Genomic DNA, 206,106 nt, shown 5'->3' on the forward strand with positions numbered 1-206,106 from the left:
ATGTGACTTTCACATTTCTGGCATTGCTTGAGCTTGTTTGTAGAAGCTTTCAGCTCTGGATATTTAGGTCACGTAGTCATAGCAACCTGGGGAGCCCAGGCCTACTAAACCAGGTTACTAAAAAAGAACAGATGTTAGAAACCCTTTCTAACCTTCAAGAAAATCGTGATTGTGAAAAAAAACGAGCTACAAAAATATTCGCTTATCTGAGTTTTCACTGACAAAGTAATATTCCCTTCACCAATGACCCTGCATTTCTCACATTTTTGTTTTGTTTTGTCAGAGTTCCAGAGTTTGCAGTTTTAATTTATTTGCGTTTGGGTTTGCAGTAGACAACAGTCAATCACTATTGTCAGTTCTCCACCAGTACTCTGTACGTGACAGCCTGCAGCTTATTACCTTCTGAATCAGAGATAAAGTGAAAAACACAAATGCAAAGAAAACTGACATAAACATGGAAAACACAGGAAAAAAAGCAGAGCAGATAGTTCAGTGCTTCAAACAGAAAAAGCAGATTAACATTTGAAGTGTGATCCCTCATCGTGGTCCTGAGCTTTTAACTTGCTCAAAGTCTTCTTTTCCAAGCAAAGTCTTTTCTAGGAATAAAGAGGTCAATTCAGCACCAAAATGAGTAACCACTAAATCCCTCCCCCTCCATCCATCCCCCTTCCAGACACAGATACACATACAGTGCATAATTACTATACATATCTGATTGGCTGCAAGGTCAGTTGCTTTAAAAATGTTGGTCCCTCCTTTATCTCCAACAAGCTTCCACTGTGTGTGTGCCGTATTACGCTTAGTCTAGGCTTGCTCCCTCTGACTGCACCATTCTATCCGGCTCCCCTCAGCATTCTTCTCATCTCTTGACCTTCGCCCCTTACGATGCCCAGAGTTCCCTCAGAGAAGCAACTGAAGCTCAGCTTGTTCAGAACTGATACAAAGCTCCTACTGTCCATATTTGTCTGAGATACTCCAGCCACTGACTGTCACATCCGTTTTCAGAGTTTCCAAAAGGGGAGACGAGACTGCGAGGTTTATTTCAGTAACAACACCGAAGAGGTCTGCTCCATACCTGGGACACAGGCTCACAACCAACAGGTATTTTTAAACTGACAACAAACTCTCTAGATTTTAAATATTCCTCCTTAATGAAAATGTGCAAGAACGTCCTTTTCTAAGTGTATTTGAACAATATTATCTACCAATGCAATTCGTACTCCTGTAAAGAGTGGATTTGTAGACAATCTAACCTTATCAAATCAGTACAGAGGACTTACTCTTAAAAATAATCTGAAAAATACAACGTTAATTAAGAAGTCACGTATGTTTCCTAACTTAATTAATTTTAATAATTTTTTGTTTTGTTAATTTTCTTCTTTCATTCTCAATGTGGCTGACTCTACCTTGTGTACAGTGACGTGTAAACCAAAGAACAGCCACCTTGGTGAGAGGCCAACAAGCTTCTGATGCCCACATTATCATACTGTACATTGGCAATAGTCATTACCCTTAGTAAAAGAGAAGGGAGAGGGTGCAGAAACGCTGGGAGGAACCGGAATGAAAATGCTAACCAGTTTTCGTCTTTGTCACTTTCATCTCATGGACACACTGCAGCTGCAGATGTCCCTTGGGCTAGTTACAGTTTAATTCTCAGGATATTTTGAATATACACAAATACGATTTGTAGGAAGATAGAGTTGACTGGAGCTTAGTGTTTTAAGATTTGGCTTAATGCTCAGTGTTATATTTGATCTATTATTTAGTAAATAGTGGACAGTTGGTTAGTTTAAATGCCCTGTAGATGTACTTTAGACTTCATTGTAAGCAGTTCAGTGGTTCATGCATTTTTGTCATTTAATTGAAAAGCACTATGCCAGAATCAAGACCTAGCATTATTAAAGGAACTCTCATACCACTGGGCTGTATTCATATATGAATATTTAGGAGAAGGTGATTGCTGTAAATCCTACAAGCTTCTTTTAAAAGATCTCAATACCACTAATCATTTTTAGAAACATATTCAGTTTCCTTAAGCCTTCTTTGCTAACTCATTCCACAAGTCTATTAGTCTTTTGAAGTATGAAAAAAAGTTTACGCTTTCTGCTCTTAAGTTTCACATGTTTTAATTCAGTGCTTTGAGTATAGGAGTTGGGACATCATGTTGCAGCTGTACTGGATATTGATGAGGCAACTTTTGGAATACTGTGTTCAATTCTGGTCCCCCGGCTGTATGAAAGATGTTGTTAAACTTGAAAGAGTACAGTAAAGATTTACAAACATGTTGCTGGGATTGGATGGTTTGAATTATGGGGAGAGGCTGAATAGGCTGGAGCTTTTCTCTCTGGAGTGTCAGAGGCTGACGGGTGACCTTGTAGAGGTTTATAAAATCGTGAGGGGCATGGATAGGGTGAATAGCCAAGCTCTTTTTCTGAAGCTAGGGGAGACTAGAAGGCATAGGTTTAAGGTGAGAAGGGAAAGATTTAAAAGGGTGTTGAGGGGCAACTGTTTTCCTACAGAGGGTGTTTCATGTATGGAACAAACTGTCAGAGGAAGTAGTGGAGTGGGTGCAATTATAACATATAGAAGGGATCTGGATAGGTACCTGAAATAGGAAGGGTTTAGAGGCATATGGGCCAAACGCTGCCAAATGGGACTAGATCAGTTTAGGGTACCTGGTCCAGTGAAGACAAGTTGGACCGATGAAGGGTCTAGGCCCGAAACGTCAGCTTTTGTGCTCCTGAGATGCTGCTTGGCCTGCTGTGTTCATCCAGCCTCACATTTTATTATCTTGGAATTCTCCAGCATCTGCAGTTCCCATTATCTCTTGGACCGATGGGTCTGCTTCGTGTTGTACATCGCCATGACTCTATAACTTTTCAGTATTTCTGATCTTGAAAGTTTCAATTTGCATTCTTAACATCTTCACTACCTTATAACTTAAAAATTTTTCATGTGGATTCATTTCCTTTGCTCATCTCTGCACCCTTTAAGTAAACAATATCCTTCCTATTATAAAATTCCCAGAATTACTTACAATACTGAAGGTATGTTAGTTATCAAGAGATTTTCCGATTACAGTTGAAACATTTTGCACACCGCATGAAATTAGTCCATTGCATTATCATTTAAATTAGTTTCCAGACAAGGGTCAAAGTGATTTGATTTGAGTTATGAGAATTCCGTGGGACTGTCAGGATCTTGAAACTCTAACTTTAGAAGTGCTGATTCTCTAAATAGTTTAGAAAAGGTGTTAGGCAAGTGCTTGGGGATGAGGAACTTTCAGAGCTTTGGACAAAATGCAAGGCACTGGGGGACCAAGAACAACTGCTTTTTAAAAGGGACAATATGGATACAAAAAGTAGAAATAGCTCCTTCTGTGCAGTACGTTTCAATGGTTCCATTAAATCTTTCTTTGTGAAGCTGCGAACAGGTCATGATGTAAGAAAACCCTGTTGAATAGACTATGCTATTGATATCGCAAACAGAGTTCTCATGTCTCTCTACGGTATGGGAGAAAACTGAGACTGAAGATGTGCCTGGATCACTCTTCTCTGAGGCTTGCGTTCCAAGCATCGCTGGTGGCAGCCTTTGAACAGGACAGCCACCCACTTCCTCATAGCTCTGCTGTTGCCTGTAGAAAACTAATTATGGTTTAAGAAGTACAGTTAGCTCCTAAGTACTTGCATTTCCCCCGCCTCATGCTTTTATCTAATGCACTGTTTAAAGTAAACAGGTCTGTGTTAAACAATCTAAGTTAAAAAAAGGTGTGGGAAAAGATTTTCCACATTCACTGACCTGTTACCTCAAGAAATGATGCAGGGAAGCAACATATGAATGTACTTGCAAAACATAAGTTATTTTAATAATTTAAATTCTTGGCAATGTCCTATTCAATATTTATTTCTCAACCAAAGTCACAAAAATGTATTACCAATGATTCTTACATTGCTGCACAAAATTCACTGCTGCAGAAAAATGACCACAAAGAGCCCCCAACGACTTGACGTTGTGAAGTCTCTTTCCAGTCATTGTTAAGGAGTGCTCATTATGCCACGTAGAGGGGCAGTTGTCCACAACTGAAGGGTCCCATACTGCCTCTGTTCTAAATGCATCAATACACTGAGTTGCTAAATTACATTTATATTTTGAATGCTACAGTTGGACTTAATGACAACAAAAAGGTCTGCAGAGATGTTATCAAATTGCTGATTATGGAATCTTTGTTGCTCTAAATTGGTTGCCATGTTCCTTACATTGCAACAGTGATCACATTTCAAAAGCACTTAATAATCTGTAAAACTGCTTTGGGACACCCTGGGGTTCTGAAAGGTGCTCTGAAAATCTTTTCTTTAAAATCCCATGTGCACGTCTCCCTATTGTTGAATGCAACATTTTTTTTAATGAATGTATATTTTTGATATATAGCTCTATAACATTTTAACTGGAATCTTGTACTGATTCCTGCCCATTACTATCACAGCTTGTGACAGCACTGGCTTTCTGGGTGGCTTCTTTTGTATATTTAAGTCAGGGCTTGTTGGTACTGTGTGGAGAGAAAACTCAGTGGGAACCTGCCCTCCTGGGATCAGAACTGAGTTTATAGGCCTGTATAATTTGACCTTTATATCCCAAAGGTCTTCAGCTAGTTTATGAGGGTTGCCATGTCATTACTAGTCTGCAATGTCCATTTGTAGTCTCGGTAATTAATTCTGAGAATGTGGATAGTAGTTAAACAATATGACTGAGAGCTTACATTTTCTTCCCCTGCAAGGAAGCTTAAACAGACAGAAAGCTTCCCTACACAGTGACTGTCCATCTCGTGGACTGTCAGACACATGCATCACAGCTTTCAGTGTTTTTACAGATCCCTTATTCATCTATGGTGACTAAACATCTGGCTTTGTAGTGGACACTCGGGTTTTGTTGTGGACCGCCTAGTTTTGTAGTCGTCAGTCTGGTTTTGTAGCAGACAGTCCAGTTTTGGAGTGTACAGTCCAGTTTTGGAGTGGACAGTCCATTTATAATGGACCATCTGGTTTTGTAGTGGACAGTTCAGTTTAGTAGCAGACAGTCTGGTTTTGTAAGGGACCATCCAGTTTTCAGCTGCTCTGGTCATTATCTGGAACCAGAAGGTTTCACAACTACTATTTTGACGCTTAGTCCTCTCAGTAAAGCAATGGCTGTGCTTTATGCTCGATGCCGTCCCTGTCTACAGCAGCTTCGATGCAACTTGGAAGCAAGAGTAAGGTTTTTATAACAGATTTTTGGACTACTTTTACAACCTCCTTCCCACCTCCCTAATGACTATCCAATGGAAAAGAGTCTCCGAATAGGATACTGCCACCACGTACATGTCATCATCAGTGACACATGTCACCATGGTGGCCCCCATGCCCATTGCGCATTGCACTAAGTAGCATCCCTGGCTCTGAGCCAGAAGTTCCAGGGTCAAGTCCCAGTCAGGCCTTGGTGGTCATCGAAGAAACATTTGTGACATGACCCAACTGCTTGATTATCAACCTGCAACCACTTCCAATATGTTTACGGCAAATGGCAAAAGTATCCAGGTCAGCCAGAACCATGCAGTGGCGGCAGCGCAGCAGACTCCCATGTGAAAAGACATCACCACAGCCTCTTGCCATGGTTTCCAATGCAAACATTTAGTGGGATTACAGAGTGTGAGAGATAACTGCTTCCCTGCCCAACCTGTGTTCTGAATTAGATGTGGGCCACTTATCCAGTTGCTGCTCAGATTTTGATGAAGTGAACAACAGAAAGAGTTTGTAACAACAGACAGTGATCTGGTTTTGCACTTCTGTAACTCTGCTGCAAACCAGGTGAGGCAATGTTGAGAGTTTTTGAATGTTGCTCAAGCTGTGTGGGATAAATTACACTTGATTACAGTTTGTGGTCAGTATTTTGCTTGTCCATTGCCTTTAAGAACTGTGGGGTTTGTGTGTGTATGTTATTTCATAGGCTGAGGCAGAGATTGAAGTTGGATCAATTTACAGTCAGTCACTTTGAAAAGTGTATAAATTGTGAGGGGAGGTATTCCCATTTGGGTCAACCTGACCTCAATGTTGTGTAAACGACGAGTTCTCAGAATTCCCACATTCAGAGCAAAATTTTAGCTTTATTTATACTTTAAAATGCAGCAGCTGTCAATTTAACTTTGTGTCACTGATGGCACCAAACTTCACTGCAGCATAACTTCAACTCAAAAACATTCAATCCAACGGCTATTCCAAAAATCAGGAGCCTGGAATTGGAATGAACTCATCACTTTACTGACATAGGAACAGTGTGCAACCTTCCCGGTGAGAAACTGCTTTGTTAAAGCCACAATACTCAATCTCCACCTAACCATTCTGGAGTTGTCAACTCTGGCAGGAGTCATTCCTGGAGGTTTGATCATATGATATCCTAATCCAAATATGGACCATTTGATCACAGATGGTTTGATAATGTGATGTCTGCAAATTTTACTGCATTTACCTTACACTTCTATTTGGTTATCTTTCTGACATTTTGGGCTAACAACATCCTGGAGGTTACCACTGACCAGACACTTAACTAAACATTTAAATACTGTGGTTGCAAGAACAGATCAAACACTGGGAATTTGCTGGTGAGTATCTCACCCCCTGACTCCTCAATGTGAGTCCATCGTCTATAAGACAGGACTTTGGTGGAATATCCTGTATCAGCGTGAATGGGTGTAGCTCCAACAACACAAGACACCATCCAGGTCATAACAGCCATTTGATCATTCTATCCAGCACGTTAAATATTCATTTCTATCAACACACAGTGGCAGCAGGGTGTACCATCTACAAGGTGCATAGCAGCAAATCACCAAACTCCGACAGCAGCTTTCAAACCCTTGACTTTTAGTATCTAGAAGGACAAGGGTAGCATTTTACCACCTGCAAGTTCCCCTCCACATCACACATCATCCTGGAAATATATTAGTCATCCTTCATTGATGCTGGGTCAAAATCCTGGAATTCCCTTCCTAACAGTACTGGACTGCAAGATGCAAGAAGGCTGCTCGACATCACCTTCTCAATTCTCACTTATGGAAGGATAACAAATTCTAACCCAAGCAGTTACAGTCTCTCAGAAAGAATAACAATAACTGTTTTGGATCAATAACTATTTATAGTGAATAATCCCACAATAGCCCTCAATACAAACACCTTTCTCCCCTCTTCCCGTTTGGTTCTTCCAGCTCTGTCCTTTGTTCTCCACACTCCATCACCAGGAGAAACATGCTTTTTCTATTCACCCACAATATGGACCCAGGTTTTGCTCAGCCCTTTACTGGCTGCTGCCCAGGTACCCCATGCAGCTAGTGTTCCCAACTCTGCTGGAAATTATGCCTGCCCAGCACTCCATTCACCTGTCTCTCCCTTCCCCTTGTCTATTACCACTCTCTGCAGTAATGAGGAGAGAGTGATGGAGGCCATAGCCTGAGGCTTCACTGTAGTGACTCTTGGAGACGGAGAGAGGGGGAGAAGAAGCTGCTAGTCCTGTGAGAAATGTAAAGGACAAAGTTCTCCCAAGCCAAAGGTTTTCATAACTGAAGACTACCAACCCATCCAGGAAGGTTGGCAACATTAATTCACGCGCATTGTGTAGAATTCACAGGAAGCAAAACTCATTATTGTGGAGTTTCAGTGAATTATCCTAAATATGTTGCATGTAATTCTTACATGGATAGAGTCCATGACACCAGTGCACAGAAGTATATCGGTGCTATTACCTGTGAGAAAATGTTTGTAGAAATTGCCAGCAGTAATGTTGAAAGCTTTCCTTAATTTGTGGGATGCTGAAACTCTTTCTTCACTCTGTTCCCCTCACAGTCTAATTTTACTGCCAATTTGTAGAGCTCTGACAGCCAGAAAACAGACGACATCCCTCAACCATGTCCAGCATTCATATTTACCCCAAGCGCGAGAAATACAGAGGTAAGCAATCATCAGGGGGCCCATAATATGTTTCTAAACAAAATAAGATCTGAGAATGGGACTAGACTAATTCATGGTCTAGGTTAATGATTAATGCACAAAATATGTTGTGGGACAGGATTTAAATCCCATTCAAATCCCTGTAAATTCAAACCACTGGTGGGAGGTAAATTATTGGGTTTCTTATTGTGTTCTCTATCTCTAGTGACACCAGAGTAACTAATGAAATGTAATCTGAGCAGGGCCAAGGAAGCATGAATAATCATGCATCAGGTTCCCACACACACTTCCAAAAAGAAAATTTAGAGAGCAGTTATCCCAAATTATCATTGTAAACATCTCTGAGCACTAGATAAAGAAGTTATGAATAATCTGAGACCTGGATCAGTCAAGATCACAGACCACAAGCATTTTGTGTTATTTATGTGAGCAGAACTATGAAGAAGGTTGTGAGACATGTTCTATGCTGGAATAAGTCACTTGGTATGACAAATGTATATAAACCTAGGGAGTCCTGAGAGTCAACCACATGAAATGAAGCTGAGGGCAAGTTGAAAGAACATCATCTCATTTTCCACCTGGAGACCTTGTAGCCTTCAAAGTCAAATTTAATAATTTTAGGGCCTGAACACCTTCATCCATGTCCTTTACCCACACCCCAGGTCCTGTCTTCACATGGACTGCTTTCAGCAGAGCCAATCCATTTTCACCCATTAATGGTCGCTATTATCATCTTTTCTTTCTCCTTGCCTTACCATTATCCATCTCTTTGTCTGTCTATCTGTCTTTCTCATCCTGTGGGCTCTGTCTCCACCTATCACGTACTCCCTATCCTTGTCTTCAGCATATGTACCATCTTTTATTCGCTACCGTCAGTTCCGAAGAAAGGCCCTGAAACATTAACTCTGCTTTCCCTCCATACATGCTAGATTGATACCTGAAATGATTGGGTTGTCTTCTGAGGAAACGTTGGACAAATTGGATTTGTTGGCACTGGCGTTTATAAGAGTGAGGTATGCCTTGATTGAGGTGCATAACATCTTGAATGGTCTTGACAAGGTACATTTGGAAAAGATGTTTTGTTTTCTCAGTCAGCACGGAACTCAGGGCACTGCTTTAAAATTAGAACATAAGAAATAGGAGGAGTTTTAGGCCATTCGGCTCCTTAAGTCTGTCCCAACATTCAATATGTTGGCTGATCTGCCCCTGGCCTCAATTCTTTTTTTCTGCCAACTCTTCATAGCCCTCAACTCCTTGATATTTTAAAGTTGTTCTCCCCCCTCTTTAAGTATTTTAAGTGTTCTAGCCTCCACATCTCTCTGGGTGAGAGAATTTCAGACACTCACTACATTCTTAGAGAAGAAATTCTTTGTAACTCAGTTTTAAATGAATGCTTCCTCATTTCTGGAACTGCATCCCCTAATTCAAGATCTCCCCACTGGTGGAACCGTTCTCAAACATCAATCCATTTAATTCCCCTCAGAGTCTCTACTTTTCATTAGAATCGCCCCTCATTCATCTAAACGCTAATTAATAAAAGCATAACCTGTTGTGATGTTGTTAATAGGTCAGTCCCTTCATCCCAGGAATCATTCTTGTGAATCTCTTTCAAACTGCCCTCTTGTGGCAGGGTATTCTTTCGTAAATACAGGGACCAAATTGTACACATTTCTCCAGGTGCAGCCTGACTGATTACCTATGCAGTTGTAACAAAAGCTACCTACTTTTAAACTTTAACTTTGTCACAATAAAAGCCAAAATTACTTGCTGCACCTGTATGCCAACTTTGCATTTCATACACAGCAATAACCAAAACAATCTGCACTGTTCTTCTATGCAGTCTCTCACCATTTAAATAATAGTCTGCCATTTCATTCAGCCTGCTAAAGTGCATGACCTAAATTGCCTAAATTAAACCTCATCTGCTAAATTTTGCCCACTCATTTAAACCTACCCTTATCCCCTTGTAGATTCCTTACATCCTCGTCACAATATTCTCTCCCACCTGTATCTATAATTTCTGCAAATTTGATACATTACACTCTGCCCCTCTTTCAAGTTAGTAATATAGATTGTAGATAATTGAGGCCCTAGAACTGATCCTTGTGGTATTCTGTTAGTAACCAACCTAAAAATAATCATTCTCAACTTTCTATCTCCTGTATGTTGACCAAACCTGATACATTACCACCAATACTATAAGCTCTTAATTGTTCAATTACATTTTATAGAGCATCTTAGCACTTTCTGGAAATTCAAATACACTATATTTACCAGATCCATTTTATCAATTCTGCTTGCTATATCCTCAAACCACTCCAGCAAATTTATCAAACAATGATTTCTCTTTCACAACATCATGATGACTCTGTTTGATTACATTAAGCTTTTCTAATTATCCTGCTATTTCTTCCTCAATAACGGAGTCCAGCATTTTACCAATGACAGACATTAGGCTAACTGACCTATAATTTCCTGCTTCCTGTCTTCTTCCCCTTTTGAACAGGGGTGCCACATTAGTCATTTTCAAACTGCTGGGACCCTCCCAGAATCCAATGAGTTGTGGAATATTTCAGCCAATGCATGTGCCATCTCAACAGCCACTTCCTTTAAAACCCTTGGATGTAAGCCATCAGGTCCTGATGACTTGTCTGCCTTTAGTCACATTAGTTTGTCAAATAGTTTGTCCCTTGTGACAGAGATCTATTACAAGATCTATCTTCTGGCAAAACATTAAGGTAGACAAGTCCCTGGGCCAAACAGATTCTTATCCCAGGATACTGTGAGGGCGAGGGAGGAAGTAGCTGGGGCCTTAACAGACATCTTAGCATTCTCTTTAGCTTCAGGTGAGGTTGCAGAGGACTAGAGAATGCTCAATGTTGTTTAAGTAGTGAAACAGAGATAATCCAGGTAATTACAGGTCAGTAAGCCTGATGTTAATGGTAGGGAAACTGTTGGAGAAGAGAGTGAGAAACAGGATTTATTCACATTTGGAAGCACGTGGATTTGTTGGTGACAGGCAGCATGGGTTTGTTCGAGAGAGGTCGTGTCTCACTAACTTGATTGAGTTTTTTGAGGAGCTGACAAGAATGATTGATGAGGAAAGGGCTGTGGATGTTGTCTATGTGGAGTTTAGCAAGGCATTTGAAAAGGTACATCATGGAAGGCTGGTACAAAAAATAGAATCTCATAGGATCTGGGGTGAGTTGGCCACACGATACAAAACTGATTTGGTCATAGAAGACAGAGAGTGTGGTACATGAGTGCTTTTTGAAATGGAGATCAGTAATTAGTGGATTCTGCAGGGATCAGTGCTAGGACTTTTGTTATTTGTAATACATAATAAATGATCTGGAGGAAAATGTAGGTGGTCTGATTAGTATGTTTGCAGATTACACCAAAATTGGTAGAGTTGCAGATAATGAAGAAGATTATCAAAGGATACAGCAGGATACAGATAGATTGTAGATTTGAGCAGAGAAATGGCCGGTGGAGTTTAAAGTGGAGAAATGTGAGGTGATGCATTTAGGAAGATCACATTCAGCTGCAAATTATACAACAAATGGTGGAACCCTTAGAAACATTGACATACAGAGGGATCTGGGTGCGCAATCTACAGATCCCTGAATGTGCCAATATACGTGGATAAGGTAGTCAAGAAAGCATACAGCACACTTGCCTTCATCGGTCGGGGCACTAATATGAAAGTTGGCAAGTTATGTTACAGCATATAAAACTTCTGTTAGGCCATATTTGGAACATTGCATGTAGTTCTGGTTTCCACACTACCAGAAGGAAGTGGAAGCTTTGGTGAGGATGCAGAAAAGGCTTACTGGTATGATGCCTGGTCTGGAGGGTTTTAGTTACAAGAAGAGGTTGGATAAGCTTAAAATTATGAGAGGCATAAACAGGGCAGATAGTCAGAGGCATTTTCCCAGAGTGGGTAGGTCAACTACAAGAGGTCACAGGTTCATGGTGGGGGTGGGAGGGTGGTAGTTTAGGTGACAAGTGCAGGAAAACTTTTCATACAGAAGCTGGTGGGTGCCTGGAATGCACTGCCAGTGCAGCTGGTGGGTGCCTGGAAGCAGGCATGTTAGCAATGTTTAAGGCATATCTTGAATGTGAGGTGAACAGAGGAATAGGTACCAAGCATGGGCAATGAGTGGCAGGTCGAAATAAGGATTAGAATCAACACAGGACAAAGGGCCTGTTCCTATGCTGTATTGTATTGTATTATTATTGTATTATATACTCATTAGTATTTTTGTTTTCTGATGTTTTTGGGATGTTTGTAGTGTCCTCTATGATGATGGTCTATGCAAACTACTTACTTAAATGGTCTGCCATTTCCATGCTCCCCTTATTAATTCCTAAGGGTCTATTACTTACTACAGCATTTTTTTTACATAGTCCCAAAAAAGCTCAATCTTTGTTTTTATATTTCTTGCCAATTTACTTTCACAATCAATATTTGCCTCTTTATTAGATTTTTAGCCATCTGCTGCTGGTTGTTAAAAATCTTCCAATCCTCTGGCCTACTACAAGTTTTTTTGCCATTTTTATACCTTAGGTTTCGATTGAATATTCTCAACACTGCCTTTGTTAATTTTAAGCAGTTCAACCTTAAAAATAGTCAACCTTTTTGACTGGAATAAATTTTTGTTGTGTGTTATAAAGTATCCACTTAAACGTCTACCACTGCACTAACCTTCTCCTCAGACTATTTACCCAGGCTGCTTAAGACAACAACTTCTTCATACTTATGTAATTGCCGTTATTTGAGTTGAGGACTTGGTTTGAGACCTGACTTGGTTTCCCTGAAACTGAATTTTACCATGTTGTAATTGCCAACCTTGGTGGATCCTGAACTTCAAGGTTTCTTATTAATCCTACTTCATTACATATGATTAGATCTAAAATAGACTATTCCTGGTTAGGTTCTGCTATGTATCTATGTTAACCTCGCCCAGCTGCTTTGTCCAGTCAAAATGCAGATTAAATTTACCCTGGCAATTGTGATTGCCCTTCTTACCCACCTCCATTATTTCCCAATTTATACTTTGTTCTATGGTGAGGCAATTCTTTGGGGCTTATAGACAACTCTCATCCATGACCTCTTTACCTCGGTTTTCCTTAATTTCACCCAAACGCTATCATTGCAGTAAATGAGTTACTACCCACACTGTTGTCAGCTATGGCTTATTTGGTAGCACACTTCAGTCATCTGAAATTACAAGTCCTGCTACATCACTACTCACCATCACAATGATAACTTCCTTTATTAACAAAGCTAACCAGGCTCCTTTTCCCTTTTGCCTATTTCTCCAGAATGTTGAGTACACTTGGATATGGACTCACAAGCCTTATTCACCCTGCAACCACATTGTCGTAATAACTATTAAGTTATTAATTAAATAATTACTAGTACTATCAACTCATCTATCTTGTTTCAAATGCTGAGTTCATTCAGAAAAAAGAGCCTGAAGGCTTAACTTTATATCATCATTACTTACATTAGTTCTAATTTCTGTGGCACTCTTCTGCACATATTTTCTGACCCTTCCTGTCACAGTTTCATTATCAGTCACCTTTTTGTTACACTGAATCTCTGCTTTTGTGGTGAGGGGAGGAGGAGTCAGACACAGTATTCCAAATCTGATCATTAATCAGTGGATGGGGAGATAGCCTGGGTTCAGGAGAGCAAAAGAGAAAGAACATGAAGTAGAAAAAGCATCCCAAAGCCAAGCAGCCAAAAGCAGCAAGCTGGCTTCAGGGCAACAAACAATAGACAGTGCTAGAAATACTCAGTAGGCCAGTCAGCATCCATGCAGCGAATTTACCTTTCAGATCAATGATAGGACCAGAAGACATAGGAGAGAAGTAGGTTATTCAAGTCTGTTCTACTGTTCAATAAGATCATAGCTGATTGGATAAATCTCAACTCCACTTTCATGCCTTTTCCCCATAATCCTTGATTCCCTTACTGACTAAAGATCCATCTCAGTCTTAAATATACTCACTGACCCAGTCTGTACAGCTCTCTGTGGGACGAGTTCCACAGAAGATAAACCTCCATCAAGACTGGGGAAACATCATTTTAACAAGACAAACTGGACACAGGGGAGAAAGAAAGGCCTTTGGTCAGGCGGAGGGTAGTCGAAGCTAAACGACAAAAGAAAAGTGCAATACCGCAGATGCTGGAAATCTGAAATAAAAACAGAAAGTGCAGGAAAAACTCAACAGATCTGTGGAGAGAAAACAGAGTTAATGTTTCAAGTCCGATATAACACCTTTTCAGAGCTCCCTAAGAGTTCTGTTTGCTTTCTGTTTAAATAACCAAAAGTTTTGTGGTACTGGGTAAAGTGAAGAAACGGAGGATGTTTCCAGAAGAGGTGGTTGGATACCAACTGTCCAAATGCAGAGTAAGTGAATAAAGCATGAAGTGAGAAAAAAACAAGCTGGTGTATAAATAAAATGAAATGGAAGGAGTTTGAGGTTATAAAAACTATTGAACGCAAGTATTTTTCTTCTGTTTAAGGTTGCCAAACCCAGGATCTTTCCCTTCTCCAAAAATGTCAGGAACCAGAAAGAAAAAGAATCAGTAAATTATATTGCTTACATTTTCTCTCAAGTGAGAGAAAACAGCAGGGAGAACAAGCAGAATTAAAATGAAAGCAATGTAATTAATATTCACTTTAAAAGATGTTGTTTTTAAGATTTATTTACGATGTTTGAAAGCTTTATTACTGAAATTACTTAGTGATGCTAATTTTAGTGTTGCAGTGTCTAGATGGTACACAAGCAGATTCAGCTGACTCATGGAAACAAAATGCCGATGCTGTAAATCAGGAACAAAAACAAAGTTGATGGAAAAGCTCAGCAGGTCTGGCAGCATCTGTGAAGGTAAAAACAGAGTTAATGTTTCGGATCCGATGACCTATTCTGAGGAAGGGTCACCGAATCTGAAACGTTAACTCTGTTTTTCCCTTCACAGATGCTGCCAGACCTGCTGAGCTTTTCCATCAACTTTGTTTTTGTAACTCAGGGAAACAGGAGGTTTCCTGGATGTAGTACTGTTCAAAGATTGAAAACAGAGGAACTCATTTTCCAGTGTGATACCCTGTGTCCTTTGTACACCGTGTGGAAAGAATCTTTGCAGTAAATGAGTTGCTACCCTCACCTGTTGTCAGCTATGGCTTATTTGGTAGCACACTTAAGCCATCATCAGAAAGTACAACTCCTGCTCCAGCAATATAAGTATAACTGTAGCTATCAAGTCTGACATTTCAGTGCAGTACTAATGAGTGTTGCATGGTCATGGTTGCTACCTTTCATATGAGATGTTAAATCAAAGACTTTGATGTAAAGGATCTCATGGCACTATTTGGTAGAAGACTAGGGTAGCTATTTTTGATGTCTGAGCACTATTTATCCCTCAAACATCACAAAAACAGATGAACTAATCATTGTTGTTTGCAGAATAAATTGTTACTGCGTACAAATAGAATTTTGTATTCCCTGCATTTCAACAGTTCGACAAAAAAGCGCCCGGAAAGTACTCTGGGACAGTTTGAGGTTGTAAAAGATGCTATATAAAGTTAAGTCTGACTTTCTGGCAGACTGTTCATTTCTGCTTGTTTACTTAACGGGGCTTAACAGAGTTCAGCTCTGGTAGTGACAGACTGGAGTTCATCAGGCCTTCAGCAAGCACAGAGGCAACCCATAAAGCACACGAATGACAATGTCTTGTGAGCATGTCATTGGCCAGGGAGTAGTAAAGAAGATTCAATACAATGCACGTAACCTGAATAAAGAAGGGTTTTTTTTCCACATGGGATACACGCTCGTTACCCTGCAACAAAATAAGATTGAAGAACAGGGCGGGGGTTGAGAGTGAAAGATTTTCACTGAGTGGGGAGACCACTGGTATTTATTGGGCAGGCTAATTTACTTAAGATATGAAGTTATAACTCAGGCATGTTGATTGAGTGTGATGCAAAAATGTGATAGATTAAAGGGAACAGGGCAAACTCTTTCAGCCTGTGAAGATTTTGCTACATACTAGCACCCCACCCTGCTCTGATCCTTCCCTTTTCTGAAGCAAAGAGTAAAGGAACATTAATTTCTGTGACATTTCGTAACATTTTCAGCACGTTACCACGAATGAATACTATTTAGAAAGCAGCAGCTGTCATCTTGAAGACAAATGTGGCTAATTTGCAAAGGCAGATTTCAGTAATAGCAAATAACTGGATAAATTGGTTTGGTGTGTGGGATGTTTAAGTATAGGCAGATGGGTGTTTCAGCTTAACGCCTCATCCCAAAGTCAATACCTCCAGCAACGCTGCAGTCCGACAGTGCTATCCTAAATTATGTTCTCAAGTCTGTGGTGGGTGTTTGAATTCACTGTGTTCAGAGATGCAAGTGTTAAAAGTGGAGCTGTGGTGAAGTTTTTGGTTTTTGTTTTGGTTCAGTGCTTGGCCTGCAATGAGTTAGCTGATCCTAGTTGAGGTCATCTTACAGAATTGGGTCTGCAGTTACTTTGTTTTGAATGGGTCTATATTTGCCTTTATTGCACCAGGTCAAAGGAGTAAAATTGGCTGGCATTCCTTGCTTCCCTGGCGTGCTTCACAGAATCGCAAAGTAACACAGCACAGCAAGAGGCCATACGGCCTCCAGTGCATTTTCTAGCTCTTTGGGTAAAGCTTTCCAAACAATTTTGACTCCCTTGCCTTTTCCTGATTACTTTGTAAATTTTGAAGAGAATTCGACCAGAACGTGTAGGGCTTCAGGGGAAAAAACAGAGTGATGTGGGGTGAATTGCTCCTCAGAGGGCTTAAATTGACATTACAGGCCCAGTGGCCATCTCCTGTGCTGTGCCCATTCTGTGATTCTATGAGTTCACTTTTTAATATTAATATTAAATTTGCTGACATCACCCTTTCAGGCCGCATGTTCTAAGTCACAACAGCACCCTCATGAGAAAAGGTATTTCCTCATGTTGCTTTGGGTGCTTTTACATTCAATCTTTGTCCTTTGGTTACTGACCCCCATCTGCCACTGGAAGCTGTTTCACTTTATTTACTCAGATGTGCACGTGTTTTTGATTAATTCCAGCTACAGGGCTCCAGCCTTTGTCATGCTTGTGCAGTGTTGTAATGGTATTCTGAAACTTTTTAAAGGGGTCTCGTCATCTGTTCACAAATAGCAGTCCATGAGATATCATCGCTGTTTAAAAGGGAAGAATGAAAGGGTCCCATCCTCATGGGATGGCATTTATATGCACAACTTAATGTGGTACTGAGCCAAACAGTCCAGGAAGGTCATGGGTTCAGTTCCAGTTAGTAATGCCTTAATCAGTCTCAGCTTTGAAGACACTAATTGAAAACAGCGAGGCATGGCAGGGTAGGTGGGGTGGAAATTAGCCATGGTTCCAAACTCTTAATTATTATCCTGTGTAATCCTGAGAGAAAGTGCATGTGTTTGGGGTCAAAGCAGAAATAGTGATGCAGTATGTAGTCAAATTTCTCATGGACATTCACTACCGAGGAAAATACTATGAATGTGATTGTGGAGTCACACCTCAACCTTCAGAGGAGAGTAAAACAATCACTTTCTCTCAATTTCTCGATGTTTCCAAAAATTGTGGATATTTTGCAATCTGTTTATCCAATGCTTGATATGTAGCCTCATATATTTGAGAAAGACTGACGTGGAGATTGTGCAAGTTTACAGCCAGGGAGGGGAGTAAGGCTAGATAGAATAATTACATATTCTCTGAAGCCTGAGTGAAGGAAGAATTCCAGAATCAGTACTGTGTATAGATGTTTAACTCAACAAGGACTACTGTTGTCAAAAGTAATTTGCATTTATATAAAATATTTTCATTTAATTTGCACCTTCTGTGACCTCAGGATGTCCTAACGAACTCAACAGCCAACAAAGTAAAAAACAAGTTCTTGTGTGGCGCAATTTCTAATGTAATGTTGTAAGCACCCGTGGTATTGTAAAATGTCAAAAGGCATTTTGTAGCATTAACACTCAAACACATTTAGACACTTAACTTTGGGATGTCAACTATGATCAAATCTACAGGTATTCCTACAAGTTTCATCACATGACTGGCCTCCATGCTTCAGCCATGAGTTAGCCAACACATCCTTCTTTGTGATGCATTGTCTCCATATACGAATCAGAGAGCGAAAGGACTTACTGACCAATTGGTTCCTGCTTTTTTCTCCCCATTTTCAATATCCTTCTAATTGGTAAAGAGAAATGTTTCAAAGAAGGTTGTTAAACAATCTTCTTTTAAATATCCAAGATAACAAAGTGTGGAGCTGGATGAACAGTCAGACCAAGCAGCATCTTAGGAGCACAAAAGCTGGTGTTTCGGGCCTAGACCCTTCATCAGAAATAGGAGATGGGGAGCGGATTCTGAAATAAATAGGGAGAGAGGGGGAGGCGGACCGAAGATGGATAGAGGAGAAGATAAGTGGAGAGGAGAGTATAGGTGGAGAGGTAGGGAGGGGATAGGTCAGTCTGGGGAGGACAGACAGGTCAAGGGGGCGGGATGAGGTTAGTGGGTAGGAAATGGAGGTGTAACTTGAGGTGGGAGGAGGGGATAGGTGAGAGGAAGAGCAGGTTAGGGAGCCGGGGACGAGCTGGTCTGGTTTTGGGATGCAGTGGGGAGGAAGGGAGATTTTGAAGCTGGTGAAATCCACATTGAAACCATTGGGCTGCAGGGTTCCAAGCGGAATATGAGTTGCTGTTCCTGCAACCTACGGGTGGCATCATTATGACGCTGCAGGAGGCCCACGATGGACCTGTCATCTAAGGAATGGGAGGGGGAGTTAGAATGGTTCGCGGCTGGGAGGTGCAGTTGTTTATTGAGAACCGAGCGTAGGTGTTCTGCAAAGTGGTCCCCTAGCCTCCGTTTGGTTTCCCCAATGTAGAGGTAGCTACACGGGTACAGCAGATGCAGTATATCCCCTTGATTTTTCTCCAGGGTTTCCTGCAATATCCTGGAGATTGATCTCCGATTCCTAGAAACCTCTGGATGGTCCTGGAGGATTGAGCCAAACAAATAAATATAAGGAGATGTGGCCAAAAACTATGTCAAAGAGATAGGAAAGAGAAGGAAGAGATAGAGTGAGAGAATTCCAGAACTTGGGGCTTAGGCTTTTAACGGTACAGCTGTCAATGGTAGAATGCTAACAAAGTTCTTTGAAGTTCATCTGAACAGGAGCTTTTGTTGAGCAATATAAGGGATAGAAATGCAATCAATATCTGAAAAGGAAGCAATTGCAATTATGCAAAGCCTCTTCCTGCTTCATTTCAACATTTCGAGTAGTCAAAGACCTTTAGAACATAGGCTGTGGTGTGGCACTATTTCCCCGAACTTACAGAATCTGTGAAGAGGCTGAATCCGTCAAAGAGACAGTTGTTTAAGAAATTAGAAAACTGTTTTATGCCTGTATAATTTGTGGTGTTGTGTGACTTCTGAGTGTGACTTCTGATCCTGAATAACTGAAGCATTGCTCCCCTACTTTAATATTAAATGAACAATAATGTTTTGTTAGCTTTCCTAATTACTTGCTGTACCTGCATACTAGCCTTTTGATAGTCATGCTGTAGGACACCCAGGTCCCTGTGCAACTCAAGAGCTCTGCAATCTCTTACCATTAAGATATTATGCTTCATTTTATGCTCCTGCCAAAATGGACAAATTCATATTTTCCACATTATGTTTGTCTTTCCACATCTTTGCCCACCTGCTTAACTAATCTATATCCTTCTGTAGTTTCCTTGTGTCAGCTTCGCAACGTGTTTTCCTACCTATCATTGTATCATCTGTAAATTTAACAACCATATCATTGGGAGCTTCATTCACATATTTATTGTAAAGAATTGAGGCCCCAATGTTATTTGCTTTGGCAAACAACTTGTTATGTCTTACCAAACAGAAAATTGCCCATTTATGCCTATGCTGTTTCCTGCTAACTAGTCAATCTCCTGTCCTTGATAATATACTACCCCAAAAGTGTAAGCTTTTATTTTCCACAATGACATTTGGTGTGGCACCTTATCAAATGCTTTTTTGAAAATCTAAGTGTAGTACACCCACAGTTCTCTTCTATCCTTAGTACTTAGAGAACATCAAAGAATAAGTTAAGACCATAAGACATAGGAGTGGAAGTCATTCCATTCGGCCCATCAAGTCCACTCCGCCATTTAAATCATGGCTGATGGGCATTTCAACTCCACTTCCCTGCACTCTCCCCATAGCCCTTGATTCCTTGTGAGATTAGGAATTTGTTGATCTCTGCCTTGAAGGCATCTAACGACCCGGCCTCCACTGCACTCCGTGGCAATGAATTCCACAAGCCCACCACTCTCTGGCTGAAGAAATGTCTCCTCATTTCCGTTTTAAATTTACCCCCTCTAATTCTAAGGCTGTGCCCACGGGTCCTAGTCTCCCTGCCTAACCGAAACAACTTCCCAGCTTCCACCCTTTCTAAGCCATACATTATCTTGTAAGTTTCTATTAGATCTCCCTTCAACCTTCTAAACTCTAATGAATACAATCCCAGGATCCTTAGCCGTTCATCATACGTTAAACCTACCATTCCAGGGATCATCCGTGTGAATCTCTACTGGACACACTCCAGGGCGAGTATATCCTTCCTGAGGTGTGGGGCCCAAAATTGGACACAGTATTCTAAACGGGGCCTAACTAGACCTTTATAGAGTCTGAGAAGCACATCACTGCTTTTATATTCTAACCCTCTTGAGATAAACGACAACATTACATTTGCTTTATTAACCACAGACTCTATCTACAAGTTAACTTTTAGAGAATCCTGGACCAACACTCCCAGATCCCTTTGTACTTCTGATTTGCGAATTTTCTCACCGTTTAGAAAATAGTCCATGCCTGTATTCTTTTTTCCAAAGTGCAAATCCTCGCATTTGCTCACATTGAATTTCATCAGCCATTTCCTGGACCACTCTCCTAAACTGTCTAAATCTTTCTGCAGCTTCCCCACCTCCTCAGTACTACCTGCCTGTCCACCTATCTTGGTATCATCGGCAAACTTTGCCAGAATGCCCCCGGTCCCTTCAACCAGATCATTAATATATAAGGTGAACAGCTGCGGCCCCAACACTGAACCCTGTGGGACACCACTCGTCACCGGTTGCCATTCTGAAAAAGAGCCTTTTATCCCAACTCTCTGCCTTCTGTCAGACAGCCAATCCTCAATCCAAGCCAGTAGCTTACCTCAAAAACCATGGGCCCTCACCTTGCTCAGCCTCCCGTGAGGCACCTTATCAAAGGCCTTTTGGAAGTCTAGATAGATAACATCTACTGGGTTTCCTTGGTCTAACATACTTGATTAAACATACTTTCCTTTCACAAAACTGTGTTTCGTGGAGGTGGCATAGTGACTCAGTGGTTAGCATTGTTGCCTCACAGCATCAGGAACCCAGGTTCAATTCCACTCTGAGGTGACTGTGTGAAGTTTGCACATTCCTCTCGTGTTTGTGGGGATGTCCTTGCAGAGATGTGCAGTTTAGATGGATTGACCATGCTAACTTGCCCATAGTGTCTACAGATGTGCTGGCTAGGTAGATTAGCCATGGGAAATGCAGGGTTACAGGGATAGTTTAATGGTGTGCATCTGTGTGGGATGTTCTTTGAAGGGTCAGTGTGGACTTGATGAGCCAAATAGCCTGCTACCATACTGTAGAGTTTTTATGTTGACTTCATCTGAATACCTTGAATTCATTGAATTTTCCTGTTATCAAGTCATTAGCTTCTAACATTTTCCCTGTGACAGATGTTAAACTAACTGGCCTAAACCTCCTTTTATCTGTCTCCTTTTTTTTGAATAAAGGAGTTACATTAGCTATTTTCCAGTCTAATGGAAAATGACCCTAGTGAATTTTGAAAAAGGAATAAAAGCAATGCATCAACTGTTCCACAGCTAGTTCTTTTAAGACCCAAGGATGGAAACCATCAGGACCCATGGACTTATTGCCCTGCAGTTCCAACAATTTGTTAAATACTATTTCTTTGGTGATAGTAAGTTTCTGGAAGTCATCTCTCCCTTCCAATTCCTAATTGATTGCTATTTCTGTGATGTTACTTGCATCCTCTTTAGCCAAGACTAACCAAAAATACTCATTCAATTCATTTTCAATCTTCTCATTTTCCTTTTTTAATTACCAGACTGATTTTCTACTATACCAACACTTATTTTGCTAAAAGTTTCTTTTTTAAATAGCTGTAGTAACTCTTACTATCTGTCTTTATGTTTTAACTAGCCTTCTCTTGTACTCTAATGTTTTATTACTTATTAATCTTTTAGTCATTGTTTACTTTCTTTTATACTTTATTGAATCTTCTGATCTGACAGCCATCTTTGCACAATTATATACTTACTCTTGAAGCTTAATATTATCTTTAACCCTTTAGTTAGCCATTGATGGAGGGAGTGTTCTCCCTTGAAATGTTCCTTTCCCTTTGAATTGTATTAATTCTGTGCATTCTGAAACGTCTCCTTAAATGTCTGTCACAATATCTGTAGTCACCTATTTGTTAACCAAAATTGCCAGATATGCTTTCTCAAGCTCTGCTTTCATGCCTTCACAATTGTCCTTGTTTAAGTACAAACAGTCTTCTCTCCTTCAAGCTATATGTAAAATTCAATCATATAATGATCACTGCTACTTAGGGTACCTTTCATTAGAAGGTGATTAAGAAGGTCTTGTCAGTTAATGCCAGGTCTAGTAAGGTCTGCTCCCTGGTTTGTCCAGAAGATGTTCTAACAAATTATTCCAAAACCTTTTGTGAATTCCTCAGCTAGGTTTCTTTTGCCAATCTGATATCTCCTGTCTATACGCAGATTAAAATCCCCCCATAATAATCGCAGTATCCTCTGAAAAGATCCCATTATTTCTCTCTAATATCCTTCCCTGCAATGTGATATTGACATAAATGGCAAATTTTAAGGACTGGGTCTTCATAGATGATTGTTAACAACTTGACACCACTATCTGATTATGTCATTAGCTTCTCATGATGGCACCCAACAAAAAATTAACCAGAATAATTTAAAGGAGCTCATATAATATCATCAGTGAGTTGCTGAGAGATTTAAGAATGACAATCCTGTCTGCTCAAAAGCAAATAGACAGTCAATCCTGTATATATCTGATCATGAAGCCCAGAAATGGACAAGTTCCTTCGTTTTTAATCTAATCTGTATAATGCCAAATGGTCAAATCTCTTCATGCTGACTCCCAAGGATAAATGTTCCAGAATGAATGCAAAACTCTAGCGCCCAAACCAAACTATCATTCAAGTACTGACCTACAAATGTGAAGGATGCTTCACAGGGAATTTTATTGTCACTGCATGGTTAATGAACCACATGCCAGATCTCACCATAAACAGCAAAGAATCTAATCATATTTGTATAATTTGCTTAATTTTAATCAGGCTGAACTAATGATAATAATGTGTCATAGAAGTTGGAAAAAATGGGACCTCATAAACTCTGGTTAGCAAATTCCTGGTCTCCACATCAGCCCTGACATTACTCAATGTGTGGTTATGGAATAGCATTGTTATAGTGAGGCTGGGATGGGAATGGTTTCCGGAAGTGTAAATTTCTGTTAAAACTTTTGCAACTAATTGCAGTACTGAGGTCTGCAGGACTTTTTACAAATATCTGACTATCTCTGAAGAATATCAACAATTCTTTGAAAGCTGTGTTTTTTTTAAATTAGTAATTTAGATTTTGCTTTTCACCCATGCCAAACCCCATTCTCTTTACCCCATGTTGCAGGTCATTTCTACTCAATTGTTGGGACCCTAACTGAACTCCTTGAAGTCATTAACTGGGATAGAATGGGGATTTGCAGTTCAGTGCTAACAGTAGGGAAAAAAGTAGTACTTTTCAAGAATGCTTTAATCAGAAACATTCCCAAGAGCTGCAGTTTTCTGAAGGGGCAACAGCATGGATCAGATACTTTACTCAACCTCTCAAGCCTTGAGATGTTGCAGTGTGACATGATTAACAAACATGCTTGTTGCACCAGTCAGTTACAGTGATATTTCTTTCATAGAGATGACTTGTGTGCAGGTACCAGCGTTCATGTTGCTAATGCTCCAGGTTGCCCTGGAGTTTCTTGGAAATAAAGATTAACCTCAAGGATGATGCTAGAAGCATCTCAGAAGATAAACCAAAAGCATTTTTAAGGTCATTTTAACACTTTTTTATTAATATTAATTAATTTAAGTTGTTATTTTAAAAAAATTAGAGGTGGAAAACAGAAGTTTGACTGAATCAGAGAATAAGAACAGGAAGCCATTCGACTCTCTGAACCTGTGCCAGCTCTTTCAAAGGCCAATCTGGTTAGTCCCTTACCCACTTTTTCCTCTATAACTTTGCAATTTGGAATTCCAAATTGTACTCACACGTTACGTTAAAATGATCTTCCATTATGTTGCCTCAATCACCTTAAAGTTGTGTTCTCTAGTTACTGACCCTTCAGCTATTGGAAACAGTTCTCTTTATTTACTCTACTTAATCCCTTTGTGAATCTTCAAATATTACTACCAAATTTCCTCTTACCCTTCTCTCCTCTAAGGTGAACTACCCTAGCTTGTCCAGTCTAACCATGCAATTATATTCTTTCATAAGCAGAAACATTCTAAGTTAAATTTCTCCAAGATCTTCAGATTCTTCCTAAAATATGGTGCCCAGAGTTGAATGCAGTAGTCCTGCTGGAGTTGAGCTGATGCTTTATGTGGGATTGGCTTTTGTACTCCACATATCTATAAAGATTGGGGGTCATATTTATTTTAGGAGAAACTGCTTTATTATGATGCTCCCTGCAAGGGGAGCTGGAGCAATGTGGGTGCAGAGATGGGGGTGATGGTTATGGATGGATAATGAAGATACTATTCAGAACCCGCTTCTTGGAATGACTGAAATTCTCCCCTGTGGACACACAGAGATGGCCAAAACACAGCCAGTGTAAAGGAGTGGCCTATCCTGGCTGCAGAATGGGCTGGGCGGAGAGGACAGTACTCCATTAACATTAAACCAGTGTGACCCTACCTCTCCCCTAACCCATGTGATTATCCCCAGTCCTGACAATGAAGGATGACATTTAAAAGCTCTGAGAGGGTACCTACATCTCTCTCCCTAGCTCTTTCTCAATCTAATGTGTGTTAACAGGCTGTCACCCTCTCAGTCCTGGACAGAGGCTTCCTGTTAGCCCTGCCATGCCCACCTACAATCCTTAAATGGATGTAAAGCTCATTGTGTGATTATTATTTGACCATTCCTTTTGAAATCCTGTCAGGGAACATCCTAATAATAAAATCGTTTTGAAAGGGAATGTTCATTTTCCATTTGGTGTGGGAATAAGACAACACACCATGAAGATGATTGAGCCAGGTTGCCACTAGTTGGAGAGTTGGGTATGGGAGACTACATGATAAGACACCTTGCAATGAGTTCAGAGTTAACAACGTCATGTCTGTCATTTTGAAAAAAAATGAATCCACAGAATATAGGAGCAGAAGTAGACCATTCAGCCCATTGAGTCTAATTCACCATTTAATGAAATCATGGTTCATCTGATAATCCTCCCCTTAACCCTGATTCTCTTACTGATTAAAAATCTGTCTCTCTCAGCCTTGAATATCCTTAATGACCCAGGCTCAATAGCCCAATGTCGTAAAGAATTCCATAGATTCACTTCTTCCGAGAGAAGTCAGATATTTTTCCAATCACCTCACCTAAAGCGAGTGTTTGTATGTTTTTCTACCTCCTTTTCTCAGGTATCAACTAACATCAAAATAAGCTGGTCATTATCACATTGCTTACACCGTAGCTTGCGGCATTGCTGCAGTGATTACAGTTTAAGCTAAGCTGAAAAGTGCTTCAGGTTACACTGAGGTTACAAGGGTGCTATGTGAATGCATGTTGCTTTTTTTGTCACTTATCACAACCATCATTGTGGTATCTGAATGATGCCCTGGATTAAATCAGCAAGGAAGCTTTGCATTTATCTTCGGTGGATTTTCAGGAAGTGCAGCAATGTGCACCCAAGGTCAATATTAGGCTTGTTTGGGCGCTGTCAGAGCTAGTCAAGCAGAGAAGTTCTCTCTGCAGCCTTACCCAAATTGGACAGAAACAAGAATTTTATGTTTTGCAGATGAGACAGAATATGAGCTCAGTGTTCGGCTGAGGCAAATTCACAGATCAAGTTGCCCTTGGCCAACTTAAGTTGGCATTCCAATGGAAGGAACAATCTTGTTGCCAAATTGGCACAGAAAAGCCATGAGTGACGAATTAAATAGGGCGTACTCGCCTGAGAAATAATGATGAGGTAGAGCAGATTTGTTTTTAATTTTGTGACAAATCTACACTTTCCTTGATTTAAAATCAACACATCCTCTCATTCTTGTGTATCAACAATATCCTAAATGTAATAGACCAATCTCCCTAATAAAATCATTAGTGTTTTAAAGCATCTATTTTTATGATATTGTGAAAAGTAAAAAGTGGAAGATACCTTCCCTCCATGTTTACAATATAATTAGTGTATAATTCACGGAGAACAAAATCCTGTCAATCTGCAACATTGCTAACACGTGGCCATTAAGCATGTAACATATTTACTGCCATGTTTACAATTTTGATAACACACAGCAACCAGAGCAAATTCTTCCCCCGAGAAGGTTTGATGCTGGCACAGACATCAGAAACATAGTATGTTATTCTTTACCACAGCAAGCTCAAAAATGAATAAAGCACAAGTTACAATCTCCAATGGGTTAAGGGGAAACTCCTCAGAGAAATGAAATGAATACAGATGTCTTGGCTAACTGTCAGAGAGAAACCATTAACTGCCTTACTGCATTTTACAAGTGAAGGAAAACAGAAGATAGAATCAGATCGTAACAGATGAAACCGAGAGATCAGAAAAGAGTCAGTAAACATGACATTTAAGATACTCCTAGATGCAGAAAGTGACCTTGTCAGTTGAGAAGGCAGCCCAGGCATTTGACAGTTCTCAGGAAGTGACAATGCAATGATTCTATCCAAGAGGCAGAAAGAGAGCTGCCACTGCTGCAATGGAGATTTTGTAAAAGTATGGAGGTTTCGGGCTGACACAGAAAAGTGTTTTTTTCTCTTTCATAACAGTGCATCTGCCATCCTTCACTGCCTTTCCAAAAGAGAGGAAATCTCCAACAACAGAAGCCACCATGAGTTTGAAAAAACTAAGTAAGTGTCAACGGTTGATTTCATTATGAACTGAAAGAAGAAAATTTATTTCGTGTAGACAGATGTCTTGAGCTTGCCTCAATATATTGAACTGTCAGATGATTTAAAGGGAAAGTTTCTAAGTGGGAAATGTGAATACAGACTGTGACCTTTGCTATTTCTCTTAGTCTTCAAAATGTTTTTGAAACTTTGAGACCCATCTTATATTGTGAGAATGATATGCCTGTGTCCTACTGTAGTGTGTTAGTGGTGTATGCATGTGTGTTAAAAGAGAGTAGTGTTTGTGTGTGTACGAGAGACAGAGGTAAAGAGTAGCGCATACATGTATGAGAGAGGGAGTGGGATAAGCATCAGTGTGTATGCTTGAGAGTACAGGGTAATGTGTCTGTAAAAGCAGTGTGTGTTAAAGCAATGTGTGTAGAGTGGTGTGTGTGTGTGTGTGTGTGTGTGTGTGTGTGTGTGTGTGTGTGTGTGTGTAAGAATGGTTTATTTTGTGTGCGTAAGATAGACATTCATGTACTGGAGTCATGTGTGTGTGCACTAGAATGACGTTGGCACGTATGAGTGACACATACACTAGGAGTAGCATCTGCATGTGCACTTGTGTGGTGAGTGCACATGAGGGAAGAGTGATGTGTGTGTGCATTAAAGTGGTGAGTATGAGAGAGGCATGTGTGCATATACACGCGAATGGTGCATGCGCATGATAGTGATGTGTGTGTTTGCGCATGAGACTGATACATGCACGTGAGCGAGTAGTGGATATGCCTGCATTAGTGTGTGAGAGACAGCTGTGTGTGTGCTGGCAAAGGAGTGGTAAATGCACTTAAGAGAGACTGGTGTCTGAGAGTAAATGTACGTGAGAGATGTACATATGACAATAGTATGTATGTGTATGTAACAGTGGTGTGTCTAGACTATTGTGCAAGTTTATATGTAGGAGTTGTGTAATTGTGAGAATAGTGTGTGTGTAAAAGTGGTATGTGTGCAAGAGTGGAGTGTGCGTGTGCTGGATTTCTGAACGTGATAAGTGTGAGCGTGTGTGTGGACATCTGAGAATGATGCGTGTGATGTGATTGTGAGAGTGGTGTGTATATGTAACAGAATAGTGTGTAGGAGAATTGTGCATGTGTATGTAATGTGAAAGTGGTGTGTGTGCAAATGGTGAGAGTGGTATGTGCATAGATATGAGAGTAGTGTCTGTGAAGACTGTGTGCATGTGTGAATGCGGTGAGTGATATAAACAGGGTGAAGTGGTGTTTGTACATGTATGTATTAGAGTTATGACTGTGGGTGAAATGTTTGTGTAAATGTGTTGTGCATATGGGTGAGTGTGTAAAAACTGTGGGTGGAGGGATAGCGGAATTCTTGTGTTGATGGTAGAAGTTGTGAAATTTGGGTGTTGGTGTGTTAAATGAGGCAACATTATTTTAGGAATGAGATAACGGAAACTGCAGATGCTGGAGAATCCAAGATAACAAAGTGTGAAGCTGGATGAACACAGCAGGCCAAGCAGCATCTCAGGAGCACAAAAGCTGGCGTTTCGGGCCTAGACCCTTCATCAGAGAGGGGGATGGGGAGAGGGTTCTGGAATAAATAGGGAGAGAGGGGGAGGTGGACCGAAGACAGAGAGAAAAGATAGGTGGAGAGGAGAGTATAGGTGGGGAGGTAGGGAGGGTATATGTCAGTCCAGGGAAGACGGACAGGTCAAGGAGGTGGGATGAGGTTAGTAGGTAGGAAATGGAGGTGCAGCTTGGGGTGGGAGGAAGGGATGGGTGAGAGGAAGAACAGCCTGTCTCTGCCTCCCTAACCTGTTCTTCCTCTCACCCATCCCTTCCTCCCACCTCAAGCCGCACCTCCATTTCCTACCTACTAACCTCATCCCACCACCTTGACCTGTCCGTCTTCCCTGGACTGACCTATCCCCTCCCTACCTCCCCACCTACACTCTCCTCTCCACGTATCTTCTTTTCTCTCCATCTTCAGTCCGCACCCCCCTCTCTCCCTATTTATTCCAGAACCCTCACCCCATCCCCCTCTCTGATGAAGGGTCTAGGCCCGAAACGTCAGCTTTTGTGCTCCTGAGATGCTGCTTGGCCTGCTGTGTTCATCCAGCTTCACAGTTTATTATCTATTATTTTAGGAACGGCCTTTTTTTAATCTGCTATTTGAAAAACACTATGACATCACTGGACTATTTGGCAACACACCTCCGACAGAGGAAACTCAGTCCCACCCCCTCAGTTTTGTTATTGTCAGACTCATCAGTTTGAATATAATGAGGGAACAAAGCAGAACTCGCTAAAGTTAACTTTAAAATGGAGTACTTTTTCACAGATTAAATGATAATTGAAAACTTTTGTGCTGTACAACCTTGTTTATAGTTCCTGGTAGAGGACACAGCTCAAATTCTTACTGATGCTCCTGCCACAAGCCAATATAAAACGGGAGGATAGAGGGATTGAAATCCCATTTTTAAACACATGGGTAGTCGACTGAGGCTATTTCTGAATATTTTCTTGTAAATGCCTGGCAGCAGTTTATCAATCTGCCTTTATCACCAGGGAATGTTGGAAAGCATGGAGAGAAATATAATGACATTGAAAATGAGAGAATAATTTGTCTCCATTTATAGTAGTGAAATTTTTAACAAGAATTAACCACTTCCTCTTCATTCTTGCTGGTCTTACATTCTCGACAAAAATCCCAACTATACTTCAGTGAATAAGGTTCCACAAACAAGAATTAAACGTGGTGCTTAGTTTTTCTTTCATTTAAGGATCTTGCTGGGATTCTCAGTAGCAGAAAGTAGGTCAAAATAATAATGACAACTTACATTCATGAGTTACCTTCAATGTAGCAAAATGTGACCATAGATCTTGATTGAGAGGCAGGCACCTATTTGATAAAGTACTTGCTGATTTTGTTAGGACAAAGAAAATTGAGTGGTGATTTTTGGAGATGTTTAAAATGGTAAAGCCATGGACTAGAGATACAAACAAACCATTTCTAATGGCGAGGCATCTAGGATGAGGGGACATAGATTTGAGATTAAATGACAGAGATTGAGGGATGAGAGTGGGAGTAAACTGTTCACACAATAACGTCTAGAGTTTAGTGAGTGAAGCAGAAATCATGACAACATTAAAGAATAGGAATTGTGGGAAGGTGAGTCAAATGAAAAGGGAATAAAAGAACTTGGCAACAATATGAACATGTAAAATTATGATTGCTTCTAACGTAGAAGGCAAATCCTAACATGAATTGTTAGGATGAATGGCCTGCTTCTGTCCTGTAATTTCAATGTAATTCAATATCACATTAACCTTCAGGGATCTATCCATTCAGTCAATAGTTAAATCTCTAATCAGGTGCAATAGCTGGGATCTAGAGTATCCCATGCAAAAACATATCTAGAGGCAAATTTTAACCTGCTAAATTCTGTAGACAGGCAATATGTTAACAAGAGGCATGAGTTAAAAGCCTAATTCTTGCAGCATAAGGTGAGTTCCCAGTTCATTTCACCACCCACCTCCACTCACCAAATTCCACAGAGTTAAATTTGGGGCCCAAGATTTGAATCAGTAGGTCCGATTTTAATTTTGCATAAATGACTTGATCTTGAATGAGTTAAAATCTTGCTCAATGTTGTTGTTTAAGCTTCAGCACTTTCTGCTGATGATTTGAAACCAGTATTGAATTCCTAGAGATTAAAATTAGGAGCCTGAATGGATGGCTGGATATAAATGACCTTCACAGGAAGCCCTAGATGAAAACTTATTGCTGTTTAATTAATGTTATTTTTAGCATTCTTTGTAGTATTACAAAAATTCACCACCAGCTTCTCAAAGGCAACTAAGGATGGGCAATAAATGCTGGCCTAGCCAGTGGCTCCCACATCCTATGAAAGAGCAACAAAGTACATATAAATGGAATGGCAGAACTGCATCATGTACAGCAGCACTATTCCTGGGAGCAGTGCCAGTTTGGTGCAACCCTGGGCAGAAAGCAATGTGACATTCTCAAGATTTCTCCCGTGCACACCTCATTACAGAATGTGGCTTTGCTGATCTATTCAGTCCCCTTGCTGAACATAGAACATTACAGCACAGTACAGGCCCTTCGGCCCTTGATGTTGTGCTGACCTGTCATACCGATCTGCTGCTTGGGAAAGTTGGCCTGGTAACATAGTGACCATAAGCAAAGGAGAAAATAAATGTCTTCTGCAAAATTTTGGTCTGCAGTTTCAAGGACATCATATCGATGCTTCATTAATTCATTCTGAATTTTATTGTCAGACAATGCACCTCAGGCTGTTTTGTTTTTCTGTAATATGCATTTGACCTGTCAACTATTCATTACTTGCTTGGACAATTGTTCAGGCCTACGCTTAAACCATTAGATTCAGGTGACTATATGCTCATTGCAAAACTCATTGTTATCTGTATCTAGGGGTAACCTAAAGCAATAGAAGGACTGAATAGGTTAGGACTATACTCACTGGACTTTAGAAGAATGGGGCGAATCTCGATATAATTCTGACAGGACTACACAGAGTAAATGCAGGAAGGATGTTCCCGATGACTGGGGAGTTTGGAATCAAGAGTCACAGTTTAATTAGATGGGGCAGGCTATTTATAACTGAGATGAGGAGAAATCTCTTCACCCAGAGAGTGGTGAGCCTGTGGAATTCTCAGCCACAAAGGCAGGTGAGGCGAAAACATTAAATATTTTCAAGAAGGAATTACAAATAGATCTTAGGAATAAAGGGGTCAAAGGATATGGGGAGAAAACAGGAACAGGGTACTGAGTTGGATGATCAGCCATGATCATATTGAATGGTAGAGCAGGCAACAGGGCCAAATGGACTACTCCTGCTCCAAATTTCTCTATTCCTATTTTTCTACATCAAATTCTGCAGTTGGAGAATAGCAACATACAGAACTGGAGTGGGCCATTCAGATCCCTTGTGCCAATTCTAATTTTCAGTTGGATCAGAGCTGTTAAGCTCCTTACCACCGTTTACCTGACTGTTGCATATCCTGAGACAGCCTTAGCCAACTAAAATCCACTGCCATCAGTCTTGAAAATTTCAACTGAATCAAAATCAAAATTGACATCCTTCTGAGGCAAGACATTCTGATTTCACCACCTGTTATTTGGAAAACATGCTTCTAATTTTAATTTCTAATTTTAATATTAATGTTCTCCTGATTACACCAATAGAGAAAATAGTTTCCCCATATGTCCAGGATCACGATGTATCCAGGCAGTTCTTTTTGGATTTGGTTAAAAGTAGTTAAGAGAAGACTTGACCACAGCAATTTGCTTCTAACATATTAGCTACAGACCTGAATCAAGAGTCTGCCGCATTCCACTTTGGAATACGGAAGACCTCCGGAACATCAGATTGCTTTTCCCTTCTCTTACACATTTTCCTGAATCCCATCCTTGTCACCAAAAATGTCTTTGATCACAGCATGTATCCAAGCGGTTCATTTCAGATTTGGGTAAATATAACTAAGAGAACGCTTGACAACAGCAATTTGATTAAATATTAATGTTTATTAAGTAATAATAATGATTACATTAGCAATAATAAATGGAAGAGAAAAGGGAAAAGGCCACAAAGTCTCTTGCCTTTCTAGAAAAAGCAACAAGTCTCACACCCCTCTGCTCGGTGGGGGCCCCTCAATTGATGGTTGGTCTGGAGACTTAGGTTCATTCTTGGCGCCATTCACGATTCCAAGCCGAGACAAAGTCCCGCAACTTGGAATGAAATTCTCTCTCTCTCTCTTACACAATCTAACAAACAGCCAGTACAAAGAAAGCCGATACAGAATTAACAAAACTGCTGACTTGGTACAAAATGGAATGTTCACAAGACACATTCAAGGTCATGCAGCTTTTTGAGTATTATCAACAATTTTAGTCCTTCACCCCATCCTGTACAATCTATTTTCTCATGCAGCTGTCAAATATCCTCATTAACTTTTAGCCCTTTGGCCCATCCTATATACAATATTTACCTAAGCACCCTGATCAGCTGATTCTGAATAAACTAGAATCCAACTCATAAAGGTAACAGTGTCAATCTTGAGGACAATAACTAGCCAAAGCTTTTACACCTGGAAGACGTTCAAATTATAAGACTCTTTTTGTTCCAATCAGATGATTTGGATGAACAGAGATAAAAATGATCAAATATATAATGTGTTATGATGGTTTCTAAGCTCTTTGGGTCATGAAACTGTCCTACCAAACAAAAAACTCAACGATTACATATTAAGCCGAAGAGGAATCTTGTGGTCACCAGATGAAGAGTAGATGAGAGTCCTGAGTCAACTCTTTTCAGCAAAGCAGACCTTGTCTCATTTCATTCAGGCATAAGACTAGCCAGCAGTGGGCCTTCCCCAAGAACAAGGACCCAGGAATGGAAGGCCATCTTTTGTTGGAGCTGTCAGTCAACCAGAGGCTGTAAGTTCTATTTAACGTCAGTGCCACCTGGGAAGCAGAGATACGACACCTGCCTGAGGCCTGGGACTGTCACTGAATCCCAGGCCAGTGGTGTGAAACGGCGGAAGGCGGGATCTCCCAGCTTGGAGGTACAGGCAGGGGTTGTTGGCAGCACAGACACTGAGGTGGCTGTCTCCTGTCCTGATGCCAGATCCCTTGATCAAACAATGAGGGGAATAAGGGACCCACCCAGAGTCTGCAAGCAACCTCACACAGTTTTCTTTGTTGTATTCACTAAATGGTGATCTCCCCTATTAAAAGTGAGATGTTATTGTACAGCTCTGGGGCATGTAGAACTTGACTCTGGTCCAGAAGAACGGCCACTGCCATGGTATCTCAAGGATCCACTAAGTGGATTTTAATTGGCTCTGTCAGGGCATCAATTGCTGAAGAGCAGGACAACTGTCCATGGGATTTTCTGCAACGATGTGTGTAATCTGGCTGGGGTAGGAGTCGTGAGAAGGTGGCAGAGCCACCACACACCACCCTTCCCGATATTTCAGTACCTCACACCATCAAACTCACCACAGGATGGGAGAGGGTGCACAAGATTCTCCCCAAGTTTTATGCACTAAATTACTTTAACCCCAGGACTGTCCTTTATGGTGTCAACAGAAATTCTCCCTCTCACACAGGCTGAGAAAGGAATATAATTATCTCTCAAAAGCAAAGTGGGAGAAACTTCCAGCTTCTTGTGACTCCTTACAAATGTCTTTTCAATCTGAGTATGACTGTCCGCCTGCATTCTGCTGCAGTGAACAACAGAGACTTTCAGACATGTGGTTTACAACAGTGGCCAGCGCAGCTAAAACTCAGACTGTCTAGTAGAAAATCAGACATCTGGCCACTCTCGTGTCCAGTTAAACGGTAAAACTAAGTGACAATGTGGAATTTGAATTTCTGGCAATTCAAATGAAGGTACCCAGAATGCTTTCAAAATACCTTCCGCACATACCCAATCAAGTGACTCCTGTTGGCTCCTGATCAGGGAAAATATTGTCCACGTTAAAACTGTGTCCAACTTCTCATTTCCACAGGAGCTGAGTCAGTGCATTTTAGCCCCAGCAACATGGCAAGATTTTCTTTCCAAACCAGAAGCAATTAATTTATTTTGTGAACTGCAGTGGTTCAAAAAGAGCTGGGATGGGCAATAAATGTTGGCCCAGCCAAAGACACCCACATGCCATGAAAGAATAACAAAAAGAAGTGTCGCTCACCCAGAAATCTTTGCCTGTGACAGTGGCGGCAGAGAAGCTGATAAATCTACTTCAAAAGGCATTGAATCAACACTTGAAGCAATTGAGCTTTCAGGGCCACTAGGGTAGTGTGCAGGCATGAACCACACTGAATTGTTCTCCAGACAGCCAGAATGGATTCAATGGGCAGAATGTTCTCCTTCTGTGCCGTTAATGACTCTAAGACCTTCTTCATCATCAAAGGAGGAGGGAAATTGAACTTGGCTTGGTGGGCAGAGGGGAGGGAGAGCACCAAAAAAGTGAAACTGCACTTTCCGTCTATTTTTCACCCTATAGATCATATATGGAGTGGATTCCAAATGATTCCTTGTGCCTTGCCCCTGAAAGATATGACGTTATGATAGATTAGTATGCCTTTGAAAGCTTCACGTGAAAAGTAAATTTAATTGCAGAGGGGTAAAGAATGAACATGACATAGCCCATTCTCTATCACAATGTCAGTCTCACTGCTGTAGACCTGTCCACTCTGGAGACAGAACACCTGAGGCAGATCTCGTTTCTTATCTCTCGTTTCTTCATATTTGTTCAGAGAATTTGGTGTCACTAGCTCGGGTAGTGTTTTTGTCTATTGCTAATTGCTCTAGAGTAGGTGTCATTAGGCTGTTTTCTTGAATCATTGCAGACTTTGTGCTGTAGGTACGCACACAATGCTTTTAGGGAGAGGGTTCCATGATTTTGAATCAACTACAGTGAAAGAACAGCCATTATACTTCCAGGTTGCTGGAGGGGAGCTTGCAGGTGACAGTGCTCCCCTGTATCTGCTGCCCTTGTCCTTCTTGCTGATCTGGGTCACAGGTTTGGAAGATACTGCCATAGGAACCTTAGAGAGTTACTAGAATATCTTATGGATGGTACACACTGCTGCCACTGTTTGACAGTGATAGAGGAAATAAATGTTCAAGATAATGAATAGGGTGCCGGTCAAGTGGGCTACTTTCATTGTGAATTGTGTTTGGTTTCTTAAATGTGATTAGACCTGCACTAAATGGGAAGTATTCTATCACACTCTTAACTTGTGTCTTGTAGAAAGTGGAGCGGCTTCAGGGAGTCAAGAAATGTGTTAACTGTGATAGAATTCCCAACCTCTGACCTGTTCTTGTTGCCACTGTATTTATATGGCTGGGTCACTACAGTTTCTGGTCAATAATAATCCTTGAGTTGTTGAAAGTGGGGTATTCCACAATAGTTATCCCATTGTCAAGGGTCGATGGAGAGATTCAATTTTGTTTGAAACAGTCATTTCCTGGAAATTGTGTGACATGAATGTAAATTGCCACTTCTCTGTCCAAGCCTGGATATTCTTCAGATCTTGTTGCATTTGGGCATGGATTGCTTCAGTATCTGAGGAGTTACAAATATTGCTGAATATTGTGCAACCGTCAGCAAACATCCCCACGTCTGGTCTTATGAAAGAAGGAACTTATTAGCATTTCAACAGATTGAAAATTGCTCATAATTTATGAAGATGCTGGTGAATGAGGTTTCAAACTCTGAATGCTATCTCAAACATAGAACTACTGTTATAGCTGTAATTCTAACTCACAACAGAGTTATACTACATTGCACACTAAGGTCACCTTGACTTGACACAATAGGTTAACATGATGCTCAAATACTTGTTAGGCTCAATTTCTGATATATGTTTCCATGGGAACAAAAATGGGCAAAGTGCCTAAGTGGTGGTCAAATCAATACTGGGCACTTTACTCTCATTGCCTGAAGTCAAAATCACTCTGATATTGTGTTCACATCTTCACACATGTCACAGTGAGATTAAGGCCAGCTTTATTCTAGAATAATAAGTCATGTTGTGAAATGCGATCTTTAAAATACTGAACTTACTGAGTCTTGGGCTTGATCAAAGGACAGTTTCAGAGATGCTGTTGGGCAGTTATTTGCTTTTTGAGTTGGTGGTGAGTATTCTTGATTGGAGCTTTGAGGAATATCTCTATCTCTGTCCTAGCCAAGGTCAATATAGAGTGACATTAACAACAACAAAAGCAGAAGTTGCTGGAAAATCTCAGCAGGTCTGGCAACACCTGTGAAGAAAAATAATCAGAGTTAACGTCTTGGGTCTGGTGACCCTTCCTCAGAACTGATGGTAGCAAGGAAAACATCAGTTTATATGCAGAAAATAGGGAGGGGGTTGGGGTATGGAGTAAACGATTGGATAAAGCCTAGAGACAGAGAGGTAACAATCTGGCTGGGAGGGTGAATAGTTGTTAATGGAGACTGTTAGTGACATATAACAGGTGATGTGTAATGTCAGACATTGTGAAAACAAGGCCCGGTGTGTGGGGTAAGGGGATAGGACGTGGGAGAGTTTAGGTCCTAAAATTATTGAACTCGATACTGAGTCTGGAGGGCTGCAGAGTCCCCAAGTGAAAAATGAGGTGTTGTTCTTCCAGCTTTCATTGAGATTCATTGGAACACCGCAGCAAGTCAGAGACAGAGATGTTGGCCAGGGAACAGGGTGGTGTGTTAAAGTTCTTTTCTTCACAGATGCTGCCAGACATGCTGAGCTTTTGCAGCAACTTCTGTTTCTGTTCCTGATTTACAGCGTCCGCAGTTCTTTCAGTTTTTATTTAGAGTGGCAATGAACCCTTATCACTTAGATGGCTCAGTTACATTCATCACGTGGTCCAGTAGTCTGTGTTAGCAAGTTAGGCAGCTGCGGACTGTAGGCAGGATTTTTCCATGGGATTTGGGAACTTGACTTTGCGACCAGATGGAGGTCCTGAACCCAAACTTGCTAGGAGACCAACAAGTTAGGAGCTATTTTCCCCTTTGTGTAGCATGGACTCCAAAATCTGGATGGACCATAGGAGGTCAAGTAACACTGAAAGATCAGTAGCCCCTCCATTGCAGGTGGACACTGCTAAGGCATGGAGGGAACATTCCCAGTGGGCAGCCACAAATGAGAACATACGGCAGTACATTTAGAAGGCCCAAAAAGTTAGCACCAACAGAGAGGGGGGGTAAGTTGCTGCTATAATGGGCATTGCAGTAGCTGCTAAACAAATAAACAAAGAACTGCGGATGCTGCAGATCTGAAACAAAAACAGAAATAGCTGGAGCAACTCAGCATTTATTGTCCATCCTTAGTTGCCTTCAGAAGGTGGTGGCGGGCTTCCTTCTTGGATAGCTACAGTCCAATGATCTCTCCCCGTAAGTACACATATTCCTGCGCTACAAAGGTTGAATGAAGACATCTATGGAGAAGTGACTCTTCTTAACCAGGCTGTAACATTGTGAATCAGACCCTAAAGGGGCTGTGGTTCAGTTGGTAGCACATATGCCTTGGGGGTTAGATGAACGGGATCCAGTTTGATAAGAGAGGCTCAATGCTAGATTGGGCAGCAAAGTTACTAACAGGGCCACCCAGGGAACATGAATGCTTTATTTTTTCTAGGCTTTGGTTTGTTAATAAAAATAAGAGCAGCTTCATTTTTGTCTGATAACACATGAGAAGACATTTTACTATGCGAAAGGCACTATGTAAGTGTAGGTTGTACTGGCTTTCATTTACATTAACTACTTACAGAAACTGAGGGAAGGTTTGCAAAGACATTTCACCAGCAAGAAATTATCTTACAGTAAATGAAATACATTCACTTTGAAACTTGTTTTTGTCTCTGTCTGTACTGAATGGGATGTAATAAAGATGGGCTGTGTTGGAAGTCTGATTTCAGAGAAGGGTTTTGTGTTCAATAACTCCCTTTTAGGATTTAAGAGTGCTTCTTTAAATAGTTCCCATTCATTTTCCACAAAGTAATCCAGTTTTTCATTCATACCAGCGAAAAAAGTTGATTTTTAATTTATTCAGGGTTGGAGAGGAAGTTACCCAGATATTTCACTCAGTGGAAATTTGGCTCTTTTCCAGAACCAAATCCTACACATTCTGTTCCACTAATGGCAGTCCCTCCATTAGGATCCATGCTTAAAGCCAGGGTTTTTTTTTGACTGGAATTACTCAAGATTTTCTTATTATTGTTAAATTCTTGAACATTTTACAAGTGTCTACAATCATTGTACAATTGGTCGGTGCAATGGCTTGTGGTCAGTGTATGTGAGCACTGTCATTTTTTGAATGATAACACATTATTGTCTGCTGGCTTGTAATGTGAAAGAGTGAAGATGGTTGAGAAAATGCCAACTTATATTTATGTGGTGCCTTTGATTTATCAATATTTCTTAAATTGCTTCACAGAGGTATCATAAAACAAAATATGTCACTGAGTATAGTAGGTCTGATGATGACCAAATGCTTGGCCAAAATGTGAATAGCTTCAAGGAGGGGGGAGTTGTAGAGGGGCAGAGAGATGTAGAAAGGGAATTGTATAGTTTAGGGGCCAGACAACTGTAAACATGGGAATCAATGGTAGAGCGATTAAAATCAGAGATGCTTATGCAGTCAGCATGAGAGGACTGCAGATATTTCAAAGACTTCTGGGAGGGCTGAAGGAGATTACTGACATATGGACAGCTGAAGTCATGGTAGGATTTGAAAACAAGGATCAGAATTTTAAATTCAAGACAAGAGCTTGGTAAGAGTGGTAATTTGTTCTCACCCTTGTCCTAAATGGGCTACTCCTTAGTCTGGGATTATGTTCTGTTGTGCTAGACGCTCCACAAAGGAAAATGCCAATGTTGATCACCTTTCAATCCCTTGCATAATGTGACACTATCTACCTCTGCCTTAAAAATATTCAGGGAATCGACTTCCACACCTTTTCAGGAAGAGAGTTCCAAAGGAACTCTAATAGAAATATTTCATCTCGTCTCTGTTTTATATGGTGATCACTGATTTTTAAACAGTCACCCCCTTGTTTTAGATTCTTTCACAAGTAGAAACATTCTCTCCAAAATGATCCTGTCAAGATCCCTCAGGATTTTACGTTTCAATCAAACTGCCTCTGAGTCTTCTAAGCTCCAGTGGATACAAAACTAAGCTGTCCCAACCTTTCCCCATAAGGCAACCAAACCCCGCCACCCCCCAACCACCACCACCAATGATATTAGTCTGGTTAATTTTCTCTGAAAAGTGTTCAACCCATTTACATTCTTCTTTATAATAATGTGATCAGTACAGTACTCCACAAGCAGCCCAGTTGGATGGAATCATATAGAGGCCTGAGTGACATGGGCTATGGTGAGATGTGTGGCAGAATTAGGCAGGAAGTCCAATGAAGCCAATCTAGATGTTGGGAGCTCACTCCATCTTTCGTGGTTTACAAAAGCAGCAAGATGAGGTTTTTGCCAGGCAATGGCAAGTAAAGCCAATGCCTTGCTAATGGCCCCATTTGCCTCGTTAATATTCAACTTTCTACCTCACCAAACTCACCAAACAAGCTAGACACTGACAAAACATGATGTAGAAACCAGAACATGTACTTGGCCTCCATCATTGGACCAGGACATGTTCCATGGGCATTGCCAATGTACAACCAACATCTATGGATGTTAGCACCTGGTATGTCAGACTCTAAGAGTTGCCATGGCACCTTCCTAAAAATGTGTTGAAGCAAATCCCTGAATTACAGGACATTTTTGAAATTTCAATGTTGCACCTCAGGCTTCATTGGCAACTCTCATGGTTATAAAACTGCAAGGTCAGAAATCACATGACACCAGGTTATAGTCCAACAGGTTTATTTGAAAACACAAGCTTTTGGAGCCTCAGTCCTTCCTCAACACCTGAGTTTCAAATAAACCTGTTGGACTATAACCTGGTGTCATGTGATTTCTGACCTCATCCACCCCGGTCAGCACCTCCACATCATATAAAACTGCAGCAAGAGCATTGTGTGTTCAGAGGCATGGACTGGTCCAGGCTGTATCTCTGGCCTGTTCCCTTCCCGCTTTGCGCACTCATTCTGAGCTTACCTGGATGCTCACAGCATTCCTGCCTAGCTTTACCATTCTGCACAGACACGAAGGAAGGAATTTCCTCATGGTTGTCAGCAGGCCTCGATAAGGTGATCCTGGCTTGGTAAGTCAAGGGCAGCCTCTGATACCAGAGCAGAGATTTGGAAATGGTCAGTCAGTCGCTCTGGGTTGAACTCCTCACATAATGGGTGAGAAACTGAATGTCAGGCAACCCACCAACTGTCTCGACTCTCTTTGCCCAATTGGGTGCTGCTTTGGTTCTGGAATGAGACAGAGATAGGGAGTAAAAGAAACAAAAGTAAATGGTGCACCATCTAAGCACAGTTGGGGAAGTGACTCGAGTGATGGAGTAGGCAGCAGAGAGGGCATGCAGGAATTGGTAGTTTTTGGAGTTAGGGGATTGACAGCAGAAGGGAGGTCATTGCAAGCAATAGTGGGGCTGGTAGAGCAAGAACCTTGGCAAGAGACGGATATTATAGGAGAGATACAGTGAGTGAGAGGCAATGGAGAGAAGATAGTGGCACTTGATCTGGTGGAGTGGAGAAAGTCATTGACCTTCTTCCTACATTGCTGAGAATTTCTCCAGTTAGCTAAAACCACACTGACCCAGGTAGCAATCTCAGCCCAGGCTGGCAGAGTCTGATGTCATGTCCTCTGCTGCTGGCCCTGGGGGTAGAGCGGGTCCCATCTGTGCACCATTTCATCAGGGCTTCCAGGAAGCTGCCCCTAGCGCAGGACACTATATTTCTCTTGTCTGCCATGTCCAAGGCAAATGTCAGCAGCTGTGCAGGGCAGGTTCAGACTGACCGTGCTTGTCTGGGTGCTCAACAGCCTTTTAACGAGGGGGTGGGCGTGAGTATTGATTAAAGTACCTGCTGAGTGGTGAGTTGTTTCCAGAGTATGCATGCATGATGGAGCTAGGATCTGACAACAAGGACGGAATAGGGCAGGGTGGAGAGTTAATGAAGTGGATTTGGTGAGATGTGATGAAAATGCTCACTAGGCCTCATGACAGGAATCCCTCCCAAGACTTGACTCAACTCAGACTTAATGAAGACAAGCCCAGTAGAATGCTGCCCATTATCTCAATTATGCTAATCGACATCAGAAGGACAAATACAAATGCTAAAGGCTGAAGGTGCTGGATTTCTGAAATAAAAACAGGTAAATACTCAGGAGGTCAAGCAGAATATGTGGAGAGAAACAGTTATGCTTCAGTTTGGTGGCCTTTCATTACGTTCAGTTTCTCTCTCTATAGATGCTTTTTGAGTGAGTGTTTCCAGCATTCTCTGCTGTTATCGCAATGAACAAGTCATTTCTATTTGTGGGTCTTCGCTATAAATAAATTGCCTAACACTTTTCTAATATTACAACAATGACAATCAGTTTAAAAAACACTTCATTGACTCTAATATTATGAAATGTCCTGAGCACTCTCTAAGTACACAGGGAGGTGCTGGTGTCGTGGTGATGTCACTTGCTTTGTAATCCAGGGCCCATAGACTAAGGTTTTGGGGATATGAAATCAAATCCCAACATGGCAGATGGTGATTTGAATCTAATGAAATCTGGAATGAAAAGCTATCCTAATGCTAGCCACAGTAGATTGTCATAAATTTCCATCTGGTTCAGTAACTTCAGGGAAGGAAATCTGCTGTCCTAACCCAGTCTGGCCTCCATGTGACTCTAGACCCACAGCAATTTGGTTGACTTTGAAATGGCCTTGGCAAGTCACTTAGTATAAAGGCAATTGGGGATTGGCAATAAATGCTTTGCTTCTCGGCAATAGCTAGATCCTGTGAATGAACTAAGAAAAAATTAAGTTGATTATCCTTTACAGCAGTTTTGGGGGAAAAAAGAGAATTTGTTTCTGCAGATAACAGCTTTAAAGATAGATGAGAAGGTAATGGTTTCAGTGCTAAATTTACAGCTACAAACTCAAAAAACATTTGCATGCAACGGAAATCTGAAAAACAGACTTTGCCTTTGAATGCTGAATCTGTTTAGTCTTGATGGGTGAAGCAGTTTCCTGTCAGAGATACAAATAGCTTCCCCTTAAAAAACTGACTTATAAACTGCAAAATTGGAATATTATCTAAGGCTGAGAAGAGAGAGAGAGAGAGGATGGTGTTGTTTGAAGATGAGAGGCTTAGATGCCATCTATTGCTTTGGAAGTGAATAGATATCATCTGTCTTAGTGCTGTGTCCGTACACGCTTGTATCAAAACACTGCACGGCAGCTCTCAACCAACTATTGCAAGACATCTCTGAGATAGCATTAAAGCTGTTTGGTGCGAAGCATTCATGCTCTTTGCAACATCTAATCATGCACCTAACTACCCTCACCTCCTCCTGTGCCCTCACCGACAGCCCACTCTATTTCACAAAGCTTCAGTGCAAACTGAGTTTCTGGTCAGATAAATGCAGTGTTTGAATTGAGCAAGAATCACTTTAATAAGAATACGTCCCATGTTGTTTGCCTAAGTGGAGTTGGTTTGAATGTACATTATTAGCTAAGACTACAGGATGTGGTAGTTGCCTAGTAATTGGAGGCTGATGTGGTTAAAAAGCAGCAGCAGCTCTTCAACACGGTGTGGTTTTATAAGAAGAAAAATTGGCTCAAGTTATTTAAACTGTGTCATGATCTCAGGATGTCCAACAGTGCTTTACCGCCATTGAAGTATTTTTGATGAGCAGTCACTATTGCAATGTAGGAAACATGGGAGCCAATTTGCAAACAAACAATTTGCAATGCCATGACTAGATCATCTGTCTTTATGATGTTGATTGAGGTGTAAATATTGGTCAAGGTGTTAAGGAGAATTCTCCTCCCCTTTTACAAAATTGGGTCACAGTCTACTCCGAAAGGTTAACAACTTCTCAGGGCAAATGAGTTGCAAACCCATGAGTTGCAATTGGCAGCTATGAATTTTACCAATGTTTCACCCTTCACTTACATTTTTAATCCAGGAACACGTGTCACAGGTTCAATGAACAAGCCATAGGGTTAATAATGTAGAAAGACACATTTGATTCAAATATGGGACACATTGGGAGAGCTGGGGGAAGAAATGTGACAGGAGAACCAGAAAGGACAATATTTAGGAAGGGATTTGAGGTCTTTTGTTTATTTCTAAATCACCCTGGAGGATAAAGCAAACCCCAACAGATATTTTAAAAGGGAACCTAAAAACAGTCAAATTATTTCCGATCCAATCGATTTGGATTTCTTTATGCAAGTAAATTAATGATTAAATTTAAAACTGATAGATGCTGTGTATAACATGCTCTAATTGCATAACAGTTTCATAAATTGCAAATGTATTTCCAATCCCAAATAATTTTGTTTTAAAGAGACTCAAAACTGTAATAAATTATATAGAAAACTAATGAAAAGTAAAGAAAAACTAAGATGGGCAGATTAACGGAAAGGCACAGATGGGCAGATTAAGGGGTAGGCAGACAGTCACATAGACAGCTATCAGAGAGAGAAAAACAGACAGAAAGATAAACTGAAAATGAGCAAAAGTGAAGGATAGGGAGAGATAGGCAGATAAACTGACAGAGCATAACCGAGAAAGAGCCAAAAAGAAATGAGATCAAGATAGAGCAAAACAGACAATCGAGATTAGAATCTGTTTGCTCCAGTATGCATTGTGACATTATAATTCTGTGTTCTACTGATGTTTTAGCTCAAAGTTGCATTTCAAATTGAGTAACAAAACAAGGAGTAGACCTCTTACGTCTGGTCACACCCCTTTTGATTGACATTCCTATAAACCTAGCCACCCTGACCCAGTGGGAGACTAGCTCCACCCAATGGATCAGTGGGTAAATGCACAGAATGGTGGAAGGAGGATAATGTTTGTCTCAGTTGATGGAACAAATAGTGCATCAAAATTTGTTCTTTATTCACTAATGCTGATTTTTATTTTAATTTGAGTCGAATTGACTAGTATCCGTTTTGTGACATGACTAATTCATCAATAGGTTGGAGAGGCAGTGAATCTGAGAAAATAATCCACAATTGTTGTACCCTTATCTAGTGACACCCATTGACGCCACTCCTTAGTGGGTGAGAACAATTAACTGAAAACAGGTGAGAGATCATACATGGTGCCTTCCTCCATTTTGATACAGGAATAGATTTCAATTTAAATGTTGGATTCTCATTTAAAAATGCAAAATAACTTGGTATTACCTTTATGGTCAAAAGATATTGCAAAGTGTTTTACAAGCAAACTTTTTTTTAAAAAAAATGTACTTGTAGGAAACACAGCAGCCAACCTATAAATAGTAGGATCCCACAAACAGCAATGAAGTAATTACCTAATAATCTGTTTCATGATGTTGGTTGAGGGATAAATATGGACCAGGGTATCAGGGGAAATGACCCTGCTCTGCCTTAAAATAGGACCTTTTGAAAAAACTGAGGGGGTAGATAGGATTTCTTAGCTTAATATCTCATCTGAAAGGTGGTACCTCTAACAGTGCAACACTACCTCAATGATAATATCATTCCAGTGTCTAGCTTAAAGTAGTTTCCAGGTGCAAAGCTGAGAGAACTAAAGTAAACAGCAGAAGTCAAAGCCTCACCCAGTGAGACTCAGTAAGCGCTCCCAGCTAGTTTCCCTGCTGTTATAACCACAACTCCATGATTGACCAAAAATAGTCAGAAAGAAAACTCAGTGAGGAAGAAAAATTTTAATGACAGTTTTTTGGAATTTTAAAAAATATACATAGATTCATGGTTGGGAAAAGGGGACCTTTGACATACCAGTGGTTGAATTTCATAATGCTGTGTGAATGTTCAGTGTGAGGAAACATACTGTTTTGTAAACGTGGTAAAATATGTCACTGGAATGTATTTGCAGCTGTTTTGCAAGCCAGGAAATGTATTTCTGGTGATTATCTTGCTGAGGACAGCTGGGGCTCAGAGCGTGCAGAAAGAGCGAGAGGAAGATCAGCTAGATGGCGCTGGTCCCTTGGGCTTTTTCAGCACTCTGTGCTCAATATTCAATATTTGCAATCAAATTCCACCTCACTTATATTTTAATGTAAGGAAAAATTGATTGAAAATGTAAGGAACATTTTACACAGATGTTCCCCAACCGCAGATGACTAGGCTTCAAATTGAAGTTTGCATCATAAAATTATTTACAAGTCTTTCATTTTTGGGTCAGACGCTTAGATAATTTATACAATCATTAGGTTATATACTATGTGGTATACAATACTCTAGAATGTTATTCTCAGGAACAAGCAGAATTTGTTATGTATTAATGTGCAGGAGTGTTACACACGTAAGATCACATTCTGCATTATAAACTCATAGAACATAGAACATTACAGCACAGTACAGGCCCTTCGGCCCTCGATGTTGTGCCGACCTGTCATACCGATCTCAAGCCCATCTAACCTACACTATTCCATGTACGTCCATATGCTTATCCAATGACGACTTAAATGTACCTAAAGTTGGCGAATCTACTACCGTTGCAGGCAAAGCTTTCCATTCCCTGACTACTCTCTGAGTAAAGAAACTACCTCTGACATCTGTCCTATATCTTTCACCCCTCAATTTAAAGCTATGCCCCCTTGTGCTCGCCATCACAACCCTAAGAAAAAGGCTCTCCCCCCATCTAACCATCTGATTATTTTATATGTTTCAATTAAGTCACCTCTCAACCTTCTTCTTTCTAATGAAAACAGCCTCAAGTTCCTCAGCCTTTCCTCGTAAGACCTTCCCTCCATACCAGGCAACATCCTAGTAAATCTCCTCTGCACCCTTTCCAAAGCTTCCACATCCTTCTTATAATGCGGTGACCAGAACTGTACGCAATACTCCAAGTGCGGCCGCACCAGAGTTTTGTACAGCTTCACCATAACCTCTTGGTTCCGGAACTCGATCCCTCTATTAATAAAAGCTAAAACACTGTATGCCTTCTTAACAGCCCTGTCAACCTGGGTGGCAACTTTCAAGGATCTGTGTACATGGACACCGAGATCTCTCTGCTCATCTACACTACTAAGAATCTTACCATTAGCCCTGTACTTTGCCTTCTGGTTACTCCTACCAAAGTGCATCACCTCACATTTGTCTGCATTAAACTCCATTTGCCACCTCTCAAGCCCAGCTCTGCAGCTTATCTATGTCTCTCTGCAACCTGCAGCATCCTTCGTCACTATCCACAACTCCACCGACCTTAGTGTCATCTGCAAATTTACTAACCCATCCTTCTACACCCTCATCCAGGTCATTTATAAAAATGACAAACAGCAGTGGACCCAACACCGACCCTTGCGTTACACCACTAGTAACTGGTCTCCAGAATGAACATTTCCCATCAACCACCACCCTCTGTCTTCTTTCAGCAAGCCAATTTCCGATCCAAACTGCTATATCTCCCACAATCCCATTCCTCCGCATTTTGTACAATAGCCTACTGTGGGGAACCTTATCGAACGCCTTGCTGAAATCCATATACACCACATCAACCGGTTTACTCTCATCTACCTGTTTGGTCACCTTCTCAAAGAACTCAATAAGGTTCGTGAGGCAAGACCTTCCCTTCACAAAACCGTGCTGACTATCCCTATTCAATTTATTCTTTTCTAGATGATTATAAATCCTATCCCTTATAACCTTTTCCAACACTTTACCAACAACTGAGGTAAGGCTCACTGGTCTATAATTACCAGGGTTGTCTCTACTCCCTTTCTTGAACAGGGGAACCACATGTGCTATCCTCCAGTCATCTGGCACTATTCCTGTAGACAATGACGAGTTAAAGATCAATGCCAAAGGCTCGGCAATCTCCTCCCTGACTTCGCAGAGAATCCTAGGATAAATCCCATCCGGCCCAGGGGACTTATCTATCTTCACCCTCTGAAGGATTGCTAATACCTCTTCCTTGTCAACCTCAATCCCACCTAGTCTAGTAGCCTGTATCTCAGTATTCTCCTCGACAACATTGTCGTTTTCTAGAGTGAATACTGTTGAAAAATATTCATTTAGCGCTTCCCCTATCTCATCTGACTCCACACACAACTTACCACTACTATCCTTGATTGGGCCTAATTTTCCTTTCGTCATTCTTTTATTCCTTAAATACCTATAGAAAGCCTTAGGGTTTACCCTGCTCCTATCCGCCAACAACTTCTCATGTCTCCTCCTGGCTCTTCTGAGTCTCTCTTTAGGTCTTTCCTGGCTACCTTGTAGCCCTCAAGTGCCCTAACTGAGCCTTCACATCTCATCCTAACATAAGCCTTCTTCTTCCTCTTGACCAGAGATTCCACTTCCTTCGTAAACCACGGCTCCCGCACTCTACAGCTTCCTCCCTGCCTGACAGGTACATACTTATCTAGGACACACAGGAGCTTTTCCTTGAATAAGCTCCACATTTCTAATGTGCCCATCCCCTGCAGTTTCCTTCCTCATCCTATGCTCCCTTAATCTTGCCTAATCTCATCGTAATTGCTTTTCTCCCAGCTATAACTCTTGCCCAGTGGTATACACCTATCCCTTTCCATCACTAAAGTAAACATAACAGAATTGTGATCGCTATCACCAAAGTGCTCACCTACTTCCAAACCTAACACCTGGCCAGGCTCATTACCCAGTACCAAATCTAATGTGGCTTCACCCCTTGTTGGCCTATCTACATACTGTGTCAGGAAGCCCTCCTGCACACACTGGACAAAAAGTGACCCATCTATAGTACTCGAACTATAGTGTTCCCAGTCAATATTTGGAAAGTTGAAGGCCCCCATGACAACTACCCTGTCTCACTCACTCCTATCGAGAATCAGCTTTGCTATCCTTTCCTCTACATATCTGGAACTATTCGGAGGTCTATGGAAAACTCCCAACAGGGTGGCCTCTCCTGTCCTGTTTCTAACCTCAGCCCATACTACCTCAGTTGACAGTCCCCAAACGTCCTTTCTGCAACTGTAATACTGTCCTTGACCAACAATGCCACACCTCCACCCCTTTTACCATCTTCTCTGTTCTTACTGAAACATCTCAAATCCCGGAACCTGCAACAACCATTCCTGTCCCTGCTCTATCCATGTCTCTGAAATGACCACAACATCGAATTCCCAGGTATAACACCTAACATAGCAAACTCCTCTTAAATTATTAAAATTTAAATGATTTATTAATTGATCTTTATCAGTCAATGCCTACTTTATTTTGCCAGGTATACTGCTTAATTGAAATTGATGAATAAAAGATGAAATAAACAGGAAAAACTTGCATTTATATAGCATCTCTTATGCCCACAAGATGTACAAAAGTGCTCTAACACTGTAGAAGTACTTTTCAAATGTCGTAACTGGTGTAATGTAAGAAACATTGCAGACAACTGACACACAGCAAACCCACATGGTATGGCAATGACCAGCCAATCTTTGTTTTAGCATTTTAAATGCTGAATATTAGCCAGGATACCATGGATAATTCCCTGCCTTTCTTTGAAATTCTGACATGGAATCCATTTCATCCAATTGAGAGGGCCGACAGAGCCTCAGTCTAATGTCTTATTCAAAAGATGGCACCTCCAACAGTACAGCAGTTCCTCAGTACTGCACTGGAGTGCCAAGTTAGATTTTGTTGCTTAGTGTAGGATTTGATCTCAAAACCTTAGAGGTAAATATCATATCAACAGAGCCATGGATGACATAAGAATGTGTTTGATCTAATTTATTTAATGCAAAATATGATTTCATGTTATTTGATGATATACCAGAGTGCTAAAGCCAGCAACACAGTATCCATTAATTTTACTTCCTATCAAAAAAAGCAACTACAGTATACACATTCCACCCAAAATGTGTTGTTGTGATTTCTTTGCAAGAATTTAATACATCACACATAGAGTCATACAGCACAAAAACAGACCCTCTGGTCCAACTCGTCAGTGCTGACCGGATAACCCAATGTCACCCAGTCTCATTTGCCAGAATTTGGCCCATATCCCTCTAAATCCTTCCTATTCATATACCTATCCTTTTGCCATTTAAATGTTGTAACTATGCCCCCCCCCCCCACCAACTGCTCCCTCTGGCAGCTTGGTCCATACACGTACCACCCTCTGTGTGAAAAAGTTACCCCTCAGGTTCTTTTCAAATATTTCCCCTCTCACCTTAAAACTCTGATCTCTATTTTGGACTCCCCAGCCCAGGGGAAAAGACCTTGGATCTTCATCCTATCCATGCCCTTCATGATTTTATTAACCTCTATAAGGTCACCTGACGGCCTCTAACACTCCAGAGAAAATAGCCTCAGCCTCTCACTGTAGCTCAAACCCTCCAGTTCTGGCAACATCCTTGTAAATCTTTTCTGCACCTTCTCAAGTTTAACAACATCTTTCCCATACAAGGGTGACCAGAATTTTACACAATAGTCCAAAAGTGGCCTGAATCTTGCACAGTTGCAACATGACATCCCAGCTCCTGCATAAACAAAGTCAGCTCATTTGGGAGACAGAGCCCTGAAGAAGGGTTCTGACACAAATCGTTGACTTGCCTGCTCCTCGGATGCTGTCTGACCTGCTGTGCTTTTCCTGCTCCACATTTTTTGACTCAGCTCATCTGGGTGTGATTTTGTGTTATAAAATAATAATTCCAAGAATGTTACACAGAATCAGATAATGCATTGCTTGGTGACTACTGTGCTTATGTCTATCATCCACTTCTTACCCCCTTCACCCATTCCACCACTCCCCATTTTCAGAACAGTGATAAAGGTGAAAGTCTGCCATTGGCGTATTGTTGTTGAATGTTAGCTGCCCTCCTGCGACATTGATGATAGATACACAATTGTTCATTAATTGCCTCTGCTACATAATCAGTGGGCCCATGGTTTTGTTCGATCTCTGAACAGCACATGACTCTTAGCTAGCTTTACACACAGATGAACTAATAGCAGAGCTAGGCTATTTGAGCTATGAGGCTGCTGTGTAATTCAGTAAGATCATGGGTAACATGCCTCTATTTTCCAAATTTCCATATCCCCTGCCGAATGTATCTACCTCTCCTTTATTCAGCTGAAGTCATGTCACTTATTTAAAAAATTAATTTGTTTTGAAAATATAATGTTGTGAAGTGTGATTCTTTGCTCTGATTGGTTGCTTATAGAATACCACCAGGTTAGCACACACCAATCAGAAAGGAATGCAGAATATTCTATTCATGAATTATACTTTTTTTTCATTATTCATTCATGGGATGAGGGCATCGCTGGCCAGGCAGCATTTATTGCCCTTCTCTAATTGGCTCAAAGGCAGTTGAGAGTCAACCACATTGCTGTGGGTCTGGAGTCACATGTCGGCCAGACCAAGTAAGGATGGTAGTTTCTTCCCTAAAGGACATTTGTGAACCAGATTGGTTGAAGCAAGTGATTGTATTATTTAGATATGTAGAGGTGCTATTTCAATAATTGACAGAATTACTGCCAGGGAAATATTACAAAATGTCACACAGTAGATTATTTCTCTGTAAATCCCCCTGTTCTCTGCTTAACATTGAGCTGTTTGGTTGAATTTAAGGCTAGTACCATGTATTCTGTGACGGGGGTGGTTTATCTCCCTGGCTACAACCAATATTTGTTGTACTGCACATTATTTAGGATGACACTTTAGTGTAGAGCTGTGGGAGTGGTGCTGCAGAAACTTTCTATCAGATGAAACATCAGCCCGCACAACGGAATAAATGATTCTGCAGCACGATTCAAAAGGAGAATTGGTAAGTTATCCTGGTCAGCATTTAACACTTAAAAAGATTACTTACTGATTATCTCGGTGATCTTCTCCAGAGAAGACTGAGAGAAGATTTCATCAAGGTGTTCAAAATCACAAGGGGTCCACAGAAGAAAAGGGGAAACTGTTCAGATTGGAGGCAGGGTCAAGCACCAGAGGACTCCAGTTTATGATGATTCGCAAAACAAGCAGTGGCAATATGAGCTATATTCCCTTGAATATCTTCACTCTTGATGCGGATTTCCGAGGCCTCTGTGTGGCAATGGCTGGGAAAAGCGAAAGCAAAGGAATTGGACTGAGGCTAGAATGCTAGTATGTGTACATGGACTCTCAGAGTGGCTCAGCACAACTTAGAGGGAACACTGGACACATAGAGACACAACAACTAGTCAGGACATAGAATATACAGCCTGACAGTATAGTGGAGGCAGATTCAGTCACAGCTTTCAGAAAGCAATTGGGTTACTATCTGAGGAGAAAAGAATTGCAGGGCTATGTGAAAAGGCACGGAAGTGGGATCAGCTGAGTTGCCATTGCAGAGAGCGGCACAGACACCATGGTTTGAATGGCCTGCATCTGTGTTGCGACCGTTCCATTATGTATGTGCAAGGTTGCTGTCTGCTGAGTCTCTAACACTAAAAGAGTGACTGTACTTTCAAAGTACTTAATGAGCTGTAAACTGCTTTGGGATAGCTTAAATGCAGAAAAGGTGCTTTCTAAATGCACGTCTTTCTTTATCTTTTTAACAAATCATAGGAAGACATGTAACTACATCTAGGAGTAACTTCCCATCATCTCTTTTTTTCATATGGTGGTGAGAAGTATTCTGTTCCCCTTATGTCTACAGATGTTTGACATCTGCTCACAGGGACCCAGTCTGGGTTAATGAGAGCTGGCTGGGAAAACTCTAACCTTGTCACTGAATCCTGTACAAAAAATGTACATTTCCATTCAGCCTTACAGCTTTAACCTCAAAGCCACTGAGAAGCCCATGATTAAAAGCAAACATAACATCATTCCCAAACTACATAATTTCATTAAGCAGGGGTCTCATAGACTGATTGTTATTTTAAGATGTCATTAAGTCACTAAACCGCACCAGGCATTCTCATAATCAACCACATATGCTCTGTAGGAATTCAATCCAGAAATAGCTGAGAATGTTTGAATTCTCCTGGCTCTCAAATGGCTGAACTCACAAGCCCTGGGAACATCTCAACTTTCTCTTCACCCCCGCAACCATAGATGGCCCTGGCTGGCTAATTTGTATATCCCCAGACCTCCTCATTCTGCTGAAGCATCAGAATTTCATTCACACAGTGGTCAATAAAACCCAAGTGGTTGGAAATTTCACGAGAGGGTGAAATTTCTAAAGCGATTTGGTGTTGGTGGTGTGGGTGCTAGGGAGGGGTAAGAAAGAGCTTCAGGGTCCCCCCTCCTGACGGGAATATCATCCACCTTGTTGGACAGGATGTGAGGTGTGAATAGAGCTGCCTTTCACAGTTGAACAGCTCTCTGGCCTTGCTGGTTAGGTGGAGAATGGTCTTTCTGGGAAGGATGGTGGATATCAACATCCAACTCACAGCAGCCTCACCCTCATTCATGTTGGTGGCTAGCAAACAGCAGTTACTGGGTAGTGTTGGAGGAAAAAGCCTCTCAATGTGACCTCCTCCCCCTCCCAGAAGCACACTACAAGAACCACCACCATTTGAAGAGGCTACAGATCATGGAAAGGCTGTTGATTAACAGAATCCCTTTGGTTTGGGCTTTCACTTTTTAAAATGTCAAAATTAGGTGGGAGATATGCAAAGTGACAAAATGTACCCTCAACAGACTGTTTCAGCTTATTGTTTCTGGACTCCCAGCACTGCTAATACCAGGTGAAAGGGTGATTCCTGGAGCTTGCTATTATTTTAAAATACTACTTATTTATTAATCTGAGGGACCCTGGTCCACAGGGGACAGATTGTTACAAATCCTGGGAGGGCAACAGTGGGAATGAAACCAGAGTTCATTCAAAAGCAGGTCTGCAGCAGCTATTGAACAGACAACTTCCTAGCACACTATAAAAGAAACAGCCCTGCATAAACTAGTTTTGTGAAAGAGAAAACAACTCAATCATTCAAATTACTTGCCAGTTCTTATTTAGATATCAAATTTATTTAAAACACAAATTCCTTCATTTACTTATGTGTTAGCTGAGATTTTTCTTGGGAAGGGAGAAGGGGTTGATGGCGAGCTGCCAACATTCACTGTTACTAGCCCTCTGAAACAGACCACAACTTTGTGATGTTGGGGATAATGGGAACTGCAGATGCTTGAGAATCCAAGATAACAAAGTGTGGAGCTGGATGAACACAGCAGGCCAAGCAGCATCTCAGGAGCACAAAAGCTGACGTTTCGGGCCTAGACCCTTCATCAGAGAGGGGGATGGGGAGAGGGAACTGGAATAAATAGGGAGAGAGGGGGAGGCGGACCGAAGATGGAGAGAAAACAAGATAGGTAGAGAGGAGAGTATAGGTGGGGAGGTAGGGAGGGGATAGGTCAGTCCAGGGAAGATGGACAGGTCAAGGAGGTGGGATGAGGTGGTAGGTAGGAAATGGAGGTGCGGCATGAGGTGGGAGGAAGGGATGGGTGAGAGGAAGAACAGTTTAGGGAAGCAGAGACAGGCTGGGCTGGTTTTGGGATGCAGTGGGGGGATGGGACGAGCTGGGCTGGTTTTGTGATGCAGTGGGGGGAGGGGAAGAACTGGGCTGGTATTGGGTTGCAGTAGGGGAAAGGGAGATTTTGAAGCTTGTGAAGTCCACGTTGATACCATTGGGCTGCAGGATTCCCAAGCGGAATATGAGTTCATGTTCCTGCAACCTTCGGGTGGCATCATTGTGGCACTGCAGGAGGCCCATGATGGACATGTCGTCTGAGGAATGGGAGGGGGAGTTGAAATGGTTCGCGACTGGGAGGTGCAGTTATTTGTTGCAAACCGAGTGGAGGTGTTCTGCAAAGCAGTCCCCAAGCCTCCGCTTGGTTTCCCCAATGTAGAGGAAGCCACACCGGGTACAATGGATACAATATACCACATTGGCAGATGTGCAGGTGAACATCTGTTCGATACGGAAGGTCATCCTGGCGCCTGGGATGGGGGTGAGGGAGGAGGTGTAGGGGCAAGTGTAGTACTTCCTGCGGTTGCAGGGGAAGGTGCCGGGTGTGGTGGGGTTGGAGGGGAGTGTGGAGCGGACAAGGGAGTTGCGGAGAGAGTGGTCTCTCTGGAAGGCAGACAAGGGTCGGGATGGAAAAATGGCTTGGGTGGTGGGGTCGGATTGTGGATGGCGGAAGTGTAGGAGGATGATACGTTGTATCCGGAGGTTGGTGGGGTGGTATGTGAGGACGAGGGGGATCCTCTGGGAGCGGTTGTGGCAGGGGTGGGGTGTGAGGGATGTGTTGCGGGAAATGTGGGAGACGCGGTCAAGGGCGTTCTTGACCACAGCGGGGGGAAAGTTGCGGCCCTGGAAGAACGTGGACATCTGGGATGTGCGGGAGTGGAATGCCTCATCGTGGGAACAGATGCGGCGGAGGCGGAGGAATTGGGAATAGGGGATGGAATTTTTGCAGGAGGGTGGGTGGGAGGAGGTGTATTCTAGGTAGCTGTGGGAGTCGGTGGGCTTGAAATGGACATCAGTTACAAGCTGGTTGCCTGAGATGGAGACTGAGAGGTCCAGGAAGGTGAGGGATGTGCTGGAGATGGCGCAGGTGAACTTGAGGTTGGGGTGGATGGTGTTGGTGAAGTGGATGAACTGTTTGAGCTCCTCTGGGGAGCAAGAGGCGGCGCTGATACAGTCATCAATGTAACGGAGGAAGAGGTGGGGTTTGGGGCCTGTGTAGGTGCGGAAGAGGGACTGTTCCACGTAACCTACAAAGAGGCAGGCATAGCTTGGGCCCATTCGGGTACCCATGGCCACCCCCTTGGTCTGTAGGAAGTGGGAGGAATCGAAAGAGAAGTTGTTGAGGGTAAGGGCGAGTTCGGCCAGGCGGATGAGGGTGTTGGTGGAGGGGGATTGGTCAGGCCTGCAGGACAGGAAGAAGCGGAGGGCCTTGAGGCCATCTGCATGAGGAATACAGGTGTATAGGGACTGGACGTCCATGGTGAAAATGAGGTGTTTGGGGCCGGGGAATTGGAAGTCCTGGAGGAGGTGGAGGGCGTGGGTGGTGTCACGGACGTAGGTGGGGAGTTCCTGGACCAAAGGGAAGAAATGGAGTCCAGATAGGTGGAGATGAGTCCGCAGGCTGAGAACAGGCTGAGACAATGGGTCGACCAGGGCAGGCAGGTTTGTGGATTTTGGGAAGGAGATAGAAGGAATGTGCAAATTAGTATGGAAATCCTGATGTCACTGGCTGTCACCTGACAGTGTCAGACCATGGTGTGGCTCCCTCTCAGAGCAGGGAAAATCAGAGAAAAATTTAATATTCCTTCCCAACTTTGCTACTCAAAGCCCTTTACAAAACAACAGCTTGTTTAATCGGGTGATTATCTTTTCATGAGATGTAGGCATTGCTGGTTGGACCAGCATTTATTGCCCATCACTGATTGCCCAGGAGAAGGTGGTGAACTGCCTTCTTGTACCTCTTCGGTCCTTGTGGTGTAGGGATCCACAATGCCATTAGGAAGGAAATTCCACAATTTTGATCCAGTGAAGGAATGACCACATATTTCCAAGTCAGGAAGGTGAATGGCTTGGAGGGGAACACAAGGTGCTGGTGTTCCCATATATCTGCTGCCCTTCTCCTTTCAGGTGGTAAATATGACAAATAAAATTTGATAAATTTATAATTGGCCCTGAAAAAATATATTTTTCAATCATAAAGTTCTCTTAGAAGATTAATTAGTGGATTTTTAAGGTACTAAATGTTAATTTTTAAAACGTTTATCATGTTATTTTAGATTGTACCCTCCCTCGATGTGTAAGTCCTGACATTTATTTTGTTCTAGGTAAAGGAAAGGATTCTATTTTAGGACATTTTATTTTCTGCTTGATGGTGACTGATCTATAAATTATTTAATGCAATTGGCTGCTTGGCTGTTATAGCTTTTAAAACACACTGCAACTCAACCAATCAGAGGGTTGTGGCCAGGTACCATTTCCTCAACTTGAAAGATTCTCGGTGCCAATCATTCTCAAACTTCCCTCTTTTTGCTTCCAAAAAGCAACATTTCATTTGTAGGTGCCCAACACATGATTTTTAAATGGCAAAACGTTCTTCTATTTTAGTTCTAGCAGTCCAATTACATATAAAATCCCTAAAACAGTTAAAAATATGTAGTTCTGAAGAAGGGTTACCAGACCCGAAACGTTAATTCTGCTTTCTTGCTAGAATTTCTGTTTTTGTCAAAAATATGTAGTCCCTTACACTGGCAAAAATATATACTGTGTAGATTTTCTGAATGGGGCAGTGTCTTAGACAAACACATCTCCTTTGGGCCCTGGTTCTTCTTCAACTATTCAAAACCACTTACGTATTTATGTTAAGGTAATGTTACTTCATTTTCTGCGTCCTACCCCCAGGGGACGCATGAGTTGATATTTCTGTTCCAGATGATTTGCTCAAATTTCCCTCTCACCAACAAATTCCCAAGGGCAGGTAAGGTGAGCTCATCCAGAGATGGTGGGGGTTGCGTTTAGGGTTAAGAACAATGCTATTGCCATGCTCTGAGAAGCCACAAGGAGGTGCAGGAGAGTCAAAACAGTAAATATTTTTTAAACGTACACAGCAGATGTTTCCAACATCTGGAAATAAGTTAAAATGCTGTCTCGGAGAGACCTTTCATCTGTAACTTAAATGTGAACCACATTTCCCTCTTTTGTCTGCTAACAGGCTTTTACTGCACTCTTTAAGTTTTTATTAGCATTAAGATATTGTTAGAAGATTAGCAAGACATTTCTCTTCACTCAGTTTTTCCCCTGTGTTTAGTTTAATTGTGAGTCCCCTGCTGCTCTGGAACTCTTGCCTGCTGACACAGGTTTTGTTTCTGGTGTCCCCTTCTCCACTCCCCCTTCAATGGCAATTCTTGGTGAAGAGCTGTAACTTAGCAACTCAGCTGAATGACCTCCACCTGGCTCAACATATCTGAGCTCAGCAACTCACAGATCAAATGGGCAAACTCCCCCTCAGGTTCTACCCTCTTCCACAACACCAAGATATTTTTAAAAATGTGTACTTGGGATGTGGGCTACAATGGCAAGGCTGAATTAATTGCCCCTCCCAGGTTTCCAGAGGGCATAAGAGTCAGCCGCTCCAGGAATCAGAGGTGACATAGACTCGTTAGGGGCTCTATCTCAGGAAGTCATTAGTAAACCATATTGGGCTTTTACAACAGACCAGAAGCTTTAACGGTAACTTTTGTGGTGCTCGCCTACAGTTGCCAGATTTTTGGTGAATTCAATTTCGTTGCATATTATGGTGAACTCACTCCTGTTCACCTGCTCAGTACCAAGAACCCTAGCCTACAGTACACCAAACACGTAAGGGGTTCTTTGTGATGTGTTTGCTTCCCACACCAGTCATGCTGCATATATTCAGAAATTTTGAAACCACTATCTGAGAATTCCTAAAAACAATAATCCCTTGAAATGATATTCCATTTTTATCTTTTACCAAACAGTTTATCCCATTTTTTTTCCGCTGTTATGACCACACATTAAAAATTCCTAATTGGCTGTAAAATGCTTTGAGACCATCCTGAGGTAGGGAATGGAGTTTCTAGAATGCAAATCTTTCTGGTGTTCTATTTTACAGAGGATAAAGATGTCACACCTTAATAGAAGCCAAAAATGTTCTCCATATTGCTACAGGGAATTTCTGCACATCCATCACCAGTGAACATTTTGTGGTGCATTAAACAAGAATTGATGATTAGCTTTCAAATATTCAAGTATATCTCATGCATTAGAAGAACAGGGCCTGCCTGGAGAGGTTTGGAGAGAGTTTTTTTTGTTTGCAGAGAAGCAATATGACCATCCCTGTAAAATATTAACTGTAAGCAAGACTGGTAGATGAAGGCATTAGTCTTCAAGCTTCAACCCATTGCCTTGAGCTGGTAAAGTCAAGGTTCTTAGGCTGAACACAGTTAACCTTTAATTGAAGGTTAAAGAGACACAGGCCTCAATTGAGATTAAAGATTGAACGAAACACAAGTTCCTCCCCATTTCTCTGATTGAGCAGCAAATCTGGCACTGACCTCTAACAAAAGCATTTGAGACTAAATCTTTCTTTTGATGGGAATTTGATTGGAAATGAAGTTAAGTGTCTCCAGGGACATGTACAGACCCTGCTGATGAATCATTTCATAATCATGGTGGTTCCTCTAGCTTCTGGAATGGGGTTTGATGGATGTTTGCTGAAAAGGGCAGCAGAGCAAGGTTCAAGAATGGTTGATCATTAAAATAAAAGCCACACACTGAGTACAGTAATAATCTGAAATCAGAACAAAAAATACTGGAAAGACTCGGCAGGTCTGGCAAAACCTGTGGAAAGAAAAACAGACTTAACATTTCAGTCTGTGATCTTTCTCATCAGGGCATTAATGCTGTTTCTCTCTCCACAGGTACTGCCAGTTGAATATTCTCAACATTTTCTGTTTGGATTTTTGAATATTAGAGAGGTTTGGGTGAATATCTTTAAAGATTGCAAAGTATTTATATCAAATAGAATTACAAACAAGTTACACACAGAAATCTGCCATTCAGTCTAACTGGTGAGCACTAGTGTTTGTGTTTCATACAAACCTCTTCCCTCTACACTCATACTTTATTGCATTAACATACTGCACCAGCCCTTTCTCTCTTATATATACATCTAGCCTCATTGTATAGTACTTTCTGCCTGTACAGCATGCAGAACAACACTTTTCACCTTACCTCGATACATGCAACAAGAATAAATCAAACGCAATTAATCCATGTCATAGTGAAAGCCATATTCTAACTACTCTGTGCTTTTTAAAGCAAACATTAATTGAGTTAAATGTGTGGGACATGGTTCATGGTATTGAAAAGTTGTAAATAAATAACTTACATTAATATACCACATTTCACAGCCTCTGGATGCTCCACAATGCTTAATTGTCAATTAGGTACTTTGGAAATGTATTTACTATTGTAATGTAGTAAAAGCAACAACCAATTCACAAGCAAGCTCCCACAAATAGCAACTAAACAAATAGAACATAGAACAATACAGCGCAGAACAGGCCCTTCGGCCCTCGATGTTGTGCCGACCTGTGAACTAATCTAAGTCCATCCCCCTACACTATTCCATCATCATCCATATGCTTATCCAAGGACTGTTTAAATGCCCCTAATGTGGCCGAGTTAACTACATTGGCAGGCAGAGCGTTCCATGCCCTTACCGCTCTCTGAGTAAAGTACCTGCCTCTGACATCTGTCTTAAATCTATCACCCCTCAATTTGTAGCTATGCCCCCTTGTACAAGCTGGTGTCATCATCCTCAGAAAAAGACTCTCACTGTCCACCCTATCTATTCCTCTGATCATCTTGTGTGTCTCTATTAAATCAACCTCTTAGCCTTCTTCTCTCCAATGAAAACAGACCCAAGTCCCTCAGCCTTTCTTCATAAGGCCTTCGCTCCAGACCTGGTAAATCTCCTCTGCACCTTTTCCAATGCTTCTACATCTTTCCTGTAACGGGGCGACCAGAACTGCATGCCATATTCCAAGTGAGGCCGCACTAGCGTTTTGTACAGATCAAATTATCCAGTTAATTATTGATTGAATATTGGTTAGGACACTTTTATACCATTGGTAGAAGGAGGAAGATTAATAGGCTCAGTGGTTGTCTCTTACTTTATAAATGTTTTTTAATTACCATTCATGTGTTGCTTTTGTTTCAGAGTTCTTTAAGATTAAGGGCTTCGGCAGTTTAACTAACATCCCACGCAATCTGTCACTACGACGATCTTCAAGCAGTGCGCTTGATGAGAAGAAGAAACAATTGGAAGAGTACCACCTGGGCCTCCAGATTCACCAGGAGGTAGGACAGGAAACAGTAGATGATTTGGAAACTATGCCACGGAGCCCCAGCTATGCTCATTCAAGTGAAATGTACACCTGCATTGGCACAATGCCACGCCGAAACTCGAACAGGGTGCAGAAACCAATCAAAAGTTCCAGTACTTCAGACGCGCAGGCAGGAGGGAGGAGCAGACTGGGACCACTGCCACCAGTGCCAAACAGTGATCAAACTGAGGCATCAAAGAAGGGTCCTGCGCTACCTGAGTCATACAAAGAAGTCAAACCAGCTCAGGGGTATCCGAGTCCTAGTTGTTCACAGCCTGTGTTCTCTGACTCGAATGCAGCAATGTCAAATTCCACCAAACCTTCAACCAAATCAGACACAGCTCAGAATAAAAGTGACAGATCTATACCGGTTGAATCACAAGTCACGGATATCCAAAGAGGACTGAGTGAGGCAGAAAATGCCAATGGTCAAACGAAAGCACTTTCTCCTAAAGATGGCACAGGAGAGTTTCATTCAGCAGAAGTCAACAGCGTTGATAGCAAGAGTGAACTGATCGTTGACAGGTATGATCATCAGAGTTCACTTTCAGTCTGTGTTCTAATTAGTACAATTTGTCTCAGATATGAGAAGAAATTTGTTCTTTAATCATTTAAAATTTGATGGCTAATGTCTCAGTTAATGTGTCCCCTTTTCATTGTGCTTCCATAATCATTGTCACTAGAGATTAAATTGAATCAGCACCTGATAAAAGGGAGGCCTAGGCTGCTGAAGGCTGTGGTTCTGGAGTAAAATATCACCTCAATTATTTTTAATTTCTGCTGTTAAGTTGACAGTTTGATCAATGTGATTTGTAAAGGGGATAAAGGGATATGGGTAAAACGTTTTTCAACAAAAAGGCAATGTTTTCTGTTGACCCTTCAAGGGTCCCAACCTGAAACATCAGCTTTCCTGCTCCTCTGATGCTGCTTGGCCTGCTGTGCTCATTCAGCTCCACACCTTGCTATCTCAGACTCCACCAACGGCAGATCCTACTATCTCTCAATGTTTCCTCTAAATTTCTTTTCAAATGTGGAACTCTTGAGGTCTGTGTACAGGAGTTACTTCCAAAACCCGAAGTCAATGCATTTGCACAACATTCACTCCAGTGGTGTGCACAAACCTCATCATGACTGCATAACCACATAGCTGTGAGGGCATATTGCGGGGGCTGGAATTCACTGCCCCATTTGGTGGTTAAGATGGAAACACTCAATTCCTGTAAAAGGACCTGGATCAGGACCTGAAGCATTGTAACCTGCAAGGCTACAGACAAAGTGCTGAAAGTAGGAAAGTTAAAATGGCTGGACTGGTTTATTTAGCTGGCCGAGATACAATTGAACATATTAGACCAGAACTTTCAAAAGTTGCAAAAACAGAAGTTGCTAGAATAGCTCGGCAGGTTTGGCAGTATCTGTAAAGAAAATATCCGAGTTAACATTTCAGGTCCAGTGACCCTTCCTCAGAACAGAGTTTGTGTTTTTGTTCCTGATTTACAGCATCTGCAGTTCTTTCGGTTTTTACTTTCAAAAGTGGATTGGAGGAGGCTATTCGCAGGTAAACAGATGGTTGGAAAATGAGAGGCCTCTAAAAATGAGAACATTGAGTTCAGAGGCAGTACGTTTCTCTTACTGTGAAGGGCAAGGCTGGTAGATCTAGGGAATGCTGGATGGTTAGAGAAACTGAAGTTCTGATTAAGAAACAGAAGGAGGCATATTTAGGTGTAGACAGCTAGATCAAGTGAATCCCAAGAAGAGTGCAAGGCAGTAAGATTATACTTAAGAGATAAATCAGGAAGGCAAAAAGAGGACATGAGATAGCTTTGGCAAATAGAGTTAAGGAGAATCCAAAATGATTCTATAAATACATTAATGGCAAAAGAGTAACTAGGGAGAGTAAAGGGCACTGTAAAGATTAATGTGGCCATTAATGTGTGAAACCACAGGCAATGAATGAGATACTAAACAAATAGTTTGCATCAGTACTCACTGTGGAGAAGGACATGGAAGCTAGGGAACTTGGGGAAATAAATCATGATGTCTTGAAAAGAGATCATATTACAGAAGAGCAGGGGCTGAAGGTCTTAAAAAGCATAAAGGTAGATAAATTCCCGGGACCTGACCAGGTATTTCCCAGAACTTCGTGGGAAGCTAGGGAAGAAATTACTGGGCCTCTTGCAGAGATAGCCATATCATTAACAACCACAGAGGAGGGGCCGGAAGACTGGACGTTGGCTATTATTCAAGAAATGCTGTAAAGAAAAGCCAGGGAGCAGTGGACTGGTGAGCCTTACATCAGTGGCGGATAAATTGTGGGAAGAGATTCCGAGGGACAGGATTTATATGGATTTGGAAAGGGATAGTCAGTATGACTTTGTACATGGGAAATCATGTCTCATCAACTTGAATGAATTTTTTGAAGAGGTAATAAAGAGGATTGATGAAGGCAGAGTGTTTGACATTGCCTATATGGACTTCAGCAAAGTGTTCCATAAGGTTTAGACTTGTTAGTTATGTTAAATCACATAGGATCTAGGGGGAGTTAACCAATTGGATATAAAATTAGCTTGAAGGTAGGAGACAGAGGGTGGTGGTGGAAGGTTGTTTTTGGAGTGGAGGCCTGTGACCAGCAGTGTGCCACAAGGATTGGTGCTGGGTTCATTGCTTTTCATCATTTATATAAATGAGTTAGTTTTGAATACAGGAGGTATGGTTAGTAAATTTGCAGATTATGCCAGATAAGGTGGTGTAGTGGACAGGGGAGAAGATGATCTCACAGTACGATGGGACGTTGATCAGATGTGCCACTGGGCCGAGGAGTGGCAGACGGAGTTTAATTTAGATTAATGTGAGGTGTTGCATTTTGGCAAGGCAAACCAGGGCAGGACTTATACACTTAATGGTATGGCCCTGGGGAATGTTGCTGAACAAAGGGACCTAGGGGTGCTGGTGCACAGTTCCTTGAAAATGACATCATGGGTAGACAGGGTGATGAACAAGGCATTTGGTACCCTCGCCTTCATTGGTCAGAACACTGCGTATAGGAGTTGGGATGTCAAGTGGTGGCTGTATAGGACATTTGCGAGACCATTTTTAGAATACTGTGTACAATTCTGGTCACCCTTCAATGGGAGGAAAGTTATTAAACTTGAGAGGGTGCAGAAAAGATTTACACGGCTATTGCCAGGACAGAGCTACAGGGAGAGGTTGAATAGGCTGGGGCTTTTGTCTCTGGAGTGTTGGAGGCTGAGGGGTGACCTTTTTGATGTTTATTAAATCATATGGGGCATGGATAAGGTTAAGGGCTTAGTTCCATTTCCTAGAGTGGGGGCGAGTCCAAATCTAGAGAACATAGGTTTAAGGTGAGAGGGGAAAGATTTAAAAAGGTCCAAAGAGGTAGCTTTTTCACACAGAGGGTGGTATGTGCAGAACGAGCTGTCAGAGGCAGTGGTGGATGCAGGTACTACTACCACATTTAAAAGGCATCTAGATGGGTATGTGAATAGGAAGGATTTAGAGGAATATGGGCCAGATGGGACTTAGTCAGATTGGGATGTCTGGTCAGTGCGGATGAGTTGAACCTAAGTGTTTGTTTCTGCTGTATGACACTATTTATCAATGGGCTGAATGACTTCTTTCTGTGCATCAAATGGCACCCTTTCCAACTATTTCTTTATTGTTTAAAAATTGTAAATTTAAGCTTCAGTTATTGTGGATACTTGTTAGAATAAAACTGAGGAAATATAGAATACAAAAGAATATGCCCTTTAAGATGACTCCACCCAAAGATCAAATCAGTCTAGGTCTCAAATCGTATGTCCTGATAAGCAGAAGTTATCAAATGATGTGCAGTGTTTTCACAGCTTACCCCAACTCCACCACCATATATCTCTGGTCTGCTGTTTTCTCCTAAAGTAAAAAGTAAGATAGACTTGCATTCATATAGCATCTTGTACAACCACAGGACACAAAAAAGATCCTTTACAGTCAATGAAGTTTCTCCAATGTAGTCAAAACAGCCAATTTACTAATAGCAAACTCAAACAAACAATAATGTGATAATATAGGTCATCTGTTTTTGTGATGCTGATTCAGGGATTAATATTAGCCAGGACACCAGGGATAACTTGTCTACTATTCTTCAAACAGAGGCCGCGGGAATTTGTTTCATTCTTTGATGAGATGTGGGCATCACTGGTAATGTCAGATTATTACTCATCTCTTGAACTGAGCAGTTTACCCAGCCATTTCAGAGTCACCAACTTTGCTGTGGATCTGGTGTCACATGTAGGTCAGAGCACATTGGGATCCCTTCCCTAAAGGAATTAGGGTTGAGTTTTCAACAGTCAAGGGTCATTTCTGAAACTGCTTTTAATTCCACACTTTTTTTTTATTATTAAGTGAATTTATAACTTCGCCAGCTACCAGGAGGGAAATTAAATCTATATCCCCAAAGCATTGGCCTGTGTCTCTGGATTGACCATTGACAGTGTGTCTCTGAAGTATCCATTGACAGTGCCATTATCCTACCACCCGTTTAAAACCCATCTTAGAGTGCAAATGAATCACAATTTCAAATCTTATCCAGACAACACTTTTGGCAATCCAGTGCTCCCTTAGTACTGCACTGGAATCTCAGGCTTGATTGTTGCACTCAGATCTTGGAAAAAGATTAAACCTGCAACATTCTAATCCACACAACCACGGCAGACACAGTGCACCCAAACAGGAACTGGAACCACTGTGCTTTATGGAAGATTTAATCACCTTCAATCTGAAGCTGATCCTATAACTATCAACTCTCTTCGCACCAGATATTCATCCAGCTTCTTTTATAAAGAAGTTAACAGTATCTCAGGCTCAGCTGCTCTCATTGGTGATTCTCATTCACAAATTCATCGCTCTGTGGCACAGTTGATGCAGGATAATTTTAACAGAAACTAATGATTGTGGTCAGACATTGAATAAACCCCTCCTAAAACTCATTCATGTATTTGCGAGAGTATTGATTCTGACCTTTGATTACTTGATGTGTCGTTAAATCTCAATTGACTCAAAATTATTGTTCAGATATTGCAAACTGTCTCACTTAGAGTTTGCAATGACTTTTCTTGTCTCATGAGAGTCAGTCTTTAATGTAAAATTCTTTGTCATTATACCTATTTACCCTATTGAGGGAAGAGTTTGTGGAAAACAACTAGCAAAATCAACAGGTAAGGATGAAAGAAAGAAGCCCCAGGCTTTCAGGATGGTTTGCAGAATCTCGCAGGCCTTTACTGCAAGGCAGAGGGAGAATAAACATCAGGAACATCTTGCTACAGCTGTAGCAAGATTGGCAAGATGGACACCTGGAATACTGTGTACTGTTTAGGTTTCCTTACTCAAGGATAGATAAACCTTCATTGGGAGTAGTCAGAGATTATTTGAATTATGGGATGAGGGATTTTCTTGTGAGGAGAGATTGAGCAGATGTGGTCTATACGCATTGGGGTTTGGAAGAATGAGAGGTAATCTTATTGCAACATATAAGGTTGTGAGCAGGCTTGACAGTGTGGCTGTGGCTGCTGATAGGATGTTTACCCTCACAGGGGTATTTAGCACTAGGGAATATAGTATCAAAATATAGGGTCTCCCAATTAAGACAGAGATAAGGAGGGAGTTCATCTTGTTAATCTTTGGAATTCTCTGCCCAGGAATCAGTGGAAGATGGGTCATTGAATATATGCAAGACAGAACCGCACAGGTTTTTGAGAGATGTGAGTCTGTGTAATTTGGATAAATTGAACAATTGGGTAAATGCACAGCAGATGAAATCTAATGTGGACAAGTGTGAAGTTATCCACAATGCCAGCAAAGACAGGAAGGCGGGTTATTATCTGCACAGCTATAAATTGAGAGAGGGGAATGTCAATGACACCTGGGTGTCCTTGTACTGCAGTCACTGAAAGTAAGCACACAGGTGCAGCAGGTGGTGAAGAAGGTAAATGGTACGTTGGCCTTCATTGTGAGAGGATTCGAGTACAGGAGCAGGAATGTCCTGCTGCAACTGAAAAGGCTTTGGTGGGACCGCGGCTGGAGTATTGTGTGCAGCTCTAATCTCCTTCTTTGAGGAAGAATGTTCTGGCTATTGAGGAAGTGCAATGAATGTTTACCGGACTGATCTCTGAGTTGGAAGGACTGACGTATGAAGAGAGACAGAATTGATTGGCGCAATATTCACTGGAGTTTAGAAGAATGAGGAGAATCTCATAGGTGCTTAAACAATTCTAACAGGACCAGACAGGGTAAATGCAGGAAGGATGTTCCCGATGACCGGGAAATCCAAAACCAGGGGTCCCAGTCTAAGAATACGGGGTTAGGTCATTTAGGACTGAAATGAGGAGAAATGTCTTCACCCAGAGAGCGGTGAAGCTGTAGAATTCTCTGCCACAAACAACAGTTAAGGCCAAAATATTGAATGTTTTCAAGAAGGAGGAAGGTATAGCTCTTGAGCCTGAAGGGATCAAGGGCTATGAGGAGAAAGTAGGAACAGTGTACTAAGTTAGATGATCAGCTATGATCATATTGAATGGTGGATCATCCTTGAAGGGCTGAATGGCCAACTCCCGTTCCTATTTTTCTATGTTTCTATGAGGGTTATGAGAGACAAACAGGTAAGTGGCAGAGATCAGGCATGATAATGTTAACTGGCAGAGCAGACCCAAGGGGCCAAATGGCCTACTCCTACTCCTATTTCATGAGGTCTAGGTCAGCTAAGTCATGGGTGCGATAGACGCCGATCACCACACATATGTATGCCATAGGTCAGTGTGCAGGACAGGAAGTATTAGAAGTTCCTTTTTGTAGCTCAAGAGTGCAAAAAATCAACTGTAATGACCTTCTAACTGAAGTGGCAGAGATCAGTTGACACAGCTGAAAAGACTCTGCTGATATTCAAGGGATAGTTTACCTACAGCTCAGCTGATAAACGTAGCAATTTGCAGAAACGTACAGACCGGGGAGGTTCCAAATTCAGTCTATACTAAGTGAATTATTTTGAGCCAGGGGAGGGATTGGGACGTTCCAATTAAAGTTGGCAATGGAAAATCAGAGTTTCACACTAGAGGTGGGAAACAAGGACCACATTTGTTTTTGTGTCGCAAACATTTGTCCAGGGGACAGTGGTGGGGTGTAAGATAATGTTAGGTTGAGGGAGGGAGCTAATTAAAGTTAGGTGTTTCAAGTGGATGAGCTCTTAATTGGTGAGGAAACAGATTGTTTGATCAACCAACAGGCTGTTGAAGCTGGATGACCAATCAAAGGCCTTCTAGTTTCAGACAATTTTGGCCTCATGGGAAATTGGGAATCAGAGAGCAAATGGGAGGGTGCAGCTGAAACCTAAGATGAGACCAGCATTTTGCATGGCACAGCAGGCTGGATGGGCTGAATGGTATTTTTCTGTTCTTTTTACTTAGGTTTTTTTGCAGAAGTATCAAGCTGCAGTAAAAGGTTAGTATCTGAGAGAGAGTGTTAAAAAGAAGGAACCGGGTCAGCAACACATTTTAAAATGAAAATTATTTTAAAAACCAGCCAAGGAGGAGCTGCCATTTGCCTACAATTGATACACTGCCCAATGCCGTATATTTGTGGCTTCCATTCCAATTGTGGAGGGAGTTGAGTGAGGGACTGCAAACATTCCTTCATCTATTTCATAGAATCTCTACAGTGTGGAAACAGGCCATTTAGCCCAACAAGTCCACACCACCCCTCTGAAGAGCATCCCACCCAGATTCATCCCCCCAACCCTGGCATTTCCCATGTCTGACCCACCTAATTTAAACATCACTGGACAATATGGCCAATCCACCTAGCCTGCACATCTTTGGACTGTGGGAGGAAACCAGAGCACCCGGAGGAAACCTACACAGGCGCAGGGAGAATATGCAAACACCACACAGACAGTCGCCCAAGGGTGGAACTGAACCCAGCTCTCTGGCACAGTGAAGGAGCATTGCTGACCACTGAGCCACTGTTTCCCCACTCCCCCCCGACAAGTTTTGATTCCTATGAGCAATGAGTGATCACACAGCTGGGCTGTGATCTATCTCCTGACCATCTGTCTCCATCCACCCCAGTCACCTACAAGCACACGCGCACACACACACACACACACACAGTCTACTGACATTCAAGAGGCATGAAACATAGAATAATATGGACCATTCAGGCCCCTTCAGCCAATTCCGTCACTATTCAGTTAGGTCATGGCCGGCCTGAATCCTAACTGCATCCATGTACCTTGGTCCCCTGCCCAACAGAAATCTATCAATATCAGCTCTGTAATTTTCCAGTCACAATCCCCCACCCCACCTCGTCCCAACTGCTTTGTGGAAGAGGGAAGTTGGGAGAGTTGGCAGAAGCCATTGAACAGAGAGGAGTTAAAGTCTACAGGACCAATTTTTTAATTGTCTCATGGGTGAGTGTCACTGGCTGGTCAGCAATATATTGCTTGTCCCTAGTTGCCCTTGAGAACGTGGTGTTGAGCTGTCTTCTTGAACCACTGCAGTCCATGTGCTGAATGTAGACACACAATGCTGTTAGGGAAGGAATTCCAGGAATTTGATCCAGCACCACTGAAAGGATGGTGATATGTTTCCAAGTCAGGATGGTGAGTGGCTTGGAACAGATCTTGCAGATGCTGCTGTTCCCATGTATCTGCTGCCATTATCCTTTTAGATGGAAGTAGTCACCGGTTTGGAAGGTGCTGTCTCAGGATCTTGGATGAATTTCTGCAGTGTATCCCATAGATAGTACACACTGCTGCGACTGAGCATTGGTGATGGAAGGAATGAATGGTGGATGTGGTGCTAATCAAGTGTGCCATGGTAGCGTGGCGAGAGAAGGGCACAAACTGATGGAGAAAATAGTGAGGATAAAAGCAAGGCAGTGCAATGAGAGCGGGTAGTTCATGGCCTACTCATGTATATTCATTGTTTATTATAGTGTAAGCCTTTTTAGAAGAAGACATTTTGGGGAAGTTGAGTTACACAGTTTCCCTCAACTAAACTGAAACTGCTGATGATATGGAATCCTTTGTATTTAAAAAAAAAGTTTGCCAAAATCTCTTTGGAATTCTTCTTTGTGGTTAATTGTGTGCTTTCAGGCTGGGGAAGAATGCCAATCTGCTTAAAATTCATCAATGTGCTGACTGTGCCTTGTGTTGAACACTTTAATACAACAGTTGCGTGAAAAGATGAAGAACTAAATGCAATATCAAAAATACTTAAATTAGACTAAATTAGAAAAAAATAATGTGAATGCTTCAAGAGACTTGAGTAGCTGGTGTTATGTTTCTGGGAGAAGACAGAGTTGACAGCAGGTTTGATGTAAGTATTCAAAATCATGAGGGGTCTAGACAAAGTGGATTGGGAGAAATTGCCCCATTGGTGAAAACATTGAAAATGTCTTACTGAAACGTACAAGATTCTTTGGGTACATGACTGTATTTCACAGGCTGAGAGGTTGTTTGTCCTGTAGCAAAATCTAGGACGAGAAGGAATAATCATAAGGGGTCACCCATTTAAGGCAGAGATGAAGAGAAATTTCTTCCCTCAGAGTCTGTGGATTCTTCACCACAGAGGGCTATAGAGGCTGGGTTATTAAGTGTATTCTATGCTGAGATGGACAGATTTTTAATCAGAAGGTGAATCAAGGATAATGGGGAAAGGGCAGGAAAGTAGAGTTGAGGATTATCACATCAGCCATGGTTTAACTGATTGGCAGAGCAGACTCAACAGGCTTAATGCTCTTCTGCTCTTACGCTTTATGGTATTGTGGTCAGAAGATCCTCATTTAAGCAAAAGAAGAAGAAAAGGCAATGTGAGGAAAAGCTTACAGTTAGAGTTTAGGAGCTGGAATGTGCTGCCATATAGAGTGTAGCACAGGCTGATTTTATCATAGCTTTCAAAAGTGAGTTGGATCATTATTTGAAGATGACAGATTTTTAGGCCTGGGGAAGTGGAAGAGCAGCAAAATGGGATTGGCAGAGATGCTCATGCAGAGAATATAACCATTCTATGATTTAAAGATATAGACAAACTCAGTTCTGACCAGATCTACCTAAAATTACTTGGTGCAGTTTAAAATTAACCTTGATTGCTGGTTTTCCAATATCTACCCAGGATTGTGTATATCAACTCAGGACTTGTCAGATAGGCTAATCTGGGTATACTTACATCTGAGTCTGCATACAACTGCCAACAGCAGTCCTAAGCAATCTGGAATTATCCAAATTAAATCTACCCAACTTTATCCACAAATTGGATTTTCTCCAGTTCTAAGGGTTGGAATCTAATCTACAACGGCTGGGATCTCCAAATATATAAGAACAGGGATCTGTGATTTTATAAAAGCTAGGATCCATGATTCTATAAGAGCTTATAAGACTATTTCATAAAGGAAAATAAAACACAACCGAAATCACATCATAGAAGAATTATCCAAACAATCTCATTCCAAATATCAGAAAGGGTCATCTTTTGACCTATGCAAAAATGTTTATATGCTCTCAGACTTCAGTGAAGAGTCAGAACTGTCCATCTTCTTGGTCAGCTGGCATAGCAGTAATCAGCAGTAAGCTCTCTGATGAAGGGTCTAGGCCCGAAACGTCAGCTTTTGTGCTCCTGAGATGCTGCTTGGCCTGCTGTGTTCATCCAGCTTCACACTTTATTATCTTGGATTCTCCAGCATCTGCAGTTCCCATTATCTCTGATAGCAGTAATCAGCTTCCTTTCTGTTGTACATTCACTTTATGCTATTTTCTTTAATTACTGTATCTTTCCAAAACCCTTGAAACAAACTGCTAACGCTCTGATGAAGGGTCTAGGCCCGAAACATCAGCTTTTGTGCTCCTGAGATGCTGCTTGGCCTGCTGTGTTCATCCAGCCTCACATTTTATTATCTTGCTAACTCAGTTCACTTATTACTTAACATAGAATCTCCAAAACTAAAGGCTTCAGTAAGGATAGCTTCCACTCTGTCACCTCCACAGCCTTCTGCATCTGGCCCTTTCTTCCAAGCATTTATTGCTTTGGAGACTGTTAACAACAGCACATCTGCTGATACGGACTTCCTCTTTCAGCAAGGACAGGATGAATCTTACTCCAGGTTTTCTTCTCATCACCTCAAAAGCTAACAACGGTGACAAAACAAATCAGAGAAACATCCATTCACTGAGACCTCAAAGATTCTATAAATTTTGCAATGGTTATAGGACATTGACAAAACAGACATGGTCTCAGGTTCGACTTTGAATACTTAAGGATTCTATGAACTTTTGAAATGCATATTCTTCATTTTCCTATTTTACTAAACTCCTCTAAAAACTTTATATCCAGGTTTCAGTGTGTGTTTGTTTCATTATTTTTTCAGTGGTAATACGTAAAAAAATTCCTTTCTTTCACTCAAGCAAAGTTTGCAGTTAGATCCTTAATTCTGATCTAGTGTCAATGTTTTAAATGAAGTGTGATATACCTGCATGCTGGAAGGAATTAAACATCTTTATTGCGGCCACCCAAAAGGTTTAAGAGAATGGAGCCAACTCAGCCATGCCTACCTGTTTGTAACATTTTAAAGTACCTTCCTGCCTCTCTTGAAGATTCTGTCACTCACTATAAATGCTTCATAGAATAGACAAGTAAATTGGATAGACTAGGCCTATATTCCCTCGAATGAGAGATCACTTTACTGAATCATAATTTGGAAGGGATTTGATAGACTAGATGGTGAGAAAAAGAAGTCTAGAACTAAGGTTGCCAATCTCAGAATTGAGGGCAATTATTTTGGGACTGAGATGAGAAATTTCTTCACTGAAAGAATTGTGTATCTTTGGAATTCTCTATTCTGGGGAGCTGTGGATGCTCAGTCACTGAGTATTTTGAGGACAGAGATCAACAGATTTTTAAACACTGAGTCAAGAAGTGCAGGAATGCAGAGTGAAGGTAGATAATCTACCAGGATCTTATTGGAACAGCAGAGCAGCTTTGAGGGGCTGAATGACCTATCCTGCTCCTAGATAATGTTCTTACAATTCAAATAGGCAATGGCAATCTTGCTGTATCTCCCTCCGCGCAGTTTCCATGTGTGTGTCACCAGCCTATTTGACTGTGGAGGGCTTCACAGTCAAGTCCTCCCCTGAAAACTGCCTGTGTGTAACTTTCAGGAATCAAGTTAGAAATACTCCATTGAAGAGCAACCAATGAACGTTATATTTAATCAAACTGGGGAAATGTGTTCTCGACACAGAGACTAGGCAAACAAACATTCTACTAATTAACATTAATCGTACTTTACAAAAAACACGTTCATTATGAGTTCAGAAAAAGGGAATGTTGTGTCCCCCACAGACATGCAGTCAAAAGAGAACAACTAGGTTTAATGCATAATCTTAGTTTGCAGCGTATTTCTCCAACACCAATCCAACAAACAGAAAAGAATCGATGATGTGTGAGAAAGTGACGGGAGTAAAGAGATTTCTGGGCAACCAGACAGAGCGTTCATTCACTGTGTGGAAGAGCCTTGAGGTTTTAGTACAATCCTATAATCCCATTCACAAGTTCAAACTCACGAACACTATGCGTCTTTTAGTAATCTTACAAAATCCACTCAAGAAAACTCTCAGTACCCAGGCAAAATGGAATTATGTGCCTGCCCTGTAGTTGGCTGGGATTGGTACATTCCATAAGTAGTTCTTTCCTCTGTCTTTTTCAACTATTCCCCCTCCCCACCCCGAGAGGTTTGTTCAGATTGGATCAGTCTCTGTGTGTGAGGCTGTCAGTCGGTCTCTTGCTGTTTTAAGAGTTGGACGCCTTAATAGTTGCTGTGTAAAGCGCAAGACAAGAGTTCACCGTCTCCTTTCCGTGATATCGTGGGGGAGCGAGTGAGGCCAAATGACCGAACTAGACAGTGGGGTCTGCACCATGGGTCTGAGGTATGTCTGATGGGCTTTCGTTTCTAGCCCCTTCTCTGCCGTTCTTCTTAGTTCAGTGAGGTTAAGCTAATCCAGCTGTTGACTTGAAGGAATTCGGTTGTTCAGACTGTAGTACACTGTGAAAATCCGCGGCGCGCTCTCGCTCTCTCTCTCTCTTCAGAAACAACTTTCTTCATCAGAAAGGCTGCTGCAACTTTAAGCTGTTCCATCGCCGATGCAGACGCACCGCTGCTGTTGGTCTCAACCCACATCTGCCTGACCTGCTTAGGGTTTTAGGGCGCTTTGTGCGCGGATACATAAAAGCAGGTCCCGCTGTGACCAAACTCTGAGGACGCCCAGAAGTGGGAAAGTCAGGAACAGACGGTCAGAAAGTCAGAGAGGTTGTCAAAGAGACGGCGAGAAAGTCAAAGGCTGCGAAACAAGTGAGACGGAGCACACAACTCAGCAGATACTGGAGATACAGGCGGTGGGTCATGAGGATGGAGATTAATAGAAAATGAGGAATGTCAGAGATTGAATCATAGAAAACAGACAGGGTGCCAGAAAGGACAATGGAGGAAGAAAATACTTCCAAAGAGCAAAAAATATCTAAAGAGAAAGAGCATTCTCTCCTTTCAGTGTACTATTTAGATCCAGTTATTTAGCAGCTTCTGGATTTAGTTGTTTAATAATAAATCTTTTCCAGGTGTTCCTTCTTTCTCCCACCATTGACAAGTCAGCAGACAGTTGCCATTATGAGGACGCCTATTAGCCCCATTAACAGGCTACAGGGCAATTTCCTCTTGTTTGCTCACTCTAAGGCTCAGCAGTAGAATGGATGGAGAGGCACTGAGCCATGCAGTGAGTAGGTGCCTGGTTTGATCCCAGTCTCTTGTTCTGTTGCTTGGTTGCAATTGGGGCACCGCAGTTGGCCTTAGTGCCCAGGGTGGTGAGATGCAGAAGGAACAAACCAACAAAGGTTCCTGTTCCTGATCAATGAAATGTGATTTCTGCTGAACATCTAATGTGGATGAGAGGGTTGCTGGTGAGATGACCATGTGCTGTGCCATGATTGAAGTGTTTTGCACTCTGATTGGTTTGAGTTGTCTAAATAAGGTTCCTAAGGGTGTCAGGTAGCTGTACAGCTGTCTCACCACCAAATAGCCAATGCTTTAAGATAGTGTGAGGCTGAGGGTGGGGGTAACATTCCTTCAAGAGTACGATTTGGGAAATTTAATTTTAAAAAAATCAATTGGAAGATGATTCTGAAAGAGTTCTTATTTGTGACAGGAAAGACTTCTACAACAACAACTTAAATGTACGCAGAATCTTTAATGTAATACAAATGTGCCAAGGTATCAAGGAGATTTTAATTCTAGCTCACATAAGACAATATTAGGACAGGGAACCAAAAACTCATCACGGAGGTAGGCTTTAGAAAGCCAGTTAAAACAGGAGAAAGCAGATTAAGGAAGAAATTTCACCCAGTCAAGCTGAAGTCCCAGGCTGCTGCTAGTGCACCATTTCAGGTCGAAAATGGTCAGGAGGGCAGAATAGAGAAACACACACACCTCAGGGTGGAGTGTGGATATTCTAAAATTAGAGGAGATTGGTCGGGGTGAACAAAGGCATCGAGAGATCTGAGCACTAGAAGGTTTTAGAGTGAAGGCATTGCCAGTTTATTGTAGCACCAGTGTTGCCCAGTGTTAGAATGGAAGCTTTGGAGACCGCAGCTCCCAGTTCTGGGTGAAACCTTAAAACTGCTTCAAATGGTAGATAAACCTCACATGGCCTCAGTACAAAGGATACGATAAATTGTTGACTTGTATAGCATAAAGGAAGTCAGTCAGATTCTAGGCGCTTGTCACAAGAGGATTTCCCTTTTACTGCTTGACTTCAGAATTGTTTGAGTACTGTTTTCCTTAAGCACTCATCTTCCTTCATCATTCTTAGAATTCATTTTTTTTATTCACTTGTGGAACATGGGTGTTTCTGGATGGCCAGCACTTATTGTCTGTCTCTAGTTGCTTTTGAACTGAAGGGTTTGCTAGGCCATATCAGAGGGCAGCTAAGAGTCAACCACATTGCTGTGGATCTGGAGTTACAAGTTTTATCGTTGTCAATAGATTCTCATTTCCAGATTATTATTGAATTTAAATTCCATAATCTACCACAGTGGTATTCAAATCCATGTTCCCAGAACATTAGCTGAGTTTCCGGATTAATAGTTTAGTGATAATACCACTAGGCCATTCCTCTTCAAAGATTAGTATTGTAGATTTTAATGTAAAAGTTGCATTTCTGAAATGAAATGTCCTGTCCAGATCTCTCTTTGGGAGGTGAATGGGAACCAAGTTGAGACATTGAGTCAGTGTGACAAATGAAGTCGGGCAAAGAAGATAAGTAAAAATGGATATTCTTCCTCTTTTGATCTCAAGAGCAGTAGTTTAAGATAATTATAGGACTCTGTGTTGCAGAGAGACCATAAAGAACAGGAAGAAATGCAACATAAAATGCTGGAAATCCCCAATTGATCAGGAAGCATCTGTCACACAGAATGTAAGTATGTAGGTGAAGAAACACTGAGTTTCCCTGATACCTCAATTTTCATCATGACGAGCCCAAGTTGAACGATGTATGCAGCAAGGAAGTTCCTGGATTCCATTTCAGCGGTGAGGTCACTAACGTCAGGTACTGTGTAAGGGTGATACACTTGGCCACACACTTGTGAGCCCTTACCTACCGTTTGTATCAGGAATCTATCTGCTGGAAAGCTTTCACAATTAAGTTTGTCCCATGCACAATGTGCCGGGTATTTGGGACAGAAGCACACCCAGACTTTCCGGTCAAGGAATCAATCTTGCTAGACATGGGTAGCCAATTCGTACCATTTAAACTATCTGTTTGTGGGCTTCTTGGTGATGCTGCCATATTCTTCCTGAGATTGGCTGAGACCTCTATTGAGGGCCAAAGGCCTCTGGCAGCCAGTGATGGCAGCCAGCTGGAGGCTTGCCAGGGAGACTCACAAGGGTTCCTATTGTCACCATCCTTCCCACCTCAGCCACTGCCATCGGTGGGGCACAGTTGAACTCATCAGCTATCACAGGAAGGAATTTCCCCTTTCAGTTCAAACAGGTCATTCCTGATTGATGTAGAGTAGATGTACTCATTGGATTATGTATATAAGAGCTGGGTTCACCTGAGAGTTTTGTGGTTCAGCTGTAGTGTCCCTGCCTCTGAGCCAGAATGCCTAGATTCAAGTCACAATTGCTTCAGCAGTTGGTCATCTGAAAGCTCAGATTTTGGGGGACTCGTGTGCTGTTATGGCCACAAGGCCCAAGTTTAAAATCCCACCTAGGAGAGGAAAAGAGCTGAGCTCCCAGGAAAGTGAAGGAGTAGTGATAATGTCACTGACTTGGTAGTACAGAGGCCCATGTGATGATTTAGGGAAATGGGTTCAATCCCCACTGTAGCAAATGATGAAATTTGGATTCAATAACCACCTGAAAGAGATGAGCTCTTGTTCCTTCCCTTATTTCTGCACCGTTTTGTCTTCTTGTTATTTTGACACTGTTGCTCGTGGGTTATTTATCGATTTAGTTCATTTGTCTTTCAGGAGGGAGCACGTGGTATCCCCCAGTATTCTCAAATTTTTCGGAGATAGTTGGACACGGCAGGGATTATGGTGCATTATTTCCCCCAATAACACTATATTTTGATTTAAGACCACAACTTCGTATTCTCCCCTCTTTGATCATTTTCCCCCAATAGGGACTGTGTTTCTAATTTATTAGTTGGGTATTTTGTTAATTTGGTGGTTTTTCTATTTTACAAAAGATACTGGGTCTCTCCCTCGTTGGGGAGTTGAATTCTGTACGGGGATAGGATCAGAAGTAAAGGATGGAAACTGGTATCTGTGCTAACCTACGAATAACAATGAAGCCCTTGTAAATCTCTAAGAACCTTTTGCTCTCTATTTCAACATATGGATGGTGGTGCGTGCAACGTATCTAACCTCTTCAGAGGGGCACTTTTAGGTGGTGATGTCCTCGCATTCTCTTGTTCATTAGCTGCAATGCCAAGGCTCCAGGCCCTATGCTTGGCTCTGCCACCACAAGGGCTGCCCACCATCCTTATTTGGACAGCAAATCTGGGAACTTTCTCTTAATGGACCAACTCTGGGAAGATTTCTAACAAGCGGAATACGGTCAGAAACCTGGAAGTAGTTTCACTTACAACAAAAGGTGGAGGATTCAGCAGTAGGTAACAACTTATGGAGACTATTCAGCTATAAAAGTTTTCACAATAAAGATCAATTATTAATTCTCAGAATGCAGACATCACAGGCAAAGTTGGCATTTGTTGCCTATTCCTAATACCCAGTAACTTCCTCAACCATGTTGGAAAGCAGTTAGGGGTAAAACCACCATAGTGTGGAACTGGAATCTCGTAGAGGCTAAATCAGGTAACAATTGCAAATTTCCTTCCCAAAACGACATGACAGAACCTGTTGGGTTTTGTACAAGTGTAATAGCTTCATGGCCACTTTTGCTGATAACTTACATAACTAATGCCCATAAACATGTGTTTTACGTTGGGAGTCACTGAATAACAATCATATCCAAAATCCCTTAGCTGGCCCCTTTCCTCTTTAAATGAGTGAAAGTTAACTTATATCTTATAAGCAACACCCTGACAGTGATCATTTAAGTCAACCTAAAACCTGGTATTGAACCTGATGCAGTATGAGAAATTTCCTATATAAGGAGAGATTGAAGGAATTGGGATTGTTCTCTTTGGACAGAAGAAGGCTAGGAGGAGATCTGGTGGACGTTTTCAAAATCATGAGTGGGCTTGATCAAGTAGTTAAGGAAAAACTGCTCCTGCTCATTAAAAGGATCAAAACTAGAAGACATAGGTTTAAATTGATTTAAGACCATAGGAGCAGAAATAAACCAAAATTTTCAAAAAGGGCAAATGTGGTACGGAGAGATCAGTGAGTAGTTAGGGTCTGGAATGCGCTGCCTGTAAGTGTGGGGGGTGGAGGTAGGTTCAATTTGATGCACTCAAAAGGGTATTGAATGATTAGTTGTGTAGGAATAATGTGCAAGATGTGGGGGTTGGCAGAAGTAATAATGCTCCTTTGGAGAGCTGGTGCAGAATGATGGGCTGAATGGACTCCTACTGCCACGACAAGTCTCTGTGCTCTTGTGGGACTGCTCAGTGAGCATCACTGAATGTGCAGACATCATTAAGCACCACTTATTTTTGGTATTGTAATAACAATTAGTCATTTTAATAATATCACATAGCATGCTGATCTCATCACAAACATCTTTATTCCTAAATCTGGTGAAACAAATTAAATCTCATTCGGCAGTCCTTAAACCGATCTCCCTGTAATGGCCCTACCAAAAATCAGATGTTCCAAACAATATCAAAAGAGTTTATGGTTTCTGGAGGGTGGACTGAGAAACTGTGCCTCTCGGATTGTCTCTATAACATTGGGGAAGTTCACCTTGTGATGTTTTGAGAGAAGCCACAGGAATTGAGGAAGGAAAATATGCTCATCCTCCCAAGTCTGTCTCTGTGTGGAATGAAGTTTCATTCTTAGTGAAGGAGGTCAGTTTTAAACTAGACCTCAATCCTAGTTATTTAACTATCCCAGGATTAGAACAGCAGTCAACACAGTTGCTCACAATGGCAGTAACATGCAATATCAGAATGAGTCATTGTTTAACTGTGTGAATTCAAGCTGATTTTTATCACCACCCCATAGTTAGTTAGTAATCCTACCCCAATCTGACTACCATCAGGTAACACAGAACAAGAACTGAACTACAGCAGTTCAAGAGGACTGCTCACAACCTGAGCAGAGAGATTTCAGTGTACAGGTGCATAGGTCCCAGAAAGTTGCCACCCAGGTTGATAGGGTTGTTAAGAAGGCATACGGTGTGTTAGGTTTTATTGGTAGAGGGATTGAATTTTAGAGCCATGAGGTCATGATGCAGCTGTACAAAACTCTGGTGCGGCCACACTTGGAGTATTGCGTACCGTTCCGGTTGTCGCATTAGAGGAAGGATGTGGAACCATTGGAAAGGGTGCAGAGGAGATTTACCAGGATGTTGCCTGGTATGGAGGGAAGGTCTTATCAGGAAAAGCTAGGGGACTTGAGGCTGTTTTCTTCAGAGAGAAGAAGGTTAAGAGGTGACATAATAGAGACATACAAGATGATCAGAGGATTGAATAGGGTGGACAGTGAGAGTCTTTTTCCTCGGATGGTGATGGCTAGCACAAGGGGATATAGCTTTAAATTGAGGGGTGATAGATATAAGACAGATGTCAGAGGTAGTTTCTTTACTCCGAGAGTAGTAAGGGCGTGGAATGCCCTGCCTGCAACAGTAATAGACTTGGCAAGTTTAAGGGCATTTAAAAGGTCATTGGATAAACATATGGATGATAATGGAATAGTGTAGGTTAGATGAGCTTCAGATTGGTTTCACAAATCGGCACAACATCAAGGGTTGCAGGGCCTGCACTGTTATGTTCTATGTTCTCATGGGCAGCCAGGCAAATAAATGCTGGTCCAGCCAGCAATGCCCACATCCCATGAGCGAATTTAAAAAAACCTTATGGTACCTGGGTCACTTTAATCACCTCCACACCCTGTCCTCTTTCTGTGGCACCTTTCCATACTAACATAGGAGATACAAACAAGGAACAAGAGTAGGCCACTTGGCCCTTTGAACCTGCTCCACCATTCGTTAAGATCATGGTTGATCTGATTTTAACCTCAACTCCTCATTCTTGAATATCCCTGATGTTCTTTCATCCTCAGGTAGTCGGAAATCTATCTTCTCTATCCACTAAACACCATTTGGGTGTGAACTTGGCAGAGAACCTCCATTTAGTCACCAACCATGACCTCGATCTTCTATTGATCTGTCATTTTAATTTTCCGACTTTGTCTCACACTGACATGAATATCCTTGGTCTGCTGTGCTGTTCCAGCGAAACTTTAAGTTTAAGGAACAGCATCACATCTTTTGATTAGGTAGTTTACAGCCTTCTGAACTCAACACTGCGTTCAGCAATTTCAGACTGCACACTCCGTCTTCCTATTTTGTTTCCTGTTCTTTGTATGTTTTGGTTTTACCTCTTGGGTTTACTTTCTGACAGCAGAACCTGCTGTCTTTGTTTCTTTCATTGCCTTAACACCATTCCCTGTGGTCCTGTAAGATCAATTCTTCTGTCAATCAAACTCTGTCTTCCGTCTTATTGTCAAACCACGTCCCACCCATCCCTTGTTAAAATCCTATCGCACTTCTTACATTTCTCAGTTTTCATGAAAAGTCCTTGACCAAAATGTTAATTCTGTTTCTCTCTCTCTACAGATGTTGCCTGACCTGTGTGTTTCTAGCATTTGCTGTTTTATGAGAGAAACTGATTTCACTCCCATGTATGGTTGTCTTAATGTTTTGTGCCCTTCAAACTAAGTGCTCTCTTTCAGGAGTCAGGAATCTGACAATGAAACCATTTCCAGACCCAACCCTGCTGGTATCTGTCCTATTCCACACACACAAGCCCCATATACACACACACATTGATGACTTTATGGGACATGTCCAAATAGGCCAACTCCACATTCACCGTTCATTTAAGAAGACCAGTTGGTTCTGGCAGCAGGATACAGTGCTGGACTGTAGTGTCAGCCTAGGTTATGGGTTTTAGTCCTTACGGAGCAGTGCATGAACCAACATCCTTCCATCTCTGTACTACCTACTGAGCCCCTTTAGTTTTAAAGTACCCTGCAATAGGCATAAGGCAACACTATATGTGAGACCTGCAGAAGTGCTGTTGTGGGCTAGATCAAGGACCTCCCCTCAGAGGTGGCACCAGTATCAGGGACCTGGGATCAATTCCACCGTCAGGCAACTGTCTGTGAGGAGTTTGCACATTCTCCCCATGTCTGCGTGGGTTTCCTCCGAGTGCTCCAGTTTCCCCCTGCAGTCCAAAGATGTGCAAGTTAGGTGGATTGGCCATGCTAAATCACCCATAGTATCCAGTGATGTGTAGGTTAGGTGGATTAGTCATGGGAAATGGAGGGTTGTAGGGATAGGGTAAGAGGATGGGTCTAAGTGCGAAGCTCTTCAGAGGGTTGTTGTGAACTTGTTGGCCGAATGGTGTATCTCCATTGTAGAGATTCTAAGATTCACTGCTGGAGAGCAGACATGTTGACAAAACTTCAAGTGTGCCTGCAAATAGGGAGTTAATTTCCCTTCTAAAGTTCCTTAATCAGTGACCCACTGCTGCTTAATCAGTGACTCCTGCCACTGGGAGCCTGGATCTGGGAAACTTATCATTCCCTTGCCCCCAGCACCTCCAAAACAGTCTCCAGATGGCTGAGAAAATTCTGTCTTTCGCACTGAGGGGCATGAATGCTGGAAAATAGAACACATTGCATTTCATATATCAGTAATAATCTTTTGCCGTTAAATCCAATCTTGAACTCCTTCTACTCAGCACGTTTTAGAAAGGCAGCTGTCTGACTGTAAACAGGTACTTTCATCAATCAGACTAGCTTTACGCTGTGGCCTTTTACAGGGTGGCATGGAGAATTACAATTCTATTCTTTATATATTCTCATGTGGGTGTTGCTGGCTGGCCAACATTTATTGCCTGTCCCTAAATGCCTTTGAGAAGGTGGTGCTAAGCTACCAACTGCTGTGTTCCACATGCTGTAGGTTGATCCACAATACCATAAGGGAGGAAATTCCAAGATTTCAACCCAGCAACAGAGAAGGAACAGCAATATAGTTCCAAGTTGGGATGCTGAGTGGCTTGGAGGAGAATTTGCAGATGCTGTTGTTCCCTTATATCTGCTGCACTTGTCTTTCTAAATGGAAGTGGTTGTGGGCTTGGAAGGTATAAGCATCTTGGGCAAATTTCTGTGGTGCATCTTATAGATAGTACACACTGCTGCCACTGAGCATCAGCAGTTGAGTGAATAGACATTTATGGATACAGTGTCAATCTCAGAATTACCAAACTCAATCTGATAATATATTTTTGAAATGTAGTGTTCTGACGTTGGAAATGCAACAGCCAGTTAGTGCGCATCAAGGTTCCATAAAAGGCAATCTGATAATCATCATATCATAAACTGTGAGAAATGAAGGTTGAAGGATAGATATAGATAGCAATAGGACATTGCTTGTTTTTTGAAGAGTGTCATGAGAAGGTTTTACATCCAGCTGAAAGGGCAGACAGTATCTTGGTTCAATGTCTCAACAGAAAGATGTTATTCTGCAGCAGTCCCTCAGTGCTGGACTGTAGCATCAACCGGAATTAAATGTTTGAGTCCCTATACAGCAGTGCATGAAATAACAACCTTCTGGCTTTGCACTAGCCGTTGAGCCACCTTTGTTTTAAAGTACAGTTAGTTGCTGCATTGAGATTGGACGATGGGCTAAGATAAACTTAAATGCTCATCTTCTTTTCTGCAAGATTGTTCACCACTTTATGAAGAAACATGCCTGCTGTCGTCGTGCTTTTTACATATTTGAGAATCACGTACTTTAAGAAATCCTGAGGTGCAGTTATATCCCAGGCACTATGCAGTGAAATAGGACAATAGGTTGCAGTTTAACCAGTGTGGTGAACTTAAGAGTTGAACACCCCTAAGAATATACAAAGCAAAGACAGCGCATCCCACCACCCCCCTCAGCTACCCGCCTTCCCTCCTACACAATACCTGCCCATAGCCCCTCAACACTAGGACAGAGGAAAACTTCGACCATCGTGACTCCCGTCCAAGAGAGACTGTCACACAGCAATGCTTTAAGGTCTGATTTAAAGACTTCAATGCAGGAACTGTCTCCCTCCTGCCTAGAAAAAGGGAGGAGAGTTGGGGGGAAAAAACAACAAAGGAGTGAACAAAATAAGTAAATGGGAGGTTATTTAGGTTTGATTGTAGTAATCTGTTGTCATGGAGATTGATGGTGGAACTAATCCAGTGTCAACAAGGGGAGAGGGAGTGAGCACTACATCAGCTCCAGGCAGATTGGCTTGCACATATGATAATCTCCTGTGAAGAAATATTTCAAATGATCAGCAAGGGATTCTGCGCTGTAGGTTTTCACATTTAACCTGCACTAATTTGCACTATGTGGTTGTGCTGTTTAATGCACTCAGCCATTGCGTGCAGTTTGCAGCACAGAAGGGCCTTAGCATTCCGTACCCCTTCTGGGCTGAGTTGGCTGCTCTGAGCCACCTCAGCAGCTGGAGGAAAACGCTCCAGGTTACTTAGGAAACGAACCAAGCAGGATTCCTGCTTTGGATGCAGCTGCAATTTTGTGTCTGTGTGTTTCAATGAGAAAAAGGATGAACCTGATGGTTATCCCCTACATTGCCAACTGATACCAATTGTATGGCTTCCTCTGAACCATTGCCCCTCTCCAGCACCCTCAGTACATGAGGTGAAAATATCTGCAATAATGGAATAGTGGCTCCGTCAAGTAATCTTTCCCAAGATTGTGTTTTAATTCCCAAACTTGTGCATAGTTTTTAGCAGCTGATGTGTTATTCTCCATACGGCTTTCAGCTGTGGCTCAGCTGGTAATGCACTCCTCTCTGAGTCAAAATATTAAGGTTCAAATTCAACACCAGAGACTTTAAACATGAATCCTAAGCTAACATTCCAATACAATACTGCAGGAGCTTTTCACTGCATTGTTGAAAAACATATCTTTTGAAAGTGAAACTGAAGTCCTGTTTGCCTTCTTGGTTAGATGCAAAAGGATGCCTGGCACTATTCCTTAACTGTTGTTGAGTCAGGATCATGACATTTCCTTCCTAATAGTATTGTAGGTCTACCTGGAACTTGTGGATTATCGTGGTTCAAAAAGGCAGCTCACTACCATCTAAGGAGAGGCTGAATAGGCTGGGACCTCTTTTATATCCTTGGAGTGAAGAAGGTTGAGGGCTGACCTTTTATAAGTCTATAAAATCATGAGGGGCATAGATAAGGTGAATAGCCACGGTCTTTTCCCCCAGGGTAGGGGAGTTCAAAGCCAAGGAGCACAGATTTAAGGTGAGAGGGGAAAGATTTGAAGGGCAACCTTTTCACAGAGTGTGGTGCATTTATGGAATGAACTGCCAGTGGAAGTGGTAGGTGCAGGTGCAGTTCCAACACTTTAAATGCATAGAAACTTGACTAGAAAAGGCTTAGAGGGATATGGGCTAAATGTAGGCAAATGGTACTACTTTTGTTTAGGAAACCTGGTCGGCATGGATGAATTAATCCGAAGGGTCTATTTCTGAGCTGTATGACTCTCTGATTCAATAACTAGGGACAGGTGATAAATGCCCACATCCCACGAGTGAATAAAACAAACTATCCTTAAGAAGAATACAGGAGGTTACCTTGTTCTGGCCAATATTTATCCCCCTATCAACATTATGCTAAATTAAACAATCTGCTCATTATCGTATTGTTTGTGAGAGTTTACTGTGTTCACAATAGCTGCCATGTCTCCTGCATCACCACAGCAAGTGTTTGGTGATATCCCATGGTTATGAAAGCTAATAGCTGCTATGTAAATATAAGGCTTTTTTTTTAGCTGCATTATACCTTCAAGGAGATGATGGTTTTAAGCGGAGATTGCAGCGTGTGGATGCACAATCTCCATTCAGCTCACTTGCTTGTCAGGATGCATCCTTGAACAGCTGCTTATGGATCTGTAACTTGAGAAGTACCTGTATAACAACAGATATTGACAGTCACCACTTCTGTACACTCAGCACTTCTCTAAGTATCTTTCAACAAACTGCCATCCCTGGAGAGCTAATCACTAACTTTTCCCATTCCGGCAATCAATGGATCCTGCTTCCAAAATTTCTTTCAAGTTCATGTGTTTAATTTACCATTAATATTCTATTGCTTAAAATTCATTTGCCTTTCCTTGTTCTATATGGGCTGCTCTAGTCTAGTTGATGATATGATAATAATCGTTACATTCTTTACTGCATCAGTGGAATAGTCCATTCTGGAGGAAAACAGCATCGTAAAACCATGGGTTTTCCAATAGTTTACTGAGTGATAACACCATATTGATCAGGGGGAACCAAATTCAATTCTTCTGTTTAGCTGATCCCAAACTGGGCACCTTTGTGGGCACCATTAATAGCTTCAAAGTTCAGGGGTTAAGGAAAGGAAGAATTATCCGGTATTCTTGATCTATTATTATCTAGTGATTCCACTTCAGAAATGGGTGCATGTTCACGTTGGGAAGGGATGGCTTTGAGTTTAGTTTACATCTAAGTGCACACAGTTATTGCCCACACTCACTGTCGAGGTTCACAAACAAAGACTAGCCACATTTGGACAAGTTAGCAAACAATAGCCTTTGAAGCCATGACACAAGTTAGTGCCTTGAGGGCAGCAGGGAGATAATACTCCATGTTATGTATTAAATAAAAGATGACTGAGAGTACGATGAGCTAACCGCAGTTAATTAATAGCACCATTACACAACCATTTATTGTTGCACCGTTACCATGTTTTATATCATGTTAATGTCTTGTTAATAGCCACTTTATCTCCTGGTAATTGCTTTTAATTGCTTCTTCATATTCCCCCCCCCCCACTTTAAATCAAAACATTACCCTTAATGGGAAAGGAAGCAGACTGTGAAACATTAACTCTTCTCTTGGTACAGTTCACTGCACCAAAGCACTCACTGTTGGGAAAGGATCTTTGTGTTATTTTATTTTTTTTCCCAGAGTACTCTCTTCCTGCCCTGAGAGGGCTGTATGCTGATTCGCAGACAAGCTGCCTATCCTCTTGGACTTAGGACATGTGAGTTTCCAGAATGATTCTTGTCAAGCTTTTCAATTGTGAGAGGCATTGCAACCAAACCTACTCTGCCTTGTCTAGGCTTTAGACATGATCCTCTGGAAAATGGATTAAGAATGGGTAAACCCTGAATGATTTGTCCGGTGTCTGCAATATACCTTGTGGATTACTGTAAAAACCTATCTGGTTCTCTGATGTCCTTTGAGGAAGGAAGTCTGTTGTCCCTAAAGCCTGCACTCTCCCCTGAGATGGTCTAGCATTGTCAGAGTGAGTCATTAATTTTTCCTGCTGAGTTGCTGTTGGCATTTGTGTTCAGTTGAAAACATGCTACCTAAAGGACATTTTATAAACAGACTCCAGCAGTAAGCAACGGTTGGCTACACTGGACAATGTCAACATACAAAGTGGTTCTTCTGAAAGCTAAATCTAACTTGTACCAAGTGCTGGGATAGCAAAGTGTGGAGCTGGATGAACACAGCAGGCCAAGCAGCATCTTAGGAGCACAAAAGCTGATGTTTCGGGTCTAGACCCTTGCTGCTTGGCCTGCTGTGTTCATCCAGCTCTACAATTTGTTATCTCGGATTCTCCAGCATCTGTAGTTCTCATTATCTCTGTACCAAGTGCTGAATGGGTTAACCTTGGAAACTGTCCAGACCTGTATCCGATGTAGTCTGAAAGGATGCACATGTCCAGAACATTGGTTCCTGAGTTTGAAATGCTTTGTCATTTTGAATGTAGCAGAAACAGATGTTGTTCCATAAAAATGATCTTGTACATCCCTCTTGAGAGAAACTCTTTCTGTCAGTTGAGCACTAACAGGACAATGCAGCTGAAGTATTTGGAGAGTAAATGAATAGTCTAAGTTAAATGAAACCTTTAGCATATGACAAACATCACAGCAAATCTCACACCAGAATGTCATTAACATCATCAATCAAATTTTACCAAGTGTTTTTAATAAATCATATTCTGACTGGTGGCTTATACTGATTTTGTTCAAACATTTCCAAACAGTTTGGAAGCCAATGTTCATAAATTGACCATAAACCAGCAATATCCATAAATTGAAACAATCAAATTAATATCCAGCCTTTGCCAATTCTTCCTTTTGTCCAGCTGTAACATGTACTTGACAGCAAAACTTTAACATTGTAGCAACCTGTAAAAATACTAAAGTTGTCCATTGAATTAGGTACTAACTGTCAAAGTTGCCTGCATAGAAATTTTTTCTGCATCACAATTTAAGTCAAATTGCAATCATTTGTTATTTAGAGATGGCAGCTCTGAGGAACGAATGCTGTAGAAAATGTAATTCCTTGGAAATTTCAACCTGTCAAAAAACATGATTACCACATATTTCAGCCAATCTGTCAGTGCCTTTAGGAATGACAAAATAAATTGTGTCATGAGTTTCAGTGAGTTTTTCCCACTCTAAGTTTCTTCTACAATCAAAGTCCTCATTCTTGCTGCGTTAGGTCTGCATGAGTATCATCCCCAGGTAATTCATCCTTTGGCTTTAACCCTGTGATTATATGATGACGTGCAGTTTCCAACAGTCCAATATACTTCCTTACTCCTGGGATTCTGAGGGCAACTGTAGATTGTGCAATTTTACAAACCAGAGTTAGCAAACTCCGCACACACCCAGGGATCAATTCTGGGAGTTTCTTTGTCTGTGTAGTTTAAGCTACACTGACAGTGGGAAATAGAACTGGAGGCAGACGGAGCTTATATTCCTCATACAGATGGCCTCAAGGCCCTCCGCTTCTTCCTGTCCCGCAGGCCTCCTCCACAATCCCCCTCCACCGACACCCTCATCCGCCTAGCCGAACTCGTCCTCCCCCTCAACAACTTCTGTTTCGATTCCTCCCACTTCCTATAGACCAAGGGGGTGGCCATGGGTACCCGCATGGGCCCAAGCTATGCCTGCCTCTTTGTAGGTTACGTGGAACAGTCCCTCTTCCGCACCTACACAGGCCCCAAACCCCACCTCTTCCTCCGTTACATTGATGACTGTATCGGTGCCGCCTCTTGCTCCCCAGAGGAGCTCAAACAGTTCATCCACTTCACCAACACCATCCACCCCAACCTCAAGTTCACCTGGGACATCTCCAACACATCCCTCACCTTCCTGGACCTCTCAGTCTCCATCTCAGGTAACCAGCTAGAAACTGATGTCCATTTCAAGCCCACTGACTCCCACAGCTACCAAGAATACACCACCTCCCACCCACCTTCCTGCAAAAGTTCCATCCCCTATTCCCAATTCTGCCGCATCTGCTCCCAGGATGAGGCATTCCACTCCCGCACATCCCAGATGTTCACGTTCTTCAAGGACCGCAACTTCCCCCCACAGTGGTCGAGAACACCCTTGACCACATCTCCCGCATTTCCTGCAACACAGCCCTCACACCCCGCCCCCACCACAACCGCCCCCAGAGGATCCCCCTCATTCTCACATACCACCCCACCAACCTCCAGATACAACGCATCATCCTCCGACACTTCCGCCATCTACAATCCAACCCCACCACACAAGCCATTTTTCCATCCCCACACTTGTCTGCCTTCCGGAGAGACCACTGTCTCCGCGAATCCCTTGTCCGCTCCACACTCCCCACCAACCCCACACCTGGCACCTTCCCCTGCAACCGCAGGAAGCGCTACACTTGCCCCCACACCTCCTCCCTCACCCCCATCCCAGGCCCCAAGATGACCTTCCATATCAAGCAGATGTTCACCTGCACATCTGCCAATGTGGTATATTGTATCCATTGTACCCGGTGTGGCTTCCTCTACATTGGGGAAACCAAGCGGAGGCTTGGGGACCGCTTTGCAGAACACCTCCGCTCGGTTCGCAACAAACAACTGCACCTCCCAGTCGCGAACCATTTCAACTCCCCCTCCCATTCCTCAGACAACATGTCCATCATGGGCCTCCTGCAGTGCCACAATGATGCCACCTGAAGGTTGCAAGAACAGCAACTCATATTCCGCTTGGGAACCCTGTAGCCCAATGGTATCAACGTGGACTTCACAAGCTTCAAAATCTCCTCTTCCCCATCTGCATCCCAAAACCAGCCCAGCTCTTCCCCTGTACCCACTGCATCACCAAACCAGCCCAGCTCGTCCCCTCCCCCCACTGCATCCCAAAACCAGCCCAGCCTGTCTCTGTTTCCCTAACCTGTTCTTCCTCTCACCCATCCCTTCCTCCCACGTCAAGCCGCACCTCCATTTCCTACCTACTAACCTCATCCCGCCTCCTTGACCTGTCCATCTTCCCTGGACTGACCTATCCCCTCCCTACCTCCCCACCTATACTCTCCTCTCCACCTATCTTGTTTTCTCTCCACCTTCAGTCTGCCTCGCCCTCTCTCCCTATTTATTCCAGTTCCCTCTCCCCATCCCCCTCTCTGATGAAGGGTCTAGGCCCGAAACGTCAGCTTTTGTGCTCCTGAGATGCTGCTTGGTCTGCTGTGTTCATCCAGCTCCACACTTTGTTATCTCAGAAGGAGCTTATTCTGTTTTCAGATCAGCTAAATTTGGATAATATTTGAGTGAGTTTTGACAGTGCTAGTATGACTGAAGAGACAGTCTTAAATCACACATACTCTCTCTAAACATACAAAGCACATGCACACCTGCACTCAACATACACACAATACACACAACACACGCAAACACATCCTCTCGTGCTCTCTTTCTCTCTCTCTATCTCTCTCCCTCCCTCTCTCCTCTCTCTCTCTCTCTCTCTCTCTCTCTCACGCACACACAAACATGCACAAAAACTTAGTCACAAGTGAAATATTTGTTCCACCAGTGTAATACCTTTGGTATTACTGTAATGATGCACACAAAGAACCAGTTGCAAATGTTCCTTTTGATATTCACTAGTTTGCAACTGAGAGAGTCTGCAGTGTGGTTCTGTATGTTTCCTGCCCCTAATTACTGGGCTGTCATTTGTATCCACATTCATTCTCAAGCAGGTGTGATAGTGTCACTGAGCCTATCATCACACATATTTCAGGGTTTACAATGTATAGAATAACATTGAGTACACAGACCTGAACTAGGCCATTGGTTTAACTGGTCTATGCTAGTCTTATCTTTGATATGAGACTCCTTCCACATCTCATTATTTTACACTACATATATACATTACATTATTTTACATCTTTCCACTTCTTGCTCCCTCATGTGCATTTCTGACTTTCTCATAAATGCATCAAACCTATTCAGCTCAACTACTCCTTGTGACACCAAATCCTGTATTCAAATCAGGTAAAGTTACTTCTCCCAAGTACCCTGTCAGATTTATTACTACCTATCTTATATTTAGGACCTGTGATTTTAGTTTTCCCAACAGATAGAAATTAAATTTCTATGTCCATTCTCTCAAATGCCTGCATAAATTTTGAAAGTCTGCATTAAAATATTATTAGCATTCTCTGAAATTCCCTACAAAATAGCAATTGTCCTTTAAAGGTCAGAATTCCCTTTGCTGAAAGATGAGATGACTAATCAAGCCAGGAAGCTCAGGAGGAAACCATTCTGTCCAAATGTTAGACCCAGATTCCGTTCCCAGATCAATGTGGATCACAGAATTTGAATAGCTGGAAGTCTGATGTAACCCTGGGGTGAATTATGAATAACAAGGCCTCCTCTCCCTATGGATTTACAAAGAGAAAATAAGAGTTAGGCCCTTCTGTTCTTCTCTGTCTTGATTCATTGCTGGTTGTTTCCTAGATTGATGTGTATCATTTCATTCCCTGTAAGAGTCAAGTATAGACTAATACTCAGCCCTTGTCAACATTCATGAATTAAACTGAGTGACTATTTTAAGATCAAATAAATGGGGTAAATATTGGAGTAATGTTATATTGGATATCATGAAGGAGAGCAAAAAGAATAAGAGTGAAGAAGAGGTCAGTCTCGAAGGAATGTTTGGGTGTCGTCGTGTTTTAAAGCCTGGGGATATAGGGAGGAAGGATTACTAAGTGATGTGAAGAGTTCTCTGGTTGGTGAAGTTAGGAAACCATGCCTTGTTAGAGGAGACTATACTGATCCTTCAGTTCAGCACTGTGAGGATTCAGGGTGTGCGATGCCCTACTTGGATTTTACTGAGAACGAGGCAGGAAAATAGATGTGCGAAGATTTAAGCCTTTGGATTTTGTATAATTCTAGGGAGTGTTGTGAGAACCAGTCAAATTCAGGATTATGGAAAGAAACGTTGGATTCCCTGAGTGAATAAGAAGAGGAGAAATGCTGATAGTATTTATCCTTTCATTTTCCCCCCTCCTACAATTGTCTGTCACCTGTGGATTCCCCAGGTAAGTGGGTGGGTGGATGATCAGTTCACAAGCCTCAGCATCCCACACAGATGCTTATTAAAGGAAACCAGGCAAATGCATGAGAGAAAAGGGAATAGAAAGATATGTTGATAGACTGGGAAAGAAAAGGTAGAAAAGACAAAGTTTTGTGTGAAGTACAAACATCAACACAGACCAAGGTAATAAAATGTGAGGCTAGATGAACACAGCAGGCCCAGCAGCATCTCAGGAGCACAAAAGCTCTCTGATGAAGGGTCTAGGCCCGAAACGTCAGCTTTTGTGCTCCTGAGATGCTGCTTGGCCTGCTGTGTTCATCCAGCCTCACATTTTATTATCTTGGAATTCTCCAGCATCTGCAGTTCCCATTATCTCATCAACACAGACCAGTTGAGCTTAACAGCCTGTTTCAGTGCCATATATTTCTATGGTGTGGAGGCGCCAGTGTTAGACTGGGGTGGACAGGGTTCAAAATCGCATGACACCAGGTCATAGTCCAACAGGTTTATTTGAAAACACAAACTTTCGATCCTCGGTCCTTTTCCGAAAGCTTGAGTTTTCAAATAAACCTATTGGACTATAACCTGCAGCCATGTGATTTCCGACCATATTTTTTATGTAATACTCCTGAAGGGTTCAAGACTTGGTTTAAAAACTGTATCATCTTATTTTCTTTATATTGTGGACTAAAATAGAAAAGAGGTGTTCTCTAAAGACAGCAGAAGGAGTAACTGCATTGTTGAAAACAAGTTACTGGAAATCATTGTGAGTTGTATTTACATTGATGCTTTGCAAGCATTGGGAGAAGTGAGATTTGCATGGCACTGGAGTATGTGCACAAAATGGCATTTGTCCGGCAATGAGTAATTGATCAGCTTGTGTAATTTACCAAAGTCATCAGCCTGATGACACCTCTCTGACTGGCGCCTGGCTAGCTGAACAGCATGCATATATGAGCAATACAGGAAGAGTTCCTATATCCCTACAGTATAAATGTCTGAAGCCTGAAAAAAAATCAGTTTGTTTTTCTCACCAGTTGCTGTAAGCTGCTGCTTCTAACTGTAAGTAAGAGAAGCATTTAAATTACTGTACCAATTGCCCTGTACCTCCTGTGACAAAGTGAAAGAATCTGAAGAAAAGAAATCCAAGAACTGAAGGTCTTGGGAAGCAAAAGAAACATTTCATTGACAAAACACTAAAGTAACACTGACCATGTGGCTGGTGCTATTGAGTTGCATTTCCCCCAATTTTTTTCTTCCACCCACAACACCAATATACTACTGTTTGTCCTAGTCCTGTCTGTCTGTCTGTTTAGGGGCTATTAAAAATGGTTTATAGTTTTAACTAATAAAGCTATTGGTGGATGATTCATAGTTGTTGACTTGTGATTTGAATGTTCTTGTTAAGTACTTAGGAACTTGGTCAGTATCTCTGTTGATTTGCTTCCAAAACACAGGTAAATTGGAGATTTTCTGTATTTTGATTCAATCGCTAAGTTTTGTGTTCATCCTTGGAGCAGTGGGGCTCAAGAATCAATGCATTTTCCTAAGAGGATTGTAACAGCCTCCTGAACGTTGGGTGCAGAGGCTCGAAGCAACTCCTTACGTATTCTGTCTCCCTCCCTTCTTGAGTCTGGCAACTTCTCTGCTCTCTGAGCCCCATATTTGGTTCTCCAGTTCACTGAATCATCTTCCTAACGCCAATGGCATTGTAACCAACTGTCTCATCGCCATGTGCTTCAATAATTTTCCTTTTTTCTTTCTCTCTACAGTAACTTACAGAACGTGGATTCCAAGTCGGAATATGTCAAGGTGAGAATAATTTGTGGTTTCTTAAAGGAGTACCATGCTTGGTGGAGCTAATGGCCTATTTATGTACTGACATCCCACAGAACCGATTTACTGCTAAAATTTTCAGAATAATCTCCCTGGGCATATCTGGGGAACACCCCACTCTGGCACTACGTTAACCAATTAGTTGCTCAAACAAGAAAGCCAAATGTCACCTCTGGTAGCACCTTCCCCTGGTGGAGCTGAGCCAACAAGTCAGAAAGCCCTAGGTTCCCTTACAGCAATGTTTGCTAAGATTGATTAACTCATTTTTGCTGTGTACATCATCTCTCAAGAATTGGCCTCAGTGGATGAAGATTAGCTAAGGCTCCTGCTGCCAATTATCCTTCAACTTTAAAAAAAAATTACAAGCAACTCCTATGAATGTGGTGTGTATTGAACTTGCCTCCATAAACTTTGATCACTAGAGTGTAATGCCAACAGCGCAGGTTGAATCTGGTGCATCACCAGGATGAGATATTAAATGTGACTCTGGTGATGAACGGATTTTATTTTTAGTGTTATTGAGCACTGAACATATACACAGTTTTTCTTAAATGTATGTTTGATAATATCCAGTGTCTCCTAAAGCTGCTGTTCCCATGTAATGCATTGTCTGAGAAATTGTGCTTACAGTAGGAAAAATGTATATTCGCAGTGTACAATTGGCTTTAATCTCCAGGCTGTTCTCGTATGGTTAATTTGACATAATTAATGGTAGGAGCAGTATCATATTTAGTGCAGGGCTTATTGCTTATGGACCTGTGACTTGCCATCCAACGCAGAAGGAAAGAGTGAGGAAGAGTTAATAGGAGATGGGAAAGACCAAAGAGTGCATTTCAGCCAGCCAAATACTAAACTGCTACTAATAGCTCAATATCATGTTTACTCAATGATATCAAGGTCTCAAACAACAACATAATTTTAATAAATTATATAAGTGTATAAGCTGTTGAAGAAATTAGATAAATGGGTGAAATTTATCAACTCTGCAGCTTTTTCCAAAATAGAATCTTTGAATGACACATCACAGAAGGGGCCATTCACTCCATCAAGCCTGTGCCTGCTCTTTAGTACAGCCATTCACTTAAATTCACATTCATTGTCCTTCTCTGCAACTCACATTTCCCCTCCAAGTATTTATTCAATTCTCTCTGAATACTGCCATGGAATCTGCAGTCACTACTCCTACAGACAGCACATTCTAGATCACAACTTTAAAAAAAAAGTTGCCTCATGTCACCTGTGATTCTTTTCTTTTTGTCAATCACCTTAAACTGTGTCTTTTCTAGAAGATTTTTTCTTTTTATGTACTCTATCAGAGCCATTCATGGTTTGGAATATCTTCAATGAAATGTTCTCCCAACCTTTCCTGCTCCAAGGAGAATAATCCCAGCCAGTCTAATCTCCCAGTGTGATTGAAGTCCCTTCACCCAGGAAACTTTATTATAAACCTCTCCTGCAACCTTTCCAAGGCTGGAATTAAACACACAGCTCTAGTTGAAGGAAACCAGAACTTTTTATAAAGGTTTAGCATCTCATGATGTGACATAATTTTTAAAGGATCTCGTTAACTCAAAAATGGACTTTTGAGTAGGAGCTGTGATATTCATCCAAACAACTCTTTTTCCAATATACTTATAATTTTGTTTTACTGGACATGCTGAGTTGGAGAAAAAGACAAGCTCACTAAACCTTTAATGTTACAATAATTTGTTTTTTCTTCGAGAGATCTAGGGAAAAGGAGGAGTAATTAGTTGTTTCCAATCTTGCACTGAAAGCCTTTGGTCACAGGAAGATGGATAGATGGAGATGAGAAATTCCAAAGATTTCTACAAAGCTTAGTGAGCCCGATGTTTAATAGCAATGAATTTGCAAGGAGGGGAAACAGTGCTTTTAATGTTATTCTTGCATCTGAGAAGAAACAAGAGAAGAAAGTTTACAGAAGTCATGGTGACTGCAGTATAAACAGATCACGGACATGTAAGCTTTGTGGTGAAGGCACAGGATTAATGGAACCAAAAATAGAAATTGCTGGAAAAGCTCTAGATCTGGCAGCATCTTTGGAGAGAAATCAGAGTTTACATTTTGAGTCAAATGCCCTTCCTCAGAACTGATAGTGGCTAGGAAAATGTCAGTTTATATGCAGAAAATAGGGTGGTGGGAGGAGGTAAGGATATAACAATAGATGGGAATAAGACCCCAGAGAGAGAAGAGCAATTGGACAGACAAAGGAGTGGGTAACGATCTGATGAATATCTGTTAGTGGGGACTGTTCGTGATTAATAATGAGAAGTGTGTAATAGCAGGCTATGTGATAACAAGGCCTGGTTGTTGGGATTGGGGTAAGGACATGGGAGGGGTCAAGCCCTAAAGGTGTTGCACTCCATACTGAGTCAGGAAGGCTGCAGGGACCCCAGGTGGAAAATAAGGTAGTGTTCAGCAATTACACACCACCCATTATTAGCCACTAACAGTCTCCACTAACATATATTCGCCCCCCTAGCCAGATCATTATCCACTCCTTTGTCTGTCCAGCTCTTCTCTCTCCTGGCTCTATTCCCCACCTAACCTTAACTCCTTACCTCCCCTCACCAAACCATTTTTTGCATACAAATTGTCACTTCCTAGCTACCAAGATAACAAGGTGTAGAACTGGATGAACACCACCTGCTCCTCTGATGCTGCTTGGCCTGCTGTGTTCATCCAGCTCTACACCTTGTTATCTCAGATTCTCCAGCATCTGCAGTTCCTACTATCTCTGAAAATCTTCTCCTAGCTACTGTCAGTTCTGAGGAAGGGCCATTCAACCTGGAATCTTAACTCTGATTTCTCTCCGTGGATGCTGCCAGGCCTGCTGAGCTTTTCCAGCAATTTCTGTTTTTGTTTCTGATTTACAGCATCTGCAGCTCTTTCGAATGAGTGGAACCCACTGATTTGGGAGTTGAATAGAGATAAGTAGCTGAAGAGGGTCCTGAATCATAGGAGCAAAAACATCAGGCTGTAACCTTGTTCGCAATATTGCAAGCTCTAAACAAGACAGAGCACTGTGCTTAATATTTTGAAACTATTGGGACAGGTTTGCTTTTTCTTATTTCTCTGCTCAACTCTAAGAATGAAGCCATTTGGGTATTTTCCTTTCTTTGTCATCCTTTCCATTGCAATACAAAAGGGAAAGAGAAGAGGTCTTTGTCAGAGTTTCCCAGCAAGGGAAACATGAAGGATTTGAATGAACTGGGCACACAGTGGTGGTTGCTCACACTCTGTTGCTTTCTGGCTGTCAACACTAATAGAATGTAGTGATCTGAAAGACAGTTGCTTAAAAAGCCTGTATTGCAATTCATCCACACTAAATCCCAGCCAAGCAAGCTTATACTTAGTTTCTGAACACAAACAAATTTAACAAAGCAGACTGTATCTTTTCCCCAGGGTTTGTTGAACAGTTTATTTGTGGCAAAGAATTTAAATTTGTATTTTCTGGATGGTATGGGACTATTTCAAGGCTGCATCATAATGGACCAAACTAGGGGACTGCAATATTGCAGATTCTCCTAATTGTATGAGAATTTTGGTCATAAGGAGCACAATAGACCTTGAATTGGTAAATGGGGAAAGTAAAAATCAGCCAGAATACCAGTTCCTCATCGCTGGTAGTGATCTGTCAGTGGACACTTGTAGATGGGTTTTGATACAGCTGTAATGGCCCAGTCAAATGATCAATCAGCAGTTGCTGTGTACAACAGCAACCTCCTGCATCTCTATAGCACCACTAACATAGTGAAACAACACAAGATTCTTCACAGGAATGTTACTGGAAGAAAATGTTAATATGAGGAGCAGAATGAGAATGGTCAAAAGGTTCAACATAGAGTTAGGGTTGGGGTGCGTCTTAACCGTGGAGAGAGAGATGGGATACAGAAAACCTTTATGGAGGGAAATCAGAGCTCAGAGCTTAGACAGTTGAAGACATCGCCATGGGTAGGGGGAAAGGAATAAATGAAGTGGAGATGAACAGGTCTTGCATGTAAAACATAATCCAGTTGCTTGAATCTTGGAGAGCAGTCTGCTCCTGTGGAATCTTATCCCTGCAAGAGTTAGCACATTCAGGAGTAGGGAGAGGAGTAGAATAAATAGGGATTATAAACAAAAGTCACATAAACAATAAGTAGCGTCTTGCTTACAGTCTTGATGTTGGACCTACTGTGTGAGATGGAGGTGGAGAGGCAATCAGTGGTCTGTGTAAATGTTTGTTCTGGGTTCCTCTTGCTTGGATAAAGCTGGGTCTATTTCATGCTTTCTTCTCCCTGACCCAATAAACTTTGAGCTGTATAGTATGAGACTAATGAAGTGTGCAACATTTGGCAAAACCATTGCCCCTCTCCCCTCTCCTACTGTAGATTACAGTTTGCTGTTGAATTTTGCACCTTGCGGGTGAACTTCTGGCTTGGAAAAGTGAACAAACTGGTTATAACCAGGACTGAGTTGATGGGGAGTGTGTCAGGGAGTGGGTGGGGTGGGGAGGGATCATTGGCAATTGTGGTTGATTGATCGGAGGATGCAAAGGCTCAAACTCTGGACATTTGCTTTCACAAATTGTGAATATGGTAAAAGGATTTTAATTATTTTCAATCCATGCGTTTGGGGAAGGTTTACACTGAGTAATATTTAGAATAAAACTGTAAAACATTCCACTGCACAGAAATGTACCTGACGCCTGCAAAGCAAGAGAAATACATTTAAAAGGCGAGGAGATTGTTGCATTAGAATAGCGGCTGTAAGGGTTAGCAGATTCTATGTCCAATATATTCATTACAGAAAGTGTTCAGTATTCCTTCCTTGAGCTGCTAACAGTTGAGGCAGTTTCCATTTGCATTGCTGAGTTTGGTTAGTCAGGCAGTTGTGTTGTAAAAGTTAATAAAATGTGAGGCTGGATGAACACAGCAGGCCCAGCAGCATCTCAGGAGCACAAAAGCTGACGTTTCGGGCCTAGACCCTTCATCAGAGAAGGAGGATGGGGAGAGGGTTCTGGAATAAATAGGGAGAGAGGGGGAGGTGGACCGTAGGTGGAGAGGAGAGTAGAGGTAGGGAGGGGATAGGTCAGTCCAGGGAAGACGGACAAGTCAAGGAGGTGAGATGAGGTTAGTAGGTAGGAAATGGAGGTGGGGTGGGAGGAAGGGATGGGTGAGAGGAAGAACAGGTTAGGGAGGCAGAGACAGGTTGGACTGGTTTTGGGATGCAGTGGGTGGAGGGGAAGAGCTGGGCTGGTTGTGTGGTGCAGTAAAGTCCTCGTTGTTAACCGCGTGGAGAGATAGAGCAAAAGAATTGATAACTCAGGAAGTGATAAGAAAGTACCTTTGGGGACCTTGGTGAAATCACTAAACCTTTAGTGAACTGATGTTATCTGCATAATTTAGACTTCAAAATACCTGTAGCAGCCATATATTCAAAAATATCAATAGTTATTAATATGATCTCAATTTTGCCTGTCCCATTCCAGAACGCGTTAAAGTTGCAACATAGCGACTTATTACTGCAAAGGGTCATGGGAAAACATTTTTTCCAAATCTTTTAATAAAGACAGGCTTAGAACTAAATGGAAATACCTCCTCCAAAAACGAGAGATAAGCTGCAAATAACCTCTAAAATTTTAAACTGAACGCTGTATACTTATATTGCGGTTTCCTCTTGTTTCTTCATGGGGAGGGGGGGGGGGTGGGATGGACTGCGAGTGCGGTATTTTGGGCAGAGCATTCCCAAACGTTTCGTTGTGCAGTTCCATTCCAGTACGAACGAATTCATTTCAGTTATTAATAAAGAGTGCTCATGAACTGATAGCTTCCAGGATGCATCTACTCTCCATCTACAAATCACTTAAGTTGCTGAATAGCACTTGTACTTTGAGTGCTCTGGTGGGGTTGATGGTTCGATGTAAAAAAACGACTTGCATTTATACAGTCCATCCGTCATTTTAGGATATCCCAAAGTACTTTCTAGCCAATGAAAGTACATCTTGAAGTGTAGTCTTTATTGTCTTGAATATGATCGTTGATTCAGAGAACTCAGATCCTTTTGCATTTTGAGTGGGATGCCCCTTTGGCACCCCGAATAAAAATCTTTTTGGGAATTAGGCTGTAACAGCACAGCTCAGAGCCTGACCGTTCAACATTTTAATCTTTAAAATCAAGGTGGATAGTGAAAATGTTTACACTTTCAGATCCCCTCTCTCTGCCCACTCCCTATAGTGGAAATCCTGCTCCCATCTCTTAGTAAATCAAACCGTCGTTTAATGATACCGGACTTTGTTGGGAAGATGATGTCATTGTTTCCTGTTCGGAGATTGTACCAGGATTGCTGCGAATCTGTTTGCCTGCTGGGAGTTCACGGTGCTACGTCCGACTGAGGCAGGGCTGAAGGGAAGCGTTCGTCAAGAACATTCTGTGCAGGGGAGGAAACGGAGGACATTTCAGAGGAAGCCTGCATAGCGACACTCGCTGTAACTTGGCGACCCCAGCGCGCCTCAAGCTTCTTATATTGGCTGGATTGAGTCGTCAGCTTTTTTTTTCTTCATCATAATTAAGACCAGCGAATTCTCACAATCTGCAGTCTTGCTGTTTTCGCTGATGTGTTCCTCCCACTCCCTTTTATCTAGCCAGCTGCAAGTGCAGGTTGATAATAATTTGTAGCTTCATTAAAGGTGGCGGGGGGGGGGGGGGGGGCGCGGTAGCTCCTGAAAACAGGAGCCAAGTTCATTGGCTTTTTAAGATCAGAGTGTTATGCTGGGCACAGCACTTGTTCCCCTCGGTGGCACTGAACCTCCTCTTGCTGCCACAACAAACTGTGCCCATCCACTGGTACCTGTGTATTCCACAGGAAAAGGATTTCTTTCCATTCCTGTGACTGACTGGAGTATTGGTGCTCTTACAACAGATTGGGTGTTAGTGGTTCATAATGTGGCATTTCTTAACGATATGATGTTTTGTCATTTTTTTTAGAAACAGGTATAAGAAAGATAAGCAAATTCAGAATCTCTGCTTTTGGATTCTGTCATATCTTCTCTATATTTAAGCTTTTAAACCCTTTCTTTATCTTAAATATCTCTGTCATTCCATCCCTTTACTTTAGGCCAATGATGAGTCTCCTCTGAAAGGGAAACAAGCTGGCAAACATACTGACATTGCTAACACAGACCGGTGCCTCATCAACCACAATAAGGGGTAGGCCATTTAGAACAGAGTTAAGGAAAAACTTCTTCACCCAGAGAGTGGTGAATATGTGGAATGCTCGGTCCCAGAAGGCAGTGGAGGCCAAGTCTCTGGATACTTTCAAGAAAGAGATGGATAGAGCGCTTTAAAGATAGTGGAATCAAGGGTTATGGGGATAAGGCAGGAACAGGATACTGATTGTGGGTGATCAGCCATGATCATAATGAATGGTGGTGCTGGCTCGAAGGGCTGAATGGCCTACTCCTGCACCTATTGTCTATTGTCTAATATTGATAGCCTGTTTGGATACATCTTAAATCACTGTGTGTCATGCTCTCAGTAGCATTTCAATCAAAAGGAGGCATGCCAGGATAAGGCAGATCCAACACTGTATGGGCATATTTACTAAGATGCAGGACAAAGTAATTCACTTAACTGAAAATGAGAACATAAGAAATAGGAGCAGGAGTAGGCCATCAGGACCCTTGAGCCTGCCCCACCATTCAGTAAGATCTTGACTGATCTTTTTCATAGATTCAGTTCCACCTACCTGCCCACTCATCATAACCATTAGTTCCTTTACTGTTCAAGACTGACACCTCATTTGCCACTTAATCATTACCTTGATTTGAGATGGATTTTATTGTCATGTGTACTGAAATACAGAGAAAAGCTTTGTTTATGAGGGGTACAGGCAGATCACAGCACGCAAAGTATGTACAGATCCAAAAGACTTAGCGGCGTAAAGGTTACACTGAAGGTTACATTATTTGAGGCAAGAGTCCATCCATTAGTTTGAAGACAGCTGGAAAGAAGCTGTTCCTGAACCTGCTCTTACACCACTGATAGACAGTGGCTGCAGTAGGTACTATCTCCAAAAAACACCACTACAACTTGCCAAACCTGTGACAGTCCCAAATTCATGACCCCCACCATCTAGAAGGACAAGGGCAGCAAGTTCACGAGAACATCACATGCAGGTTCCCCTTCAAGTTGCACACCATTCTGATTTGGAAATACAAGAATATTACAAAAAGGCTCAGAAGGAGACCACGTAGCCGTTGTACCTGCTCTACTCTTTGATACGATCATGGTTCATCTTTTGCTTCGGTTCTTCCTTCTTACTCACTCCCCATACCCTTGATTCCATGAAAGCTGAAAATTCTGTCTCTCAGCCTTGAATATACATGGCATGGAGCACCCACAACCCTACGGCATGGTAACTTTTGAAGATATGTTACCATTTCTGAGTCAAAATCCTAGAACTCCTTTTGTGATAGCACAGTAGGCTGTCCTGATTTGAGAAGGTGCCTCATCACCACCTGCTCTTAAGAGGACACGGGGACAGAACCCTGGCCCTGCAGTAATGGTGTTATTTGAAGAAGCAGTTTGGTAAATGGAACTTGGTATTGTAAACGTAACTAATTCCCCAGCTGCCCCACCTCTCATCTCGCAATAGTTGTGGGGAACCATCTTCTTTGAGTCTGAGTCAGCAGATGGTCACTGCAGTGTTGTACCATTTGCGCCACATACAATGTCATACATTGGTCAGCTGTGGCCTGAGCCTTTTGGCACTGGACGGAATAGCACAGATCCTTGTGAAATGTACCATCCTTAGTCTATCCAACTTAGCCTCTACTCAAGGAAGTCCTCTCACTTGCTATGCAAACATTTTGGCCTGTAATCAGATTCATGATCACTGTATTCTATCAGATGTCTACAGCCCTGATTAGCAACAGTAAGACACCAAACCCCTCTCACTTAGGTAATGAGAGTCCTGATGGCCCACATACTGCCTTCTCTGATCCCTGTAGACAGTCTAACACAGTGACAATGGGCCTCATTTCACCAACAATCTGAACCCTTCCTGTCTTCAGTTCTTGGTTCCTTCCAACAGTGTAACAGACAGTAACACTGTTTAGAATGATATAGGTGTCTGAGCAATGTAGACTATGTCAACATTTGTGGCATAATCGTGCAGGAGGTCCAGCAAGGCCTACATCAACATTGAGAAAAATATGCCGCACCATTTGTGCATTTGCCAGGCATTGAAGTGAGTTTCTTGTGAGCCAGCATTGTTTGTTAATGACCTAATTAATGACACATCTCGCCTCCTTAATATGCTACTTCTTACCTTCCCAAGCAAGGATCAAGCTGAACACTGAGAATTCTGAATATGAAAGTCAGAGCGATTTCAGCTCTCTGCTTATTCCAAAAGACTACAACTCCCTCCTTAACAATACTGCAAGTGTACCTACATCAGATGGATTGGAGTGGTTTGGAAAGGTGGCTCACCACCACCTTCTCAATGGCAGTAAGGGATGGTTGGCTAGCGATGCCCACATCCCATGAAAGAGATAATAAATTCAATTAGCAGATCGAGCTTTCTGCTTCATTTTCTCAGCCATGATACCTAAAGCCTAACTAGATCATGGGGTTAGGTTAGAGCTCTGGGGAGTTTCCACTCTCCCATAGTGGTGATCTTAAGATATAAGAGCTAAAACGATCTGGAATAAGAGAGGTAGAAAGAGCGCAAATCATAACCATCATTTCACTTGCCTGCTGTTTTTGGCTCCCACCACTAGTGGCCTCTCTAGACCAGGGCAAGGTCGTACTTGAAATTATGCTCACCAGTTTTTTAAACACTCTTTCCATCTGGATCCGTATAAAATACGCTAATCAGCATTGAGGTCGAACCACTGAAACCGACAGAAATTTAGTCCTTTTTTTAATGTTTCGCCTTGTCCAATTGCTTAGTTGGTAATTGAAATAAGTCCACAGAGGCTGGTATCCCAGGGGTCACCAAGTCACCCTTGCTTTAACACGCGGAAAATCCTTGACACTGATCCAGCTTCCTCATAGCCAGCTCTCAGAATGAACAGAACCTCTGACACCCTTGTTTATGTCTGTCAGCTAGGGCTTTCCCCCTTGATTGGAGCAGATTAACAGCACCAGTCAGAGAACTCATATTCTATGAGGTCCACCTCACTGACCTCGTTTCAATCACTACATTAAAAGTGTGAACTACCATAATGGTGAAGGCCAATCGGTTTTAATTCCTTGATCTGTGTTGTTAGTTGGAGCCCTAAGATTTGGGAAAACACCAAATTCAGCTGTAATCACTGAATAGCCAGTTACTGTCTTGGATCATGACTGAAGAATGGTCACTTAAACCACTTGAGAAAAATAAAATAAAAACCTTCCTGCCAATTCCAAGTTGAACAAAAACTGCTACCTTTTCCTGGAAATTTAAAGTTGAGACGTTCCAATTAGATTCTTCCTGTGTTCTTCTCTGGAAAAAGTTCCTACTGTTGCCCAATCACATTTCAATGTTGTTCCAGCTGGCAAGATAGGTTGAGTAATTACGCTGAAGCTAAATACAGGACTTACCTCCAACTTTCCCTTCCCTGTGTTTAGTGATGCAGGAAGCATTCAGAGAGTATTAGAATCATAGAATCCCGACAGTGTGGAAGCAGGCCATTAGGCCAATGAGTACATACTGACCCTCTGAAAAGCATCCCACTCACTAACCTATAACCCTGCATTTCCCACAGCTGATCCATCTAGCCTGCACATCTCTGGATACTACAGGCAATTTAGCATGGCCGATCCACCTAACCTGCACATTTTCCGACTGTGGGAGGAAACTGAAGCACGTGGAGGAATTCCACACACGCATAGGGAGAATATGCAAACTTCTCACAGACAACCTCCCAAGGGTGGAATGAAATGCAGGTTCCTGGTTCTGTGAGGCAGCAGTACTAACCATTGAGCCACCGTGCTGCCAATATTCTGCTGAATCCCTGACATCTGTCACTGTGACCCAGCTCTTTGGCTACAGGTGCTGATGCCCATGACACAGAGCACCAATGGAACAGAGTGAATGACACAAGCCCTGCTCCCCTTCATAATTGATCAAACCGAATAAGGTGGGGATTGAGCCCTGAGAGGAGGCTGGGGGCAATGACAGTTTAGGATAGTGAGGAAGGAATGGAGTAGGAATATTTGAGTGTCTCTGAGGCCATTAGATGATCAACAGTAAGGGTCACTCTGCGAGGAAGGCATAAATCTGCCTTTCCAGTTGAAGAGCCATTGAAAGAAAGCCCCACCCCAGCTCAAAACAAAATGGCAAAACAAGTGAGGACCATTTTCAGTCATAGTGATATTGATATACAGTTGAGTACAGCTCCAAGCTAGCAGAATACATATTGAATAGTGACCCTGTAACACCATTACATATGAATGCACCATCCAAGCTGCTATACTAGGTTTTAGGACTCCCTTTAATTCAAAAATACCTCCATCTTGCCTATTTACAGGCCATGAATCTGAAATCCCCTTTGGCTATAATCTACAACATTTAAAAGCCCTGCAAACAGCATCATAATTCCTTTCCAGAGCATGAAATAATGAAACAAAATCCCTTATGAAGCAATAGTGTCAACATCTTTCAGGTTGTGTGGGTCAATAGTGAGAAACGAGTTAGTCTGACTGGTTAATTACTATTACAAACTCAATCAGAATGCAGCAAGAAAGCAGATTATCTCTGTAAGTGAGTTTCATACAGCACAAATGTGCTGACTCCATCTCTACAGCTCTGTCTGAGGTATCACACCTGTTGGTGCATTGGGTTAGACACTGGATCAACACTTTTGGGACCCAAATTGAAATCCAGGCCAACAGAACAAACTGAAGACTTGCCCAATTGCTGGCTGCACTGTGCTTGGGTTGATCTCAGCCCCTGTACTGGCTAATGGCTACACATTACAAAGCTGGCATTAATTGGCACTGTGGCTCATTGTTGGGATTTTGTTGTGGGTAATTGTAAGAGCTGCAATAATGCTCCATGAGGTTCTGGCCTTGTGTTGGTCACACTGTTGGAACAGCTTCAATTTAAATTTGAGCTGGAGAATTCTTGGCACAGTTCTTCATTTTAAAAAATTATAAAATGTATGTGGATTATGTGTTTAGTTTTTCATGAGCTTTTCAGACAGCCATTCTTTAGGTTGCTCTGATGGTCAATCTGAAACATTTTTAATAAATCTGAATTCAACAAACTGACCCATGTCACCCACTTCTCCTGTATCACAGTTATATTTCCCTAAACTGTTGGAAGCTGTTTTCCTCACTGAAATCAAAACATGAATAAATGTGCAAATGGGTGTTTAATTAGGAAATTAAGTTTAGTATAGATATATATGAAATACTGCATCTAGATGGGAAGATTAAAGGGGCTTGACAACCCTTAAATAATAAGTTTGAATGGGGGAGAAGGGTAAGGGGGTCTAGGGGTGCATATTCATAATCAGTAAAAGAAACAGCTTTGATTAGTAACACTGTTATAAACAGAAAACTGAACACTAGGATTCATTTCTAAGGGAATAGAATTGAAAAGAAGGGAAAGGATATTAAACATGGACCACACCTTAGATCAAACATTGAGTTTTATGAACAATTACTTTAATAAATAATTATAATAAATTATTATAATAAAGGATACAGAGGCTCATGGAAAAATACAAGAAGGATATACAAAAATGATACCTAAATTGAGAGTTTGTAAAATCAGGGGAGATCAGACTGGAGCTCATTCTTCTAAAGAAAAGGGATGGAATGACAAATATTTTAAGGTGATGAAAGGGTTTAAAAGCTTAAATATAGAGAAGATATGACAGAATCCAAAAGTAGAAATTCTGAATTTGCTTATCTTTCTTATATCTGTTTTTAAAAAAAGTGACAAAACATCATACATTTAAGAAATGCTACATCATGAACCAATAACACCCAATCTGTTGCAAGAGCACTAATACTCCAGTCAGTCACAGGAATGGAAAGAAATCCTTTTTCAAAACAAAAACAATTCTGCAAGGAGAGGAATAGGAATCAAACAAAACTGGAAAAGGGCGGTGATTCCCTGCAATTGAAATATCTCTTTCAGCTGAGAATGGCAGCTCTTTCTGTAACCCTATTATTCCTATTGTATCTGAAGCCCAAGGCTATAACAGTTTAACTCCAGTACTCCTAAATTGAACATGGCGTCTTGAATAGGGCTGCAATTGGTGTTCAATATGATTTTAATTGCAGAGATTAGGGACTCGACACAACAATGAGTTAGGACTCCAGGGATTGTGAATATATGGGGGTGGGGGCACATGACATGCTTCTTTATCTTACTGTGCACATAGTTGTACTTGAATTCAATTATTTAAATCCCTTTCTACACTGAACAGTCTGCTCATCTATTTTCTAATGTGGTACTATCAAATGAGAAGCTCTCTCATCCAACTGGATGCAAGGATTTATTTTTTGTCTTGGTTACATCAGGCTTTTTGGTTCTGTGGACAGAGAACTTGCTGAACAAACCAAATAGGAGAAAAGAGAATTTTGTTTTTTGCTAACTGTGACACATTTGTTGGTGCATCTGTCAGGCACTGCAGTGTCACTGGGAACTGTTAACTCTTTCATTTGTTTCAAACTACCATTAGATCAGCCTTGTGTTAATCCTGGTTCATTGGGTGACACTCATGCCTCTGAATCAGAAGGTTGTGGGCTTATCCCTGAGAGTTGGGCAAAAAAACCTAGGCTGACACTCGCAGTGTAGTGCTGAATCAGCCCTCCGCAGCCAGAGGTGCATTCTCTGAATGAAATGTTATATATTTGCCCTCCCAGGAAGACGAAAGAGATCTCGCAGTACTGTCCAGAAAATAAACAGTGCATCAAAGAATATTGTACCTATTAGTAATATGTAACAGTCATTATAATACACAATGTAATTAAAAACAGATTATTTTTCATTAAATTGATAATGTAGCTGACAGCTTGCTGTGCACAAATTGACTGCCATGTGGTTTCCGTGTGTCACATGACTATAATTTAAAAGTGCTTAATTAGCTGTAAAGTTCGTTGGGATGTCCTTGTTTTACTCCAGAAAGTCAGGTGATGAAGGATATAACTGGAATCATCTTTTATAAGAATTTATTTATGAAATTACTCAGAAGCATGTACCACCTCACTCAAAGATCTGAGTTTCAGTTTGTTCCTTTTTTCCCAGGGCTCAAGCTAATGTTCATCACCAACATATAATTAAACACAATCAGTATACAATAAGCATACCTGAGTTTAGAAAATGCTCCTAAAAGTATATATTTAAATATTCTTCTGTCCTCTTGAAACCACTGACTTGTTCTGTGGTCCATTTCCATGATCTCTTTGGTACCTCGTGCACATCTAGACAGTAGCAATTTCACAACTGAACTCGCTCACACCGAGCTTTTAAAAGTTGCATTTATACAGCACCTTTTGTGACTCAGGACTTTTTGAACTACTTTACATCAAATAAGTGTTTTTGAAGTGTGGCCACTGTTGTAATGTCAGAAACACAGCAAGCATTTTGTGTATCACAGGCTTGCCCAAACAGCAATATGATAATGTCAGATGATATGCTGGCTGAAGGTCAAATATTGGCCAGGAAACTGCAGAGAACTTCTCTGATCTTCTTTGAAATAATGCGAAAGAACAGTTTATGTCCATTCGAGAGGGCGGACAGTACCTCAATTTAATGTCTCATTACCTCTGACACAACAACAATCCCTCAGCATTGTGCAGGAATATCAGCCTACATTATGTGCTCAAATTCACACACATGCATGACAGGAGTCACTGAGCAGTGATCAGGAAATCCTCAGTATCTTCCCCTTCCTAATCCAGTGATGCTAAGGCTAGTTACAACACGTCTACTGTAATTCCAAACAGGGTAGAGTTACTTATCAAGGTATTGAGGTTCCTTTATTATGTTACTAAATATTGCAGGTTCAGGAGACAGCAACAGGCAATGCTCAGCTTCATGTTTTTAATCAATTGTTTCAGTACATTGTATTGTTTATCTGGGGAATTCTCTCCTAAGGGAAACACTGAGCTAAGGGCAGCTGCTTCATCACGGAAAATGGAGAGTAAATCTCACAAATTCAGCCAGGGCCCTTGACCACTAGTAACAATGCAGCATTCGCTGGGATTTAATTTCGCATTCTTGGTTAGACGTGGCACTTGACATAAAATAGTGGCAAAATCTCATTGTTTAGGAAAACTGTATAAATGTGCACCAAAGTTATTTATCTCCTTTTAAAATATATATATTTCTTTAACTCTTTAACCATCGCATGCTTTCTCTGTCTCCAACATTGATGACAGTCAAAAGACTGAACAAAGTGCAAGAGGAGGCCATTCAGTCTCTCAAACCTGCTCTGCTATTCAGTAAGATCATGACTAATCTGATTGCAACCTGACATCTACATTCCCATCTACTCTCGATAGCATTTCACCACTTTGTTCAACAGGAGTCTACCTACCTCTGCCTGCAACATATTCAAGGACTCAGCTTCCGATCTTTTCAAGGAGAGAGTTCCAAAGACACTCAAACGTCCAAGAGAAACAGTTTTGTCTATTCCCTTGCATCATTGCTTTCCATATGCAATTTGTTGCTTTCCAATGATCGGTTGTCCCTGTGAGTTTTAGAAAACAAACTTGACCTAGTTTGAAAGAATGGAACAATTGAACAATCACTCAAATCTGCAACAATCCCACGAGCAATAAATTAAACCACACCAAGGCCAGAGAGTATTTGCCACAGACATTGACCTAATGATTTTTTTTCCACTGAGGAGCCATTCGCTTTCAAACCATGAACGGTTAATGTCTTGCAAATCAATTCAATGTGTTAACAGTTTATCTCACCCCCTAACCTAACAAACTGACTTTATAAATTCTCCCAAGTTACAGATTATTTACCTTTCAACAGGAGGGCTATCTGCTGTACCCCTGTGGATTAGCTGATTGAGGATTAACCCTTTCAGTCCTGTAACCTCCAAGTTAACCCCACAAAATGATATGTTGAGGTAGTGGGTGAGATGAAAGACATAGATTGGGTTTCTAACCTTCCAGGAGCACCCTGGAGTCTGCAGGAAAAGGATTAATCACTGATGTGAGCAACCCGGATGAAAATGCCTGGAGCATTTTTACACTTACATTTTTAAAAATGTTAGTTTTTGGGGTTTTTTAAATCACTTTCCATTACTAACGATACAAGTACACAAGTCAGTGTAAAATGCTGAACAGGGTAGTAGCCTGGGAAGACAATGTGATAAAACCCTTAGGAATAGGTCCTACTAAAGCTGGAAATACTGGCTAAAGGCTTTACAAATGGTGTAATTGCCAATGGAAATGTCAGGCTTCCTTCTGAGACTCTTGCCCATAAAGTGAAGAAAAGATGAGGCAGAAATGCAGGCCTTGATTCACACTAAACCGTAACACTCCAATTCACAAACCTTCCTACTCCTCCCTGAATTTTAAACAACTAGTAGCATGGGCTGCAGATTTGGGATGGCTCAGAGACTATTATTCTTTTCCTATTCTTTTAAATCAGATTTCTATTTGTTAGGGAAGTAAACCTAGCATCTTCATATGGGTGGCACTACTGCCTCACAGCACTTGGGACCTGGGTTTGATTCCAGCCTCAGATGACTGTCTGTGTGGAGTTTACACAGTCTCCCTTTGTCTTTGTGGGCTTCCTCTGGGTGCTCCGGTTTTTCCCCTCTCAGTCCAAAGATGTGCAGATTAGGTGTATTGGCCATGCTAAATTGCCCTGTAGTGTCCAGGGATGTGCAGGCTAGATGGATTAGCCATGGGAAATGGAGGGTTTCAGGGATAGGGTAGGGGGTGGTGGGTCTGGTTGGGGGTGGAGCGGTCTGGGTGGGATCTTCTTCAGAGGGAAGATAGTGTGGAGAAGATTGTGTGGATGATATCTAATCACTATCAGGTGATAGCTGAAGTAACCGAGCAAGCCACCAAACTGCTACAACAAGCATCTCAGAGAAACTGGAGATGGACAATAAATGCCAACCTGACCAGCCTTCACCCAAGAATCTGTAACAAGTAAGGGTATTCTGTAGTTTGTGAATACCAGACCCACTGATTCAGATAATCTCAGCCACATAATACTGTTTCCAGAAATTTGTTTCTGAGACCTCTTCGATACAGGCCAATAAATAGAGCAGCGCTCCAAATTAGCAAGGTACAGTCTATCCTCCTTCCTTCATCAGTAACTACTGTGATGTGTTTGGTATACGCTTTATAGAATGCTTTATTTATTGCTGGAGTCTCTAAAGCTTTTCTTACACTTGGCTTCTACCGCATCAACTTCTTTGATTGAGAGGACTGGTAGAGATTGATTCCTGATTTGATACAAAGATGTACTGAACAAAGAGCACCTTTATTTGCAAGGCTGTAAGCCTTGTACTGTAACCCCTGAGGTTGCCTTTTTATTTAACAGGTATATAACTGATATATGTATATCTCTTCCGAGATCTATCTAATGCCCAAAAGAAGAAATCAACACCTCTGGGAGGAAAGAGGAGAAAGTTACCAGAAAGAGAGAGAGAATAAAAGGAGAGAAATATGTCTCCATATGAAAGTATTTCCTTTCTTGCAAAAGATAATCTGCTATAAGATGAGTGATGACCAAATCCATCGGTATGCTCCTTGGGATTGATGTGATCCTTGAGGAAATGGCACTCATTTTTCATCCCTCAGAAACAGAAAAAATCCTGCCGTAGGTAACTGTCTCACCAAAAGGTCTCAAATTGCTAATCATGTAGCCCTTTATTCTCAATGGACTGCTCCATGAATGATGCCCAGGGACAAAACAGCACAGCTGCCTTCATTGTCTTCATTTTGATATTGTCTAGTGGAGACAATTCACAAGGAATAGGGGAATGTTTACTGTTGGCAACAAGGAAAAAGAGACAACATCAATATAACGAACCTAGATATGTTGTTGGGTGCACAGTGGTTAGCGCTGCTGCCTCACAGTGCCAGGGATCTGGATTCAGGTCTAGCCTGAGGTGACTGTCTGTGTGGAGTTTACACATTCTCCCCGTGTCTGCGTGGGTTTCCTCCGGGTGCTCCGGTTTCCTCCCACATTCCAAAGATGTGCAGGTTAAGTGGATTGCTAAATCGCCCATAATGTCAAGGGCTGTGCAGGCTAGGTGGGTTAGCCACAGGGAATGTGGGGTTACAGGCATAGAGTGGGTCTGGGTGGGATGCTCTTCAAAGGGATGGTGTGGATTTGGCCAAGTGGCCTGCTTCCACACTGTAGGGATTCAATGCTTGTAGATGTCAGAAAAGGAAATGTATGCTGTTAAATTGCTTCCCTTTATTTTAACAAAAACTAAGGAGTAAAGCATTGTTACAATACCACAACTTCAGATACAAGAAAAAATGGCTTCTTAACATAGGTATCAGATGAAATAGGCTTGAACTCACCCACAGCAATCTGCTATTTCCATAAATAGTTATATGTATAGAAATTGCCACTGGGGACAGATGTGATTGACAGGGTCCTGCCACTGAATTATTTGATCTTAATGGAAGTGTTATTGGATGGAATTTCATGCTATATTACTGAAATTTCTGTATGTATCATAAGGACAAGAGCAAATGGTGTAAAGAATATAGAGAAGCTAACACGCTCCCAGTCTAGCTTTCTCATGATTATTGGCCCTGTGTTGAAACTATTACTTCAAGAAGAAGGTTCAATCTTTCAACAGCAAGTAAAAAATGCAATATACAGGGCATTAACCATTACAAGTAAATCAGGTCAACTCTACAAAATAATACCAGCATGAATCTATTACAGAGGAATAGAAAATACTTAAAGTTATATAGCACCTTACACACCCCCATCTCATCCCAAAACATATCACAACCTATGAATAACTGTTCTTTACAGAGGTCAACTTGGCAGCTAGTTTCTACACAAAGGGTCTCATAAACAGTAGCTTGAGGGATAAATCCACCCTGCTTTTCCTCTGAACTGCATGGGATCTTTTACATCCGCCTGAACAGGCAGAAAATGGGTCAATTTACTGTCTCATCTAAAAATCAGCTCTTCCACCAATGTGGAGCTCCTTCAATACTGCACTGAAATGTCAAGCTATACGAGATATCCAAGTTCTGAGGGAATGTTTGAATGCAGAATTTCCTGGCTTTAAAATGAGACTACAACTCCAGAAACACAACGACATTACTGTTGCTTCTTTCTGTTGAGAAATAGTGCAGTGCTGTCTGTATTAGAATCTGTCTCTTCATATTATCAAGAATTATTACACTTGATGTATTATAAAAGAATAGAGCTATCAGTTTGTACGTAGAAGAGAAGGATAGCACTATTTGGTATGATAATAAATTAGTAAACTAGCATCTTCTTTATATGTACTGCCACTGGAGGAATAGATTAGCCAGTATATGTTGTAGAGAGATCCAGACACCGCTGTGTATGTAGTATAGAAAGCAGCACCATCCTGACTTTTCTTTAACAATTCATAGGTGACACTGCCAAGTCTAGCACTTATGGCCCTTTGCTATCTGTCCTTTAGAACGTGGTATTCAGTTACTGAAATCTATATGGTATAGGTAAATGCACAGTGCTATTAGGGATGAAGTTAAGGATTTTGACCTCGTGACAGTGAAAATCAGTAATATTATTCCATGTCAATATGGTGTGTGACTAAGAGAAAAACGTCCATCTGGTAGCATTCCCATGTGTCTGCTGCCTCTGTCTTTGTGGTTGTAGAGGCTGCGGGTTTGGAAGATACTGCCTAAGGAGACCTGGCAAGTTGCTGAATGAATCTTGTAGATAGTACACAATACTGTTTCACTTTGTGAGATAGCTGAAGAAAAACTTATCACTCATATGTTATATGGGAACAGAACACCCTGTTTTTATTATAGAAGACAGCACATCCTGAATATATGCAGAATAATGCACCCTAGATGTATTATAGAGAATACAAGGCCCCGGTTGTATTATACACAGAAGTTTGCCCTGGATGTATAATGGAGAACTACATATATTGTACAGAATAGCCTACTCTATATCATAAAAAATAGCACAACTGGATATATTGCAGACACTAGAGCATCCTGGAATTACGAAAGTGAATAGCATACCCTGGATATTTCTTTATTCATTCATGAGATGAGGGCATCACTAACTAGGCAGCATTTATTGCCCAGAGGGAAGTTGAGTCAACCACATTGCTGTGGGTTCTGGAGTCACATGTAGGCCAGACCAGGTAAGGATGGCAGTTTCCTTCCCTGGAGGGCATTAGTGAACCAGATGGGTTTTTCCTGACAATCAGCAATGGATTCATGGTCATTTTTTTTAGATTCTTAATTCCAGATATTGATTGAAGTCAAATTCCACCATCTGCCATGGCGGAATTTGAACCTGAGTCCCCAGAACATTATCTGGGTCTCCGGATTAACAGTCCAGTGATAATACCACGAGGCCATTACCTTCCCAATATACAACAGAGACTAGCGCTCCCTATTTATTTTAGAAAGAAGAGCCACCCTGTTTATGGTTCAAAGAATAGCACACCCTGTAGAAACGTTAGGGAATAGCACAGCCTGGAAACATGTTGGAGTATAGCTTCCTCTGCATGTAGAGAATGTCTTACCCTGGATATGTTCTGGTGAATACCTGCTATGTGATAGAGAGCAGCATACCCTGGATATCCAGAACCTCATTTATGATATAGGGAATACGGTACCCCGACATAGCAAGGACTGAAGATGCTGGAGTCAGACTCGATACACTGTGGAGCTGAAGAAACACAGCAGGTCAGGCAGCATCAAGAGGAGCTGTGTTCTTCAAGCTCCACACTGAATCGAGGACCCTAACCTCGTCGTTTTATGGAGAATAGCACATTAGGTGCTGCTAAACCCTTCCATTTCCTTTATTTGCGGGAATGAGACCTTTCTTAAGAAATAGTGGTGGTTCAGTTGCTTTAATTTGCCCCAGTATTCCAGGACTGACTATTGGAAAACATCAGCTAGGGCTATCACCTCGGTGAGCTGTAGTCAGTGATCACAGATGTGTGCGGATCGAGCATGTCAGGACCGCCTGCTTGTGAGCAGGCAAAAGGATGGATTTAGATTTCGGGCCGACCTAGCTGTGGAAACAGGATTGCAGAGCAGTGCCAATGTCTTCAAGTTTGAGATGGGGGTGGGGAAAGGTGGCGGTGATGATAAACCGGATCCTTAGTAAAGGTAGCCGGGGAAAAGCAGCAGTGAATGGAGGTAGGGATGGAAGCTGCCGTGTTAACGCAGACACAGACTGTGTGTTCCTATCTCTCCTGTAATGAAAAGCCTGCGTGAGAAACTTGCTCCAGAAGCTGTAACCAGCGGGTGCGTAGGAAGTTCACCCAGAAACAGAAACAGAAACGGAAACGGAAACAGAAATTGCTAGAAAAACTCAGCAGGCCTGGCAGCATCTGTGGGGAGAAATCAGAGAAAGCGTTTCGAGTCCAGTGACCCTTGCTCAGTACTAATAGGAGCTAGGAAAAAGTTTTTTTTTCAGCATGCAGAAGATAGGGTGGGGGAGGGTGGAGGAGTAAAAGCGGCTGTTTTGGGATTTGTCCTTCCCGTTTTTTTTTTACACACTTTCCTCTCATCTCCACTCGAGTGAGAACCGGTTGTTTGAAAGCAGAGTCCAGTGAGAGAGAGTTTGACTCCGGGCATCAGCTATTGATTTAGTGTCGCGCAGGAGGTGACCAGGGATTTGGGATTTGCGTTTGCGTGAAAGTGTTTTCGACAGAGGTGTGTGGTGGGGCTGGTTGTGGGGTGGGAGGGAGGAGGAAGAGTTGAGGTGGTCTCACGCTCTCCCTTCCCATTCCCCATCAATTCCCGCCGGATCTGATTGAATTTTCATGAGTCGGGAGGCTGAGCAGACAGCTGCTGACAGTCAGTGCTGAATCGAGACTGAGCCACAAACTGGCAGCAGGAGAGGAGCGAGCAGAAGCGAGCTGGCGATGCTCTTGTCCTCAGCACCAGCTCCGAGACTCATCCAGACCCTATCATTCCGCCAATGTGCGTCTCTAAATATATACATTAGCGTACCGCCAGACAGCAGACAGTAATTCAAGGTGAAAGTGTGGGAGGAACCCGCACCAACGCTTATTTAAACACTGGATTACAGTCATTTATAAAGACAGCTTGGGAAGAGGGGAAAATGACTGACAAGTGCAGCTTGTGGAGTGCGATCTCTGCGGCAGCTTGCTGCTTCTACCGAGGTTCCTTCATGCAAGTTCAGGTAAGGAGGAAGCAACCGGGTTAGGAAATAAAAACCCACCGTGTCCCTGCAGTTTGTGTGCGCGGCCGGCACACTGATGGGATGCTGGTCCGCACACGGCGTCCTCACCCTGCATATTGCTACTTTATGAATGAGATTCTCCAGGTAAGAGTAAATCATGCCGTTCCTGCCAAACACCCGGCCTCTCTTGCTTCCCTGGACGTAGGGAAGGGAGTCTGAAATTGTTTCAGGAACCTTACTAGAATAGCAACGTATTTTTTCTTTCCCCGCAAAGTATAATGCTACAATCTCGTCACCGATACAGATATCTATTTGAATGAGCACTCGAGGATACGCTGGTGCAATTTGATGTTTTAAAGGTCTGGACAGAGAATCGCGGCTGACAGACGTTACAGTGTGGGGTGCAGATTTACACATGGACCAGTACAAAGATAACAGAGAGCAAGAGAGAGAGATATAATAATCAGAAATGGGAAGAGGTGCACAGACACAGTGTGTATAAAGGCACACACACACACACACATAATGATAAATGGAGAGATATTCAAAAGATACAGAGAAATTGCGGAGAGAGAGAGGGAGGGAGGGGTGAGCGAGGAAAAGACAGAGATGCAGACTCAAAGCTAAATAGAACCATAGTTGGTAGGATAAATGTACACACCCCAGAGAATGATAAAACTGCGCACCTATGGACACAGTCAGATATGTTGCTGGGTGGATAAGGACCAGATGTGCTCACACAATGATACAACAACAGAGAGGCTTTAGGTCTGTCCTGCATCAATGTGGATTCTTTGTGCTGATGATCCCAGGTCCTGGATGATGTAATGCAATCGCTGTGCTCCCTCGTGTCACTACTGAGCTGTGCTGGAATTTGAAATATTACCCGTGACTGATGCGCATAGTTTGAGAACAGTCCGAGGTGTTCCAACTCTCCATTCCGTACTTTGCCGCAGGCTGGTATCTGTGCACGCTATGCTGAAACACTCTTCCCTCGAGGCGCTGAGCTGCTGACACGGGTGTACACGGTTTTCAACACCGCATGGAGAGAGGGGCAGCCCGGCAAGGTTTAGCGTCGAATGTTGAAGTATGTTAAGATGGAGGGACAATGGACCTGCCAGTACCGCCAGCCTCTAAGACAGAATGATAAGACGGGAAGCTTTCCGTCAGTATAAGGGACATGGTCCCATAGACACTACAGTGACCGGTGGCCGTGCCAGTTCCAAAACATAGACATCTTTGGGGTTGGGGGCGGGGGCTGGAAGCGAAAGGGGCAGCTGCCTTTCTAGAGGGGCTTTGAAACTTTTCAGATGACGAAATGACTTCCAACCAAAACAGACAGTTTGCAGAGTTCCCTCAGTTTACTTCCCCTTGGTGCCTGTACCCAACTCCTTCAGTCTCCTTCCGAGAGGAACAGCCAGATTTCCTGCTTCCGATCGCCGGGGGAGCTGGGCACTGAATGGCCAAGGACAGAATCGCGGGCGGCAGTGACGCCCTCCCAAGTCAAATAGCCACCCATCTCCCACTTTAGGCTGACAAAACGGAGAGTGACCAACCAGCGAGTCACCGTCATCCTCAGCAAAGGAAGGAAGAATTTGTGGAGAATAGCGTGGAGCAATGCAGACGGTGCGGACTGGAGATCCGATGAGAAGTGAATGGTGGCGCTGGGCGGATTGTGTGTAAATACAGAGTTAGGCTAGGGCATGTTCAGCAGGAGGGTGTAATACAGTCATGATGTATCACAGAGTAAATAGGCTTCGCTGAGAATGAACTAACAGCACCAATGTAATATAGAGCGGTTTTTGAGGCTGACGGTGTGAGGGAGCTGGGTTATCAGACACAGGGAGAACCTATAGTGCAGGCAGAGAGCTAATCTATGCCCTGTCAGCACCAGTAACTCACACCCCATTGCTCTGTCGGCAAATCTAAACAACTTGAAAAACATTATTCAATTTGTTTTGTTAACCACCGCGGTGGTATTCTTGAATTCCCCTATTCAATCCTTAGAAGTATTTTTTCTGTAAAATCGATGTGATTTCGATACGCAATCTCTTTTTTTGCGGCTGGCTATGCGAAGGACGGTTTCTCTGCTGCAAACCGGGATGGACAGGTTGGAGCAGGTCATCTGGGCAAGGCCTGAAAAGCACGGCATTGGTCCCAGCAATCCATTCCCCGTCCGGCGGATTGAAAAATCAGGCTGTCTGCTCCGTTCAAATGTCTACTTCGCTAATCTCTCACCACCCTCTCCCCACCGTTCCAGAGACTACTGGCTCTGTCTGGGGAATGTTCAATGCCTCATTATTATTACGTCTTTGACAGTGTCAGCTTCAGGTGATGCCCACTCGGCCGACTTCCATTACTACTTTTCCAGAGAGCAACGACCTCCTCCAACCCACCAGCATTACAGCTAGTTCTATCTCCTCCTGTTTCATCCCACATTTAAAATCCAATCACATCACACAGGCCGGAAATTGAACCTGATTTGAGGTTGGGGTTTCCTCACAGGCAATACATTTACAAACTGAATCACGGTGGGAGTTTGAAGTTGTAGAGCAAAATAATAAGCGCATTTTTCAACACTTCCTTTCTAAACGTGCTTTCTACCATCCACATTGCCAGTCTGGAAAGGAGCATTCTCCCATTTATTGTTCAGATCCTGAAACTCAGGATTATGAAACCCTAAAAACCTCGATCATGGGACCGGGGTTCACTGCAGAGTCCTGCAGAAAATGCAGGCCTTGTCCATGGGTCTCCACTCCGCCTTTCTCCACCTCTGTCAAGCCACCTTGCTGTATCTTCATCTCGGCTCTCCCTCTGCATACCCACCGAGATTCAGGTTTCAATGTCTCAAGAGTTGGGCTATTGAAGATACATCGACATTATTCAATGATATTTTATCAGCAACGCGAATAATGAACACATCTGCAATCTATCGAAAGTTATCCTTTCAATGTAGAGATTCAATTGGGCAAAGCAACAGTTAAATCCAGGTGAAGAGAATTCATTTTAAATATGGAGCTGTGTGTGGAATTTTTACGGCCACTTACCGTCCCAATGCATAGATGGTTTCAAATCAGCTGTAGGAATATTATAGTGTGTAGTTCAACAAATCAGGAATACAATGTGTTGGAGCCTACGTGAAAAGGGATTATCTATAATTTTGCAGATTTGTTCAGTAATTCACACCATTTCTATTCTGATGCTCTGAAAATGAAAATGAAAAGAGCAGCGAAGGAACTTTCACTTAAAAGTTGTGTAGAGGTGGCCAGTTTCACTTTAATGCATTCACAAAACACCCCTTTGTCTTCTTTTTATAGAGGCTTATACTTGTTATTATAACAAGATTAATCATCACTGATGACATAGAGGATGGAGAAATAGCGTTTGCACCTTAATCAATAAGTTATTTCTATTCTAACATGACCATAAAACCTTCAACGATCTCAAGTTATTTATTATTTAATGTAAGAAAAATTCTGTGATTTACACCAATGAAGAGAGATTTTGTCGAACTGTTGAATTTCTTGACACATAGTTTAATTAGTTTTCTTTTTAAAGGGCAGACCACAGGATCAGGTGATTAACTGAAGCAGATGTGTGTTTAAACTTGCGAGTGATGATCTGGAATGGGCTGCTTGAAAGGGTCTGGGAAACCGGTTCAATATTAGTTTTCCAAAGGAAATGAGGTGGATCAATACTTTATGGACAGAAAGTTGCAAGGCGATTGGGGTGAACAGGGGAGAGGGACTAATTGCATGGCTCCTCAAAGAACTGCCGTGAAGAAAAATCTATGGTGGGGTGAACTCTTTCTCCATTTTGCAGCCCTTTTTGTGAACAAGTTACCCCTACCACTACAGGCACCGAACAACCGCCACACCCCCTCCCCCATAGCCGTTCAGTGATTAATACAGTGAAGCTGACACTGTTTCTGGGTATCAGCTCATTTAATTTACCCTAAGTGCTGTGATGAGTTAGTGTGAGCGCACCCAAAATCTGAGAGGCTGATGTTTTTCCATTACATTTTAACATGGAACTGGGTCCAGAGAGCAATTCGAAAGACAAAATAGCAAAACAAGATAGGGGTATAGATGATGAACGTTAATGAGACTTCGAGCCGCCTGTTTTTGTCTTCTAATTGTTACAGACATTTTTTTATCTGTACAAACTGCATGAGAAATTAGAGGTAGCGAGAACACGTTTTGCTGTTGGAGTGACATTTCAGCTCAGAGCAAGCAGCTGTGCTCTGCTGTGAGGCCAATGACGGCCTCTCCTTTGTGGTCCACGGTTACATCATTGCTGGCCAATGACAGGGCTGTTTGATGACATCCAGAGAAAAAGACAGAGAGAGAGAGAGAGAGAGAGTCCTGAACACGTTCACCATCAATCTGCAGCCTCTCGCCTCTCTGCTTTTTCCCCCCCTGGATTCCAGGCTCAAAGCGTCCATTTGTCTTCCTGCATCCATTCAAATAAAATCAAAATACTGCTGGAAATCTGAAACGAACACACAGGAGAAACTCAGCAGGTACGGCAGCGTCTGGGAAGAGAGAAATACGTTTCGAGTCCGGTATGACCCTTCAGAAGGAACTCTGCACGAGTTCTGTTATCTCACTTTCTCTCTACACAGATGGGGCCAGACCTGCTGAGTTTTTTTTTGTTTTCAGGCACTCTGTCATACTTCTTCCAGAATCCGTTCGAGTCGCCTCTCCCTTTTCCGTCTGTGAAAACAGCTGGCGTGTACTAATCGACTGTGGCGGGCATCACGTTTGAAATCAAGCCAACTGTTACTGGCATACGGGCATGTACAGAATAATCAATAAACCTGCAGTGAGTTACAGATTGGAAACGAAGCGAATCCTTCATATGGTTCATACAGAGTATTGGATTCCTTGGTTTACAACTGTTAGGGCCATCTAATTAGATTGCTATCTTGAACCTATTCCAGATTAAAAATATATTTCTATATACTAAAGTCTGATGGGATGCAATTTAATTTAGACTTATTTTATTGCCAGCCAGAGACTTATATCGCAGTGCTGCTTGCACACCCACTCGCTGTTGAATGATGTCATTTGGGCAGCCTGATCAATTGCCGTTACGTCAGGGCTGGAGATTTATAAAGAAATTACATCCAATTCATTACCCGGAAATTCGTCTTCCCGGACGTGTTAAATCTGGTTAATCATCCTCACCGATATTTACGACACTTTTCAGCTGCAAATACAAACGGTGGTGAGATTGTGGTTGTGAGCTCATCTGATCTCAAGCATCAGTTATATTAATGAGTAGGCACCGTGGTGTTGACAGGGGCAGCTGCTTCAGTGGACTGGTTGGTGGTAGGTGCTGGCTGCCTATTATATACTCCCGTGCCCATGCACACTGGCAATGCAGTTTTAATCTCTTTGTCTGTGCACCCTCCCACGCCCATCTCAACCACCTCCAGCACCTTTTCAAACAGTGCCTTTCAAATATAATGTCCAATGGTGCTGTTTCTTCGTTTGTTTCCAGACTCATTTTAGGTCCTATTCAATGCAAGGCTTCATCCTTGGCTTGTCCATAGCCCTCTCACCCCTTAAAACAGAAAGTTAAGAACTTAAATCCCATTTCAGATAATTAATTCTATCACACAGACTGACATTTCTGTGCAGTACCGAGGAAGTGCAGCACTATTGGCATCTTCCGGACAAGATGTTAAAATGTTGCTGGGCATAAAGGATCGAAAGACACTATTCACAGAACAGCAGAGGACTTCTCAGGTGAATATATCACCCGAACAACAAAATAAACAGATGTCCAGGTTGTTTGTGTGAGCTTGAAGCACTTTTTTTAACTATAACAGAGACTTCACTTTAAAGATAGGTCATCGGTTGTAAAGTAAATAAGCTGTAGTTTTGAAAAGTAGTTAACAAATGCAAATTTTTCTTCTGTTGAGGTGGGGGTATAAGGGGACATGTGGTCAAAACCTTTTAGAAACAGAGTCAGAAAACTCTTGCTATCCACCTGTGAGTTACATCTGCTGTTTCTTCCTCTAAATGAGGGCAGGCAGGGACATACTGGTAATGTCTCTGGGCTAGCATTGTAGACTCTTAGGCTAATGTTCTGGGAACAGATAGAGAGAAGATGGCTTCGTGGTATTATTGCTGGACACAGATAATGTTGCGGTGACCTGGATTTGAGTTAGGCCATGGCAGAATTTTTTAAAAAACTGGAATTAAGTGTCCAATTCTGACCTTGAACCCATTATCAATTAGCAGGGAAAATCCATCTGTTTCACTAATGTCCTCCAGGGAAGGAAACTGCCACCTTTACCCGGTCTGACCTATGTGTGACTCCAGACCCACAGCAATGTGGTTGACTCCTAACTGTCCTCAACCTGTGAATTTTTATTTTTTAAAAGGTTTTAAATCCCACCATTACAGATGGTGAAATATTAATTCCACAAAAAAACGCAGCCTGTAAACATTGTTGTAAAAAACAGTTTAGTTCACTAATGTCTTTCAGGGAGGGAAATCTGCTATCTGGCCTATACATAATTCCAGACCCAGTAATGTGATGTAAATAATAAATGTTGGCCTAGCCAGGGACATCTACAACCCAGGAATGAATTTTAAAATAATGGAAAGGAACCTGTTAATAGATACCCTGCTTCTATAAAATTAATGCTGAGTGGGGGTTGCGTGCATCTCATAAAAGATAATTGGAGTTGGCCTCTGATCCCATTAGCTGTTCCATCTCAGGATGATTAGGGTTAGATGCAACAGCAGAATGCCACAGCTAGAAAATCAGGTCTGTCAGCTGTTTCCCTGTTGCTGCTTTGGTCAATAATAATCTGTCCAGGTTCCAGTCAACCACTTGGGGAGCTGTGCAAAGGTTGTTTGTATTAGTTAGAATAGGTTGTAACCTTCATTTCAGGCAGTGCAGGGACTGAGAAAAGCTAAGCATACTTTCTCCTTTTGTAAATAAAATTGTTTTCTTGAGCAGATTGTTTTCAGTTTACAAATGTGATGTGGCGAATTGTGCTTACAAATCTGAAATTGTTTTTTACTTACAAATGTCAGGGTTCTGACTCTGAAAATTTCTATCTTTTGTCATTATTTTGGAATTCAGGATTTTCGAAGAAGCTTAGGGAATGAATAGCCTTAATATTCCAATGTTCCTGGATATGGGTGAAGACAAGGTTGCGTTTGGCTTAATGCACCTCACCCTGGACCAATCCTTGCAGATCTCCACTGATACCATCTTTCCAAGCCAAAAAAAAGACTTTTTCATCCTGATGGTCTCATGATTGTCATAGGCTAAACACCAACATGAAAGTTTCCCATTTGCATGAAGTAACAGAGATTGCAGAATACCCAAAGAACTGTCTCCCAGCAAATATTAGTGCCTTAAGGAAAGTGAAGAAAGTTGTATTCATTCACCAGACCAGTTCAGTTAGACTCTCAGATGCTTGAAACGTCTTCATCTCAGGTTGTGGAAGGCTGACATGTGTGCTTGCTCCATGCATTTGCATTGTTAAAACTGCCTGTGTATCCCAAGGCAAGGTAACAGCTCAAGATTCTCATTGTAACTACAGGTCTCTCAGTTCTAATATTGCCCAAACTACATCACTCTGATAATAAAACTATTGGTACTAGCAGTGCTTAATTCATAAGGAATCTGCTATAGATAGGTTCGGTGAGTGGGCAAAAATCCTGGCAGATGGAGTTTAGTGTAGGAAATTGTGAAGCCACACTCTTCGGGAGGAAGCATCAAAAAACAGGCTATTATTTGAATGTAGAGAGATTCCCAAAAAAAAAGGGATCTGGGAGTTCTTGTGCATGAAACACAAAACCTTAGCATGGAAGTACATCAAGTAATCATGAAGGTAAATGGAATTTCTGTGTTTATTGCTTGGGGGCTGGGGGTCAAAAATAGGAAACTGGTTAGAAGTGTTGGTGAGGCTGCACCAGAGTACTGTCAACAGTTTAGGTCTCCATATTTAAGAAAGGTCACACTGGCATTGGAGGCAGTTCAGTAGAGATTTATTAGGCTGATATCTGGGATGGAAGGGTTAGCTTATTAAGAATGACTAAACAGGTTAGGCTTTTAATAATAAGATTTTAGAAGAATGAGAGTTGATCTTATTGAAACATTCAAGATTCTGAGAGGGTTTCACAGGGTAGATGTTGAGAAATTCTTTTCATAAGTGGTGGAATCTCAAACTGAGGACATAGTTACAGAATAAGGGGACACACATTTAAAACAGAAGGAATTTCTTCTTCTAGAGGGTAAGGAACGTCTGGAATTCTCTGCCCCAAAAGGTTGTGGAGGCTAGATCATCAAAAATAATTAGAGAGGAGATGAAATATCACAGAGTTGAAGGCTGTGATGAGCTGACAATGAAAGAAGAGTCGAGGTTTGGGGCAGATCAGCTATGATTATGCTGAATGGCAGGCAGTTTTGAGGGGCTGAATAGCCCACTGCTGTTTTCAATGTTGTAATGAAATAGTAACTCCTTTTTGCCTTGCCACTAAACTCCCCTCTCCAACAACCTTTCTTAAAATATGAATCATGAAAATCATAGCTAACCGAAACATTTTCACCATATCCTTTGCTAAGACCAGCATGGACCAGAGGCCAACTTTACATCTGTTTGCACATTGGGTGCATTTACTCACAGTTACGGCAGTGTATTCTTTGGCTTTTGTATGTTTCTCTGTTGCTACCTCTGAAATTTTAAGAGACTGTTATTTACTCAGATTATTTGTCCACAGTTTTGAAATTGGTGCTGGTTTTGTAAGATATTATCATGATTTAATTAAGAGCTGACAGGTTATTTGTTTGTTAAATAGAACAACATACTGTGCCAAAAGTGATTCATCGAACATACTGTGTGTGTTGCACTTGAAAACTACTTCTACATATTTCATAGACTGCGGTTGATTGTGATGTTACTATGGTAACTGCATCCTTCATCACCCTCGTTTCAAAGCCTAGCAATTTCAGATGTGAGCTTTTGTTTCCAATCCTGGGTCAAAAATATTTTTATTGCTGCATATCATCAATATTCTAAAGGCAGGAGAGTGTATTCACCCAGGGGTAGTGGAGGGGTCTTGTATATGGATCAATGGACTATTGAATAGACCAAGTGATCAGCCTGTAAGATTTGAACTAAAACTCAATTTTCAGCCTAAGGGTCACAGCATGGATTACTGAAAAGACAGGCAGTACCAGAATTGAGAGTTTGGTCATAAATAAAAGAACAGAGCAGTTTACTACTTTGTCAGTGAGTCAGAAGTGATGCAGCAAAAACAGTTCCCGTAAACTTCTTCCACAAGAAGCATTTTGTTAACAATGTACTGGTTTTGCATTATTGATTTAAGTGCAACTCACTGCATTAGGAGAGCGAGGTGAGGAATTTTTTTTTGTTCATTTGTAATACAAATTGCAAGTGTTGGAAATGCTGTATTTTTGCTCATTCTTACTGACCACTCTCACATAAGTGCCCACATCCACTGTTTTGTTGCAACTCAGTGTTTTTGCTGCCATTCCCCTGTGGCACTTCACCATATCTCAGTGTTGTAGACTCCCTACCCTCAACAACACTGCAACCTAGATGACCGAAAAATGACAGATCTGTAGAAGATCCAATAGGAAGGTTAGTTTGCCCAGTTCAAATGACATCCTCTGAACTGACATTAAGATCACAGTTAAAATTTAATGGTTCAGAACTCTGGCTACCGTTTAGTAAAGAAAAATCCCCCTCATTCACAACCTGGTGCCAGGACGTTGTACAGGAAGTTGGTGAGGCCACTTTTAGATTACTATGTACAGCTCTGGTTGCCCTGCTATAGGAAGGATATTATCAAATTGAAGAGGGTTCAGAAGTGATTTATCAGAATGCTGCTGAGTTTGGCAGGTTTGAGCTAGAGGAGAGGCTGGATAGGCTGGGACTTTTTCACTGCACATGAGGGGCATAGTTAAGGTAAATAGCAAAGTTCTTATTTCCCCTAGGGTTAGGGAGTTCAAAACCAGGGGCATATTTTTAAGGTGAAAGGAAAAAGATGTAAAAGGGACCTGATGGGAAACATTTTCACACAGGGGGTGGTTCATATGTGGAATAAACTGCCAGCAGAAGTGGTAGATGCATGTGCAGTTACTACAATTAAAAGACATTTGTACAGGTACTTGAATAGGAAAGGTTTAAAGGGATATGGGCCAAACGCAGGCGAGTGGGACTAGTTTAGTTTGGGAAAATTGTTTGGCATGGACATGTTGCACAGAAGGGTCTGTTTCCATGCTGAATGACTCCATGATTCTATAAATAGTGGCAATGGAGGTTAGAATAGTGTGGTATGTACAATGATTAAAGAATGGTTGAGGACAGGTTTATAGAATGTTAAGTGGAAAATGGTGGTGGGGAGCCTTCAACAGTAGATATGACGTTGCCATGACGTAACTTTGCATGGTTAATAACCTCACTGTGTAAGGCTCACACATGAAGAAAGTTGATTGGTTAAGGGACACGAGGATTATTAACACTAAGGAAAGCTGTCCTTAGATTTAACTCCAGTTTGCAACTTGTGTCTGACTATGGATTACAGTCCATTTTTAAGATAATTAAAAATACGAGTAGGAGTAGATTATTTGTCCCTGCCCCTGCTCCACTATTCGATAAAATTATGGTGCTGAATTGATTGTAACCTTAATTCTACTTTCCTATCTGTCCTCTTCAACACTTAACTTCATTTTAAAAAATATATCTGCCACAAGGTCAGTATTTTGAATGACCCAGACTCTCCTGATCTCTGGGGAAGAGAGTTTCATAGATTAACAACTCTTGGAGAAAAGAAATTCTTCCTCATTTAAAATGGTAGATCTCTTCATTTTAAACTTTGCCCATTATTCTAAATTCCCCCAGAAAAAGAAACATCCTCTCAGCATGTGTCAGAATTCAATACGTTTCAATAAGATACCTCTCATTCTTCTAACTTTCACTGAGTATAGGCCTGATCTGCTTAACCATTCCTTATAAAACCTGTTCAATCTCAGGAATCAATCTATTGAACCTTCTCTGAACTGTTTTCAATGCAAGTACATTCCTCCTAAGGTAAGGAGAAGAAAACTGTCCATGATATTCTAGGTGTTGTTGTTCCAGTGCCCTGTAGGGCTACTGACTAACAGCATGCAGATGTGTGCATACAAAGAAGCCTTAATACAAACCATTATTGATGCATTCACCAGGGCATATGAGCAAATGAGCCTCGGATTAAACATCCAGAAAACAAAGGTTCTTTCCCAGCCTGCTTTTGCCACACAACATTGGCCCATTACGATCAAAATCCACACATGCCCCTTGACAATATGATTCATTCCCAGACCCCAGGAGCCTCCCCTCAATATAAAGAGACATTGAGGATGAAATCCTGCCTTGACTCTAATGCACAAGTGCTGCTTTGGACATTGATGAACAGAATGTTGGAAGTCTGAGATCTCAAACCCAGCACCAAACTCATGATCTACAAAGCAGCTGTGATCCCCACCCTTCTGCATGCATCAGAAACAGTGACCAAGTACAGCAGTCACCTCAAATCTCTGCAGAGTTATCACCAGTGCTCCCTTCACAAAATCCTGCAAATCCACTGGCAGAATAGGCTAATCAATGTAAGTGTTGTCTCCCAGACCAATATCCCCATTGTTGAACTACTGGTCATTCCTGAGCAACCATGATGGTCAGACCACATTTTCTGCATACCCATCACAGAAGTCTTTAATCAAATGCTCTACTCTGAGTTCTGCAATGGTAAACAGAGGAAATGCTCCAAGAAAACCCTGAAAGGCTCCTTGCATAAATACATCATCCCCGCCAACATATGGGAACTGCTCGCCCTAGAATGCATAAACTGGAGAAGAAGCATCTGCAAAGATGCCCAAGTCTTCAAGTATCACTGAGCGGAGCATGTGGAGGCCAAGTGCAAGCAGCAGAGTGTGCAGAATTCAGAATGTTGAATGCATCTGCTCTTCAAGTACCATCTGCCCCACTTGTGGCAGTGTCTGCAGCTTCAGGATTGACTTTCCAGCTACTGCAGAGCTGACCTCCCCTGGAAAGGAAATAAGTAAGTCATTCTTGATCCTGGGAGACTGCCAAAGAAGAAGAATAGCTGCAGCAAGATGTCCCTACATTTATACTCTATCCGTCTTGCAATAAAGGCCAACATTCCATCTGTCATTCTAATTATGTGTTATATCTGCTTTAAGAGCTAGCTTTTTGTGATATGTTTATGTACAAGGACACTCAGGTCACTATATACTGCAGCATTCTGCATTTCTTGTTAAAATTTCCCACGTTATATTCCATTTGCTGAGTTTTTGCAACTCATTTAACTTTCCTATATCTCTTTGCATACTCTTTGTATCTACCTCACAACTTGATCTCCTACCTGAGTTTAAAATTTGTGACAGCAGTCATTCTCGTCTTCCAGGTCACTAAAATACTTAGTAAATAGTTGAGCCCCCATGTGGCACTCTACTGGCTACAGCTTGCTAACCTGAAAAATGACCCATTTATATCAACACTTTCTTCTCAGTCAGCCAATTGTCTATTCATGCTAATATATCACTTCAACAAATTCTTAATTGGTGCAGTAATCTTGCACATGGTGACTTCTAAAATGTCTTCCGGAAATCCAAATATACTGCATCCACTGGTTTCCCTTTTATCCATGCTGCTTGCTACACTCTCAAAGAACTCTAATAAATTTGTTAAACTGATTTAATTTTCAAAAAGCCATGTTGATTCTTCTGCCTGATCATATTATGATTTTATAAATGCTCTGCACTCCTTTTTTTAAGAATGGATTGTAGGATTTTTCAAAAAGATGTTAAACTAACAGGCCAATAGTTTCCCGCTTTTTCTCCATTTTTTCTTGGTTTTTCCATTTGTGGCTTTCCAATCCATGAGTAATTTTCCAGAATCTAGGAATTTTTGAAAGATTAACACCAATGCATTCATCATCTCTGTAACAACTTCATTCAAGATCCTAGGGTGCAAGCTATTTACAAGATGCACTGCAGAAATTACAAAGGCTCCTTAAACTGCACCTTTCAAACAGCAACCATCATCATCTAGAAGGACAAGGGTGACAGATACATGGAAGCACCCTGTAAGTTCCCTCCAAGTGACTTGGAAATATATTGCAATTCCTTAAGTGTCGGTTATAATCTTGGAATATTCTCTTCAATGGCATTGTGGGTCAACCTACACCACATGGACTGCAGTGGTTCAAGAAGGCAGCTCACCACCACCTGCTCGGGGCAAATGGGGCAAGGTCAATAATGCCAGTGATGCCCACATCCCTTTGAAGAATTAAAACAATAGGGTCCAGGAAACATGTCAACCTTTGGCTGCCTAAGATTTTTTCTTTGGTGCTTGCAATTGATCTAAATTTCTCTCTCTTTTCTTTTGTGCATTTCTGCTATCCTTGGAATGTTTTGTCTCCTTCTGTGAAGACAGATCTAAATTACTTGTTCAAAATCTGTCATCTCCTTGTTTCTCTTCTTAACTCCCAGTCTAACCTTCCAGAGGATCACACTCACTTGCATTGTGCTTTTTTATCCTTTTTCACTACTTGTTTTTACGGTTTTTATAATCATAGCTTTCTCTCATATTCCAATGTTTTTTCCTTTTACTTTTTTTAGTCATCCTTATGTATTTTTCTCAATCTTCTGGCATGTCATATGCTAAGATATCAGGGTTTTTCAGCAAGAAGGGTAAGACCCGAAACATTGACCTCCTTTCCTCCAGTTGGTGCCTAGCTTGCTGTGCTCTTCTAGCCTCCTGTTTGTCTACCTTGAAATAGAACCAGACATCCTCCCAGAGAAACTAAAGGGATCCTTCAACTTTCCAGTGATGTTCAACCTCACTCCTGCCCTTTTTATAAAAGATGCTGAGTATGTGGACCCCTGCCCTGTGTGTACAGGTCAGCAGGTGCAATGCAAATACTGCAAGTCACAAGGGACTGATTGCATTACACTAACTTCCGGCTACTGTCGATATTCCTCAGAGATAATGGGAACTGCAGATGCTGGAGATTCCAAGATAATAAAATGTGAGGCTGGATGAACACAGCAGGCCAAGCAGCATCTCAGGAGCACAAAAGCTGACGTTTCGGGCCTAGACCCTTCATCAGAGAGGGGGATGGGGGGAGGGAACTGTCGATATTCCTCACTCCGTGTGCATCTCTTTCTCTCACACACATTCATACGTATGAAACACACACGCACGCACGTGGATTAGTCCATTTCTACCACGGCAACAAATTCATCAATTTCCATAATTTAATATATTACTGCATCCAAGAATCGCCATTCGGTCTTAGCGCATCCGACTTCCTCCCCACTCTAATTTATTGAAATAATCACAGCATCAAAGCATTTTTTTCTCTGCCTGCTATCTTAATATCAATGCATTTTACTGGGGGTGGTGAAGGTGAGCTGTATAATGCGGGGACAAAGCGGCTTGCTGAAGGCTTGCGGTGAAACGCATTGTGAAGAGACGCAACGGAACCAGACATTACCTCATCCTCCTGCAGCCCCCAGGCACCGAGTGGCGGGGGAGGGGAAAGGCGGAGAGAGCTGCAAGAACCCAGCCTGTGTCCGGTGCCTGAGTATTAGTAAAACCTCATCTTATTCATTCGTTTTGATTAATATTCTGGGCAGCATCAAACACAAAGAATGTATCTTGTTAAAGCATTTGCTGCCCCACCTATTCTCTTAATTTATACTTAATTAAAATATTCCTTCGATATTGCTGCTACCAGGATGACAAAGGAGCAATGTAAAAATTACCCATGAACTGATGGTTGCGCTTGTTGTATTTAAAATGTGTTTTACTTGCTAAATGGCATGATTTTAAAGGTGTCTAATGGCTCTGATTGCCACCCTGGAGTCGGTGGGGGAAGGTAAGCCATGGAAGAGGAGGTTTAAGATTTTATATAAACACGCCACTGTTAGACCATTGCAAATGATAACCACTCTTCCCTGCCACCACCCAGTCTCATCTCTAAATTCTTCCTCCCCAGAATGTATTTGTCTTCTCGAAAAAGACAGCAGGATTCTAGGAAATCCTAGCTGATAAAGTGATTCATTTGTGGGACAGCATGGGCCTTGGAATTTCTGCCAGTATCTGATCACTCCATCACCATTCCTCCCCCTTGTCAAGTGACCTCCAGTCCCCATTATGTTTCCCATTAAGACATTGCTTAGTTTTCTGGCCTTTCCCATTAGACACATGTTTTCTTTAGGCCAATCTATCCCTCAGCCCCGAGGAGTTGCCTATTGTCCATTCTTTCAGCCTGGCATTCTTTCAATTGTCTTTGCCAATATTTATCCTCCAAGTGACATCATTCAAAAACAGATAATGAGATCATTGTTTCATTGCTGTTTGGGAGAGTGACGGGGGAACCTTGCTCTGCACAAATTGGCTGCCTCATTTCCCCACACAAGTGACTGCACTTCAAAAGTACTTCGTTGGCTGCAAAGCATTTTGGCACATGTTGATGTTGTGAAATGTGCTACACAAATACAAGTACTTTCCATCAATACCATTTTCAGCATGCTGCGGAAGAGTGTTTGCTTGCTGTTAAATATACTTTTAAAGAAAATGTAGGGAAATAATGAAAGAACAACATTCCTCTATACATTTAATTGAGACAGGTGCTGTTCTCACATCCCATATGTTACCAGTGGATATGAATTAGAACTGTGTTTTATAATGAATGGCTGAATTGAAAACACTCATCATTAACTGGGACATGTAATTATCAGACATTGGCTATTGTTTTGTGTTCTTTCTAATCCTGAAGAGCAATGGGAGAAGTTAACTGATAAACAATTAATTAGAGTATAGTATTAAACACTCCAGGAAAATTAAAATGAGTAACTGGGTTCAAGAAGATGGATTTTATTAGCAGGAAAATATTAGATGCTGATCTGTTCAAACTGCAGCATTCAGAAGGGATTGTAGGGGGCATTACTTAACTTGCTGTTTGGGGTTCAAGGGTCACAGTTCAGCCCTGTTGTACAGGCTCACAGTCTGTGTCACTGATGATGAATCAGCTGTCTTAGAGGGAACCCCACATAACAAATGATACATTCAACAGGCCAAGCACAGGTCTGGTATCCAGCTGTTCACCTTGTAAATTGTGATACAAATGCCCTAATAAAACTAAGATAAGAGTTCATTTCCCCAAGGAGGCATTTTAAGACACAGAACTGCTTCTATTTGCCCAGTTTACACTAATACAAGCTTTGGATCAATCCTGCATAATGCTTAGCTGTCCAAAGTCTTGATTTTATGATAGGATACACTATACAGGATGAAACATCAGTCCATGTTCACCCCAAACTTCAGAATATGAGAGCTGAGCCTCAGAATTCACAGAAGATTGTGGCTGTGTATTTCCCTTTTATCTGCCCTCACAATGCAAATAGGGGAGATCCCAGAGCCTTGAAAATCACTTGTAACATCAGGCATTTCTGCATTGTTTGCAACCCAGACTAATACCACCAAGATCCCCCAAATGTGGCCTTGTACATTTCTCTGTTATAAGGTTGCTGGGAAGATTATATTTTAATAAGGCAATATACACGTACACAGTGCACTTGATATGCTTCAAATGTCCACTGCTGCTTCACAGGAATTTAATCACACAAAATTAGATGAGAACGAGCCAAAGAAAGAGATATTAGGACAGGTGACAAAAAGCTTGGTCAAAGAGACAGCCTTTAAGCAGCATCTTAAAAATGGGAAAAGAGTTGGAGGCAATAAGGTTTAGGATGGGAATTCCAGAGTTTTGGATCCAGATGGCTGAAGGCGCAGCCACTAATAATGGGCCAAAGGAGGTGGAGTATGCGTAAGAAGTCAAGTTGGAGGAAGGCAAAATTCTTAGGGAATTGTGGGGCTGGAAGTGGTCACAGATATGGGAAGGTGCGGAATTGAAACGAGAGGATGAGAATTTTAAAACCAACATAGCTGCTTTGACATTAATCCTGGATATTCTACATTTTACAATGTATACAGCCTAATTTCAGAGTGTATTTCCTTAATTCTGGGTCTGACTTATGCGTAGAAATAGTTCACTGCTCAGTTTTCGTGGTGTGGACAATATTTATACTGGAGGACTAGTGTAATCAGTCCAAAGAATTTTAAATCTGTTTCCTCACCCTGCCCCAGGTTTTGCCTATTTTCTCTACTTCTCGTTCAAAAGTGAGGAAGTTGGTGTATAACATTGTTTCAGAGATCGTAGGTTCATAATTTTCTGAAGAAGGGTCTAGGCCCAAACTATCAGCTTTCCTGCTCCTCTGATGCTGCTTGGCCTGCTGTGTTCATCCAGCTCTGCACCTTGTTATCTCTGATGTAGAACATTGACAAGTTTGTGGAATAGACATAGACAAAGATAAATAAGCAAATTAAATAAGCAAAGGTGATGTGAGGAAAATCTTTTTCATGCAGCAAGTGGTTAGGATTTGGAATGTGTTGCCTGAGACTGTGGTGGAGTCAGGTTCAAACAAGGCACTCACAAGGAAATTGGATTTGAACCTGAAAAGGAAAATTTGCAAGGTTATCGGGAGAAGGCAGGGAAGTGTCATTTGGCGAATTTGGTGCAGACGTTACAGCCAAATGGCCTCCTATACAGTAACTATTTTATGATTCTGTGAAGAACCAAATGAGCTGGTTTGACAGCTGTAGTAAATTTGGCAGGAGTGCCTCTCAGATATTTAGAGTAAAGTGGAGTGATGAGGCCTCCTCTGAGGGATGGTACTTTGCTTTACTTGCTGACTACACTACAAATTTAGTGTTAATGTGAAGTGAAAGACTTTGCTGCAATATTTTTCAGTCTTTTCTTTACTTCTTTCCTTAATATATCATACTCTGTTCTCTCCTCTATTCAATGGCTTTTCTCATTTGCTTGATCATTCACCCCTTCATTCATTTATCATTCCTTCTTACCACTTTTCAGCCTATTCTTTCTCCGTCCTACTGAACACCTGATCTGACTGCTAACGGGATCTTGATGACTCGATGTTACTCACCTCCTGGGAATTACAACTAGCAGAAGAGCAGGGTAAAAATAAAACATTACATCATCAGCTGACCTGGATCTGCACCATGGCTGTGTATTTGCAGTCAGTGAAACAGAGTAGATCATATTCATTCAACAGAATCAAAGGCAACTTCATGCAGACAAATCATCCTGGGGCAGCTAGCAAATCAGGAGCCAGAAGATGAATGAGATAAATAAAAGCTAATGCCATCACCACAAGCACTGATCAGTTAATTTCAGGGAAATTCTGGCTCAATATGGTTATGAGGTTCCGGTTACACCGTGATCCCATTTACGTAATGTAGACTTCAGTATAACATGCACCCCACCTATAATACCCTCATAACAAGACTGACAGACACACCACATTCCCCTTTATATAACATTCATATTACAAGTCTCATACTTACACTGCCCCTCTACCACTCCCCCATTGTATTTAAAAATGCTTTTCTGAAACTAGAGACCACTTTTCCCAATACTGTGAGCGTGGATATGACACGGAATGTCTGTAGCTCCTTCTGTTCCAATAACTACAGCAAATATCTTCCAACACACTTTGCTATAACATGCTTTTCCCCCACAAAGGGTAATTCAGAGAAGATCCAATATATTTATTTAATTTCCTAAAAGTAACTCCCACTGATAATTTTTTCTTAATGATATTTGATGCTTCTGGTAAAAATAACTTTAAGTTTAAATATTGCTTTTAATGTCTAAACTGTGGGCCAGATACTGGGGAATATTCAACTTCATGAACCATTTTGCACCATAGCTGTTCTATTATCTACATTAATGTTAGTTGTTGATGTATATTACTCCCTATGTTATAGTGCGGCATAAATCAACCCCAAACTCCTATTATCTGAGTAACAGAAATTGTGTGGAAGGGTTCTGCACATTCTGAATTATTGCCATTGGAAAATATTTTCATAGAAACATCGAAAATAGGAACAGGAAGAGGCCATTCAGCCCTTCAAGCCTGCTCCACCATTCTTCACAGTCATAGCTGATAGTCCAACTCAATAGCCCAATTCTGCTCTCTCCCTATAACCTTTGATCCCATTTGCCCCAAGTGCTATACCTAGCCTCTTGAATACATTTAATGTTTTGGCATCAACTACTTCCTGTGGTAATGAATTCCACAGACTCACTACACTTTGGGTGAAGAAATGTCTCCTCATCTCCGTCCTAAATCGTCCACCCCAAATCCTCATACTGTGACCCCTGGTTCTGGACACACCAACCATCGGGAACATCCTCCCTGCATCTACCCTCAATGAATTAGTTATTGCAAAGCCAAAGTGTTCTGTGTATTAGTCTGAATCTTATCAGAAATTGGCAAATCTCATGGAAGGTTTCTCTCTATCAGGCTGACACGCTTTCTCTGAGTTCCTATTGTTTATGGTCTTATTTGGGAATGGCTCATCATTTGAGGCACATGGGAGCCCAGAAAATCAATAATATCTGTCTAGTTTTGGGAATGGTTTCAAGTAGATGCAGACTTTATTAAAGCAGGATTCAAAACTTGTTTTAAATTCATTCACTGAATGTGGCTGCCATCAGCTAGGCAATAATTTATTGTCCAATCCTAATTGCAGTTAACAAGGTGGTTGTGAGCCGTCTTCTTGAATTATTACAATCCATGGGATATACATACACCAACAGTGTTGTTAGGAAAAAAGTTCCAGGATTTTGATCCAACATGAAGGAACAGCAATAAAATTCCAAGACAGGATGTTGTGGCTTGGAAGGCAATGTACATTTTTAGACTGGTTGTAGAATTTGGTGAAGCTGACAGGTGCGACAGGACTGGGTGATAGGCATTGAAAACAAATTGCAGACTATAATCTGGCAGAGCATAATTCAGACACTGCAAATTATTGATTTTATTAACAGCTAGTTTCTTTTGTCTCCTTCAGTTTTCAAAAGACAAATACATCCTGGATTCCAGCCCTGAGAAACTGCACAAGGAGTTAGAGGAGGAGCTGAAACTAAGTACCACAGACCTGCGGAGTCACACCTGGTATCATGGACGCATCCCACGGGAGGTAATTATTATTGGAGAAATGATACTTTACATTATTTTTGTATTCATGAAGGAAACTCTAAACCTTTTGTTTCACATTAGACTGCAATGTATGTTGGAAGTTATTATTTCAAAGCGTGTTATGTACGTTGGAGAGTATTGTATCAATTGGTATAGTACACAGCATGTTGAAATCACAGTTTATCAAACAGAACATTTTGCAAAATATAATTTCAGTAGCTCCCCAATGTGTTGTCATTGTTGTATGTTTTAAAGTTGAATAATATATATTTGTTAGTTTATACCTCAGTGTAGAAATCATGCTCCTTCCTCCATTTCTTCACTTCTTCATAGACAGCTGCCAAACACGCATGAGCTCAGGCTCCCTCTATAGGGCAAAGGTGGATGGGAGAGAGTTAAGATGCCAAAGATGACAGCCAGAAAAATAGCAGAGCTTCTAGCTTTTGTGAATGTCAGAAAATAATTAGATGACAACATTCATTAGCATTTTATTTTAACATTTTGCCTGGAAATTCTTTTGGCCAGTTCTGAAATGCATGATTGGCTTAATGCTGTTAATCACTGGCAATTTGTTTTGCACTGTGGCATTCGCTCAGCTGAAATACAAACATTTGAAAACCCAAGTATTTGGTCCTGGATATTTATGTGGCAAGTATACGGCGTGCTAACCAACTGGAATCAGCACTTTCCATACCAAACAGCCTTTGCAATTCTGTCAAAATATTTTGATTTTTCAATAGTCGATAATTTATTCCCCCAGCCTATTTGCTCAGCCCTCTTTAGAATGTATATCTAGATTTTATGTTTAGTCCACAGGGCTTGTAAACATTGTTTAGGCTTCCGCAGTATTACATTTGGTGAAGTACTGGAGTTGCACTTCAGTATGAACGTTCAGCAAAGGATGCATGGAAATTGGAAGGGGCATTATCATCAAGAAAGAGGAAAACAAATTCACTTCTCTTTCCTGGGTTAGTGGAAACTGCTGATGCTGGAGAATCTGAGCTAACAAGGTGTAGAGCTGGATAAACACAACAGGCCAAACAGCATCAGAGGAGCAGGAAAGCTGATGTTTCGGGTCTAGACCCTTCTTCTGAAGTGTTCCTGCTTGTCTGATGCTGCTTGGTCTGCTGTGTTCATCCAGCTCTATACCTTGTTATCTCATTTCTCTTTCCTCTAACAGAGAAAATACAATTGCTCAAGTCTAAGGATAAAAATCTTCAACAACAGTGTCATCTGTACGATACCAAGATCCTTAAGTATAAGGCAGTCGTCCTTCCGATTCTTCTATCTGGTTCTGAAACATGAACTAGATATTTATGTCATCTCAAGGCTTGGAGAAGTACCACCAATGCTGTTGAGACACATTCTCTGCATTAGCTGGCAGGACACATGTACTAACATCAGCGACTTGAAGGAACCAAGAGCACCAGCATCAGAGCCATGATTATCTCTCACCAGTTCCATTGTCCCAGCCATCTGTTTAGGATACCGGAGTTCCAACTAACAAAGCAAACCTTGGGGAAGGCAGTTGAGCAGGAAAAGGACCGAAAAATGCTTCAAAGACTCCATGAAGGTTTTCCTCAAGAAATACAATCTCGACATCAATACCCTCGGTCAGAAGAAACCAAGTTGGAAGGAACCTCCTTTATGAAGGAACTCAATTCTTCAAGACAACCCGTTGACAAGAGGAATTATGGAAAAGAATCCTGACAAAGGATTGCCAGCAAACTCGAGGCCAAGGACAAATCCCACGTTCTGGAAGCACCTGCTCTAGGATTGGGCTTATCGGCCACACAACAACCCATAGAGTTTATTACCAGTGACATAGAATTTCCTAGGTGGATGGTGATACTCATTAATGACTGATTGCTAACAAAAGCAGAAATAAAATTAACATTGAAATATATATTTGTGTCTGATAACATTTAAACGTGCAAAAAATAATATAGGAATGTTTAAACTATCGTACTTACATATTATTAGGAAGGAATTAAAGAAAGAAAAATTTGTATTTACATAGTGCTTTCCATAATCATTGGATGTCTCAAACGCTTTATAACCAATGAATTACTTTTTGAAGTATAATTACTGTTGTTACATAGGAAACCAATAGCTAATTGTTAGAATATTCAGGGTATGATAAAGGTAATTTTAAAAAAATAAGATAAATTTGACAAATATGATAGAAGGATACAGTTTCAAACTAGGAAAAAGGAAACTTTGACATCAAAACTGATAAAGATTTTTCTTTCACACACAAAAGTTATGTTTATAAAGAATGGAGTTCAGATAGACCAGTGCAGATGAAAACTTTAGAAGTTGAAGAAACAACTGGTAATATTGCAATGGTGGAACATTAGGTTTCTGTGGATTGGTATGATGGATCTAACTGTCATTTTCATCATTAATTACCGTGTGATTTGTAAAATTGCTCAACGGTTTATACAATTTTCTTGTTACCACGATTTCATAATTAGACTAAATTGGTTACTATCTCCTGAAGGACTGGCCAGAAGAATGTAAGAGAATGTGTCTGATGTTTATACACTGTGGTGGTATCACATTACTTTTAGGTGTAGTTCCTGTTAACTACATATCCATGATTCTGTCAGTGCTTTCAAAGTAAAACATTTGACAAGGTAAAAATAGTCAGTTACCGGAAATGAATCAGATTCGAAAACAAATTGAAATGTCAAGGTGATAGCTCCCCTATGTATTTCTATGACTATGAATTAAGTGATCAAAAGAGATAGTCACTTGAAATTCAAGTAAACAACTGCAATAAATTTCCTGCTTTTCCTCTGCATGGAGGTGGTTTGACATTTTTACTGCTGTATCCATTACTGACATAAATGTACACCACAGAGTGGTGAGGCTGAGGTACAGCTGACAGCCCAACATATAGTCGAACTTTTCAGTTTCTTCAACCCTAATCCTTCACTATATGTCTGTTTTTCTATGAATTCTGTGCCCATCCAGGCGAAATACAAAATGGAGGAACAAACTGTCTCTTCAGTTACCTGCAATCAGTGGTGAGCGCTGACACTTCAGGTACAGCGCAACAAAGGACCTTCTATTCTGTTCCAACAATGTGTCAGTCTCAACCACTTTGACCCATTCTAGCATTATTCCATTTCTTGGAAACGCTGCATGGTCACAAATATGCTTTACAGCGAGAGGTTGCTGGACTGTAATCAGGAGTAGAAACGCTGGCTGATTTTCCCCAACTCCTGACACATAGATATTAAGGCCAGTGCATAGCATCAAGTGCAGGTGAAATCTGAGACCTCCCAAGTTTGTATGAATAACTACCACATGGAGTGTCATGATGGCGGAATCTTACAAGATTTTGGCGAAGCGTCAATTTTGATGAGTTTCACAGTATGAGGCCTGGTGAGATTTCTTCCTGCATTACTGTAGGTGTCAACACCTGACCCAGCAGCTGGCACAATTCCATTACAGTGTCCCAGGACATATGGAGCTTTCATCAATACTGTGCCATGTTCATCTAAGGAAATAGATTCAAAGACGTCAGACCCTGGCTGTCCCATCGCTCCAAAACATTCTGAGGTTCCCTACAGCTTTTCCCTCTTCTTCATCTGCCTTCACCTTCTTAACAAGGCAGCTACAGCAACCAACATTACACAGTGGCTGGGTTCGTGGCTCCTGCTGGCAGGAATCTATGTGGGGAAATATGGAACAGAACAAGTACTTAGCACAGAGAAGGTTCATTACCGTTAGATAATGGCACTTCTCCATACCATAAGAAATATTAAATCCTGACAATGAGGGCCATGTATGGAATTCTCAAGGCTCTTTGGGTCAGCCACCTGCTCGATCACTGGATAAATGAGCAACTGGAACAATTGGTTGGGATTGTTCCATGCACTGTGAACGCTTTCCATCCCAGCCCCCACATGAACCACTGAAGTTAGCAATACATGCAGTCAGCTTTATCATTATACTCAGAGTGGACATGTAGAGGGGATCAGTTCTGTGCATCACAGTGCCCTTGGAAGTCTTGTCAGTAGTGTGTAGGTGTGGCCAGAATCTGCCTCTTTTAAAGTTGGTGGTGACAACACTTGCTTCCCTGAGATCTTTGTGTGCAATTTGCAAGGCCAATGACATAATGACATCACCTGTGACCAGCATTTGAACTCCCCAAATGCAGACTGTGTGCATTTCAATAATATGATTGCAAATAAAGTGTAGGTATATTTTGTATGTGCATGATTAATGCCTTTGTCCCTTTGATATCCTCCTGTCCAGCAGAAGTGGAACCTGCCATTTCAACCATCAATTTGCCACTGACTACCCATAGTGCCCCCGGACACTGCCCCAGGTTTTATTATTACAATCTGCTTCTAAAAAATAGAAAGTGATGGCAGAGAATGCAGCTTCCAGCTGACACCCTCAGCAGTTGGCTCTACCTGGATGCTTCCAGGTTCTCTTTGCCTTGTATCTCCTGAACAGCTCATTTCTACTAGTCCCCTCCCCTATGTACAACTATACCTCCAACTTTCCACATTGCCCCCCGAGCCCCAACGTTACACTTTGAAGATGCCTGCTATGCTCCTCCTGTAGCCTTCCATTCTGTACTGCTTACCCACTTTGTACCTTCACTTCCGCCCTCATTGCCCTTGTTCCCACTTCAACAGATGCTTTTGCTTCCCCCCTCCCCCAACTTGAATGCTCCCATCACCCATTGCCATAGATCTGTTCTTTGTCGCCAACCCCGTTCTCCTTTCAACAGCTCAATGTGGGGACCCACACATCTGATTACTGTCTTGCCCCATGACCAGCTGTGACAGACAGACCTTGGACTGCTGCTTCTCCCTGACGGAAAACATACAATTCTCCTAACTGCTTCTGATTGCTCAATGGGACTGACCATAGCAAAATTCCTGGACTGTAGATGGACATATCCCATGAATGTGACCACTCAAAGTGGACAATAGACTGTGACCCAACCTCTGGATTGTGTGCAGTCTGCACCCTTAGCTGATGAAGAAAGACTGCAGAAAGCTGCAACATAGAACAAGTTCAGAATCCACATTCATAAAATCACAAAAAGCTAGCACCCAAGTTCATTGGCAATAGGAAAGTTACATGGAATGCTGTCCTTTATTTCAAAGGGAATAGACTATAAAAGTGGAGAGGTTTTGTATAACTATAGGAAGTCCTAGTTCTGTCACACCTGACTATTGTGAACAGCTTTGAGCCCCTTAACGAAGGCAAAATGCACTGGCATTGCAGGCAGTCCAGGGAAGGTTCAATAGGCCTGATTCCAGGTATGAAAAAACTGCCTTGAACAGTGAGTCATAGAGTAATTGAGTTATGCAGCATGGAAATAGACTCTTTGGTTCAACTCGTCGGCGCCAACCAGACATCCTAAACTGATCTAGTCTCATTTCCCAGCATTAAACCCATATTGCTGTAAACCCTTCCTGTCGATGTACCCATCCAAATGCTTTTTAAATGTTGTAATTATACCCAACTTCATAACCTCTTCTGGCAGCTTGATCCATACTAGCATCACCATCTGCGTGAAAAAGTTACCCCTCAGCTCCCTTCTAAATCTTTCCCCTCTCACCTTAAACCTATGTCCTCGAGTTTTGGGATAAATACCCTGGATTGAGTGGGTTCGGCCTTTACTCATTGGAATTTAGAGGAATCAAAGCCGACCTTATTGAAATATACAAGATTCTTGGGGACTTGACTGGGTAGATGCAGAAAGGTTGTTCCCCTTGTGGGACAAGTCTAGAACCAGAGGGTATAAGCACACTGTAAGTGGTCACACATTCAAGGCAGAAATGAGAAGGAATTTTTTCTCTCAAAGGATAACGAACCTGTGAAATTCTTTACCGCAGAGGGCTATTGAGTCATTTAAGTATATTGAAGGCTAGACAGTGAGATGTTCAATCAGTAGGGGAATCAAGGATTCTAAGAAAAAGACAGGAAGGTGGAGTTAAGGATTATCAAACCAGCCATGATCTCATTGAATGGTGGAGTAGACTTAATAGGTTGAATGGCCTATTTCTGCTCCTTTATCTTACGGTCTTATGGTAACTCTGTTTGAAAATACAGTGACATTAAGAAAGGACTTGCCCTTCTTCTCATGTAATTCTCCAGATTTTTCACCATAGCCCACTTTGTTCAGGCTTCTGTAAAAATCCACCGAGTGAGTCCATCAATGGAGATGATGCTGAGGTATTGGCTGTTAGAATTTATGAAGCATTGAGTGAAGTTAGAAATTGGAAAACCTGAACTCTAACTCTCACCAAGAAGCAGTTGAGGTTAATTGAAAATGTCAAAACTGAAGTTGATGAATAAAATGTGAGGCTGGATGAACACAGCAGGCCAAGCAGCATCTCAGGAGCACAAAAGCTGACGTTTCGGGCCTAGACCCTTCATCAGAGAGGGGGATGGGGAGAGGGAACTGGAATAAATAGGGAGAGAGGGGGAGGCGGACCGAAGATGGAGAGTAAAGAAGATAGGTGGAGAGAGTATAGGTGGGGAGGTAGGGAGGGGATAGGTCAGTCCAGGGAAGACGGACAGGTCAAGGCGGTGGGATGAGGTTAGTAGGTAGATGGGGGTGCGGCTTGGGGTGGGAGGAAGGGATGGGTGAGAGGAAGAACAGGTTAGGGAGGCAGAGACAGGTTGGACTGGTTTTGGGATGCAGTGGGTGGGGGGGAAGAGCTGGGCTGGTTGTGTGGTGCAGTGAGGGGAGGGGACGAACTGGGCTGATTTAGGGATGCAGTAGGGGAAGGGGAGATTTTGAAACTGGTGAAGTCCACATTGATACCATTAGGCTGCAGGGTTCCTAGGCGGAATATGAGTTGCTGTTCCTGCAACCTTCGGGTGGCATCATTGTGGCAGTGCAGGAGGCCCATGATGGACATGTCATCAAGAGAATGGGAGGGGGAGTGGAAATGGTTTGCGACTGGGAGGTGCAGTTGTTTGTTGCGAACTGAGCGGAGGTGTTCTGCAAAGCGGTCTCCAAGCCTCCGCTTGGTTTCCCCAATGTAGAGGAAGCCACACCGGGTACAGTGGATGCAGTATACCACATTGGCAGATGTGCAGGTGAACCTCTGCTTAATGTGGAATGTCATCTTGGGGCCTGGGATGGGGGTGAGGGAGGAGGTGTGGGGGCAAGTGTAGCATTTCCTGCGGTTGCAGGGGAAGGTGCCAGGTGTGGTGGGGTTGGAGGGCAGTGTGGAGCGAACAAGGGAGTCACGGAGAGTGTGGTCTCTCTGGAAAGCAGACAGGGGTGGGGATGGAAAAATGTCTTGGGTGGTGGGGTCGGATTGTAAATGGCGAAAGTGTCGGAGGATGATGCGTTGTATCCGGAGGTTGGTAGGGTGGTGTGTGAGAACGAGGGGGATCCTCTTGGGGCGGTTGTGGCGGGGGCGGGGTGTGAGGGATGTGTTGCGGGAAATGCGGGAGACGCGGTCAAGGGTGTTCTCGATCACTGTGGGGGGAAAGTTGCGGTCCTTGAAGAACTTGGACATCTGGGAGAAATGGACATCGGTTACAAGCTGGTTGCCTGAGATGGAGACATCTCCAGCACATCCCTCACCTTCCTGGACCTCTCAGTCTCCATCTCAGGCAACCAGCTTGTAAATGATGTCCATTTCAAGCCCACCGACTCCCACAGCTACCTAGAATACACCTCCTCTCACCCACCCTCCTGCAAAAATTCCATTCCCTATTCTCAATTCCTCCGCCTCCGCCGCATCTGCTCCCACGATAAGACATTCCACTCCCGCACATCCCAGATGTCCAAGTTCTTCAAGGACCGCAACTTTCTCCCCACAGTGATCAAGAACGCCCTTGACCGCGTCTCCCGCATTTCCCGCAACACATCCCTCACACCCCGCCCCCGCCACAACCGCCCCAAGAGGATCCCCCTCGTTCTCACACACCACCCTACCAACCTCCGGATACAACGCATCATCCTCCGACACTTTCGCCGTTTACAATCCAACCCCACCACCCAAGACATTTTTCCATCCCCACCCCTGTCTGCTTTCCGGAGAGACCACACTCTCCGTGACTCCCTTGTTCGCTCCACACTGCCCTCCAACCCCACCACACCCGGCACCTTCCCCTGCAACCGCAGGAAATGCTACACTTGCCCCCACACCTCCTCCCTCACCCCTATCCCAGGCCCCAAGATGACATTCCACATTAAGCAGAGGTTCACCTGCACATCTGCCAATGTGGTATACTGCATCCACTGTACCCGGTGTGGCTTCCTCTACATTGTGAAACCAAGCGGAGGCTTGGAGACCGCTTTGCAGAACACCTCCGCTCAGTTCGCAACAAACAACTGCACCTCCCAGTCGCAAACCATTTCCACTCCCCCTCCCATTCTCTAGATGACATGTCCATCATGGGCCTCCTGCACTGCCACAATGATGCCACCCGAAGGTTGCAGGAACAGCAACTCATATTCCGTCTGGGAACCCTGCAGCCTAATGGTATCAATGTGGACTTCACCAGTTTCAAAATCTCCCCTTCCCCTACTGCATCCCTAAACCAGCCCAGTTCGTCCTCTCCCCCCACTGCACCACACAACCAGCCCAGCTCTTCCCCCCCACCCACTGCATCCCAAAACCAGTCCAACCTGTCTCTGCCTCCCTAACCGGTTCTTCCTCTCACCCATCCCTTCCTCCCACCCCAAGCCGCACCCCCATCTACCTACTAACCTCATCCCACCGTCTTGACCTGTCCGTCTTCCCTGGACTGACCTATCCCCTCCCTACCTCCCCACCTATACTCTCTCCACCTATCTTCTTTACCCTCCATCTTCGGTCCGCCTGCCCCTCTCTCCCTATTTATTCCAGTTCCCTCTCCCCATCCCCCTCTCTGAAGAAGGGTCTAGGCCCGAAATGTCAGCTTTTGTGCTCCTGAGATGCTGCTTGGCCTGCTGTGTTCATCCAGCCTCACATTTTATTACCTTGGAATTCTCCAGCATCTGCAGTTCCCATTATCTCTGAAATTGATGAATGTTTGTTTTAGTAACGGTATTAAAGCTTATGGAACCAGGATGGTTAAATGGCTGTTAAGATACAGATCAACTATAATCTAACTGAATGGTGTTACAAGCTGTGTATGGATTTATTCCTGTCCTCATATTTCTGGACTCTACTTTTAATAAAAATAAACTTCCATTTTTCAGGTTTCTGAGAACCTGGTACAGAAGAATGGAGATTTCCTCATTCGCGACTCACTCACCTGCGTTGGTGATTATGTGCTGACCTGCCGATGGAAAAATGAACCCCTGCATTTCAAAATCAACAAGGTGATGATCAAACCTAATGAGGCCTACACCCGCATCCAGTACCTGTTTGAGAGGGAGAGTTTTGACAACATCCCTGCTCTGGTCAGGTTTTACATTGGGAACCGCAAACCGGTCTCTGAACAGAGTGGTGCCATCATCTGCACTCCAATCAACCGCACCCTCCCTCTCCGTTACCTGGAGGCCAGCTACGGACTGTCCAATGGGAAACACAGCCTGACCCATCCACCAACCAACCAGAAAGGTGGATACATCAAGAGACGCAGTGTGACTATGACGGACGGCTTGACATCTGACAAGATTATCCGCAATGACAGCAGTGGAAACAGGTAAATGTTTGAGGTTTTAGAATCCAAAATAAGAGCCTCAACTTCCCCTCCAAAGAAAACAAGGGTCAAAGTATTAACATCAGCCCTGTAAAATGCTCTGTCTCTGTGTAGATATGCATGTTAGTCAAGGGCAGGATAAACGTCAGCCTTGATTCCTTCATTCTCTCATGATCAACTCACCTGATTGTCTAAAAGGCACTCGGCTGATGTTCTGGACCATGGTAAGCACTAAAGAAACCACCACATGACTGTGCCTTGAGGAGATGAAGTAGGGGGAGGGGGCATACCCAGGAGTGAGTTTTTATTAAAGCAAACTATATTTTCAGACTTCCCACCGTGTGGTAGCAGCACCCTGAAAATGGTAGGCAGGCAATTAGTTTACCACTCTCCTGTCTCATCACCATGGCTACAGTGATGGTTTGGGTAGTTGTATGAACTCTTTAAAAAGTGAATTGAGAGTCTAATGCATGTTCGACATCAATTACTCTCTGTGAAATGCATTAGGTGCAGATTTACCTGCTCTGTTTAAAGAGGATTCTTTTCATTTGTGAGGGGTAACGGCGAGTAGGAACTGCTTCTCAGGGCTGTCAGAACACCAGGCCTGCTGCCTTTCTTGATACCCCCAGTCCATTCTTGTAGCCTGAATGCGGACCAGGCTGCCTGACAGGGTGGTGGTTTGAGATGGCTAGCTGCCTCAGAAGTACAAGACTTCCATCTCCATCCCACTGTCCTGATGGTAACAAGGCTTCGCCCTCAAAATTGAGCAGGCCACACACTAGGAACAGAGGCTGGCACTTTCACTCACACATTATGAGCGGGGATGAATTTTCTCAGAGTGTTTTATGGCCTCTTAACAACTGAATGATGTATAAATGAAGAAGTTCTCTCACCGGTCCCTATCCTTTTTCCAGTATTCCATCACCACATCACAAGGAAACAATTCGGAACTTTGCTCTCAGTATGGACCAAATCAAGGATATTCACCATGGAATGTCTCCAGTGAACGAGATTCCTCTGTCTCCAGAATACAGCACAAGTAAGTGGGATGTCAGCAGTACTGTGATGGTAAACTCCTAATTAGTTAATTCACAAAACAGTTCACAAAATTCCGAACAGACATTAATCATCATTTAAAAATCAGTAATGTTCTGAAGGAATATAGTATCATCGCGAGTTTATTTTTAAATCTGGCCTCACATTTGTAGAGGAATAATAGCCACGGGTCCTGCTCCTGATCACTATCCAGTGACTCCCTGAAGGAAAGTGCACTTTTTGTGGACATCAGATGAGAACCAGCTCTTTCTTGGGCCCATACTCTTGCTTCTGAGGCCTGGCCCTGCCTAAGGCTGCAGTATACTTCTGCTGTCAAAAATCATCACGGCTCAGGCCTGTGCATGAAGAATGGACACCAACTGGAATGGAGAGCAGTTCAGGCCGCATGGAACTGTAGCCTCCAATGAGATAATTTGAAGAAGGACAGAGAGGTGTACAAATCAGAACACTTACATTTAACTTTTTGTAACATCTTCCACAGGTTTGAAGCACAAAAGCCAGCTAGGCCGAGTGGCAAGGATGATGCCATCGTCGCCAGTTATGCATCGTTCTAGTGAGCCACAGCTTAGCCCATCCATGGGCAACAAACTGTGTCAGGACTCTAACAGGGGAGGCCCCTCGAAAACCTCAAGTGGGCCTCACTGTAATAGCACACACTCGACCCCATTGCATGGCTCCGCACAGTCAGCCCAAAGGAAGGCCTTGGATAATTTCAGAGAAGCAGAACACACCCACTACTGTGAGCTACGACCCTCATCCCCCCTTGATTGGGAGAGGCAGCAGCTAGAACTGAACCTCAAGCAAAGTCAACTGATGGCAAAAAGCTACGTAGAACGGTTGAAGGTTGAGGAAAATCCCAACATCTCCACCTGGCAGTCTGAGACGAACTTTGGGATCATGGAGACGGAAAAACTCCTTAGTCCGATGCCGGCTTTCACAGAAGAGGAGGAGGTGCTGCAGTTCACAGCCCCAGTCATTGAAATGGTGTCAGCCTTTAAGCCAAATGCATACCAGTCGATACTTATTCCCTCGGAGAATAAGCCACTCGAGATGACAGTGCTGAAGAAAGTCAAGGAGTTGTTGGCTGAGGAGGATCCAAAAACCACAGCCAAGCACATCACAAAAGTAGATTGCACGGTGAGAAAATTTGAGTGCTGGTTTGATTGTCCCCAGTTGCATCTTCAATTTTGGGTTGTGGAATTATCAAAATTCCCTTTTTGGCAGTTCCTCACCAGAACATCAATACTCTAGTTGTTAAATACACTGCTTGATGCCATAAAGGTTTTATTGACATCATTCCATTGTGTCCTGAGAATTTCCCAAAGTGCTTCATAGCCAATGAATAACTTCTGAAGTGTGCAGTGACTGCAGTCTTGTAGGCATATGCCAATTGATTTAAGCAACAAAGTCTGCCTAACATCAAGGAAATGAATAATAATTGTATTTATTTATTTATTTATGGACAAGAGATAAATTTTGACCATGACATCCCAGGAACACTTTGAAGGGTTAAGGGGTTTTCTGTATCCACCTGATTGAGTATGCAGGGAAATAGTTTAAAAACTCATCCAAAAAGTTGTGCCACCATCAATGCAACACTCCTTCAGTGCTGTACTGAGCTATAAGCCGACACCATACACCTAAATCCACACTAGACTTTGAATCCCACAGCCTCTGACTTAGAGTAAAAGTGCCACCAGTGAGTCAAACTGAAACAGTATAGGCCAGAAAGGTAATAATGGATACACTTTCTGCAGTGTTAGCTAGATTCAGCCAGGACTTAGATGCACTGATCTAGGGAAGGGATGTGAAGTCGGCCTGGGGCAGTTCAATTGTGATGCCACTTCAGTTGAACACAATTTGGACATTCACTACACAGGCCTTCACAACAAGAGTGGTCACTTGGATGGGATGGCAGGTGGTAGCTAAGCCAAAAACATTTTATACTAACAGGAGTTAGCAAACTTAAAAGAGGAAATAAAAGGTATCGATTTTGTTTTATTTATTTACCTTGAAACAATGTTGTTGGCATATTATCGGTTGTTCCAAAACCTCAGTTCAATATAGTTTCTGGTACAATAGTGACGCTTTTCTTCTAAACTAAAGTTAAAATCTTTCAGTATATTTGAAGGTAGACATGGATTCCAAGTATTTATTATGTTTGTTTGTGAGAAAAATGTTCGTCCAAAACTGTTAATCAAGGTTCTTGATGTTTCATACTTGGCAGAATAACTGCAAGATGCTGTTTGATAAACAGATCGATATTCAGTGGGTGAATGTGATGCCTGTTATTTGTGTTTGTGTAATTGCTGAGAGTGCAAGTTGATTAATCTCCTTTATATCCTGTCCACACAGGTTGCTAGGATACTGGCTGTTTCTAAGGAACTGCAGAAGCAGATGGGAGTGAGCTCAGGCCTGGAGTTACTCACTCTTCCCCATGGGCACCAGCTCCGACTCGACTTATTGGAACGGTGAGAGAAGCAGAAAGTCATGATGCAAACCACGTTCTGTATTCTTGGCCATGTGGCAGCTCATTTACTCTAAAACAGAAGGACTCATAGCAACAGATTCTTAAAAGTCTGGCATCAATTCGTAAAATCTCAATTGAATTCAGTGGGACAACAACACTATATTTGAACAGACCTGTTTACTTATATTCAATTAGATGGTGCATCTACTACAACATACATTTACAACCTGAGTTCATATTTTGCATTCCAACATATAAAATAGGAGAAATAGACCATTCAGCCCATTGAGCTTGTTCTGCAATTCAATTAGATAATGGCTGATCTGTTTGTGCTTTGAATTCCACATTCCCAATTACCCAGATAACTTTGGATTCCCCTGCCTAAAAAGTATTCAATGATCCACTCCCATTGCGACTTCTGATGAACACAGTTCCAAAGTTGCACAACCTTGCGAGAGAAAAAAAAACCTCCTCCCCCTTCCTTAAAAGAGTGACCCCTAATTTTAAAACAGCATTCCCTGATCTGGACTCATGCATAAGAGGAAACATCCTTTTCTCATTTTTCTTTTCTGAGGGAAAGAGAGTGACTTTGTCATTTTCTTCCCTCTCTCTTGAGGACACTGATCTCCCTGCTTTTCTCTGCATCCAGGTGCTCACTTTTTTCAGATCCGAATTCCAAGATGTGGAGGGTAAAAAGGCTCTTTCTCAGTGAGGGCCATTACTGAATGGCATCACTAGAGGGTAACCTGGAGCAGAAGTGTTTCTGATTGTTTTCATGTTCCCCTCTATTGCCTGGGAAAATAAAGACCAATTTTGACATTCCTACCAGTGCTGCCTCAGTCTGTGAGTTGAACAGAACACCAAAACTTTCAAGTGCTGCTCCAAGCCACCACTATTCTGACTTAGAAATATATTGCTGTTCTTTCACTTGCTGGGTCAAAATTCTGGAACTCCCTCCCTATCACTATTGTGGGTCAACCCACAGCACATGAACCGCAGTGGTTGAAGAAGATAGCTCACCAACAACTTCTCAAGGGCAACTTTGGGCAGGCATTAAATGTTGGCCCTGCCACAGATGCCCGTATTCTGTGAGCTACATAACACAGCGGGTTTGCCCTTGGAACTGAAGTAGTGAGTTCCCATCAAGCTTTCAAAAGCTGGAAACCACCTCACATTTGTCTCCATTGTCACCTCCCAAATTTCACGACAACCTCAACATATCGGTCTTTAGAACCAGAATCTGAGATGTGTTTGAAGGAGTGAGTAGTCATCCGCTATTGGTGCTTTCAGGTGAGGAGTTAAAGGGAGGAAAAGCACAAGCAGGCATGCCAGGCTGATTGTCCTCGCTTTTTCCTGTTGCTTACAATGTGGCTGAGCAATGAGGTGGGATTCATTCCCAGCATTAGAAAGGAAAATGTGGGAGAATCTTCATCTGATCCTTCATCCAGTTTCTTGCCTGCTGAATGTGTTCAAAGGTGACAGCTGAGCTGTCTGTATGCTCTTTCTCTGCTGAGGAATGGTGTACTTCTGTGTATCAAAACAGGACCTGCACAGGAGTTGTTGCGCTTACGTTGGAACTCTCAACTGTACTTTTCAGTTGAATATATATTTGCTGTATTTTGCACAATTTTGTAGAAAACTGTCAGGATGTTTGAAAACTCAAATCTCCTGCTATCAATTACAACATATATCTCTTATTTTCAATGGTACATTCATTCACTGATTTTACCTGCGAACAACCTAAAGATTAATTTGAAGAAGTTTAATATTGACTCTGAAAGCTGCATAATCTGTTGAGCAGTTTACTGCAGCTCTGGATGAAGCCCTTAACAAAGATACTATGAGTACCAAAAATAAAGCTTTGGTATGATGGCAGGTAAAATCGTTGAATGGTTGCGCCCGATTAAAGTAATAGATAATAATGAGTGTCATCCAGAGTAGTGCTGTTGAATTTGAGGTCCTTACTTTAACTGACTCAAAATTCGTACATTTAAACAGAGTTAAAATAAGATCTCAGAGTGTCTGGAACTGCACAGACATAATCTAATAAGTTTGGCTAATGATTGAACCAGAGAAAGAATGATCAAGAATAAGGAGTGTTTGGTGGGTCACTCAAAATCAGGGGGGTTAGAACAGGTGATATGTAATTTTACAAAATTCATTTGGTGATATAGTTTGTCCTATAAAGAATGCTCAACAACTGCTGGAGAAAATTACCTCCGAATTCAGGAAGTCAACCACAGAAGGAACAATCTCATAATGTTCTTGAGGAGAACCCCTAAGTAATATTATTTACTAAATTAATTGGCCCGAGATTGGTGCAGAGTGCAACTCTCAAGACTTTGAAGAAAAACTTTGCTCTTCAATAGGCATTTCTAATGAAAGATTGTCGAACTGAAACATTAACTGTGTCTCTCCCTTCCAACTGATTTGCTGTTTGCTTCCAGCTTTTGCTGTTTTTAACTGGGTTTAATTTTGGAGCTTTTTTTTCAGGTTTAATACCATGTCAATCATGATGGCAGTGGATATCCTGGGGTGTACTGGCAGCACTGAGGAGCGGGCAGCTCTCCTGCACAAAACTATACAGCTGGCTGCAGAACTGAAGAGCAATATGGGAAATATGTTTGGCTTTGCGGCTGTGATGAAAGCTTTAGAAATGCCTCAGGTAGGTGATGGAAACTGCGAGATAATTCTTATCCTTGATTAATTCACTGGTCCTAACTGAGAACAGGTCTCTCAGCAAAAAGGAAGTCTTTTCAAACCTCTCACACATCCAGTGAGAACCAATGTGCTTTATTGAATGATTTCTCTCAGCTTCTGCACTTTACGGGGGTCTCTCTGTTCACTGCTATCTCAGAATCACAGATTATACACTTAATAGAATAGGGTATAGTGGGGCACCAGAATACACCAGCCTCTGTGTTTCTAGACCACCAATTACCAGAGGCAAAGCAAATACTGCGGAAGCTGGAAATCTGAAATATAAACTCTCAGCAGGTCAGGTAGCAACTTTGGAGAGAGAGAGAAACAGAACCAACGTTTTACGTGAAGATGACTTTTCTTTGTGACCTGAAGTATTAACTTTGTTTCCCTCCACAGATGCTACACAACCTACTGAGTATTTCCAGCAATGTTTGTTTTTCTACCATTGACAAAGCTTTGTTTCTTTTATAATTTTGTGTACGTCACATCCAAAACTACCTTGGCACCATGACAATTGAGTAATTATCTCAGTCATGTACAGGAATATCACACCAAAATTTGTCACATGGCAAAACATCAACCACAACCCCTGAGTATTTTATGCCTGATGTACAATGCAGCTAAAGGCTTTTAGTTGCCTCATTTAATGTGTTCATTCATCAGTCCTGATTCTGTATTGATCCAAAATCTATTAATGGGAAATATGAGAGCTGTCCAGTAAATGTGGATTGCTGCATCTCCTTATTTATAAGGTGGCATTGATCCAAGGATGAAGCATCTTCATCCGTTTCAGATGATGTCATTGGCTTCTTTCTTGTTAGTCATGGTACACACAAGGATAATGTTAAAATTAAATTCAAGAAACATTACAATTTTTGTTTTGTTACTGTCCAGACTTTGATAACTGGCTAATTATAGAAATCAGTGACTTGTGTGTGTGAATTAAACTCTGTACTTATTTGCTTGATTTTTTGTGGTCACTGTCAGGTGTCAGTTGGATTGTTGCAGATGGGGTGTGATGGATTGTTCGAGTGATTCAGTTGAAATACAAATATCCTTTAGACCTTCTTGCAGGACTAGTTAATCCTCTGTGGCATTATTCACGATGATTGTGAATCACTATTTTATGTAATTGGGTTGTTTTGCGAAAATAACATCAGGGCTACAAATTTGGAGTATTTGAATAAATCTAACTTCATTTCCAAAAACAGCATTTTCGTATTATTCCTGGTGTTCCAAGGATTAACCTGATTGATTCTGTCAATTATTTTACAAAAAGCTCCTGAATCATCAGTTCATACGTTCTTACAGAATAGTAGGATGTCATTTGGCTTGTTGTGCCTGTTCTAGATTTTTGAAACACTGTCCAATTTGGTCTCATATCAAGTATTTGGTGGTGTGTCATAGACCCGCTGACTCACACTGCAGAGAAATTTCTCCTCATTTCTCCTCTAACCCTTTTGCCAACCATTTAATGTTTATAAAATTATTATTGACTCACTCGGCAGAAGAAACAGTTTTCCCTATATTTGCTCAATTAAGCCCCTTATTATTTTGAATATCCCTATTAGGTCTCCATTTAATTATTTCAGCTTTAAGAAAAACAATCTCATCTTCTTAATTTTCCTTCACCTTTCTGCAAAACTCCACCGTACCCTCTCTAGGGCTCGTGCATCCTTTTATTAGTATGGTTCCCCTAATTTTTCTTAATACTCGTTCATGGGACCTGGGGGCTGAATGGCCAGCATTTAATGTTAATTCAGACATGACAATTGATCAACGGGCAGTTCAGAGTCAGCTATGTTGCCTTGTGTCTGGAGATTTCCTTCCTTAAAGCACATTAGTAAACCAGGTGGGTTTTTGCAATGACCAACAGTGGTACCAAGCTAGCTTTTAATTCCAATTTTTTATTGAATTAAGATTTTACCAGCTACAATGGTGAGGTGTGAGCCCATAACCTTAGAATAATGATATGGATTTCCACATTAATAGTCTAGTGATATAACCACTACGTCACAGGTAAAAGGTAAATTTGCCATAGTCTTAACAGACTATAGGGCTATTCACTAATTACAGGGAGACAACTGGTGGTGGTTTAACCTGAGGTCACCGTGCCTCAGGTGAGGGGACAGGTTGAGAAGGAGAGTCCCCAGGGTAACCTCAGTCAGCATGGGAATTGAACTCATGCTGTTGGTGTCACTCTGCATCACAAACCAGCTGCATTGTACATACTGCTCCAGCTGAGGCCTATCCACTGATAATAGTTTAGCATAGCTTGCTTGCTTTTGTTTTTGATACTCCTATTGATAAAGCCAAATATCTCAGATGTTTTCATAACTGGCTTATCACCTTGCCCTGCCACCTTCAAGGATGTGTGAATTTGTATATCCAATTTATCTGATTTCGCATCCCTTTTAAAACGTTTAGATTATTGTGCATCTTTATACTGGTTTTCCAAAATTACATCACATCACATTTAACCCCATCGCATTGTATCTTCCACATCTCTCTACGTCCTCCTTAAATCAGTAACTATGCTGTTCATTACATTACTAAGTGGAGCATCATCTACAAACTTTTAAACTGTACTCACTATGTCAAAGTACAGGTCATTAATATAACAAAAATTGCAGTTGTTCTAACATTAATCCCCGGGACTGCACTGCATATTTGCATCTCATCAAACAAACATACGTTCCCCACTACTCTCTGACTCCTATTCCTTTAGCATATTTCACACCCTTTATATTATTTGCCTTTGTTCTCTAAATAAGTCTGTTATGTGGTACTGCACTTTTATATATGCCTTTTGGAAGTTCTTACTTGCAACAACTACTGCACCATCGTCAACAATCCACTTTGTTACTTTAACAAAGAATCCAAGGGGAGGTGAAAAAATAACCATTGGATTACTCTCCTCCCTGATAGAAGAAAACATTGTAAAAATGAATAGTGCAATGTGATTTCAAGTTGGCTAAGAATTAGTGCCATGCATTTTTAAAAATCTCTATTTTGACACAGTTACAACTTCTATTTACCTTTGTTTTTCTCTGCTTTGTAGATCTCACGGCTTGAGCAGACATGGATGATTCTTCGACAACGACACACTGAGGGAGCAATTCTCTATGAGAAGAAACTGAAGCCCTTCATGAAAAATATGAATGAAGGAAGAGGTGATTGATCCTTTATCTGCTGTGCACAGATTTTTTTTTAAAGAAAACCCTTCCCTTCTAGGGGAAAGGAGAAGGAAGGGGCAAAACCCACCCTCAAGTTTTTGTCAAATGTCTTTCTGTGTTGATAAATCAGCCACTCTACTATGGGACAAAACTCCCAAATCCTGTTTTGTGCCTTGCCTGACGAGCTTGGACTGAGATTAGGAAACAACGTGGACTGGAATAGATACAGATTCAATACCTATTGACTCCTGAATTTTGACCAGGACTTTCTGATCCCTTTGGAGAGCTGGAGAGGCTGCCAAAATAATGCAGAAGAGAATAATGGTAGTAGTCGGAAAATCAGCAGAGGCCAATTAAATGCTCAATTAGATCCTTTACCACAGTCTTTTTTTTTAGCCTTCTCTTGATTTTCTTGAGGGCTGCTATTTAGTTTCTGGGGTGGTGGGAGCTACCTTTTCATTCTCACAAATTCATTTATTGGGGTCTTGCAATCACGTTGTTATAATATTTTTGTATTGTGTTGATATATGGGGTATTTGGATTCACACAGAAGCAGAATTATAAGAATTTAAACAATATTCTTGATTAATTGTCCATTAAACTTAAAGCCATAACAAAAAGCAAGTAATTAATTTCCTGGACACCACTGTACTTAAGGTTACACAGTGAAGGTGTAAGCTAACAAAGTTTTTTATTTCTAAAATAATTGACACACACACCACATAAAAAGCCATTGCCCTGAACACACCTTTTGCCGACTAGTAAGTCACAACTAATGCTTTACCTATGCATGAACACAAAGTTAGAAGAGTTTAACTTGGCATTAAAAGCCTGCTTACAGTGTCTCAGATATCAGTCTAAGATTTAACTTTAACAATGAGCACAATGTTCATTCCAATAGAATCAACACATTATATGTATAATAACTTCTGAATGTATGCAAACTTAAATGAGAGATTCCACATTAATTGTTAAGGAATTAATTACCCACATTATTTAAAACTTTCTTGGATCCCATTTAGTTGAGCATTTCGAACTGTTCACTCTCCTTTGCAATCTCCTTCTCCCCCCACACCGCTCTTCACAACCTTCTTCTACCCCCAAACCCTTCGCAGCCTCCTTCTCTTTCCCAAAACTATTTGCAGCCCCCTTCTCTTCTCAGACCCCTCTTGCAGTCTCCTCTCCCCGTAACACCACCAGCGCCCTGTGTAACCTGAGTCACCTTTAGATAGAATTATGCAGTAGTGACAGTATTGAATGCACCACAGGATCCTATAGTTCCTCTGTTACTAAAGAACTGAGGGAGGGTATTTGTAGAGTCAGGAAGCCAGAATGGAATTTGAAATTATGGGGTTGTGTTTCAGTACTTTTGTTAATATTTAGGCAGAATACTCCCACAGAAGTCATGTAGAGATTCTAATTTAACAGATAACTTAGTGGAATAAGAGATATTTTCTCATTCTGTGTTTCATATTCTTATTCCCTTCTACTATTTCAATCTTCTCATGTTCTAAAAATAAAACTATCTACATCTTCAGAAATACCCCCGCTGACCAACACAACCTTTCCTCATGTGGTTCCCCTCATCACTTTGCTTGAACGTAATGTGGTGAATGCTGACAACGTGGAGGCTTGGGAGATCAGTGAAAGTGGCGTGGAGGTAGTTATGTCACATCTGGAAGCTGCAAGGACGATTGCACATCATGGAGGCCTGTACAGAACAAATGCTGAACTGAAATTACAAGGTAACTAGATAAGGAGTGTTTTTGTCCCCTTCACCTGAATAAATACTTCTATTTTTCAATAATTTATCCATTCCCCAATTATCTCTCTACTTTCCTAATGGTGGGATGACATGCTGAGTGTGCAGCTTCATGGTTTGGGCCCTTCCTACCCTCTTCACTCTCCACCATACCAAACTTATTTTCTATGAGTGGGATTTGAAAATGATCGATCATTGCAATAGCACAACCTAACCCAGTCCTACAGGGGTCACTAGCAAAAATCTGAGCTGAATATGGTTTCTCTATCTTAATTCAAAGGTACTGGAGCCAATTGTAGTCCACTATTAGCCTGGTTGAGGTCAACTAATATGGTTCAAACCAGGAAATGAAACTGTGAATCCCCTAACCTGCATGACCACACAATACTCAGTAACAATTCAAAGCCTTCATTCTAAAGGACTTTGGACTTTCCATTTATAAGCTTTTGTTCTCAAGGGAGAATGGAAAGAAGGTCAGCTATACTAAGGAACGGGAGAATATGGATAGCTTCTCCAGAGCACATCCTCAGAAGGCATATTTGTACACTTTGCAAGTACAGCTGGAGGGGAAACACTAAGAAATAGCAATTACCTTGTCAGAGATAAGAAAGCAAATATTCAGCAATAGATCACGCCCCTGTGCCTCTAGAACTGCTTACATAGCAGAACGGTGAGGCCCTTGAGTCAGCTACTTCTGTGGGCCTGGCTTGGGAAATAGTGCAAGATGTAGGGTGTCTTAAAAATTAAAAAAAATTGTGTGTTATTACAATTCTGTAAGTACTGTTAGTACATTGTCAGTTCTCAGTGCTTTCTCCTCTGAGATATAGACTTGGATTCAGTCCAGACAGATGGGTTGAATGCTGGTGATGAAGCTCATTGTTCTTGATGGATACAAGTCCACAACACAGGGTGCATGTAATTCAGAATAAATTTGCACTATTGTCAGTTTTCTTCAGAAAGGCAATTGTATGTCTCATGCAGGAAATTGAAATATTACACAGGGGTATTAAAGTGTCCTCTGTTGCAGTTAATGTGGTATGCAGATATGACTTTACACTGCATCTTATGGAGTACAACGCAGAAAGCTCACTTGAGCATCATTCCTATAATGGTTACATGATTAGACAGACTCCTCCAACCCATGGTCCTGCACATTTTCTCCTTGAAACATTTACTGAATTCCATTTTGGATGTTTCTATTGAATATGCTGCCACTACATTTCCAGGCAGCATATTCCAGATCATAACTAGCTGTGTAGAAGAACATCTCCTCAGTTCTAACCTTTGATAGCTACGTTGACTGCTCAGAGTTCACGACAGGACAAAAGATTGGAATATTTTATAGTAACCTTGGGTTAAGATGTTTGTGGCATTAGATGTGACATTTTATTTGTTTTCTTCCTTAGGATTTCAGGAAAATGAAAAAATTCTTGAAATCTTCAAAACTGAGTTCCAGATGCGGTTGCTGTGGGGGAGCCGAGGAGCAGAAGGCAACCAAGTTGAGCGATATGAAAAATTTGAGAAGGTCCTGAGTGCACTTTCAAACAAATTGGAACCTCCAGTCCGTCACAGTGAATTGTAGCTTGGAAGGAGAAACATAATTCACAAAGGCTCTTAAAAAGCAGTATGAATTTGGTTAAAGGGAACAATCACTGGAGAGGAACTTCCTCATTTCAAATTTTCCTTTTATTTAAATTTAATGTTTTAAAAGAGTTGACTGTGTGATTGACAGAGCACTATTTGTTAATGCTACGAGTGATTTGTCACGGCTATGCATGGAATCACAAAGAAACAGGAAGTGGTGGAAATGGCAGTTTTTTTTAGCTAATACTAAGTATTTCTGAATCATTCTCGAGGTAAAGGAGTTTTAAAAATTCCATGAGCCAGCTGATGAAGTCAGCAGCCAACTTTGTACAGAGCTGAAACATTCACAAAAATCCATCATTCGATCCTTGGTCTGTATCGAATTAGATCACCTTACCAAGGGAGCATCGAGTGACTGACTACAAAAATTACAAATAATCTTTATTTTAAGCACAGCCAACAAAAATTAGCTGTGATCATTATCCAGTGATAAATCTCAAAAAGTGGATCATCAGACAAGATTGGGGTTGACCATGGTTAGTGGAGGGAAATAAACTTGAAAGTGCCATGCATGTGGGGAGTGGTTGCAATGGATTGCTGTACAGAGAGCCAGCATATATTTGGCAGGCTGCATGACTTTCTTTTGTGCCGTTATGACTTAAGATGCCCTGATGCCTTTAAGAGTTGAATAGGCTGTCAATTTACAGCCTCCATACTTGTGCATGAACGACTCTAATGTAGGCGAGTTCAGCTGGCACCTGTGGAACTGCACCCTGGGAAAAGCCTCAGGCAGAGGGAAAGAAACTGAGGTTGGGTGAAATGAAAGCTTCTATCAGTAGCAGTGATTTGAAAATGATTCCCAATTAAAGAACTCCAAAACATGACCATACACAAGGTGATTAGCACTTTTTTCAGAAAGAAACTAACCAAAAAATCATGTCCAATAGACAACAACATGCGTTTAACTACTGCATTTAATGTAGAAAAATGTTACTTGTGAAAGTGAAAGAAATTTCTTTAGCAACATGAACATTAACTCAATGTTGAGTTTCCTAGGCTTGAGGAGATATCATGAAAATCAAAGAAATTATTAAAATAAGAGACAGATCAGTATTCCTACTTAGTCAGACAAAGGGGGAAATTAGTGAGTTTCTGTTTGGATTGCTATTCTTGATGTGACAATGTCTGGCAGTCTCATTGTAAAGTTATTGTACAGTAAAGTTTTATTTCTCCACTCTAAAATAACATAAGGTTAAAGCATCAAGTTTAAGAGGGTCATTTTTGTTTAACACGTCCTCACCACTGTACTGGTGGGCAGGATTCTACATTGATCACCAAGCCCTGTGGTTTGTTGCTTAAGAAGTGGCACCATAAACATCATGAGCAGATGTCAATGAGCCTGAGGTGGATCATCTATGGGAGTGTTCTTTGGAGACAGGAAATGTAGGTAGAGAATACCATTACTGACTGCATGGTGAAGGCAACCCAGAAGGACAGAGTATATACATCCAAGCCAAGTGGCTTACTGAACAATACCAAATTATCTAGCTAGGAACCTGTCAAACATTCCACTCCTCACACTACCCAGTGACCTTTTCATGAAGTAAGGCTAGGTTTGGTTGCAGAACAAGATGCTACCCATTTCAATGATCTGTTTGGCCCTCTTTATCTGAGTTTATTGGGTTGAAGTGTCACAAATGAAGGGAAACGTATGGAACTGTACCCTAGCACAGGACAAAAAACTTGGGAAGGGGGAAAATTCAGTAACTGTTCTTTTGATCGCTTTCTACATGGAAACTAACCTTCCCCAGAGACTCAAATCATTCCTGCACATCAAACTATCTCAAACTGAGGAACTATGAAATCACTAGGGACTCATAATTTACCTTGGAATGGATAAAACAAATGCAAAATTGGAGTTACAAGAAACTATTACAGGTGCATTTGGAGATATTAACTATTATAATACAAGTACACAAGGAAACATGCTATATATTGTAAAGCTAAAACTAATGAACCACATGCAGACCCTGAGTACTGGTCTCAGTTACATAACATTTACTGTATTTCCAGGGTTGGGCTTTTGGAATGGACAGTGTTTCTGAGACAGCTGTTGTTGAAACTATAGCCTTTCCCAATTCATACGCACCAAAATAAATACATAAAGTTATACACTTCGACATCTATCAAGTGGAGTGGCACAACAAAAAATGATTTAAAATACAAAGATGCAAGGTTTTTAAACCTACATTTTATGTAAATGACACCAATTCTGCACCAATTCTTCAATTCCCAAAGCATGAGTGCACTTCACAGGCACTCAGAATCCAAATGATATTGCATTTTAGTCTTTTAGCTCATTCTACATGAACCCACAACCCTTCAGTGTTCTATTCTTCTGCTTTGCAATTATGGCACAGTGTAAATACCAAGAGATGTACATATAAATTCTATGTCCTTGCATAAAAAACAAAGCCCTGTTGGATGTAGAGTATAATCCTGGATGTTGATGAATGTATTAATTTGTATTAATAGATTTGTGTAAGGCAAAATAAGTAATTGTGTGTGATTTTGGGAATTCAATTGTGCAAATGAAGTAATTTTTTTAATGTACATGTGAATTAAAAATTATAGAAAGAAACATTTCACAAAAATATAAGGAAAAAAATCTGGCTTACAATTTTGATGTGAATAATATGTTGTTTAAAAATGATAAAAACTCATGTAATATTCCAGTGGGTTAACATTCTGGTGAATTGACCATAGAACATCTGTGAATTTACACTTTACTGTGAGAGCCAGTCTACAGGGGAGGAGCAATAAAAATACAGGATCATTAACAGTGTTTGACAGTGGTAAGAACACAGGTACCTCTCCATAACAGTTAAGATCGCGCAGTGGTGCGGTATACTTTCCCATTGAATATATCTGTTGTCACCTTTGATCAATATTTTAGTCTTTAGTAATCTTGCCACATAAACTGCCCCATTGAAGCTGTGGAAGTGTCCTTAATGCATCTCTTTTTGTTTTTCTGGCAAAGCATCAAACACACTGCAGACTGAATACTCTCGTTATGAAATTCAAAGGCTATGTATACTCAGAGTACATACAAACTACAAATCTTTAATCTGGTGACAATGCTTGAGGAAAAGGCGAGCTTCACTTTATAGGCTGTTTTCAGACACTTTTTAAAATATATTTGTTTGTGTTAATCAAAGTGACGGATGGGAGTGCTAAGGAACAGAGCTTTTTCCCTGGGAATTAGCATCAGTGTTGTGCACTCTCAGATCACGTAGAGCACAGGTCAGCTGCAGAGTGAAACTTTCCTCATTCTGCTCCAGCAATGCTTTAATTCCAGTTTCCAGTCACTCAGTAACCCCTAACTTATACACCAGTGTGACATTTTCATTTTCCACTCTATGTCCCCTGTGGACACTCTCGCCAAGATGAGCAATTTTAGTGCCAGATAAAGCAGCCTTGTGCATTTGGTGCATAAACACAAGAGTAGCAAAACTCAAGCAGCTTCATACCACATTCAAGTTTTTGGTTAAAATTCTGAAACTAAATTAACCTGACAGAATGTTAAGATGGCTACAGGTTTGACACATCATTCAAATCACATATACTTATAGCTTTCTAACCCTTTCAGAAGTTTAACAACAGATTATTAACTACACTGTGTACACATTATGAGACATTGTCAAAAATGCACAGCAGCCCAGTTTCAAGACCTGATTGACAGTATTCTGGGTTGGAGTGAGAGAGATGGAATGTGCCACATATGGTTTCAATGTGCTTCTAAACCAAAAACACAAAATTTAAAATACTTCAATACTGGCATCATTGCTGATTGAGTTAAATCAAATAAACATTCAGCTCCCTCGAGAGCTAATGAGAATGTAAAGAAGCAGGATCCAATATCAAATATGCAGATATTGCAAAAATCTCAAAACTTATAAATACAAACATTGATTATGGTTTCTCCCCTGAACTTTTCATGAAAATTGTGACTACTGATGAGATTGTAGCTGCATGGCCCTGGTGACCACACCAAACAGCTTTGTCTGAAATGTGAACTCAGTGATGGCAGACTGGTCAAAATATGATGGCAGAGGATTAATGCTGCCCTCAATTAGCAGGCTTAGATGACCCAGTTGGGGGTCATTGGACAATGCAAATGAGTGAAATTCACAGTTGAGCTTTCCTGCCTTTCACCACCACATCCCAGCTTATAGATGCAGAGATCAATATAACATGCTGTTATATTGTGGGAATTTTTAACACTATTTTTGTTGCAGCTTTGAATCAACTGGCAGCCTTGTATCAGGTTTGAGTACATCTTAACTTACCCATTGTCGAAGTGAATATGAGAAAGAGACATAACAATGAGGCCTTTGTCTATACTTTGGTAACTAGAATACTAAATAATAATCCTCTGTTCCTATACTCTTACAATCCAAGACACAGCATGAATCACAAGAGAGTCAGGTCACATGACAGCATCGCGTGAACAATGGTGTATGAAATGAAACAGTAATTTCTATACATGACTGGATATATAAACTAATAATCACATCACTCATATTTTCTCTAAATATTGACTTTAAAACATAAATTAATATCATGTTACAGTATAAATCACAACCTCAAAAATTCATTTCGCAGGTCAGCACAAAACTAGTAACATGGAGCTCTTTGGTTTGTGGCTGGAAATCTGACAGTGACTCAGTTAAAAAAAACCCATAAAATACAATCTCAACATCGTGAAGTTACACAGATGCAGAAATCAATAGTCAGATGTATCTTTCAAAACTACATTAAAACAACCATCCACAGAAGTTCTCTGAAGATTTGAATGTTTGCCTACTCTTGTTAGTTGACCATTGAACAGTACGGCTCTGGCCATTTACACCTATAACAAACCATGCTGGTATCGTTAGATTTACATAGGTTGTGAAAGCTGTTACTACTGACTTTTCCGGTCTCTGAACTAAGGATCTTTCCGAACTCCTGAGTAGCTACTTTCTGGCTGGAGAATTGATACCTTGGGTTCAAAAGGCTGGATTTAATTTTGGAAAATAACACCACCAAAGACATGCAGGTTGGGTGAATTGGCCATGCTAAATGGCTCTATTGTATCCAGAGATGTGCAGGTTTTATGTATTAGCCATGGTAAAACCCCATGTGGAGTTAGGGAGGGTGGGTCTTGGTGGGATGCTCTTTGGACCGTCAGTGCAGAGTCAATGTGCTGAATACCCTCTTTCTGCATGGTAGGAATTCTATGATTCTAAGCTTTAAAATGAAGCCAATTATGAATGTCAAACATCCAAAACTGAATTTCAGGAGAAAGAGTATCTAAAGAAATGAGAGAAATGAGAACAAATCTTCGAAGTTACATCTTGAAGGTGTTTTGAGGAAAATCACGTCTTAAAATTTAAAGTTAACTTTAAAATAGGTAAAACTTGGTGTCTAATTAGTTATCCAGTTCTGAATAATGATTTGATTATAAAAAAATGTCTCTTTTACTTTATCCAACTTTTGTCCATGTTGGTTTCCTTTAGAAGCTGATTCCATATCCCCCTCCCTAAAAAGTGGTCATTCTTCATTCTTGACCCTGGACTGTGAATGAGCAGGCAAACTGGGAGTTTTGGGATGAAGGCGTTCATCAGTGCTAGTTTGATCACACATGCGCAGTTTCCAGCAGTCACTCAATGGTAATCAGCTGTGGGATTCCTAGATAACAAAGTGTGGAGCTGGGTGAACACAACAGGCCAAGCAGCATCTTAGGAGCACAAAAGCTGATGTTTTGGCCCGAAACATCAGCTTTTGTGCTCCTGAGATGCTGCTTGGCCTGCTGTGTTCACCCAGCTCCACACTTTGTTAGAGATAATGGGAACTGCAGATGCTGGAGATTCCAAGATAATAAAATGTGAGGCTGGATGAACACAGCAGGCCAAGCAGCATCTCAGGAGCACAAAAGCTGACGTTTCGGGCCTAGACCCTTCATCAGAGAGGGGGATGGGGGGAGGGAACTGGAATAAATAGGGAGAGAGGGGGAGGCGGACCGAAGATGGAGAGTAAAGAAGATAGGTGGAGAGGGTGTAGGTGGGGAGGTAGGGAGGGGATAGGTCAGTCCAGGGAAGACGGACAGGTCAAGGAGGTGGGATGAGGTTAGTAGGTAGCTGGGGGTGCGGCTTGGGGTGGGAGGAAGGGATGGGTGAGAGGAAGAACCGGTTAGGGAGGCAGAGACAGGTTGGACTGGTTTTGGGATGCAGTGGGTGGGGGGGAAGAGCTGGGCTGGTTGTGTGGTGCAGTGGGGGGAGGGGATGAACTGGGCTGGTTGAGGGATGCAGTGGGGGAAGGGGAGATTTTGAAACTGGTGAAGTCCACATTGATACCATATGGCTGCAGGGTTCCCAGGCGGAATATGAGTTGCTGTTCCTGCAACCTTCGGGTGGCATCATTGTGGCAGTGCAGGAGGCCCATGATGGACATGTCATCAAGAGAATGGGAGGGGGAGTGGAAATGGTTTGCGACTGGGAGGTGCAGTTGTTTGTTGCGAACTGAGCGGAGGTGTTCTGCAAAGCGGTCCCCAAGCCTCCGCTTGGTTTCCCCAATGTAGAGAAAGCCGCACCGGGTACAGTGGATGCAGTATACCACATTGGCAGATGTGCAGGTGAACCTCTGCTTAATGTGGAATGTCATCTTGGGGCCTGGGATGGGGGTGAGGGAGGAGGTGTGGGGACAAGTGTAGTCATTTCCTGCGGTTGCAGGGGAAGGTGCCGGGTGTGGTGGGGTTGGAGGGCAGTGTGGAGCGAACAAGGGAGTCACGGAGAGAGTGGTCTCTCCGGAAAGCAGACAGGGGTGGGGATGGAAAAATGTCTTGGGTGGTGGGGTCGGATTGTAAATGGCGGAAGTGCCGGAGGATAATGCGTTGTATCCGGAGGTTGGTAGGGTGGTGTGTGAGAACGAGGGGGATCCTCTTGGGGCGGTTGTGGCGGGGGCGGGGTGTGAGGGATGTGTCGCGGGAAATGCGGGAGACGCGGTCAAGGGCGTTCTCAATCACCGTGGGGGGGATGTTGCGGTCCTTAAAGAACTTGGACATCTGGGATGTGCGGGAGTGAAATGTCTTATCGTGGGAGCAGATGCGGCGGAGGCGGAGGAATTGGGAATAGGGGATGGAATTTTTGCAGGAGGGTGGGTGGGAGGAGGTGTATTCTAGGTAGCTGTGGGAGTCGGTGGGCTTGTAATGGACATCAGTTACAAGCTGGTTGCCTGAGACACTTGTCCCCACACCTCCTCCCTCACCCCCATCCCAGGCCCCAAGATGACATTCCACATTAAGCAGAGGTTCACCTGCACATCTGCCAATGTGGTATACTGCATCCACTGTACCCGGTGCGGCTTTCTCTACATTGGGGAAACCAAGCGGAGGCTTGGGGACCGCTTTGCAGAACACCTCCGCTCAGTTCGCAACAAACAACTGCACCTCCCAGTCGCAAACCATTTCCACTCCCCCTCCCATTCTCTTGATGACATGTCCATCATGGGCCTCCTGCACTGCCACAATGATGCCACCCGAAGGTTGCAGGAACAGCAACTCATATTCCGCCTGGGAACCCTGCAGCCATATGGTATCAATGTGGACTTCACCAGTTTCAAAATCTCCCCTTCCCCCACTGCATCCCTCAACCAGCCCAGTTCATCCCCTCCCCCCACTGCACCACACAACCAGCCCAGCTCTTCCCCCCCACCCACTGCATCCCAAAACCAGTCCAACCTGTCTCTGCCTCCCTAACCGGTTCTTCCTCTCACCCATCCCTTCCTCCCACCCCAAGCCGCACCCCCAGCTACCTACTAACCTCATCCCACCTCCTTGACCTGTCCGTCTTCCCTGGACTGACCTATCCCCTCCCTACCTCCCCACCTACACCCTCTCCACCTATCTTCTTTACTCTCCATCTTCGGTCCGCCTCCCCCTCTCTCCCTATTTATTCCAGTTCCCTCCCCCCATCCCCCTCTCTGATGAAGGGTCTAGGCCCGAAACGTCAGCTTTTGTGCTCCTGAGATGCTGCTTGGCCTGCTGTGTTCATCCAGCCTCACATTTTATTATCCACACTTTGTTATCTTGGATTCACCAGCATCTGCAGTTCCCATTATCTCTGATACAGCAGTGGGATTCCTGGCTGGTTCTGCCCTGTTGCTAACATTGCAGCACTGAAGCAGATTGTAGCAGACCTCAGCTGACATTTTGGATTGAATTTAGAACCTTCTCAATGTGATTGCTGCACTAAAATATGACGCATGTATTGTGGTATAGAGCACACAAGGGAAATTTGGAAATTCCACCCTGCAATTTGTGAACATTTGCATCTTGTTTTTGTTATTTATAATATGTGAGCATTTTAATTAATAAGATGTAAAGAATAACTGTTTTCTGAGTCAGATTTTGCACAATTGAACTACAGATATTCATTGGAATATGGAATGATTGAATTTGTAATGAATACAATTTGGTCTCAAAAGCTCCCCCATACTGTGAGATTCATGACAAGAGATTCTGTTTCCATCATCTTATGCTGATTTTAGTACAGCTTTCACTACAGCAATGTCATGTCAATCACTACTTACACTTTGTACACATATGATTGCAAATGTTCTTCGCTTTCTGAGGGTGATTGTACTTTCCCCAATGGCTCATTTAGATAAAGTCACATTATAGTTCTGAGCCATATGGAATAGGAAGTTTCCAGGCACAGTCCCTGGTTGAAACGGATTAGTTACTGTGCACCTAGATGTTGGTTGAGTGTACCAATTGGCCTCAGCACTCTTCATTTTGAAAGAGAAAATTCTAATGAATGCTTTGTCATGAAGCTATCAAGTAAGTTTGTGTTCATGAAATATGTTTGGAACAAAAGGTGGTGTGGTTGTAATGTCACCCGACTAGTAATGTATGTACCCAGGCTCATGGCCTGGGGATACAGGTTCAAATCTGACCACACCACTTGTGGAATTTAAATTCAATTATTAACACTAGAATTGAAAAATAGTCTCAGTAATGGTAATTGTGAAACATTGTTTGTTGTAAAAATTCATTAGTGCCATTTAGGGAAGGAAACCTACCATCCTTACCTGGACTGGCCTATTCCAGTCATGTTGATTCCTAACTGCTATCCAAAGCAATCTAGCAAGTCATTCATTTCAGAGGCAATTAGGGACAGGCAATAAATACTGGCTTTGACAACATCTACAACTCATGAAAAAATAAATTATGAGAAGACACCTGGGATAACCCCAGTCACCCATCATTTACACATGCAGAATTTCAGACTCTGACCAGCCAGCTCAAACCCAGTCCCAAGAACAAGGAGATGCTCTGAATCTCCTGTTTATATCTGTCTGCCAGGGCTCCCTGATTGGCCCAGATTAACAACTCCAATCAGGGATCTCATATCCAATGATTATCACCTGGCCTTTGTTCTGATCACTGCATTCCTCCCACACTTCAAGTGTGGGGACATAGGCATGTCTTCAGGTGCTAATGGAATCGAGGCTGCATCCATTTCAGTCTCTGAAGTTTCTTTGATGTTGGATGGATAGGAGAACCCACATTTTTCTCGGCCTTTCTGGCAGTTCTGAGGAGCCAAGCAAATTTTACTACTGCCGTGTTTATGTAGTAGTAACTTTTATATGATCCACGTTTTGTTCAAGAGTGCCTCATCTACTTGAACTTTGTGTGTCACGGGACCTGACCTTACAGTGACCTTGTCTCGTACCCATGCAGGGCCATTCCCCTGGTTTCAACAGCAAACTTTGACCCCTGAAGTAAACTGCCTATCTCGCCTAGAGGAAGCATACGGTCAGCATTGGTGTTCCTGATGCCATTTCACCTTCGCCCTGCCTAGTCTGGGAAGATCAGATTTAACCCGGTGTGGAGCCTTCTCCCCATCAACAACTTTGCTGGAGCTATCCCTGTTGTTGCTTGAGGGATGGCCCTGTTATCAACAGGAATCAGGACAGTTTGATACTGAGTAAAGCTGTAGGCTGTTTCTTTAAGCCTGCCTTCAATGTTTGAACCATTCTTTCTGCCAGGCCACTGGATGATGGATGGCATGGAGCTGTCCAAACATGCTAATTGCCATTCGAGTTAAGGAAATACTCAAAATCCCTGTTGGTAAATGACGTCCCATTGTCCGTGACAAATATTTCTAGGGTTTGTGTGTTGTAAACGATGCTTGCATCTTTTCAATCATCATTTCTGAGTTTGCCGATTGAACTTTATGCATGTCCAACCACTTTGAATGGGCATCCACAATTACCAAGAATATCGAATCCATGAAAGATCTGGCAAAGTCAATGCGTAACCAAGCCCAACTTTAACCCAGCCATCCCCACAAACATGGCGATTTTTTGTCCTGTAGGCACTGTGGGCACTGCCTCACCAAAGCAGCAATGTCAGTAACCAACCCTGGCCACCAGACATAACTTCTTGCCAATATTTTTGTTTTGGAAATCCCTGGATGACCCTGGTGGAGTTCAGTCTGTATCTGGCAGCGACCTTTACCCAGGACCGTCACTCTTGCTCCCTATAGCAACACGTTGTCCTCTCCTGTCAAATAGTCTTGCCGGACCCAGAAAGATTTCAATTCTGGTTGTGATGGCTGTTATGTTTCCCCCCAGGTTTTAGATTTGCCATGATGGGATCTTTTTATGCCCACTGTCTGGTATTGTCAGCCGAAATCAGAAGGATTTCAGAAAGTTTAAAATCAGAATGGACTGTTCTAGTGGCAGCACCAGTGATGTATCTGCCAGTGGGACATGGCTCAAGGCATCTGCATTTGCCACTTGGCCTCCAGGATTGTGTACCAACTTGTAACTGTATGCACTGAGAATAAGGCTTCACCATTAAATTTGACCAGAAGATATGGGTGGCATGGTCTTGTCTTTTTTAAATAGCCCTAGCAGGGATTTGTAGTCCATTACTATTACAAATTTACGTCTGCAAAGATATTAGTGGAACTTTCTCACGTCAAAGATGACTGCCAAATCTTCCTTCTCTATCTGGGTGTATTTGTATTTAGCATCATCTAAAGTCTGGGAAGCAAATGCTATCAGATGTTCCTCTCTGTTGGGCCACCAGTGAGCCAACATTGCCCCGATACCATACTGGAAGGGATCGCTTGTCAGCACCACCTCTTGCTTAGAATTGTATTTGGCCAACACCTCAGGTTGCAACAGTTGCTTTTTCACTTCCCTGATGGATACTTCTTGGTTACACGGCCATTTCCAAGACTTATCCTCTTTCAATAGCAAGTGGGAAGGTATTACTTTGGAGGCCAGCTTACGAACGAAGTTTCCGTTACAATTCACCAAGTCAAGGAAAGACCTAAGCTCCGTTACAGACGTGGGAGCTGGAGCACAATTGATCACCCTCACTTCACCTTCCTATGGGTATAACCTGGTCTTGTCGACTCTGTAGCCCAAGTAGGTCAGTTGGGATGCCTGGAACACACATTTTTCCTTTCTAAGGCTTGCAGCCACCTAGCAGAAATATTTCAGCACAATGTCTAAGTTCTCCAAGTGTCCTTTATTGGTCATCCTGGTTATTAGCACGTCATCCGGATAAATGACAATCTGGGGTAGACCTTGAAAAATATTCTCCATCGTTCATTGGAAATGGACACAGGCTGATGATACCCAAAACGGCAGTCCCGTACATAGGTACAAACCCTTATGGTTATTAATTGTGCCATATATCTGGGACCCCTCACCTAGTCGCAATTGCAGGTGCGCATGGCTCATGTCCAGCTTCATGACAGTCAGGCGCCAATCTAGTTTTTCTCATAAGTCCTCCATGTGAAGGATTGGGTATTTATCCAGCTGCAAGAAGTGGCTTACCATTTGCTTAAAATTCCTACTAAGGCGAACTGAGCTAACAAATGTCAAAATCTGCTGAGGTGCTGCTCATTCTGCAAACTTTACTGGTTTGATTATTTCTTCGCTTTCCAGCCTCCCGATTTCTGCCTCTACTTTTGCATGCAAGGCAAATGGCACTGGGTTGGCCTTACAGAATTGTGGAATTGTTTCCTGCTCAACATACAAGGTGGCCTTGGCTGCTTTGATAATCCCTAGACCTTCCGGAAAAACATCCAGGTATTTAAGTAGAACTTCTCTGAGGCAGTCATTTTCTGATTGAAAAATGTTGAGCCAATCTTGGTGAATCTTTCTCAACCAATTCTGCTCCATCAAGCTTCGCTCTCAGCCTTTTACAACAATAAGTAACGACTGCACAACTGTTTCTCATAGGAGATTGATACCAAACTTCACCTCCTGAAGTAAACTGTCTCTCTTGCTTACAGGAGTGTTCCTGCTGCTGTTTCACGCTCGACCAAGCACTATTAGGTTTAACTTGGTGCAGAGTCTTTGCCCGATCAGCAACTCCACTGGAGCTATCTCATTCTTGTTGGCACTGAAATGGCTGCACAGAGGCTGGTATCCCGTCTCCAAATCACCCTTTATTCGTATGCGCACAGTACGTAGGCTCTGATCACCTAGGTCACAGTCAGTCCCTGGAGTGAGGAGCCTCTTTGAATCTGCTCTTTATATCTGCCAGCCAGGGTTTTCTGATTGGCCCAGGTTAACAACCCCAATCAGGGATCTCATAGTCAATGCAATCCATAGGCCTTCATTCCAAGGACTCCAACACCCCAGCCTCATTTTTTCCAATGACTCGATATAATCAGGAGCCATTTTCCTTTGCTTTCTATGCAAGTAATCATTCTCCCCAGTAAACGACTGGGTTCATAGCTGCAGCAATGGTCCACGTTGTGCACTCTAAAACATCAAACAATACTGCAGGATTTCAAAACTAAAGTGAACAAACATGCAAACCAAAGGATAATTTGATGAGAAATATTGCATCCAAAGCAATATATTTAGCTCGGTAAACTGGTCAAGAAGCCAGAAGACAGCATTGCTGACAGTGCAACTCTCCTTCAGCCCTGCATGGAAGTGACAGCTGGATCATATGTTTAAGTGGTTAGATTTATGACTCTAGAGTTGAAAGTGCTATTGATTGAGACATGGTTAATATTGTAATTTTCAGAGGGGCAGTTTTTGCTGATTTGACAATAGAAATACAATTGTAGCTTTCCAGTGATTTTTCTCATGTGCCAATTGGAACTGATATATGTTGGAACCAGATTAATGGGCTGTTTCACAGTGGGTCTGATTAGCACTACGTTATAAACTAGTAATTAAGTCAAACCTAAATCTCCTGTTATGTCTCTGCCATACCCTTTTTGGTTTATGAGTTTCCTACATGATGAACTATCAGCAATGGGACCTGTGACTGGGGGAGCAGGGTACTGAATTATGGTTAGCTGCTTTTAGAAGAGATGGGAAAACAGAGGGAGAAAGAGTGGGGGGGGGGCAGTGGGGAAGAGATCAGAGGAAATCTGTGATCTTTCGTAACATGATTACAATTGTAACAAGTAAGTACCATCAAGAAGTGACACAGAGAGAAGCCCAAGAGTTAGTCTGGCTATCTACACAGAATGATGGTATTTAACACCAAAAAAATGAAGGCAGGCAAGGGAAGAAATAAAAGCAATGTAAATAAGTTAAGCCTATTCCAAAAATTACAAGTTGTGTTTAGAGAAGCTAGATAGATTATCACAAGACAAATTGCTGTGACAGGTGCAGTTACTGCATCTGCCAGTTCTTCTGGGAATTCTAGTTTCTGGCAAAATCATTAAAGGATCGCTTGTATTAAAGGAGCAGTGTTACTAAGTAGGATTGCCTGTCAGGTTTGTTTCCAGGTATCATGCTGTCTTAAAGTCTGTCCCACAAATTGAAAGGCGATATAGAGCAAAATTGGAGGCATGTCCAAATATTGGCAATATTTTCTTTCCTTGAATTTTCTCTCAATTCTCTTCTCCTCAAGGTTCTGGACATAGTTCTATGGGTACAATCACCCTCTGGCATTCAGTCAAAGTGGTTAACTTTAACTTTTGGCTAACACAACAGAAGCTATGGTGATTCTGGTCAACGGTTACACTTGCTAAATATACCTGCTCCATTTCACTGTCTTCAATGGGAATGAAAATCAGAGGTGGTGTTAACAGGGTGGGCCAGCCAATATACTCCACTTTACAACATCACATAAAGTAAATTAATACCAGTGAGTTTTGGTAGATTACGAATCATTTAGGAGTCAGATCCTGAGCGAGATCTTGCCAATTAAATACAAAATTGACTTGATGGTAGAAGACAGAGATGGTGGTGGAGGGTTAGTTTTCAGACTGGAGGTGCTTTGCAGGGATTGGTGCTGGTTAGTATGGTTAGCAAGTTTATGGATGACACCAGAATTGTGGATATAGTGGACAGTGAAGAAGATTATCTAAGATTACAAAGGGATCTTGATTAACTGGGCCCATGGCCAAGAAGTGGCAGATGGAGTTTAGTTTGGATAAATGTGAGGTGCTGCATTTTGGTAAGACTTATACAGTTAATGATAGTGCCCTGGGAAATGTTGGCAAACACAGAAACCTAGGGCTTCATTTATCTGAAAGCTGCATCACAGGTAGACAGGGTGGAAAGAAGTCATTTGGCATGTTTGTCTTCATTGCTCCTCATACAACAGCCCTTTTTATCCCTGGAATCAATCTGATGACTCTCCAGAATTGCCTCCAGTGTCAGCACATTTTTCCTCAAGTAAAGAGATCAAAACTGGACACATTACTCCAGATGTGGTCTCAACAATGCCTTATGTTATGGTAACAACAACTGTACTTTTATAATCCATTCCTTTTGCAATGAATGCCAAGAATCGATTTGCCTTTCTTATCATATGCTGCACCTGCATACCCACCTCCTGTGATTCATGCACAAGGATACCTAGATCTCCCTGCACTGACACGCTTTGAATCTTTTCCCCACTTAAATAATAATTTGCCTTTTTATTTTTCTGGCCAACATGGATAATCTAACTCTTATCCACATTAAACTACATCTACCAGATTCTGGCCTATTCTCCCTGGCTATCAATATCCATTTGTTGACTCTATTTCCTCATCACAGACTGTTTTCCTACCTACATGAACTTTACAGCAGGTATCGTTGGAAAAATATGAAAAGTAGGAATGCTGGGATATTATTTTCTGCCTAGCTCAGGTGCCTGTTGCAGCACTCACTATTACTAATATTTTTTTAAAAGTCAGTGAAGAATCTGTGTCTCTGCGTTGTTGCTTCAAGTTAGATATCTCAGCACAAACTTGAGAATTGAACCAAAATCCCCTTGATGTTGGTAAATTCTTGAACCACTAAGGCAAACAGAAAAAAATATATTTAACAGTTTAGTGGAATACTCCGAGAAAAGACATTAAATTCTATGAAATTTCAATGAGAGGTCATTAATCTGAAATGTTAATTCAGATTCACTTTCCATGATAATGCTAGACTTAAGTATTTCCCATCATTTTCATGTTTTATTCCAGCATTCCAGTATCTGAAGTATTTTGCTTTAGTCTAGTTTTAGCTATGAATTAAAACCCAGGCTATGGGGTACTTTGAAAATAAAAACCCTGAAATTAACATCAATGTCATGTTTTAGAAATAACAGTGTGAATATCTTATTTCAAACTTTACTTTTTAGATAACTTTTTTATTCAATTCATTCACGGAATGAAGGCATCACTAGCTAGGCCAGCTTTTATATCCATCCTCAAATGCTCTGAAAGCAGTTTAGAGTCAACTCCACTGCTATGGGTCACATGTGCTGTGGCAGTTTCTTCCCCCTCCCTAACAAGATGTGTTTTTCCTGACAATCAACAATGAATTTGTGGCTGTCATTAGACTCGTAATTCCAAATATTTATTGAATTCAAATTCCACCATCTGCCATTGTAGGATTCAAATCCAGAACCCAAAATATTACCTGGGTCTCTGGATTAAGAATCCAGCAATAATACCACTAGGCTGTCACTTCCCCATACTTTTAAACTGGATGAATTAATTATTGAGATTTAGCCAGAGATTGGGATGGCCGCCTTCAGACTGAAGCTAATTATATTTCTCATTGGTAAAAATCTATTTCTAGAGCTGATTAAAATGTACTCCAGACACTAAACAAGTATAAAACAAACAAATTAATTCTGAAAATGACTCATAATTGGATGCTGATGGGCAAACTTGTTTTTTTTTAAAAAAGGATAGGAGGATAGGAAGGAGGATATTTTAAGGGGAAGGTGAAAGAGAGGGTTGTAACGTGGGATGAGGAAGGAGGCTACAAGGAGGGGAAGGAGGAGAATTTAAGTGGTGGGAGGCAAGAGGAAAATTGCAGTTTGTAGGAGAAAGGAGGAGGCTGCAAAGGATGTAGGCAGGAGTGAGTTGCAAAGGAGGAAGTTGGAGGCTGCAATGGGTCAGTTGCAATTGAAAGGACTTTAAGGGGATAGCAAAGAAGGAGGCTGCAAGCTGTGAATGGGAGGAGGAGGAGGCTGGAAAGGGGTGAATGGAGAAGAAAGCTTCAAAGGGCAGAGAGTAAACCTGACAACAATCAAATACTCATCTACTTAGGTGCCATGGAAATTCAGAAATCACAGTGCCACCCCTATCTCACAGCAGTCTTTTCATAAACGTTGATCAAAAATCAATTCAGATATCTATATTAAGCTCCATCTTTCCATCAGGACTCATTGACTAACTAGATAACTTTAAGCAAGATAAAGGGTCTAGTCCCACATAAGTTAACAGTGTAGTAAGGACCCTGTGCATAATGGGGTTGGATGAGCAGATTTTAATACTCATTTTGCCATTAATGTCTATACAGCAGTCCAGGAAGGAGATTAGCAGCTGTACTCTTTATATATTTGTTTAACATATGCAATGACCTGGCTAATCTGCATTCAATGACCCCGCATCAGCAGATGCCTGGCCTGCTGTTAGTCCCATCCGTCACAGAAACAGGTATCAGCATGACAATGGTGATACCCCTCTGTCAACAGGATTCCAAAAGAAAGTCACTGTGTGGTGGGATTACTAGAGATTCCATAGGACTGTGTCCTGACGTCAGTTCCAATAAAGGCAAATTTTTGGAAGTGTTTTCAGAGCTGGGGAGGAGTGGAAGGCAAATTTTAGTTTAAGCAGCCTGAGACTATTACCACTTCATAAGATGGAGGGGAAATAAGAACATTCACCAGCCCTGGCAACTGCACCACACACTGTGATACTGTGCAACAATAACAAGTGAACAACATATTCTCCATGTTACATGACATCTTGACTTGGCCACATATAAGCATCCTTTGTTGTCACCGTATCAAAAATCCAGAAATGAAGCTACTCTTTTATCATTGCAGGATTAAAATCCTGAAAATGTCTAACACCACCACTGAATTCCATCAGTACTTTGATTGAATAAAGTAGAGAACATCCACCACCATCCTCAATTGGAACCATTCCAATTCCACCATTGGAACAAAGGGTATGCAATAAGTGTGGCCTTGCCAGCTTTGCCCATATCTCAAGAATGAGATATATTTTAAAAAATACAATTCAGGAATGTTTCCAGGTCTAGTCTAGTCCATGATTCTATGTTTAGCACCTTTGAATCGATGTGGTATACCGTATCCATTGTACCCGGTGTGGCTTCCTCTACATTGGGGAAACCAAGCAGAGGCTTGGGGACGCTTTGCAGAACACCTCCGCTCGGTTTGCAATAAACAACTGCACCTCCCAGTTGTGAACCATTTCCACTCCCTCTCCCATTCTTTAGATGCTGCTTGGCCTGCTGTGTTCATCCAGCTTCACACTTTATTATCTTGGATTCTCCAGCATCTGCAGTTCCCATTATCTCAGAGACTGTCAGAGCTGCCCCACACAGAGACACTCAGAAACACACACAAATACACTGATACTTAAACAAATAAGTGGATCCTATCAAAATTTCTCTGGTTCTGTGGTTTGTTAATAACTGCATTCATTCCACTTGGTATGTATTGGGATTACTGTTATTCCGTGGACAGCATTTCATTATTTGAGTCACTCCATGCGAGTACATCAGTATTTGCTCACTCCAGTGAGTGTGACAGTATTTCAGTTGTTCCATGTGGACTCTGACTCTATGAGACTTTCAATGCTTGATTATTGAAGATGTAAGGACAAGTTGGGAGACTAGTAAATATTACTAGTAAATATAGCAAGGTCATTGGGGTCATTTAAGAGACTGCTGGACATGTACATGGTCACAGAAATTTGAGGGTGCATACATGAGGATCAATGGTCGGCACAACATTGTGGGCTGAAGGGCCTGTTCTGTGCTGTACTGTTCTATGTTCTATGTTCTATGAATTGGATTGGTAATGCATGCCACATAGCTGGCAAATATTCATTTTGAACTAGAGTTGAAAATTCAGATTTAGATTTTATTGTCATGTACTCAAGTACAGAAATACAGGAGTACAGTGACAATCATATAATGTCACCAAACACAACAACATCTTAGGTACAAAGGTAACTAGGTTCAAAAAACTTAGATACAAAGTAGTAAGAGAAACAGTTAAAAAGTTAAGCATTAGCTTCACAGTATAAGTAGAAAAATAAAGAAAATCAGTAAAGTCTTTCTTAATTTAAACCAGAAATATAATGGAATTAACTTAAAAGTTCAGCAGTCTTTGATGAGTCTCACTCTCCAGGAGACCTGATGCTTTGGTGTTTATCGGGTCTCAATAGAAAAGTTTTGATAAAAAGTAATTTAATAATGGTAAAACACTATCAGTTGTCACTAACAGAACCATTCAAGCTCCAAACATGCTTCTTCACTACAATTTTTAAAAAAGTGTTAATGGGATTTGGGCTGTGACTACACCCCTCCAAATAGGCTAGCATATATTGTCTATCTCTAATTGCCCTTGAAAAGTTGGTTGGGAGTTGCCTTCTTGAACCACTTCAGTCTATGGGGTGTAGGTACACACGAAGTGCTGTAATGAAGGAAGTTCCAGGATCTTGACAGTGAAGGAACAGCAATGTTGTTGCAAGTAAAGATGGTACGCTCATATTCTAGTTCAGATTCCTAGGACTTCCCCAATCATCAAGCTCCACTTTATTTAGTCTTCCCTTCCTCCTTCAACTTCCAATTTTTAAGACATAAACTTTGAGTAGCCGAATTCCTATTTCTTATTTAAATCAATCTCATCCTAGTTTCTAACTCTTTTAGCCTTGGATGTCTGGCATTACAGGCTGTGGTCCTTAGCTTAGGTTTCTTAATTTAACAAAAAGTCCAAATTTATTCTCGTCAAAATCAGGAATCTATAAAATATGCAGTCAAACCAAGATGCTTGAGAAGGACCCCAAATCGGAGTCTCATCGTCATCATTTGATCATGCAGCTTATGAATTGAGGATTCTTTGAATTTCAAACAGCACAGGTAAATTGGAAGGGTGATGCAATTGGAACAGGGGAGATTGAGGGTGAGTCAGAGGACAACAATGGGCTGGCTTCAGTTGCAGTGTTAATGCAGAGACAGGAAGAGTCCTCTTACTCCTGCTGACATAGTGTTCATGCAAGTTAAGAGCAAACATCTTCAACAGTTTCCATAAGCAGTAATGCAAACTGTGACTACACCCTCCAATTTTTGGAATAGTCAAGTAGTGGGATAAGAGTCCTCATTTCAAACTTGAAAGGTGGTCTGCTTTGATTCCAAGCAACTGCCATGGTATGCTTAAAAATAGCTCTGCTGATTCTAACAATAGTCCAAGATAATAAAATGTGAGGCTGGATGAACACAGCAGGCCAAGCAGCATCTCAGGAGCACAAAAGCTGACGTTTCGGGCCTAGACCCTTCATCAGAGAGGGGGATGGGGGGAGGGAACTGGAATAAATAGGGAGAGAGGGGGAGGCGGACCGAAGATGGAGAGTGAAGAAGATAGGTGGAGAGAGTGTAGGTGGGAAGGTAGGGAGGGGATAGGTCAGTCCAGGGAAGACGGACAGGTCAAGGAGGTGGGATGAGGTTAGTAGGTAGCTGGGGGTGCGGCTTGGGGTGGGAGGAAGGGATGGGTGAGAGGAAGAACCGGTTAGGGAGGCAGAGACAGGTTGGACTGGTTTTGGGATGCAGTGGGTGGGGGGGAAGAGCTGGGCTGGTTGTGTGGTGCAGTGGGGGGAGGGGATGAACTGGGCTGGTTTAGGGATGCAGTAGGGGAAGGGGAGATTTTGAAACTGGTGAAGTCCACATTGATACCATATGGCTGCAGGGTTCCCAGGCGGAATATGAGTTGCTGTTCCTGCAACCTTCGGGTGGCATCATTGTGGCAGTGCAGGAGGCCCATGATGGACATGTCATCAAGAGAATGGGAGGGGGAGTGGAAATGGTTTGCGACTGGGAGGTGCAGTTGTTTGTTGCGAACTGAGCGGAGGTGTTCTGCAAAGCGGTCCCCAAGCCTCCGCTTGGTTTCCCCAATGTAGAGGAAGCCGCACCGGGTACAGTGGATGCAGTATACCACATTGGCAGATGTGCAGGTGAACCTCTGCTTAATGTGGAATGTCATCTTGGGGCCTGGGATGGGGGTGAGGGAGGAGGTGTGGGGACAAGTGTAGCATTTCCTGCGGTTGCAGGGGAAGGTGCCGGGTGTGGTGGGATTGGAGGGCAGTGTAGAGCAAACAAGGGAGTCACGGAGAGAGTGATCTCTCCGGAAAGCAGACAGGGGAGGGGATGGAAAAATGTCTTGGGTGGTGGGGTCGGATTGTAAATGGCGGAAGTGTCGGAGGATAATGCGTTGTATCCGGAGGTTGGTAGGGTGGTGTGTGAGAACGAGGGGGATCCTCTTGGGGCGGTTGTGGCGGGGGCGGGGTGTGAGGGATGTGTCGCGGGAAATGCGGGAGACGCGGTCAAGGGCGTTCTCGATCACCGTGGGGGGAAAGTTGCGGTCCTTAAAGAACTTGGACATCTGGGATGTGCGGGAGTGGAATGTCTTATCGTGGGAGCAGATGCGGCGGAGGCGGAGGAATTGGGAATAGGGGATGGAATTTTTGCAGGAGGGTGGGTGGGAGGAGGTGTATTCTAGGTAGCTGTGGGAGTCGGTGGGCTTGAAATGGACATCAGTTACAAGCTGGTTGTCTGAGATGGAGACTGAGAGGTCCAGGAAGGTGAGGGATGTGCTGGAGATGGCCCAGGTGAACTGAAGGTTGGGGTGGAAGGTGTTGGTGAAGTGGATGAACTGTTTGAGCTCCTCTGGGGAGCAAGGGGCGGTGCCGATACAGTCATCTGCAGTTCCCATTATCTCTAACAATAGTCCCGCTTTTCGAATGCAAAATTTGTGTTTGTTGAACTCCTTTTACTTTTCTCCATGTGATCGATCACTTCAATAACGGCAAATGGTAAAAAAGCATTTACGATATTTAAGAATTATTATATCACATCAGATGAGTGTTTTTTTAATTTTACAAGCACTTGACCCAGTATATTTATTCACTTATATGCATGTTACTATTGTTATTCTAGAAATGAATATCTCCCGTTATTGTGAGGAGTTTAAACCAGTGCAGCTCACTGAAGGAACAAATGTCATTCATTTCAGGATCACATATTTGGGTAAAACAATTAAGGTGAAGACTTTTGGTGGGATAACTGAGCAGAGTCAAAAGATAATCTCTTATTCTTTGAAAGTCTGTATTGCTGATAAAGAAAAATTGAGTTAATTAATGTTTTAGTTTCTGATAAGATTGCTAAATGCAGTGCTGAATGTCCCCCAATCTTGGCAATACTTTCTTGTACAGAATTTCAAATGAGTATTTCTGAAAAAAAACATTGATGATGCTTTTCATCTTTCTCTTATCAGGATATTTTGCAAGAATGCTCATTTAAAGGAAGGAAATATTTACATTGTTTGACAGCACAGTGTTGATTGGTTGGCAAGTGAACTCTGACTGGTAAAGATGTTGTTATGGACAATACATCCATTACTGCTGATTTACGGTTGACAGCAATTTCCTCAGCAGAGTCAACTTGCCAAGTTTAAAAATCAAACAAAGCTCTGCTGTTAACTGCCAATCAACATTAAAGGGTACATTCAACATAGCTTCTATCAATCAGAATCCATTTGCTAACCAATTAGCAGTCTCAACACACACTGTATGAATGTTTGTTTTCCCCTTTGATTGGCATTCTTGCAAAATGTCCTAATGTGTGCAAGCTGAAAGCCTTTGACAAGATTAGTGGAATTTTCCCATGCCCTGAATGATGTGGGCTGTGACAAGAAACTTGGGAGATTTGCACGTGATGTCAAGTGAAACCATGTTTTCCAAACAAGTCCTAGACATTGAGTCAAAAGTTCTCACAAGTGAATGGTTAGAGTCCTATTAACAGGGATTATTGCACATTATTAGTACTATCTAATTTTTCCTCATTAATATATACCTACTGTGTAGAAACTAGAATCTAGGAGTTCCTAACATGAAAATATTATGGACAAGACTAAACCCCCTCAAAATACATTAAGAAAATAACCTAAGCCCTAACATTTTTTTATTTTAGACGTAAGCATAAGGGGTTACATTGTAGATGCAATTCGATTGGTCAAACATCTCGATGTTAGGCGAACTGCACTTTATTTTTATACTACAGTTAAAATACACCCAAATAAAAATAGAAGAATTGGCTTAACTGTAATTCTATTGAAATGCTTCATAAAATAATAGATATATTAACCAGTACTAATTAACTATTCCTATATAGTGACTTCCCATAAACACATCCTTGACAAAGGCAAATTCAGTAAAATAGATTGTCTCACATGCAATTCTAGCGGCAGGAAGAGAACTCCAGCTTTTAGTAGTAACAAAGAGAGGAATAAGAGCTTCTACATCCAGCTTCAAGACTTCAAGAACTGCTGAAAGCTAAAACTAAATATTCTGGTTCTGTGGGAGCTTGACCCCACCCATTCAGGCTGCTTTTATTGTTCTAACTTTAGAAAAAAAACCAAGGTGCTACAGGCTCTGTCTCAACCTTTGTTTGTTTAACAAAAAAGGACAAATACACATCTTAAAGTCACTGTATTGCCACAAAAGCCCAAGCAGATATATGGCAACTCTAGCTTGCTGCTGGCTTATCAGGGCCTTCAAATCAGACACCCTGCAGCCAGACGCATGCCACATCCATGGACACTGGCATGTGACACATGCCAGTCTTTCTGCATCATCATGTCATCTCCCTGATCTACTTAACACTTCTGCACCTCCATACTGCATTTTGGAGAGCACTGGCACTTTTCTTTGGAATGCTGCCATAAGAACACCGTGTACAGAGACAGGCACCCAACTCACAGGCTGGATCAGGTTGCACCTAGTGGGGTGCTTGCTAGCTTTCTTAGCACTGAGTCACATAGTACTTTTAGAATGGACAGGTGGCCAGTCTGGACGGTCATGGCCAGATAGTCTGTACTAAGACCCCTCTGGTTTTTGCTGCTGACACAACTCTGAGATCTGGAACTAGTCATGTTCTATACATCAATCGGTGTGCATGGATCCCAAGCAGCTGTGTGGCTATGCAGCTTAGAGTTGGCATTGAGTCTTCTTCAGTGCAGAGAGTCTGTCATGGTCAGCCCTGTGGATCTGGAGCAATCCATTCCGGCAGTTGCGGAAACACAGTAGGAGATATCAGATGGCGGTCTGGTCAGTTGTTGCTCAGGGCTGTCTGGCTAAGTCTCTCAAGAATGCAGGCCATGATCAATCTTGTGGGTCTGCCCATTAAAATTCAATGTTGGGCTGTGGGGTGTGTAGTGAGGGGTTACTGTGACTGGAGAGAGACTGTGGAACTTCATGGGGATTGGAGTCAGATGCTGGGATGCAGTGGGGATAACAATATTGAAGAGGGGCAACTCAATACATAAGTGGAGGGAGAACAATGCCACATGGAACGGAAAGCGTTCACTTGTATTCAGTGTATTATTTAAGCACCAGGGAAGTTTTATAATATTGTTCACCTTTCGCATATATGGTACTTTTCTTCAGGCAACAATAAACTGGATGTACTGTATGGTGTGCAGTGGGACACTACAATACCATCTGTCCACTGCAGCTGTGCAATTGCACTTGAGAGGTCTGAGGTCTGGTGAAGCGCAATGCATCATGTCTAACCTGTCAGCAGGCCTCTCAGCAAGATGTCTTGTGAGTGCTGTTACAAATGAATAAAAAGATTTCACAACAGATACATGCCTTCAGAATCCTACTGGTGACTACCTGCTTAATTTTGTGTACTACAGCAGAATTTCACATAATACTTGTTTCTGATTCTAGATTCTCATCTTTATCTAATTTTCTCTTTTTTCTTCTCCAGAGGTTCCTTACCAGGCTAAGTTTAAGTCAATCTCTGGTGCTGATTCTTAACTCTGGACCTTGGCAGTAAGTATTGCAAGTCACTCAGTTGCAAGAATATATCACATGAACATAGGAACAGATGTAGGCCATTTAGTCCCTCAATTCTGTTCCACCAATTGATTAGATCATGCCCGATTGGCAACTCAACTTCATTTACCCATCTTGGTACTAAATTCCTTGACATCATTCCCTAACAAAAGTCTACCTCAGCTTTGGAAGGTCCAACTGTTCCTTAGTCTTATAGGAGAACATTTCAATTTTGCCTACCCTTTATGAGGGAAATCAATTGTTATTTTTCCATAAAACTCGATGAGGTTATACAACTACCCGCGCCTCTTATCACAAGGAACTAGTTTTGCTGCATTGACCTTATTGAACGTTTTAAGCACTTCTCACTCTTCAGTATTCTATCACAGCTGAGCCAGATCCTCATGAGAGTCCCACAGTTCCCAGGATACCAAGCAGAAAAGAGAATTTGAACCAGTTTGCATTTCTTACCCAGGAATCTTTGGTGAATTTCTGCAGTGCATCTTGTGGATAGTACACACTGCTGCTACTAAGTGATGGTGGATACTTGTGAACGTGGTGCCAAAAAAACGCACTGCTTTTTCCTGGATAGTGTTAAGCTTCTTGAGTATTGCAGCTGTACATACTCAGATCAACTGCAGTAGTGTTGTGCCCTTGCTGAAATCAGCTAATTCAATGCAATCTTAGTCATTCTCAAACAAAGAACTGTGGGTGCTGGAAATCCAAAACAGAAACAGAAATTTCTGGAGCAACTCAGTAGGTCTGGTAGCAGAGTTCTGAAGGGCCATTGGAACTGAAATGTTACCTCTGCTTTCTCTCCACTGGTGCTGCCAGATCTGCTGACAATCTGTCATTCCTGGGATGAACTCTTAACCCAAAGGGGTGCTTATGCTGCAAGTCCTTTATTACACAGACTTCATTGTGTCAGTTATTTGCAATTATTTTCATTACACAAATTTGTTTTAACAAATTAATATTAGCAACATAGAGAAATGAACATTCAAGTTTATTTTCAATGAGCCTGTGAGATACGCTTTCTGCTAAAGTAAAAATAAAAAAAATCACTTTTGATCGGTTTCCTCTTGCAGGATGTTATATGGATCTTAGGTGAGGACAAAGCAGGGCTCAACTCTGACACTTTCTAATATTTGATTTGGCTATCAATATACCCTGTTGAAATTCACACATTGGATAGGATTTACTGCCCTTCCCAGTGGTGGGTTTGGTGGTAGGATGAGTCCTGGTGGGTAGGAGCCCCACCACCTTCTCACCCCACAGGAAGGCCAATCAAAGGCCATCCCATCCCACCTTAAATGAGACCTTTAAATGGACAATAAATGCCCAATTGAGGAAACAGACATCAAAAAGGAGACAGGGTTCACTGAAAGACTCCTGATCATTGCAACTAAACCTTTGTTCAGCAGCCCTCACCCCTGACACCTCGCCCATTATCATTCACTTGTGATCTGGATCTAGTGATGATACTAGGCCTTAAATACATGTTGTAGGTTAAAGGACAGATAATGGATATGCAGTGGAGACATTTAAGGAAATTTCAGAATAATTAGAATATATACATCCCAACGAGAAAGAAAAACTCCAAGAGGTGGACTAAAGAAGTTAACATAAAAAATTAAAGAACGTGTCAAAGCAAAGACATATAATTGTACAAATATGGATAGCAGGTCATAAGACTGGAGAGAGAATATAAGAATAATGCAAAAATTAATAAGGGAAAAGTTACAGTACAAGAGAAAGCCAACGAGTAATACGAAAACTGTAAGTTTTTTTGTTTATTCTCTCTTGGGACATGGATGTCACTGGCTGCGCCAACATTTATTGCCCATCCCTAATAGCCTTTGAGAAGGTGATGGTGAGCTATCTTCTTGAACTATTGCAATCTATGTTTTGTGGGTTGACTTACAATGCTATTAGGGAGGGAATTCCAGGGTTTTGACCTAGTGACTCTGAAGGAATAGCAGTGTATTCCCAAGTCAGGAGGGGAGGAGTGGCTTGGAAGGGAACTTGAAGGTGGTGGTACTTGCAGCCCTTGTCCTTCTAGGTAGAAGTGGTCGTCGGTTTGGAAGGTGCTGTCTAAAGTTCTTTGGTGAATATCTGCAATGCACCTTGTACATAGTGTACTGCTGCTGCTACTAAGTGTTGGTGGGGGAGGGTATGGATACTTATGAACATGGTGCAAATTAAATGATCTGCTTTGATGATGCCAAGCTTCTGGAGTGTTGCTGAAATTCCAGAGGGTAGTTAAGCTTTGGGGAATTGGGAGGGGAGTTACTGACTACAGTGTTCCTGACCTCTGACTTGCATTTTTAGGCATTGTATTTATGTGGCAAGCCCAGTTGAGTTTCTGGTCAATAGTAACCCCAGAACTTTGCTAGTGGAGGATTCAGTGATGCTCGTGTCATTGAATATCAAGGGGCAGTAGTTAAATTGACTCTTTTTGGAGATGTTCATTGCCTGGCCATTTGTATGGCAAGAATATTACTTCCACTTGTCAACCCAAGCCTGGATAATGTTCAAGTCTTGTTGCATTTGAACATGTGTTAGATCAGTTGCAAATGGTACTGAACATTGTGCTATCATTAACGAACGTCCCCACTTCTGATGGAGGGAAGATCACTGATAAAGCAGCTGAAAATGGTTAGGCCTAGATCACCACCCTGACAGACTTCTGCAGAGATGACCTGGAACTGAGATGACTGTCCTCCAACAATCAAAACCATCTTCCTAAGCGCCAGATATGACTCCAACTAGTGGAGAGTTTTCTCCATTATTCTGAATGGCTCTAGTTTTGCGAGGGCTCCTTGATGCCACACACTTGAATGCGACCTTGTGTCAAAAGCTGTCACTCTCACCACTCCTCTGGAATTCAAGTCTTTTGTCCATGTTTGAACCAAGGCTGTGATGAGGTCGGGAGCTGAGTGGCCTTAGTGGAACTCTCACTGGGCAATGAGTAGATAATTGCAAAGCAAGTGCTGCTTGATAGGACTGTAGATAACACCTTCCATCACTTTATTGATGATTGAGAGTAGGCCAAGAGGGCAGGGTTGGTTTGTCCTTCTTCTTAGTTCCCTGACCACCTGCTGCAGACCCAGGCTAGGAGCTCTGTATTTTAAGAACTTCCCAGCTTAAGCAGGAGTGCTGCTGCTAAGCTACTGTTGGTGGTAGACATTGAAATCCCCAACCCGGTGTACATGTTGTACCCCTTCCACTATCAGTGCTTTCTCCAAGTGCCGTTCAACATGGAGGAGTACTGATTCATCAGCTGAGTGAGGACAGTATGTGGTAATCAGCAGGAGGTTTCCATGCCCATGTTTAACCTGATGTCATGAGACATCATGGGGTCTGGAGTCAATGTTGAGGCTCCCAGGGCAACTGCATGTCACTGTTAACAGAGATAATGGGAACTGCAGATGCTGGAGAATCCGAGATAATGAAGTGTGGAGCTGGATGAACACAGTAGGCCAAGCAGCATCTCAGGAGCACAAAAGCTGACGTTTCGAGCCCAGACCCTTCATCAGAAAAGGGGGATGGGGAGAGAGGGGGAGGCAGATCGAAGGTGGATAGAGGAGAGGTTAGGTGGAGTGGAGACAGACAAGTTAAAGGGGCGGGGATGGAGTATAGGTAGGGAGGGGATAGGTCAAACCGGGGAGGATGGACTGGTCAAGGGGGCGGGATGAGGTTAGGAGGTAGGGAATGGAGGTGTGGCTTGAGGTGGGAGGAGGGGATAGGTGAGAGGAAGAACAGGCTAGGGAGGCAGGGACGAGCAGGGCTGGTTTTGGGATGCAGTAGGGAGAGGGGAGATTTTGAAGCTTGTGAAGTCCACATTGATACCATTGGGCTGCAGGGTTCCCAAGCGGAATATGAGTTGCTTCAGGTGGCATCATTGTGGCACTGCAGGAGGCCCACGATGGACATGTATAAGGATTGGGAGGGGAAGTTGAAATGGTTCGCAACTGGGAGGTGCAGTTGTTTGTTGCAAACCGAGTGTAGGTGTTCTGCAAAGTGGTCCCCAAGCCTCCACTTAGTTTACCCAATGTAGAGGAAGCCACAACAGGTACAGCGGATGCAGTATACCACATTGGCAGATGTGCAGGTAAACATCTGCTTGATGTGGAAAGTCATCTTGGGGCCTGGGATGGGGTTGAGGGAGGATGTGTGGGGGGCAAGTGTAGCATTTCCTGCAGTTGCAGGGGAAAGTGCTGGGTGTGGCGGGGTTGGAGGAGAGTGTGGAGCAGACAAGGGAGTCTGAGAGAGAGAGTTTTTCTGGAAGGCGGGATGGAAAATGTCTTGGGTGATGGGGTCGGATTGTAGATGGCGGAAGTGTCGGAGGATGATGCGTTGTATCTGGAGGTTGCTGGGGTGGTATGTGAGGACGAGGGGGGTTCTCTTTGGGCAGTTATTGCGGGTCGGGGGGTGAGGGATGAGTTACAGGAAATGCAGGAGACACGATCGAGGGAGTTCTTGACCACTGCAGGGGGAAAGTTGTGGTCCTTGAAGAACGAGGACATCTGGGATGTACGGGAGTGGAATATCTCATGCTGGGAGCAGAGGCAGCGGAGGCGAAGGAATTGGGAATAGGGGATGGAATTTTTTCAGGAAGGTGGGTGGGAGGAGATGTTTTCCAGGTAGCTGTGGGAGGTCGGTGGGCTTGAAATGGATATTGATTGCTTTTTATAGTATGGCACACTGACCTTTACATTGCTGAGGCCAGACCCCCACTCTCCAACACCATCTCCTAATGCCCCCGGATCACCTCACCCCTGAGCACCAAATCATCAGCTCCCAAACCATCCACAACCTCATCACCTCAGGTGACTTCCCACCCACAGCCTTCAACCTCATTGTTCCCCCACCCCGCATGGCCTGCTTTTATCTCCTTCCCACAATCCACAAACCCACAAGCCCACAAGCCCTGGTTGACCCATTGCTCCTGCCCCACCACTCATCTCCACCTATCTGGACTCCATTTTCTCCCCCTTGGTCTAGGAACTCCCTACCTACATCTGTGACGCCACTCACACCCTCCACCTCCTCCAGAACTTCTAATTCCCTGGTCCCCAACACCTCATTCTCACCAAGGACGTCCAGTCCCTATACACCTGCATTCCCCATGCAGATGGCCGAAAGGCCCTCCACTTCTTCCTGTCCCACAGCCTCGACCAGACCCCTCAACCGAGCCAAACTCATCCTCACCCTCAACAACTTCTCTTTCGATTCCTCCCACTTCCTACAGACCAAGGGAGGTGGCCGTGGGTACCCGCATGGGGGCCCAAGCTATGCCTGCCTCTTTGTAGGTTATGTGGAACAGTCCCTCTTCCGCACCTACACTGGCCCTAAACCCCACCTCTTCCTCCATTACATTGATGACTGTATAGGCACCACCTCATGCTCCCAAGAGAAGCTCGAACAGTTCATCCACTTCACCAACACCTTCCACCCCAATCTCAAGTTCACTTGGACCATCCCCAACACATCCCTCCCCTTCCTGGACCTCTGTCTCCATCTCAGGCAACCACCTAGCAACCGATATACATTTCAAGGCCACCGACCTCCCACAGATACCTGGAATACACCTCCTCCCACCACCTTCCTGCAAAAATTCCATCCCCTATTCCCAATTCCTTCGCCTCTGCCGCATCTGCTCCCAGGATGAGATAACCACTCCTGTACATCCCAGATGTCCTCGTTCATCAAGGACCGCAACATCCCCCCCCGCAGTGGTCAAGAACACCCTCGACCGTGTCTCCCGCATTTCCTGCAATTCATCCCTCACACCCCGACCCGCAATAACTGCCAACAAAGAATCCACCTCGTCCTCACATACCACCCCACCAACCTCCAGAAACAACGCATCATACTCCGACACTTCTGCCATCTACAATCCGACCCCACCACTAAAGGCATTTTTCCATCCCCACCCTTGTCTGCCTTCCGGAAAGACCCTCTTGCCGGGACTCCCTTGTCCGCTCCACACTGCCCTCCAACCCCACCACACCCGGCACCTTCCCCTGCAACCGCAGGAAATGCTACACTTGCCCCCACACCTCCTCCCTCACCCACATCCCAGGCCCTAAGATGACTTTCCACATCAAGCAGATGTTTACCTGCACATCTGCCAATGTGGTATACTGCATCCGCTGTACCTGTTGTGGCTTCCTCTACATTGGGTAAACCAAGTGGAGGCTTGGGGGTCGCTTTGCAGAACACGTCCGCTCAGTTCGCAACAAACAACTGCACCTCCCAGTCGCAAACCATTTCAACTGCCCCTCCCACTCCTCAGGTGACATATCCATCCTGGGACTCCTGCAGTGCCACAATGATGCCACCTGAAAGTTGCAGGAACAGCTACTCATTTTCCGGTTAGGAACCCTGCAGCCCAATGGTATCAATGTGGATTTCACAAGCTTCAAAATCTCCCCTCCCCCTACTGCATCCCAAAACAAGCCCTGCCCGTCCCCGCCTCCCTAATCTGTTCTTCCTCTCACCTATCCCCTCTTCCCACCTCAAGCCGCACCTCCATTTCCTACCTACAAACCTCATCCCGCCCCCTTGACCAGTCCATCCTCCCCGGTTTGACCTATCCCCTCCCTACCTATACTCACCTCTACAGGCTCAATCCCCGCCCCTTTAACTTGTCTGTCTCCTCTCCACCCATCTTCTCCTCTATCCATCTTCGATCTGTCTCCCCCTCTCTCCCTATTTATTTCAGAACCCTCTCCCCATCCCCCTTTTCTGATGAAGGGTCTGGGCCCGAAACGTCAGCTTTTGTGCTCCTAATATGCTGCTTGGCCTGCTGTGTTCATCCAGCTCCACACTTTGTTATCTTGCATGTCACTGTGCTGGGTTTGGCCAGCTTAAGGTGACATCTTGGCTGTTGTCTGTAAGGTATGATTCCATGAATATGACAATGTCAGACCATTGCTCCCCCATTTTGGGTCTAGAAGGAGGATTATCAATGTTTTTTGCCATTGTTATTTCTAGTGCCTGAGTTGATGTCAGGTGGTCCGACCAGTTCCATTTCTTTGTTGAGACTTTGTCGCGATTGATACAATGGACTGGCTTTCGTAGGCCATTTCAGAGGGCATTAAGAGTCAACAACATTGCTATGGGTCTACAGTCACATGTAGGCCTGACCAAGTGAAGATGGCAGGTTTCATCCTCCTGAAGGATAGTACTGAACTCTGGATTTTTCTGTCACACAGCACTGGTTTCTTGCTTATCATTAGATGTTTCACTCTAGATTTTTTAAAAAATTGAATTCAAATTTTACTATTAGGGTCCCACCATGGCAGGATTTGAATCTAGGTCCCTGAAACATTACAAGTGTTTCTGAAGATAAAACAACTAGACTGTCACCTCCCTCACTGTAGATATTTTAACTATTGCAACGTTTGGCTTACAGAAAGTAACAACTAAGGAGATTGAAGATGAATTCAACAGGGATCTTACAGCTTTCACTAGAGAAGATGCCAACAACATCTCACAACATCTGTAAATTTGGAAATGGAAAGGAGGGAAGAATTCAAGGAAATTACAATTCACATCTAAGTGGTACTGAACAAATTGTTGTACATGTAAGGTTGACAAGTTTTCACGTACTGATGAACATCTTAGAATATTAAAAGAATTAACTAGTCAGATAGTTGATGCTTTGGTTTTAAATTTCCAAAATTCCCTAGAATTGTGGAAGGTTTCATTAGATTGGAAAGTATTGAATGTAACTCCTTTATTCAAAAAAGGGAGGGCTTGGAAAACAGGAAACTACAGGCCAGTTAGATTAAAATCTGTCCTAGAGAAGATGTTAGAAGCTGTTATTAAAGATGTCATAACAGGGCATTTAGCAAAGTTTCACATAATCATGCAGGGTCACAAATGCTTTCTAAGAGGAAAATAAGGTTAAACAATTTGTTGTGGTTCTTTTATGGAATGATACATGCTGTGGACAAAATGGAACCAGTGAATGCACAGCTCCAGAGGGTATTTGAGAAGGTGCCACATCAAAGGTCATTGCAGAAAATATAAGTTCATGGTGTAGTGGTGACATATTGATATGGAAAAATTATGAGCTAACTGGAAACAAAGAATAGGCATAAATGGGTCATTTGGCAAGATAACAAAGTGTGGAGCTGGATGAACACAGCAGGCCAAGCAGCATCTCAGGAGCACAAAAGCTGACGTTTCAGGCCTAGACCCTTCATCAGAGAGGGGGATGGGGAGAGGGAACTGGAATAAATAGGGAGAGAGGGGGAGGCGGTCCGAAGATGGAAAGAAAAGAAGATAGGTGGAGAGAGTATAGGTGGGGAGGTAGGGAGGGGATAGGTCAGTCCAGGGAATCCGGACAGGTCACGGAGGCGGGATGAGGTGGTAGGTAGGAAATGGAGGTGCGGCTTGAGGTAGGAGGAAGGGATGGGTGAGAGGAAGAACTGGTTAGGGAAGCAGAGGCAGGCTGGGCTGGTTTTGGGATGCAGTTGGGGGAGGGGTCGAGCTGGGCTGGTTGCAGTGGGGGCGGGGTCGAGCTGGGCTGGATTATCACTCATTTGGCAAGATGTAGTGATTTGGGTGCCACAGGGATATTGCTGGAGCTTCAACTTTCTACAATTTATATAAATGACTTATATAAATGGAGGGAGTGAAGGTATGACAGCTAAATTTGCTAATAATACAAATATGGAGAGGAAAGTGACTTGCAAATAGGACATAAGGCAGCAACAAATTAATATAGATTGATTAAGTGAGTGAGCAAAGACTTGGTAAATAGAGTGTACAATGAGAAAAACGTGGAATTGTTCATTTTGGCAGGAAGAATATAAAAACATTATCTAAATAGTAAGAGTTTGCAGAGGTCTAAGATGCAAAGGAATCAAACTAGAGATCAAACTTGCTCCCCAGTCTGGCAGACAAGGGTCCCATTTTTTTTCCCTTAAAACCACCCACAAAGAATGGCTTATAACCGTTAAAATTGTTTTTGTTGCAAAACTAATTTTCATTGATGATTTCCTAGAATTTAGTGGGTTGAAGGATCAGTAAAAATAATTACTGCCACTTTCTACCACCAGAATTAGCCCTACTCCCAATGGATCACAAGATAACCCATATATTATGCTAGATTTGCAGTTACGCACATAAAATGCAAAGAACACACCTAACAATAGCACTATGCTGAAGTAGACCAGAAATGGTCTTCAGCAAAATTTTGGAAGGGCGACAACTTGAGTTGTTACGTCATCACCAAGGATAGTGCAGTAGGTATGTAACTGAACTGGCAAATCAGAAGCATGAACTAAAAGGTCAGATCTTGAGTATGCAAATCCTACCATACCAACTTGAGAATTTGAAGTTAGTTTAAAATGGTAGGAAACAAGACATTATTTTGTCACTGAAAGAGGCCAGGAAGTTGCCAGGTTGTTGCAAAAATCCAACTGGTCTAATAACTTTTTGAGAAGAAAGCCTGTAGTTCTTACCCAGTATGGCTGCACAAAATACTGGTTCCATACCAACATGGTTAACTTATTACCGCCCTCTGATATTGCACCATCTTAAAAGGGTACTGGAATCACATTAAAACACGGCTTTTAAAAGCAGATTGAATAAGCACTTGAAAAGGGAAAAGACACAAGGCTGGAGAGCGGAATTAGCTCAATTGACCTTGCAAAGAAAACATGGGCTCAATGTCCCATCTCTGCACTGACATCTATTTCAAACCCATGGACTCCCACTGCTCATGAGGAGCTTGAACAGTTCATCAACTTTACTGATACCTTTCACTCCAACTTCAAATTCGCCAGGACCATCTCCAACACCTCCTAACCTTTCTTGGACCTTTCTCTCTCCATACGCAGTGACTGTCTCTGAACTGAAATCTATTTCAAACCCGCTAACTTCCACAGCCACTTGACTACACAATCTCGCACCCACCTCTTGCAAGAATGTGATCCCCTACTCCCAATTCCTCTGCCTCCACCACATCTGTTCCCAAGATGGAGCAGTCCATTCACGGACATTCCAGATGTCCTCCAACTTCAAGTGCTGCAACATCCCCTTACCATTGATCGAAAACGCCCCAACTGCAAGTCTTTCATTTCCTACAGAGTCCCCCTGGTCCTCACATTAACCCCACGAATCTCCACATCCAGTGCCTCATCCTCTGCCATTTCCACTACCTCTGATCCAACCCCACCACCAAAGAGATATGTCCTTCCCCACCCCTGTAAGCCTTTCATTGGGAGTGCGCGCTCTGTAACTCCCTCGTCCATGCCACACTCTCCACCAACCCCACCACACTGGGCACCTTTCCCTTCAGCTGTAGGAAGTCTTCACATGTTCCTACACCTCCAAGTGAGGCCCAAGACAAACTTTCCATATCTGACAGGGGTTCACCTGTACATACTCCAACCTGGTCTACTGTATCCGTTGCTCCCAATGTGGCCTCTTATACATTGCTGAGACCAAACATAGACTCAGTGACCAATTCGTGGAGCACCTGCATTCATATGCTATAATCAACAATGGCTTCCGGTTGTTAACCATTTTAACTCCCCCTCCCATTCCTGGGCGACATGTCCATCCTGGGCCTTGTCCAGTGCCAGTGAAGCCATACACAAATCTGAAGGAACAATACCTCATATTCTGCCTCAGGAGTCTACAGCTTGATGGCCTAAATATAGAATTCACCAGTTTCAAAATCTTCCCACACCTGGCTTCACCAATGCCCAACCCTCCCTCTCATCCCTCCCTCCTTGACCTGACACTACCTGTCCATCTCATTCCCCACCTATCCGGCCCGCTCTTCCCACTGATCAATCTCCACCACCCCTACCTGTACCACCCATCTACCTTTCCCCAGCCCTATCCCTCCTTCCTCTATTTATTTCTCAGCTCCCTTACCCCCTCCCAGTCCTGATTAAGGGTCTAGGCCTGAGATTTTGACTCTCCTACTCCTCTGATGCTGCCTGGCCTGTTGTGTTCCTCCAGCTCCACACTGTATTGCCCGTGACTCCACCATCTGCAGTTCTTGCTATCTCCGGCTCAATCAGCTAAATGGTTCCCTCCGTGTGATATCATTCTATAAATGTGATAAGTAAAATGTGAAATTGACATTGAAAGGACTTCAAAAATATCACTTGGATATGATAATAAAGAATTACTATCACTTAGGGAACCATATCTCTTGAAAATGTCATCTCCTATGGAATAAAATTACTTAAATGACAATTTTACATGTTCAGTTGTCCTTCTTCATTCATTTTAATAAAATTCATTTGATGCAATGGGTGAAGTGTAGATGTCGTACCTAATATGACAAAATAGAGAAGTGAATGCCGTAAAACAAGAGGTAACCATGAGATGTGATAATGTGACATGATTGGGAGACAGGAGTGTGAATTATTTAGAAACAAAAACAGAAACTGCAGGAAAAACTCAGCAGGTCTGGCAGCATCTGTGAAAAGAGATCAGAATTAATGTTTTGGGCTTTGTGACCTTTGTTCAGAAACCTGAACCTGAAACGTTAGCTCTGATTTCTCTTCACAGATGCTACCTGACCTGCTGTGTTTTTCCAGCAATTTCTATTTTTGTTTCTGATTCTCAGCATCCGCATTTCTTTTGGGTTTTTAATGTGAGAATTATTTGACTGTTTGCATTTTGTAATATGTAGTTATGTAACATTAAAAAATACTTTCTAAACTAACATAAACACAGAAAATAACATGGGAATTAAATGCTGCAATTGGAAAAAGCCTGAGAATATTTGCCATCTTTCCTCTGCTGTACCATCATCATTGCAGCTGCACCATAGCTCCAAACATTTTCACTCACTTTTATCTTCGTCAACACCTACAATTAGTGCTTGTCTAAGTATAAGAAGTTGCTAAAATACAAAAAATAATGATCAAATTTGCGTAAAACCTAAGGCTTACAGTGCAAGCCTGAGATTCAATTCTGTACAGGTCAGTACTGCTATCTGCTGGTAATAACAAGTCATTGCTGCAGCAAGATACTGCTGTAAAGTTCTTCAGGGTGTTCAGAAAGTGAGAGAGAGAGATGGGTGAAATTGTCCCAATACCAGAAAGGTTGCAGAATCTGCTACTGCTGCAGACGTCAAGAGTCAATGTCATGGAAGATCTCCAAGATGTGAAGAACCAGCAAACCTTGCTATTTGCCTCGGAGACCTCCAAGATAATTTTCCCAGTCCAGGGTTTGCTCTATGGAACAAGATGAGACACACTTGCCTTGCTTTTTCCCTAAAGTACACAGGGAGAGCTCTGTCATTTGCAGCCAGGAGGAAGTTGGCTTAGTAATGCCATTTCAGCCTGACATTGAGGATCAGCAAACCTTTTATGCCACACAGCACATCCTACCAGTTATTCCAGCTGTGTATCTTGGAGATCTTAGGGAGAGTCTGGACATATTGCTATCTTTGGACAAACGAAGGCCGGCAAGTCTTCTGAGAAAAGCCAAAACTCCCAGAAACAATTGGTTACAAGCCAAATTATATGTGCATCTGTAGGATTTGATTGGCTGGGGCTTGCTGGAGTATGCTTCAGGTTGGGTGCATGTACAAATCCATGAAAAAGGGCATCATTACCCTCACCTACAAATGGAAGAGGGAGAGGGCGGGCGAGGTCGAAAGTTAGGAACTGGCAAACATCACTGAATGCAGACTACAAAATTCTGTCCAAGATCATCACTAACTGGGTCAGATCAGCTCTGGGGTCAGTGATTCAACCTGACTTGACCTGTGTTCTATCAGGCAGAAAAGTCTTGGAGGACTTCATTCTACTCATGGATATGATTGTCTAAATGCAGGATAGGGGCGTGGACTCCTGCATCATCAGTCTGAAACAGGGCAAGACATTTGACAGAACACTGCAAATTCTAATGATGGGTAGCCCTCCAAAATGACTTTGGGAAGGAATCCACAATTGGTTGCAACTGCTCTACACAAACATCAATAATGCAGTCTAAATGAACGAATAGGTATAGCAAGCCTACTGATCAAATCTGGAGTCAGGCAAGGCTAGTCACTCTCCTGCCTTGTTTGTGTGTCGCACAGTTTTGTATCAGGCAGGATGAGGGCTAACTATCCCAGGCAGAAGAATCCTGCAGGCCAAGATCTCCTTGCACATAGATAACACAGCCGTTTTCTGCACGGATCCACTGTCAATAGGCAGATTCATGAGCATCTGAAACCAGCTCAAACTGGTCTTGGGAGCCAGTGTAAATCAAAGGAAGAGCAAGGCTTTGTCCTGTTGGAACTGGGCTAACTGTTCCTTTATCCCTGTCAGTTTCAGATCAAATTATCTGAAGGTGCTAGGCATATGGTTCAGAGGCCCAAAGTGTGCACTGAAACTTAGAAGGAGCTTATCACCAATTGGAGACAGATACTGGTCATGTGGGAACACCTATCCCTCTCCATTGCAGGTAAAAACCTGGTCATCAGGTGTAGGTGTGGGTTGCTCTTGATGTTGCTGTTCATGGCAAAGATGAGATGGTAATTGACTGGATTGGATTTGTTCTCCATTTTATGGACAGGACCATTGATGCGTAATTTCCATGTGAAGCAAATATGAATACTGTAATTACAGACAAACAAATTGGTAAGGGTTGTGGCTAGTTTTGAACATACATTTTCAGTACTAATGCTAGGATATGGTCAGGGCTCTTTTCAGTATCCAGGCCTTTAATGATTCCTTGTCATCACGTAAAAGAACCAAACGGCACAAAGATTGGCATCTGTGATGCTGGAGGCCTCAAGAAAAGAGTGAGATGGATCATCCACTCACCCTAATTCTGGTTGAAGATGGTTGAAAATGCTTCAGTTTTGTCCTTTCACTGTGTTAAGCAGCCCTCACACCGCCAAACATCATTGAGATGGGGGACAGTTGCGGAGGCTTCTCTTCTAGTTAGTTGTTTAACTAACTACTGACATTCTCTTGTCATGGCAATGCTGCAATGCTTTGATCTGAATTGTTGTTTGTAGGATTGCCTACTTTTGGGGTGTACATAATCCTTCAGGTGGACCTTCAATTTTGGGATTGGCTGGTGCTGCTCTTCATATGCTCTTCTCACTCTACATTAGTCAAGGGACAGAAACAGAAAATAGGAGCAGGAGTATGCCTTTCAGCCTTTTGAAGCTGCTCCATAATTCATTATGATCATGGTTGATCATCCAACTCAATTGCCTGTTCCTACTTTACTCTCATAGCCTTTGATTCCTATAGCCCCAAGTGCAATACTGTTATCTCCTTGAAATCATACAATGTTTTGGCCTCAACTGCTTTCTGTGGCAGAGAATTCCACAGGCCCACTATACCTGAGTGAAGAAATTTCACCTTGTCTCTGGCTAAATCACTTACCTTTATCCTTAAGACTGCGACCTCTAGGATTCTGTCAGGAACATTCTTCCCGCATCTACTTTGTCTAGTCCTGTTACAATTTCAAAGGCTTTTATGAGCTTACCTCTCATACTTCTGAACTCCAGAAAATATAATCCTAACCAATTCAACATTTCCTCATATACCAATTCTACCATTCCATGAATCAGTCTGGTAAATCTTCATTGCATTACCTCAACAGCAAGAGCATCCTTTTTCAGATAAGGAAACCCAAACTGTACACAATATTCCAGGTGTGGTCGTACCAAGACCCCGTATAACTGCAGCAAACATCCCTACTCCTGTATGCAAATCCTCTCGCTATAAAGGCCAACAAAATATTTGCCTTCTTGACTGCCTGCTGCACTGGTATGCTTATCTTCAGTAACAAGTGACATCCAGGTCTGGTTGCACATTCTCTTCTCAATTTATTGCCAGATAATAATCACCTTCCTATTTTTGCTCCAAAAGTGGATAACCCTTCATTGAACAACATTATACTGCAACTACCGTGCATTTGCCCACCCACTCAGCTGATCCAAATCACACCGAAACATTCTGCACCATCCTCACAGACCATCCTCCAACCCAACTTTGTCACCTGCAAATCTGGAGATATTACATTTAGTTCCCTCATTTAAATCATTAATTTTGAAAATAGCTAGGATCCTAGCACTGACCCCCGCACTATGTCACAGCCTCCCATTTGGAAAAAGACCTGCTTATTTGTCCTTCGTTTCCTGCCTGCTAACCAGCTTTCACTACCCTGAATCACACATGCTGTAATTTTACATGCTAATCTCTTAAATGGGACATCCAGTGTTCATGCTACTAGTTGATATAAGTGCAGGCTTGGGTGAATACTGGGCTTCAGTGAATAAGGCGAGCAAGATAAAAGCAAAGTAAGATTCTTTCATTTTTTTTGCTGTAAAGAGGCAGAGATGACAATTCGGGCGGGTGTGGGTGAGCAGCCAGAGGTTTTTCGCACATTGGTAGCAATGACACAGATAGAAAGAGGGATGAGCTCCTGCGGATTGAGTACAAGGAGTTAGGAAAGATACTGTAGGACCTCAAGAATAGTAATCTATTGGTTACTACCAGTACCATGTGCTAGTGAAGTAAGAAATAGAAAGATATGACAGATGATTGCATGGCTGAGGAGCTGGTGCAAGGTTTCAAACTCTTGGGTCATTGGGCCCTCATCTGGCAGAGATGTGACCTATACTGGGGGACAGGTTGCACCTAAATTGGAGGGGAACAAATATCCTCCCAGGTAGGTTTGCTAGAGCTACTCGGGAGGGTTTAATTTAGAGTGGCATAGGGCTGGGAACCAGAGCAGCAGGTCAGCAAGTGTAAGGATTGAGGGGAATGTTAGGCCCAGTAAAACAGAAAAGAAAGGCAGGGAGAGACTGGTATATGAACATGATGGTACTGATGGGCAAAAGTGTGTTTACTTCAACGAAAGGAATATTATAGGTCAGGTAGATGATCTTAGAGCCTGGATCAGTACATGGGACTATGATGTTGTGACCAATACAGAGACTTGGTTGAGAGTGGGGCAGGACTGGCTATTCAATGTTCCAGGGTTTCATTGTGTTAGATGAGATAGAGAGGAAGATAAAAGAGGTGGAGGAGCTGCATTACGAATCAGAAAGAGTGTCATATCTGCACTCAGAGCGGGCATACTGGAGGGTTTATTCACTGAGGCAATATGGGCGGACAGGATTGGTTTAATTTGGTGTCATGTTCAGCATAACATCATGGGCTGAAGGGCCCATTCCTGTGCTGTACAGTTCTATGTTCATTGGCTCCCCCTAATCAATTCTGTGAGTTATATCCTTGAAGAATCCTACTAGATTAGTCAAGCATGATTTTCCAGTCATAAATTCAAGCTGACTTTGCCCAGTCCCTTGATTTAACTGTTAGGATATGTTAGGCCATGAGGTTAAAAGTGGTGGTTGAATACAATTCAGCTGATGATGACGATAACAGTGCATTATCTAACATCTACCTCCATGGTTGAGCCACACAATGCAACACACTGAACAGTGTGAGGGTGGCACCAAATACAAAAGTAGGAGAGCACTAATTAATATGTGCAAAGCATTAATTAGGCCACAGTTGGGGTATTTATTCTTTAACAAACTCTCAACTGCATAGCTACTCATCAAACTTCAAAGCGCTTCACATACAAGTGAATTTTTTTAAAAATGACTTGTTATATAGTCCAACAGAAGCAATTTTGCTACAGTAAGGCTCCTTCTATAGCAACAAGATGAGAGCGTTTAGATCACTAAGGTTGAGGGAGGAATTTATTGAAGGATGGATGTTGGCTTATACACAGTGAAAGCTCTCTGACCCTCTTCAAATAGAACTGCAGCATCTAAATCCACATCAAGTATAGAAAGGTAACATTTCAGCCAAGTGCAACAACTTGTTCATTGCAAGATTCTCTCAGTACTGCATTACAAAGTCAGATTAAATTCTGTGCTTTAAATCCTGAAGTTAATTTTAGACCTTAATCTTCAAAAGCAAATGTGTTATCAAACAGTTATGACTCCAATTATAAAAAAAATGAGTGACAAGGGAAGTGTAATACAGATTTACCATAACAGGCACCAATCTGGAGTCATTTGTACCATCGCAGGAAAGTCTTCTCCTCATTTCAGATGAAAGAGATGTGTACATCTGTCCTGGAAACCCTGATGGTCTGAATAGCAGCCAGGGACCATTTGGTGATTCTGCTTTCATAAATCAATTGATCTTATCACAATTGATAACAGATGAAAGACAATGTCATAATCTATTTGCTGGATTTTAGGTATTAGGGCCATTGTGCAGACTATTGTATCTCAAGGCTTCTTATATCTGAAATCATTAGGACAGTCATTTTGCTAATCTGCAAGCACACATACATGCCTCTAAAGGAATGGTGATGACTACAGTAGACCTGCATGAGAATGGTGGTATTTTGCTAGAAGGCAGTACATGCCCAGCACATGACCTAAACCTTGTAGGAATTGACAACAGGCTGGCAGAAACTCCAGTAAAGGAAATAGCAGCAGCTGCCTCTCAGTAGCAATCTGCTATTGGTAGGAATTACATCTCTTGCCTTTGAAACACGAGAGATGACAACCTCCTTCTGTCAGACTGCCCCTGGACACCCCTCCCTCTCTGGTTTCACCAGGCAAATCATTAGAAGTAAAAACAGTTAGATGATCAAGGGAAGCATAAGGTGGATTGTTTTCTCATGATATTGCTACATTAAAGGTGAATGTATAATTATTTCACACTGAAGTTAGTTATGGAGTTTACACTTACATGAAAAAAAACAATGTTTTATGCTTAATTATTCAATCGCATTATTTGGTTTTGCAGGTAATAAAACCTTCGAAGACTTGTAAGTCACAAAAGGGTTAGGGAAGGAAAGGATAATGCTAACCATGGCATTGTTAGGTAGTGTTAACTAGATCAGAACACTTCAGTGACAAACTGAGCCCTCCCATTACCACTCTCCTGCATAGCATCCAGAACCCATGGCAGCCAAGGTCACCAGTCCAAGTATCTTTGGCCAGAACTTCTGATAGAAAGGTTGTGCAGGCTATAGCAACCAAAGATGTAGGATGCATAAACTGGATCAAATTATTGAGCCTTTAATGCTCTGCCAATGAAATGAAAGCAACTTTAAAACTCCAATACTTCTCCATGGCTATTCTACTCGATAGGTAACTTATGGTTGCATTTCTTGGCTGATGCTCTTGCAACTCTACGATTGGAGATGTGCATGTGTGTGTTAAGGGGTAGGGAAGAGGTGGAGGAGGAAGACAGAGATAAGAGGAAGAGCTCAGGAATCCTTTTCCATGGCAGATGGGGCTATATCTAAATTCTTACAAGCCATCTGTTCACCTGATTTTTTTTTACAAACAGCTCAAACATGCCAGAATTCCCGATGAGCAAAAGCATCATCACAACCTCCAGCAAATGTGGTATTGACAGATTTTTAAAAAATACTGTCCAGAACAATTTTTAGCATCAAGGGGCCTCTCGTTACATGATGGAAATTGAATGAGTTTAACACTTAGCATTTTCACAGCCAGAGGAATTAATTTTGAGCTGCATCTTAGCCATGGATTTTCACACTGAATTTGACAAGTCTCCTACTATATTTTTGGTCAAATACAAAAACATAATATAGAGCTTCTCACTAATATCTTCATGGGATCTTCACAGCTTGCATATTCTTTTTGGGAGGGGCATTATCTTTTACAGAACTTCTTCCACACATGTTGCTTCACTCTCATTACCTCTATTTATGAACTGCAGGTATTCCTCCTCCACCCTAATGGAAAACTAAGGTTAGCTCATTGGGATTTCAAACTTAATATTCAGAACCTCTTGCTGTGGGATACCTTTCTGCAGCTTTTCAGAGACACAATCAGCTTGTGCCTAGTAAAAAGGAAACACATCATGAAAAAGCTTACTCTATCTCAAGTAATCAAAGTTTACAAGATTTGTTATTCTCCAAAGTAAAATCTCAGTTGTTATTAGCAACAAGTACATTTCATTTAAATAATTTTAAATTAGGATTGGCACTCAGGTGTGAGCTTAGAAAGCACTTCTTCACACAAATTTTGTGGAACTCTTGTCTTTCAAAAAATTCAGCATAGTTCAATAGAAAAATTAACCAATGTGTGTAGTTGGAACTAAGATGCAGATCAGCCACAAAACAACTAAATTGTTGAAAAGGCTCAAGAGACTGAATGGTTTATGGCCTTTTTTATATTTTACTAGACCACTCTGATTTGGAAAATTTACTGGGCACTATTCCAGAACTCCTACATTCAATGAAAGCTCGAGTAGCATTACTTCTATTAGATTTGTCTTTTTAAGGCAACAACCTTATTTGCAATCTCCATGAAGGTTCTAAAGAATCCACCTACTGATTCTCCATTTGCCACTTAAATATATTTGAACTAGGGCCTGTAGAATTGTTACACTGAAATTCCACACATGAAAATTACACAGTTAATCTCTATTCACTTTACTTGATATAATGAGTCAACGTTCACAACATCCAAACTGATGTAACATTATACAAAGAATCATCTAGCTCAATGCCATGTTTGCTGGCAGGAACCATGACACCTTTGCCTTCCTGGGGTTTGGGGCAATGCAATAGTTTTTCCTTTACATACAATTAACAGTTTATGGGACCTTATTTCAACCTGTGTTAAATAGCTATGCCTCTTCTGTTTATTAGTTCTGAACTTGAGTACTGTTGAAAAACATGCCATCAAAATTTTCTGCCTTGCGCTCATGAAGACAATGAAAAAAATGTTTACAACCTAACACAATAACAATATATCCTGCATGAGAAAAAAGGGTGTTTATTGGATAGCAAGTCACTTATGATTGGTTGATGTGTTGCTTTGTAACGCTTAATGCCTTAAATTCCACAAAAGGAGTAAAAGAGAAATATTCAAAAGATGACAAAGCATAAGACTCAGTAGCTCCTTGGTGAATTCTCTACAACTATGAGTAGATCTATTAGAACTAAATCAACACGTTTTTCTCATACAGTATAAATTGTTGGTCCTTTCAATATGTGGCATTATTGTACAGGTACAATAATGTCATGGGTGCAAGACAAAAATCTTTGATTGTGAGTCTTCTTTCTCAGCCATACTAAAAGAATTGCTCTTCAAAGGCAGTAGAATCTGCTTTATATGACTTCAGGATATGCAAAAGGGCTTTGCTGTGAGAGTTTTAAAAATTAAATAATATAGGAAGACTCGCAGTCAATTGCGAACAAGTAAATTCTACTAATAGAAAAAAAAATCTCTTTACAGCTAATATCCAGGATTCAGCCTTTAGTTGACTCAAATTGAATCAGAAGGAAGATAATTTGAACCTTACTGGATGTGAGTTTGCTTGCTGAGCTGAAAGGTTTGTTTTCAGACGTTTCGTCACCATTCTAGGTATCATCAGTGAGCCTCCAACAAAGCACTGGTGTTATGTCCCGCCTTCTATTTATCTGGCTAGGTTTCCTTGGGTTGGTGATGTCATTTCCTGTTCTTTTTCTCAGGGGATGGTAGATTGACTCCAAATCAATGTGTTTGTTGATGGAGTTCCGGTTGGAATGCCATGCTTCTAGGAATTCTCGTGCGTGTCTCTGTTTGGCTTGTCCTAGGATGAACCTTACTCTGCAATCATTGCAAGTGGGCTCTGGAGTCCGAGCTGAGATCTAGGTTGGGGCTCTGTCTGTGGGTGCAGCCCTCAAACATTACCTGATGTCTGGCAGTCCTTAAGAACCCAACAACCACATGAAGGTATCCACTGTGGCAGCTAATACAAAGAAATTTTCAGACATTACCCTGCCAGATTAAGTAACCTTGCCTTAGCTGTGGCACAACCGGTAGCATTCTCACCTTGAAGTCAAATGGTTCTGAGTTCAAATCCCACTCCAGGGCCTGAGAATAAAAATTCAAGGATAACCAGCTAATAGTGTGTCCACTGTTGGAGGAGCAATCCTTTGGAACCTTTTATCTTCTAAGATGGCCCTAAAAGATCTTATGGCACTATTTCAAAGAAAAGTAGAGTTATACTCATGACCTGGTCCAAAATTTCTCTCTTAAAAGCTTTATCTGGTGATTATGTTGGAAGTTATCATTTTGGTGTTTATGGGAGCATATAACACACAAAATTGCTTATACATATCCTACAAAAGTGTACACTTCAAAATATTTAATTGGCAATAAAGTGCTTTCAGATGTCTTGTGGCCATGAGAGGTGCTACATAAATGCAACTTTTTCTTTGCAACTTAATAGGATGGTCCAAAATTAAGTAGGAAGTTACACTGAAAAAAAAGCAAATACAATAGGACAGTGGATAATGTAAATGGCAGTTCTGTGAGTAGGGTGTTATTACGAACAAAGGTAGAACTGCTCACATTAGGTTAGAGACAATAATTTGTAACACTAGATGCATTATATCACTGTGATGAATGAGATAAACATATGTAATGTATAGCATTCTGAATGCAGTGCTGCAGAAATCTAATTCACTGCCATATTTTAAGTATAGTAAAATACTGATAAAGCAATGTCTTGATTTCAAAATTCTCTTCCTTTGCACAGATTTCGTGATGGCCTTGCCCTTCACCATTTCTGTAACCTCCTAAAATCCTCAGATCTCTGCCCTTCTCCCGTTCTGGCCTCTTGCTTGTACACTCTCACCATTGGCACTAACAGCCGACAGTCTCTTGGGACCAATAATATTATAGGTGAAAACAGCTGGCAATGCAGAATTTGTAAACTGAGGAAAATGAGGGTTTAAGAGGATCAAAATGATCAGCTTGATTTTACAAGGCCATTGTACAATTCCAAAATACAATCAAAGATACCATGCAAACAAAGCTCCAGGTCTGAACAACATTTCAAGTCAAAGTCACTAACATTATTTCTGATAACCAAAACTAAATAATTTGAATGCTTACATTTAAACAACAGAAACATAATTAACCTGCTTTGCTCCAGTCAAATGTTTTCAAAATTAAATTGTTTACTTTTGAATACCTTTGCTCTCATGCTAAGCTTTCTGGGTTAAAGAAAATTAATATTTCATAATTAAGTGGTCATCATAGTCTTACCAGACCAGAGGGCTGCTCTGTCATTAGACAGAGAGAGAGAGAGAGAGATAGCTTGTGATGGCTTAATCAGAGGGCCATCATGTGTCAGGTAGGGGGAAGAGGTTAAGGAAGAGAATCCTTCATGGTAATCTCAGCTAGTATGGGAATTGAACCTACATTGTTGTCATTTGTTTGAACTGCAAAGCAGCCAACTGAAGAAATCAATTCTATTTCTTCAATACTTGTTTTTGCTTCTTTCAGCTTAATATGCTACCAAGATGTGTAATACACAAATCTCTCACCATGTATCTCTCTCATAGACACAAACTCCGACCTAAAGCTGATATATTGACTGTGATATTTAATAAAGCCTGACAACCAGCACAGGAAATGAAAGATTGATAGACTCTGATTTGCAAGGTTATCTGGTGAAGCAGGCCAGAATGATGAAACTCCTGAGCCCAAGTAGTACTTCCTAAGTAATTCACTTCTAGCATTCAAAAATAGGCAGCTTGTCAACCTTGCGTTGCTTCCTCAATTACATGATTTCAGTGTGCAACTGGCTGTAAGCACACACAAATATCATTCCTGTCCCTCAAGGTTTTTCCAGCAATTCCATGAGTTGATCGTTCTTCCTTTATTAATGGGTTCCCTAACATGAATATTGGTAATGGTCATGCGTTATCAATAAATGGATAAAAGGCTATATGTTCTGACATCCTAGCTGTAGAACTCAAGGCTTGTGTTGCATAACTAGTGAAGTTATTCCAATATTGGGATCTATCTGGCAGTGTGGAGAGTTTCACAGGTCATGATGTGTCTTTAGAAAAAAGTGACATCAAGGGGCCCTGCAAAATTGAAATCAAGAGAAAGATGTCTGCTGGTTAGAGTCATAACTGGCACAAAAGAAGATAGCTTTGATTGTTGGGGACTAATAATCTCAGTCCCAGTACACTACTGCAGGAGGTCCTCAGGGTAGTGTCATGAAGTCAATTGCATTTGGCTGCTTTATCACTTACCTTCCTTCCAATATTAGATCAGAAGCAAATTTCATTGCCACGGAGTGCAGTGGAGGCCGGGACGTTAGATGCCTTCAAGGCAGAGAT

At 42.1% G+C, this 206,106-nt stretch overlaps 1 protein-coding gene across 7 annotated transcripts; it reads left to right on the forward strand.

The window, feature by feature from the left end:
• Window positions 1-790: 790 nt before the first annotated feature.
• LOC125465457 (SH2 domain-containing protein 3C-like) lies at window positions 791-161,427 on the forward strand. Of its 7 annotated transcripts, XM_048559004.2 has the most exons (14): window positions 791-1,101; window positions 7,869-7,973; window positions 27,200-27,280; window positions 60,606-61,296; window positions 93,669-93,708; window positions 136,079-136,207; window positions 145,391-145,839; window positions 146,751-146,875; window positions 147,374-148,029; window positions 149,248-149,363; window positions 151,856-152,027; window positions 155,127-155,238; window positions 156,780-156,986; window positions 158,410-161,427. In XM_048559004.2, the coding sequence occupies exons 2-14, from the start codon at window positions 7,931-7,933 to the stop codon at window positions 158,583-158,585; spliced, it is 2,997 nt and encodes a 998-aa protein (XP_048414961.1). In that variant the 5' UTR covers window positions 791-1,101; window positions 7,869-7,930; the 3' UTR covers window positions 158,586-161,427. The 7 variants fall into 7 exon arrangements, with proteins under 7 accessions (XP_048414961.1, XP_048414962.1, XP_048414965.1 ...); XM_048559005.2 differs by lacking the exon at window positions 27,200-27,280 and having other exon boundaries at window positions 792-1,101; XM_048559008.2 differs by lacking the exon at window positions 7,869-7,973 and having other exon boundaries at window positions 792-1,101.
• The last annotated feature ends 44,679 nt before the right edge of the window (window positions 161,428-206,106 follow it).

This window comes from Stegostoma tigrinum, chromosome 29 (genome assembly GCF_030684315.1).
Source record: "Stegostoma tigrinum isolate sSteTig4 chromosome 29, sSteTig4.hap1, whole genome shotgun sequence".
In the NCBI taxonomy this organism is placed as follows: Eukaryota; Metazoa; Chordata; class Chondrichthyes; order Orectolobiformes; family Stegostomatidae; genus Stegostoma; species Stegostoma tigrinum.

Bases quoted from the DNA above. Each gene is read 5' to 3' on its own strand.
- LOC125465457 (XM_048559004.2), top strand. From the start codon at position 7,931: ATGTCCAGCATTCATATTTACCCCAAGCGCGAGAAATACAGAG. The intron at 136,208-145,390 runs GTAATTATTATT...TCCATTTTTCAG, and splicing joins ATGGACGCATCCCACGGGAG to GTTTCTGAGAACCTGGTACA. The intron at 155,239-156,779 runs GTGATTGATCCT...CTACATCTTCAG, and splicing joins AAATATGAATGAAGGAAGAG to AAATACCCCCGCTGACCAAC.